This window comes from Talpa occidentalis, unplaced genomic scaffold (assembly GCF_014898055.3).
Source record: "Talpa occidentalis isolate TD23 unplaced genomic scaffold, MPIMG_talOcc4v2.1 talOcc4.14, whole genome shotgun sequence".
In the NCBI taxonomy this organism is placed as follows: Eukaryota; Metazoa; Chordata; class Mammalia; order Eulipotyphla; family Talpidae; genus Talpa; species Talpa occidentalis.
The window spans coordinates 53,795,864-54,084,221 of NW_023601433.1; positions in this window are offsets into that span (position 1 = coordinate 53,795,864).

The following is a 288,358-nucleotide window of genomic DNA, read 5'->3' on the forward strand; positions in this document are numbered from 1 at the left end:
ACTATTTTCCAGAATGGAAAACTGTCATACTGGACATTCATGGACAATGCTGCTGACTAATTGTTGCTTCTTTTTACCTATATTGTAACCCTGAAAAAAGACTGTCTCCTAAGACTACACCCTGAGATCTGTGCCACTATAGATGACAGTGGAATAAAAAAAGGGGGTATTGTAACAGGGTGGTCCCCAAGCAAAGGGGGAGGTTCCAGGTTTCCTGCCCCGCTCAAGGGAGGGCAGAGCTGAGCAGGGAGAGAAGCAGCTGCAGAGGAGACTGAGGAAGGAAGGAAGCAGGATGGGGAGCCAGAAGGAGACCTGGAGGAGGCACATGGACCGAGAGACACGTGAAGAAACTGCACTTGCCTTTTGGTCATGGACTGGGTGACACAGATGTGGGTGAGAGACCCATGGGGAGGTGACAATGGCAGCTTTTATCTTGGTTTTGATTTTGCTCTTTTCCTCCCAAACTTGTCTGGTTGTTTCTGATCCTTTTCTGTGGGTCCCCACTGAAAGGTGTTTTAAACTTGTGACAGGCTTTGGGGACTTGCTCTGGGCCAATCCTGTTTGGGTGACTTTTACCCACGAGGGGACAGGTAACTTTGGGTGCTTGATTTAGAAACCATATTCTTTGCCTTTCCTGTGTTGTTGACTAATTGTGTTAAAGTTCCTTTCCATTAAAGTCTCATGTTTTGTGTTGATGCGGTGGATGGCAGAACTCATTTAGAGTAGGGGTCTGGGTGCCCTGTAACAAGATCATCCTTCTTTAGAATGAAAAGGGTCATCGGTTTTTTCAAATAAAGGCAAAGCACATCACCAACACTTACCACCTTATGTAATCTGTGCATTCTATAATAACAAAATACTTAGTCTTATGTTTTGTAAAGATATGTCAAGTCTGTGTTAATATTGACATTGACTGACATTGATCACTCATAACCTGGTTCCTCATGTTAATACATTTTATATTCCATTAATATCCAATATAGTAAACTTTTATCAACATATTTTTGTCACATATCAGTAAGGAATATTTAAACACATCATGTGATTTTTTGATAATCATTTCATATACAAATTGAATGTATGCAATCTTTCACTGATAAAAGTCTGTTCCAACTTAGTTCTGTGATCTGTACCCCATAAACTCTGTTCCACACATACCATCTGTCCCATTGGAGATTTCCCAGGTAAATAGGTCTCAAGTTTTTGGCAGGCATTTCACATGTTTCAATTACATGTCAACAAGTCCCCACAAAGGAAGGACATAGACATAATTTTGACCTTGAATTGTAGTTGGCAGATGGAAGAACAGAGCACTTCAACAAACACTGGGCTGGGCATTAGAGGTTGGGGTTCAACACCACCCCCTGCCACTGACTGGATTTGGGATAGATCCATACCCTCTGGGCTTCAGTTTCCTTTTCTGCAAAATGAAGTTCAAACAGACCTTTCAGGTCTCTTTCTGTCTCTACTCTCAGTTGGGGGATAGCCCAACTGTAGGGTGAATGGTTTCTCAGGCTTCCCCGCCCCCACTCCTGTGGGATTGCCCTGCCTGATGGGGCATCCTCAGTTGTTACATTGTTGCAAGCTATCTTATTTACCTCTGTGGACCATGGGAAGGGTATTGAGCTACATAGTCACAGAGAGGAGAGGCAGGAGAGAGAAGGGGCAAAAAGAGGCCTGAGAAGCACAGAGTGAAAACTTGCCTGGGCCTGGAGGCCTAGTGGCCTCCTGGCCCCCAGACACCCCTGCCTGCTGTATATCTGGTTGCTGCTCTATATGTAACAGCTCAAGAAAAGCCTGAGAAACCCACTAAGGGCTCCAGGACTCTCCTTTGCCCATCTGCAGGATCATAGATAACCTGCTCAGTGGCCCTTCCTGCCACTACACCAACTTATCAACAAATAGCTTTTCTTTTCTTTAAAACCTATAATCGGGCCTCCCTGGCGGCTCAGGGGGTTCAGCGCTGCACTGTGAAGCTGCCTGCAGCCTCTGCAGCGCTGGTTGGATCCCCAGCTGGCCAGGGAGATAACTGCATGGGACGGCAGACCTCTCCTCTCCTCTGCTCTCAGCAGTGCTTTCGGTCAGGCTGCCTGTTCTGTTCCCCGCTCTGTCTCTGGTGAATTCTGTCACCCTCCCGCGTCTCCAACCTGTACTCCAGCTCTTGTATATTAAATAAATGTTTTAAAAAAAGCTTTAAAAAAAGTAAAACCTATAACTTTAACAGAAAATAAGTCTTCCATCCTTCTGTGTCCCTGAGTTCCCTGCACTTCCCACAATTTCTCCTGAAACAGCTTAACCTTGGTTAACATCAGAGACAGCCAATTCTGCTGAGAAATGGACTTGGATGGACAGAGCTTCTGGACCAGGACTTCTAGTTCATAAATATGTTTCTCACATTTATATTCATGTATTTTGTTATTTTAAAATTTCAACAATAACAATTTGGTTCCTAATAGTATCCCCTCCCTTTCTGATCCCAAGATATTATTCCTTTGCTTTACTTTTCAGTATTTTTTTTTTATAAATCTGTATGTCATCATAAAATACAGTTATTTTAGTTGATTTGAACCCAATCAAATGATATCACAAGGCAGGTATATTTTGGGGTCTTGACTTTCCCACTTATTATATCACCAAGACTTATTGGAGTTATCAACTTTCAGAGTTAAATTAGTGGTGGAATTATTGGATCACATGAATGTGAATAAAAAACACACCTGTTAGAATAAGTAAAATACTATAGTTGGAGACTTAATTGTCATATGCTAGGAATTTCAGATTCTAGTCGGAAGTCAGGGGCAAGTTTTAATGAAATGAATAGGTTTAATAAAATGCAAACAGTTTCTGTATAACTATCCTATCAGTGAATTTTGTCATTGTTCCCACAGACCTCAGCTTCTTAAAAATGTTTCTAAGTACCAGCTATTCTTTAGTCACCTTATTTCCTCTCACATTTAAGGAATCCTCCCCACAAAAAGATCAGTAGCCACAAATCCTTTAAATTTGTTTCTAGCAGCTACTAAACAGGAGGTGGCCACTAGATGGTGCCTTTTCCTTTAACGTGCACATTTTTCTTGGCAAGACTTCTGCTTTTGAGTAAATATGTCCTTTCCATGGTTTATTTATTTTTACTGAAATTGCTTTCCTGACAGTTATTCAAACTTACAACCACTTCATCCTGCTTGGTTGGCATTTTAAAAAGGATATGTGAAACAAAGCAATTGTCACTGTAAATAACAGTTATGGGGAGTTTTAAAATGACTAGGAACTTCTGTTGTGCTTTATGGCTGGATATTTTACAATACATAAATAAATGCACAGAACCGGTGTTTCGTGACGGAGATCCTGGACGTGAATTCCAAAGATGACAGGTGTTAGGCTTTCCAGGTATGCGGTATTTCCTTCTTCCTCTCAATCTGGGTGAGAGCTCCCCTCCAACGCCAATCCCCCAGACATGATGGGGATGGAGTCATCCTCTTGTGACCCCTAGGTCTGCTCTGGTCCACAAACACATCTTATCCTTTCTGATGCAGGAATTGGTTAAGAAATAAACAAACGACCCAAGCCAAGTCCATAAAAACTCATTTTTCTAGAACTGTTTTGGGGATGCTAAGGAAAGATTATTTTCCTTCTGCACTTGAGCTGCTGAGAGCATAGACTTTAAGCCTGTTGGAACAGGGTGGGCAGAGGCGGAGCAGGGCTGGGCATGCGTTGCTTCCTGATTTAGCCTTCCTGATGCTCTCACTACTCTTGGATTTTTACAGTTTATCACTAGTAAAGCTTTTAAACTCAGCGCTCATTTGATTTTACAGCAAAACCAGCACTCTTTTGGATAGTGTTTGCTCAGTGTATCAATTTCTGTCCGTTTTTAACTTTTGCATTTTTATATGTTTTTTTTTTTACAAAATACAAATACTCTTACTTTGAGCAGAATTAATACTATATTCAGATTAATAAAATTATTGCTGCTTAGCTAAATTTACACTATTTAGTATTCTACTTTTGTAATATTTATTGTATTCTCTTGTCTTTCCTATTATTATTCCATTTATCCACTTTATTGACTTGTTAGTTCTATGTTCTTTAATATTATTGAGATCTTAGAGACTTTGAATAGGCATTCTTGAGTTATAAAAGTCTAGAACAATTAGAATTTTATCATTCCTAAAGACCGAAAGGCATTAAAACCCTTAAGAGGCTGTCTTTATTTACCCTCTATTTTTTAAGATTTATTTATTTATTTATTTATGCATACAAGAACTGGGGTGTAGGCCAGAGTGTGGGAGTTTGAGAGGATTCACTAGAGACTGAGTAGGGGACAGAACAGACTGATTTACTGAAATACACTGCGAGTGGAGCAGCAGGCGAGAAAGGAGAGGTCTGCTGCACCATGTGGGTCAGCTCTCTGGTTGGGGATCAAACTCAGACCACAACTGTAATAGCTCTGCGGCTTAACCCCTAGGCCATCAGGGAGGGCCTCTACCCTCTTTTGACTTAAGTGTAGTCAGCACTTTAATTCTCCCTCTTTTTCAGAGAGAATATATTGTTTAGGCAATAAATATTTTACTTTACTCATATATTTAATGTTTCACTGTTGTCTTTTTTTATTATTCATTCCTGCATCACTGAGCTTCCATGTGGAATAATTTTCCTCCTGCCTGAAGAAAATCTTTTGCTATGATACTCATGTTATTTTATGTTAATGATAAAATATCCCACTTGCTGATTTCATTTGCTTGAAAATATATGTATATATATTTTATTTCACCTACATACCTTTTGAGAGATTGGTGATGCTAATTTCTGCTTTAAACCTGTGGATGATGAAGTTTAAATCCTGAAAAGGGGCCAAATCATAAACAAACAATATAATAAATTGCTATAATGTAAATACTTGGGTAACCCCCTCTGTCAAGAGCAGCAAACAAGGCCTTGTTCCCTGAAGTCCCCAATATCTGCCCCTCATTCCTCATAGCTGACTTCTCCCAGGGAGACACATCCCCTTATTTTCAAGTAGTCACTGACTTGGTTTTCTTTAAGCTTGCACCAGTAAACATGTGTCACTAAGCATGTGCTGCTCAACGCAGCTCAGTCTAGTTTTGTGTGTTGTAAATTTTATGTATTTCCATTCATCTTATGCTCTTTTATATCTGCCTTATTTCACACTCAACTCTGTCTGCAAGGCTCATTGATCTTGCTGTATTAAGCTGTGTTCTGTTTATTTTTGTTGCTTTACAGAATTGTGTGTGAATATACTACATGTTATACATCATGGTATTGCTGGTGGACATTTAGGTTGCTTGTGATCTGTGGCTACTAAAATAACAATATTACATTTCTTTTTGCATATGTGAACACATTTCTGTTTGGTGTATACTCATGAATAGTATTTATAGGTTGTAGAGAATTATTAACTTCTACTAAGTAGATAATGCTGAACTGATTTCCCAAACTTAAGCTCTCACAGCAACAGATAAGAATTCCTTTAGTTCCAAGCTCGCCAACACTTGGGAATGTTATTTTTGTTTTGAAGGAAGCTATTGCTGAATATAGAATGTATATAGAAACTTCATTTATTTTTGTTTATTTATTTATTTAAACAAAAATTTATTGATTTACCATTACAAAACTATAATTTCAGGGATACATCTTTACCATCATATTTATAAGCCTTCTCCTCCACACCTGCCATTCACACTACATGGATGATGTCCTCTCCACTTCACTTGGGACCTTTTACACAGGGTGCATAGTCCATGTTCAGTAATTTGAAACATCATTCCAATGACAATGATTATTTTTTTAAAGATTTATTTATTTATGCATACAAGAATTGGAATACAGGCCAGAGGTGTGGGGGGTGAGAAGATTCACCAGAGACAGAGTGGGGAGCAGAACAGGCAAGATTGACTGAAATACACTGCTGAGGGGAGCAGCAGGAGAGTCAGGAGAAGTCTGCTGTGCCATGTGGGTCACCTCCCTGCCCAGGGATCCAACTTGTGATGCAGTGGCTGCAGATAGCTTCATAGTGCAATGTCTTAACCTCCTGCACGACCAGGGAGGTCCCGACAATGATTTTTATAATTGCCACTATTTGTATTGAGAAGTCATCTTATCAAAGCTGTCCTTATTAAAAATAAGTCTGATGTTTAATCTTTCCAAAGTCCTGGACAGGTGGGGAAACAAAAGAAACATACTCACATGTTAGTATGTCACAGCTGGAGTTATATCATGTCAGGTGTCACTCACAGAGTGTCATCTATGCCAGGGTGTCATATATGGAGACAATAAAGTTGCAAATTAGAGAAAACACTGAATCTTCCTCCTGCTAGTGTTTCAGCATAGAACGTTGTAAGATCACAAATAATGTCTTTCTAGATACTGTTATTATGTATTGAAGTTCTCATCAAGCAGATATTTATTTCACTGATGGGCTGGGTCCCATGCAGGTGAGATAAGTCAATAGTCCAGTTCTTAGAGAGTAGGGATATCAAGCAGACAGCATTGATGAAAGCACTATTAATTACATATGCTAAATACAGATGCATAAATACACAAGTAGAAAGTAAATGTTTACAATGCATTCAAAGTAACTGGCACTCTCAAAGGAATTTAAAAAAGTGTCCAGATCCTGACATATGAGCATTTGGAGGGATCAACACTGTTTTCTAAGCAGACAGAAAAACTCAGTCAAGTAAGTGGATTCTGGGAGATTTAACATAATAAGAAAGGGAAAACTTGCAATGTGAGGCCTACATTGCACCAGAGAATGATCTCAGTGGGAGCATTTGAAATTCAACTTGTAGTTGATCAAAGAGGATGGAGGCACAGAGGAGCCCAGACATGCTAGAGCAGCTACTGTCTTTAGGGGCATCACCCAGGAAGCTCTTCAACTTGTGTTTAAACAAAAATCACAGGACAGGGGCTGCAAAGCCCCTCTCGTGACCATCCTGGGTTTACCGATTGAGCAGATATTTATTGGGCACTGGGTACTGTGCCTGGTTACATCAGGTGCAGTTTACAACTCAGGTAAGGAGATGAACTGTGGACTTTTAGCAACTGTGAGAAACGAAGTTAAGAAATTTGAATGTAAACTAGTCTAGGGCAAGATTCCAGGCCTGTGTTTGCAAATAGGGTCAACCAGGAACAAGTGAAAAGGAAAACATTGGTAATAGAGGGGTATTCAGTTGACTGATGCATATTGATCTTTGTGGACTCCCTTTGAGAGAATGTATTTGTTAAGCTTAGGGTCTTCAAAATAATTTGATAGGTAAATCAATACCCCGTGTCAAGCACACCCTATACGCAGCATTTTATGTTGCTGTTCTCTTATGTAGAACAATCATCTCCCAGCTAAACTTGGTTTCTCTCTTCATTTCTTACAGTACTTTATCACCTGCAACACCACCCCGATCAGCCTTGATATAGAATCCCCTAAAGCCCTGACCCATTTCTCCTTCATGCTGTTTAATTTTCTCTATGGCAGTAATTATCACCTGCCCCTGCATTTATTTGTATAATTATGTGTGTGTATATGTGTATGTTTTTACATAAATACTCTGTACAGTTGTTAATTTTCTGCCTCCTTTATGAGGCAGGAGTTAGTTTCTTTCATCAGTGTACCCCAGCCCTGAGAAAGGCTGGCTCCAGTATATAAATACTTGAGGTGCCTCTAATCCCTGCATGCTCCCACCACCCAGAGACAACCCACTGTCAGAGTTTGGTGTTTATATTCCAATTTCTTCTATGCATATGTGTCTACAGATAGGATCGTGCTTAATAATTTGATCTGTGAATTGTATTTTTCAGATTCTGCAGGCATTTTTGTGCTCTTGTTTCTTCCTGTAAGGGCCAAAAGGACACAGTGCAGGTTTTCTGATCCCATGCAGACCAGATAAAGGAGGAGTCAGAGTCCTCAGTGGTTTTTTGCAGGTCTTTTATTGGGATTTACCCGGTACACAGAAGGCAAGGGTGCCGGTACACAGCAAGCCTCCCAGCCCCCAGTAAGTCTTCATTCTCTCTGGGCTCTCCGGCCTTCTCTCGGCTTCTGCTTCTCTTGCTTCTCTCTCGGCTTCTCTTTCGGCTTCTGCTGCCACCGGATGATGGGGTAGCCTGGCGGGCTGGGTAGCCGTGTCACCTGCCTCTGGGCCTAGCCTGGTCCCTGTGCCGAGTCCATGTACCCCCTGCGGTTGCCAGCCAAGTGGGGGGGCTGTGTGGCTGGGCGTTTCTGGCCTGGAGAGCTGGAACTTTGCACATGACATATGGGGTTGTTCCTGCTACAACTGCCCCCCAGCCCTGTCGATTACTACTGCTGCTGCTGGCGTCCCCATGCCGCCGCCCTTACAAGTCCAGTCTCTCAGCCCAGGTGTACACACTTCAGGTGCCCGCCATCAGGCATGCATTCAGGACCACAGGGTTCCCTCATCTATCCTGATGGCGGGAGGGCAGAAAAGCCTGATACCTTTTACCTTACCCTACACTTCCTCTTCACCATCATTTTTAACAGCATGCCATGTGCCTTGTACACTCAAGCTGTGTCCTTCCTCACTCTGCCTTCCCTTTCTGTCATTACCACTGTCAGAATTTCTGAATATCAGTTTACCTCTTAGAATATCTTCATCTCGAGACAAACAATCTAACTTTGAATATTTAAAATAGCCCTAAATTACCCTAGGAAACTCCCACTGGCTTTTCTGGCATGAGAATCATTCTTGGGAGAAAATATTCCAACAGGTAACCCAAAGAAGGATTAAACTTTTGCAGTGAATTGAAGCACACCTGCAGACAGAGCACCCTCTCTCACAAAACAGGTGACAGCATAACCAGGCTTACCTGGGTAGGGAGAACAAAATTCGTTTTTTGTTTTATTGCTCTGTGAGTTGTGAGTAATTCTGTTCAGTCACTTATATTAATATGAGGTTGGATTTTGTTTTGAATATTTTGGTGAATTATGAACTGTTTTACAAAATCAAACTTGCAAAATCCTCTCCTGGGAGACTGGTTTGGAGAAAGATTATAAGGAGAATTGAACATCAGGTGATTAAAATTCAATAGGGTTAACATTTTGGTACTTAAGGATTCCCTATGAATAAAACACAGTGACAATTTCCATTTCTTGGTTTTTTCCTTATTACAATAGAAAATGGGATCTCTGACAACACTTTTCAGTTTTTATTAACCCATTACTACTATTGTCTTTTTCCCGCAGCTCAGCTTCTTTAGCACAAGATCACCCCATAATTCAAATCTGCACAGACATAGACGTCTCTATACTCCCATCTCTAAAATGAATTTTATTCCACATGCAGACAGAACACGTTCACAGATTTCACTTTCTTCAAGCACAAATAAACTATGCTTCAATGAGTTTGTTATTTTTTATGTCTGACCATGTATCCCCTGTACAAAATGCTGGGTGCACTTGACCTTATAAATTTGAGCGTTATTTAGTGAGCTTCTACTATCTGCAGACATATGATATGTTGGATAATTCCAGCAGCCAAGCATTTTCCATAAATATTTGATGGGTTTATGTTTGGCTACCAAAATAACAACATCCAGAGAGATTAATATTGCATTCTTCCTATATATTTCATGGCTTTCTGAAAGAAATGTTGCTTGGTTCTGTAAAAGTTAGCGAGAGGGAGGGAACAGGTGGAAGCTTAGGTGAAGTTATTTGAAAACAGATTTTAAGTATGAATTTAGGGAAATGATTGTTAAGAACATCTCAGATTGAGGCTAGGATGTTGAGAGAAATATGGCAAAGGCTGTTCTGACTCAGGGCTTGGCAGGTGATCGAATAGGATGGGCCAAGCTTCCTTTGTTTGAGGATCTGTACTTTTTTTTTTTTCTTCATTGAGGTCACATTCATTTTCAACACTGTATGTGATTCAGAGGTATAGGCTCACACCTTTTCAGATGTATTTAACCACATCACACCCACCATCAAGGCACCTGTAATCCACCACAGTAGTCCACCGCTCTCCACCATAATCTCCACCTGTCCCCTCCTCGTCTGGCGGCCTCAGTTCTACGGTCAGACTTGTACGGTTTGCTGTTGGTTGGTTCTGACTAATCTTGTGTTGGTTCTGTCTGTCTTGTGTTTTGTTTCTCTGTATTCCGCATTTAAGTTAAAACCATCCGGTATTTGTGTTTCTCCTTCTGGCTTATTTCACTTAGCCTAATCCCCTCCAGTTCATTTAATCTTTCATTCAGTAAATATCTGTTTAGGGCATAGAATGGTGTTAGGCTATTACTAAGTTCTGAAAACACAGACATAAATAAATTCCTGGCATGGAATGGTGTGCATTGAAGCAATAAAGGGGATATGCTTTGCAAAAAGGGATAATTGAGAACCTACCTGCAATTTTACTGCGGAGGGTTGTGATTAACTCAGAGAAAGGCTCACAACTGATTTCTACAAAGAGGGCCTGTGATCAGAGGCCTGCTCGCTCCGCTGATTATCGTCATACTGACGGGAGTGGAGAAAGCTGGTGGCTCCTTCCCCTGCTCTTTCGAGAACTTCAGAGCAGTAATTGTGCAGGGCATTGCCTTTCATTGTATTTCTCAGGTACCCCAAATGTACTCCTTACTGGTCTTATTCAATGACTCCACGACAAGCTTTCTGGCTAATATGTGAATTAAATATCTGATATGTAAGCACAAGTGAACCTTCATATTATTTTTGAAAATAGTTGCCATGAAATATGAAATGTAATAATGCTTTGGTTTTCAAAGGATTCTAAATAAACAGCCTGAGTGATTACCTGGCTATTTGCAGATAATTGTGCATCACCCAATGGGAGATGGAGGATGCAAGAGCCCCATGGATGCACATTTCAAAGCGTTGCTTCCACCAAGCTCTCTGCTTCCTAAAAAGGCAGAAAACTACTCAGAAGTTTCTTTTCCTTGGATTTCTGTCACCAAAGTAGACTCTATTTCCTGCAATGGCCACAAACAATTTCTAAAAAGAGATGAAAGCACTGAATTCTTCCTTTTCAAGAAGTGTTCATTATTCTTTTCTGAAGTTAGATAATCAGAGCATGTTTCTTTTAGGCAATAACAGGAAAATGTCTGGAAACCTTTGACTGCAGTGAAAATCCTGCAAAGACAGTAATAAAAGGAGTAATAAAAAAATCATGTATTAATGAAAGGAGTGGTAATTAAGGACGAGAAGACACAGTGAGGAGATTTGTCCTCAAGGCCAAGTGGTCAGCTGTCAACTCCAGGAAGGCAGCTGAGCAACTTTACAACTTTCTCTGGTCTTAGGAGTTGTTTTTCCATATCCTTCCAGTCCATAAAAGAACATTAATAAACCAAATGCAGCAAAAGATGAAATCCTAGGGAAATGCTGAGATAGATCTCTCTGAGTTTTATCCAAAATAAACACATTTTTAACTGAAACTACATTCTTTAATGCTTTTCTCAAAAACATGCGAAGCCCTAATCTCTCGCAGGATCCAGGCAAGTAGGAATTGAGGGACTCTCTTTCATAGGTTAGAAGAACTCTTCTAAACCCAACCTTCGCTAGTAATCCAATTTTCTTCTACAATCTTTTTGCCTCCCAAACTGAGGTGTTGACTTGTTTCAATGTGAACTTTTTCTTTTTCTTTTTTTCTTTTTTTAAATTTTTTATATAGTAATTGTTTACTTTTTTTAAAAAAAAAAGATTTATTTATTTATGCAAGCACTGGGTACAGTCAGAAGTGTGGGAGGGTGAGAGAATTCACCAGAGCCAGAGCGGGGAGCAGAACAGGCAGAAGGACCGAAGTACACTGCTGAGGGGAGCAGCGGGCGGCAGGAGAGGTCTGCGCGCCATGTGGGACCCTCCTCCGGTGGCCGGGGAGCAGCCAGGGATCGAACCGGCGCCGCGGAGGCTGGAGGCCGCAGGCAGACTTCACAACCCAGCGTCCAACCGCTGTGCCAGCGGGGAGGCCCTCGATGTGAACTTTTTCCTCTAGAAAGAATTGCATTGCCCTAGGTTGCTGTGAAAGGAAAGCAGTAAGGCCAGGAGAACCTCTGGAGCACACTCACAGAGGGAGGGCTGGCAAACCTCTTCCTCTCTTCCTAGGGCATCTGCTCTGGGCTGGGTACTCTGGGCTGCCTCCCTCACCCCTGGATATTCTGTGATTTCATCGCTTTTCTAGCTGTGACCTGTTTAGATACTCCTGATTCTTTTCCTCCTCCCTCTGCCCCTTCCTTCTCCTGCCCTTCTCTCTTTTTTCCCTTTTCTCTTATTTTTCCTTCTTGCTTTTTTTTTAATAGTGAAAAGCAAATAGCCAGCTTCTCTGTGACTCTTCTAGGTGGGGGTCTGTGGTCTGCAGGCCATGGCAGGACTCCCACCCGGAAGAGCTGTCTGAGGACAGCTGGGGAGCGGGGGCAGATTCTAGTCTCCTGAAGCTGCTTCCTCTGTCCTGAGGGATCCAGAGGTGACAGTCTTGGTTCAGACACCATGAACAAAGGTCTGAGGCATTGTCTCATGTTCAGGCTGCACTTCCACAGTGGAGTCGGCGGTTAGAAAGGAACTAGCATTTGATGCACGTGATGCTACATAGAGATTTTCCCTATAAGATGTGAGATTTTCTTTGGGGGAATGTCCCTGCTATCGACTGAATGGTGTCCCCAGATTCACATTTGGAGATGGGGTCTTTTGGGAAGTAATTTGGGTAAATGAGGTGGTGAGAGGGTCCTGAACCTATAGGGTGGGTGTCTTTTCTTTTTAAGATTTATTTATGTATACAAGAACTGGGGTACAGACCAGAGGTGCCTGGGGTGAGAGGATTCACGAGAGTGGGGAGCAGAACAGGCAGACTGACTGAAATACACTGCTGAGGGGAGCAGCAGGTGAGACAGGAGAGGTCTGCTGGGCCATGTGGGTAGCTCCCTGGCTGGGGATTGAACTGGTGCTGCAGTGGCTGCGGGCAGCCTCATAGGCTGTGTCCCAACCCCTTGAGCCACCAGGGAGGCCAAGGGTGGGTTCTTTAAAGAAAAGAAAGAGATACCAGCTCACTCGCAGCCCTGTGAGGCCTTAGGGAGAAGGCGCCTCCACAAGCCAGGAAGAGGATCCCCGGAAGCATCCTGAGCTGCAGTGAGCTCAGCACAAGCAGGGCCCAGGTCAAGCATCTTGGATGCCCTGCAGCGTTTATTTTAACAAAGGCGTTTATTGCATTCATTGTACCCACAGAAGGCTTGCAGAGAAGGCTCTGGGAAAGGCTGGCGGAAGTGTAGGAGGCTAATTCAACAGATCTTCCTCATGATGCGGGAAGTTCTAACTAGGTCGGCTTGTAGCTCTTTAAAGCCACACAAGGAGCATCACAGGCCTGGGTGGGGCCAGGGTCTATGTCTTTTCCTTTCCCTTGCACTCTTGCAAGGGGGAGGCACCAGAAGCTCAAGGGGTGGCGACATGCTGTCTTCTCAATGAAGCTGTTCATACAAAATACTTACAGTTCCAGAAATAATTCTATTCATAAAATGTTAAAAAACATACAGTCTATACAGTATTTTCCCTTATTTAAAAGAATAAGTACCATTAGAGGTCGTTAAAGTCAAGACTCAAATTATTGTATTCTAGAAATTCTTGTAATGCATTTTTTTTTAAAATAATCTAACACAATTACCAGGAAAAATCTTTAATCTGAGACATGCCCCTTTATTGTCCTCTGAAGTATATTATTTTTCTCTGATTGCATTAATTAAAGAAGATTACCTTTAATTACATAAAAAGGAGATATTTTGGGTCCCATTAACTTGTAGTTCAAATCTGCTCTGAGCACAACTTAGAAGAATGTCCCAAGTTTTGCTTATGAAAAGGGATACATTACTCAACCTCATGTAATTGTGCAGTTTTACATCCTTATTAAAACATGCTTTCACCCACCAGCACCACTGTCCAAAGATGCTGTTTATGGATCTGGTATATATGAGAACACTGCTCTTTCAACCAGGTGAAAAATATTAATAAACTTTCACATGCTAGCTTTTGATATAGTGCCACCATTGAATGTTCTCTGAGCTCCTCATATTTGCAGAACTGTTTAGTGTAGTCCCAGGCTGCCTTTGTCACATTGTCACGGCACTCATGATCTCTTTCTGCATGTTGTTGTGTCCACCCCACAAAGGGGGATGGGATGCTACTGAAGGGCAGACTTATTTCTCAGTTGTGGGGGCTGGAAGTCAAGATCAATGTAGATTCATGTCTGGTAAGGTGACTTTTCCTGGTTCACAGACGGCATCTTCTTGCTGTGTCCTCACGTGGTGGAAGGTGGAGGGAACGCTCTGAGGTCCCTTTTATAAAGATACTAAAACCATCATGAAGCTCCACCCTCTTGACCTGATCACCTCCCGAAGACCCCACCTTCAAGTACCATCCTAATGGGGATTAGGGTTCAACATATGGATAAGGGGTTCCGGGCCGGGGTGGTGGTGGTAATGGGCATTTATAGCATCCTGGATTCCAACCCATGACATTGTTAGAACAGGAGGTGACACTGGAGAGGGAGGTGGGCCGACCTGGGCTCAAATCAGCTGATTATTATTCATGAACTTTGAGCAGTTGCCTTGCCTTTTTAATTCTGTTGCCTCCAGCAGGCATGGAAAGTGTTAAATGAGGAATATATATTGAACACAGAGCTTAATGCGAGGTACAGGGCCAATACAGAGCAAATGGCAGCCATTCTTATTACTGTAGGTTTTTCCAAAGTCACCTGGAAAGTATCTAGTCCACCGGAGATAGAATGTGTGTTCCCAGGCACCAGCCCTCAGCAGGAGGGCGACCCCAGAATTCTTCCCGTCCATCAGGACTGGGTCCCTCAGTCCAGGTGTCCAGAACGCAGGGGCCTGTGGCCTCCAGGAGATGGTGGTGGTGAAATAAATTTTCCTGGGGACTCAGTTTGATCTTATTTCATGCTTGAAGAAGCACATATATGAATCTCAAATGTTTACTTTATAAAAAATTCCACACATCTGCTTTTCAGGGATAACACTAGTGCCTTTATCTTTTTAGATACTTAGTTATTTCTTATTTTCTTCGATGATTTGTTTTACTTTATTTGGGTATTTAATTTTCTCAGGTATTTTCTTTTAATCACTTGAAATATTATTCTGAGAAGGGAGCCTTACGAGACTGTTAAAAGATGCAGGACCTGAAAATGTAAAGGTTGATTTTAAAAGACTCGAGGAGAGAGAAAGGTGGCTGCAAAGCTGCCATCACAGCACCAGGTGAAGTCTCCCATTTAAACCAGGCAGGGTACTCTGGAGCTGGGAGAGCTTGGCCCAAGCTTGCTGGTAACCAGTGAGGGCCCAGAGGAGGCTCCCAGTGCCTCACTCCAGCTGTTCCTATAAAGCTCACTGCTCACTGCCCCTAAGAGCTTGGCCTCCAAACACAGCTACTGCCTGAAGAAGTGGCTCCCCACATCTGCATTTCTGCACCAGTATGAGCAGGGCCCTAGCGCTTCTGTGCCAGGCTGCCTTTTCCAGGATGCTGTGCAGAGAACAGCTGTCAGAGAAGAGCTGGTTCCTTTGTGAGGCGAGATCGATGGGGCTTCCTGCCTGTGCCAAAGGATCCAGTTGCTGAGCTCAGGATTCTTTCCTGCAGCACACCCACTGCGTGGGTCTGTGTCCCCTGATTTTTTTTGTATCACCATGTGGGAATTGAGGCTTGACGGAATGGCACCCCAACAGGATGATGCTCTGACTCTTGTGACTTCTGTGAGCAATTAAGGTGTTTGTCTCTGACCCAGAAGTCTGTGTCCTCTGCCAGCATCCAGTGATAGGCTCAAGAATGAGCTGGCAAGCAGGGGAAATTGCAGGGCTGGGTTCTAGTCCCTCTCTGGGTGTTTGGAACGCTAGACTGCTGTGCCCTCTAGTGGCCTCCATGGGACTTACACCACAGGAGACAGCTGGTGCTGAGCTCCCCAGCTCAGCACCAAAGCCGTCTATAGAGAAGAAAACCAAGTTGTACAGAGTCCCCTTGGCCTTCTGTTAGCCATGACCTTTCCTGGGGCATAGAGTGAAATTTACAGCTGCCGTCCTGAGTTGTTGTAGAGACGGCTGCTTTTTTTTTCTCTGACGCCTTTCAGCGCGCTGGCTCTAGGAATAGCTCTAAGCCCTGGAACACGCAAGTAAGATGCAGGCTGCCTCCACAGTTCTGACATGGGGTCTGCATTTCTAGCACCAATGAAATGCCAAATTTGTTTCTTTATTTCACCACTATCCATAGGGTCTCTGGCTGCATATCACGAAAAAAGTCATTGTGGCAGTCCTCGGATTCTGAGCTTTTAGTTCACAAGTAGTGTTGTGACCTCCATGGAGAAAAATCAAGAGCACCTATGCCCCAAACCTGGGTCCAGTGTGGAGTGGCGTCGAGTGAGACACATCATCTCTCATGTCTATTCACTTACGCATGTGTTCTCAGGTGAGTCTGACGGTGTTGAAGGGAGCTGGGTCATTTTCCTGCTGGTAGCAGCTGCTCTTTTCAAACATCCCAGGAACAGGACTTATTCCAGTGCTGCAGAAAGGGACTTCCCAGGACCTGCCTGGGTCTTGTCCACCCCAACCTTGAAGTGAGAAAGCATTTAATATGTGCTTCTGTGTTTGTGTGTCTCTGTGTTCATGTGAGTACGTGTGTCTCTCTGTGTATGTGTGTGCACGTGTATGTGTGCCTCACTGTGTGTCCATGCGCATGCACACACATGCGCCACCATATATGTGCACAGACATGCATGTTTCTGCGTGTATGTACAAGCACATGTATGTGCTTTACACATATGTGTGTCTCTGTGCTGTATATGCACACATCTGCATAAAGTTTATTATGCCTTCCATATGCATGCTCATATTTATTTGCTCTCTGTGTACATGTATATGTGTGTGTGTGTGTGTGTGTGTATCTCATGAGCTTTGACTGAGTCTGCAGTGTCTGCTGCAGTTGGACACTCTGCCATGAGGCATGTGATGGAGACTTTACTGCCAGGTCACAGAGTTGAAAACTGAGCAAAGGAGAATATTTTCATCTCCCTACCTAAAGACATCCTTTTACCCTCATAAAATGTGTCCTTTAACACACTGTGACTGTAAATATCTCTGGTCAGCCAAGTTCAGTGTGTGCTTTGGACGGTGCCAGCTTCTGTCTGCACATGTCTCCTTCCCGAGCACGCTGCCTCCACCACAGACGTTCTGACTGGAGTCTCACCTTCTGCTGTCTCCTCCTGGCAGCTTCAAGAGCTTCTGGTTTCCTGTTAAAGGGCCACGGGACTGGGAATTTGTAGGCTCCATTGATTTGCTGACAAAAGGCTCCTTCTTTGAAAGTCCTTCCTGCCCCTTGTCCTCCATCTGGACTCTGCTGCTCAGAGAGAGGCATCAGAGAGGGGGCTGGTGGCTTGCAGAGGTCAGTGCGTGAGAGTCCTGGGAAATTTCCTACATGTGCACTGGATTCCAAAGTGTCACCTATCCTCCTTCTGATCCCTAGTGAGTATGTGGCGAAATGCTATAATTTCCTTTGAAGATGCCTCAGGAGGGCGCTTCCTGAAGATGCTGGACAGCAGTGGAGGCCACGAAGATGCCCAGGGGACAGTACAGTGTGGGAGGACAGAGGTTCTCATTTCTCTCCTCAGCAGTTACACTTAGACACAAACACGAGCACATACACATACAGACACCCAGACACATACAATTGACACACACACATATTAACACCCAGACACACAGGCACACATACGTATATATACACACGTACATGTATACACACATGCATATGCATAGGAATCCACAGATACACAGACAAACAGATACACACATCAAACACACCTATATACACCTATACACACCTATACACACAGGGACATACAGAAATGCACATGCATGCACAGACATACACAGGCAGCACACACACGCACACACACTTTTCTTTCTAATTCATTAGCTTTGAGATTGTAGCCTGTTATTTTGTATGTAATGATGCTTATGATCTCCCTCGAGTGATTATCCTCCAGGATGTGCTTTGGCTGTTTGGTTCGGAAGCGCCGTGGCATGGTGGGGAGACTGCACATACGGGGGCTGCTCACTCACAGCTAATTCTCTTGGTCAGGCATGGTGTTGCCCTGACTTCCCTTCCAGGGGAATTCTTTGTGAATATCCACATTCATGTGAAAGGCACACAGTGCTGCTCCCACTACTTGCAGCTCTGAACACAGAACCTTGCACAATAAAGTTAACAAACATAAAGACACCACCGTGGAAGGCTCACCATGGAAGGCTCAAGTTCCTAACGGATGCTGTTATGTCTTGGTGAAATGCTTTGGTTTGTTGTCTGTCTCAGGGCATAAGAAAGTCTTGTAGAGGGCAGCATGGAGTATAGCATGTCTCATTTCTGTGCACCTCACCACACAATGCCCAGGGCCTGGAGACCAGAAAGGAACTTCTCTCTGTCTTCTGCTGGCAGAACTTTCTATGTGCTTCTGGCTGATATTTGAAAACTCCATTATCTTGGTCATTTTTGAAAATAGACTGTCCTTCAGGGAGCTCAAGGTGGGTAAGGAGTGCTGTGATAACTTGTGAGGGGAACAACAACAAAAAACTAGCTGAGTCCACCTGGGCTTCTGACATGGAGGGCTCTGAACTACCCAAGGGGGCATGTGTTAAATCACCGTGTTTGTGGTGTTTAGCACTGCGGTGTGAGAAAACCACAAAGGGTAAGAAGGATGGAGGGAGGGTGAGGGATGTGATCTAGATATAGGGGACAAGGCATGGGTTTCCAATAGCATGGACCGAAGGGTTGGGAAAGAGGCTGAGAAGATAGATTGAGGCTAGATTCTAAGTATTCAACAGCATATAGAGAAATTTGAACAGAAAATTCTGTTCAGATGCGCTTCCCAGGTGACAACAACATTTAAACCTATGAAATAGCTTTTATGGCCCCATGTTTCTGATCACTCATGGCATTCATGGTCATTGTGGGGTCTTTCAGGTATTGATGAATTTAACCCTCCCAAAACACCAGCGCATTTTAGAGGACCTGTGAGTGATTCTCATAAGTGGGAAACTTGACCTTGGCAACTCTCAGGATCCTTCACGTCCACCCACGTGTGGGAGGCAGAGCAGGGAACAGAGTCAGGCTGCATGAGGAGTGGAAATTCGCAACACAGGCCTTGTGCCTGGGAGGTGGGACAGCTGGGCTGGGTGGTGGTCTCTCTCGCTTCAACCTTTAGTCCTGCAAACCACAGCTTTCGTGCATCCCCCAGAAGCCCATACCCAGGACACATTGAGCCAGGATGTGCTCTTTCTTTGCTTTCCAGATAATTATGTATTTATGTTTTAAAAGATTTATTTATTTATGCATACAAGAACTGGGGTACAGGCCAGAGGTGTGGTGGGGGGGCGGGGTGTGTGTGAGAGGATTCACTAGAGACAGAGTGGGGAACAGAACAGGCAGACTGACTGCAATACACTGCTGAGGGGAGCAGCGGGCGAGACAGGAGAGGTCTGCTGCGCCATGTGGGTAGCTCCCTGGTTGGCCAGGGATTGAACTTGTGCTGCAGTGGCTATGGATAGCTTCACAGTGCTGTGCTTAACCCCTTGCACCTTGCACAGAGAGGCCCGGTTATCTATTTATTTTAAATTTAAGTGAGTAATGGTAGGCAAAGTAGAGTCAAACCAAAGTGGGCCAGCTTACTGCCTGTCTTCCCTCCCCTTTCTTCTCCAATGTACTAGTAAAAATTATATTTGTGATTGGAGAGAAAAGCTTTTGGGGAGGGTCAGTGGAACAGAAATAAAAGTTAATGTGAGGGCCAAGTGCGCAGGCCACAGAGTGATGTAAATTAGTCCAGATTTGGTCATTTTAAAGCCAACTTCCAGACTCATTTTTCATCCCAGCGCCATTCTGTGAACCCAGGGTAATAAAGCGGGGTTTTAAACTGTCTCTCTCTGACATGTTTATGGGCTCCTGGTACACTGCCCTCTCTGGTATTTCAAAGCCCTGGTGAGCTATCTTTGTAGCAAAGTCAAGGGCTGATTCCTTTGAAAAGTTAGCTACTCTAACTTAAGTTTTGCCCTTTAGGGTTAAAGCCTACCCTAAGTTGGCTATATGATGTGGGGATCCTATGAATTTAAGTGCATAAGTTTGGGAAGATGAGAATAATTCTGGAACTGGATTGTGGTGATGGTTGCACAACAATGCAAATGTAAATAATGCCACTGAACACCCAAAAGTGGTTAAGATGGTAAATTTTATGTTATGCATATTTTATCACAATTAAAAAATGTTCAAAAAATTAAAACTAAACACACAGAGACAGGATGTTAATAAGGGAGGCAAAACAAAGAACAGTATAATAGCTATGAGTAAGAAATAAACATTCATAAATAGAAATAAGCTAGGTTATCTGGAAGGATATGTCAGAAACTGGTAATGAACCATGCCAACCTTAAGAATGGTCATGGTTCATGGTTCTCCATGGGTGCGCTTGCAACTACGAGACATGATGCAGGCTCAGGGTGCAACAACAATGGGATTTATTAATAAAGTGGAAATCTGGAAAAAGAAAAGAAATTATAAGGCCAAAGTTGACCAGATGTCCTGCCCCAGATGGTGCCCACAGTGTCCAGTAGATCAAACCAAAAACGGCTAGTGCAAATAAACATTGTCCCTTTGATGAGAGTCTAGTGTTGATGGTCCACTGGTCAGTGGTGGACCAGGAGCCAACTCACAGTGGCAGCTGGAGATAGTCACAGGTAGTGCTGTCGAGGCGGCACTGCAGCAACACAGCAGCCATCCAAAGGTACAACAACACCAGGAGGTGGTGCTGGACATGCTGGAGGCAAGAATAGTGGTTAGGTGATGGTGCTGGAGTACCAGAAGTGGTGGACAGCTCTCAGAGATGGCCAAACAATTCTTAGAGATGACTGGGCATAGGTCAGCAGAGCCAGTCAGTGCCAGTCAGCAAGTGATGTTGCAGCCAGGACCAGAGGTAGGGGTAGTGGTCAGGAGGTGGTTTGAGGTGAGATCAGATGCAAAAGTGTTGATTAATCTGTCAGGCAAGTCTCTCAGAAGAGTCAGATGAGAGTCAGAGGGCTGACATGAAGGTCTCAATGAGTCTCAGAGATCTGAGTCCCTGAAGTGAAAGTCTTGAAGGTCTTGAGGAGTCTCAGAGGTCTGCATTGAAGGTCTTCCCAAGATAGAGGTGAATGAGTGTGTGTGAAGTTCTCTGAAGTCCCACATTTTATCTCCTTTTCAGGGTGCCTGTCTTTCAAACCTGATTGGTCCATTTTCAAAACCTAGTGCTATTTTTAAGTCTTGTTTGTCACTGGTGTGAGCTCATACCTTATTGGTTCACTTTCAAAACCCCAGTATGTCTGCCTCTCTGATCCAGGAGTGGTGGGGGCTCCTCTTACAGTAACATTAAGCAAGTAGAAGACAAAATCTTCCCTGTGAATTCTTTAATGCATTCAGATCACATACCATATATATATATTCTAAAGAATTCAAATACAATATATCCAAAAGCAAATAATAAATAGCCACTAAGGAATTGTGTTTACACATTTAACATGAATTGATAAATTAATTTAATCAACCATCTAGTATATGCCTGCTCTATCAATTTTGTTCATTAGCAACAGGATCAAAAATAATATTCTGTCAAAAATACATGCTATGATGCGATTAAAAATCGACTGCCTTCATATTCCATGGGTTTCTGGGATAACATAGATTTAAGCATTTTTATGATTTGATCCCAGTGGTATGGGTCCTTCATTATCACAGACAGCCTGCTGCTAACTTGTTCATTCATATGCATGAGGGGGCTTAGCAGCCAGAGTATGACCTCTGTCATGCACAGGCGGAGGTAGCCAGGAATGGTTACAGAAAAAGTCCTCTTGCAAAAACATAAATCATCTTGAGGAAAGAAAGCGTTATTTAGAAAGAGGTTCTAGTTGACCTTGAAATAACTGGCTGAAGTAATTCTTTCAGACTAGAGAGTCTTAACCTGTTTTTTCCTGTAGTAAAGAAACAACTTAGTGTAATTTCCCGGATGTCTATTGATCATTCAAAATTAAGGAATATTTTCATTTTTTCCCCTTTGCACCTTCCAACCATGCCATCCCCCAAAGTGAAATAATCTGGAATTTAGGTCCATATTATAGTGACTTTCATTTTTTTTAAAAAAAGATTGTACATTTTTAGAATGCTTGTAGGTTCACAGAAAATATTGAGAGCAAAGTACAGAGATTTCTCATATACCTCTTGCCGCTCTCCCCGCTACACACACACACACACACACACACACGTGCACACACAGGCACACGCACACACACTTGCAGGCAGCATCCCTCACTATCAACATCCCCACCAGATGGCACATTTGTTATAATCCATGAACCTATATTGATACATCATTTCCTAATGTCACTAGTTGTTGATATTAAGTTTCATTCTTGGTACATTCTGAGTTTGGTCAAATCCATCATTATAATAATCATGCAGAGTATTTTCACTGCCCTAAAAATCCTCTGTGAGCCATCTATTTACCCTCCCCCAACCTCTTTTATTTTTATGTTAATGCAGATAATAAAACTAAAAATCACAAGGCATCTACATTTTTACCAAGAATTTTAACGAGCGATGTGATAGGTAGCTACAGTTTAATGACAGACTAACTGGCCAGTTGGAAAACATCTGCTGTCCAGCCCCTTTAAGCCTTTGCTACGGCTTATTTAAGGGCGTTTATTAGATTTGTGACTCTCCGTTAAGTTCCTCCAAGCGTTCTCAGTTCAGGCGTGTGTGACTGTGAGTATCTTGTGGATGTTAATCTGGCATAGACTCTGTTTACCAAGGCAAATAACCAGTCTCTTTAAGCCTCTCCACAAAAGGCGTTAACACTCTCATTTGTGACTGGGCATCTCATCGTAGACCGAACTCACAAGCTGTGTGATTGAATGAATGAGGTTCCATTTTTAAGCAGCTATTGCAGGTCTTTTAACATAGACCTGAATGGACATTAAGAACAAGGTCTCTAACACGTAATTTTATAGCTATGCCTGCCTTTTCATTGTGAAGGAGCTCTTGGTTTAATTTTCCATTCTTTACGAGGGCAATGTCTCATATACAGTTTTACACAAACTTAATACATTTTTAGTTGAATTAAATTAGCTGCTGGCCTGTAAAAATGCTCAAAACAGATCATTTAAAGCTTGATGCACTTTTGACCAAATATATTTTAAAAACCTGTCCACGTATAAACTTTGGTTCATGGAACTCAACAAATTTATGTAGATTTTTCAACACTCTGTGTATTATTGAAATGATAATTGAACTTGATTCAACTCACCCAGGATTATTATTCAAATTCCATTTTGTGTGGCTTCCATCTGTTTACAATGAAAAACAAAACAGATGTTTTACTGAACAGCAACAGCAGCAAACAGTAATGATCCCATATATAATATTCTCAATGCCATTTATATAAGAGAAATATATAAGGCAGCTGAAGTGGTCAGACTGACAGCATAACTCCATTGAGGATTTTATTAGAATTGGGAGGCAGGGGGAAATTTCACACCTTGGCAGTCTCCCAGCCCATTGAACCTCACATTTGGTTATTCCTAACACAGATTGAGTTGTCTTCAGACTTTAGGCTTCTGTCACTGGAACTAGATAAGTTACCAGTTTGTCACCACCAAGGAAAAGCATGATAGCTGGACAAGCACATTTTCCCTGAAAGATTTCAGTGGATAAAAGATAACATAGACTTTTCACTTAGAAGTCCTTTGGTTTAAGAACATGAGGTCCATCTACCTGACCCTTTTTGTCTTGGATTTTTGAAAACAATAAATTATTAAAATACATTAATTCAGATTCCAATCACATTAATACTCATTCAATCAGCCCTTCATTAACAATGGTACATCAAATGAAATGCAAATGATAAGGAATGAAATTAATCATGAATTAACAAACTTTCTCTGAAAAGTAGCTTCCAGGAATTTAGCTAATTAATTCCAATTCATACATTCCATCGACAAAACATTTTTTTGGTGTCTATCAAGTATTGATCACTGCACTCAGGTCTGTGGTGCTATCTGAGACAATGGAATCTTTTTTTTTTTTTTTTAAAAGATTTATTTATTTATTTATTTATACAAGCACTGGGTACAGTCAGAAGTGCGGGAGGGTGAGAGAATTCACCAGAGCCAGATCGGGGAGCAGAGCAGGCAGAAGGACCAAAGTACATTGCTGAGGGGAGCAGCGGGCTGCAGGAGAGGTCTGTGCGCCATGTGGGACCCTCCTCTGGTGGCCAGGGAGCAGCCGGGGATGGAACTGGCGCTGCAGAGGCTGCGGGCAGCTTTGCAACCCAGCGCTCAAGCGCTGTGCCACCGGGGAGGCCCGAAAATGGAATCTTAAGGCTGCTCATCCTTGCAAATAACAATCACTGTAGTTTGACCCATCACAGAGAAAAGCAATTCAATATGGATAAAGTTAGGGTATATGCAGAAAGAGGAAGGAGGAGCAGTAGAAGAGGGAAAGTCAGAAGTTCAGATAGAAGGGCTTCTGTTCTTATGGCCCTGTGACCCCAGAGTCAGCCAACATCACCCCAGGGGGACTGGAAGCTCAATAGCTAGATATTAAGCCCCTGGGCACTCTGCTCTATGAAGTGGATCAGAAGATCATATACCAATCTTTCCAAAGTGGGGGAGGAGGAAGGCTTAGTATTTAGACTTTGGGAAAAGCTAGAGTCACTTGACCTAGTAATATAGGAGTCCTGTCAAGGGGTCAGCCCAGCTCCTAGGTAGGACTCCTTGCTAGCACTTGGAGAGATAACCCATCCTAAAGAGGCTGAGTGTGAGTATGCGAGAGTGCGTGAGACAGAATGGTCTAAGAGGAGGGCACAGCAATATGATCGCGGGTGGGCTGAAGGATAGTTGGGACTTTCTGAACCCTTGGTTTCTGCTCTGCCGGAGATTTTGAAGCTTCTGTTAAGCCTAGTGGTGCCTGGCATGTGAGCTGCTGGCTCTAAGTTGATCCTAATTACAGGGAGACAGGCTGAGATCAAAAGTAGAGAGCCACGCAGGGACTCTGTGGGAACCTACAGGAGTCTTTCTAAAGGAAAAGGGCAAAAGGCAGGGAGATATCGTGTTCTGATGTTCAATTTACGTAATTTTGACTCATAAAGGTATCAAGAAGAGTAGTGTCTACTTGTGCAAATAGGTGTTCACTTAACTTGGTGAATTAAAATATCCACAGTTAGCCAACAGCCTATTTTGTTTTGTTTTCTCTTTATGCAAATGGACACCTTTCCCCCTTGCAACTGTTTATTTGACTCTGATCCTGAAGTTGTACTGAAACTCTTGGATACACATAGATGAGCTCACTGGTAACTGGCAATGAAGTTTAGGGCATCATGCCATAAGCGAGCATAGAATACACACCAAAGAGCTGGGTGTCTGGCAACCTGAACTGGGCACTGGGGCTTTGGTCTGCAGCTTCTGTGTGGTGCAGATCCCTGCGGGTTGGCATGGGGTACTGTCCTTAGAGGTCACCCATCTAGCGATCTCTCACAATCTGTGTTCCATTATTGCAGGGCTGGAGAAAAATGGGCTGAACTATAAGTGACTCCTAAAACTGTGTCTCTGTGACAACCATCATCTCCAGTCCCATTTAGTTAGTAAGTCATGTATCACAGCTGAGCTCAAGAATGCCAGTGTCTGGAATGAAGGCAGAAGAGTCTGAGACAACCATCACTCATGGACCTCCCCTTTCCACTAGGTAAGCTGCAGAAGTAGAAGGTGATCGCAATCTCAATGTATCGGATTTCCAAGTCACCTCTCAGGAGCCTGCTGAAGTCTCCCAGCTTATGTGTGCTATTTTGATAGGGGTGATTATCAATAGTCGTGTCGCAAAAAATAGGTACCAAGTATCTATTTTGTTGAGGCATTTATTGAGACACATTTAAGATATTGAAATATCTAAATATATATCTGTTCTAGATTGAATGTTTATGTCCCCCAGATTCACAAATTGACATCTTATCTCCTAGAGGGAGGTGTTAAGAGTAGGACTTTGGGAGGTGCTCAGATCATGAGGGTGGAACCTCTGCTGGAATGATGTTAGAAGAGACCCTGGCAAGCTCCCTCAGCCTTTTCACTAGGTAAGGGCACCCCAAGAAGATGCTGTCTGTAAACCAGGAAATAGTTTGTCACCAGACACTGAATCTTCATCTGGACTTCCTGCCTCCAGAACTGTGAGAGTGAATGTCCATTAGTCCCCAGTCCCTGGTACTCTGTTCGAGTGCCCTCACCTGAACAAGACAGGAATTTTCAGAGGCAAGGAAAGGGAAGATCACTTCCGTGTTGGGGGTAAGGTGTGGGAGGATGGGGTTGGTATATGAACTTTGGATCCCTGGCAGAATCATAGAAATGCCCGAGGAAGACCCCCCAGATGCTGGTGGGTAGGAGAGCACAGCTAGGCATAAGTTAATGGACATTCACAGAGGTATCACTTGAAGCTTATTTCATGGGCACACTGCTGTGTACCCCGCTGTGCAGGCTGCAGGCTGGAAGACACAGAAACACACCTAGTACATCTGAGAGGTGTCAATCCAGTGCTTTGGCTGGGCCTGACACAATGTCCCCTGTGCATCTTTGCGACATTCTCTTATCTATTTCTTTTTTTTTTTTTTAAACTAATCTTTTTTTTTTTTAAGATTTATTTATTTATTTATTTATACAAGCACTGGGTACAGTCAGAAGCGCAGGAGGGTGAGAGAATTCACCAGAGCCAGAGTGGGGCACAGAACAGACAGATTGACTGAAATACACTGCTGAGGGGAGCAGCGGGTGGCAGGAGAGGTCTGTCGTGCCATGTGGGACCCTCGCTGGTGGCCGGGGATTGAACCGGTGCTGCAGAGGCTGCGGGCAGCTTCGCAGCCCAGCGCTCAACAGCTGCGCCAGCAGGGGAGGCCCTCTCTTATCTATTTCTTATATGTTGGACTCTCTCATCACCATTCAGAGTAGGTAATAGGAAGGAGGTGAATTTAAAGTTAGCCCCAAAGTTTCAGCCTATGCTTGGTCTGCTGCAGCTGTTTAAGAAAGCTAATTAAAGCATGGGAGAGACTGGGAAGATATTCCCTCTGAAAGAACTAGAGGCAGAGAGAGGATTTTAACCTTTTCAGGTTTCCTGACTGAGGCTGCACATGGAGAGGTGCTGTCAGGGCTGGGTGTCAGTTGCCCTCCCCTGAGTCTAAGGGACCTCTGTGAAGACCCCTGTCAAGGAGTAGGACATGGGCTCACCTTGCCTCTGTACATCCCCCAAGGCCGAGTCTTCTCTGAGCCAAGGGAAAGGAATCCTTCCTCAGTGCCCTCCATCCCAGCCCTGTGGGGAGAAATATTGGGGTGAGGCCAGAGGTACAAGAGTGAAAGAATTCACCAGAGTCAGAGTGGAGAACAGAAAAGGCAGATTTATTGAAATACACTGCTAAGAGAAGCAGCAGGAGAGACGGGAGAGGTCTGCGCACAAAGGAGGATTGAGACCCTTTTTTATACCCTGTTTTCACTTTCTAACTTGGGGCGCCAGTTTGCACCAGTTATCTGTTGGGATGTCTGGTCTTGGACACTAGCCTTTGACACAGAATCATGTCCTGGCCCTCTCCTGCATTCCTGGAGCTGGGCTGGTTTTTCTGGTTATGGTCTGGCATTATGGCCTCTTCCCCAACGCAGCATTATCTATTCCCTGATGTAGTCAAGCCTCCCAAACCTGCAAGCTGTGTAGAGTGGGGGCTTAGTTTTTAACGGTATTAAGCAGTACCCCAACAAGGCCTGGAATCATTAAACCCATGACTCTGCTTTAATGGACAAAAAGAACTGCTCTTGGTGTTCTAGTCATTCAGGGCCAGGTTGTTATTGATTATCGGAAACTGGAGATAGTCAGGCATCTTCTAACCCGACAGCAAATTTTCCCCTTAATCATTTTCTCTGTGAGATTCTGGCAATCCGCGCTAGTCCCCATTCCCATTTTTGCCCTTGTTCTCAGCCCACAGATGTTTTCATTGCTGAGGTAAAACCCCTGCCTAGAAATCTGGGCCAAAACTGTGGTTTCTCTTTCAGCTTTGTAATATGACCAGAACTGTTTATTATTTCTGAATTCTTGCTAAGATACCAGTCATTTGGTAAAAAATAGATCACTCTTAAGTCAAATCAGCTTTAAAATAGGTCAGTTCTGGTGCTACTGTAATTGCATTTGACATCTTTTCTTTAAACAAAGTCACGCATTGTTAACAACTTAAATAAACCTTACTCTTCCGAGACAAGATTGAAAAATGCACTCTGGCTGATTGCGTAGGCGTGGAGTGCTGTTCACTCTCAACTGTCTAGTGGAAAATGGATGAAAAGGAGGGTGTCAAAACAGGGGAAGACTGAGCTGTATAGCTAGTCTGGTGATAGTCCCTTTGACTGGAGACTTCTCTGGTCTTGGGGTTGACAGAACTTCCTGATCCAGGTAGAGAAGCCCCTCCTCCCATTCACTGCTCCCCAAATGTGCCTCTGGTGCTGTCTTTCAGGAGCAGCGGCTGACTGGGATCTTCTCAGAAGTCTTTGAAGTAAGGGATTATCTCTCTATTATCTTCCCGGACTGGTATAAAATTCTAGGACCCAAAACATGTCCCCATTTCTCCTCATTGTATGACAATTCACACACAGCTTTGTTTTTATGTTTCTTTTTCTTTATGTGACTTGATTGATATTCTGCTCCTAGTTTTTCTGTCCTCTCTACCTGTGCCATCTGCCTGAATATGTGCATTTCCCCCCAGTTTTGGTATTATTGGTTGCTTGTTTTAATAAAAATGTTGCCAGATGATATTGCTTGGGGTTAGGGTAAGCACTGTTAACTTGCATACCTGGAAGTGTTTTCTTTTAGATCTTTCTTTGCTTTATGCTTTTCTCAAATCCCTCCCTCCCTTCATTCTTTTGTTTTCAAAGGCACTTATTTGTATTTTGATTCTCTGTTCCCTGTCACTTCACAGTGTGGCCCATTTACCCATCCTTCCTCTCTGTCTTTTCTCTGCATTCCCAACCTTATTGACCAGTGACTGCCCTAATTATCTAGCAGCAGCAATTATATTATTTTTAGCTACAAGCAGAGTTTAACTCTTGTTTATTTAGGCCCAAATTCAATTCTTGGCTCAGCTTTGTATCATCCTTCCTCCCCTTAAGCTCCAGACTCCTCTTTCATGGAAGTCTCAGCTTTGTGTTGTGTCTTGAGATGCTGAAGGGTGTCCTAGAGTTTGCTGTGTGGCATTGGAAGTAACTCTGAGAAGCAAGTCTTTCTTCTGTCTCACAAATGCTTCTTCCTCCTCTTCTCACCCCTCATGACTCCATTTTCCCGTTTGTTTTAAAAGCCCTTGTTCCATTTTCCTCTTATTGATTTTCAAGGAGCAGTATCTTGGCAGAGCTGGCATTTGTCCATGGCGAATGAATGGGTTGACTTGGACATCACACCCTCGTTGCCAAGGCCTCCTGTCTGACCATTAGCCCTGCTACTGTTGGATCATTTTCTCTTCCTTAAAGATGAGGCAGCATCTTTAATTTTACTCCAGTGCTTGGTGCAGTAACTCTTTGAGAAAAAGTTCAAACTTTACATTAATAAGCATGATTTTCAGTAAAACACTGTTACTAGTCTTCTATTGTCATCTTCACATACATACAGTTCTCAGCAATTTTGTGTCACAAGTGCATGTTGACTCCCTCACGGGTTTGGTTATTGAGATACATAGTCTCTGTCCAGTGCAGAGACTGCACTGGATGTTGTTAGCATTGATGATGGTGTTGATGTTGGTGGGGATGATGATGATGATGTTGTTTTTGGTATGTTAATGGGATATTTCTTTAAGATTTTTTTTTTTAAAGATTTGTTTATTTATTTGTACAAGCACTGGGTACAATCAGAAGCGCGGGAGGGTGAGAGAATTCACCAGAGTCAGAGGGGAGAGCAGAGCAGCAGACTGACGAAGTACACTGCTGAGGGGAGCAGCGGGCGGCAGGAGAGGTCTGCGTGCCATGTGGGACCCTCTCCGGCGGCCAGGATAGAACCGGTGCTGCTCAGGCTGCGGGCAGCTCTGCAACCCAGCACTCAACCGCCGTGCCACCAGGGGAGGCCCAATGGGATATGTCTTATGTGAACTGGATTGATACTCTGCTCCTAGTTTTTCTGTCCTCTCCACCCAGAGTACCCTGGGACCCCCAAACCTGCCTACTCTAAATGAGTTCTGTCATCCACTGCATCAAGAAAAAATATATTCTAGTGTGTAAGACCTCCAACTGAAAAGAGAGAAGAACAAAAGAAAGAATATAGTTAAAATAGTTTCCAATTAAACACCCAAAGTTACCCATCCTCTCATGGCTAAATGCCCAGCCAAACAGGGTTGACCCAAGGTGGGATCAACTGAGGCCTAACAGCTTGCCACAAGTCTAAGGCACCTTCTTGTAGGGACCCATAGAAAGGGGCAAACGGGGCCAAATAAGTCTGAAAGGAAAAGAGTAAAATAAAAATCAAGATAAAGGCTGCCATTGTCAGCCCCACCGTGGGACTCTCACCCACATCTCTGTCTCTTTCAAGTGTCTCTTTACATGCCCCCCAAGGCCGTGGTACAAGTCTGTTCCATGTAACTCCTCCAAATCACCTTCTTGATCTCCTTTGTTTCTTTTCACAATCTTCTCTTGCTTTTCCTCCCTGTTTAGCTCCACTCTTCCTTGGGTGTCTTCTCTCAGCCCTTTCTATGGATAGCACACTATTACAGGTAGTGTTGGTAATGGAGTCAATGATGATGGCTTGAAAGTAGGCACTTTGGCCTCAGTCCATTTCATAAAACATGCTGAGAAGTAGACAAGGCTAGATTCCCATGCATATATCAAACAGTAGAAGGAATCTACAGATGAGCACATGGAGTTTTGTGCCACTGTTTGCAAATACTACTCTCTCAAAAATAAGATTATCATCACTTAAATTGGTTTGCATTTTGTACTTTCGTGTCATTAACTTCTCATGATAAATCCTGTTCCTTGGAAGATGAGATGCTCTCTTACTCTCTCTAACAACAGACTCTCCAGAAAAATTTCTTCCTAATCTTGTTCTAAGAATTGGAATGTCTCCCAAGAAGCAAGTTCAGATTTATTTTCTATAAACATCATGACATGCCACTATTATGTTTTTCTCTTTGGAGTGTCTGTAGACAACTCAGAGCCCAGTCTTAGGGGGTGTGGAAGATCTTTTGTGTGTATTTTCTGTGCTGAACACATTGCTGCTACTTCTTTTCCCTACCTTCCCCCATGCTCTGATTTTCTCACTTACTTCATTCTTTTTAAAGTCCTTGTAGTTTTTATAGGATTCTTTAAACTGTTTTTGGAAAAGTCAAAGGCCAAGTGAATAATTACTGGATGAAACAAAAATTCAATGCCCAAGTAAGCCAGGGAAAAGGATGAATTAGAAACGCCGGGGCTCCTGCTTAAAACATTTCATTCCCATCTCCCTTTTCATCTGGAAATATCATCACACATCAAGCTTCATGCCTTGTAGCCTCTTTTTGCTTCACCATTTACTTTTTGCTCCTGCAGCAGGAATAGCGTTGATTCTGTGTGTCTCATTTTTGTGTAAACTTAGGGGTCTTCTCAACAGATTGAAGTGATTCAATGAGCAGGGCTCTGGAAGGAACTGCAGGAGGTTCAGTTCTGGCAGGCTTTTTCTGAGCAGCTGTGGCAGGCTCTGCTTTTATAACTGTTAGCACTTTCATGATGGCAGCCCAAGGTCATACTGTTGAGTATCTCAGCAGTCACTCTACCATCAAATCCACTCGGCTCCTTCCCCTTCTTCCTAGCCACACAGAGTCCTCTCTTCTCTTCACTGGCCTAAGAAAAGACACTCTTCAACTGGACATAAATATAAATTCTAGAGAGTTCATATATAAAAATAGCATGCCTTTAAGGTAAGCTAGCTTCAGTTAATTCTAAAGGAAAGCTGTTTTTTGTTTGCTTTTTTCCCTTTTGGCTTGCTTCCTAAATTCTTTAAAATCTTGGACACATGAACACAGACTTCTTTTCCTAATTATCTCAGGTATAATGCTTGAATGTTGCAGTGCCCTGATTATTTTTGGAATTTAGATGGAATACAGCCATCTGAAGATTTGCTCTGACAAGTCACGAGGGGACAGATGGGATGTGTTGCTACCATAGGGGTGGGCGTTGCTGGCACAGCTCCACAGACAGATGTGCGTTAGAAAAAACTTTGGATGGAAAATTTTAGACATATGCAAAAGTATACAGAATTATCAGCCCCCATGTACTTGTAAACTATTTGTAAACGATCAATTCATGGCTCATTTTCTTTCATCCGTGCCAACCTTTATTTTCCTCATTCTGTTCTTTGAGGCTACTTAAAAGTAAATCCCAAAGATTTTCTTACCGCAAGTCCTTTTGTCAAGCAGGCCTAAGCAAATTACCCAATAAAATGACTGGTCTAGCTCTTGTCAAGTTCCCAGTGAATGTGCCCTAATGTCCCTAAAGGCCATCATGATGATGTTAACTCATCTTCCTCCACAGAGATACCAGAGGATCTTGAGATTTAAGTGCAAAGTTCTTTCAAAATAGCATATTGTTTGTGAACATTAATATTCAGATCCCTGTTTAAATGAGGTCACGAGAAAGAGAATGTCCATGCCAGCAGAAATCAACAAACTACAGGACACAACATTCCTTGCATTTCCTCCAGAAGGTGATGCTATTTCCCTCCTGGAGGAACCCAGAGGTTAGATATGGGGTTCTTAGCCTTGGCTTTGGGGAAGTATGCACCTGGGTCTCACGGGAATGCACTCTCTGTGTACTTTCTCTTCTGTTGCTCCTTTCTGAATAAAGCTTGTTTGTGGATAGAATTGGAATAACTGATTGATCTTATCTGAGATCAGCAGTTTCCAGAGAGTAAAGGTCAGTCATTCTTCCTTTAAAAAAAGAATGAGAAAGAATGATGAGATTTGGCTCACAGCTTTAAAGAGCAGGGCCTTTCTTCCAATGAGGGATTAACCTACACGATGGTTTCCACATGCGCTTCATCCCTGGGTAGGAGTTTGCGTGAGACTGTGTTTATGAAGCTTTGATAAATAGTTCCCCTTTGTGTTATGCGCTCAGTTAACAGATGTGTGTGGAGCATCTCCTGTCACAGGCAAAGCTGGAGACGAGACCAGCAAGGGCTCTGCTTCCATGGGCTGATATCATAGTGAGGAGACCTCTGGGTTCTGGGTTGTTAGAGGGACATAAGCCTTAAACACGCCATGTAAATGTGGTAGGGGGTATTTGAAGTGAAACTGGAAGCGGTGAGGCCTATGCAGATCCCTCAAGGATCCATGCCTAAGACACATGGAACCCAGGGAGAGGAACCTGCTTTGGGAAGAGGCAGTGAATGAGTTCAGTTTTGGGTACCATGACCCTGAGCTCCCTGGGAGATTGTCACCTGCAGGTGCAAATACAAATTGGGAGTAAGATGATACAAATCAGTAAGTAAGTGGGGGTAAACCTTTCCTACAGCTATACTTCTTCGGATGTTATGAGAACTGACAACATCAAGTACTTGAGGGAAAAGACTCTATCCCGGGACATATGGGATGGCTGAGGAAAGGCAGTGGGAAAATGGAGCAGAGAAGATTGAGGGACCCAGGATAGGCCTGTAAACACTGTCAGATGGAGCTGAACCCAAATCTCCTGTCTGGGCATTGGTAGGCATTCAGGTAATGGGTATTCAGGTAAAGATCCTGATATTTAATATCCAATCCCAGGTTAGGGAGGCAAGGTTTTAGGATTCCTCTCTTATTTCTGGAATCACATAGAAATGAGAACAGGCAGAACATACAGTTGCTCTGTATGGATTGTGCCTAGAGGTATTATTGATCTATTGATTGATTGATTAATTCAACAAATGATTATTTGTTCCCAGGCTCTCAGTAAGCATCTTTCAGAGTTGGAGATATACCAATCAAGGTGGGTGTCTGGGGTAGGAGGTTCAGGTTGAGAGGCTAAGAACAGCTGCCTGGGGAGTGGTGTTCAGCTGAGACAATGGGCAAGGGTGGTGGTCAGGGCCAGAGAGCTCCAAGCAGCCTCACAGGACATGCCTGGAGGGCGACCACTTTAGAAAGGGGAACATGTGCCCAGGCCTGTACCAAAGCACAGGTGAGGGATGGTGAGGGATGGCACTGGGAAGGACCAGCGGACACTCGAGGCTGGGAGAGCACATTTTGTGCATACTCACACAGAAGCAGCCTCGTATGAACTAGGGTGTCCGAAGGTCAAGATGTGAACTGAAGGTTTGCTTCCTGCTAGATCCCTCTATTGAGGGATTTGTCTGTATTTGGACTTTTAAGGAGGGGGTAAGTAAGTTTAAATGAGGTTTTAAAGGCAGGGCTGATCTGATAGGAATGGTGTCCTTGTAAGAAGAGACAGCAGAGATCTTTCTCTACCACGGGAGCAAGAAGGTGCCCTTACAAAGCAGGCAAGAGTCCCCACTAGGATCAACCCTGGCAACACCCTGATCTCAGACTCCCAACCTCCAGAGCTGTGAGAAATGCTTGTCATGAGCCCCCAACCTGTGGTGTTTTTACAGCAGCCCGTGCTGACTGGCGGCTCTGTGCTCACTTTCTCTCCTTCTAGTCTAAGTAGGAACTTGGTAGCAACTTGGGAGAAGAAATAACAGAAGGTGAGTGTTCATTTCAGTAGCCCCTTCAGAGCCCGAGAACCACAGAGCTCCTGCCTGTGGATGGGATGAGGCCAGGGAGGGGCTGAGCCGGCCACCTCAGCGTGAGGAAGCTTGAGGAAGCATCAGACAAACACCAAAACTCAAAGAACCCTCAGGTTCTTTTTCTTACTGCAACAGGGCCTACTCTTATGACCTCGTTTAACCTGAATACTCTGCAAAACCAGCAAAATTAATGCAAAATATCATGATGAACAGAATATCAAAATTTGACATAGAGCTGTGAAGAGCCATATTGGAGCCTCAGGCAAAAAAAAAAAAAAAAAAAAAAAAATCAGGAACAGTGATCCTGTCTTTAAAGTGTTGATTTTTTTGTCATGATTTTTGCATTAATTTTGTTGTTTTCTTTAACATATTGCATTAACATGTCATTTACCTGAGGGATGAGATTTTGTGCTGGGTGACTGCCTCCCTTACCTCACTCTTTTGGGACTCTGAAGGAAAAGGACCCAGGGTGTCATCTTGGGGGCTATTTGCACTTTGCTTCTTATGGCAGAAGCAGGAGGGTGAGGTGGGTCCCAGAGCTTTTATTTGGTGGGACTGGTGTACAGAGAAAGGAAGTCAACAGAAATATTCACTCATTAATTTGTTCATTCACTCATTCACTTCTTCATTCATTCACTGATCCACTTTTTCACCCATTCACTCATTGATTCATTCATTCAATTCATTTGTTAATTCATGTGTTTATTCATTCGTTAAATGATTCATTAGTTTATTCATTTGTATACTTGTTTGTTGGCTTATTCATTCACTCATTTATTTGTCCATTCATTTGCTGGACAATTGTTCACTGGTACAAGATCAGCCTCTGGTGTTGGGCATGGAGGAAGGAAAGGTCTCAGAGTGCCTGGTGTGTCTCCTTTCCTTCCCTTCCTGACATGCTCCTCCACACTCTGCCATCTCGCTTGGCTGCACAACTGCTGCTCAGTGGGGAGAAGGCAGGTGTCCTTCCTTTCTTGCTACTCAAGCACCAACAGCAGAAACAGGGCGAGCCCAGTGTTTGCCAATGTTCATCGCTCTCTTTGCCTTTGCAAGGTGGAGGTCTTCTGACTGCCCTCTGGCTCCTGTATGGGCCCTGGGCTTGGGGGCTGGAGTCTCAAAGGTCGGGGTGAAAGGTTCCTGACCAAATCAGGGAGCCTCTGGTGAATGGCTCTCCTTCTTGTGACTATGTGCTTCTCATGAGGGGGAGGTGAGAGTTCAGGTAGAATGGCCAGGAGTAGGGATTTTCCTGCCAAGAGTTTGGCGGGAACAGGAAGGAGACCCTTGCTCTCCTGACAGGGGCTCGTGTTCTCCAAATCCAGGGCAGAGCTAGCACGGCCTTGGCAGGTCCCCGAGCCATCCCATGTCTGGATCAGAAGCACACGTATTTATAGCATTGATGCATTTTACCAAATGATGCTCATTTCAAGTTAGCAATTTATTTTTCCTTTTTGTTGAATGGAAGAAAAATGTAGTCAGTAACTCAACATTTCTCATTTAGGGAGATGTTGAAGACACAGTCAAAAATTAATCCTGTTCTCTACAGTGAGGATTCCAGAGCAGAAGAAAAAATCCTTTCCATTTCAGAATATGAGAAGGAACCAGAGGAGGTTTCCTTTCTGCTCAGGAAGCTGTATAACTGTCTCATCAAGGACAGAGGTGGAAATAGAAACGTGTAGAAGGCTGTGATGCAAGGTATGTGGAGAGGGGCTGCAGAGAAATGAGGGGGATTCTCTGAACCACATCAGTCTGCTAGCCAGCTTGTGCCAACAGCGAGGATGTCATGACAAGGAGATTCAATTAAACAATCAGCGAGCCCTAGGGAGCAGGAAGGGTGTGATTTTCAGCTCACTTTGGGGCCTGAGGATGCCCACAAGTTCACATCAGGATCCCTCCAGGATTCACTGATGCACTCCTTGGCATCAGGGAGATCTAGGGAGACCCAAAGTTACCAAGACTTGGGGCCTTATTTCCTCTCTTCCATGCGTTTGCATCCAGATGTTAACCTGCCCCAACTGAACAATGTTCTGTGCACCTGTGGTAGCCACAGGATCAGAACAGCAGCCTCCCTAAGATTTGCATCAGGCCACACAGGTGTGAGGCTTTTCTAGAAAGACCACGAGGGGTCGCCATCTTCCTCGGAATGGAAGCCACTCTCTCCTGCTGCACCATGACATTGATGAGAGCAAAGTGTACTAGATTTCAAGGAAGCATCCTTTCTAACAACGAGATGGTAATTAGTAGTGGAAATGGCATAAAATTATTTCATCATTTGGTGAAAACATGATTTTAAACTGCAGAAAAATGCCCTTTTTAAAGTTCATTCAGCAAACATTGTGCATAGTGCCTGCCAGTAGTTCCTGCTTTGCTTTGCAGCCATGCCTGTGATTTCACCTTGTGCCTGGTCTTCTTTATCCCTGTCACGCACATGGTCAGAAGTAAGCAGTCTTCTCTCCTGGGCAACCCCTGCTTCTCCATTCCCAAGACTTGAGGGAAGCCTGGGGGTAGTTTCAAAGGATCAATGAGAAGACACAACACAGAATGACCCAGACTTACAGGGTCAGACCTGGGAAGAGTAGGGGCACATGCAAGATCTGGCCCCCCTTTAGGGTGGTCAGGAGGTCACATGTGTTCCTCTGGTCTTCTGGTTACTTCTCAAACAGCTTGACTCTGTTTTACTGATGAGAAAATGGAGACTCAGTGGGATTTTCTGTCTTCAGTCCCAAGTCAATGTGGGTTTCAAGCCTCAGGTCTGTTTGGCCCTGAAACCCAGGCTCTTTGAACTGCACTTGGGAGCTGCTGGTCCTCGATCTTCAGGCCAGTGATACAGGAACAGGTGAAGGCACCGCTGACAAGGTGGAAGGGGTGTTCACAGGAAACCCACAGCACAATGAGTGGGGATCAGGAGAATTCTTCCCACAAACCTGCCCCCTCGTGGAGGATAAAAGAAAACTGTGGTGATTTTACCAAATCAGATGTTTTCTGAACCAATGAAGAAAAAATAAGAATGCATTTGGGACAAGTGGCTGGAGCAGCAAGGAAGTGGTGTGTTTCCTCACAGCCCAGCGTGAGTCAGAAGGAGCAGAAATAAGTGAAGCCTGACATCCCTCTGCTATTGTCTCTAAGCTTTGCCCGGGAGGACTGTCAGATCAGCCCCATGAGAGCCTCACCCTCTTGCTTGATCATGTGCAAAGGTGATGACTCAGGACAGAGCAGAATGCGGGCTAGCCTGCCTGTGTCGTTCCCAGTCTTAATTCTTGATTCAGGCTGACCTTCCGTCAGCTCTCAAGGTGGAGACACCTAACACCAGGTTTGGAGAATTGTAACTGAAGGTTGCAGATGCAGTTTGCTGGAGTTTCTTATTAAGAGTGGTACAAATCACTGTGGACCGACTTTTGTGTTGTGGCTTCCCACAGCGTGTCTGCCTGATCACGGAGATTTCTTTCTGCAGTTTTATTCTGCTTGCTACAGGGGGCCCCATATTTCTAGGAACCACAGCCCACCATAATTAAAGGAGGTATTATTTTGTGTTTAGTAGAGCACTAAATTGGTGATGGAGTGTGGTGATGCTGGTGGTGATATTCACGTTGCCATGGCAACGATAGTACGGCAACTAGGTTGTCCTGGGTGTTCTGAGAGCCACTGGATCTCCATGAACTCCTCATTTACTTTGGAGACCCTAAGAGCCCATGCTGATGTGAGCTGAATAAAATCAGGCTTGTTAGGGCTGCACATGGCATGTGTGCTGAGAATGCCTTCGACTCTGTTATTATGTCAATTTACCGCACGTTCATGAAACATTCGAATTGAAATAAAATAGACAATTAGTGAGCTGCAAATGACTAATGCACCTATGTGCACACATTTCTCCTTTCATATTCAGAGTATTTGTGAAAGCTCCACATTCTGCAAGCTCAGCCAGTAACCCCAGGGCTGAGGCCCCCTGTGCACATGCATACAGGGGCACACGCACGTGCATATGCACACAGAGCTGTGAGAGAGTGGTTCAGTTTACACAGAATGGCCCTAAACACTGTGCAACACTCCCTTGTTATCTTGGCAAAGAGAAGAAAGGGGAGAGTCCAGTGGAGGAGGAAGAGGGACTTGGAGGGCACAGCCAGCAATCCTAGCGCAAGATTGCTTCTCTGTGATTTCCTGTGTCTGTCCACCTGTAGAGTCAGGACAGGACACGGGGCAGGTTTTCTACGATCCGGCAGACCGGGTAAAGGAGGAGTCAGAGTCCTCAGTGGTTTTTTGCAGGTCTTTTTTTTGGGATTTACCCAGTACATGGCAGGCAGGGGTGCTGGGGGGCCAGGAGGCTGGCAGTTCTCCCAGCCCCCAGCAAACCCTCACTCTATCTGGGCTCTCTGGCCTTCTCTGCTTCTCTCTTGGCTTCTTCTGCTCTTCTCAGCTTCTACTGGCGTCCCCGTGATGCCGCCCTTAAAAGCCCAGTCTCAGCCCAGGTGAATACCATCTACCTATGCCCACACCCTACTCCAGGTGCCCGCCATCAGGCATGCATTCAGGACTGCAAGGATCCATCATCTGTCCTGATGGTGGGAGGGCAGAAAAGCCTGACATTTTTCCTTACCCTACACCACCCATCCCAGCAGTCTCTAAATTCTATGTGGCCGAGTGAAGAGAGCTGGACAGTGTGAATGTGTGTGTATTGTATATGTGTTGTGCATGTTTTTTGTGTGTTGTGTATGCTGCATATTATGTTGTATGTGTTACAGGTGTGTGTGTTATGTATATTGTGTGTGGTGTGTATGCTGTGTGTGTGTGTGTGTGGGGTGAGGGAGAGGGAGGGAGGGAGGTGAGGCAGGAGGCAGAGGAGAGGCGAAAGAGGAGGGGTCTGGTAGTGGGAGGACATCACAGCGACACTGAGGGGAGTACCCACAGCAGGCCTGAGGGTGCCGGTGCCCTCCTTCTCTATTCCATCAAAGACTCCAAATCTCACTTAATTTTTTTTTATTGAGATAACTTTGGATTGAGATAACTTTTGGATAACATTGGATTACAATGTTGGGCATGGTTTAGAAGTATAGACTCACCCCCTCAGGTCTTGTCACTATACCACGACGGCCGCCAAGTCCTCTACCATGGTCCATAGTGTTCCCTCCTCACTTTGCTCTTCTCCCTCCCCTGGCCCTCTGGTAGCCCCAGTTTCAAAGTCAATTTATAGTTTTGGCTTTATCTGACCTTTCGTTTTGTTTCTCTACCTTCCATGTTTGAGTGACACCATCCGGTATCTGTATTTCCCCTTCTGACTTAGTTTGCTTACTAAAAACTCCCTCTACTTGCATCCATGTTGTTGCAAGTGGTAAGAGTTTATCTTTTTTAGTAGTATTCCATTGTATATCTGCACCACGTCTTCCTGATCCACTCATCTTACATTGGAGCCAAGCTATGAAAACAACCCAATCTCATTTTTGAACCAAAAGCTCCAAACTTTACTTGCTGACACCCCACCAGTTTCAGCTGTGGCCAAGCAGAAAGAACCCCCAGGAATCTGAGTGCTGCTGGCTGGGACATGGCTGGGAACATTAAGTGATGGTCTTGATGCACCCCCATCCAGACTTTCCCATCAACCCCAGCTCCCTTGGGGGTTCTGTGGAGGGGGAGTCTGACAGGTGCAGGATGCTGATCACCTGCTGAGGCCCGCAGTAAGTGCTTTCACCTAAGGAAGCCAAGTAAAGTGAGCTTTCCCTCACCACTAACTGTAAACATCACTGAAAAATAATTGGGACATGGTGTACTTTGAAATAGAAAACTAACAGCAGACAGCATTCTCTTGTAGTTTAAAAAAATACTTATTACTTTTTAATATACCTCTAGCACAGGCAAAGAACTTGTGACACTACACTCCCATTAAGTCAATCAATAAAAATGTAGTTGATTTTATCCCAGGTGAGTCCAAAGCATTAAGAAACTGATAAAATATCTAACTTGTATACACGTTACACTGAGTCATGGAGAGAATGGACATCTTAGTTGATAAACTAAAAGGGAAAATACATGAAAGGGAAAGTTGAAGAAATTAAATAATTTATTATCATGGCTACCAAAATATTTTGCATAAAAACAGAAAATTCACTTTCCAACTGTTGCTGGTTTTTTTTGATAGAATGCCAAAACACCTCAATATTTTGTGTCATAAGACTTCAGTCTCAATGCCTTCTCTTCCCTAGGAAGTTGGCCTGAGCGAGAGTCAGCTCCTAGCGCCCCCTATCATGTGCCCCCACATCTATTCCTGATGTCAGGCTTTGTGTCTCCTGCATGATCTTGCACTGAAAACACACCCCACCTGGGTGGATTAACTAGTGATCCTTATAGTTGGTCTTGTCATAAATCATCCTTTATGTGATGCTTGTTTTGGAGTGGGATAAGAGGTAGTTCTGGTCTCTGTAAATGTCTGACTCTTCAGTGAGAAGGTCCCTGGAGGGTTTCTCTCAGGCTCCCCTTATTGGTGAATAAGGAGGTTCCTTTGTGGCAAGATCACACAACTTTCCTGTTCCCTACCTGTGGGGTTCTTAGGGAGCTCCCCCAGCTGCCTTGAGGATATAACAAAGGCCCTTTCAAATAAAACATTTGGGTACAACTCCTGGGTTAATCATCTCTTTTTGTTTAGCTAGGCTTTATAGTCATACATCCTTGTTATTACTTCTTTTAATATCCGTAAATTAAAGCTGTGTCTACTCTCTATTTGGTTAGGTCATTACCTGCAGGGAACTTCCTGTAAGTGCATGATTACCGGCTTCATCCTGTTCTCCAGTTGTTTTTACTTAGTGATGACTGGCAATCTCACCATTACTGCAGGGAGCAAGTTGGTTGTTTATTTTAGCAAATTTTCTTAATAGCCTTAATCTGCTGTCAAGTCAATTATGTGTTCCTCAACTTTCATGATAAATTAAATCTTTGGCTAAAAAAATCTTGATGAAGTGTTGGACTCTAAGCACTTAAAGAGACTAACTTATTTTGACCTTTAAATCTTGTGCGTTGTGATGGCTAGAAATAGGTCATTCTCAACCACTGGGTTTTGTGAAGATTTTATATTAGCTGACCTACTTGTTATACCTCCCATTTTTTTTTTTTAAAGATGGACTTCAACTTCACAAGTATTGGGCTTTATAGAGTGAACCTCAGAATCACCAAGAGGGAACAAGCCCCATGGGGTCAACTTTGAGAGGTGCTGAAAATTTCTTTGTAAATATTTACCAGACATTTCTACTAGGTCATTAAGTCCTTTGAACCTAAACATTCAATTGTTAGAAAGTATCATCTGTGGTACAAATTACTTACTAAATGATAGCACCTGGCTAATGAAGTGGTGCTGCTCCTCCTCCTCCCTGGGGACCAGCTGAGGGCTGGGATGCTGTGGTAAGGATCCTGGAGTAGGGATTCCCAGCAGTCACTGTGTGGTATGAAAACCTAGGAATAGCCAGCACCCAAACCCATGGAACTTTGAGTCACATGGGGTACAGGGGTGAGGATTTGACAATCTAATTATCAAAAAATACAGTGAAGACACACAGGGCTAGGTTAGTAGAGAAAAAATATTGAGGAAGTTATTAAAACTGAGAGTTGGGGATTAAATTCACATCATGGGGCATGACAATGGCCAATAATATGAGCAGTCAACTGTCTTGGTGTGTGAGTGAGTGATGTGGGGCCTGGATTAGCTGAAGTCAGCTTGGAGAGTTCAGGCCTGGCTCAGGAATTGCAGAGTCTTGGGAAGGGCTTCCAGAAGGCTCCAGACCACATAGAGCATTGATAGAAGGAGGGGATCAAGGACAATCCAGTTTGCTGCATTAAGTTCTCAAGGGCTCATGTTGCTGCAATAGACAGGATTAATCCAGCATGCACAGGTGACCCTAAGAACGCCTGCCCATGACAGACATGTCTGTAACACCCAATGAGCCCTGACTCAAAAAGTCAGTTATAAGAAAGTGCTAAAAGCATAGGCCATGTACGGGGAGGTGACCACGGTCAGATACCAGCTCACCATTGCTCAGATCAGTTCTTTAGCATAAAGGCACAAAGGAGGGTATGTGCCATGTATTTGGCATGATTGCTTCTGATATTCTCATTGCTAAATTATCAGCCTAGTTAATATTGATTAGTATTCTAATACAGTATTCTAATAATAGCACCATTTGGCTTGCAGAGATCAGGACCATGTGGAGTTCTAATTTTTTAGGTCCATCCATTAACAAAAGCCATTGCTCCCCAGAAAGCAAGAGCCAAGATCAATCATTCTCCTAAACATCTATTTTAATTTTATGTCACTATTTACCTGATATCAGATGAAAAGATTAAATGACACATTTTGTGAAAGCGTTGGGAAAATGTAGCCTGGTGCTTTAAAACATTTTTTAAATTCAGTTTATGGAATGTATACTGGGTCTTAGCTATATGGAAAGCAGTATCATAGAGAGTGGAGAGATAAACAGATGGTTCTTCCTTCTCAGCAGGAGAGTTGACACTCCAGGGGAAGAGTATTCATATGTGCTAGTCAGAGGTCTCCAGAGAAACAGGACCAAGGATGTATTCAGAAAGACAGCTACAAGAGGAGATTGATCAAAGGAATTGTCTCCTGCATTAAAGGAGGCCAGAAGTCCCGCGGTCTGCTGACTGCAAGCTGGACCCAGAGGAGTCATGGTGTGGTTCATCTGAACCTGAAGGCCTGAGCACCAGGAGTGCCCGTGTACCAAGGGCAGAAGATGTATGCCTCAGCCAGAGGGTGAATTCGTTTTTCCTCCTCCTTTTTATTCTGCTCAGGCCTTCTGTGGATTACACAGGCCCACCCATATTGGTGAGGGTGATTTTCTGTCCTCTGAGTCCACCGAATCAAATGCCAATTTCTTGAAGAAACACCCTGACAGTCACAGTCAGAAAGTGTTTTCTTGGTTACCTGAACATCCCTTAGCCCAGTCAAGCTGATACATAAAATTGCCCCTCAAATATGTTAAAATCTTAAGACCAAAGAAATGAGGATTGACGATTTCACATTACTGCACAACAAGAGGGTGATGCACTTAGAGACGGTGACTTCATTTTGAATGAATTCATTATTTAACAAACATACCAAGGGCCAGGTTTTATAAGCCACATCTCAATTCACAGAGAAGAAAAGCAAATCCACACAAGTATTTCGTTGTGAGCATTAGGGGAATACTCCTCACGAGTGTCATCTAGACGAGATTTTCAAATGTGAAAGAGAGTTTTATTGTCCTCCAGGTGTCCAGTAAATCCAATACATAAAGTTCAGAAGTCCAAAGACTGGCCTCGAAGAGAATTAGATGTCCCCAGTTTCATTCCGCTCCCCGGGAGGGGAGGTGACCTCTAAGAAATGCTGCATGTCCCTGGCTGTGGTGTAGCAGGAACAGCAGACGGACGCACAGGATGTACTGAGTGACAGAGCAACTCCAGGGGGTGGCCAGGCCTCTCTTAGAGGACTTGGAAGCAAACAGAAAATGCCTTTCCCTGCTGGGAAGAGCACTGCTTTACTTTCAGATCCTTTTCACTCACGTTAGCTCTGACCATAACCCCCAAGTTAGGGTCCTGTGAAACCCGAGAACATCCCCTCCACCCCATCTCAGCTCCCAGTGAATAAAATGTGAAGATTTCTAAGGCATCATGAGACTTCATCTCCATGTTGTTTGCACAGTAATCCAAAATGCAAAATATACCAAATTTCTTTCCTTTTGTCCATCTGAATCATAACTTAAGGAGGCAGAAATATTTTTTTTCTTCAGTTTTATTGAGAAATAATTGACAAGTAAAATTGTGTACATTTGAAGTGCACAATGTGATGATGTGATATGCACGTATACTGTGTAATGATCAACACAATCTAGTCAATGAACACCTCCATCACCTCACGTTTGTGTGTGCATGTGTGCTTGTGTGAGTGTGTGTGTGTGTGTATGTGTATGAGAGAGCAAGAGCGAGCGAGAGAGAGAGAGAGAGAGAGAGAGAGAGAAAGAGAGAGAGAAAACATTTAAGATTTACTCTCTTGTAACTTTTTCAAATGCACAACACGCCGCTGTTAACTACATTCTCATGCTGGATTTATCTGATAACAGGAAGCTTTGACTAACAGCCCCCTGTTCCTCAACCCCCAGCACCTGGTAACTGCCATTCTACGTTTTCAATGAGTCTGACTGTTTCAGATTCCACATCTAAGTGAGATCATGCAGTATTTGTCTTTCTGTGTCTGGCTTATTTCACTTACCATAACATCCTCCAGGTTCAACCATGCAGAAATAAATGTTTTAGAAAAGCGCTCTCACTTTTATGTTTTTGTTCCATGGAAAGTTCTGTGACTGGGTGTCTGTGTGTGCCTCTGGGCTTTGGCAAGAGGAAATGTGTGAATTGTGTCCTCATCTCATATCCTCACTGAGAGAGATCCCTGGTTCAAAATGGTGAGGCCCATGGGGTCCGGGCAAGGACTCATTCCTCAGTGTCTGGGGTCTCTATACGGACTTTGGTGGCAAGTGAAAAGCGCTTCTCAAGTCCTTGCAGGCTGGTGAGGCAAAGTGCAGCCTTCACACAGAAATGAAAGTCTCCAGGCTCTGATGTGGCCTTTCTGAAAAGCACATCACTAACTTCCGAATGTCCTACAATAAAACAAAGGTTCACTGATTACAGTTGCCTGAAAATGCAGGCAACTGCTAACACTAGATAAATCCAAATCGGTCCAGGAGGAAGGCGACATGGATGTTGGCTTCCAGGGACACGTCCCGCCAGAATTCCCAAGGCCCACTCTCCAGTCTGGTTCGCAAAGACACAGGTCTATACAAGAGACCTTTCATGTGCCTTATAAGCCACAGAGAACCTAGTATGTGTCCCTAACAGCCTCTCTGTTCCAGACCCTCTCCCTTCTCACATGAATGGAAGATTCCTGGTCATTTAAGATTTAACCAAAGTGCCTTGGTACAAAGTAAGAGGAGGCCTGTACCAGCTGGGGGCACATGCGACCGGAGCCCAGGTCACGACTAATCTATGTGTGGTCCAGAGTGGGGCTTTCCAATGTGGGTTGTGAACCTTTAGGCTCATGAATCAATTTAGTGATCCCCTGGAGAACAGGAAAGGAAAGAAAATGAAAGGAATGAAAGAAGTAGAACAGAAAATAAATTTAAGCACAACGCACATAATAAATATCTCATGAACTTCTGTCCAGTTGGATGTGTTTATTTTTGCGTGTACTGGATCAGGACATAAAGGCTAATTAAAAGTGTTGGACAGTCATTGATATAATACAATATATTTCAAGCAGTGTATATATAGAGGTTCCTTTATCTGATTATTTCCCTATTAATTAAGAAGGATTGATTCACATATATTGTAAGGAAAAATTAGACGAAAGCATAGGTCAAAATTTATATTTGAATTACTTTTTAAAATACCAAACACAGGCTCTTTTTTCATCAATTTCCTTCCTTCTCTCCCTCCCTCCCTTTCTTTTTTTTTTGGAGAAAATACAAAATATTTATCATCTGATGAGGGTAATGTTTTTAATAGCACACACTCAGCTAGCATTGGTACCCAGGCAGCGAGTGTTTGCCTGGTGAGGACTCAAGGGGCATGTGCCAACCTGAGATGAAGTGGGTGATGCACCAGGGAGAGAGGTAAGCCAGGCTCCGCTGGGGAGGATCTTGGGTTTTGATTTCTGTTGTGATGTTTCCTGAGCTGGTGAAGAGGGAATGAACAACCAACCTTTCTGCTCTGTACTTGCCTTTGTCAGGTTAAATGGTGTTTTTTTTTTTTATTTTTTATTTTTTTATTTTTTACTCTAGTGATGTGCTAAAAATGTATTCTTATTTTGAGCAAGAACCATCTCACGATTCGCTGAACGTGGGCCTGTGATTAGAGCAGTTGGCAAAGCTTTTCTCTCCTTGATTTTTCCTGAGGGAAGCAGCACCCCGGGGAGGAGCTCTAGCCCAGGACACTGACTCAGTCCTCTTTGCTGTGGTTAGTGTTCTGTAATTGGCCGGGTGTCTGCTTGTTTTCATAGAAACCACGGAGGGCCCTGGAAAAAGTGACAGGACGGGTGTGGTCTTCCCACCCCAAGATGCACATTTCAGTTTTGGTTTAGGGTGATTGTACCTTAACAGTTGCTTGCGTGAAAAAAAATTTTTTTTTCCCCAAAGATTTAGTTTAGTTTAAAAGTTAAGAAGCAGCTATAGCAATAAACATTTTCTGATATGATTCTTTAGTTTAATTTTTGTGTTAAGGCCAAATACTTCACAATAAAAAATAAAGGCAAAATCAGGTTTGCAGTGGCAGTTACGAAATTTGTAAAAGATACAGTTTCATAGTGGAAAATAAGGACATGATGGTGGATTCAAAGTAAGCTGCCTGAGGTAATCACCTCAGCTCTCTTCATGTAAAGTAAAATATGTTTGGACTGAAACGTCTCAAAAAGACAAATATTTTATAAGATGAGGTTCATTCTAACAGGTCCAGTGTTTTGTGAATTATTTTGGCATATGAAAAATAGAATGCCCTATGAAATACAAGAGTCAAGTGATTTGGGAATAAACCCAAGCACTATAAATGACAAGTCCAAAGGCAATTCCTAGGGGTACCCATGACATAAGGTTTGATAAACCTATGAAACTACTAGCTTTTGCAGTCTGGATTTCATTTCTAGTCAAATGTTTAATTTCTAGTTAAATTTTTCCTGGAGAAATTAGGTTAGAAAGTGAAATTGAATTCTTTCTCTGTCGTTATTTTATTTTTCTATTAAAAAAAGATTTATTTATTTATATATACAAGAACTTGGGTACAGACCAGAGGTGTGGGGGTGAGAGGATTCAACAGAGACAAAGTAGGGAACAGAACTGGCAGATGTACTCGAAATACACTGCTGAGGGGAGCAGTGGGTGAGACAGGACTGGTATGCTGCGCCATGTGGGTCTGCTCCCTGGTCAGGTATTGAACTTGTGCTACAGTGGCTGCCCATAGCTTGATAGTGCTGAGACTTAAACTCTTGTACCACCAGGGAGGCCCCTGTAGTTATTTTCAATTAAAAACATGGTGCATAGGTGAATTGGTGGTGGAAATGCTATGGGGACTACACCCGAGAAAAGAAAGCAAATATTTTAAGAAAAAAAAAATAGAATTAAAAAAAAAAATCCCTTCCAGGAGTCAATATCTATTAGGTGTAAGTCCTAGGACTTGTATGGTGATCAACAGCAATTGAATTATTGGTTGAGTTTGGAAATGACACAAGCAACTTATTTTAGCATTACAAATCTAGCGGTATAGGTGATTACAGATGTTGACAATTTAATTGATTTGAGGCTAGGAACATGTGGACACAATAACCAACTTAATGTCAATGATTTATATTCTATATTCTGTTATTTATGGTATGTTTCCATATTAAAACAGAATACATGGTTCTTGTATTGAAGCAAAAGGTCAAATTCTGTACTATGCATGGATGTTCCATGACCATTTATCACCTTGAAACTGGCCAAGGAGACAAGCTTGTGGGCAAGCCTCAGGAATCATTCATTTCTGCTCAACGCTGAGGAAGAGCTGAAGCCCCAAACATCAAGTGCTTGGGTAACAGACACAATGGAGACAGTTTCCACCACACTGAAAATTTCTCCATCCAGGAAATAATAATCCCTAAACTTCACTTAGAGTCAACGATTCACTAGATGTTTTGTGTGTTGCCTTATTTGATCTTCCCCAACTCCCCTAAATGGGGCAGACACAGATTCTCATTTCATAGATGAGGATAGTGGGGGACAGAGGTCTGAGATTCTGTCAATAGCATTAGATGGAGCCTGACCTGTTTGAAGGCTTTCCATGACAAGTCCTGGCTCTGGCCCTGCCACTCCTGCAGGCTCACCTGAGGTCCCTGAGGGTAGCACTGCCTCACAGTCTAGCAGCAGGACATCAGCAACAGAGAGTAGAAGCTCAGTGCAGTGGTCTTCTCACTGACCACTTCCACTCAGGAGCTTGTGTCTTGCAAGTAATTGGGGGTAGGGGTGCATACAAAAAAGGAACAAGCATAGCACACCGTTATTTCCTACTCAAACTTACTGAGCCCCATTTTCAAAGCTTCTGAAGCTTCCCCAAGCACTTTGTGCTAGTGTTCCATTTCTTCTGTGTCCTCCAAAGGAGTGACGTTCCCCAGATCTGCTCTCTCACCGCTGCACTCATCCTGGACTTGGCTGTGGTCTTCTGTGCCCACAGCAGCCTCTCACCTTCATCCAACCATGATGGACATGAAAACTCTTGAGAATGGACGAACGGTTCACACAGCCTCCTTGGGAAAGTTTGGAAGCAATTAGTCATTTCTTAATGCTGCTAAGTCTGAAAGAGGAGTGGTTGGCAGGGACCATGATGGATCTCAGTCTGTTTCTGCTGGATATAAAATCAGCTGGGAAAAGATGTTACCAACTGAAACGGTATCTAGATGTGTAAAGCATGAGGATGCCAACATTTCCCCCACTTTCTTTTGAAGATTTTTATATAATGCATTCTCTGTCTGGTGGCCACTGCATCTGCAATTCAAATCCCATTTCCCAGAGACCTAAGTTTCTGCTTGCATAGCAACATAAAATTGGCTATCATGTCGTGTCCACATTCCAAATGATGCTCAGGGTGTGTGCTTCCTTGCTTTACAAATTGTACCTCCAACACTGGGCCATTTGGGACTGGTTTTTTTGTTTCTTATTTAAGAACTTGGTGTTGTTGTTAAGAGTGATTGTTTAATTCCTGCTTTGCTCAAGTTTAAGTTTTCTTAAGTTATGAATTTTTTTCAGAGATATTTACAGAGTCTTAAAAGGGTATCAGTGTTCATAGAATTTAAATTTTGTATTTCTTCTAAATAGTGAAATCCCATTTGTCAATTCGTATTTTTATCTTTGTATTCACTTGTGTCTCATATTCAAAAAAAGTAGCAAAATAGATAATATAATTTAGAGTCCCAATTGTAAATGAAAGAAATTTAAAAATGTGATGATTTAGTACTGATTCCCTTTGTTTTCTTTCTAGTGTATTGGAATTCTGTTTCTATCACTAAATTATGGTTCTTCACTGCTTTTTGGTTTGCTGGCATTCATTTTTACAGTATAATCATTTGCAAAGCCTGGAAATCATTTTGATGGAAAGCATATATTTTTCTCTTTTTAAAGAGTTCTATTTATGCTAAATACATTAGGCCCTTCAAATATTACTATTGGAATACCCACTAAATGGAAGAAGATGTTTGTATATATCATATGTCCCACAAGGGGCTAATATCCAATATATATAAAGAACTTATGCAACTCAACAACAAAATAATAAACATTCCAATAAAAAACAATGGGCAGTTCTGAACAGACACTTCTCCGAAGAAGAAATACAGATGGTCAACAGGCAAATAAAAAAAATTAATATTACTTATTATTAGGGAAATATAAATCAAGACTGTAATGAGATATCACCTCCCACCTGTAAGAATGGCCTATATTGAAAATATTAGAAAACAAGTGTTTAGATGATGTGAAGAAAAGGAAATCCTTATGCTCTGTTGTTGGGGATGCATATTGGTAACCCTTCTACGGAAAATGGCCTCAAAAATTAAAAATAGAAGTATCATATATGATCCAACAATTTCACTTCTAGGTATTTATCCAAAAATATGAAAACACTAATTCTCTGTGTTCACTGCAGCACCATTCATAATAAGCAAAACATGGAAATAGGCTAAATGACAGATGATTGATTAAAGCAGTTTCATGATCTATCTATCCATCCGTCCATCCAACTCAGCTATAAAAAAGTAAAAGCTCACTTTTTGCGAGAATTTGAGTGAAATAAGTCAGAAGGAGAAAGAAAAATATCAAAAATGATTTCATTCTTATGTGGACTAAAGGAAAAAAGCAAATGAACTGACAAACACAGTGAATACCACTAGACTTTCTGACAAATGGTAATGACCAGAGGGAAAAGGAAGGGGGAAGATCAAGTAGAGGGTCAGTTTGATATTAGTGAATGGCACTAGAATTTTGGCGGTGGGTGTGGTATGATACACATTTATGAAGGTATGAAGCTATACTCCTAAAACTGATACAGCATTATATGCTGATAGTAAATGAATAAAAACAAGAAAAAACATGGTCCTGCCTAAAATGGTGAAAGGGAAGTAGAGATGCTCATGCATGCATAGTGATTTTTCTGACAATAATAATATGTTAAAACATAAGTGACAGTTAAAATATCTGTAGTATTTTCTTTTTTAAAAGATTTATTTATTTATGCATACAAAAACTGGGGCACAGGCCAGAGGTGTGGTGGGTGAGAGGATTCACCAGAGACAGAGTGGGGAACAGAACAGGCAGATTGACCGAAATACACTGCTGAGGGGAGCAGCGGGTGAGGAGAGGTCTGCTGTGCCATGTGGGTAGCTCCCTGGCCGACTAGGGATGAAACTCGTGCTGCAGTGGCTGCAGACAGCTTTTAGGTTGCATCCCAACCCCTTGCGCCACCAGGGAGGCCCTATTTTCTTTTTTTAAAAAAAGATATTTTAAAGAGAATGATCAGATTTTTTTGCATCTGTTTAGAAGTAGGGATAGTAGCTTTGACATTTATTTGAAGAGTTGCTGACATCTCCTTCTGGATACATAGCATTATGCTGTGGAGCAGTGATGGCCTTAACTCACTGAACATATTTGTCTAACATCTATCTACCTACCTTCTTATCTGTATGTCTATCTCTCTATCTCTATTGATCTATAGATCTATCTATCTATCTATCTATCTATCTGTCTGTCTGTCTGTCTGTCTATCTATCTATCTATCTATCATTTTCCAATTTATTTCTCTACACACCCTCCCAACTCTTCCACTTTCTTGTGCTATGAAGGATTTGGTTTCCTGATCTCTTCATGTACAAAAAGAAACAGAAACTGAAAGAGAAATATCAGAAATGGTGAAGGCTACATCACCGGAGTTAGACGTAAGATCTCTGAACTCAATTATACCACTTTTGATGAAGTCTAATAAAATAATTTGAGCACTCCTGTCTTTCTGAAACAAAAATTTGATTTTCAGTTACTTGCAGATAATAACTTTATAAATCCTCTTTTCATATTAAAAGAATATAGTGTGGAATGGCGAAGCAATGATTAGCTCTTAACTGTTCACATTTAGAAAATTTAAAAAATGCTAAAAGAACGGAATCTTCAGTTGTCCCAGGCATGTGTTTTCACCATCAAGTAGCCTATTGAATCATTGCTGGTCACACAGAACAATCTTTCTTGCCTTTTTTTTATATTCTTGAGTCATTTCTATTATTTCTTAAAGGGGTCAACTGTTATTTAGCAATTTTGTTCCTAAGGAACAATTTTCATTACATTTTATCCTTACTGACTTAAAAATGATTTTGCAATACTTTATGTTGCCTACAGATTGGCAGCAGGAGTCAACAACACTCATACCTCCCACACCAAGAGACTAGATTAATATTTCATGTAATTAGCTGAACGATGCCAAATATTTACAAAAGAGGTCTGACCCCGCAGACAGGAACAGATGCCGCCTATTTCTAGGCAGCTTCTTCTGACCTCAGAATTTACACATACGGGATCTTTGCTTCCCTCGATTCACACACAAGGGGACAGGCCAAATCTGACCTCAGTTCTTGTGGCGAAAATGTGTAGACCTCACTGAGCCATTCAGGAAAATAATATATAACAACGTATATTTGCTTGTGCTTAAGTGAGTGTTGATAATCAGCGGTGTTTGCTTTCTTAAATTTGACAGAGGCTCAGGCAGGGCCTGGGAGGGAGAAGACTGACACATGAGGAATCTGAGCCCTTGCAAGGGTGTTCCTGCACCCCTTGAAAGCCATCCCTAGACTCCACCTGTGTGGCCACCTGATGTCCTTCCACAAGTTGTTGTGAGGGGCAGATTCATTTCCTGCAACCTGAACATCACTCTCCCCCAGTAGATGTATTTTACAACATTTTGCAGTTTTTAAAAGACCCAGTTTGGTCAGGAAAAGGGGGGTGAGGGTGGGGGGGTGGAGACATGGGAAGAGCAGATTTCTTTAGCCCTCTCCTAGGAATGCTTTCATCCAGTCTGGAATTCAGGGCAGCTGGGACCAAGGCCAGGCCCCTGCTGCGCCCTGAGGACACTGTTGGGTTAACTGCCCTGGTTCAGGGACTGACACCAGCAACCAGCATCAGTGCTAAGGAGATGCTTTGCTTGAAATGACTCCAGCGTTCTGATTTTTATTTCTGATCTCATTGGAAGCACTTGCAGCCAATACTATTTTTAGTAAACTTTAGTTCTATTTTCAAAACTGAGGTTATTCTTTCAATGTGATTTGTGTGTGCATATGTGTGTGTGTTTTGCCCTTTTCTTCATTTTCTTCTTTATTCAATACACTATCTGTAAGGTGATTTCTAGGTCTCATACTCTTCCTGAAATTTTGGGAGAAAGAGGAAAACATTTTCCACCCAAATACAGTGGAGAGAGAAGGGACAGAGAGTTAGCACCAGACACCAGTTCTGGGCTGGCCTGTGATGTCCATGGTTCCAAGGTGAGGGGTGGGGGGCTCTCTTTCCTGGTCTTTTTCACTCCAATTTTTCTAGGCATCCTGTTGCTATGGCTACACCTTGTCTGGTGGCATGGGGAGATGTGAGAGAAAATTTTAATTTCTGTTTCATCTCATTTCCCATATCAATGAAGTGACCTTCCTTCATTGTCACCAACTGAACCACACCTTCTTGGAGTGGAGGCTCTGCTTGGAAGTTGGAATTCTGTGACTAGAATGAACACAGTTCAGGGGGGTTGAAATATGTCCTTTGCAATTCCATCTCTCGAGCCAAGTGGGAGGGGGGAGAGCTATCTGCTGCTTGGTGTTTGCTAGAATAATGTTAAAAATAAACGTGTATGGGAGAGACTGACATTAACCAATTGTGAAATGACTTTTACAAGTTAACTTTTTGTCTGTTTGTGAAATGAAAATATCAGTTTGCCTTTGGGCATCAGAGCACCTCCCTGGAGGGCCTGGATCCTCAGCCCGCCTCTGTCCAGGAGGAGCTGAATTCTACGTGGTTGTTAAGTTTCTTGCTTAAGTTCCCTCCTCAAGTGCAGGTTATTCAAGGGAAGCATGAGTTGCCCTCTACAGACATGGTTTTCTCACTTAACCTGTATTCCAGTGCACCCCACAGGACAGGACAGAGGTAAAAGCGTAGGCAAGTAGGAGCCAAGTAGAAACACAGCTCATCATTTCCCAAGCTGTTGAGGCTTAGCCCCTCTGTTCCAGTGTGCTTTTCCTATCCATGTACTCCATACTCCAATTTTATTAGCATTTCAAAGAGAAAAAAATATATAATCACTCCTCTTAGAGGTCCAAGAGATTTTCTCTCTCTTTTAAAGATTTATTTATTTATGCATACAAGAACTGTGGTACAGGCCAGAGGTGTGGGGGGTGAGAGGATTCACCAGAGACAGAGTGGGGAACAGAACAGGCAGATGTACTGAAATACACTGCTGAGGGAAGCAGCGGGCGAGTCAGGAGAGATCTGCAGCACCATGTGGGTAGCTCCCTGGTCGGAGATTAAACTAGTGCTGCAGTGGCTGTGGATAGCTTCATAGGTTGTGTCTTAACCCCTTGCACCACCAGGGAGGCCCCCCTCTTTTTTTTGAGATAAGCAACCTATTCTTACCCTATTTTATGGGTAAGAATAACAGAGTAGTCAATAATTCCTGTGATTTGCAGAGCAAATCTGTCAGAGTATCAGCTCTGAGGCTGAGCTTGTGCCCCAACCTATGACCTATTAATGTTCAGGAAAATCCCTGGTTGGAGGCTGGTCAGGGGTGGGGGTGGAAGAGGGGCTGGTGGTCAGCAGCTTCAGACAAAAGCCCCTCAGCTGAGGTTACTAGTCCTGTTATAAGTAATGTCGTCAGTGGATCATAAATTGGCTCTAAAATGACTTCTTCATATATTCCTTCCTTAGCCTTATCTGATTGTTAAATTAATTCATATTCAATGCCTTTGTCACTCAATTATAACAATTAGCGACTCAATGGGTCTCAGTTTGCTGGGAACTGTGGGCATGAGAACAAGGGAGGCTGGGGGATCCACACACAGGAAGATAGGACCTGGACACCTTCTGCTTTACTCTCCAGTTGGAGTGGCCCAGGGGGGGACTCTGGAAAGAACAGGATTGCTGGCCATGGCATGTGGTCACACAGCAGCGGGTCTGGGTGGATCTAAGGCCGTTGGTACCAATTATGTAGTAACAACAGACACAGAATATTAGTCAGAATAAAGTCCTTCTTCCCTCTTCCTCCCTCTGGATGTCTCAAGCTCTATTTTCATTCTATTTGCTGTGAACTATCTATTCCAATTCAGTAATTAACAGGGACTCAACCTACACCTCTCTCTGAATATGCCTTTAGCGATTGTATTTTTAAGTCTAGCTATAGAAATCCTAGAAAATGGAACAAGGCAAGAGACTTGAGCTTTGTCACAGCTTGAGGTCCCCTCGGAACTTGATGGAATCCTGGGGGTCCTATTTTATTGAGTACTAGTTAAATGCCTGTGTTCTTGTCTAGAATGAACCATTTCCATCCCAAGATAAAAGGCTCCATTATTGTGTGGCAGATAATGTTTCTCCTTTAGCAAGCTATCCACACCACTATATGATCTTTTTTTTTTAAAGATTAATTTGTTTATGCATACAAGAACTGGGGTATAGGCCAGAGGGGTGTATGTGTGGGGGGGTGAGAGGACTCATCAGAGACAGAGTGGGGAACAGAACAGGTAGACTGACTGAAATACACTGCTAAGGGGAGCAGCAGGCGAGATAGGAGAGGTCTGCTATTCCATGTGGGTAGCTCCCTGGCTGGGCATTGAACTTGTGCTGCAGAGATTGTGGACAGCTTCATGGGTTGCGTCCTAGCCCTTTGCGCCACCAGGGAGGCCCCACCACTGTATAATTTTGAGTAGCCAGGTGGAAAGGTCTTAGGCTTCCCACTTCTCAGCACCCTCATCATACAGGATTCAAGTCAGGAGAAACCTTGTCATGGCTTCCTCGTTGCGTGTCAGCCCAGGTCAAGGAAACAGGGATAAGAGCACATTCAGAGGACCACTCACTTGATCCCTCCCATAGATTTCCATTTCCCACTCTCTGCCATTACAAAGGAGTGGTGGAGTCTTAAAGAACAGATTAAACTTGGTGCCAACAAAACAGGTCACGTGAGATTTGAAATTCACCATGAACAACAGTCATATCTTACAGGAAATTCATGGCTATCTGTGGCAAGGTACTAGACATTTTTTTTTTGTTTTTTGAAGATCCATCCATTTATGCATAGAAAACTGGGGCACAGGCCAGAGGTGTGGGGCATGAGAGGATTCACCAGAGACAGAGTGGGGAACAGAATAGGCAGATCTGAAATACACTGCTGAGGGGAGCAGCGGGCAAGACAGGAGAGGTCTGCTGCTCCATGTGGGTAGCTCCCTGGCCAGCCAGGGATCAAACTCATGCTGCAGAGGCTGCAGACTGCCCCATAGTGCTGTGCTCAACCCCTTGTGCCACCAGGGAGGCCCAAGGTAGTAGACTTTTTTGAGGAGAGGACTTTATCATTGCCCTGTATTTCTCCAACATTTAGTAGGCGTCTGCAGGGCAGGGCTGCTTATGGTGGGCTGCTGAGGCTTCCTCCACCCCCTCTAAACACCAGCAGCTGGCCTCTGCTTTCGTTTCTCATTAGACCTAGCTCCAAGTGTGTGCTCAGGGCTCATGTACATCATTTCATTAACTCCTCCAGCTGCCCTCTGAGGGAGTTGCCTGTGTTGCCCTGAACAGTCAACATTATAACAGATACCGGCCAGGGCCAGATGAACCTGGCCCAGCATCCTGCACTCTCTCTTGGGGCTTGTGAATATCTAGAACACACACAAAGGCAGGGGGAGGGACGCTGAACTCTCCCCAGCACACAGCCTACAAGTAGCCCCTCCTCTATAATGCTGGCGTTTTTCTTTTCCAAATTGTAACTGCCCTAGGATGGGAACGTGAACATTTACTGTAACCCAGTTCTCAGGAGAGTCACAGAGGGCATCCTAGTTTTCACTCTATAGCTAGGAGAAAATTGTTTTTCTTACTGTCCTCTGTGTCCTCTGGGCCCATGTAAATCGGCTTGACAAAAGACAGATTAACAAAGGAAGAAACATATCAATTTATTTAATGTAAGTTTTACGTGACCCGAGAGTCCTCGTAAGGAAATGAAAACCTGAAGAAACAGGTAAACAGAGTGTTTTTATGTTTGACTTTATAAAGAGGGGAAATCTGTGGGAAAATATGATAGGACAGAAAGACATGAGTAACAGAGAGAGTGAGCAAGGCCTGTTCCACCTCTCAGACAGGATGACATTCCCTGAGGTGATGGGGAGTCAGCTTTCACATGAGGGTCTCCTGACCTGTTCCAGAGTGGTCAGAGAATCTTTCCTGCTCCTGCCATCCCTCAAATTCCATCACCTTAGAGAACTCAATATGTCAAGGTGTCATATTTTGTGGTGGTGTGTTCTGAACCCTGTCCATATAAAACTTGAGACATTTTATAAGTCGTGAACTGAGGGACATCACTAGCCCTGTTTGTGAGGAAGCTGAACCTCAGGGGTGCCTCTAAACTGGTCATGCTGCAGAGCAGAGTAGGCAGGAGCCATGCCTAGGTGTGCTGGGTCCTCAGTCCACGGGAGGTTTTCCTCCATCTCACAAGCTTTGGAGAGAGGGAAGGTGGTGACCATGGTGATTCTAGGTATTTCCAGAAAGACCCGGGCAGTGGCAGAGTAGACTTTTTGGTGCTTTGCTTTGGTGAGCACTTCCTTGCTAAGTGTTGCCGGTCAGACTTTGTTGTCTCCCTGAGCTGAACCCTGAGGAGTGACCGGGGCATGGAGAGATGCATCTTTTCCTTCTGTCAGTGGGGAAGGGAGCCATCATGTTGAGAAGGTTTCAGATAATTAAATTGAGAAGGTGTCTAAATAATTAAATAGTCTTTATTAATTCCCATTATGGAGGCATCGAACAGCTTCTGTGCTCTCTGTGGTAAGCCAACCTTACAGCATCCACCTCACAGGGTTTACTATCTAGTGAAGAGAAAGACCCATTAGTAAATCGAAAAGGTATTTTTCTTATTGTGGTAAAATATATAAAACATAAAATCTGTCATCTTAAGCTTTTCTGAGAGGCACTAAGTTCAGTGGCAGTAAGCACATCCACACTTCTGTGCATCTGTCAGTACCACCCACCTCAGTACTTCCCTGACACCCCCAAACTGAAATTCTGTCCCCATTAACCAATAAAACCCATCCCTGCTCCCTCACCCCTTGATTACCTCTATTCTACTCTCTGCCTCGATAAATTTGACTCTTCTAGGACCTAATACAAGTGGAATTCTACAGTATTTGTCAGTAAGGTACTTTTTTGATGCATGAAAATATTCAGGTCTATAATTGTGTGGAAGAGAAAAGCACAGATTACTACACTGCTGTTTGATAGGGTTCTGATCTAGATGAGAGGGTAACTAAGGAAATGCCTTTGAAACCATACCTGGAGGGGAGAGAAAACCAAAAGCTGTAAAAGAGAGGTGTTCTAGTCATTGGAAGTAGCACGACTGAAGGCCTTGGCAAGGAGAATGCTGCTTCTCAATTGCCTGCAGTACAAAAGGATCTACATTCCAAATGGCAGATTTAGGGTGTCCTATTCTGATGTCCTTCACATCTCAGGTGTAGGATGGTACTCAAGGAGTCCATCTCCTAGCCCTGATCCCGAGATGAACTGTAAATACAGACCTCCTCTGTGCATCTCATTCACTTGATTCCAACATAATAAGTTAAAGTCTCATGCTTACAGTGTTCCCACCATGGTGTAAATACGTCATGTACATTATCTTATTTAATTTTCACAATCACTTCATGAGAAGATACTGTTATCCTCCTTACTTTGCTGTTAAGAAAGCTGAGACTAGAGCATTTGCAACCACTGAGTAACTATTCAGTTGGCAGCCCTGCTGGATTGGGAGCCAGGCTTACCCTCAACTCATGGATTCTTGATTGGGATGTTGGTAAGGTCTCTTCTGGCAAGTTTTGATTCAGTTCCAAATTAACATATCTGCAGTTTCTCTCTGTGTGAGAGGCATTGCAGTACTGTGGAGTGCTATCAGGCAACACAGCAACGTGGGAACGTGGCCTATTTCTCTGTTGCTAGTTTTCCATCCAACCTAAAGCAATAGGATGGTGATTCTTGTGAGGATTGGCTGGGAATCAGTTCTTTAGCGGCAAAGCCGTGATTTCAAACACACTTTAAAAAAAATAAAGCAGAGACTAAATAAGCTCACAGTGCACATTTAAAAAGGTTAAATCCTACATAGCCAGGCCAATATTTGTTTAACTACACTAAGTGAAAGATGATTTGGTCAAGGGACCAGGGAGAGACCTTTTATTTGATCTGATTTTACACAAATATTTCTGTACTCAGAGAGAGAGGGAAGGTTCCAGAGTCTTATCATAGCCATCATTAAATATCTGCTCAGGGGATTGTTCATCTTTGCTCCAAATGTCATTTCTTAGACGCCGACTTAGGGGTGCATGGTGATAACCAAGCTTATTCTCTATCAGATGCACACAGCTGTGGGTCCATACCTGGAGACTTGCTGAGGTAGTGATTTTGACTGTTCAAACAACTGTTTGCAAATACAAAAGATGTCGATCAAAACTCCCTGCAGTGGAAGGGTTATTTAGAGACTACTTGTAATTATCTAAAGAGAGAGGCAGTGACTAAAAGTAGCTGCCTGTCTTGCATCTTCCTTTGGCATCGACTAGATAAAAAGCCACCTAAAAATTGTCTTACTCTGAGAAATTGATCCCCAGCAAGTGGCTAACTCACATGCATTGTAGGGGCTAAGATGAAATGCACATCTGTTCAAATAAACCAGAACTTAACTTATTAGAATGATCAAGTGGTCCACAGGTTTGCTTGTTTGTTGTATTCCATATGTAGATGAAAGAGCTAAATCGCAAGAAAAATAGGTCATGTTGTGGGTGGATCAGGTTGGTTCTTTCTAGAATAAACTACCACTATACATGTCATTTAAAGATAGATGAAAATTATATTAGCAACAATGATCAAGGTATGGGATAGTCTGAGGTCATTAAGACATGCTCAGTTAAGTTCACTGACTTCTGTTTATTGATACAGGCAATGGAGAAATAAGCTCCATTTTACAAAGACTTTGGCAAGAGAATGTGAATAATCAGTGACACTTATTTAACCATGACTTTTTACTATCTATAACACTCTAGTCTATCATCCTTATTTTTTTCAGAAGAGTTAAACATTTATTTATTATCATTATTCTTTTTTAATATTGTATTTTATTTTATGTAATTCTTACATCATTTTTCATTTTTGCACAATGTATGCATTTTCATTTTCGTTATATTCCCCATACAATTCCCACCCCCCTTATTTTGGCCCTAACCCCTCCTCTCCTCTCCCCCCGATTTGTGTGTCTCTGGTTTATAGTTGCTTGTTGATTTTGATTTTTTCTTTATTATAATGAGTCTTTTTCCTGGTCCCTTATTTAGTTTTCTAAATTCCTGCTATGAGTGAGACCATTCGGTATTTTTCTTTTTCTTTCTGGCTTATTTCGCTGAGCATGATCCCTTCCAGCTCCATCCATGTTGCTGCAAATTTCATGAGCTTATCTTTTTGATTGCTGAGTAATATTCCATTGTGTATATATCCCACATCTTCTTGATCCAGTCATCTGTTTTTGAGCATTTGGGTTGTTTCCATAGCTTAGCTATTGTAAATAGTGCTGCTATAAACATAGGGGTGCAGGTGCCCTTTTGAATTAGTGATTCTCTGTCCTCTGGGTAAATACCTAGGAGCGGACTTGCTGGATCATATGGAAGCTCCATCTTTAGCAGGCTGAGGAATCTCCACACAGCTCTCCATAGTGGTTGGACCAGTTTGCACTCCTACCAGCAGTGCAGGAGAGTTCCTTTTTCTCCACATCCTCACCAACATATTACCTTTGAAAGATGTCAAATCTCAAGAGACAAGGAGAAACTGATCCTCCTAAGGATATTTTTTAAGAAGGATGATAAAGAGAAGAAGAAAGAAGAGGAGAAGAGATGCAGACAGAGTAGAGTAAGGAGTCTTATGGGCAGGTGGGGCTGTAACTTCAACTCTCCTGTCATGTAGTCAGTTTCCTGGTACCAGCTCCAGTCCTTGGGGTCTTTCCTTCTGTCACCTTTTTCATAGAACTTAGGTGTGGTTGAAGGGGTTTGTTATGAATAGCAAAGGATGCTCCTGCTATCTTTCTCTCTTTTTTCTCTTACCAGTTGGGAATCCAAGGGTTTTTAGTACACGGTGCAGGGATGTGGGCTAAGATGAAACATGTATTCACCACATCACCACAACCTGCCACAGATGAAAGGAAAAAAATTTCATGTCTGGAGGGTTAGACACCTATAAGTCATGACTTTCCCACCTACCCAACAGCTACATCCTTTATCCTTTCTCAGAACTCCATTTCTCTCCAGATCATCCATCTGATCCTCTTCCTGGCCTTGAATTAGAGGACTTCACCGTTAGGCTGGGCTTGCCACCTGTTTGACAGTTATTCCTCTTGATATTCTAGAGACTAGGCTAAGTGACTACCAATCCAAGCCACAATTATATCAATGGTAACAGTTGTTTGAATTATCTTCTATTGGGTGATCTGAGAATGACCACAGGGTCTGCTGGCCATATGCTGTGGGGACACAGGAAAATAGTATTGTTAAGGAAAACACGGGCTTCTTATAAATCTGATGATTGGGACAAAAAACTGATTCCAAAATGAGAAAAAGAGTAGTTGAAGGCACAAGGGTGTTTGATTCTAGGTGAAAGAACCACTGAGGAGCAGATGGTGAGGAGCATTTACCTTGACAGTCACCACATGATGCTAGTGTTTGGTACACAGATACATGCCCTGTGATTTTACAATAGTGCCAAGCTATCAAATGCACAGAGGAGGAGTCTTCCACAGGAACACACATCCACATATTGTCCTGCCTATAACGAGGGAGGGAAATGTGCTTGTGGGTGGGAGAGGTCATCTGAGAGGGGGAGAAATAAACCACTGCTGCTCCACCACACATGGGATATAGGTTGTGTGTGCCCACATGAATGCAGGTAGAATATCAGAGTGTGGGAAGATCAGGTTGTGATCATCAGCAACTCAAGTGTTGGGAAGTGACCCAGGGTGTATTCATACTGGTATATAGTGTTGTTCCTGGTCTGCAGTATTTATTATGACCCTGTATGTAGTATTGATTCTTGTCTGTGGTATTGATCCTGGCCTGAGGTATTGATTCTGGCCTGAGGTATTGATATTGATAATAGTGTTATTCCTAGTCTGCGGTATTGATCTTCCTCTGTGGTATTGATTCTTTGTGGTATTGTTACTATATATTGATCCTGGTGTATAGTATTGATCCCGGTCTGTGGTATTGACTCTAGTTTGTAGTGTTGATTCTGGTCTGTTGTATTGATTCTGGTCTATGGTATTGATCCTGGTCGGTAGAGATTTGTGGTAGTTATTTTTTTTTCTCTTTTTTTTTTAATTAATAAATTTTATTTTTATATTCCTCATACATTTGCAATCCCCCCATTCTGACCCCAATCCCTCCCCTCCCGCCCCCCCACCCCCCAAAAAGTGTCTCTGGTTCATAGTTTTTGTTGATTTTGATTTTTACTTTCTTATAGTTATTCATTTTCCTGGTCCCTTATTTAAGTATTCTAGATTCCTGCTATGAGTGAGACCATCCGGTATTTTTCTTTTTCTTTTTGGCTTATTTCACTGAGCATGATCCCTTCCAGCGCCATCCATGTTGCTGCAAATTGCATGTGTTTATCTTTTTTGAATGCTGAGTAATATTCCATGGTATATATGTACCACATCGAGATTTGTGGTAGTTAAAGTAGAGATCATGCCCCCTGGTTAATTTTCTGTGTGTGTGTTATATGTTCCTGTGCACTGACCCTGCATGCTGACTGTTCTGGATATTTCCATAGTCTACTCTGGAAAAGAAAACAACTTTTTAAACAGAACCAAAATTCATTGGTAAAGTGAGGAATAATAGCAACCCTGGAGACATTTCTGGTCCTTGGTGGGTAGACAATTGTGTCCATGACTTTTGGTGGGATGGGTAGATTGTTAGCCCTTCAATATTATGAACTTGGACACAAGAGAGGGACAACTAGCAGGCAGTGTTTCTTAGTCATTACCAGGAAGCTCTGGGCTGGCAGAGAATGGTGGCGCTCAGTTTTCATGTATCAATTCTGGCAAAATCAGGCTGTTGAGTACATTGTGGACTCACTTCTGGTAAGTATCATGCCATTTACAGAATCCCAAAACTCAAGACTTGCCAATGTTTTTGTTTCTGTTTGTTTTCCAGATTGATTCCCACAAATCACAGAGACTCTTAGTTCCCAGTGGCCATTTATTTTATTGCCTTTTAGGCAGGAGAGGATGACTTTTGCTTTCTCTCTGCCACATGTCCCTCACTTTCTTTTTCTATTTTTCAACTTGTGGCTGCTACACCTGACTCATGGGCATGGTGTTGCCACCTCCTTCTGACCCACTAGTTTTATTGCTTCCTCTGGCAACTCATACTCTTAGAAACACACACTCTGGTCTCTAGCAAGACCCCCTCACAAAGTGTTGTTTTTGGAGGGGTCACAGAACAATAACAGGATACAGAGTATTGACCTTTCTCAGAACCTTTTCTTTGTTTAATATTTCAACTCTTCTTCCCTTACAGAGCTTTTCCCAACAGAAACCAACTCATAAAACCTAGTTCTTCACAATAAAGCAAAATCAGTTTTCTAGACAGAGCATAAATAAAAATTGATCCATGTGAACAATACACAGCAAGAGTTTTCATGCTGCATTTATATGGACAGCTATCCTTTATGACATAAATGAAGGATCCTTTACCTGCCAGCAATGCCTATTTTAGGCCCGAAGTGTGGCAAATCCTTTGACCTCATGGTGCCATTAGCGTCTGGTTGTGCTCACATATTCAAGGATGTCTTCAAAGTCCAGTGAGCTGGGCTCAATTGACCCCTGTGATGGGGGTTTAGTGCCCCAGTAAAGGAGGCCCCGTAGAATTCCCTTGCCCCTCTGTATGTGAGGACACAGAGAGAAGGTGCTCCTTTAAGAACTAGGGCATACTGTTGCCTTGATCTTGGGCGCCACCCTCCAGAACTGTGAGACACATTTCTGTTGCATAAGCCCCCTTAGTCTATGGCATTTTACTCTAGCAGCCAGACCAGGCTAAGATGCTGCATCAGTAGTACCTGAAACCTGTAGTAAATGCCCAGCAGGCAGGCCTGGGAACCATGAGACTGGAAAAGCCCATCCTGTGAATACCAAAGAGCTACCAATAAAGTATATAAAAAGAGATTCAACCACTCTGGATTCATTTATATAAGATGGTGGGGGTGCAAAATAAGGATTAGAATTAATGAAATACTAAGATTCCAGTGAGAATTTGCTTGGTGTATATAACATTTCATACATGCAGTGTTTCTTGTTTCTATTAAACCCTTTTGTTATTATTATTTAAATCATACCTGCATGTCACCTGTATGGCCTTAAGAAGTCATGGTTTTCTGCTCTTGTGTAAGAAGAGACTTAGACCTAGACTTTTTGATATACTTCAAAGGCATTTGGTATAATATGGGTTACTATATTTCTACTCTAAATTCTGAACTTGTGTTATTTCTTAGGACAGTTAGATATTACTGAATGACAGGTATATTTACATCTGTGTTTATACCTAGGTTACAATTGGCCTGGTTCTTCATCCAAGCACTGGGCTTCAGGCTGACCTAGATTTTACACGAGTTGGTGACTCGACCACCCACACCAATTTTCTGTCTTGTCTCTACTGATTGCTCGAGAGTGGGAGGAATAGTGCACAGGGGTGAAGATACATGATTATCAAGTCAATCCAGTCTGCACCTACTTAATGTTCAGAAGCCTGGGACACTGAGAGATGTTTTGATATGGAATGTGTCAAAATTGGTATCTTGCCTCTTGTTCCAGGGCCTGCTGCATAATCAGCAGCAACCACACTTGTTGAATGAGTGAAATAATCTGGTGTGACTGTCCAAAGCACCAGAATAGATATATACACGTTTTGACATTAGAATACACACACACACTTTATATTTCCTGATAAAAATGGAAGCTTCCTAGAGAAATACAGAAGTGCACACATGAAAACTAGGAAAATGACCTTTGAATGTGTCCTAATCAAATGTCCATGGATGATCTGTGACTGGCAAGTTTCTTCTTGGTTGAACCTCAGTTGAACCATGTCACTAAGGGGAGCCCAGGTTGACCTGGGCATACAGAATTTGAAGACTTCTGGTGTACCTTTCTGGGTTTGCAGATTATTGGGACTAGGACTCGGTTCAGTTTGCAAATCATTAAATATATCTTTTCTCTTATGAAATAATTTATTCCCAAGGGACTACCTTTATGACTTAATCATTCTTATGACAATAATCTGGTGTCACTACCAACTCATTCAGAGAACTCACAAGCAATTCTGACTCAAAGTAGCTCATTAATTCACAAGCCAGACCAATAGACTTCTTTCAAAGTCTACATCAAACTGTACTCATGAAAAATTTCCCAATATTCCCATTGATTCAGATCACTCCATTGATAATCTTGTCTACTGGGCACCTATAGATCATTCAAGACAGTTTAACTGGAAAAGTCACTGGTTTTAAAGATATCTTCAGAAGAAGGGGCAGCATCTTAGCAAAGTAGACTGATTTGTTGGTGTAGAGCATTAGGACCTCCAGAAAAATCTTGGAAACTTGATATCCAGTGCAGCCACCATATATGAACACCAGCATCCTCACACTTAACAGGTTTTGGCCAGTATCTTTGAGCAGGACTTGATTTGAAAGTCCCGGCCCAAAAAGGGTGTCATCTTCATCTGCTAAGGAATGGAGTTTCCAGGTTTACCTCAGAAGGGAAAGAACTATGGAGAATGGAGATGGACAGATGGGCCAAGAACCTCACCTTGCCACATTTAGATAAAATAATTTGCATTTAACTGTGGGAAATGGAATATTGCCATTCATCATAGAATGATTGTTATTTATATGGTATTTCAGCAAATTATTCATGAGGAGATTCTGGGAATGCTTTCAGCAATGAAAAATTACACAGGATATTGAAATAGCATGAGGTGAAATAGCGTTTTATCACAGGTTTGCCTATTTGTGAGATATAAAAACAATTTTGACTGATTTAAAACTGGCCTATTTCTCAAAATTACAGGTTTTTTTTTATTTATTTGATGCAGTTAATACTCAAACTAGGTTCAAAATGAGAATTAACATTCACTGTTTCATTATAGGGTAAAATAATTATTTTTTAAAAAGATTTATTTGTTTATGCATACAAGAACTGGGGTACACGCCAGAGATGCAAGGGGTGAGAGGATTCACCAGAGACAGAGTGGGGAGCAGAACAGGCAGACTGACTGAAATACACTGCTGAGGGGAGCAGCGGGTGAGACAGGAGAGGTCTGCTGTGCCATATGGGTATGTCCCTGGCTGGCCGGGGATCAAACTTGTGCTGCAGAGGCTGCAGATAGCTTCACAGTGCTGTACTTTAACCCTTTGCAACACCAGGGAGGCCCAGGGTAAAATACTATTAAGCTGATATTGGCATATTTCAAAAGAGAGTATAATTTGATGCAACGGTTACTTTCTAGCTGAATAGATACCTTCTTATTTCTTAATTAGAAACTGAAAATTCTAAACATCTTTCATTCAAAGACCATTTCCTTGGTACATTTTAAGTCAGTGTGATTTTACTGCTATAGTGCAAGCCACAGTCTGTCAGAAGGATTTGTTTTCACAACTATTTCTTGTATGGCAACTCAGTGTAGTCTGATTAAGAAATTTAAACATTGCTTACTGAGTTAACCTCTGGAGGGAAACATCTCATTTTAACAAGACCCTTAGGAGGCAAGAGGATCATGCCTCCTAACTTTACACTCTGCCTTATGCACCACATTAAAAATAATACATGGCACCAGCCACCATTGTCTTGTAATGAAACCTTGGTCATCACAGTGTGAGGGCCTTTTAAATCGGCAAAGCTTCATTAGTTTAAAGCAAAATTCACACCTCTTCCTAAATGCCCATGTTCTGTGATTAAATGAAAGGTGACATCTCTGTTTCTGCAGAATGGGGAACACAGGTTCTCTCTAATTCCTTCTTTTACTGTGATTGCTTCTGATTCTTTTTCTTCCCCACTCTTGGTTTATTAGCACAATTGAGGAAAGAAAGAATGTGGCTAGTTTTCATTAGCTTGGTGCAGGCAAAGTAGCATTCAGAGAAACTTGGCTAATTAAGGTAATAGTTGGGGTAAAGTGAAGGGTCTTTCATTTGCATAAAAGCAGCAATTTAGCATGCATTGCATAATGCTACTCCTCTCTGGAGTATGATTCCAATCTACATGGATTTAAATATTCAGAGCCCTCATGGGCCACAGTAAATAAGGACAGAGGTTTTGGTGAATAATAAGCAAACTGACTTCTAAACCTGTCAGATTTTCTTTTAGCCATGTAACGTTGCCCATTCTGTTTTTAGTGGCTCAAGTAGATTTTATTATCTGCTTGAGAAAGGGAGGAGTGAGAAGCACCTATCTAAATCCCAAGGTATTTGAATTGGTCAAGTGGAGCATTACATTATTTAAGTGGAGTGAATTTTTTTCTCTCTCTGATTCTTTCATGTGTGAATGATACTTCATACCACTAATGATAGCGCAGCTTACAGAAAGATACTGGAGGAGCCAATCAAACAAAGCCTCCTGGCATATGAATTACAATGTAAATCAGATAATTTCTTGTTACAGTCATTTGTTGTTACATCTCACACAGATTTCACTAATGACCAAACAATTTCATGAATGGGGAATTGAAATGTTGGCACTTGTGAATGGAGAGGTCCTTGTGAATAGAAGTGGGGCCAATAACTGTACCATTTGCAATGTTTTAGGGAATGTTTCTTGGCCAGCCCTGCAGACATCACTGTTTATGGGCATCTAGGGGCAGGCCGCAAGGAAGGAAGGGAGAAAGAATGTACAAGCTGGAGAGGACCATTTTGTGCAAAAATGAACAGTTGATAAGAGACCAGAATTAATCAGAGGGATTATTCTCACATGATTGACACTGCTTTCACTTCTAGCTTTATTGCTCATGATTATCTAAAAGGGTTGATAGTCCATATTCCTCTGTTATTTTAATATTGTAACTTAGAATGCTATTTGCACAATTTCTTTTCTATTCACATTAACATCTTAAGTACTAGACAATAGGATGAGAGAATGAAACTGAAATCTTTTGAATTATTAATGGATGTTCTTAGCTTAATGTGTATGTATGTGGTATCTGAAGAATAGTTACAAGTATGATATTTGCATGTAATGAACTCCTATTTAAAAGAATTATTGTTAAAAATAAACATGGGAGACACAACTCACTTAAATATTATTAATTTTAAAGATTGTTATAAAATAAAACAATTCATAAATCTCATCTCTATTGTATTTTGATGATCTGTTCCTACCTTCATCTCCCCTCTTTTCCTTTCTCTCACACACATGAAAAAATCCTAGTGTCTGAGAAAAATACAATCATTATTGCAAGTTAAATTGAAGCTATATAAAGCTGATAAAAGCTTTGCTTTGATGTAAAGCACCTATAAAGTCTTTTGCTTCAAGTTGGCCTTGGGGGGTGATCACAGTGTGATACGATTCTTTTGGAACTTCACCAATTTAAATCTCTTTTGTTAGGGTCCTTAAACCTAAATAAAGTTTTGCCTCATTTTGTGGCATTGCAGTGAGTTTACTGCACATTAACTCAGTGTTTCTCAGACACACCTGTGTTATCTTCTACACTCTTAGACACCTGAGGAATCTTTAGTTTTACAGAAAGAAGATGTAACTCTCCCAAAGATCAGTACACAGAGGAATCCATTCTTTTGCATCCTCCATATTCTTATTTCCAGTAATTTATTTGCTCAATTCTCTTCGGAGTCAGTCTTTTATTAAATAAATTTAGGGGAATAATTTTGCATTAACTCTTCAGTAGCATCATTTGGCTTTACAGCAGGGCTATTATTTTCAATAAATACAAAAAACAAAATTGCAGAGTGAATAAACTATATGGGGGAATTAATGATTGCTACAAAATCCATGATATGATTTTACTTGCTCTGCTCTGTGAATCTCTAAACACAAAACTATCTCAGGGACATAGCAATATTTATAATATTCCAGCTGTGTATAGTGACCAAAATTTGCTAATGCTCTTTTTTTTAAGATTTATTTATTTATGCATACAAGAACTGGGGTACAGGTCAGAGGTGTGGGGAGTGAGAGGATTCACCAGAGACAGAGTGGGAACAGAACAGGCAGATGGACTGTAACACACTGCTGAGGGGAGTGGCAGGTGAGTCAGGAGAGGTCTGTTGTGCCATGTGGGTAGCTCCCCAGCCAGGGATTGAAGTCATGCTGCATTGGCTGTAACAGCTTCATAGGTTGCGTCTTAACCCCTTGTGCCACCAGGGAGGCCCACTAATGCTTTTTATTTCTTTTCTTTTATTTTGATTTTATAATAAATCAGATAACATAGTTTAGGGCATTGTTAACCCTAATTTACAAATGAAGACATTGAAACCCAAAGGGAGGCTGCCTGAGATCACAGTGTAAGGCCCTGTCAGAGCCTGGTTAGAAAGTTACTATTAGATCATTGGTAGCTTTTCTTTATTGGAAGACAAGCAGAGAAGATGATGAAAGATGTAGAAGTCAGGGTTCTCCAGAGACAGAACTGATGTCGTTTTTGGAGTTAGTGAGTTTGGAGTGTGGGGTCCTTGGGTTCACTCTGGGAAAGGTTTCACCAGCACTCCCCTTTCAGTGGCACAAGGTGAGTTTCCCAGATGAGTTTCTCCACGAGACAGAGACGTTAGTTATATTTAAAGGGCAGGTTTATTTTTATTTTTTAAAAAAGATTCATTTATTTTTATACAAGAGCTGGGGTACAGGCCAGAGGTGCGGGGGCTGAGAGTATTCACCAGAGACAGAGTGGGGAATGTGGAACCAGACATAAGTATTCTTAGCCATTGCTTTGTCATTTTGTGTGTAACTGCCATTTTAGAATTTTAGGTTTTGCTGTCCCGGAATGACAACTGCATTCCAGAGATAGTTTCGACAGTTTCAACCCTCACTCCACCCAGGTCCTCCAGTCACCAATGAGGGCGAACCTGCCATAATTGAAGCTGCATCTCGGCCAAACCAATCAGCTTAGAATTACAGCTGCGCAAAGTTGAAGAATGCATCCTTGTAGCCAATGAGTAACTGCCAGCATGATTTAATTTTTTAAACATGCTTGTAACCCTATAAAAAACCCCTGCTTCCTTTGTTCGGGGCTCTTGATATCTGCAGCTGTGTGGGTAGGTGCCCTGAGCCCGGACTCGAGTCTGTAATAAACTCCCCTTTTGTGTTTGCATAGGCTGTCTTTGGGTTCTTGGAGGCTATGCTCGCCGAGTCTGCCGATCTTCAACACAACACAGAACAGGCAGAAGGACCTGTGGAACCAAGCTTAGCTGAGGTTTTGCCATTTTGTATATCCTCCATCTTGATATGTTAGTCCTTGTACAGCCACATTCCGGAGATAGTTTCAACAGTCACAACCCTCACTCCACTTGGTGATGAAAAAGCAGACCACCCCAGCTGCTAATGAGGGCAGTCCTGTCCATAAATGGGACAGCATCTCTAACCATCCAATCAGTTTGAAACTATAACCGTGCATGCCAAAATGCCTTTGTAGTAGCCAATGAGTAATTGCCAGCTTGTTTCAAAATTCGCACCTGCTTGTGACACTATAAAAGACCCCTGCTTCCTCTGTTTGGGGCTCTCGACCTCTGCCATTGCATCGGTGCATGTTGTGAACCCAGACTCGAGCCCATAATAAACTCCTTTGTGTTCTTGCATTGGCTGTCTGTGTGTCCTTGGGGGCTGCACTGGTCGACGTTGGGCACAACAGACCAAAATACACTGCTGAGGGGAGCAGCGGGCGAGATAGGAGAGGTCTGCTGTGCCATGTGGGATTCTTGCTGGCTGGAGGGATTGAACCCACACTGCAGAGGCTGTGAACAGCTTCACAGTGCTACGCTCAACCCGCTGCACCATCGGGGAGACCCAAAGGGCAGGTTTATTAGGGAAAGGGACAAAAGAGGAAAAGACACTTGTATAGACACAAGTGGGCAGGAAGAGCTGCCACAATGGAACTGGTTTGCTGAAAGAGTCCTGCAAGGTTGCAGGTGGGTGGCCTTGAGGAGAGCTGCTTCTGCTGAGGGAGGTCAGTGAAGAGAAACCCCGGCATGGTACAGGTCATGGGCAGGCAGGAGGCCGCTGCCCTGCAGAGGAGAGAGTTGGTGAAATGAAGTGCTTGCATAGGCACAGGCAGGAAGAGGGAGTGCTGCCCTGAGCCAGTGCAGAGACTGCATTAATATAGTCTCCTTCTGTTTGGGAGGCGCCACTCCTTGTGAGTCTTCAGTTAGTTGCTGATTTTGGATAACTGTGCAGAATCTGAAAGGGACCGGGAGATTCCACAATGGGCTCAATCTCCATATCTTTACCCTTGGGCCTGTGCTCTAGACACTCCCTACAGCAGTCTGATACCTGCTTGGATCTTGTGCTTTGTAATGTAGGCATTGGCGCCTAAGGATCTTGGTTTCTACAGCTGGGTCAATGGATATGCTAATCCCTTACCCCCACTTCCAGCTCTTGGCATTGTGTGAGCCAGGTTTCTGGTCTTGCTGCACCTCCTTTCCAGTTTTTCTGTTCTTATCCTTCATCAGAATGAATAGGAGATATATTTTTCTATCTATCTGCAACATTTACATAGAAACAAATTTAGATGTGCCATATATATCAATTATATATGTGTATAATCTATATGCGTATATATTTACAAGATCTCTATATACACACATGTACATGCACATGTACATAACTTATATGCATATAATACCTATAATTGATATATGCTATATCTTAATTTCTCTCTATATAAATGCTGCAGATAGATATGCATGTATCTATCTGGTACATAGATAGATATACACATATATATGTATATATGTATATATAGAGAGACTATATGCATCAGTCTCTGGGTAAGGTAAAAGTATCAGGCTTTTCTGCCCTCCCGCCATTAGGACAGATGAGGGAACCCTGTGGTCCTGAATGCATGCCTGATGGCGGGCACCTGAAGTGGGTACACCTGGGCTGAGAGACTGAGTTTATAAGGGCGGCATCATGGGGATGCCAGCAGAAGCCAAGAATGAACGGAAACAGGAGAAGCCAAGAGAAGAAGAAGAGAAGCAGAGAGAACTCCAGAGAGCCCAGAGAGAGTGAAGATTTGCTGGGGGCTGGGAGGACTGCCAGCCTCCTGGGCCCCCAGTGCTCCTGCCTGCTGTGTACCTGATAATCCCAATAAAAGCCTGCAAAAGCCCCTGAGGGCTCCAGGACTCCTCCTTTACCTGGTCTTCATGGGATCATAGAAAACCTGCCATGTGTCCTTTCTGCCTCTACACATGTGATCCTGGAGGTTGAGAAGTTCATGATCTGCCATCAGTAACTCAAGAAACTCAGTGGCATAATTTAGTCTGAGTCTGAGGGCCTGAGAATGAGGGGAACCCATAGTATAGATCTCAGTCTGCGGGAAGGAAAAGATGAAATGAGATATCCCAGTTCACACAATTAGCCAGGATAAAGAGGGTGAACGCCTCGCCTCTTCTTCCTTTTGTTATTTTCAGGCCTCAGCAGGTTAGAGGGTGCCACCCACAATGGGAAGGGCCATCTGCTTTACTAAATCCATGGATTCAAATACTAATCTCTTCCAGAAACACCCTCAGAGACGCACCCAGAATCAAAGGTTAATCTGGGTACCCTGTGACCAGTCAGGGTGACACATAAAATTAATCATCAAGAAGAACAGAATTGAGAATATAAGAAGTGAAAAGAGGAAGTGCAATAAACAAAGAGGTGATGATATAAATGATGAATGAAATAATCATGAAATAAGGCCCATGATGATGAAGAACTAGCCTGGGAACCTCCATGAGCTACCTCCTTTGCTTATGTAATCTTGGTAGAGTGAGGATTCTAGTAATAAATACTGCCTTCATGATGACTGAGAACAGCTCCAGGAGGCCATGAAACTCCCAGTGCTCCTTGCAAACAGCACTGACCACACCTTCTTCTCTTGCTGCAACACTGCAACTGGCTTGCTCAGCTGTGCTGACCTCAGACAGTTGCACCTGGAAGTACAGCTCAGCCCAGAACTGATCATTAAAATCCCCCTTCAAAGCCAATGGGGCTTGCCATTGCACCTTGAACTCTCATTACTAGGATCTCCTTGTGAACCCCAACAGTTTAGTAACTTCCTCATCCCTGTGTAGTTTACAGATACCTGAAACAGAACAAACTTGAGGGGCTGGGGAATGGTCACCATAGTGCCAGCAAGGCACAGAGCAGATTCTCTATGATTTGAGCAGACGGGTAGAGTCCTGGAGCCCTCAGTGGCTTTTCAGGCTTTCATTGAGCTTTTTGTGCCATTTGTAGTGTGGCACCCAGGTGCACGGCAGACAGAGAGGCCGGGGAGAGGTGGTAGGGAACAGGCCTCCCAGCCCCCTGTGAATCTTCACTCTTCCTGGGCTCTCTGGTGTTCTCTCCTGGCCTCTGCTTCTTTGTTTTTCCTTTGCTGCTCTCCTGGTTCTGCTCTCATTCTGCTCTTATAAGCCCAGTCTCTCAGCCCAGGTGCACCCACTTACACATGCCCACACCCTACTCCAGGTGTCTGCCACAGGGGCACACATATTGGATCACAGGGGTCTATCATTAATACTAATGGTGGGTGGGTGGAAAATCCTGATAATTTTCACTTACCCTATAGTCACCCACACACTTAGAACTGTAAGACACAACTCAAACACACACGTAATGAGAAACAACAATAAGAGGATTTATTTATACAGGGAGTGAGAAAAGGGAGTTTCTTTAGGGTTCAGTCATTTTGTCACTTTCAAAGGGACAGTTATCCGAATAACTTGGTGTGCCTTATTTCTAGAAACAGAACTTTCCCTGCTTAATGAAAATATAGGTTTTTTTTGTCCCTACTCTCTTTTAAACATTAGTGTGAGTTTATATCTTTCAAAAATCTTTTTCTATGTTTTACAGTAGGAGTTCAAGAAAGGGCCAAAATAAATGTGGGTGTTATCCATTCTCTTTATGAAAGTCCAGTCCGTGTTTTTTCCTCAACCACAATGTTCTTCTGGCCAAGGGAAACATATGCAGTTCCAAAAATAATATTGGGGAGGGGAGGTCTCAAACTAAACTGAAACCTGGAAAAAAGAAGGTATTTTTGAAAAAGAAAAATTAGGTCTATTTCCCCAAGTATGTTTGTTTAAATATTTCCACTTTTCCAGAAAAAATAAAATAAAGCGATGTTTATGGATTTTAAAGAAACATATCCAAATTTATACTTGAAGAAATGGTTGCTTCCTTCAGGATAATCCCTTTGGAAGAATGCATACTCCAAAATGAGGCAGTCTGGATTACAAAGTATATTGTTAGAGTTCTTTCCTCCTTCCCCTCTCTTCCCTGCTTTCCCTTCTTCCCTTCCTTCCTTCCTTCTTTCCTTCCTTCCTTCCTTCCTTCCTTCCTTCCTTCCTTCCTTCCTTCCTTCCTTCCTTCCTTCCTTCCTTCCTTCCTTCCTTCCTCCTTCCTTCCTTCCTTCCCTTCCCTCCCTCCTCCTTCCTTCCTTCTTTCCTTCCTTCCTTCCTTCCCTCCTCCCTCCCTCCCTCCCTCCTTCCTTCCCTCCTTCCTCCTTCCTTCCCTCCTTCCTCCTTCCTCCTTCCCTCCTCCCCCCTCCTTCCTTCCTTCCTTCCTTCCTTCCTTCCTTCCTCCTTCCTTCCTTCCTTCCTTCCTTCCTTCCTTCCTTCCTTCCTTCCTTCCTTCCCTCCTTCCTCCCTCCTTCCTCCCTCCCTCCCTCCCTCCCTCCCTCCCTCCCTCCTTCCTCCTTCCTTCCTTCCTTCCTTCCTTCCTTCCTTCCTTCCTTCCTTCCTTCTTCCTTCCTTCCTTCCTTCCTTCCTTCCTTCCTTCCCTTTTTCTTCCTTCTTTCTCTCTCTCCCTTTTAATTACAGTCCATTTTTTAAAATTTAAACTTATCAATGTATCTTATGAAAGTGTAGTTATTTTTTTTTAAAAAAACCCGTAAGTCAGAATCAGTCATGTGTGATAAATAAGGAATGTCCACTTGACATGTTAACATTTTTGATAGTAGTATGTGTATGTGTGATTTTAAAGAAATACAATTATTGGTAGTTTTCAAAATAATGGTGATTCTAAAAGGGGATTCTAGCAGCTAAGAAGATGTTTGAGAATCCAATTAAGATAAATGGTTTTTTTTTTCCAAAGATTTATTTATGCATACAAGAATTGGGGTACAGGCCAGAGGGGTGGGGAGTGAGAGGATTCACCAGAGACAGAGTGGGGAACAGAACAGGTAGACTGACCGAAGCACACTGCTGAGGGGAGCAGCGGGCGAGTTAGGAGAGATCTGCTGTGCCATGTGGGTAGCTCCCTGGCCAATCTGGGATCGAACTCGTGCTGCAGTGACTGTGGACAGCTTCATAGGTTGTGTCCTAATCCCTTGTGCCACCAGGGAGGCCCAAGGTTTAACTTTTAGAGGTGACTATAACTGGCAATTCAGCCATGCTCCCTCTGTATTTACATGGGCCTTTACCTCAAGTTGTGCTGTTCTCATCACTCTTAACTATGGTCTAACTACTACCTGGATATCATATTAACCTCCTGGTCTTTAAAAAAAAAAAAAAAAAAAACCCTTCTTATATTTTGTTGTTTTTTCCAGAAGTCATTTCCTGTTTTTAAAATGCATGGCTATCTTTATTAATACATATCTGTTCTGATGAGAGCTTTTAGCTTTCTAAGATTGCATCAAATCAACTCCTAGGCAATGGGAACTTTGTTAGCAGATTATCTAGTGACGTGTATTTCTAAAGCTGGTCAAAGTCATTAAATAAAAGTTAAAAATAATCCAAAGCTCCATACGTGTTTATTTCTTGGATACCCAATTGTCACTAGCACACATGTATTATCATAGAAAATATTGTGTATCTCAAAAAAGAAGGAAACAAAAAGAATTTTAATTTTTGAGTAGACACAAATAAACAAAACAGCGGTGGAATTATCTAAAATAAGAGAACTCTAAACCTCACACCTTACACAAAACATGACTGACAGTAAATCATATTTAAATGTACAATATAAAACTACATAATATTTGAAAAATAACGGGAATGAATTTTCAGGACCTAGGATTTGGTGAAGACTTCTAGATATGACACCAATAACGCATTCCATAACAAAAAAAAATTAGATAAATTGGAACAGTCATCAAATTAAAAACTTTTGCTTAGTGAGGGACTTTAAGATAAGCTAGTGACACAGACTAGTATCTATAATACATAAAGAACTATTAAGTTCAACATTAAAATAAACATCCAATTAGAAAATTGGAAAAAAAAAAAACATAAAGAGACATCTCACTTGAAAAGGATAGATGCGTGGCGGAAAAACACCTGGAAAAATGTTCAACATCTCTAGCTGTTTAGGTGAAACAGGTTTAGAAGTCATATGAGTTATTATTACACACCTGTTAGAGCAACTAAATTAAAAGATAGAATCTATACCAATTGCTGGCAAGGATAAGAAAATCTGAATTTCCTCAGACATTGCTGGTGGGAATATATAATAGGGTGGGCTTCCTAAAAAACTAAACATGACCCAGAAAATGCTTATTGTGGGCATTTATTCCAGAGAAATGAAAACTTAAGTTTACGTGAATAAGGATATATAATTGTTTGGAGTAGCTTAGATTATAATAACTAAAAATTGGCCCTCAGTAGATGAATAATTAAACAGACTGTGGTACAACTATACCAGGGAATATTATGTAGTTAAATAAAGATAACAAACTATGGATACATATGGGTATGAGCACAAAAAAAGCCAGTTTTAAAATCTCCTTACTATCTAATTCTCTTTGATGACATTATCAAAATGACATAATTAGAGAAATGGAAGATAGATTATGGTTTCCAATAGTTACAAATGGCAGGAAGGATGCAAGGAAGGTGGGTGTGAATATAAGAGATATTCATTAGTTCTCTAGGCTTCCATAATGAATTACCACAGATTAGGTGGTTTAAATAACAGTAATTTATTCTCTCAGTTCTGGAGGCTGGGAGTCCAAAAACATGCTGTGGGCAGGAACACACTCCTCCTGAAGTCTGTAAGGGAGACTTGGATCCCTCCTTGCTTCTCCAAGCATCTGGTACTTGCTGGCAATTCTTGGCATCTGTTGGCTTGCAGATACATCTTTCCAATCACTGTTCTCATCTTCATATGATCTTTTACTTGTGTGTCTGCATTTTTTCTCCTCTTTTTATGAAGATACTAGTTACTGGAATTAGGGCCCAGTGTACCAAAGTATAACCTCATCACATCTTGATCACATGCAATGACTCCTATTTCTAAATTAGATCACGTTCTTGGGTGAGTGAGGGAGGTTGAGGAACTGAACATATCATTTTGGAGGACATAATCAACAGGGTGGCACCAAGAAGATCTTTGTGGTGATGAAATATTCTGTACATCCATTACAATGTTGTATATCCACTATGGAGTGGTCACACAAACCTGTGCAGATGAGAAAATGACACAGAAGTAGGCACACGCATTGTGCCCCTGTCATTTCCTCGTTTTCATGTTGTACTGTAATTATGTAAGTTTCAACCTTTGGAGGAAGCTGGAGAAAGTTACATAGGACCTCTCTGCATTACCTGTAATTTTCTGTGAATCCACAGCTATTCAAAATAAGAAGCTAAGAAAGTAAACAAGTCCACACAGAAACATGAATGTTTACAGAGCTTTCTTCATAATTGCCAAAACTCAGAAGCAACCAAGATGTTATTCAATAGGTGAATGGATAAAGTGTGGTGTATTCAGGTAATGGAATATTAGTGCTAAAAAAAGGTAATCAAATCGTGAAAAGATACGAAGGATCGTCAATGCATATTACTAAGTGAAGGAAACCAATCTGAAATGACTACATATAGGATGACTCCAACTCTGTGACATTCTGGAAAAGGAAAACTATGGAGACAGTAGAAAGATCAAGGCTTGCTGGGGATTAGGAAAGTGGAGGGGTGGATAGGCAAAGCACAGAGGATTGTTAGGGCAGGGAAACTATTCTGTATGATACTATAATAGTGGGTGCATGTCATTATATGTTTGTCCAAGCACATAAAGTAAACAACACCCAGTGAGCCCTGTTATCAATTACAGACTCTGGGTGGTAATGATAGACAAATGTAATTTCATTGATTGGAACGAATATACCCTTTAGTTGGCATAATGATGATGGGAGAGGCTCTGTATATTGGGATTGGAGGTATTTGGGAAGTATTATTAACATCAGTTCAATTTTGCTGTGAACCTAAAACTGTCCAAAAAAAAAAAAAAAAAACAACCCAAACAAAAAACAAAACCCCAAAAACAACCAAAAACAAAAAACCAAAAAACCACCCAAAGCCCTTAATTTAAAAAATATAAACAAAAACATCTTACTTCTACTTTCCCCATCCTTCTGCACCCACAAGTTAAATTAGGTTATGTGCTGTGTGGGAGACACACACACACAAACACTGACACAGAATACTCACCCCTCCCACAAACAAGCAAAACATTTCATATCTATGTTAGTTGAGGGTTAACCGGATTTTGGGGTATGTTGTTGTCTCTGTCAAAGAAAACTAGTTTAGCCAGTCAGAAAAATCCACATCAATTGGAGAATAATGCCAAATGACTTCACAAAGTTGGAACCCTTTTTTTTTTTTTTTTAAGATTTATTTATACAAGCACTGGGTACAGTCAGAAGCATGGAAGGGTGAGAGAATTCACCAGAGCCAGAGCGGGGAGCAGAACAGGCAGACTGATGAAACACACTGCTGAGGGGAGCAGCGGGCGTGGCAGGAGAGGTCTGCGTGCCATGTGGGACCCTTGCCAGCAGCCTGGGATCGAATCGGTGCTGCAGAGGCTGCAGGCAGCTTCGTAACCCAGCACTCAACCGCTGCGCCACCGGGGAGGCCCAAGTTGGAACCCTTTTTTCAGTCTTTCACTGACCCTCATGTAGCTTATTTTCTCCAACACCTGGTCAGTAGGCCAGAGGCCGTTCGTCTGGCTGGTCAAGTCCTGGTTACTGGTTACTGAATTCTCTTTTGAAAACCATTAAGATTCTCTTTAGTCTATGAGGAGGGAAATTGTAAAGTTCTAGATGCTCTTGGTGACCCAAAGTCAGAGTCTTTCAAGAAAATCTTGTCTTCCTTCAAAGCTGTTTTTTTTTTTTTTAGAAATCTTAAGGAAGGCTGGAAAGCTGACCCTCAACATGCTCACAATTGGTGTGGTGTCAGTCTGTGTCTGACTTCTGTGATCTTTTGGAGTGAAATGGAGCTGCTGGTTCATTTTGGAAACAAAACGGTAGCCAACACATTTATATTTCAAACGTTTTTTCTCCTATGATGAGGCAGTCAATTTTAATGTGGGCCTAATGAAGAGTCTTTTTAAGCCTCATCATGTGCAAATTGATGATATGGTTGTAGTGATAAAACTGTAACAACTTCACTGAGAAGTAGTTCTGAAATTACTGGCTACCTCCTTCTTTGGTTTTGCAGGCCATTTAAGGGGATGTGTTTATCTCCTGTCTCATTATTGATAAACATGGAATGTGACAAATACCTTATTCTCTATTGGTATCGTACAAGCAGGTATAATGGGTTAGACCTTAATAGGTGCTCTTCCCAAGCTTTGATGACCTGATTGTGCAGCCAAACTCACAATGTGGAAAATGGAACATTTTATGAAGTTCATACATTTTCAAAATTGCTCCCACAGTGATGCTTTCATTTTGTGTTAGGACTGGAATGAAGGCTTCTATCTATTCCAGAAAACTGCAACATTGCCTCAAGTGAAAAAGGAAAAGCTCATATTTCAAGGCCACTGACTGTAGCCCATTCACATTTCACAAGGGAACATATGCTGATTCCTTTTATGGTAAAGAAAACAGTGATGTATTAGCGTCTCTTCACCCACATCTTTCCATCAGTCTTCTTGGTTGTAGATCAACCAGCCTGGCTTCCATTGCAGGATTAAAATGTAATGTCTCCCAGTGAGCTAGTGAATATCAACACTCTTTCTCTTTTGTATGTAAACGCCCTTTTTAGCAGAGAAAGCTATTAGCCGACAAAGTATTGACATTTTTATGGGATTGTTTTTGGAAAATACTAACATGTAATTCTAAATTCAACATATGGTAGTGGTCAAATTGTGTTCCTACTGTGTAAAATGCTTGAATAATAACCTACTGCATTCTCTTGGCCAATACACAGAAAGAAACTTGATTAATATCACCAGTATCCCTTAATCTCCTTCCTTGGCTCTCATCCCATTCTGCAAGGGTTGATAAATCTTACATCCCCTGAAGATTATTACAGTTCCTAATAGTCTTATGACATTAGAAAGAAGCTAGGCTCAATGGCACAAAATACATCCAACAAATGAAATCACATAAATAATTTAGATTTCACAATTTAATTTTTATGGGTTTTTGTTGTTGTTTATGGGGCATAATAAGGACTGTTGTATTAGCCTGCAGTAAATAAACGGGGAACATTTTGACATCAAAAATTTCAGTGTAGTTGTTGTCTTTCACTGTTGGCAATACTTAACTCTCCAATTCCAGCTCAAGGTCATGCATATGTTCATAAATAATGCCATCAGACAAGCTCTTTCTCTCACTCTCTCTTTCCACACACACACACACACACACACACACACTCTACACACACACACAAATCTGCTTTCTCTTTTTTAAATAAAATCATATAATCTGCTCTCATTAAAAATATTTTCTTTGATGAACTTACACTGAATCTTATGTTTCTTTGTGTTTTTGAAATAACTTGTGCTAACTTTTGATCATCAGTAAATATTTCATAAGAATCCTCTGGTCCTTAACACATTATATTTGCCAAAGACTCTGCTAAGTACTATGATGGGTTTCAAGAAATTGTGATGCATGCTTTTGTTCTTAAGGAGTTAGTCCTTGATAAACATGTAAGCATTCAAGTGGAAAATAAAAAAAAGCTTTCAAAAATGCATAACTGACAAAGTACATAACTGTACATAACTGACAAAGGAATATAGAAAAGTGGTTGACACCACAGATTTAGAGATTAGCCCAGGATTTTGCTTTAGAATAGCTTTCTATTAGCCCAAATAAAAAATAGTTGTGGCAAACAACATATAAAATTTTACACTGCATGTACAATGTAATCGGGGGACAAGAAATATTTAAACTTATGCTTGTACATGTCTGCTGTGTTGCCATGATTTTTACAACTTAAGATGATTGAAGTCTAGTCTGAAAGTTCAAACACATCTTACGGGTTAGTCCTTTTTATAGAGAGCAGAGTTACTTTTATCCAAACATCTTATGATGGCAGGTGCAATGCTAAGCACTGGGAATAGAATGGGGAAAACAACAGACACATTTCCTGCCCTCCTGGTGAGCTTGGTCTAGTCTGTCCTAAGAATGGGAAGGAAGGGGATGTGAATGACATTTCCACTCATTGAACATCTGCTCTTAGCCATCAGGCAAAATGTTTATAGGCATGTAACATGCACACACAAAAATCCCCAAACATAAGGACTTTCAGCAAGAGTTATCCATTCTTACTCATGTGTGGGTGGACTGACAGTCCTTCTGCCAGTCTTGTGGGTATCTCTCATGTGGCTATGTTCAGCTGGCAGCTGGGGATGGCGGAAAGGTCTGAGAAGTCCTCCTTTTTATGTTGGAGCCCCAGCTGGGTCCCTCAGTTCTCCTCTATGTGTCCTTGCTCTCTCGGGTAGACCAGATGGCTATCATCTATGGTGGTCAGGGCTCAAAGAGAGTGGATCTTTTCTGGGATGGACATGTAATGTCACAGGGTCACTTATACTGCATCCTTTGGTCAAACCAGGTCACAAGTGATCCAGATTCAAGGAGAGGGGAACAGATTAATCCTGATAGGAGGAGTTGTACTCATTTGCAGCAAGCACAAGTTTCTGGCAGGCAACTATGCACACACAGACACACACACATCTGATACCTCTATATATCATTCTATTTTTTCTTTACAACAGTAATTAAAAGGAAGGAGTTTCATTTATTTTACTGTGCTTCTTTTAGTTAAGAAAAAATTGAGACTTTGAAATATGAAGAAATAACTGTTTAGAATTCTGTGAACATTCATGGGAAATTTTTTAAGAGTAAGAGCCTTAAAAAGAGACGCAGTGGCTTTAAATATTATTTGTGCAAGTTACTGCCTGTGAAACTGAAGGCAGTTTATTTATTTTATTTTTTCTATAAAACAATAATAATAATACTTTACATGAATTTCAACTGAATAAGATGGTGTCTTTTAATTACTTAGTATAGTGCTTAGTGAGTAATCAGCATTCAGGATATATTACCAAACATATTATTTATGGCTTAAGAGAGAAAATTTGAATCATGTAGTCTAAAAGGAGGAGAAAAAATACATTAAGAATTGCCATTAAATTCTTTAGGGAACAAATCAATTGATTGCTGATTAAAATAATTTGACTATTATAATTGCGGGAAATTAACTTTTAGGTCATTTTACATTATCTAGGTTTTTAACAGGAAGAAATGGACAAGAAAAGTGTTGGTACATATGATGTACTCCAAAGTCACTCTCCTTTGTAGATGCATGGGATGTAGTTAGTGAGTGTGTGGGGGCAAGAGGGGAGAAGATGAAGAGAGAGGAAATGAGAGTAAGGACTTGGTAACTTAAGCTGATTGAACTCAGAACCCAAGAAGAGGAGGGACTGTGAGGTGTTCCCAAGTTCCCAGGGAGTAGAGAGAGTGGAAAGGACCTTCAGAAACTGTCAAATATTTTAGTATTAAGTTTTTGTAATGCTCCAATCAAACTCCCCATCATGATCCCACACTCTTTCTTAAGAATTCTACTACATTCTGAGCAACTCAACAAGCAAGTTCAATAAAAGTTAGTTTCCTCCAATTCACAATGGTAGGAAGAAAGAGAGGGAAAAAGGGACAACAAAATGATAAAACAATCAGAAATAAAACAGTAAGATGACATTAGTAAATCTTCACATATCAGCAATCACTCTAAATAGAAATGCATTGAATTTTGCAATCAAAAATCAGAATGGCTGGATGGATAAAAATACAAGTCCCAACCATATGCTTATATAAGAAACTCTTTTCAGATTTAAGACATGCACAGGCTCCAAATGAAGGGATGGGTAAAAAAGAATTCCTTGCAAGTAGAAACCAGAAGAGAGCAGGGTTAGCTATACTTACATCAGACAAAATAGACTAAACCAAAAACAGTAACAAGAAGCAGTGAGGGCCTTATATAATGAAAAAGGAGTCACCTCATTAAGAGAAAATGACAATCATAAATACAAACACACTCAACATCACAGCACCTAAATATATTGAGCAATACTAACAGATCTGAGGGGAGAAATAGATAACAAACAATAATAATAGGGAACTTTAATATCCCACTGTCAACAATAGATAGATCATCCAGACAGAAAATCAAAACGAAAAACTTGGCCTGGAACTATACATTAGACCAAATGGACTTAACAGACACACATCGAGCTTTCCATCCAATAGCAGAAGGATGCACATTCTTTTCAATTGTATGCCTATGCCTTCCTATTTCTCACAGCATGGGTTTTTTTCCTTACCAAACAAGAAAGCAAGCTGAACTGCTTTTTGTCCTTCATCACCACTGTGCCTAACAGAGTAGCTGGCATGTGGTGGATTCTCCATAAATATTTGTGGATACTTGGAAGGAGCTCAGGGTTTCGTTTTTTGGTTTGTTTTCCCGGCTTCTTATGTGAGGACTGAGGCTGCACAAGCAACTACATCATGTGAGTGATTTTAGATGGAAATAACAAAAAGTCAGTGTGATCAATATTTCAGTCAATGCAGAGCAAAAAAAAGGAACAGCTGAAATAGATGCTAAAAATTCAACAGAAATTAGAGTTCTTAAAATGTTTCAGCTATTCAGGAATCTAGAAAACTTAAATAAGGGACCAGGAAAATGAATATAAGAAAGTGAAAATCAAAATCAACAAAAAAACTATGAACCAGAGACACTTTTGGGGGGTGGGGGGGCGGGAGGGGAAGGATTGGGGTCAGAATGGGGCGTTTGCAATTGTATGGGGGAATATAAAAATAAAATTTAATATTTAAAAAAAAATAATAAAATAAAATAAAATACATGCACATTCACAAAGTTAAGTGCAGTAACTCATGCCATGTTTGAGATGCATTTTATTCATGCAAAGTTAGTGCTAATATAAAATGTATATCACCCGTGTAATTTTGGAGGCATGTAAATTTGGAGAAGAGAATGCTAGTTGTCACTTACAAATTTGCCTTGCATGTAATTAGCATCAATAATATGGAAATTTAATTTGGTGCTGATAATCTTTCATATTACACTAAATGTAGCGTAATGGTTTTCCTACTTTTTAAATGTAGAATTGCCATGTAATTGCTCATATTGTACTTAAAAAGAAAAGGTTATGAAAAAGAAAAAAAAAAAATGTTTCAGCTATTGGGGGGGGGGCTCCCCAGGGAGGTTAGGGGTTAAGCCTCACCTTTATCACTCCTACAGCCTGAGTTTGATCCAAGGTGGGGGAGCTGACCCACATGGCACAGCAGACGGCTCCTGTCTAGCCCGCTGCTCTCCTCAGCAGTGTATTTCAGTAGATTGGCCTGTTCTGCTCACCACTCTGTCTCTGGGTGAATCCTCTCACCTCTCACACTTCTGGCCTATATCCCAGTTCCTCTACAAAATTGAAAAAAAAAAAGACACTTAAAAAAAAATGTTTCAGCTATTTTAGTAGTGGTGGTGGTGATTGAGTAGATTTTGTTTGTTGTTTTTTTTTTTCTTTTTGAGCCCCCTTTAGGATGGGAACGTGGGGTTATTTAATTTCAGTTTCAGGAAGCAGGGATCTCCTCAAAACTGGGAAATATGGACATCCAGGCTGTCTACTGGGTTACATTGAGTAATGACAAATTTTTTTTAAAGATTTATTTATTTATTTATACAAGCACTGGGTACAGTCAGAAGCGCGGGAGGGTGAGAGAATTCACCAGAGCCAGAGTGGGGAGCAGAGCAGGCAGAAGGACCGAAGTACACTGCTGAGGGGAGCAGCGGGCCGCAGGAGAGGTCTGTGCGCCATGTGGGACCCTCCTCCGGTGGCCGGGGAGCAGCCGGGGGTTCGGGGTTCGAACCGGTGCTGCAGAGGCTGCAGGCAGCTTCGCAACCCAGCGCTCAACCGCTGCGCCACCGGGGAGGCCCAGTAATGACAATTTTACACAATTCATGACAATCATACACTTCATGGGAATGCTCAGCAATATAATTAAGTGAAAGGAACACAGATTTGTAGCCAAGAACTCTGAGTTCTAATCCAGTTTGTTACTACTTCGTTCTCAGATTTTGAAGACATACTTGTAAAATTAAGAGATTGGATGTTCTGTAAGATTTCTTTCTTGGGTCCATGTCCTTTTTGGTTTTATTTGCAAATTTATAGACAGGGTGCTAGCGTAATTAAAATAAGGGTGGGGAGAAAGGACAAAATTAAGCATGTATATGGAAAACGATTGCCAAGCCAAAAGAAAAGGAAAAAAATAACATTTCAATAGATATATGTGGAAAATTGTCAATGATTACCATAACAGGCAATTAATAAAGTATTTGCAAATAGCTAACCACCAATGGAATGTTAAACCTCCATAATAATCAAAGACATTGAAATATAAAGATGATACATCAATGGTAACTTACTACACTGGTAAATGCTTTTAAAATATCTATCTTTAAATGTAAATACTCTATCAGATTGTTGATTGTATAATACTGGAATCTTTCGAGGCCCATTTTAGCAGTGTTTAATTAAAAAAATTAAGAATTTACCTTAAAACCAGTGACCTAAATTTAAAACACAGAAGTGTCTGCATCAGTGATATAAACATTTATTGCAGAATAATTCATAACAATGTCAACCCTGAAAGTAACTTAGGTATCTGTAAAGATGTGGAGCATTAAGTATATTATAATATACATGCTGACATCAATACAGTCTTTCAAATCTGTAACTTTAGTAATATTTTGTACTATGGGTAAATGATTGTCCTGTGATGGTAAAGGCCAAGAGAGAAAACATTTGAACTGAAAAATCAGTGGCATCCTAACTATTAAAAAAAAAATCAACAGGTAACATAAATGATACTGAGAAAAAAGGACACCCAAACTCGAGAATGCTACTTCAAAAGCGATTGGATAACTGATTATTTTTATTTCATTCTTTGCAGTGATCTGAATTTCCAAAATCTTAGTGCACCTCCAAACCTGTGAATAAAAAGGAAAACCAGAAAATACAACAGCAAATATGGGTTCCCTTTCAGATATTCATCAAATTTGGAGGGCACAAGCAATCTGGTCAGTGCCCTTTGGTGTCACTCAGCAGGACCCTGGGCCCAGTATATGGTCCGGCTGGTATAAGTTTGCTCTGCGAACTAAGGGACCATGGTCCTGCTCTGGTGAAGAGCAGGCCAATGAAATGAAGGTCTCCCCAGATTTTCTCCAAGGTAGAACTGAAAATGACTTTGATTCTTCTTCTGTGCCCAAATGCAATCCATTTCCCGTATAGATTTTTTTTTAATTTAAAAGATTTTATCCTTAAGTTTTAGGTTTACAGAAAAATTGAACAGCAAGTACAGACTTTCCCTTTGCCTTTCCCCCTCCTGCATGTTATTTCAATTTAGCATTTTCCAAGTGTGATTTAGTGCAGTGCACACCGGATAAATTGGAAATGTTCATTTTATTTAGCTGCTTCAGTGCAATGCCTGCAAAAGAACGTCAGAGAGCTGATTGTGTTTGTGAGCAACACACAGGGCTCCTGCCCCACACGAGAGCGCAGGGCTCAGCTTGTCCCTTGAGATGCACCAGGCTTGCTGCCATGTCAGACTGAAAAGGCAGCCTGGGACCTGCCTTTTACTTCCCTGTGCACATATCACCTGGCACAAGGGGCTGCCTTTGGGGGAGAAATGTCAGCATAAATATTTATAGCAATCTAGTGATGCTGTGCTGGAGGGCAGTTTATTATTAGAAAAGCCCCAAATAGAAGAGAAAAAAGCTGGCAAATACATTCCAGCTTTATGTATGTCTGTATATTTCTTTATGTACATGTACATTTCAACACACATGCTGTTAAATCTGGATACGTCACATACATGTGCTTGTATACCTTCTTCATTCTTTATTACTTTTTTTTTTCAGCTCTCCACATACATTTGTCTGTTTTTGAAATTTCAGTTTTATTGGTGCTTGTACTGCCTTTGGGGCCCGTGACATATTATGCTGGAATTCCAGAATACATATAGCTTCTTTCTTATTGCCCCGCAGACTGTTTGGCAGTAAGCTGACAAAACCAAAATTGTTTGAGTATGCAGTGCCAGCCACCATGCCCTACGTCTGTGTTTAGTTAGGGAATTCTGCCTCACCCCTCCAGATAGCCAGGGCAACATATACCTTTGAGAGCATCTGTGCACCATTCAACAGCTGTTTCCACCTGTAGGTAGACCTATTGTCATCACATGACAATGGCATAAGGGGTACATACTATTAATGAAAACACCAAAGTTTCCTCTTGGATAACTTAAAGTAAGTTCAAACTCTCTTTAAAATGGTGTTGCTCTTAGCATTGTTTACAATAGCTGAGCTTTGGAAACAACCCAAATGCCCAAAAATAGATGACTGGATTAAGAAGATGTGGTACATATACACCATGGAATATTACTCAGCATTCAAAAAAGATAAACACATGCAATTTGCAGCAACATGGATGGCGCTGGAAGGGATCATGCTCAGCTAAATAAGCCAGAAAAAAAAAGAAAAATAGCGGATGGTCTCACTCATAGCAGGAATCTAGAAAACTTAAATAAGGGACCAGGAAAATGAATAACTATAAGAAAGTGAAAATCAAAATCAACAAACAACTATGAACCAGAGACACTTTATGGGGAGTGGGGGTGGGGAGGGGAGGGATTGGGGTCAAAATAAGAATTAAAAAAAAAATGGTGTTGGGCCTCCCCGGTGGCGTAGTGGTTGAGCGCTGGGTTGCGAAGCTGCCTGCAGCCTCTGCAGCGCTGGTTCGATCCCCGGCTGCTCCCCGCCCACCAGAGGAGGGTCCCACATGGTGCACAGACCTCTCCTGCCGCCCGCTGCCCCCCTCAGCAGTGTACTTCGGTCCTTCTGCCTGCTCTGCTCCCCGCTCTGGCTCTGGTGAATTCTCTTGCCCTCCCGCGCTTCTGACTGTACCCAGTGCTTGTATAAATAATAAAATAAATAAATCTTTAAAAAAAAAATGGTGGTGCTCTTTCTGGCATTCTGGTGTGATTTCAGCATAGCTGAGAAAAAAAAAAAAAAAAAAGACTGTGCTGGTCTTACCAGGCTGTGCCCAGTCACCTGGCCTTCTCGGTAACATATCGTATCACCTCCTCATCCTCCTGATTCATATCCCTTAGCACATAACCCCTCTTCACATTTATATACCGACTTGCCTGTTATCAACTTCTTCCAGTAGACATTTAGCTTCCTAAAGGCAGGAATTTCAGACACATTTCTACTGCATCCCCAATGCTTAGTAACTTGCCTGATACAATAAATAGTCACCTATTTTTTTTTTAATTTAAATAATAAATTTTATTTTTATATTCCCCCATACAATTGCAAACGCCCCATTCTGACCCCAATCCCTCCCCTCCCGCCCCCCACCCCCAAAAAGTGTCTCTGGTTCATAGTTTTTTGTTGATTTTGATAAGCCAAAAAGAAAAAGAAAAATACCGGATGGTCTCACTCATAGCAGGAATCTAGAAAACTTAAATAAGGGACCAGGAAAATGAATATAAGAAAGTGAAAATCAAAATAGTCACCTATTTTAACTGCATCTGTAGCATGTTGAATCTAAAGTGAAGAAGGCTGTGTGTGTGTATGTGCGTATACTTTAATGAGCTATTGTTGTGGTTATTTTCAATTTTTGCTCCTTTATTCAAGGCAACATATTTGGGATTTTCAAAAGTCCCCACAGTGCCCTACTTGGGGTGCAGGGCCTCTTTGGGAAGGAAGGATGAGCAGCTATGGGAAGACTCACCACGGAGAAGACATTCTCCTGCTGAGTGCTCAAATCAGCCAGGAGGGTTGGGCCTCTCTGAAGGTGGATCCAAGTCTCTGCACACCTCCATCCACCCCATGGGTCACTGCTAATTGATGCTGAGGCCACCTCTACCTTACTCTTCTAAACCACCTGAAGAAAGGTAGACACTTAGAGTCTAGAAGCTTCTTTTCCAATATCCTGCTTCCAGGGTCATTCCAGGCAGAGGAAAGAAAGGGCAGTTATGACACCATGGGCAGGTGTGGGTTTGGACAGGTGGTCTCAGGGCATTTTTCTCAATGGCATCATGCATCCTGAGCTTAAATTATCTTCCAGAGGACTTTGCATGTCAAGATTCCGAAAGGCCTTCCTGGACCTCTTGGGTGAGCTTTCTGTTTAAACCTCTTTCTCCTCCAAGGGCCAGATTTCCTCACAAAACACAGTCATGGGATTAGAGCCTGAGGCTAAACTTGTGCTTATCCAGGTGCCCAGCCCCTGAGTCCTGATTCTCCGTCCAGGCCTTAGAAAAACATGGCTCATGTTCGACCATTTCATGGGCAATTGAGACAGTCAAAACACCAATGCATCAGTGACCATAAGTTTTAATTCTAGAGATTTTATTAGTTGATCATTTAGGACAAATGACTTAATTTTTAATTTTTTTCCTTTTCTAAAATAGGAAAATTTATCCCATTGAATCTCTAACTAGGGTAATTGCTAGGGTAATTTGTGTGGGTCCTATAAAATCTTAGTGTGTACATGAGAAAACCCAGATTCTAGAAAGAGTTTTGCACAAATATAAAAAGTTATTCCTCAGGTCAGTATCCTTCCATTGTCCCAATTTCAAGATCCATGCAGTGTTTGGATTGAGAACACCCACAGAGAAAAACTAAGAATCTTAAGCTACAAATGCTGATCCTAACTGAAGAGGACCCTATTCATTCTGTTATCAAGGCTCTGTGTTACCTTCTGAATCGGGGTGTGTGTGTGTGTGTGTGTGTGTTTGTGTGTAGCAGTGGGTGGGTAGGTTATTTTTAAGTAACATTGCTATAGATGAATGGATTTTATAAGCTTCCATGGTAAATGATGGGTTGTTTCTGTGCAATTAACTGTAAGCAGTGAGCAAGCTGTGAGCAATAGCAACATAAATAACAGTTACTGCTTCTTTACTCTGTAATCTGGAGGAAAGGCATTTCTCAATGCACTTTCCTTGATACACATTAACCTCTCATTTACTGATGAGGATGTGCAAGTAGGGTGAAGATGGAAACATTTTCACAGGTAAGGAGTGGAAGGGCAGAGGGTAGGAGGTGTTCTCCTTGGAGAAGGAATATTTGGAAATGGCTATTGTGTTGCAAAATGCCACCTGTTACTGTCCTTTTTTTCCCCTTTAGAAACCCATTTTCAGATCAAGCAAGCAGCCTGAATGGAAGTACTGAGAAAATTAATCAGCAAAATCTTCTGAAATTGGGTGTCTTTTACCTTCTAAAAAATCCTCTCGATTTCTCCCTACGTGCTAAGAGAGAATAATAATCATTCCCCATAAACAGCTGGCTCAAATAAGACCCCCAGACTACAGATGTTTGAAAAGTGAATTAATAAACTGGGAGAGAGAAAAATATAAGAGATCTCTGTGTGCAGGTGAAAGAGTATTTAAGAAGAAATAATAGTGTTTTCTCAAATTTTTTTCTCCATTGGTGATATCTGTGCCATGTATTTTTTAAAGGGAGATTTTTCAAAAGAAACTAACAGTTGTTGTCTATCAAATGCATTCTATGAAATGTGGTTTTGAACCCTCCTGCAGATGTGAGATGAAGATGCACCTAGTTTGTCAGAGTCCCAGAGGCTGCCAGCAATATGAGAAATTCCTTTTTACTGTATTCTTGCCTTCTCCCCAGTGAGGAAAGACTAATTTTTAATCATAGGTGGAAAACAATGCCAGTCAGGTGTGAAGTTGGGGTGTGGAGACAGGTGTTGTGATCTAGCCATGCTGGGCCCAGGCTGCACCTGGAGCCCTCCCCCTTCCTTCCCCACCATGTGCATGTGGGGGAAGGTGAGTCTGTCACTAGGGACACTGCATAAGTGATGTGCCTGAGAGAAAACTGTTGCACAGGCAACTTGGCCCTTCCAAGCCAGGCTTTGCAATATACTCACGCCATGCTCTGGAGATACACTGTCAGCCCGATTGACGGACCATTTGGCATCTCAGCTACATCAATTTTCCCAGATACAGGTGAGTGACATCAAGTAGAGAGATTGCATTTTGCTGTGTTTATTTTTCCCTGGGGACATTACAGGTGAGAATAAGGAATGTGTGTTTCTCTTATTTTGGTTGGGAATAACGATCAGAAAGAAAAGATATTTTTCAAGAAATATTTTTTTCTTGCTGTATTGGATGGCAGTAGACAGAGGTTGAAGAACTAATGGCAGTAGTAAAGAAACACAATTCAAATGTTGCTTACAAAAAGATAAGTCTTGATGGCTCCCAAGTAATATATTTTAATATCATGTCCTTTAAATCCTTGCCAGATGATTCTCCTGAACCCTCAACTGTTCCAGAACTCTTCTCTTAAGTCCACTTGGGACTGCTATCATCAGACATCAAAGACTGGGGGCTTATAAACAAGCGTATCGCTTGTAGTTCCAGAGGCTGAGGGTCTAAGCTCAAGATGCAGTACACTCCATGTCTGGTGAGTACCCACCTCCTGGTTTGTAGATGGTCTTCTCCTGTCTCCTCATCTGGGGGCAGGGGCAAGGGAAGGGGCAGGGAGCTATCTGGGGTCTCTTTTATAAGGCTAGAAATCCCATCCTGGGGTCTCCACCCTACTAATTTTTTTTCTTTTTTTTAATGATTTCATAAACATTTTTTGAGGGCTAGATGACCCAGTAACAGCCTTGTATTGATGACAACACTGTAATTAGTGTTAAAATCTAAGAACTTGTTGGTGGGGCTGGGAAGGGGATGCTACTCTCAGAAAGTAGTAACAGAGAGTCAGTCCACAGTTTCTGTGTAAGTCTTTGTGTTCTGATTTGGATTTGAAACTTAGCTTTTTCTATACTAAAATTGAAAGAGCCCAAATTAGCTAAAATAATCTTGAAAATGAACAAAGTTGAAATACAACATATTTTGAAGACACTCATAATTGGTACAGTAAGCTGCAAATACATTAATTCTAAAAGTTTGAAAGTAGAGATAAGGATAAATAAATAATAAGAAATGACAACTATTTTTAACAATTAGTGTGCCAGAAGTTACCTTTAAGACAACCATTTTCAGGAGAGGGAAAATGTAATATGATTGCTAGAAATTAAAATATTAACTTGCAGTAAAATATATAGCATGTTTTTTTAAATGAAATAATGATGGGAAAGATAAGAAGAAGATAGGATACTTTTCTAAGGGGTAGTAGGGTTGCTTTTGTAGATTAGAGAGTGTCCACCCTACTAATTTAATCCCCCTCCCAAAGGCCCCACCTCCTAATTCTAGAACCTTGGGGGTTAGGTTTCAACAGATGAATTTAGTGGACCTAAACATTCAGTTTTAAGCAGTCGCTAATGACCAGGTCAAGTTTTCTACCACAAAATTAGTCAATGATGTTTCCAAAAAGGAGAAAAGAAGTGGCCACCACCCACCTGACCAGCTGCTGTTAAAGCAATGACACTGCAGGTCTTGGAAAATGCAGACCCGCTGGCTTCTGTCCTGAGTGTCTGGAATCAGTTATAAAGTGGCTTGGTACACAGGATATTATAGAAATGGGGTTCTTTCAAATCTGACATTTCTTAGGGGCCCAACAAAGGGAACACATTTGTTGTAGTTTTTATATGAAAGAGCATGTGAATGGGGGTGGGTTGTGAAATAAAAGAGCAATTCCACAGGGAACAGTCCTTTCCCAAGTTATTGGGTGGGTCTCACAACAAACTGTAGGAAGTGCAAGGTGATGTCAAGGGGCCTGGACTCAACCCCAGTGTCCTGCCCTTTTCATGGCAAAAGACTCCATCCAACACTTTTGAAAGACAACCAAGGCCAATGAAATCATCTTTTGGGTAGCCGGGAAAATGCAGTGTCATTTATTCCCCAGAAGTGTTAGTACAACTGTTAGCTTTAAAACAGGGTTTTCCACAATTCACTAAGAAAATGGAAGGAGCTTTGAACTGTGTGAATTTATTTGTTCAGTTCACGAAGTATTTGAGTGACTAATGGCAAGGAGTCCATGGATTCCTGGAGGATTCACTGGGGACACTGACCATCAGTGGAAGCCAGGGAATTGCTCTGTGCAATTAAACACAGATGAAGATGATCTGTGGATGCTTGTAGAATCACTTGGAAGGAGATGTTTTTGCCATTATATACAAATGGGACACTCAACATATCAGGATTGCACACAGACATTCTTAAAAACCTGTATGCCTGCTTTTCTACCCTCCCACCCTATATTTTCTAGAATGCAGCATCCATCTTCAAATGCCTCTTCTGAACCGGGGACGAGCATCAGTCTCCTGCTCCATTTCCAATGTACTCACTTGAAACATAAGTGCATTAAATAACCATGAGTTGCCATCAGGGGACAGATAGGAGAACAGAGTTAAGTCAGGATCTCTGGTACCGTGAACACAGGTTAAATCAGCATTTCAGAAGCCCAATGACTGTGTTCTCTTCTACCTTGTATCTCTTACAAAGGAATCTGAAAGGACCAGCCATAAGATAATAAGATAACAACAAAACAAGAATTCCCTTTTCATCCATCTTGGCATTAATTGTGAGAACTCCCCTGGGGTCATGCACGAATGTGTCCAGTTGAGGAAATTAGGAAACAAGAAAGGACACAATTTCCCCCAGTCACTGTATTAACTTTAAAATCAAAATCTCATTTTCTTTCTTGCTGCCAAAATGGATGTTTCCATCAATAATATCACTTTGGTATATTTTCTGCAGGAAGCTCCTATTCAAATGCCACTATATTCCTTCACAGGGCAGTAAACCATTGTTTAAGAAAAGAAAGCAGAAACTGAGGTTGGGAAGTGGCTTTTAAATTTTACCAAGCCATACCGGCTATCTCGCCACGCCCTCTCCGTTTTAGTATTTAAGTTCAGCATTTAGGATTCATTATTTCCGTCATCTCTCTACTTAGGAGGAAGAGGGTTAAGTGTTGTCTCTAGTGTGGTGGGGAGGGACGGTGTAATAAGTAAGACTGGTTCTCAGAGTGAGGGGAGGAGTTGGAAATTTTGAAGATCCTGAGTTTAATCTCCAGAAGGCAGTTCTTCTGGATGTCATGCCCCCTCCCATAGGGCACCTGGTAGGAGACTTTGCAGTAGAGAATTCTGTCTCCTTCTACATTATCATCATCATCACCAAATTACAAAAAGGATTACAATGACGGAGAAATAGATCGCAAGATAAATGCTTTCTGTCTTTGTCTTTTGTTAGTGTGTGGGAAAAATTGGGAAGAATTTTCACTTTGCAAAAACAAACAGAAAGGATAGCATTTGGAAGCAGAAACAGACTCTACAATATGCTAACAACATAGTAGCAATAATTAAAAGTTACCCGACTAATTAAAATGCCAACTGCCTGACAATAAACAGTAATTACACAGCCTCTGGGGTGATGAGCCATTGCAAAGGGGTGGGTTGGGTGTGTGGGGTTCGTGCAGAGTGCACCTCTCCCTGAGCAGGCACTGAGTAGCAGCCTGGGCTACTCGGTGGTGATATTTCTAAAAAGGAGGAGAGAGTCCATGTGGAAGCAGGGAGGATCTAGGAGGAGGCCATTGGTATGCATCTCCTCCCATTTTTCAGACATCTCATGTTTCACTAAGGCTGTGAACAGATGCTAAGCTTGCTCGACCATTTTCCTCTTGTCCACTCTGACCCTCTGCTTTGTATTCTTTTGTGGGACACTCAGTGCAACTGCAAAAGGAGACAGAGGAGGGACTCAGGTAAATGCACAGCTTATGATCCTCCCAGGCCCTAGTGACAGGAAGCTTGGATGCAGGGCCAGTCCATCAACAGGTCCTCAGGAAGCAGAAGAGGGGAGCCTCTGGGAAGGGGTGGCAGGGTGAGCAGTTAGGATTGGCTGGTTTGAATAACTCTGGTGGGGTGTAGGCACAGGGTCATCCCTAGTTGCCTGATTCAAGACCCTGGGGTGAAAAGGGCAAGGGAGTATTGCCTCCAGGTGCAGGGTAGAAAGAGGAGGTGGCTCTGGATGGTTAGTTTGCATTCCAAGCATGCTCCACAGGGGCCCTCTGCTGTCCTAAGAACTGGTTCCTAGGAAGGACAGCTCTCACTAGGATGTTAAAAGCATCATAATATATCCAACATACTTCCATCCGAAATACTGTTCCTCTAGATGGCAGAAGTGAGAATTGGAAGCAGGATTGTTCATCAATGTGATAGACAACTGATACCTGGCATCCTGCTAAAGAAGACTTGAGATGGGTTATCATACTATCACAGTAGGTGAAAGAGATCAGACATCAAATATAGATAGGATTTTCCTGTTTCCAGGCTTTGGAAAAGCAAAGCTTCTCTTCTATCCAGGAGTCAAGATCAGGATGAGGGATGTTACGGACTATAAGGTATAACATGCAAAGGCATTTGGAAGCCTACGTTCTCGGAGGAATCTGCCAAGTGAGTCAATCTGCCTTCCTGACTTCAGGAAGGCAGTGAAGTTCCTGTCCTTTAGTGAGTGAAATAGTGCAGGAAAACGTCAACTCTGTCCCACTCCATGTACTTCCAGTCCCACGTCTCTGCAGTTTTGGGTGGTTCGTACCACTTGGTGTTGGCTCATGAGTCATGCATGAGCTGCAGTTAGATAAGTCAGTGCAAACCCTTGAACCTGGGAGGAAGGAGTGTCATTGTCCAACAGCATCCCACACTGGACGGGTGTGATGTGCTGTCAGTCTGATTAACAGACGAGGAGACCAGCATGCAAGAGATAAGCATGACTCATGCAAGATTGCTCGTTTTTTTCTACCTAGTAGAGACCCGACCTCAGCTTGGCCTGAGGCAAGAGTGGGCTGCCCTTCCACACACCACCTTCTTCCCTGTGATTCAGGGATTGTTAGAGCCCGCAGCAGAGGACACTCAGCATACACTGGCATTATCATGAACTCTTGACTCGTTCAGTTCTTACAACACACCCTTAAAGTCAGTGTAATTATGACCTCCATTTTACAGATGAGGAAACTGATGCCCAAGATATTTCAGAATCTGCTCCAGATGTACAGACAGTAGTGGGTGTGCAGTTCATATTTATACCACAAGAGTTGAACTCATGCCAGAATGTCACTGAGCTGATCCTTACACTTCAGGGGTTCCTCCTGCCACCTTTCCTCACTCCCTCTGAGCACCTGTCCAGCTTTCTTGGGAGCTCCAGCTTGCAATGGGATGCCTGGCCCCTTGAGAGTGTTATTATAATCAAGGGCCATTCAAGAGCATGAATGCTCTTGTTCAAAGACAACCAGAAGTGTTTTTACAACAAGCCTGGGATCATTTAATTTCGATGCCATTAAATTAATAAAACTCTAGAGGCTGGCCAGTGACAATCTAATTAAACTTTATAGAATGCAGTTCAATTATGTAACAAAGTAGGTTGACTTTCAGACAGATGAGTTTGGGATATGCATCAGCTGGTTAATCACTTGTCTGCCACATCATGTAAACTAGGATTAAACCTTTCATCACACAAAATCCTGGGAACATTCTAGATCCATGTCAGGGTCTTTTATGGACAGAGTTCAGCTCATTTTCTTGCCAATTATTGATTAAGTTAAGATTGTCACCTGCCCAGTATGATCTGATTATGCTGGAAATGGAGGTGACTGTTTCTCCTTGACACATCAACTGAGGCTAACAAGTATTCAGTGAGGGCTCACCAGGATATTAAGCCATTCCCTTGGAAAGCAGTCTGACAAAATTTAATACAAAGGAGGACACATTTTTTTAACCAAAATTTGGACTTCTAAGTGTTCTCTCTAGAGAAACTCTCACACATGTTACAACGACTTGCATAAGAATATTTGCCACAGCTTTACTTGTCCTGGAAAGAAACCAGAAATAACTTTATGTGCTTATGGGTGTAAGAAAGAATGTTTATATTTTGGTACATTCATACAGTGGAATTTTTTTAGTTGTTAAAGTGAGTGAATTAGAACAATATATCAAAATGTATAAATCACAGAAAGTATTGAGTAAAAATATAAGATATAAACTGAGATTATAGTATTATGCCATATGTATAAATTTTAATACAGTATTTATGAGTATATACCCTACCCTGTAGTAAAAACAGCAAAGAATTATTAAGGCTAATTAAACACTAAAATCATGATAATAGATATCTTTCAGAAAGGACAAAATAGAAAGAATTGGAAACACACATAGGGAGATTTAAACTGCAGCTATACTAATTCATTTATTGGAAATGATAAGGGCTGAAGTCATGATGCAAAATAATATTGTTATGGTGTTAGGTTGTGAGTGTTCACTATTTTGTTCTCTATTTCTTGTAATGCTTGAAATAGTTCACAATGTAAAAGGAACGTCCTGTGAACTAACTATTATGATATTCAGCATAGTGTGATTGATACCTGCAAGGAAGGTATAGACTGTCACACACACAAAAAAACAAACCAACAAAAAAACCCCCAAAAACCTGGTAGCATATAAAACGTCCTTCTGGCTGGTACCACCAGCAGCAATGATGAACAATGACTTGCTGTGAATCTGTCTTTGATATGAACAGACTTTATATGACAACTTGCCTCTTGAGCAAAATTTACTCCAAAAATGACTCACTTTCCTGAATTTTTATCTTTATAAATGTGACATATATATGAACCAGCACTTCAAAACAAGTTGTGGGAAACTGAGGAGGAGTGCAGAATGATAGGGGACTTGGGGAGATATCCTGCCTGGGACATGCCTGGTTGCAAGCATTTTTATTTTATATATTTTTAAAGATTTATTTATTTATACAAGAACTGGGGTACAAGGCAGAGGTGTGGGAGGGTGAGAGAATTCACCAGAGACAGAGTGGGGAACAGAACAGGCAGACTGATGAAATACACTGCTGAGGGGAGCAGTGGGCAAGACAGGAGAGGTCTGCCGCACCATGTGGGTTTCTCTCTGGCCAGCCAGTAACCAAACCTGTTCTGCAGAGGCTGTGGACCTCTTCACAGCAAGGTGCTCAACCTGCTGCACCACCAGGAAGGCCCAAACCTTTTGATTTTATTAATAACTTTGAATCAATTTGGCAAGTTATGTTATAAGAAAGAAAAAAAAAAAAAACAGGTGGCTGTGAGCACTTGCCAGACATAGATGGAAATCTTGGCTTGAGCTTGTCACCATCCGCAGCATGTCAGGACGGTAAGTTCAGGGGATGGCACCTGATCCACGTTTTCCTGTTCCAGATTTTTCCCTAGCCATTTAAAAATTGCTTGAAACTCCACTTTTTCAATTTATTTCATGTTTAGCTGAATTTGGCAAAAGTCAGAGAAACTGTCAGTAGCCAAACAAATGGGAATAATTTAAGCCACAGATCATAATCTCCCAGTGGGTAAGAATTAAGCCTTCATCTGTTCTCCAAAATGTTCCACACAACACAGGAAACATTCTTTGATGCTGCTTAGCCTGACTCCAAGAGTGCATTTAGTTCCTATAGTGACAGAATAGCTCATTATAAAGAGAGTGAGTTGATCTTCCCTTCTTTTTTTTTTTTTAAATAATTTTTTTTAAGTTTTTTTTTTTTTTTTAATAGAGGCATGTTTTATTTATTTATTTATTTGTTTGTTTGCTTGTTTTTTTGTTTATACATGCACTGGGTGCAGTCAGAAGCGCGGGAGGGTGAGAGAATTCACCAGAGCCAGAGCGGGGAGCAGAACAGGCAGAAGGACCGAAGTACACTGCTGAGGGGAGCAGCGGGCGGCAGGAGAGGTCTGCGCACCATGTGGGACCCTCCTCCAGTGGCCGGGGAGCAGCCGGGGATCGAACTGGCGCCGCAGAGGCCGCGGGCAGCTTCACAACCCAGCGCTCAACCGCTGCGCCACCGGGGAGGCCCTGATCTTCCCTTCTTGATGTTTCTTAGTCCTGTTTAGAATGTGTTGGTACTTTGTCCAATACACTGTTCTTGTTAGTGTGGACAGTGGATTGCTATGATTGCTTATTAGAGATATCACCTCCAAAGCAAATGAAGCAATGGAGGTCATGACTTTGAGGGGAGGTGGAAACTCTATATGGAAGTCCAGAGTGATATTATCAAGTGCTAATTACAATTTTAATGAGTTAGCAAGCATCTCTGTTTCCCTGTGTCACATCTCTTTGGCTCACATATCAGTTCAGTTCAGTCACAAAGATCCCATAAGCTCAACCACAGTGAAGAGCTCCCATCTTTAGCACATACTACATGTCTCTTTGTAGCTTCAGCTTCTTCTCCAGCACATAGCATAATATCAGTGACAGCATGGGGGTCATTGGTCTCATGTGAGTGTTACTAAAAGTATGAGGGATTCACTTCTAGATGAACCTCAATTGACAGTGTGCAAGTTAACGGATAAATGCTTAAGGCCCCTGTCCTACAGGGAAACTGTCCTGGGGCCAATCTGCAGTTGGGTGTGGTTTCCCTTCAATCTAATCTGGTTGGAATTTATATGATACTGACACTGTGACTCAATGTCCTTTGTCCTGGAGATTTCTCAGATATGATTTATGTCCTTGCTTCTTTGTGCCACACTGTATTTTTCCCTGACCTATCTCTTAGTTCACTAATTCTCTCCTCACTTCTCAGGTGCCATTAAACTCATCCACTGAGTTATCAATGTTGGTTGTGCTTTTTTGTTCTTAAAATTCCATTTGATTCTTTGACAGATTCTAATTTTTACTCTTCTTTTAGCTTCTTAGTTATTTTAATTATAGCTGATAACACCTTCATTTGAATCTCATGTCTGTATAATTCTATTATCCATTTTTCCTACTTTTGTGATTTATTATTTTTGAGTGAGTGCTAGACATTGAATATAAAAAAATCGAATTTAATCCCTGGGATAGTTTTCTTTCTCTAAAGCAAGCACACTGCTTTTTCCAAGCGGTCATTTTCAGTAAAAATCTTGGCATGACCTGATCTGTTTGTGGAGTTAGCAAGATTTTAAACTGAGCTTCAGATGCTGTGAATGCTGGTCTCTTTTTGGTTTACCATCATTGCTTCTTGTGGTTTTTCTAGGTTTTGCTCCTTACAGACAATGAATTCTAATATTTGCTCCCAATGTTTATGAGGTAGGCATAGGCTCTGCTTAATACCTAAGCTTCTCTTTTCATTGGGAATTGGCACAAAGCTTTGGGGGACGATGTCCCAGGATCAGGTTCAACAGTAGGGGTTTATATTTTCCTGGATCTTAGCTCTTCATTGATTTCAAATCCATTGAGTATATTTTGTTTTCATTTTTCAGTCATTCTGGATGAGAGACTTGATATACATTGGCTAGTGAATAACATGCTAAGGCTACTGTAATGAAATACCTCAGATGAGATGGTGTAAACAATATTCATTTTTTTTCGTTGTTCTAAAGACTGGAAATCTAAGGTGAAGGGGAAGGCAAAGGCAAGTTTGGTTTCTCCTATGGCCCCTCTTCTTGGCTTGTAGATGGCCATCTTCTGCTGTGACCTTACCTGTCCATCCTCTTGGTGACTGTTTCCTTAGTATCTTTTTGTTTTTAAATTTTCTATACTTCTAGAACACTTTCAATTAGGTTAATATCCATGCTAATGACCATATTTTAACATAATTTATTTAAAAGTCCTATATGCAAATTATGTCAAATTTGAGATACTGTGGGTTAGGGTTCAGCAAATGAGTTTGAAGAAGACATAATTCAATTTTGAACATTACTCTACAGTTATTAGAGGAAGAAGTCTCTAACTTGAAATGCAAAGGTACTGTTGATTTTCACCCTCTAAATGGTTTATTTCCATTTTAATGAAAAAAGTTCATGTGTGTGTGAATGTGTAAAGGCCAAAAATAGTGTTAGTAGAGAAAACTGTGACATATATGCTATGTCTATAAGTATATAATCTCTAACATTTTCTGTACTCATATACATTCCATCTGTGTAAAAACATTCAGATTAAGTTTTTGGCAAGACTGACAATTTTTCATTGAGAAAATAAATTCCATTAATCAAATTCATTTCTAAACTTTGCATAGCATTTAAATAAAACATTTTCCATGAAATAATTACATTTGTCTTTTTTCCATTTGAATATTTAAACTTCATTGATTGACTTTTTTTCAAATTAAATTTTACTGATTATCACTTCCTGTTATCAATGTTGTGTGAGCAAAATTGTTGAAGAGATAATTTCCCTAAGTAATGTATGAACTTTCAATTTTTTTGAAATTTGATTGTTCTATTTGTTTGTAAATCAACAACTTCACCTAATGCAATTCTGTCAGTTTTCTACTTGTTATTTCTTCCAACAACTGATAAAAGTCAGAAAGTAAAGGGAGGTTTTACTAATTTCTTAAGAGATTCAGTGGAAAATAATGTGCAATCTTACGTATCAGAAGCAATGAGAAAGAAGTAGAAAGACAGGGACAGATAAAGAAAAAAGGGAGGGTGTCTGAGGAAAACAGAGCAATGGGGACAAGCTCACAATCTTCCCTGAAAACTGGTAAATGTAATGTCATTCTTCAACTGAGCTGATTCACAATAATCATTTCTTGATATGTGTATCACTAACAATTAAATACTATATTTAAAAAATTTCTCTATCCATGATGTCACCTTGCTTTGTGTCCTATGACCTCTTTACATTAGCAGCAGTTTCAGATGACATGGTCTCTGATGATATTTTATCAGTAAATCTGAGATACATCTTTCTTACTTTTCTAAGGGTGAACTGGTTACTTTGCATGGTGCAGCCATGATGTATTGCAATTTTCCAAGGTCTGTTTGATCTCGTATCCACATTCACTGGCTTCTTGGACCCATATTCTCACACAGAAACTTGACACCTATGAAATACACCCAGGCATTTCTAGACTGTTGTACATGTGCCCATCAGCAGTTCTGCCAGTTGTTTATCAGCTGTTTGGGGCATCTGTTGTCTTTTTATTCCTTTTGGCTGCATCCCTCCTTCATTTGGATTGCCTGGTTCATCAGCAGATATGCCTGGGTCTGGGCAGTCATTTGCTGAGAGGATGTGGCCAACTGGGCCCCTGAATGTCCTGATATGGCCACATTCAGACACCAGGACACCAAGGATGCCCAAGATTTCTTGCCAGAGGGGGATCCCACGTCCATGTTTTTGTGGATATACTTTGTTAGTAGATATTAAGGCAACTAAATATTTAACACTTACTAGGTATAGAACATACATATCCATGTGTATTTTCATATTTAATCCATCTAAAAGAATCCCATGAGGTAGAAATTATTGTTGATTTATTTCCACAAAAAGAAGCTGAGTCTAGGAGAGATAGTTTAGCTAACCCAAAGTGACACAAGAAGTAAGTAGTAGCTCTGTCTTACCCCCAAGCCAGTGCTCTTTGCATCTACACCACAGCTCCCTCACCTTAGCATCTCACAGTTATTTTCAGTGATGTCACACCAGTGTTACTTCATTCCATGGCACCATTTCTTTCACAGGAGTTAAATATTTTTTTAAGGATTTATTTATTTATGCATACAAGAACTGGGGTGTATGCCAGAGGTATGAGGGGTGAAAGGATTCACCAGAGACAGCGTAGGGAACAGAATAGGCAGATCTACTGAAATACACTTCTGGGGGGAGCAGTGGGTGAGTCAGGAGAGGTCTGATGTGCCATGTGGGTTAGCTCCCTGGCTGGGGATCGAACTCATGCTGCAGTGGCTGTGGATAACCTCATTTGCTGAGTCTTAACCCCTTGCGCCACCAGGGAGGCCCAAGAATTAAATATTTCTGATTTTTTTTTTAAATTTAAACACATTGTGTGGAGATTGTTTTAATTTTTCTCCCTCCTTTGAAATTTCAGATACCACAATCTATCGCACAACAAAAGACTGAAATTTCATTCCAAATGTGGATAGCAAAAAAGAAAATTTGAGATGTAAAAATTTGAGATGTAAGTAACTTGGGGTTATTATGACTTATTTTGATTAAATTCCTAAACCAAGATATCTATTGGGTGCCAAACTTGGTTATGATAAATGTCGACATCCTTGACAAAGAATTCTTCAGAATTTAACACTACTTTTTTACTGTAATGTAAAGAAAATCACTACAGAGCATGGGAAAGTTTCATTATGGGCAACTGGCAGATTAAAAAGACTTGCAGAGAACTTGCAATCAGTATCCCTATGCAGCTGTGTAAATGTTGAGAGTTCCTCTCTGTCATGTTTTACCTTAAAAGCAAGTGGAAAGTATGGATAGGTTTGACTCATCCAGGGCACACAAGACTCCCTGGAGTTAGAAGTCCATGAGAAGTCCACCTCTTAGCCCTTTGAGGACCTTAATATATGACTGGGGCCTATCAGGTCTCTCATCCTTTTTTGGAAGTGGGGTGACTCTTCCAAAAACCCAGTTCCTTAGAAATTCTCCTCTTTGAATTTTTATCGTTATCTATATTCTCTCTCTTTATCCACTGTTTTCATGGATACTATACAAGATGAAGATAATACTTCAACAGAACAATAATTTTAGGAAGAAATTTGCTACTGTATTAAGCATATTTATATTATATTCTAGCTTCTTCCTTGCCCCAGAAAACTATCCTGAACAGGGGTTGTTTTGATTCATTTTCTCTTTCCAACATCTAACCAGAGATTGACACATAGCATAGAGTCATCAGCATTTGTGAGTGAGTGAATAAATGAATAAATGAATAAATACATGAACCTAACTTTTTGAAGGGAGAATATACTGGAAATTATTCATGAAAGTTATTCTTCTCGTCATATGTGAACCTCTTTAGAGTTGTGTGTACATTCATTCAGCAAATATTTATCTTTTTTTTTAAAGATTTAATCATTTATGCATACAAGAGCTGGGGTACAGTTCAGAGATGTGGAGGGGTGAGAGGATTCACCAGAGACAGAACGGGGAACAGAACAGGCAGACAGACTGAAATACAACGCTGAGGGGAGCAGCAGGCGAGACAGGAGAGGTCTGCTTCGCCATATGGGTTTCTCTCTGGCTGGCCGGGGATCGAACTTGTGCTGCAGAGGCTGTGGATTGCTTCGTGGTGCGTTGTTTAATCCCTTGCGCCACCAGGAAGGCCCGCAAATATTTATCAAGCACTCGATGCTAGCCGGTGCTAGAGGTTGGGAAGAGGTGCAGGTTTACTGACCAGGAGATGTTGGTGCTGACTTTGGTGAGAGCAAATCACAGGTGGGGTCAGCACAGCAGCTGCTGCACCATGCAAACACGTGATGGGAGACTAGAAATAGAGGTGCTCATGTGGGAGATGCCCTGAATATAAAAGGATGTGGGTAGGAGGCATGAGATAGGGTAGTGATTGCAGAGATAATGAGGTGGGGGAGATATTTATTTATTTATTTATTGTAAAATGTGGAAGAAATGAAACATAATTAAATGCTGATAGGAAAGAGCAATAAAAAAATAACTATCCAGAGGACAAGAGAATGCAATGAAGAAAAGTGCATGTACAGTGTTCTGGAATCAGATGTTGGATTTCTGTTTTCCTTACGTATTAGAGAGCTGGTAAATGTCAGAGTTTGCATCGAGAGATGTTTTATAATGACTTTTCTGATGAATGGGAGGTGGAATCCAATGGTTATGGGACAAACACTGGCTTATGGAGGTAGGCAAAAGTTAAGGGAATGCCATGGGGTTGCTTAAATTTTCTTGGTAAAATTGAACATGTGATAGAATAAGAGTAAAGAGACCCCACTGAAGCCAGCAATCACATGTTGACAGTGCCGCCAATGTGTCTGCTTTTTTAATTCCTCTGGCAGTTTCTAGTGGCCAGTGAGGGTAGGCATAGCAAAGTCATTATTTGGGCTCATTCAAGAGTGGGCTATTTCAAGTGGATATGATGAAAACACAATGGGCCAAGGGAATTTGGACATTAGCAAGAGTATGCTTGCATTGTAATGCCATATGGCCCTGCACTGATGGAAGTAGAACAGGGAGAAAGACACTAACATAAAGGAATGGAGTATAAAATGTTTTTGGCATCCCCAAGTAAGAAAAGAAAGAGCTGTTTGGTCGCCCAGAATCTGGACAAACAGGTGGTTGTGGCCAGAGCATGGAATTTCCATAAAGGCCTATTTCAGCTTGGTGTGTGCCAATGGGAGAGAAGGAATGAGATCATGAGAAAGAGCAGTAAATGATCTGAAAGATCAAGGATGAGGTCAAACTCTAGATGATTATACACATGAAAATTCAGGTCACTCAAAATTGTGTCTGCAGTTGCTATAGAGAATGTGATTGCAAAAGGGAAGTCTGAGACTTTTACGTAGGAGGAGGAAGAGGACTGGGCAGCAGGAGTGATGGATTATGAAGAAGGGAATTGACCCGTGAGCCATGTTTCCAGAAATGTAGGGTATTTCCATGAGGGCAGAGGAGTGAAGTGCAGAAACGGAAATATGAAATCAAATGGACCCAACACCACATTTTCTTCTGAAATTAGATGCATGCTAGAGACTGAATTGTGCCCATCTTAAAATTCCAATGTTGAAGCTATAACCCCTTAATATGATCTTACTTGAAGATGAGGCCATTGAGAAGTAATTAGAGTTAGTTGAGCTCATGAGGTTGGGGTTGCCAAGATGGGATTCAGCCTCCTTGCAACATAAGAAGAGATACCACAAATCCTGTATCCTCTTTCACCCTCATGTGAAGACACAGACAGAGGGTGGTCATCTGCCAGTGAAGATATCAACCCTGCCATCACCTTGTTCTTGAACTTCAGACAACAGATGACATTTGTTATAGCAGCCCTTGTGGACTAGTCCAATGAGAGAAAAATTAGTAACCTCTCCAGATTCATTGCTGCAAAGTGCCAATGAATCACCCAATATTTCACAATACAGTGGGACTTCAGGAAGAGGAGGAACTCGGGATCCTTGGGTTATATTTCTGGTGAGCACACTGTACCACTGGAGTTGCCTACAGAAACACCTGCTCATTTGTTGCACTAGTTCTGTGTATTTTTATATAGAACACACACACAGAGCAGAGAAAAAGAGGAAGGGGCCAGAGCAATTAGTAGAGAAAAGGTGGAAAGGAATGATCTAGGAGTCAAAATAACTAGTGCTATTCTTGTCTGTACAGTGATTTGCCTTTTGCATCTGTTATGAATAATAATACTCAACACCCACCTACTTTGCAGGTTGTTGTGAAAATGTATTAGAAATAATGACTTTGATCTTCTCTGATAAAGGGGTTGTGTTTGCACAAAACACTGTATTAGCTCAATCATCATAAAATTGGCTTTTGCTTTCAACAAGGCCAGAATTGTTAAGGTAGAAAAATCTGCAAGGAATGAATTATGCAATTAGGTACCTGTTAACATGACTGAAAAGAACCCAATTTATGCCTCCAGAAAGGAATAGGCAGACTTTGGAAATGAATCTCCTCTCTGGATCATGTTGTTCAATTTCTGGATGGGGAGTAGATTGCAGCACTGGACTTCCTGTGAGACCCTGAGAAGGCTGCTGTGTGGTTTGAGGAGGGAGGAAAAAAGGCGCCAGTTTTCTTCATGGCCATGCCATTCCTTCTCTAGGGCTTTTCTCTTGGAATACAGCTGATTTCAGGAGGAACTTAAAGCAGATTGACTGGTGTGTCCCAGGTGCTGTGGGTGAGCTCTGTGCAGACCTGAAGTCCCGTCATTCACAGGAGCCACCTGAAGGTGTCCTGCAGAAATGTCCCTTCCACCTGCGTTGACCTATTGGGGCTCATCTTTAGTGCAAACTCATGGTGAGACGCCCATCTTCCCCGCCCGTCTCCAGTGTGTCTGGTAAATTGCTGTTCTTTACCTGGGAAGATAGCACATGGACGGCTGGAAGTCCTCTAACATTCCTCAGATCACATGGGTCACGTGGGAGACAGAGTGCTTGTTTTCAAGGTTCAGACTACACCTCTGAGCAGACAAATCACATCTGTGATTTTAAGCTCCTCCCATTTAGATTTTCATTATTTTGGGGGTCAAGGACTATCTTTGTCTATTCAGGTTGTTTTAGTAAAAAACCACAGGCTGGAGCTTAAACAAACGTATATTTCTCTCACATTTCTGGAGGCTGGAAATTCAAGATTAAGCACCAGAGGATTCACTGTGCCCTTAAATAGTAGAAGGGGCAAGGAGCTCTCTGGGTCTCCATTAAAAAGGCACTAACCCCATTCATGAGGCTCTACCTTCATGACCTAATAATCTCCTAAAAGCCCATTCCCATCACCATCATATAATGATTCCAAGATAGGAATTTGAAGACTGAATGCATATTCATTCTATAGCAAGGACCAAGTCATAAGACCCTCAGAATCTCCAGAGCTGAGAACTTGGCACAGCTGGTGCATCACTCAATGTTCAGCCAGTGAGTAGAACAAGTTCCAGGGCCATGGCTGGCACTCAGGGAGCTGGTGAAGCTGGTTCTGGAAGTCTGTGTGTCTCTGTATGATGCTGGGGCTGAAGTTTCCTTGCTGGCAGTCAGGAAGAGAGGATCACCAGCAGGCAGGAGCCCTTCTAATAATATTCTTCTGTGTCATTTAACACTCTCTACCATATGCCATAGTAGACATATTATATTTATTATTTATTGGCTGTATCCTCCATTAGCATGCGATTGCTGTGAAACAAGGGACTTTTCCCCTCTTTTTTCGTGGTGTGTTTCCCCATCTCCAATAGTTCCTGGGACATTGGAGCTGCCCATTGAATAGTTTTTGAGTGAATGAACAAATGAATGCATCCATAGCTGCCTTTAATAAGATAACTTTATGAATATACAATGAGATATTTGTACCTGTTGCATAAATAAGAGATAAAAATTAAATCTTATTAGAGAGTTATGCAATATTCCAAGATTACCAGTGGCAGAAATTTAAATAATTGTTAATATATATTTATATATTGTTATAAAGTATGTAAACTTAAATATGATGTATAAATTGAAATTTAATAACTCTTATTCCTTATGGTAAAACTGTGGGATGGTTTCTGATAGTTCTGTTTAACCAATTAGGAAACAACATCTAAAATAATTTATATATTTACCCCCAAACACACAGTTATAAAGTGCTAAGTCTTCTTTTTCTCTGTTTTTAGTTCTTTTTTGTTAGCCCTTGTTTTTGAATTGTCAGAGTGTGTTTTTTGTTTAAATCAGTTCAACAGAACTTCTTTCTGTGTGTTTCTAATCTACTGAGCTTAAAATATAAGGAAAAAAGAAAGTAAATTTCGATGGCAAATAAAAAAATCCAATGTCTAGACTGAGTTTTTATTTCTGTTGTGGCTAGAATTCTGACTTTTAAATTTCAGATTCAGAAGTCATTTTGCATTTCATTTCGATCAGAGCATCTTGAAATCACTAAAACATTCAATTGCCTTCCAGAATGGTATTATCTGTTCTTTCTAACAAAGAAAACATGAAGAAAAAGAAACCATTTTTAAAAGTTAGGTCAAGAGTAATATTAACATTCTTCTTAGGGAATCTATAAATAATTCACTAGTTTTAGTCTTTATAAAAATGATTCTGCCTTTATGGAAATTAAGTAACTACTGAAAGTCAAATTGATTCCTACATAGTTTACTGTAAGTTTATTTTTAGTAATTGTTTCATCTTCTAAAAAGCTCATGCCAAAAATGAGGAAAATGCATTTTCCAATAAATTACATAGAAATAAGCTTTGTTTGGATAATTTCCACATTTTGTATTTTCCAGAACAAATTATGCCAAACTTAGACTCTTATAAATTGCTAAAAATCGTCTAGGTTATTTGTTTGATAAAGTTTTAGTGCTTGTGGAAAATACCTTTTAAAACATTGACTACCTTTTCAGCAACACAGAGGAAGAGTGCCAGGCACAAACACGTCTGCTCTCTTTAAACAAATGGCTTTGCTAAAGTGTAATCTAAATTGTTTTCCTCAGAAATGTTCAGGTTGGCAAACTAAAGGGGTTTGCAAAGCTTGGAAAATTGGTTGGTCAAAGCATAACAATAGATAATCAGAAAACAGAGTATAAGGTAGTTCTGAGAAGAACATTCTGGAAAGCAATTCAAGTAGAACAAGATATTGGTGTTTCAGCCAGGAGATGTAAAAATAAGTTCCATCAAGAACTGGATCGTGTACAAATCTGTTTTTACCATGGAAGATTTTCCTTTTGTGAATTCTTACTTGGTATTCCAATATATGGAGCTTAGACAAGACAGAAGATTGGATTTCTCCCTCTCAGCCACCTTCCCTTCCTTTTTTCTGTCTGCCTAGAATAAATTGTTTAAAAATTTTAAAAAATTTTTATTTATTTTTGTGTAGAAGAACTGGAGTGTAGGCCAAAGGTGTGGGGGGTGAGAAGATTCACCAGAGACAGGTGGGGAGCAGAACAGGTGGATCTACTGAAATACACTGCTGAGGGTAGCAGCAGGTGAGACAGGCGAGGTCTGGTGCGTCTTGTGGGTTAACTCCTTGGCTGGGGGTCGAACTCAGGCCTTATTGGTGATAGTGCTGAGATTTAGCCCTAGGCCACCAGGGAAACCCTAGAATAAGTTGTTTTATATGTCCAAACTTCTAATATTCCTTTGATATTTATCGTGCATTGATTTCAGGATTTATCAATTATAGTTACAGTCTTATACCAACTTCAGCTTCCAAATTTTGTTATAGTATATTGTATTTCCACTTTATCAAGAGAGTCTAGAGTCACATGGGGTAGGTAGTTACTTAAATACTTATCCTATTGCTTATCTTAAATTAACACACCTGCACATGCATACACACACCCTGGAAAAAAGGCTGCAAGCTTCCTAATCAGTGTCCTACTGTAAGAGCTCAAAAACAGAACTGGAAGCAGAAAGAAAAAGTACTCTAGTCTGTGGTTCTTCTAATATGGCAACATGACAATGTAAGTCCATTTGATATTCCAATGTGTAAACTTTAGTGTATAAAATTTCAGTTTGTAACTCGTGTGTGTGTGTGTGTTTAATTTACTATGAAAATGTTGAGATATATTTTAAAATATATAAATAAATGACTGAAAATAAAAAAATGGAGAAAAGAGACAGACATTCTCATAGAAAAATTCCAAGTAGCAAATGTGGTCTAGATGAGAGAAATAGATTATTATTATCAGATACCACAGATATAACCTCAGCAATAAGACTCAGCAATTGAACACTAAAGGTAACAGAAAAAAAAACTTGAAGGAGAAATACCTCCCCACAAATATTCATTAAATACTGTGGTGATTTAAACATATGTCCCCAAATTCCTGGCACTCCTCTTGACTGAGGCTGCAATTCCTGACTGTAAAGAATATAGCATGGAAGGAAAAATAGTCATTTCATGGTAAAGCAACCTGCCTCTCATGCCAAACACCACACATGAGGTCCTTGTCACCAACAGTAAGTTGAGTGGGTCCTCATTACCCCAAATACAGCTTGATGAAGAGGATCTTCACCTCTGAGAGATTCTTCCCCAAATCATAACGTCAGTCTAATGAGAAGACAGTTGACCAACTGATGGACATCCTACAAAACCCCCCACCCTAGAACACTGAGGGACAGTCTACAAAGTCTTACTCTCCCAAACTATGAAGGTCACCACAACAAGGGCAATCTGATGAGAAGTGGCACAGATGCAGGAGGCATGAAGAGGAGAGCCATGTGATACTCTGCTCTCATCTAATCAAATGGATGTAAGTGAAAAACAGATGAAATCTTACAGTGTGACTTAGGATAGTGTATAAAATTCAAAGTCTTAGTTTTTTTTTTTACTATTTATTTATTTATTTATGCATACAAGAGCTGGGGTACAGGCCAGAGATGTGGGATGTGTGTGTGTGTGTGTGTGTGTGTGTGTGTGTGAGAGGATTCACCAGAGACAGAGTGGGGAACAGAACAGGCAGACTGACTGAAATACACTGCTGAAGGGAGCAGCGGGCGGGTGAGACAGGAGAGGTCTGCTTTGCCATGTGGGTTGCTCCCTGGCTGGCCAGAGGCTCGAACTCGTGCTGCAGAGGCTGCGGATTGCTTCATAGTGCGGTGCTTAACCACTTGCGCCACCAGGGAGGCCCTCAAAGTCTTAGTTTTAATACATGGACTAGCTCATGTGGTATTAACAGTATGAGGAATGAGTACGGTCTATATAGGTAATAGAAAATTATTTAGCCTTAAAAAGGAGGGAAATTCTGACCCAAGGATAAGCCTGGATGATGTGATGCTGAGTGAATTAATGCAGTCACAAGAAGACAAGCATTGTCTGATTCCACTCATACCAGGCACCTAGAGTTGTCAAATACATAGAAACAGAAAGTGCAATGGTTAGCTGCCTGCGGCTGGAGGAAGGTGGAGTTAACATATAATGAGCACAGAGATTTAGTTTTGCAAGATGAAGACAGTTCTGGAGCTCTGTTGTACTACAGAGTGCATGTAGTTAGCCCTAATGCCCTGTTCACTTGAAACATTTAAGATAACACATTTTTTTTTTTTTAAATCATAAAGAAATGTTAAAAGTAAATTCTCTTTCCAAGGAAAGAAACCAACTTAAAAGCTAACCTAATCCTAAAGAATAACCTAAATCCTCTTGCTTTGTCCCCCCTCCAAAGCTGTAAATTGTACACGACAGATAAATAAAGATCTTAGAGAACAATTACCCCATGTTGCCAGTAGGAAGAGTTGCACATCCTCTCCCTTGAGTTCCTGTTGCGTTTCTAGTATTCCAGAATAATAAGAATAGCAGAAAACTCTTTGTTTGTCTTCGGCTCTGCAGCTGCATGTTGTGTGCAATGCTTTGGGGATTTGTTATTCTCTACAACAAAGCTGACTTCACTTCTCGTCAACAGACGGTCGCACCTGCAGCACCTACGGTCCTAATGTCTCCACCAGATATTTCCTGTTTTTCATCCCTGCTCCATTGTCCTCTATTTCACTGTGATCAATGCAGCTTCCCATCTTTAATCCCATTATTAAGGAGTGCTCCATTCAGTTGTTTTCTTCTTTTTCATGGAGGTATGTAACCCAGAATGCCAGCAGCTTTCATCTCTTCTGGGATAAAACTATGGGAATGAAGATGCAACATAAAATACCCACTCGCTGCTTAAATGTTCACACAGAGATAACATGTTCAGGGGATCAAAATATTTGCAATAGAAAGTAGAAAATACTCTGCATTTCTATTCTTGACCCAGATATTAGTGTTTTCAAATTGCCAAATATTTAGTGCCAGGGTTCTTTGAACAACTTTGACCTCTCCTAGGGGATTGGCAATGACGTTCCCCCAATGATTCAGATCAGAACTCGGGGAGACCCTACAGCTTTCATGTCTTTACCTTCTATAGCTAGTAGGTCACTGGTCCCTTCAAGGGGTCTGCCTCAGTTTCCCCTGTGTGTTCTTTGTGGCCATCACCACTGCTTCCTGTATTTAGTCCCATTTAAGATACAGACAACAGCTCCTAACTGTTACCATCCTGTGTCCTCATTACCCCACCCAAATCTATACCAGTCTTTCCAGGGAGCCATAGCAGTCTTCCTGAAATTAAAATTTTGTCTTCAAATAATTTCTTAAAAATTCCAGTAGGTTTCCACCCTTCTTTTATTTTAACAAGACTGGCATACTACATATAAGTAATTACATTCACTTAAGCTGGTAATGTGGCAACCCTCAAATGCATTTTCTTTACAACTTGTTCAGGGGGTCCATTACTTCCCACCGTGCCACTGAGCTTCCCAGGACACAGATGAGGATGGGTGACAGGAAGTGATCTGGTGGGCAAACATCCCCTGTCACGTTTCAGGTCAAGTGCAATTTCCGTAAAGCCTAGGCTATTTTCAGTAGGTGTACAAAATGCTTTCTCTGTGTTCACTTCATCACTGAAACTTATAAAAGCGTGTTAAATAATTGCTCATTGTGATCTTCTTCCTGAATTACTAGGTCCTTAAGGGAGGGCTGCACACTAAGTATTCTTCACTTTAGAGTTTTCTATTTTAGTCTGATGGTAGAGTGGGGGAGCTCAGTAATGGGGGAGCCCAGCTATTTTAAGACTCAGTATGGGATATAGGGCATATATAAAGTCTTAAAGGGAAGAAATTCTCTACCCCTCCAAAAAAAAAACCAAAAACAATGAAGTTTGAAAGCAAGCTTTAGGATCACTTTTAGAAAATTACCATAAATAATGTGTACATAAATAAAGTATATATAATACATAGAAAATACTATATGCACATAGCCTAAATATATATATAAATATATATATATATGATTTTCCTGAAAATTCCTTTGGCTCTCCTATGTGTTGTATTTACATAAATTCTTGTTAATATTTAAAGTCCATTCAGGACACTACCTCCTTCATTCTGTGTGTTCCTAACAGTTTTCCTGGGCTTCCTCCCACTTGAGTCTACACTCATTCTCTTCCTGGCTCCTTCTGGTGTCCCTGCATCGTTTCATAGGATGAAATTCATTATGATTCATTAAATTTGTTCATAAAAGCAGCCCCATATCCCCCGGAGCAAGATCATTAAATGAATCTCTTTGGTTCAATTATGAATCATTTTCTTTGTATCCAAAGGCAGCTCCTGGGATGCACCCAGGGCCAGGAGGCCTCACAAGGCCGATTTGGGAATCCAGCAGCCAAAAAGCAGGGCCTGCACAGCAATTTCTGAATAAAAATATCACCGTACGAGAGGAAGAGCCATATGGCAGTCTGCTGGTGCTCCACGCGCGGCGTCACTGAATTTCCAGGGACCGCCTCGCACAGAAGGTAATTACATCCTTGCATGGGCGCTGGGACTGAACACGGAGGATGCTGGGAGCCAGCCGTGCGTTGTCGTAGATGGCAGCGAATCTGTTTCCTTATTTTCGTGTGAAGGGTTGGAGACACAGTCTGGAAGATAAAAATTTAGGTCTAAGACGTCTGTCCTGTAACTCCCCTCCTTCCGAAAACTCAAGGGAATTCTGCCTACGACCCAGAAGTTTCATGCCTATTCCCATCCCTGCGTCTCTCTTTGCACAGTAGCTGAGTGCGCCTGACCCAATTACTTCTCAGAGGAGGTCATAGTAACAGCAATAATAATACATTTTTAAGATCCACAAGCAAACATAATAGGCAGGAAGCCCGGGATCTCAGAATATTTTTCACAAGCACTTCTTAAGGAGTCATTTGTAGGCCTTTCCTGCAACTTGCCTCCACTCAAAAATATTGGTGGCTCTAATAATATGTTCACACTTAGTGAGAAAGGTGCCATTTACCCCCTGTGAGTGTGTCACATTTCTGAACCAGGAGGTATGTATTCATCTGATTTTGTACCTTGGCTGCCAGGCGGGAGGGCAGATTGCAAGAGGGGGGTCATGGCAGGAACAGAACAAGGCACTGGCCAGAGTGATCACCAGGACGGGAGGTATGTGTCCCCTGAGCAGGGGCGGGGAGCAGAAGGGGTTAGAAAGAACAGGCTCCAGAGGACAAGGCTGCTGCTGTTCTCTCCAAGATCTTTTTGCGCTAGATCTGTGCTCAATCTCAGACTCAAGTGACCCTATGCAGGCCCAGCACAACAGTCCTGTGAGCCTCTCATTCTCCCTCTGCCCATACCCCTTTCTCCCAGGCAGAGCATCCCAAGCTTATTAGGCATGACTGACCTGGTAGGGGAAGGGCACACTTGTAGCGGTGGGGCGAGTTTGGGTAATAATTTGGTCCAAGTTGTGGAAGCCTTTGAGTTCAGCAAGAAGTGGAAATTCAGAATAAACTACCAAAAACACTTTTGCTTCAGATACACAGTAAATAAACCCTCTGTCAAGAAATTGCCCTGTGAAATCTCTTGTGACTTCAGGGGGTGCTTGAATTGGTTTCATAGCTTTGACCCCCCCAAATACTAAAAATAAGTTAACCTAGATGTGTTTTTTACAGAAATAAATTTGTTTTTAATATTCTTTAAAAAACATTTCTTGATATATCATTGACATACAAAAATTGTTCATGCTTAAGCATGTGTAAACTATGGTATTTTGACATGTTTTATATTATGAAATGATCACCACAATCAAGTTAATTAACACATCCATCATCCCTTGTGGTTGACACTGTGTGTGTGTGTGTGTGTGGTGAGAAGACTTAATTTAAGATCTACCATCTTAGTAAATTTCAAATACATAATACAGTATTATTAACTGCAGTCATACTGCTGTATATTAGATCCCCAGAATTTATTTGTCTTACAACTGAAAGTTTGTACCTTGAGTTACATCTTCCCCATTCCCAGTCTGTGACAGTTTCTACTTAAGTGAGTTAGACTGTTTTAGATTCCATACAAATGAGATCAGGCAGTCTTTCCATGTCTGGCTTATTTCACTTAGCATAACGTCCCCAAGGTTCATCCGCGTTGTTCCAAACTGTAGAATTTCCTTCTTTTCAACCTTTAAGAGACTGTGATTGTGAAGGAAGAGGTTTGGGGGGGAGGGAGAGGAATAATTATTGTTGGTCCGATTAACTTTTATAGAGATTGTTGGTATCTTCCGTTTGTCTGTTTGCATGTGCTGCTTTGTAATGTGATTAATTTTTATACTTTGTATTTAGAAGTAATTATAGAGTAAAGGAAGCTATAAAAATAGCTTTGGAGTGTCTCAGTTACCTTCCCCCCTTACCCCCATGATGTCATCTTACATAATGCAGCTCAAATTCAAATTGAACACACTGACAGGGCACACTTTTGGGACCAGACCACCAGATTTAATTTAGCCTCATCATTTTCTACACATGTGTGTATGTGTGTGTGTGTGTGTGTGTGTGTATGTGTGTGCCTGGGCAAGTATGTGTGTGTTCCCCTACGGTGTTGTTCTGTGACTAGATTTCTGTAACCACCCCCACAAATGAAACCAGAACTGTTTCATTGCCAAAGAAGAGTCCCCTCAAGCTGACTTGCATTCCTATTCCCTTCCCCATCCTTGACCCTGGAAGCCACAAACCTGAGGACATTTTGAGATTGTTTATAATGGTATCACACAGGATGGTACCTTTTGAGGCAGGCATTTTTTTACCAAGTTCAATGCCCTTGGGGACCATCCAGGTTGCTGTATCACTAGTTTGCTCCTTCTTATTGCTAAATAGCTTCTCATTCTATAGACCAACCACCCTGTGTGCACTTTCACCCACTGAAAGAAATTTGGGTTGTTTCCAGCATATTTTGCTATTATGAAGAAAGTTGCAATGAACATTTGTGGATAGCTTTTCTGGGTATGTAAGTGTTGACTACTTTGGGATAAATGTTCAGAAGTACAAATGTTGGGCTTCCCTGGTGGCGCAGGCGGTTGAGCACAGTGCTGTGAAGCTGTTCGCAGTCTTTGCAGTGCCGGTTGGATCCCCACTGGCCTCATAGCAACCCACATGGCGAGCAGACCTCGCCTGTCTCACCCGCTGCTCCCCTCAGCAGTGTATTTCATCAGTCTGCCTGTTCTGTTCCCCACTCTGTCTCTGGTGAATCCTCCCACCCTCCCGCACATCTGGCCTGTACCCCAATTCTTGTATAAATAAAATAAAATCTTAAAAAAAAAGAAGTACAAATGTTGGCTTACAGGGGAAGCCCAAGTTTTGTAATACAAAATTCTGTCAAATGGTTGTGCATTGTGACCATGCCAGTTCATTCCAACCAGCCATGAAGGGGATGCCCAGTTTCTTAGCATCTTCACTAGCACTTGTCACAACTACTTCTTTAAGTGTCCCATTAAGGGTGTAGTGACATCTTGTTGTGCTTTCAATTTGCATATCCTTACTGGCTAATGGTGTTGGCATCTTTCTGTGTCTGTTTCTATTGGCCTCTTCTCCTTGGAGAATGTCTGCTCACAGCTTTGTCCATTTCCTAGATGGGTTGAGAGGTCTTCATACACTCTAGATACACGTCCTTTTTCCGATATGGTTTGCAAATGGTATTTATCAGTGTGCAGTTTGTCTTTTCATCTTCTTATCAGGCATAAAATCCACTTTTTTAAAATAGTTTTTTGCTTTTGTAGTTGAATATAAGAACTATTTGCACAGTTCTAGATAGTGAAGACTTTCTTTATTTCTTGAAATCTTATAGTTTTATATTCACATTTAAATCTATCACACATTTTGAATTAATTTCTTAGACAGTGTGAAGATTAAGACAAGGTATTATCCCCCATATATAATATAGTTCCAGCATGATTTAAAAAAAGTCATGTGTAATTATGGCTTAAAAAATATAAACTGTGTGTTCTTAACAATTTTTAAGTGTCCAATCAGTGGCATTACATACCTTCACACTGTTGTGGAACCATAACCATCATCCACCCCCAGAATACTTTCATCTTCCGTGGAAATACTGGACCCATTATACACACACACACACACACACACACATAAAATCAACAATTCCCTATTTTCCTATCTCCTAACTCCTGGCTATCACCATTCTATTTTCTGTCTCTATATATTTGCTTTCTCTAGTCCTTCATGTAAGTGGAATCACATAGTATTTGTCTTTTTGTGACAGACTGATTTCTCTCAGCATAATGTCTCAAGCTTCATCCATTTTGTAGCATGTATCTAGACTTCTTTTTTAAGGCTAAATAATATTCCACTATATGGATAAACTACAATTTGTTTACACAAAAGACTTGATGGTGCATTCAGAGATGACATCTGCATACCCAAGTATATGGCAGTATTATTCACAATAGCCAAGACATGGAACCAACTCCAGTGGTGAGCACTGGTTCATTAAATTGCTTTTGTTTCTTTAACAAAAAGTTCCCTGGTTGATTTGTATAAGTTTATTTCTAATTCACCACTATGTTCCATTTGTCTATATGTCTGTCCTTCTACCAACACCATTTGTCTTGATTATTACAGCTGTTGAATGAATCCTGACATCACTTATGTGTATTTCTCTATTTTATTATTCTTTCTCAAAATTGTCTAACTAAACTGTTCTAGTTTCTTTATATTTCCATCTCAGCTTTAGAATAAATCTGTGCATCTACAAAGCACTATGATGGAGCTTTGAAAGGGGTTGCAGAGACCAGTTTGGTGCAAAATGTCATCTTTACTAGGTGTCATTTGCAACTTCCAATCCTTGAACACAACATAGTTTTCTATTTATTTAGACTTCTTTGATTTGTAATATGATTTTATTTACACATGGCTCTTCTGTTTTTAAAAACAAGTTGAAATTCAGAAAATCAAAATCCTCAGCAAGGACAAAAAAATTGGAATCCTGTCCAATTGTATATGGGAACTAACGCATGCTACCTCATAAAAGCCAACAGTGTACCTTTCTTCTCAGTTCTTAGGTCTGTCATGGGACCTTGGCTTTCAGTTGGCCATGGATTATGAACAAGTGGACAAAAGACAAAGGCTACAAAGTGAGCTTTTTCTCCTTCCCTTCCTCCCACCTGCCTTCCCCTGTTCCATCCTTCTTTCATTTTATTCACTATCTTTCTCTGTCTGTCATTCTTTCACTTTTTGGAAGGTTATTTTATTTTATTTTAATTTTCTTTCTTTATTTTAAAGATTCTATTTATTTATTTATTTATTTATTTATTTATTTATTTATTTATACAAGCACTGGGTACAGTCAGAAGCGCAGGAGGGTGAGAGAATTCATCAGAGCCAGAGTGGGGAACAGAACAGGCAGATTGACGAAATACACTGCTGAGGGGAGCAGCGGGCGTGGCACGAGAGGTCTGTCGTGCCATGTGGGACCCTTGTCTGGCAGCCGGGGATCAAACCAGTGTTGCAGAGGCTGCGGGCAGCTTAGCAGCTCAGCGCTCAACCGCTGTGCCATCAGGGGAGGCCCTGGAGGGTTATTCTAAAGTATAGATTCAGACATTTGCCTAAATTTAGGAGTATCTTTGGTAGAAAATCCTTTGAGATACTGGATTAATTTCAGTCAAAAAGAATATCTACCAATGTAGCTGGTAAATTATGTTAGGAATTCTTGAATTCACATGGTCAAAGAATTGACTTACACTTGTATACACATTGGAAGTGGCAATTTGCTAAAAACATTTACAATTAGAAAAAGGGGCTCCATTCTAGTAAAGGTGTAGCCATAATTACACATCCTTTCCCTATTCAAATAACAACTTAATGGTAGTCCTATTGATCGCCAAATGCAATCCTGTTGGCTAAAATTAGATCTTAATATTAACACATGTTGATCTATTTGGTCATTTAGGTAATAATTCTGACCCTGACAGAGAGTTGAAATTGGAGAGATTCACTGATTCAGTGAGAGCAGGCAAGCTGCCACCCTATCTCCTCCCTCCTGGAGGCTGTGAGCTCCCGGGCCAGACAGAATGGGGGGTGTAGAAAGATCTTAGGATCTGGAACCTGTCCATCAGTGTTTGAACTCAGACTCTGGTGCCTCTTTGATCTTTGACCTTAATAGTATTTTTATTATTCAACATTAATATTATCATTCCAAAATATGTTGAGAGCTTTTAAAGTGCAAGAAAACAAAAGACCAAGGAATACACTGAGCTCTTTTTTCAAGAATCCAGAGACAGACACTATTAACATTTGCAAGTCTCATCTTCCCAGACTTCTTTCTCTACACCAGTACATAATTATCTAATTGCCTTGTTTTCCCCTTTATTGCTTCCCCCCTCAGAAATATGAGCTTCTTTTTTTTTACTTAATCACATCTTGTGAATATTTTTCTTTGTTATAAAATAACATTGCATATGTGCACCAGGAGACTTGATAATAATTGTGAATACGTGAAGGGAAGGGCAAGAAATAATAAGCAAATACTCCCCACCTTGCTGAGAATAAAATAAGAGGATATTGAGTTAAAATGTAATGGGATAGATGATCACATAATTTTGGCAAAGAATTCTCTGAGGCTATGATTATATTTAAGATACAAGAAACAACTGGATCAAAATTTTGAAAAGTGAGGGTGAAATAAAGATTTCACGTGGAACTAAAGGGAGCCATACAACCTTTGTTGGGAAGTGATTGTGATGATGGATAATTTATCATAATTGATCAGGATGAAATAGTCAGTCTTGGATGTTTCTAATGCAATTCAGCCTGGGGGCCAGAGAGGGAATCGGACAGCCTTTCAAGGTCCCTCCAAACCTGTGATTAGTCTGAATAATTGATGCTCTAAATTGTAATTATTCTTCCCCTTCAGGGTAGACTGTGCATAAAGACAGCTGTGGAGAAATGTGCGTCACTGGGTTGGGGGATTTTCCGACTTGGATCGGCAGGGAGCCAGTCCAATGTGTTTGAGTGCCTTTGTTCAGGTCACAATTCTGTGACCCCGCCCCCGCCCCCCCAACCAGCCTATACTGGTGACTGATCAATAATGATTTTCTTGTTTTTTGCTTTTTCCTAAAAACCACCTAGAAAAACATGTATTTCCACCCTCAATTGGATTCCATTGATGATTTACATAAAACAATGTGAAAATTGTGAAGTCTTTAGTGATTATTGCATTAATCTAGTAAATAAATAAAAACAATATCTGGAGAAAACTGTTTTCTCTGGACATACACTTGGTGAATGTGAACAAGGCTAGGAATTGATGAGGGGAAAATAAAGCTGACCTGGAATTGGACAACCTGGCTTTGACTAGCACAGAAGTCGCTCTCACAGACACCCCCGTGTTCAGCACCCAGCCTCCTAGCCTCTCCTGCCATAGTACTGTCTCAAATTTGGTGTTCCTGCTCATTTTCTTCAATCTTCACTCTATTTATAGTTGAGAACCCGCCATTTCCCCCTGGTTGAAATACATTAGTTGCTATGGAAACGAGATGTCCCCGTGTGTGAATGGGGTCTAATGACATCCACAATTGCAGAGCACAGGGGTGGAAGCCGAGTGTGGTGTCTGGAGGAAGACCTGGAGGACCAGAATGAGAATGGTGACACAGTATGCACACAGTCCTAGGGAGGGGCCACCATGTTCCTGGGGCTGAGCTTCTAGAAAGCAGAACAGAAATGCAGCCACGGTGAAATATAGGTCTGGTCAGTGACCTAAAATCTGCCAAGATTTCTGGTGCTTCCCTTTTTCAGAAAATGAACACAGGGCCTATAGCTCATACTGGTGATAGCTATATGTAGGATCTATTTATTTATTTATTTATTTATTTATTTACTTATTTATTTATACAAGCACTGGGTACAGTCAGAAGTGCGGGAGGGTGAGAGAATTCACCAGAGCCAGAGCAGAGAGCAGAGCACGCAGACTGACGAAATACACTGCTGAGGGGAGCAGCGGGCGGCAGGAGAGGTCTGCATGCCCTGTGGGATCCTTGCCCTGTGGCAGGGGATCCAACTGGCGCTGTAGAAGCTGCGGGCAGCTTCGCAGCCCAGCGCTCAACTGCTGCGCCACTATGGAGGCCTTATATGTACAGCCTTGATAAATAGTGTAATAATTTTATTTCAGTGAATTTTTAAATTTCATTTGAATTTTATTTCATTTATTTCATTGAATTTTTTGTTTTGATTATTTATTTTGCAGTGGTATGGGGTCTACTTTCACTCCTCCAGTGGCATATGTGTTTTGAGTTTCTTCTAATATTAGGAAACAGTTTTGCCTGGGATATTGAACTTCTCTATTGCTCAGTCTTTCTTGGGAAAAATTACTCAGTTAAGAAAACAAATCATCAGTGGTAGATGGTGGACATCAATAGAAAGTCAGTCAATCTCTAACTCAAGAGCTGCAGAACCAGACCAGATGTCCAGTTCCTTCCACACTATCTCTTATTTCTCCCAGCAGAGGTTCCTGCTGGAGTTGGGCAGTAACCTTCTTGCCAGCACTGACCCCAATGCCTCTACCCTAGGGCTTCATCCACTGACCTCAGATCCATTTACTGGTAAGTATATCCCCTACAAGATTTACACAGATGGATACAAGCAGGTGAGCAAACAATATCCAATTGGATGATGCACTTTGTGAAAACCTAGCTGGGTGACTCCCATCCACAAGGATCTCCTGTTCCTGGAGAGAAACTATTTTTCTAAACTTAACAGTGCATGCTAATTTATCTCATTCATCATTTTTCTCTTGTGATGTTAGTTTTATGGGCTATTCAGTGTACTATTTCATATACTTTTTGTGACTCAATATTTACCAATGTGTAATAAAACTTCTGATTCATTATTATTCTTTTGCCTTATTTTTGAATTTGAATGTATGATTTTTCTACAGGATGGATGGCAAAGATAGTTCCTTTTAATTCTTAGCGTGGATATAAATCCCAATGAGACATGTGGTTGTTGCTGACTTACAGAAAAAAATTTCTTTGGAAACATCAAGAACAAAACCATGGTTTTCTGTACTGCTCGTGGGAAAGGGAATGCAAGAGGGGCAGAGACTGGGATGGGGGTGGCCGGGGGGACAAGGGCAACATCTATGTAACACCCATGTCCAAAGCTATACAAAGTTATGTAAAATATTCCATTTAATGTTTATAACCTCTTTCTAAGGAAGACACTATTGCTAGCCCTATTTTCAAAGTGGGGGAACTGGGTCTGGAAGGTTTAATTAAACAGCTAGCAAGTTGAAGACCAGGGCAGGTCTCTCTTATTTCCATGCCCTTCTCTCAGCCCCTGCCTCACATGTGACCTTTTCCCCAAATCTGCAGGAATCACAGCTTCATCCATTTCCTTCCAGAGGCTCATGACCCAGGGCAGTGTCCTCCTTGCTATCTTCACTCATTCTTCATATTCAGTCTGTTCATTTTTGGTCTCTGTTCATTTCCTGAAATTTGAGGGTTAAACCCTACATTGCGATGAACAAACACATATTAAAGTAGCTTTAGCAAGCATCACTTCTTTCTTTCCTTCAACTTCTTGCTTTATAGGGTAACTGTCTGGGCACCAGAAGAAACAAGGGAAGGAAGGATGTCATATAAATCTAGTAAGTGAATGAAATTCAGCAATGGGACCTGTGCTGTGGTGACTTGGTTTGGTGGTATTCAGCTACAATGGTACAGCTTTAGATAGTTCCTATAATCTGGACAACTACTTTGTTAGCTGAGAATCTCAAAGATAAAAATAAAATATATAAGGTGTGCCTTCCGTCAATAGAAAGCACACACTCTTTCTATCAATCTAAATGAGAAAGTCAATGTATTAGATCTAGGATTCTGTTCCTGGAGTCCATGTATTGCAATCTGGGTATGAAATCAGGGTCTGGTTGGGATACAGTTTGTGGAAATGTGATTAAGAACAAGACTTTATTGTATAGGTTAGGGACATAGGAAGAAGCAAGATAATAAATTGCTCTATGGATAAAGGATAGACTTAGACCTGATCTGTAATGGACCTACTTTACTGAGATTATTTATTTGCACTTAGAAGTATGTAATGAAAAATGCCATTCCTATACAAATAGTATAAGTAAATTAGCCTGAAAAATTGTCAACTTAAATAATCTTAACTAGGGGTATTTTTTTCCTTTTCTTGTAAAACTACTTAAAATCAAATTATATATCATATTTTAAACCATTGTTACCTCTATAAAAATAAACAAAAATAAGATTTGAATAGGGAGATTTGGGGGACAGAGCTGTTTATAAGGATATACACCCTTGTAGTAGAGGAGCAGGTTTGGAAGCCTCGCCGTATTTTTAGAGTCCTCTCAAAGCAACTGTTAGGGTAGCTAGGCATCCATCTCACCCCCAGGGATAAGACCTTATAAACAATGAAAATGTAGGACTGGGTGGAAAACAGAACCAAAGAGTTGCTTCAGGAAAAAAAAAAAACATTAAGACCCACTTCTAAAGCTCACCACTACTTTTTGATAATGAAAGGCACTAAGTGTTAATGAATAATTAAAAGGAATGCTTATCTGGAATCAATCCAGCTTAGAAAATGAAAAGCATTATAGATGTAACAAAGTCTCATGTATTTTAACAAGGGCAGTGGAAGAGGGGCAGGGGCCCTTTCAGCCAGAAGAAGAATGGCGATTCTGGAATTGCACAAGACAGCCCTGCACCACGCACGAGTAGCTGTAGGCCTTGTGCTAAATGTACAATGTTTTTCCTGCCACCTCTTCTCCCTGAACACTGAATCTCTCTTTCAGGGGTCAGTCTTTATTCAATCTTTGACAAAAAATTTCCAGGGTGAGTTCCTGCATTACAAAAACAAAATGTGGTAGGACAAGGAATTGGGGTGAGAACATTGCTTTTTAATCAGTGTTTAGTCAGCATAACAGAGTGGTGAAGAGCACAGAGTTTGGACACAGCAAGAATTGGATTCAATCCCTGCCTATCACTGAAGACCCTGGGCTGCTGATGAGGGGCTCAAGCTGCTCAGAATAATTTCTGCACATGACATGATACATGAGGGAGGGTGGGCAATACCCAAGGAGTGGAAATCCTGTAGAGATTAAACAAAGCAGGTGGACATGGTGACTTGTAATGCTCAGTAAATGAGAGCTATCTTCATTGCCAAGACCTTAGTAGAGTTGTAGACAAAGATCTTTATATGGAGCCATTGAGGAAAAAAATCACTATGCCAAAGGATATTCTATTTACAAGAAACTCGGAGATGAAATAATCCAGAATTTTTTACACCTTTCCATGATGAACCTGGAGCCTAGGGCAGGTCCAGTTTCCAGAAATGACCAGTTGTCTCCCACTCCAGGCACCTGATGCCATGCTCTGCTCTCAGTGGCTACAGATTCTTAACTTGTCCTGAACCAGGGAACCCCCACTTTCACTTCGCATTGGCGCCGTGAGTTCCATAGGCTACACAGCAGTACAGAATAAGTGTTTGCTGGGGTGAGACTTGACTGTGGGCCCTGGAATCTGAGGTAGAGTTTGGCTCTAGTGGAGGGTCATGGTGGGATGAGCAAATGAAAATCCAAGCACTGCACAGGATATACTCATACCAACATTTTGTTCATTGTCTGTCAGGGCAAAACAATGAACAAAAATTCAGTGAGGCATTCTGTGTTTTATCTGGTCATCCAACTCTTGGCTATCTCATTACTTTGTTTTGTTAACTAAGGAAACCAGTATAACTCACATTTCTGGAGAGTGGGCAGTGGGTCAGCCATTGTGAGGGTGTGTGTCAATAAACTCCTCCAAAACTGTTAATGCAGTACAATTTGTGTTTATCATCAAGCTTTTTCAAATGAAGAAACTCAGGCACACACTTGTGATGAAGGTCCATCTACAAGTAAGATAATTGCATCCAGTAGCCTTGTCATAAAGCCTGATGATTTAATCTCAGAGGCTGATGAAGAACTTTGCAAGGATGATGGAGTTGGATAAAAGTTGAGTTAGGAGCAGATCCAACCAAAGTCAATTCACAGTTATTCTTAGTCTCTGCTAGGGTCTGGAGAATGATCTAGAATGAGTTCATGAGACAGATTAGATCTTCCAGTCATCATTGTTGCAGCTGGTTTTGTGAAAGTACTAGTGTTTTGCAAGAAAATAAGTCTATGTATGGGATGAGTCATTCTCAAAACAGTTTACTCAAGCATGGCTTAGGCAAGGATTATTGAGTGTAGAGGCTTGAGGTAAATTCTTCAAGCGCTTTCCAAATATGGTCAGTTCAGAAAAATCCAAAGCATTTTGTTGCCAATGCCTCTTTCACTGTAAGACTGAAAGTCATGTGCACTTAAAAAGTAATGTAATCTTCCTATCCCAGGATCACTCCCACTTAACTCATCAGTATGTTACTCAGTTGTCATTCCTGTATGTTAAGAACTGTTTTTCTGCAACACATGCAGAAAGTTTTCTTATATATTTTATGGTGTAAAATATTTACTTTAATCTGCTAAAGAAACAAATATATCATTTTTCTTTCTATGTTTTCATTGGAACTGCAGAGTAAAAGCTGCAGAATCACTTGTTAGACTTGCTGGGACTGCTCCAGCTTTTCCAGGGCTGGCCTTGCAGAAATGGGCTCCTCTCTCTAACCCCAACCCAAGTGGACATGGATATGACCCTCTCCTGGACCCCAGTGCAAAATGTCCTACACGTGGTTCTGGCCTTTGTCTTTGTTCATTCCATTCTCCTGACATCTTCTCCATCATCACCCAACATCTGCGCATAAACACCTCCCCCTTGAAGTTTAACTTAAATATTAGTAATTTTCAGACCCATTGAATCACAGGTGTCTAATAATGATCCTTGGAATTCATTTGATATTGTGCATATTTTTTCTGTTTTAATGACTAAATCATTTAAAATAAGTTATGGACTAGACTGATGTTTTACAGAGTTGAATTACATAAATTTGTACTGATTGTTCAAACATCTGTAAATATGTGCACATTTTAGAGAAATGTTGATGGTGTGACATTTAAAGAATAGTAATTGCTTGATATGATTAATGACAATTGAAAATTGTAAAGGCTGTCACCAACAGGGCGCACCTCACTCACTGCAATTCTATCCTCTCAGTTAACAAGTACGTCAAATACACAGAAAATTATTGTGAATTTGTCAGAAGATGCAATGTTGACACGTAGTTGAGTCTGAATTAGACTAAGCCAAAGAGGGAAATGTTATTATGACAGGTTTCCGAAACTGTTTGCTGTGGGAAATTGGTATTTCAAGGAAGATTAATAAAATGGAGTTTTGTTGGGGAAATGCTGTGTGCTCCATCTTTGCTTTGGGAAACAAAATACAATTTTACATATTAAATAGTCTGAGAGAGTTTGTAGAGCACTGTGCAATAGAAATGCAGTGGGAACCACAAATGTCATTGAAGATTTTCTTGTAATCACAATGAAAAAAGTGGAAAAAAGGTAACAGATAAAATAACTTTAATAATATATGTAATGTTATATCTTTATACCCTATACTATCAAAAAAATTAGCAAAGAAGTAAAATGGAACCTCATTACACACACACACACACACACACACACACACATAAAATATTTCATCACTAATGCTCTGGTGGTGGGTATGGTGATACACATCTGAGGAGGTATGAACACAGTCCCCTAAGTCATATACTGTATTGTCAACCAATATTACCTCAATAATAAGAAAATTTATAGTCATGAACCATTTTACATTCTTTTTTTTCATATTAGTACTAAGAAATCTGATATTCATTTTTATACTTAAGCACATCTAGATTCTGACTGGCCACAATTCACAGGCTCCATAACCAGCTGTGGCCAGATCCTATTAGACTTGGTGATCCTTTATCAAAGAGAGTTGTTTTACCCTGTTGAGCATCAACCATTTCACGCAGGTTTGTCTTTAGCAATCTCTGCCACTCCCAATACAAACATACACTTTGAGTTGGACACCTACTAAAGTCTTCCCAAACTGGCTGAACACTGAGGTCATTTTTAGGAAGGTCACAAAATGCTAGACAAATGGACCTTCTAGTCTACCTGACGTCATTTTATGTCCTCTGCTTTTTAAGTATTAGTTGTTGCCAAAAAATCCTGGTGTTCTCATTCCCCTTTTATCATCTCAAGGTCCCAGAAGGCCATTTCCTCTTTCCGTCCTATTTCTCTGTTTCTGTAGTTCTCTGCTGGGTGACCATGAGCAGCAAAGGAGACCACACCTCTACTCATGTGGTATCTCCTATTTTTCATTTCCATGGCAACAATGACTAAGCCTTGAGCAGAGGCACCTGGTGAATTGAGCACCCTGAAGGACCAAGTGGGAAAGTGTTTTATGTGGATACCCTCCACAGGCGGTTGCCTCTCTAGTTGGGAGGCTGATGGGCTCCATCCTCTAGTAGTGGGGGAAGGCTGTGCACCCTTACCTTTCTCAGCTGTGAGCATATTATTTAAGATGTCCCCCCAAAAAATGAGCTACTTTGTGAGTGGAATTAATCCAGTGCAACTTAAAAAGAAATCAGTAAGACCCACTTGAGAGGTCCAGATATCTGAGAGGTTACTTATATACACACACAGGAAAACCTCATGGGTTAGGACTGTCTGGAAAGAATCTGAAGTTTCTTTTTAAAAAATAACCTTTGACCCAGAAGAAATACAATGAGGCTGCTAAACCAGCAGATGTGGAAAAGGAAGCAGCTGAGGAAATTGATTTCAAACCTAGATACACAGCTTCTAAGGCGGCAGGTGGGAGGGCTGGAGGGGATCACTGAATAATAAGATTACTCAAAGCTGCTAATGATCCGGATTCAGTCATTTTCTGCTTAAAAAGCCACTTCGACCTTTTCTGAATCGAATATATTCTTGATGGAAGGTTGCTCCTATGTATAAGCTACTGAAAACTCGATTTATCAGAGAAACTCTGATAGATTCCTGAACCCAGCAGGAGGGTGATGCTGCTATTATTAATTAAGTAAATTGTCTGTGTTATAGGGTGCTATGCGTATATGTGGAGAAGGCATAAATTACGCAAAAACACTTCCAGCATGGTTAATGAACTTGCCCTGAGGCTAATAAAAAAAGTGCTTAGCTAGATCCTTTTATTTATTTTTTTCCCATATGCATAACAGCATTTTACTTAATGGTATTAATCAAGCTGAAGGACCATCTGTATTAAAACTTAAAGAACTTCTTTCAGCTGTGTGCAGGCAGAAAATAAAGCCCCTGGGGTATCAGTCAGGCTTAGGATGCAAGAGTTTTCTGTGATATATGCTTCTTTTTCCAGGTTCCCTTTACCTAAGATGAATCTGAATGGGAAAGACTGTTCATATGATTTGGGGGTTTTGCTCTTTCATACCAATCAGAACCTATGAGAATGTCAACACAGTGAACACAGCTGTTGATTCAAATAAACTGTTGTGATGTCAGACCCTGAAAGTTTGATTTCCACTTAGGTTGGGAACTAATTATGCTACCTTGGAAGTCACTTAGCTGTGTCGACCCTGTAAAATGAGGACATGGGCAGTGAGTATGCCCACTTTTGCTTAAAATGAAATGAGATGTCAGATGCAAACCTCCACGCTCCAGCTGCGAGCTTTCCAAGGTAAGATGTGTCAGTAACAAGCAATGTAGAGCACACTTATGGCCACTGAATTGTATAACCAAGTAGTTCAAACACTGCTAAACACCTCATCAAAAATATAAATTATAATAAATGGCACATAAGCACGTGAAAAGATGCTCATCATTAATTGTTAGAGAAATGCAAATCAAAACCATACATTACCACCTCACACTCATTAGGGTGTCCATGATTAAAAAAAAGAGAAAGTAAAAATGTTGGTGAGGATGTGGAGAAATTAGAAGCTTGTACACTGCTGGTGAGAATGTAAAACAGTATATTTGCTATAGAAAACAGCATGACGGTTTCTCAAAAAATTTAGCCAGAATTGTCACATGATCCAGCAATTCCACTTTTGGGTATTTGTCCAAAAGAATTGAACGCAAACACACATTTGAGCGACTATATTCATAGCAGCATTCTCTGCAATAGCCTGAAGATAGAAGTGGCCCAGGTGTCCTGAGGGTGCCAGAGGCATGAGCGTGGGGAAAGTGGAGAGCTGATGCTCAGTGACATAGAAATGAAGTTGGGCTTGATGGAAAAGTTCTGGGGATTTTGGTGGTGAGGACTGCACCACACTTAATGTGCTTAAAGTCCCTGAACACTTAAAAATAGCTGAGATGGTAAATGTTACACTATGTGTACTTTACTACAATTAGAAAATATACAATATAAGTCATGTTTCTAAAGATGGAGGTGGTGATAAGCTACCTTTGTTTCCCCCCTCAGTGATAATCCATTACTTCATGCATGTGTTTTTTTTTTTCCATTTATCTATCAAAAAAAATGTTACTGAGCTCTGATATAGTATCAGATACTCTGGTAGAGAAAGGGTTAAGAAATATTTGCAGCCCAGTGTCTAATCTCCTCAATCTTAAAGTCTAGAAAGAAGGATAAAGGTGGGAATGGATAAGTACAGGATCATGTGACAAGTGTAACTCATAGAAGAAGCATTTGTAAGATTTGAAATAGTAAAAAGATAAAAAAACCAACAACAACACAGGATGGGAATAGGTAAAGTAACAGAAAAAAAGCACATTTTATGTATAATCAATAGATAGCTTTAGGCATCTCATTTTCCTGCGTTCTAAAAAAAAGGACTGGATTTATGTTATCATTTCTGCCATTTGGCTTAAAATTTTCTATTAAAAGAGGATCACCGAATTGCTAAAAGAAATGCTAAAGGGAATTTAACCTCCTCCCATGGTATTTGCACATGAAAAAATTGAACTCTATGAAGTAGAAAGGTAAGGTTGTGGTAAACTTCATACAATTAAATCAGAAGTGTCCCTTTTCCTTACATTTTACTACCTTTTCCAAGGCAGCAGGATTTTATTTGTTACCAGTGATCCAGCACTTATTGGTATCACAGAGCTCACATGTTATAGCACTGTCATAAAGTTTTCAAATTATATTTGATGTCAGTAATGCTCCCATTTCCCGAGGCGGTAGGCATGATTTCTTACTTCAGAGGGAACAAAGGATATCATTCCACTAGAAAAGATAACCATGATCTGTGTGGCTGCCATGAAGATGGGGCCACTTAGTTGAATATGGATTTGTTCATTCATTTATTAAAGGTTCATTTAACAAATAGACACATGCTTGGGGTTCGATACTATTCAATGCAGCAGGGAAACGATAATGAAAGGATGGATGTGAGGACCTTCCCCTCTGGTGAAAGTAAGTGCTGCCTTTCAAATTGGCTGCATAGGTGAGTGCAGGGCCTGGGAGAGAGGCCAAATCCTCTCCCTCATTGAATGAAGATTTGGCCCCCTCATTGAGCAAAGACTGAAAAGATAAGGCAAGAGAGAAAGAATCCCAAAATTACTCATGAGGGCTTCCTTGAAACTTAGGAGCAGAAGAAGCAGGACAGGAAAGAGCTTTTCAGGGTTGCTTTAAGAAAAGATATATTTAACATAAATTTTGTGTGATATTATGAGTGAAACTTCTTTATAAAAATTGAACCACACTGAATTTATTTATTTTAAAACACAGAGGACACTATCTTGGTGTATAACTTCTTATAAAAGGCATTTATTTCCATATTTCAAAGGATAAGGTAGAGTGTAGTGAATTGAGCAGAAATGCAGTATTTAGAATGAAAGTCATTTTGTTTAACAGGTAATTTCTAAGATTTGCCAGTTGTCAATACCACCCAGGAAGGCTTAGCTTTGCTTTGTGTCTTTCATACAGATTCACAGATTCCTGCTTATTCCACCCAGATATGCTGAGCTAGAATCTTAGGGGTTGGTGCTTATAGTGGGACCTGGGATCTATGTTTTTTATAAGAAAGAAATGAAAGGAAAGGAAAGGAAACTACTCCCGCTGAAATTCTGATGAAAATCCCATTTCAGAAATGATCCATCTAGGTCATAAGACTGTTATCAAGGACGGCTACTTCACCTGGCTTAGTCAGAAGAAAGCACCCTCTTAAATGTTGAATTTGCAGTGCCAAGCAGACAGTGACAGTAGACCGGCAAGTCAGAGGAGAACAAAGCATCTACACCGTCATGTTGACCAAAGTTTTAGTAAATCCCAGCTTTTCCCCATTTACACCAGCGGAAGGAGGGTGCCAACGCTGAGGAACAATTAGCATAAACTAAACAAAAGTAGCATTTCCTAGGATTTTACACAGAACCATCTTAAAAGAAAATAGCTGTGATGGGCAATTTTTCCCCTAAGTGAGTCTTCACATATGAAGAACATCATCTGTGTTGCCATGTTCTTGAACTTTCAACATCATCTGTTTTGCTATTTTTGCTTGAAGTCTTGAGAAAACAGAAGTAAGAACAAACAAAGCTATAGATAAGACCACCTCACCCCTCCCGCCCACACCTAAGTCAGGGTCCTCTGATCACTCCTGCACTAGCCTCTGACCTTGGCCCTGACCTTGGCCTACCAGTCTAGTTTCAGCAAGACTCCTACTGGTTCAGATTAGTAAGAATCATCAGATCAGTGAGAATAGCTGTAGAGGCAGGAATGGCCACAGAGCAGGTTTTCTAGGATCCCATGCAGACGGGGTAAAGGAGGAGAGAGAGTCCTGGAGCCCTCAGTGGTTTTTTGCAGGCTTTTATTATGATTTACCAGGCATATGGCCGGCAGGGGTGCTGGGGGGCCGGGAGGCTGGCAGTCCTCCCAGCCCCCAGCAAATCTTCACTCTATCTGGGCTCTCTCTGGCGTTCTCTCTGCTTCTGTTCTTCTTTTCTCAGCTTCCATTCGGTCTTGACTTCTGCTCGGCTTCTTGGCTTCTGCTGGCGTCCCCGTGACGCCACCCTTAAAAGCCGTCTTAGCCCAGGTGAATCCCATCTACCTATGCCCACACCCTACTCCAGATGCCCGCCATCAGGCATGCATTCAGGACTGCAAGGATCCATCATCTATCCTGATAGGGAGGGCAGAAAAGCCTGACATTTTTCCTTACGCTGTAATAGCCCACCCTAATATCACCATCACCTGCTTTTAGCAATAATCCTCTGAGTGGGTCTAGCAGGGCCCTCCTGGCCTTAACACTTCTCAGTATAGTAGGCCTGAGGGCAGGGTGCTTTGAGCTGAGAGATATGCCCAGCTCGAGAGCAGCACCCCCCGCTGTGACAATGTCCGTGGAAGGGCGTGGCTGTCCACACCTCCCAGTCAAAGACCATCCAGACTCCCCTGTGGTCCAACAAGCTGTAGGAGGGACAAAGCACCTGGGGACAATGTAGGGATCTCAGCAGAGGGCACTGGAGAGGGTCGCAGTATTGGACTTGCATTAGGAGGTTTCTGATGCTTGAAGTAGGAATCAAGGTGCTGTGGGGAAATGAGATGATCCTATGACCGGGTATATTCATGTGTAAGTAGCAGTCTCTCCTAATAGCCAGTATAATGGGATATTTGGTCATTTTTTGTTTGTCTTTTGTTTGTATTTGGAATTAATTACCCTGACATCTTGTTTTTGTCTTAATCCATCCTGGAACAGAGTGGCCCTGACAGATGTTGACTTCAGTGCAATTGCTCATATTCTCAGGAAGAATAGCAGGGCCTGATTGATTGTAGGCCAGGACTAGATCTAGGATACAGGGGCTGGCTTTCTTTCTCAGGACAAAGGAGAGGGATTCACAACAGCATCTTGGGAGCATCCTCTATTCCTCACAATTTGGGGAGTGACAAAGAAAGCAGAAGTGTGAAAAAAACTGGCAATGCAACATCAGCATTTCTCCTTCACATTTTTGTAAAAATTGCCTACTCCTATGTGGGGAAACCACAAATAAAACACCAGAGCAAAAGTGGTGCTATGTAGAATTGTTATCCAGTGAAATGAATGTCATCTGCTACCTGTAGCTCACACAGAGGGCTCTGTTAATTCATTTAATTTAATTAATGGAGTAGGTTCGTAGTCAAGCAGTGCTGGCGTAAGGATTCCTACGGTTAGTTAGTGGATTGATTTGTTATCAAGACTCTCGCATCCTTCTTAAGAAGTCACAGCAGTGTGATAAAATCACTGTGTCTGTCTTTTATGTAATTTTCCATTTGACTCTAAGTCGCTGATTTGTCTCCACCTACTCCCATCCAGCTGGTTCTTGTTGAAGTTGGATTTTAGCAACTTTTCCTCTTGGCTTGGACTAACAGGGATTCTGCTAACCCTTATGCATCAAAGGACCATCACGCTTTCGAGAGCGTTTCAGACGTGGTTTTTGCAGACCAGATTTTTAAAGTTCCTACGGCTACCATGGTTACTGCCCCTTTCTTCAGGGGCTGGTTCCACACAGTTGCAGGGGGTGGGAATCTGGCTGCCGACACCAAATTGCAGTTTCCTCCCTTGAATGTGAGCTCCTTTTCATCCTGACCCATACCCTTTGATTGTAAAGTCCCTGCACCCTGCACTCTGCCTGGGCTCCACGGGGACTTGGCTGTATGTCTGCTCCCAGCCCTCCTAATACACAAAGCACAGGGATGTTCCCTTGTCCCAGAACTCACTGGGATTGTGAGAAATCCCTACGCCCAGCCTCTGCCTGTCTCCTTCGAAACGCCCTGGACTCTGGAGGATGAACTCAGCGAGATGAAAGCGCAGCGAGGGCAACCTGGCACAGAGCAGGCTGCGGCCTTCTGGGCTGCATCCCATCCGCCTTCCGGGCCCTTTTTCCCCTGGGAAAAGCCCTGATGGGGAATGTGCAATGTGTGGGTGTTTTCAAATCAAGACTTTCAACCGATTTCTTTGATGGCTCCATTAGTTATGCTCATTCTGATCTAGCATTTGAAGTGTGAAGACGGTAAGCACATGATGCCATAATGGCGCTATTGTGACCACATTTCTTTAGGCCAATAGAGGCCTGTGAACCGCTGGGAGAATGCCAGTAACAGTGCTCAGCTCCTCCTTGTTTAGTGTCTAAGAGACATGAAAGTACAAGGTTAGGAGCACTTAGGAGCCATCCTCAACCCAGTTGGAAGATTTCTTTGCAGATTAGGAATCAGATCTGGGCAGTTTGGGAGCCTAATAGAGGTTTGCAGGGTATATAAGGCTATTGTCATTTAAATGAGCTCCTTTCACGCAGTTCACATTGTTCTGAGCCCTTGCAGCCTGTGCTTTCTCCCTGCTAACATCAATGTCGTCAGCGCAGCAATACTCATGGTCCCCGCTCTGCTGGAATTACATGTAATTTGTCAACAGCTGACACTGTTAATAAAGAATTTACACATATCGTGAAATGTCTATGTGCTGCTTTAAGTGCATGCCAATGGGTTAAATTCAATGTTGCGGCAATATATTTTGGAACTTTTGAGTTCTTCTGGGGCAAATTGGCTCTTAAATGAAAACATATGGGTGGCAGAGATCCCAGGTGCTTTAAATCAGCAGAGATTTGGTTAATCACAGGGATTTTGGTACATTTGACGTTAACAAAGTTCATTAAATCAGGGTCAACCTCATACCTGGTGTTAGCTGATTAATTAATCTTACAGATTTCCTGTGACTACAGCTATGTGTGATTCATTATGTGTCTACAACCATCCCCTTCGTGTGAGCTATTTGATTTATATGGCTTGAATATTATAACCCTCCATGTCGACTGTCTTCAAGTCCTTTCATTGGGAAATACAGTGCAAATCCAGCAAATGGGGGAGGGAGAAAGCTTCCATTTTAAATGTCAGGAATATTTGTCCTATAAATCCATATTTACAAAGATACGCAATCCAGTCTACTATGGTTGGATGTTTATTTTATGACATAATGCATTCCTGGAGACATGAAATGGATGTCTGTTACATGTATTAAGCATCACTGAGTGGAAAACTTGCAATTATCGGGTGTTGTGCAACCATTCCAGGTTGGGTCGGTTCATCATTGGTTCTAACAGTTTAAAATGGCCATTGGCATCATCTTCACAGGTTTTAATAGTGTGCAGGGGAAACTAAGGCAGCAGGGAGACATAAAGTGAGGCACCCTCACCCCCAGCATGATGCTGCCTTTTTATCCCCTCTCCTATGCTCAGGTGTGCATACTTGCCTTGCACATGCACGCACACCTATGCTCCAGGTGTCCACAATCAGGCAGGCGTGCCCCACAACCACTCACCTTCTGTATTAACATGATGAAGGCCACAGGTGAAAGCCACATAGGCTGGGGGGGTAGTAAAAAGCCTGATTAATTCATTTACCCTACATTGAGTAACTGGGGTTATCAGACCAAAGAAGTGTGAGGTAAGAAAGAGTGAAAGCAGAGACCGGCAGTTTCTTCTTCCATCACAATTTGTGCCCTGTTTCTCTAACATGTTTGTGTTTCCTTTCTGAGATTATATAGTGAATTTTATTTTTGTAGCACCACAGTTTGAAAGTATCTCAATGGGTACCATTCTAAAGGAGATTAAAGTTGGGGGATACGGTTTCATCTGTTAACAGAAAATCCATTGTTAGTAGCTGGACCCTATAAAATATGTAAATTCATATCAAAAATGTCAGAATGCCCAAAATGTCTCTTAAATTTGAAATTCATTCTATAAGCATAGTACTCCACTATTTTTCTTTCATTTTACCAGTAGGTTTTGGTTTACTAATACAAATAGGCTTTAAGGTAAAGAATTTAAATACTAATAATCATGTATTTGTTTTTAAGCAATAGAAAAGAACTGCTTTCTTAAGATGGGAAATGGCAAGAAAATTATCACAGTAAACCTCAGCAAAAATTAATCTAAATGAAAAAAATATAATCTTTATATATGGCAAAAGAATCACACTAATACTTTATGAAAATTCTTTACAGGAAGCTTTATAGAAGTATTTTTAATTATGAAAATAATTAGCAGATTATCCAAAATTTAATAATAGACTTTCATATCACCACCTACAAGAATTTGAGTTAATCAGAAAGAAAATGTCATAATTATATTTAAAATCTATGTTATACCAGAAATACAACCATTTTAAGCCATTACATCTTATAACTTCATTTCTTTTTAGAATGGAATCTTTGAACTTTCATTGTAAGTAAATTTTGGGGAAAAAAAAAGAAAACGTGGTTCCTTCAGTCTTGTGATTCTTATGTTTAAATGATTTGAGAAAAACAAAATCTTCCTTTCTCCTAACCTATTTTTTGTTCCAAACTTTACACCTCCCCTTCCCTTCTTTGGTGTTTTTAGAAAGGCAAAGAGGAGAAGAGAGGAAGAAGGAATATGTAGCTGGTAGGGACTTTAGAGATCATCTCTTTCAACACTTTCAGGGCATCCAGAGAACTTGCAGTGCCAGAGGTAATGAGCTTTGGGAATTCAGCAGAGAGGATGAGGGCAGGGACTGTTCCCGGTCTGAGCAGCTCATCCCAGGGACCTGAGCTAGGTATATCCAGCTGTGTGCAGTGGACAAATGACTCATGTGCCCACTCAGTTTCTGAACATAACATAGACTCATACTTTTTTTTTTTTTTTTTTAAGATTTACTTATTCATTTACACAAGAACCGGGATACAGGACAGGTGCGCAGGAGGGTGAGAGGATTCACCAGAGACAGAGCGGGGAGCAGAACAGGCAAACTGAAATACAGTGCTGAGGGGAGCAGCGGGCCAGACATGAGAGGTCTGCCGCGCCATACGGGACCCTCGCTGGCCAGCTGGGATCGAACCAGTGCTGCAGAGGCTGCGGACAGCTTCACAGCGCTGCTCTCAACCGCCTGTGCCACCAGTGGAGGCCCTAGACTCGTAGACTTTGAAAGGGATGGGACATTGTAGGGTCAGGAAGACCACAGTGCAGGTTTTTTAATATCCAGCAGACCAGATAAAGGAGGAGTCAGAGTCCTCAGTGGTTTCTGCAGGTCTTTTATTTAGACTACCCGGTACACAGCAGGCAGGGGAGCTGGGAGGCTGGCAGTCCTCCCAGCCCCCAGCAAATCCTCACTCTGTCTGGGCTCTCCGGTGATCTCTGCTTCTGCTTCTTTGCTTCTCTCTCGGCTTCTACTGGCCTCCTCATGACACCGCCCTTAAAAGCCCAGTCTTAGCCCAGGTGAATCCCATCTACCTATGCCCACACCCTACTCCAGGTGCCCGCCATCAGGCATGCATTCAGGACTGCAAGGATCCATCATCTATCCTGATGGCGGGAGGGCAGAAAAGCCTGACATTTTTTCCTTACTCTACAGACATAAAATGGCATATGGCGTCCACCTCTAAAGAGAGGAAAAGATGACACAGAAACTCTTCTTTCTTAGGTTTGTGTGAACTCAGGAAAGGGGTAAGAAGATAACACCACCAGACAGCTGAAAATCCCCTTCTCCAGCTCACTGATCTTCAAACATCTCCACACTGCACCCCCTATGCCGAGAGTAGGAGAGCGCCCAGGCTGTGAGCAATGAGGGAGGGTCTCACCCTGTGACGCCCCGTGCTTCCATCCATCCGCAGCCCTCAGGCACCCTCCACGGTCTCATTGCAGAGACCTGGAAGATGCTTAGACCTGAGGGTAATTCAATGGGGTTCTTGATTTTTCTGAGGCCAGGTCAAAATTCGCAGTAAATAGAGTAGGCAGAACCATTTCCTGAGCTTCCATTTTAATTTATTTTACTTTTTTCCTCCTGTGCCCTGAGGCATGCCCTTGTATGATTTCTGGTTTTCATTCCCCTGTGGTTGTTTCTGTCTCTAGGAAATGCTTATAAGGTTGAGTTTTCAAACAACCGTCACTGAAGGCCTTCCTGCTACCGTGGGGGAGTTTAACTCCCAGAACCCAGGCCCCACCCTCCCTTCCGCTCTCTCCCAGTGCCTGGAATTGATCCTTATGCTGCTGACTCTCCTCTCCGGTCTGATGATCCTTGCATGTCCTCTTATATTCAAAACTGAGCCAGGCACCTTTGTGGGCAATCAGGCTCCACCTTTGAGTGGTAGCAGGACAATGGCTTTGACATTGGAGAGCCCCTAAATGTAATGAGGAGGTATTTCTGGAGGTTCCAGTGCCCATACAAGCTGCCCAGATTCTCCTCAGACCATGCTGTAGGGTAAAGAAAATATCAGGCTTTTCTGCCCTTCCGCCATCAGGATAGATGATGGATCCTTGTCCTGAATGCATGCCTGATGGCGGGCACCTGGAATAAGGGGTGGGCATCGGTAGATGGGATTCAGCTGAGCTAAGACTGTGCTTTTAAGGGCGGCGTCACGGGGGGACGCCAGCAGCAATAGCAGCAGCAGCAGCAGCAGTAGAAGCCGAAGCAGAAGCCGAGAAGCAGCAGAACGAACGCTAGAGAGCCTAGATAGAGTGAAGACTTGCCAGCACCCCTGCCTGCCATATGCCTGGTGAACCCCAAATAAAAAACTTGCAAAACTACTGAGGACTCTGACTCCTCCTTTACCCGGTCTGCATGGGATCAGAAAACCTGCACTGTGTCCCTTCCTGCCCTTTACACATGCCTTTGGACTTTTTGTTCTTGTTTTAGAAAACACTCCTTTGTTGATGTCTGAGAAGGGAAACCTTTGCTGCAGGCCCATGCCTGAGCTGGGCAGTGAGTCAAGGGGCTGACTAGCCCCTGTACCTCTCGTCCTCCTTTTTTGCTACACTTCTGGCCTCTCTGAGCCCAGAATTCCTGTGGCTCCTCTGGCAGAGGATTTCCAACTCTACTCTGTCCCTCTGTGTGTCTTCTAGGTCAGTGGTTCTCAAACTTACCTGCACACTGGGCTGACCGGTCAGTAACAAAATACTGTTATTTGGGCACTAGCCCTGAGATGCTGAGATCCTGGGTCTGGGATCTGCCTTACTAGAAAGCCCTTGTGCTTCTCTTTCTGAATTCCCAGGCATCTCTAGTTTGCTAATTAGCTAACTCACTTTGTCTCACTCTGATGTTGTGATTTATACACCTACATAAAATAAATTTATAATCGTTTAAGGTTCTGGGGATGGGGTAGAAATGCATGCATTTACTTGGCTCATGAACACCTTGAACAAAAAAGTCTGAAACCTTATTCCAGTCTCCATGCACATCTTAATCTCCAGAATTCCATTGCACTCAATAATTATGGCAAATATTAGAAACGGGCAAACAAATTCCAGACTGGTCCCTGTCACCTACTTATGTGTTGTGCCTACATTTAATGCCACCCATTCTGCTTCCCTGCAAATGTGTTATTTATTTCTTACCACCATCCCTTACATTCCCTTTCATACTTCCTCACTCCGCCTCCTTCATAACCTCAGAAACCTCACTTTGTTAATGAATAACTACCAGTCTTTTTAATATTTTACTTTGTTGAATTGTCCACTATGTAAATGTCCAAATATTTTCCTTTATCATTCTAATTTCATGAGGTTAGAGAGTGATCAACTTCATTCTTTTGCCTACAACCTTCCAGTTTTTCCAGCACCATTTGTTAAAGTGACTCTCCTTCCCGATTGTATGGTCGTGGCTGCTTTATTATAAGTAAGTATTGATGTGTATGTGGACTTATTTCTGGACTTTTGATTCTGTTCCACCCATTAATGTGTCTATTTTTATGCTAATACCATATTGTTTTAATTACATGTGGCTTTATGGTATGAATTTCCAGCTTTAAAGATTCAGCATCTTATCTTAGAGTTTGTGTTCTGCCAAACTGTGATGTTCCTGTCTGCCTTTCAAAGTCCTAAATCTGTTTCTCATCCTACCTATGCAAATTTTTCAAAACTTCCCAATAGGAACCTTACTCCTCTGGTCTCCCTCTACTCAGCCCATCTCACTGCTGCCTAGAGCTACTGAACTCCATATCCCCTTTGAAGAATCTAATTCTACCCATCATTCAAGGCTCAAACTCCACCCTAGGTAAATAATCCCTTGTATAAAGTTAGTATTTATTTTATTTACTGTCTAGCATTGTATATGGGAAATATGAAGGAGCAATGACACCAAAGAAACATGAGACTAGCTCATTCATCCCACCAGCTTCAGTTATTGCTCTATGAAATACAAAAGTCACACACTGAAGTTGAAAAAGTAATTAGGTTTTTTTTTTTGATTCTTGAGCACATAAAATATTGCAGACCCTTATTAAATGTTTGATTAGAAAAGGAAAAAAATGAATGGATGGATTAATGAATGAACTCAAGGTATTCTGATTAATTAATTAAATTCAGTCCTTGTCTTAAGGAATTTACAATATGAAAGGGAAGATAAACACTTTGCAATTTTCTTTAATACAAAACAGAATGTCCACAATATCATAAATAATCTGGGAGGTGATAGGAGAGAAAGACTAATTATGATTGCCTCAGAAAAGGCTTCATAAAGTAGACAAAATTTGAGTCCATTTTGAAAGAATTTAAAAGATGGAGACAATCCCGAACAACATTCGAGGAGAATATTCTGGAAAGACACAAGTGCCAGACAGGAATAAAGAGGCAAAGGACTAGAAGTCCCTAAAATATGAGTCTATATCTTGTTTTCTGTCCTCCCTTTCATGTCAGTGGCCAGTGCGTAGGAATGATTGTGGATTGTGTGGCTTTGTACAAGTACCTAAGGGTCTTGGTAATTTCAGGATCCCATGGAAATATTAAACACTAATTTCTTTTAAAATAAGAAAAAAAATCCAGTAAGAATGAATTCATCTTGGATTATATTCATGTTTATGCCAACTCGGTCATAACATAATAATTTTTAATACCTATTTGGAGGAAGGGACCCATAAAGGGAATTGCCTGGGCCGGGGGAGCCAGGCACTCAGGGCCTCTTAGGAACGCTGTGATGGTGACACAGGCCTGAAAAATGAGGCAAAGCTGCCTGCTTTCATGGAATTTATATTTGAATATAAAAAGCTATGATACATGATTTAATTAGTGACTATGCAAAGCATCAGATAGATGCTTTTTTTTCTGTAATGAGTAGGGTATGATTCTAGAGTTTCAAAGGATCACACATGGCCTTGCACCTGAAAAGCACAAATAGGTTGATACTTAGCTATCATATTCAACTATCCATCCTGCTGGGGTGAGGGGTGTAACTCTTGACAACTTTGGTGAACTTATCAAATCTGTGTTGTGTCCGCACATGAATATGACACCAAACTTACTGAGTTTGCTCATTATGCTTAAAAAGGTACATTATAGTTAAAAAGTACTTGGGAGGGCCTCCCCAGTGGCACAGCGGTTGAGCGCTGGGCTGCAAAGCTGCCCGCAGCCTCTGCAGCACCGGTTCCATCCCCGGGCGCCAGCAAGGTCCCACATGGCGCGCAGACCTCTCCTGCCACCCACTGCTTCCCTCAGCAGTGTACTTCGGTCCTTCTGCCTGTTCTGCTCCCCGCTCTTGCTCTGGTGAATTCTCTCACCCTCCCGTGCTTCTGACTGTACCCAGTGCTTGTATAAATAAATAAATAAATCTTTAAAAAAATGAAGTCCACATTTATTTGAAAAAAAATTTGGGACTAAGTGCTTGCTGCCATGTAATGAGGGACTCAGGATGACAAAAATGTTCTGGAGGTGGACAGTGGTGATGTTTGCACAACAGTATGAAAGTATTTAATGCTAATGGAGAGGACACTTAAAAATGGCAAAAATGGTACAAACCAGATTTTAGGAAATCCAATCTGAATGTGTCTATTTCACTTCCATTGTGTCCCTCACTTGAATTATACAACAACAAGGACTTTTCTTTATCCAGTGATACCTCTTAAGAGGGAAAAGAAGGAAAAGTTGTCTTTTGCATAAAAGTGCCAGTGCTTCTAACTTAAGAAAAACACTGCTAAGATCAGAGGCTCTATTTTTATTCCTCACATTCTAGCTGTCACGATGCCTGCTCTCTGCTGTCAAAACAAGGGGATGTGCAGCATGTCTGGTCAAAATACATTCCCTGCCAGAGAATTCCAGCTGCTGTTCCAGGATGCCTTTCCTCTGTGGCTATCTACCAGTTATCCGTCCTAGGAAAGAAGATTCAGAGAGCATTTTTATTGTGGTTAAATATCTATAACATAGAGTTTACCTTTTTTCAAATGTACCCTTTTGTGACATTCAGCACATTCACGTGATTGGACAACCATCATCACCATTATCTCCAGAACGTTCTCATCTTACCCAACAGGAACTTGGCTCCATTAAACAATAATTCTGCATTCTCCTCCCCTGCCGCTGGCATGCAACATTGTACTTTGTCTCTGAAATGGACGACTCATAGTCACTGTTATAAATTAAATCACACCATATTTGTCCTTCTGCGATTGGCTTACTTCACTGGGCACAATGTCCTCAAGATTCATCCATATCTTCAAGTGTGCCAGAATTTCTTCCTTTTTAAGGCTGAATAATATTACCTTTTATGAATAGAACACATTTTGCTGATCTTTTCATCTGTTGATAAACATGTGGGACATTTTCACCTCTTGTTATTGTGAATAACCCTGCTATGAACATGGGTGCACAAATACCTCTTCAAGACCCTGCTTTCAGTTCTTTTGGATGTATTCCCAGAAGTGAGATTCCTGGATCATATGGTAATTGTACTTTTATTTTTTAAAGGGATTCCCATACTGTCCCCGGGAATGATGAGAGTTGGTGCAGAGAGAGGGATTACACCATTGTCCATAGTTTTGCAAACACCGTCTACACAGTTGGGGTGCTGTTAAGCTTCTTGTTGTAATTTGCATGAATTCAATAAATGTTTATTTAGAAACAACTGAGCACTGGGCATTTTGGAGAATATAAAATTCAATCTCTATCAGCATGTGTTTCTCAGTATGGGAAATAAAGCCACTTTTGAGTCTGTGAATTCGTGGGGGTACCGAGTAAGTGAGCTGCTGTCTATAGATGAGGAGTGGTCTCAGGGGGGTCTCGTGTGTGTGGCAACAGGAGTGACAAAGTGGGCACAGGGAGGGAAATAGCAATCAGAGGTCAAGTCTTTTTCAGGATGAGAATGGAGAAAACAAGAGGCAGGAAGATCAGAAGTAGGTACAGATTATGGTGGAGGAACTGTGTGTGGAGAAGTAGCTTCATCTGTGAGAAACAAGACAGAAGTTCAAGATAAGAGTACTTCTGACTCTAAAACATTTTCTGGTAATATTTGTCTAGGGCACAAAGTCATAGAATAATGAACACTTGAAATAGAAGGGAATTGTAATGCTGAAGAAGGGCAAACAATCTTTTATTTGATCTCTTCAAAGAATGACCACCCTAAATGGGCAGTGCTGATGCAGACACTGCAAAGAAAGAATGCACTTGCCTACCCATCAAGAACCTGAGAGTGGGCGCCCAAACCAAAAAGATTCTTTTTTTTTTAAATACATAAATTTAATTTAAGGATTTCTAGTGAATGTAGTACATTGATTTTAGTTGAAAAGTAAAAATGTCACTGAATTTCTTTCTTTTTTTAAATAATAAATTTTATTTTTATATTCCCCATACAATTGCAACCATGAAGATTCTTTACGAGAAAACTAGAATTGCTGTCATGCTCATCTACTAGACGAGGGAACAGATTCCACACACTTAGTTAAGCCAAGCCACTTAAGAAATCTGAGTTATGAAAACCAAAATGTTAGGACAAGTTAAAATATTCAAATATTCTTGGAGTAGGGCTTTCTTCCCTTTTCCCTACCCTCTTTCTTGCTCCCACCAGCTCTCCCTCCCTTCCTGTCTCTCACCACCCCTTTCATCTTCCCTCCTTCCACCCTACCATCAACAGGGTAGAATTCTTCAATTGGATGGAATTCTGAAGAATCAAAAGTCTTCAGGGCTGTACTAGGTCAGTGTTTATAATATCTGGTATTGCTCTTCCAACATGGGGTCAAAGTGCTGGGGGAAATCAGAGACATAGCAAAACTTTAAGGGACCATGGGGTGAGAGAAGGTGGCCTCCTGGCTGTCCCCATGAAATGAATTCTCAGTAGACTAATGGGTGATCAAAGGAAAACAGTGTAAAACACGCTTTCACTGTTATGTGTGAGCATGATGGTCCAATAATGAAGTTTCTGACTGAAAATGGTCTTGTTGACACCGCTCCCCAGATGCTTAGCAATGTTTTGAAAAATTTCTTATGATGGAGTGGTTTGAGGCATTCCTGGCCAATGAATCAAGGAGTCAAATGATAGTCTAGGAACTGACAGAATTCTCCTACACCCAGTCATGACTGCCACAGACAAATATGTTGTTTGAGTGGGAAGAAAGTTTAAAGCTCCTTTGATCCTGCCACCCCTCTGAGAGATGTAATCCTCCACCATGTTGGCAGATGGAAGAGGTCAAGTTAGTTGCTCAGGATCGAGCAGCTACATACAGGCAGGGCACCTGTTGAAATCCAGGACTTCTCTCAACCAATGTCTTTCTGATATGAGTGACTCACAATGGAGGCCACAAAGTCCATCTCCTCCTGCAAGCTGGTTAGCTCACACACTTGAAGAAATAAATTAAGTACCTCCAGGGTCTAACCATCATTTTAAAGAAAATCACCATTCAGACTGGGATTCTCTTGGTGGCCATGAATATATCTCATTGCTGATTATATTGGGTGATAATTTTCTTCTTGTATGTACAATGATTCCTCCTAGGTTCTCTTTATGATCTGGTTAATTTTAAATTGTTATTACAGTGGGGCTTCTTCCACTTCATTTTATTTTACTACCACAGTTATAGGCTCAATGTTGTAGTTACATTTAATTACAATCAAGGTCTATTTTGGTCACTTGTTAGCTTCCTCTATCTTTGAAAATTGGCTTCTTTATCTAGGACAAAGCTAGAACAGGCTGGTGCACAGACAACAGCCTTTATGTCATATTCCCAAAGGAGGCAGGTTTCAACTATTTTAACAGGGTCAGGATACCCAGACTGGTTAATGGTGAAATGATTATTTTCATAAGTTCATCTTCCCTTGTTACTTTTTTTCTGTATTCCCTAGGAGTTGTTTTATCAATGCCACTGTATTAACCATGTGTCTAGTTTTTGTAAACTTGATTCTTTAACAGCTGCTCTACATACATATACTGGACATGCCTTGTCTAGACAGCCCAATGACACATTGAGTCACCTTGGGTTGGCCTCTAGCTTTCTCGTCACCACCCCTCTTGGGGAGGGAAACCACTCCTTGTGCATGCTTTTCAAATACAAGCTAACCAATCCAGACTCTATTCTTATCCCTCACCCTGGTTGAGCTTTCACTCTCTGGCCATTATATCCCTGCCCCAATCACCCAGTGCCAGTACTAAACACTAGGGACAGGCCCCATGCCCCACAACCTGCTAATGCTATTGAAAACAGTCACACCTAAGTCTGCTTACCCTGCCTCGCTTATGCCTTCCCACAGAAATTACAATAAAGGTTTGTGCCACAGTTCCCCCCACTCTGCCTCTTGATGGAGGCAAATTGAGAAAGACTAAATATGGTATACTTTTCCTACAAACTATTGCCCAAGTAGAGGGGAAAAGTGTGAAGGAAAGGAGCGGGATAGTCACTTATCCAAGGTTTTTCTAATCCAGCTAAGAACTTTAATGTCCTTTCAACCACAGAGCCCACTAAAGTCCTTCAGGGACATGTGTTAACCACAAATATACACCTTCTTATGGAGTTTAATCTTACATTAGCATCCTGAAGTATTGGATTGAGTAAGCGAGACTCGGCAATGAATTGGGAGGTGGAAGAAATGCAGGTTCTTTTGTTGAAGGTCTTACCAAGAAAATTGTAGTGCTGCTCTTAGCGCCTTTTTTCCCCAAGGTTCAGACTTCGGTATAGTCTTATCCATAAACTCTTGGCTCCATATGGACATATCTGGGCTGCCATTGTGGTAAAATTTTCCACATACTGTCTATTGTCTCCAGGAAGCATTCACACTGAATCTGTCCTTAACTCTGAGAAGGCTTTTTGGGGGTGGATTAATATGGGCACAACTCCCAGCTCATGATCCCTCTTTCTATTTGAAATTTGATAAACGAGGGTTATTACTAGTTAAATTCAATCCTTTCTTTTACTCTTCCAAAGGAATTACAAGAAAAGAAAAACAATGAACTTGGAGTTGACTAGTCACACAGAAAGGCATGTTTCTGTCTACACAGATTTGCTGTTAGAGGTGTGTGCTGATTAGTGCTGGAAGCCTCTGGGTACAAAGTGAAGCCCAAGTGTATTGACAAAAAAGAGCGATGTGTAGAGAGAGGCTGGTGCTGAGGAATGTCTGGCTTGAGTGGCAGAAACGCCTTTGTTCTACAGAACTCAAGTCACGAAAGAGAAAACTTCTTCCAAGAGTACCTCTTTCTCCAAATATAGGTCTTTTTTCTAACAGGTCTTTTTTTTTTATTTTTTTCCCTCTCATATTTATTTATTTTTATTTTTTAAATTTTTTATAAATAAATTTTATATTTATATTCCCCATACAATTGCAACCCCCTTATTTTGACCGCAATCCCTCCCATCCCCGCCCCCCACCCCCCATAGAGTGTCTCTGGTTCATAGTTTTTTGTTAATTTTAATTTTCACTTTCTTATAGTTACTCATTTTCCTGGTCCCTTATTTAAGTTTTCTAGATTCCTGCTATGAGTGAGACCATCCGGTATTTTTCTTTTTCTTTCTGGCTTATTTTGCTGAGCATGATCCTTTCCAGCTCCATCCATGTTGCTACAAATAGCATGTGTTTATCTTTTTTGAATGCTGAGTAATATTCCATGGTGTATATGTACCACATCTTCGTGATCCAGTCATCTATTTTTGGGCATTTGGGTGGTTTCCAAAGCTTAGCTATTGTAAACAGTGCTGCTATAAACATAGGGGTGCAGGTGCACTTTGGGATTGATGTTTCTGTGTCCTTTGGGTAAATACCTAGGAGTGGAATTGCTGGATCATATGGAAGCTCTATGTTTAGTAGGTCCAGAAATCTCCACACAGCTCTCCATAGTGGTTGGATCAGTTTGCACTCCCACCAACAGTGCAGGAGAGTTCCTTTTTCTCCACATCCTTGCCAACATTTGTTGTTGCTTGTTTTTTTAATATGTGCCATTCTCACTGGTGTAAGATGGTATCTCACGGTAGTTTTGATTTGCATTTCCCTGATTACAAGTGATGTTGAAAATTTTTCATATGCCTGTTGGCCATTTGCATTTCCTCTTCAGAGAAGTTTCTTTTTAGCTCTTCTGCCCATTTTTTGACTGGATTATTTTCTTTGTTGTTGTTGAGTCTCATCAGCTCTTTGTAGATTTTTGTCATCAGTCCTTTATCATTAGTGTTGTGTGCAAAAATGTTCTCCCAGTCGGTGGGCAAACAGGTCTTTTTAGAAGCACACAAAAGGAATTTTTACCATCAAGGCAAAAGAATAAGGCATTTAGCTCTGTTAGCAAAAATGGGAGCTATGCACTGAATTGCTCAGTAGAGATTTATCCCACAAGGAACAAATATGTCACCATCAAATGAACTCTCTGCGCTCAAGGCATAGCCCTGGTCCCTTCACTGACTTTGTAACTGTTTGCTCATGAGGTTGTCCTATCAGCATTCCCCTGGTGTCAGTGCAGTCAGCCACAGTCCCTTGTTCTCAGGAATCCTGTGTCAGGCTGATGACCAACTCCAAACGTCCTACCAATGTGAATGTCTATGACACTCACTGTGACATGAGTGTAACGGGAGTTCAGATCTTTCCTTTCCTTTGGATGACAAACCTCCATTTGGCCGTCACCTGGGAACTATCTGAATTTGGGTTCACCTGAGCACCTTGAATCCTGGGACCCGTTCAATGGGGAGAGCTTGCCCTGTCAGATATCAACTCTACTTGAGTGTTCATGAATATTGAAGAGGCAACTTGTCTCTACTTATTAAAGATTCAAGATCATTTTTAGTTGAGAAATAAATTCCTCCAAAATGGAGGGAATAATTCCTTGTAAAGCACACAGTCTTATGAGAAACAATAATAAAAAAAGAACATTGCAAAGTCAACAAAGTCAGTGGGCATGAAAGGAACCTACACCCCCAAACTAAATCTCCCTACTCCTCAGGTTGTCTATTAATCTATCAGACTGCCAGGACAACTGGGAATCTCTGGTCCTGAAACCAACTTGTCTTTGCTGACTGGCTCTGTTTACCATCCTTTCATTGCCCCTGCTGTGTGGCCAGATGGCAAGGCCACTGCTGGGCCCTGGAGAGTGTTTGTAGGACTGAGAGAGGCTCAGCAGACAGTCTGAGGCGTGAGGTCCCCCTTGTCTCAGGTGCTGACAACCAGAGCTGAAGGAAATAGCAAAATTTGTGACACTGAGACCAACAGAAGAAATCCTCTGTTTTTAGCAATTCTGAGGAGAATTGCTGGACCAAAGGCAGAAAACTTCTAGTCACTGCTACTCAATTTTTGGCCCACGGAGCACAACATTCATGCTGTTATGCGCGTGTGTGTGAAATACAGATTCCTAGGCCCACTTTCCACATGCTCAAAAAGGACTTGCCTTTTAAGAAGACCCTGGGTCCTTTGTTTGCTCATTGAAGCATGAACCATGCTGCTCAAATCCAGTCGTTCTTAAACATTTTGTTCTCAGATTCCCCTGTGCTTTGAAAACTCAAATAGTTTTCCAAAAGCTCAAATAGTTTCCCTTTTTTTAAAAAGATTTATTTATTTATGCATACACGAGCTGGGATACAGGCTAGATGTGTGGGAGGGTGAAAGGATTCACCAGAGACAGAGTGGGGAGCAGAACAGGCAGATTGACTGAAATACACTGCTGAGGGGAGCAGTGTGCGAGACAGGAGAGGTCTGCTGCACCATGTGGATAGCTCCCTGGCCGGCCAGGGATCAAACTCATGCTGCAGTAGCTGTGGACAACATCATGGGTTGCGTCTTAAACCCTTGTGCCACCAGGGTGGTAAAACAGTGAAGATCCCTCTGACTCTTGATGGGGTCAAGTGCCCTTTTTATGTGGCTTATGTTTATGTATATCACATCAGAAATTTAAACTGTGAAAATTTTAAGGTATTTATTACTTTATTAAGAAATGAGCATAATGAACCCATTCCATATTATTAAGTATTCTCATGAAAAATAACTGCATTTTCCACAAAAATAATGAGGAAAAATGGTGGTGTTTTTACAGATTTCTTTCCTGTCTGCTTTAATATAAGACAACTGAATTTTCATATCTGTTTCTACATTCAATATTTTATAAGAGTATCATTACATATCTTCTAGAACACTCCACCACACACTCATGGGAAAGACAAATCAAAAAGGAAAAAAAAAAGAAAAAGTTTTAGAATAAGCATAAAAGCAGTTTTCCCTGACAAACCTCCTGAGCATATTTTGGGGATGCCTGGGGCTCACAGACTCACCTGGAGAACCTCCAGTCCCTTCCCAGTCCCCAGCAATGAACTCTGTCATCTTTTGAAGCAAGTCATGAAGCAGTAGACACAATACCAGATTATGCTTTCTCTGAGTCTCCCCATGGATCCAACACTTTAACAACCATTATCATGGGGGACAGAAGAGCAGACAGACTTACAAATTCAATTGACTTGTCAATGAATGACAAGCTGGAATTCAAATGGAGAACTTTGAATCTCAGTAGTACATCCATACCTGTGAGAATTATTTGCAAACTGTCAGTCAAAAGTTCTATAACACATCTGCTAAGACTTGTTATAGTCTTTAAAATTTCTATTGGCCGGTCAATTTAAAGTGACAGACTCCACCCTCTGTGAATTCTGAACAGAGGGAAAAGCCCAGGCCTGCAAGGCCTCTGCAGAGAAGAGATCACAGTTTTTAATTCCCTGGAAACTCATGTGAGGCTGAGTGAGGCTCAGTCCCAGTGGGACCCCACACCTCCTCCTCTGTTATTCTTGTGGGGTGGAGACCACGTGGCCACAGTTTGGCTGGTAAAGAGAACAAATACAGTAGAAAATCGACTTTGGTCATGTAATTAGAGAGCATATTGTTTCAGTTTCAGGAAAACTGGGGAAAGTGGGAGGTTGTTGGTTTGAAGCAAGATTATTCAGTTTATTATTCCAAAGCCAAGTCTGGAATTGATAGGGAGACCCCATCAGGAGTCAAAGAGGGATCTTCACTGTTTTACCACGTTCTGGTGGGCTCATGATGTAATGAGGTTCCTCCAGTGAGGGCAAGCAGGACTGTCTGTGGCTGGTTCCTCTTTTCTCCCTTGGTGGGGCCAAGTTTTCTCTCTTGGTCACAATTAATATCATTAATGCCTTTACTACAATTATTTTGACTGAAGAATTTGCTGCCTTTTTCCACTCTGAATAAGTCTGCTTTGCCAAAGTGGAGAGATAAACTCACCGTATATATATTGGTGCATTAGATTATTCTGCCAGAAGGATAAATTAGAAAAGGTTTTTATTTTTATTTATGCATACAAGAACTGGCATAGAGGCCAGAGGTGGTGGTGAGGGGTGAGAGGATTCACCAGAGACAGAGTGGGGAATAGAACACGCAGACTGACTGAAATACACTGCTGAGGGGAGCAGCGGGAGAGACAGGAGAGGTCTGCGATGAAATGTGGGTAGCTCCTTGGCTGGGGATCGAACTTGTGCTGCAGAAGCTACAGATAGCTTCACAGTACTGTGCTTAACCCTTTGTGCCACCAGGGAGGTCCAAAAAGATTTTTAATATGTCAAGTTAAATGGATGATAGAGGAATCACTTAAAAATTGTCAGACCCTGAGTTCTGCTGTATGTCAAATCTAACACCCAATAGGAGATTTCATCTTGAAGTCTCACACCCAGAGAATATTGCAATGATTATTATCTTTTCAGAGCAACTAAAATTTAGCTTTATAGGTTGTTGCTGATAAGCATGTAAGCAAGTGATATTGCTTTTTTTTTTAACAAACATTTGCCTTTGTGGTATTTTAACAACAATTTACCTTTCACCCAACACATACTGTCTCCATCACAAGGTCTCCTGAAAAATGGGGCAGCTGTTTGAGTCATAAAAGATAAATATATCCTGAAACAACTATTGTTTCAAGTCCCCGAATCATTTCAAGAGACATTTCCAGTGCAAATAGATGATGTAACTCTGTGTGCCCTCAATAATACACCTGCAAAGTAAGTCTTGTGATTTTCCAGGATCATATTAAGTCTGCAAATAGACTGTCGCTCACAAACAATATTGTAAATGAGATCCCCACAGTCCACATTCTATAAAAAGAGCATTAGCCTGTGTTTAGAGCTAAAAGCAATACTGATTTTCGTAAGAGAACATGCCTTATTTTATTTCATCAAAACTTTTATTATTGCAAACTTCACACATAAAATACACTAGTAAAATTCTTTTGGTCTACCAGCAGTCTATATCACACTAAACTGATGAAAAAATAGATTAAAAATTAAACATTTATGACCCAAGAAACTGCTGTAAAGACTATGCTGATAAAAACACCTGTAACTGTAAAGCCCAGAGTCTTCAAATTTGAATTTGCCTGTTGTGCTTCCTTAATTACTGTGTAGAGCAACTTGTTGGATCCTGATAAGGCAATGACTCAACTGCAGGAAGTATTACTTCCTTGAGGATCTTCCTGTGCAAATGCTAGAGAGAAATACACTTTTTCCAATACCCAAGTGTGAATTCCAGGACTATTAAATGGAGTCATGTATACCATGCAATGGATAATGGAGTCCAGAATGGAGGGACAAAAGAATAGGACTAACCCCCTGTGTCATGTCAGCAGTATTATTTAGTTTCTAATTTCTTAACCGTAAAAAAAGAATAAAAGTTGTTTTTATTCAATTAAATGACCAATAGAGGTTGTAAGTATTTTCATGAATAGGGATGCAGATTTATGACTTGATGGTCAGCTGGACCTCCTTTTCTCTCAAGTCCCATCCATGTACCCACATTGCAAGTGTCTATCAATTATTTCAATTATTAACCACCATCTGGTCATCTGTGTGTCCTCCTCAGTGCTTAGCATATTAGGGGGGCAAATTCTCAGTACAGCATTTCCTTGAATAATGTTGTTTCATTCAATATCATGTCCTTATAATGTTGCTGAAAAAAAAGAATCCACCGACTTTGAAGAAAGTGATGTAATTTGGGGAGACCTGCTTTCATGTTTTGCTTAAAATTTCCATGAACCTATGGACAGCAAGGATGCTAAGTGAGGACTTACTATAATAAGCTGCTGAACACTACATGATTTTTTTACCCAGTTCTATTATATATTTATGATTTCACTTCTAAGTGACTAATTTAAGATATTCAAGTTTTGAAACTACCAAATTTGCCAAAGTTCTTCTTTAGAGATAATGTAAGTCTTCCACATATGAATCTCCTGATGGCTGCATTAGTGGGTCTCTGGTCTCAGGAGAAGAAAGAAATTGAGAAATTGACCAGAAAAAATAAACAAAAACAATGAACCAAAAAAGCAAGTTTTAGTTTTGTTTCTGACTCCAAATATTTGTGTATCTCAAGTTCTCTTGATTGTAATTCATTATCAATCATCTTGGGATGAAAATACTTATCTTAGAGGGTTTCAAGAGGATGAAATAAGATAACAGGTGTGAAACTGTTTTCAAAAGTTCAACATAGGCTTCATGTGTGTGTAACATCCTTATTATTTGCATAAAGAAGCATTTTCATATGTTGAATTATGCATGAATTATAGGAAATGCATCTGATATAACAAATCTTATCCAGGGCTTGAAAATGACAGTCAAATCATTCTCCTAGATTTGTTTCCAGAAACAAATACTTTGCAAATATTAATACACTAAATAATAACCTACCACATTAGTACAGTAACACAGGAACATTAAAGTGAATCAATCTCTAGTGCAAAGATAATGAAGATCATCTTGAATCGTCATAGTAAGGTATCATGGTAAGTTACCGGAATCATATGTAGAGATGCATATAGCACATTATTAAATGTCTTTACATACATTCTTTCACCCCATTGTGAAAACAACATTGAAATGAGCAAGATATTATTTGGAGTTATGTTGTTTTACCTTGTTCTCATTAATCAAAAAGTAGTAACCTAAGAATGGCATTTGGTATAGTCATTCTTGATTTACTGGAGAGTACCTCTTGACATGATTGGCTTTTTTCCATCTTGCTCCACAACTGAGAAAAGAGACTTTAAAAAGAGCCCTGTGTGAGCTGTAGGTTGAAATAATTTCAAATCAACTGCAAGCAATTTGGGTTTTGGCATTATCCATGCATTCATGAATTCTGGAGATTCAAAGAAATCATGGAACACTGTAAGGATTGCTGCTGTGGTCAGCATACCCAAAAGGAATGTTATCTCTTGGGCATAATGTCTTCTCACCTCTGGTTAGAAAATGAAACACAACACCAAACCTGCCAGCACCTTGATTCTGAATTTCTAGTCTCCAGAATTGTGAGGAATGAATGTCTGCTCTTTAAGCTGCCTGGTTTGTATGTTCTGTCATAGCTGCCCAGCCCAGACAAAGATATTTGGTTAATTAACCAATATTCACAGATCAACCTGCTAATTATTAATCTTTACAAGGTGATAATAAAATTATTATTTAATCTTCCAGTTTAAAAAATTAAGATGTCTGGACAATGCTGGAGACCAAGAAAAAATATTTTATATGCACATATTTTTCCTATAAGTCCCTATAATAAAAGTGATTTGATACAACCACTTAAACTTTTTTAATATATTGATTTTTATCAGGTCCTTATTTTTATAGATTTTAATTTAGTGCAAAGGAGTTGTGAATGAACACATGTTCAGTAAAATTAATTTCTTTGACTATTGAGATATAATGAAGACCCATAGTATTTATTTTATTGGCCTCTAGAAACACCCAAAAAACCTCTTTATAGACACATTTTAGTACTCTCTCCGATTCCAACTAGTGAATAGCATTTTTTAATATATCAATTAGCACATCATGTGCAAAGTTGAAAAATACACACCTATGTTTTGAATAAAGGAACAATTCAGATGCCTCGTGTTTCTATATAAGCTTCAGTATCAAAGGCTGGGTCTCCATGAAAAAATCAGAGTAACAAAAGGAAAATTTTTAGAAAAACAGAGGTGATGACTGCAGACTGTCATTTATTGAAAAGAAATATCTAACTATTTTTTAAAAATGCATGCTTTCCAAAGCAAAACGCTTTCACCTGAAATATACAGGGAGGCCTTTGTTATTTCTTAGATATTTCTATTTGAATCTCTCCATAGTTTCATCAGGCCTCGGATGACAACACATCAGGGGGAAGCTTTAGCAGTGGGTTGAACTGTAGCTCAACTGTGGGCTGGGGGCTGTATGGTATGGGTCTCCAGTGCAGGCACCCTGCTTGTGTAGTGCACCATCCAGGATAGTTACTGGGGCTCTGTTTTCTCCTCTGGGGTATTTAGCTCCCAGTGAAGCCCCCAGAATGAATGGGGTATATGCAGTGTCTGGCATGGGGTCAGTGGGTGTTAGAATGAGGGTAATGGGATGACAGTGGTGATTCATCAATGGTTGCCACTATCTTTAGGGGTCACAGAGAAGGGAAGGGACAGAGCATAGGCCTTTCAGAGAAGAATAAATCGTTTTTAGGGAAGATGACCAGGCCCTTTGAGAACAGATGGGAGGTGTGACAATGTGACGAAGTCTGGATGTGGGGTCAATTTCTGATCTCTTCCTGTGACAAAAGTCAATCTCCTTGGCTGGTGAAATGCCTGCAGAGGGAGTGGTGACCCCTGAATTTCTTTTGTCTTGGGGGATCTGTCTTTAGGCAGATAAGGGGAGTCAGGGAAATCCTCTCCCAGCATCTTCTATTTTCCAAGAGCCTTCAGCTCAAAATCATCAAAATGCTGAAGCAACGTTTTTGGAGGTGGTATGACTTGGATATTTTCATTTACTCATCTCCTGTGTTCTTTCATCTCATTAATGACTATTGGAAGAAATTTACTGAAGAACTATTAGTCTCTAAAATAAATACCTTAAATGTATCATTCCATCAAATAATAAGTTCATAGCCTTTTAACTTCTCATACATACAAGTTGAAACATATGAAGGAAGAAAACAAAATCCTAATAACTAAATAATAATACAAAGTAAAATTTATTTCTAGTGTTTTATACTTTTAGAAGAAATAGAAGCTAAAATAAAAAGAGCAATATGATTCTCTCACGTTTGTCCTATGAGTGGATGACAAATAAAAAGTATTCTCTATATTTTAAAAATAAATGGAAAATATCTTTATAAAAAGAAAACCCACTTTCAGACAGAAATCTTTTTATGCCAATTTTGTTCCCAGCTTGTTCACTTTTGCTTGACAGCTGATCATTTGTTAGGATTTGTAATGGGAATGCCGAGAGCCCCATCGGTACTACGGTAAAGGCTTACACTACTGAAATAATAGCACCTTTAATCACTACTTGTGTAGAAATGGAGAGAAGGTTCTGCTATTATTTGAAGTAGAGACTATGGACAATCCCTAGAGGAGAACAAGCATTTTTGGGATATTAGCTAAGTATTTCACCGATGACCTTTAGACAGTACAGCAATTCCCGCAAAAACAAGAGGCTTGTTGCATGTGATAAATAGAGATTCATTCTACACAGTTATACCTGTATTGTAGCAATTATTCCATGATGCATTACTCCAGGCTTGTTAAGGTTACTAAGATAACAGTACTTTGTTATTTAGTATGGATTTTCCTAATTGCAAACCACCTTATGATTTATTATACAGTCTATGATTAGATGAGGCTGAACCAATCGATATTCTATTAATTACTAGCTGCTGTTTTACATGCATTCTAAAAATATCTGAATTCAGAAAGTTGTTATCTTAGCCAGCAGCCAAAATTATACACATTTTTCATAAATACAAAAGGTTCATTTCATCTAAAAAGGAAGCTGTTATGCCAAGAAAAATTGAATGCAATTTATATGGGAGCAGACAGATTACTCTGTGTTAAAGAGAAAATCACTCAATTTGTTGATCATTTCCTGTTCTTGAATCACAAGGAAAGAAGCTGGGAGACCAGCATTAACTACCAGTAGATAATATATCATAAAAATGAGCAAGGCCCACTTTTCTGAAGATGTCATCATTCTGATGAACACCAAAGTCTTCTGGCCAATAAAACCAAAATCCTAACACAGTGGGATTCATGGTCACCAATGTCAATACATCATGTAGAATTGGATGCATCCATCCAGGTGATTATTCTGATTTTACTCTTACTAGTTAGAAGCAATTCGAGTCTTAGAACTTTTAAAATAAATTGATGTTAAGACAAATTATCCTCCCTAATGGGCCAACAAAAGTGATGGAGATAAAGGTTTTGGTTGCTGCTAACTAATATTTGACTTGCACTCAATTAAGCTGTGAGCATCAGGCTGGACAAAGGAGGCAGGTAAGCAGCCGTGTGTCTTTGAAATCTCTGAATGAGGAGATGCCCCTGAACTTAAATACTCAATAAGAGAGAAAGTACATTTGGGGAATCCATATGATCCTCAAAGCAGAGACTTAAGAAAAGGAAAATGGTGAGACAAATTATTCACTGTCTCTCTCTCTTGCGCTCTTTCTCTCTCTCTCTGTATATATATATAGAATAGCATCCTCAAATACATGTATATATATCTATATCTATCTTTCTCTATCTATATAAACTAGCATTCCCAAGTGTGTATGTATGTATGCATGTGTATGTGTGTATATATATATATGTGTGTATATATATATATGTGTATATGTGTATATATATATATATATACACACACACACAAACACACAGTGAGAGAGAGAGAAAGAGAGAGAGAGGGAATAGCATTCTTTTTTCACCCAGTAATTAAGAAATATACTTTGTTGCTTTGCATCATCTTCCCTGGAAAATACCCACGTAGCCAATTCAGCACAGACCCTAGGACTCCAAGTTCAGAAGGACTCTGCACTGGAATAATAACTTGTATTGCTGTCTTGAAATTATTCATAAATTTTGAATACAGGGCTCTCTTTCTCTCTCTCTCTTTTTTTTTTTTGGACCCTCACTGGTGGCCGGGGATTGAACTGGCGCTGCAGAGGCTGCAGGCAGCCTCGCAACCCAGCGCTCAACTGCTGCGCCACCAGGGGAGGCCCAGGGCCCTCTTTTTTAAAAGTTTGCACTGTGGCCAAAAATTCTGTAGCTGGTCCTGGGTTAATTTAATGGGATTATCAATTAAGGAACAAGCAGCTAGAATGATTACAGCTTAGAATGTTGGAGAATATGATAAAGGAGAGCCCATCAGACAACTTCCAACCTCTCACTATAGGACATGGACTATCCCTGAGATTCCCAGAGAACAGGAGAGGAATTCTGACTCCCACATATACTAGTTCTGACCCCCTCATGGGGTTTCATGAAATACTGAGAAGGACTATATTAGGAGATATGAGGGACGGCCATGGGGTCCTAGGGCATGACCTCAGGGTCTAGAAGATTCCAGGCAGGGTGGAAGTCTGTGTCCCACCTATTGTAGGTACAGAATAATGAAAAGCAAGTGATGCCTGTGATTTTAGTGGTTCATTACATGCCAAAAAAAAAGCTAACCTAGAGTGAGCCTGTAGTAATTGAAGGAATGCCCTGTAAAAGTAAAACTAAGGCTAAATGGTTACATCGGTCTCAGATAATAAGGACATAAAAGAGAGATAATAAACCTTTCTAACTTTCTTCAGCTTGTATTTATAGATGCAGACTCTCTGACACAGGAACAAATAACCTTAAACTGAGCTCTAATACCAGCTAGACTCAGGAGCCTAGAAATACAGGAGGGTGTTCTCTAGAGGTGAGGGGCCCACCATTAGGAATTCAAAGTCCAGTTATTTGAAGAAAAGCCTCTTCATACTTCTTCATGTATGAACTGCCGTGTAACTAACCAATGACCTCAGCCAAGTTCACATTTCTTTGTTCCTAACCTACTCCATAGCCAATAACATTTAACTTCTTTTTTTTCCCTCAACTCTGGATCTCAAAACCTATATATAACCCCAATCCCTTTCTAAATTCAAGTGGTAGGTTTGAATTTATCTTCTACCTCTTTGCCAATTGCTTAGCAATAAAGCTTTTGTCTTGTCTCAAAAACCCTAGCATCATAATGTGTACTGTGCACATTGGATAGAGTCTATTTCCTTGGTAAAAAAGGAGGGATCTATCCCACCATGTCCTTGGTGTTTTTGTGACACAATCTGATGTCCCAGGCAGTAGCCAGCACTGCTCTGTGAGGACCATAGTGGCTTTTCTACTGAGCATAGCTCCAGGAAAAAGCATGGAAGACAGTACTTCCAAGCCTTCTGTTTATCACCAGAAGAAACCATCTCTGAGATACCAGCAAAGAGGCAGAAAAGTATGGGAAACAGGTGAAAGTGTGTCCAAAAGAAGGAGGGGATCAGGGAATTGTTTGGGCCTGACTTCAGGTAGCCAGACTCTTTACAACCTTCTGCAAAAAACACAAGACAGCATTTGCATCCCTCTCACATCGCCCCCAGTGGGATGTCTGACATGACATTGAATTCAAATTTCTAACAAAGCAGATGCATAAATCTTCTGTTACATTTTCAACTCTAAGGTGCACTGGGTTTTTGTTTGTTTTTACAATAGAGAATTTCAGAAGAAAAAAGGTAAACTTGACTATATATGTTTTTGAAATTCGTGGGTGGGGATCAAGAAATAGAACCTTCAATAATTTGTTGAATTATTCAATAATTTTTAAAATTTAAGTAACGACAGGTTTTTTGGATGAGAGGCTCAGCTTTTCAGATTTTATAACTTTGCTCTAAAATAGTCCTTTTCAGTTTGAATTTTCTTAGGAAAAGAAAAAAAAATCAAACCTTTAAATTATGCTTGCCTAACAGATTGAGTTATGGTTATGAGATCCAAACAGAACCATCATTTTCTACGAGAAAGTGCTTTTTTAGAGAATATTCTAGGCATTGCCATTCCCCAAACTTCTTGTCCTCAGAACCTTGATATCATCATTTAAATAAAGCACTAACTAGCATGCCAATTTTAAACTTAAAGAGATGATGGTAAATTATTCTTTTCAAAAGTTTTGTGGTCTGTTGGTTAGCTCTGTAACTTCTCTGGCAGAGATACCTAAAAGTTCTGCTACAGAGACCTATACCAGCTAAAATGCAACATTTTCTTAGGAAAGTCCCAAAAAGCCCAGGGGTATCCCTGGTTCACTGCCTCATGGAAAATCATTCATGCTCTGGAACTGTGGGATGCCAGAGAGACTCAAGTTTGCAAATTCTCGCAGAGATCCAGGTGGACTCTCTCTTCACTGACTTCCCAGGTTTCGGCCTGTGTTGTGGAAATATCTGACCCCTTCCCCCTGGGGAGGCCAAAAAGAAGGTGAGCTCAAGTCTAAGGAGTGTCTATAGAGAAGTTTACCAGGCAGCCAGTTGTCAAGAAGAAGGAAGACTTAAGATTAGCTTTAAAATATTAATAAATTCTGTTTGTTAATAGAAGAAAAAATATGCCAGAAATTAGAAGAAATTAGGGGCCACCTTTGTCCAGGATGATGACCAATAGCTTCCTGGGTAAGCAACTGGCTTGCTTTGCTCCCAAAGTGGTCTGTTGACAATCTGAGATTAAAGCAGCTGTGCTCGTAAAATTTTGTGCTTCCCTATACTTTTATTTATAGATGAGGGCAAAATAGAGATAATTTCAGAGCACACAAAAATTGAGAAAAGAAAGGCAGGTAGGAAGGAATGAAGAAAGGACAGAAAGGAGTGAGTAAGATAAAAGTGGGAGGAAAAAAGAAACAAGGAAAGAAAAGAAAAAAGAAATCAAGCAAACCCATTGTTGCTCTCCATATTCCCCCCCCCACTTTAGTAGTGAGCATCTCCTGATAAAAGACAGTATGCAGAAGACATGTTCTTTCCAGTCTATTATCAGAAAACATTTTGCAGACAATTGTATAAGCATTCAAAGAAAAAGAGTGGGCTCAATATTTCTTCCACTCTATACAGCACTTCCACTCTATACAACAATGGGAACTAATGTTTATTAAGTGGGGACTTGGCAAATATGAAACATTGCTCATTAATCTAGAGATATAGTGGAATAGATAATAACAAATTATTTAGAAAGGTTGTTCCAGTGTTATTTACCTTGCACAATAATGTATGAGCAAAAGACAGGTGATTAAATGAGAAGGTGCCCCGTTGAAAACAGATAAAAGGAACATTGTATTGTTTACTCACACATAATTATCTTGTAAAAGTCTTCACTACAGGATATTATTGTGACAAATTGTTTCAACTAAGGATTAGGGATTTATAATAATAACAACATGTGTAGTCACAACGTTCAAACCAAATTATAAGCCCTACCAAGCTGCAGCACGAGGATTCTAAATGAAATCGAAAGAGTCCGGAAGATTCCCAGACGTTTCAAGGCTGAGAGCCCAGTTTTCCTCAAGCACTCTTAGCTTAACTTTTATGTACAAGAACAGGTCTTTTCCTTCTCTGTATTTTAATTTTTCTATCCTGGATTGTTTCCATTGTTTTCTTCATTATGTGAAAACATAGAATTCCATTCAGACTCAATTTCCCCTAAAGTTTTTGGCTAAATTAATTCGGTCATGAGAGAATAAAGAGCGATAATGCAGTAGGCGGTTAAGATGGTCAAACGTAGTTGTATTAGTCACAAAATCACATAATTTAATCTCCTAAATACTTGAATGGTAGTGGGTATTTTAGACTGATTGTCTAAAATGACAAAATGGCTGCTCCCCTCCCCCGCCCACAGAGGCGGCACTCTCCGACCGGCAGAGAGGAGGAAACAACACACCAAAACGACCCACAAGAACAAACGACGCAGCAAGCGGGACCGTGAGTGGAAAGGAACTATTGCAGCCACCACACCCCGTGAACGGGAGCTGAGGCGAACCCTGCAGGATCCGCCGCGGCGGTGAGCGAACGGCTCCGGGCGCCATTAGAGAAGAACAAAGACCCCGGGAGACGCGCACACAGCCCGGGCTGCCGGTAAGCTGGCGCGGAAACGCGGCGCGCTCGGGGAGCTTGAAAAGCAAGTGCAGACCTGGATCGCGGCTGCCCAGGTCCCCACGCCTGCGACCTAGGCTTGCGGGGAGACAACCTAGGCTTGCGGGGAGACGCACGGAGGTCCTCACTGAGGTGAAGGTCCCTCCCTGAGTGAGCAGGAACCAGGCGCCCAGGCACGGGAGCAGTGCAAAAGGCGCCATTCCCGCGCCACTGAACTGGGCTACAGCCCGTGTCCTGGAACTGAGGGCTTTGAACTGAGACCCGGGGCACGAAAATTCGGGGCGTGGGTTCTCCACGACGGTGGGGCACAAGGCAGACACAGCACCCCAAAGCTGTTGAGGTGTACCCTACCATTCCCGCTCTGTTCTCTGTCCCACGGGGTGGGGGGAGGCGAAAAACAGCCCCCTAAGGACAATAGGAGAGATCTCTGGCGCCACCTAGCGACCAGGAAAAAAAAAGTCACTAACACCCTATAAAACAGGACATTTCTTAAGACTGCTTGAAAAGGGCAGAAGGTTTCTGGAGGACCCAGTGGCCAGCCGGGAAGTTATTCCACGCCAGGCCCCTTCCGACCAGCAGTCTGAGCCCACAGAGGGAGCAGGCACCCACGTCCGGGGCAGACCGGGTGCGCAGAAGAGTGTGCCTGAAACCGGAGGCGCAGGGACTGCATCCCGCTTCGCCATTTGAGAACAGGGACATTTCTTCAGTAAAACTGCCTAAAACCAACAGAAAGCTCCCCCAGAAGACAGAGATGGCTCCTGGAAGAGCCAGAGGGGAGCGGAGAAGTTCACCCAAGATGTCAGTCAGTCCGAGCAACACAGTGTCCCAACGCATACGACAAATTAGAAAACAGACAGTAGGGAGTAGAAGAACCACATGCAACCTAAAAACTCCTCAGGAAAGAAGCACACCACAAAAAGAAAACCACTCCCCAGATTGCAACGACAGCAAATTGGAAGAACTTCTGAGCCTTCCAGAAAGAGAATTTAAAATTGCCATGATTAAAAAAGTGATAGATCAGAAGAAGGAAATTGAGTCCCTAAAGAGGGAAGTAAGAGAAATGCAGGAGATCAAAGAATTAATGGAGGAACTAAAGAACTCTGGGAAAAGCAATGAAAGCAGAATAGATGAAATGGAAGAACGAATAAGTAATCTTGAAGACACAGAAATAAAAAGAACCAAAACAGAAAAGGAAAGAGAAGTACGAAGGAAAAAGAATGAAGAAAGACTTCGGGAACTATCTGACTCCATGAGGAAAGGAAATATAAGAGTTATAGGAATTCCAGAAGGAGAGGAGAGAGATGTAGGAACAGAGAAAATATTCATGGATATAATTGAAGAGAACTTCCCAAATGAGAAGAAGGAGCTGAAAATTGATATACAAGAAGCAAGAAGAACACCAAACTTCCACGATGAAAGGAAAAACACAGCAAGACACATAATAGTAAAGCTCCCAAGAATCCAGGACAAGGAAAAAATAATGAAGCTGACAAGAGGGAAGAAACAGATAACATTCAAAGGAAAACCAATCAGGCTGACATCAGACTTCTCTGAAGAAACATTACGGGCAAGGAGAGAGTGGAGGGACATAGTCAACAGACTCCAAGAAAACAGATGCCAACCAAGAATACTCTATCCCGCAAAGCTCTCTTTCCTCCATGAAGAAAGAATATGGACCTTCCCAGACAAAGAGAAACTCCGGAATTTCATTGCGACTAAACCCCACTCCAAAAAATACTACAAGGAATCCTAAAGCCAGAACCTCAGAGGGACGAATAACAACGAAAGAAGACCAAAAAAAAAAAGTTATTAAAAGAATAAATAAATAAAATCAAAGGAAAGACAAACATAATGGCAAATACAGATGCTAACATATCAATATTAACTCTAAATGTAAATGGACTAAACTCTTCAATAAAAAGACACAGAGTTGCAGCCTGGATTAAGAAACAAAACCCAACCTTTTGCTGTCTCCAGGAAACACATTTAGCTACAAAAGATAAAAATAGGCTCAAAGTCAAAGGATGGAAAACAATCCTACAAGCAAATGGGCCAAAAAAGAAAGCAGGAACACCTATACTTATATCAGATAAAACAGACTTCAAACTCAAAAAAATAAAAAGAGACCCCAATGGTCACTACATTATGATTAAGGGGACAATACTTCAAGAAGAAATAACACTCATTAACATATACTCACCAAACGAAAGAGCACCAAAATATATCAGACAACTGTTGTCCTCTCTGAAAACAGACATCAGAGAAAACACATATGTAGTAGGAGACTTCAACACACCACTATCAACAATGGATAGATCAACAAGACAAAAAATAAGTAAAGAAACTAAAGCTCTAAATAAGGACCTAGAGCATTTGGGCTTAACAGACATCTATAGAACACTAAACCCAAAAAAAACGGAGTACACATTTTTCTCAAGCGCACACGGATCATTCTCCAGGATCGATCACATACTGGGGCACAAGACAAACATCAACAGATACACCAAGATTGAAATCATACCAACCATCTTTTCTGACCACGAAGGCATCAAACTAGAAATAAATCATAAAAAGAAGGCAAGGAACTATCCTACCTCATGGAGATTAAAAGCCACACTACTGGAAGACCACTGGACTAACGAGGAGATCAAAGAAGAAATTAAAAAATTCTTTGAATTGAATGACAAGGAGGACACCAATATCCTAAATGTATGGGATGCAGCAAAAGCAGTAATAAGAGGAAAATATATAGCAATAGAAGCTCACATCAAAAAACAAGAAAGAACTCAAAGAAACAACCTAATCTCGAAGCTCAAAGATCTAGAAAAAGAACAACAAAAAAACCCCAGAACCAGTAGAAGAAAAGAAATAATAAAAACCAAAGCAGAAATAAATGAAATTGAAACTAAAAAAACAATCCAAAAGATCAATGAAACCAAGAGCTGGTTCTTTGAAAAAATAAATAAAATAGACAAACCCCTAGCCAGGCTCACAAAGGAAAAAAGGGAGAAAGCACAAATACACAGAATCATAAATGAAAGAGGAGAAATCACAACGGACACAGCAGAAATCAAAAGAATAATCAGTAACTACTATGAACAGTTATATGGAAACAAGTTCAACAATCTAGAGGAGATGGACAAATTCCTACAACTCTACAATCACCCAAAGCTAGATAAAGAAGAAATAGAACACCTAAACAGACCAATTACAAGCAGCGAAATTGAAATGGTAATTAAAAACCTCCCCAAAAACAAAAGCCCAGGACCTGATGGATTTACAAATGAATTCTACCAAACATTCAGAGACGAATTAGTGCCTATCCTTCACAAACTCTTCCAAAAAATTGAGAAGGAAGGGACAATACCAAACACGTTCTATGAAGCCAATATTACACTAATACCAAAACCGAATAAGGACAACACAAAAAAGGAAAACTATAGGCCAATCTCCCTAATGAACACTGATGCAAAAATCCTCAATAAAATTTTAGCTATCAGAATCCAACAATGTATCCATAAGATAATTCACCACGACCAAGTTGGATTCATTCCAGGGGCACAAGGATGGTTTAACATCCGAAAATCAATCAACGTTATCCAACACATCAACAAAAAGAAATATAAAAACCATATGATAATATCAATAGATGCTGAGAAAGCTTTCGACAAAGTGCAACACCCATTCATGATAAAAGCCCTTGAAATTCTTGGGATACAAGGAACATACCTCAACATCATAAAGGCCATCTATGACAAGCCAACAGCCAGTATCATTCTCAATGGTGAAAAGCTGAAAGCAATTCCATTAAGATCTGGAACAAGACAAGGATGTCCACTCTCACCACTGCTTTTCAATATAATACTGGAAGTCCTAGCCAGAGCAATAAGACAAGAGAAAGACATCCAAGGAATCCAAATAGGAAAAGAAGAAGTCAAACTATCACTATTTGCAGATGATATGATAATATACATAGAGAACCCCAAAATCTCCACAGAAAAACTAATTCAACTCATCAATCAATTCAGTAAAGTGGCAGGATACAAAATCAACACGCAAAAGTCAGTAGCCTTCCTATACACAAACAATAAATCTGAAGAAGAAGAAATCAAAAAAACCACCCCTTTTATTATCGAAACAAAAAAAATCAAATATTTGGGAATAAATCTAACAAAAGAGGTAAAGGACCTATACAAAGAAAACTATAAAACACTGTTAAAAGAAATAGAAGAAGACACAAAGAAATGGAAAGACATCCCCTGCTCATGGATTGGAAGAATAAACATTATTAAAATGGCCATCCTACCAAAAGCAATATACAGATTCAATGCTATTCCAATCAAAATCTCAATGGCATTCTTCAAAGAAATAGAACAATTATTGATGAAATTCATATGGAATCACAAAAACCCCGAATAGCCAAAGCTCTACTGAAAAAAAAAGAAGGAAATGGAGGCATCACACTCCCAGACTTCAAACTATACTACAAAGCCATAATCATCAAAACTGCATGGTATTGGAACAAGAACAGACATACAGACCAATGGAATCGAATAGAAAATCCAGAAATAAACCCACAGATTTATGGTCAACTAATCTTTGACAAAGGAGCAAAGACTATGCATTGGAGCAAAGAAAGTTTGTTCAATAGATGGTGCTGGGAAAACTGGGTCGCTACATGCAAAAGAATGAAGCTTGACCACTACCTCACACCATACACAAAAATCAACTCAAAATGGATTAAAGAACTAGACATAAGACCTGAAACCATAAAATACATAGAAGGAAATATAGGCGAAACACTACGGGATTTGCACATCAAAGACATCTTTACAGACACATCACCCAAAGCAGTGATAGTGAAGAGAAAGATAAACAGCTGGGACTACATCAAATTAAAGAGCTTCTGCACAGCAAAAGAGACAATAACAAAAACAAAGAGAAACCCCACCAACTGGGAGAACATTTTTGCACCCAACACTAATGATAAAGGACTGATCACAAAAATCTGCAAAGAGCTGATGAGACTCAACAACAACAAAGAAAATAATCCAGTCAAAAAATGGGCAGAAGAGCTAAAAAGAAACTTCTCTGAAGAGGAAATGCAAATGGCCAACAGACATATGAAAAAATGTTCAACATCACTTGTAATCAGGGAAATGCAAATCAAAACTACCATGAGATACCATCTCACACCAGTGAGAATGGCACATATTAAAAAAACTAGCAACAACAAATGTTGGCGAGGATGTGGAGAAAAAGGAACTCTCCTGCACTGTTGGTGGGAGTGCAAACTGGTCCAACCACTATGGAGAGCTGTGTGGAGATTTCTGGACCTACTAAACATAGAGCTTCCATATGATCCAGCAATTCCACTCCTAGGTATTTACCCAAAGGACACAGAAACATCAATTCCAAAGAGCACCTGCACTCCTATGTTTATAGCAGCACTGTTTACAATAGCTAAGCTTTGGAAACAGCCCAAATGCCCAAAAATAGATGACTGGATCAAGAAGATGTGGTACATATATACCATGGAATATTACTCAGCATTCAAAAAAGATAAACACATGCAATTTGCAGCAACATGGATGGCACTGGAAGGGATCATGCTCAGCGAAATAAGCCAAAAAGAAAAAGAAAAATACCGGATGGTCTCACTCATAGCAGGAATCTAGAAAACTTAAATAAGGGACCAGGAAAATGAATATAAGAAAGTGAAAATCAAAATCAACAAAAAACTATGAACCAGAGACACTTTTTGGGGGGTGGGGGGCGGGAGGGGAAGGATTGGGGTCAGAATGGGGCGTTTGCAATTGTATGGGGGAATATAAAAATAAAATTTAATATTTAAAAAAAAAAAAAATAAAATAAAATGACAAAATGACTCTGATTATTAATAAATTGCTATTTCTTTTCTTCATATGCCAAGATAGCCAGTAGAAATGGTATGCTTATCTCTAAAACATCTGGATTTAAATTCTGTTAGGGACATGGTGAGCCATTAGCCTGCACTGGCTAACAATTGGAACAAACAGCACCCCCACCCCCAAGTAGTATGGCTATAAATAATGCCAAAGCAACTGAACTTTATCAACCAGTTGCTAAGTTTCTATATATATGTGTATGTGTGTGTGTGTATAATTTCAATCAGTCTGGAATGGGGAAAACTTTGTATAAGTAAAATTATACCTTATAACTTCGTATCAGGTAATAAAGTACCTTATTTGGAAAGCTTGTATGTATTATAAATGGGAAATTTAATATACATTTATAAATGTATTTTTGTTAAGCATAAATTTATCTGAATCTTCAAAATTTAGTCTTAATATTAACTAAATGAAAATAATATCCATTTTTATTATAAGCTTCTAATACTTTTGCATTACTTCTTGAATTTATGGCTGCTTTCCTTTGTTAAAATGAATATAAACTAAACCTAAATAGTTATAGAAATAACTCGAGGAACATGGAAACTAACTTGAGTATTAAAGAACAGATAGAATTAGATACTGAAGAAGGCTTATGGAAATCTTAATGAAGGAAGCAGCATGAAAAACAAAGAATAAACATGACTTGTTCAAAGGCTGATTAACAGACCACACAGTGGTGTATTAGTCAGTCTGGCTGTGTAACAAATTACTACAACATTTGGTATGTTGAAACAATGCACACTTATTTTCTCATTTTTTTTTTTTTTTTTTTTTTTGTGGCTTAGAAACGTGTGTAGCTTAGCTTGTCCTCACAAGACTGCAATAAGAAATTGACCAGAACTGGGATCTCATTTGCAGTCTCTACTGGAGAAGGACCTGCTTCCAAGTTCTACTTGGTAATTAAGCAGAATTCAGTTCCTCCAGGGTCAGTGAGCTGAGGGTCTCAGTCCCTGCAGGCTGTCAGCTGAGGCCCCCTCTGTTCTGCACCAGGTCGCCCATCATCAGGGCAAGCCTCATCTCAGAAGTAAACCTCCCCCTTACATACACTCACAACATTGTTGCAGTTTATTGGTTAGAAGCAATTACTGAAAAAGGGATTACTCAGGGGTATAAATAATGGTAGCAGGCTATCATAAGGGCCTCTTAGAGGTTTCCCACCATAGGTGGATATTTGTTTTATCATCCTAGCTACATGGAACTATATTTCTCAGAGTTCTTTTCCATCCATAAATCCAAATGGCAAAAAGACATCTGACAAGAGATTGTGAGTAAGAATTCAAGAGATCAGGGCAGGGCATGAAATGTTGTTGCAGTTCATGTAAGTTGCTTCTTAGCTGCTGGCTATACATGAGCGGTAAGTGGGTCCACAGCTTTGCTATCTCCAATGAGGCTTCTGTTTTATCTTTCCTGACTACTGGATCAGGTTTGTATTGATCTCAATGTTGTGGGGATATCAGCTGTTCATAAGGATGGAGGCAGTGAGAGATCAAGGTGGACCAGTCTATTCTCATAGGTTTCAGCTTAGCCTCAGAGGTCCTACTGGGCTTTGCGGCCACTCTTGCATGTTCATCATCCTGTCACAGCTATTTGCTGTGGGCATTTCAGACTCCAGCTCCAAATGCAGAAATAAGAGTGTCACCTCTATGATTTAACTAGCTTTTGCATAGCATGATCTCAACTCCCTCAAATACATGCCCTCACAAACATTTGCACATGTTTTAGGACATCTGCTTCTCTGATCAAACTCTGTGGTAATGGCTCTACAAGTCTGGCTATAAAAAAGCACAGTGACATGAAATTCAGACTTTGAAGAGTTTTTCATAGCAGAATAAAGAGTTTGACTAAGCTACTAGGAAGGATACTGGGTTATTTTCCCTTCCTCATTCAGAAAGCTGCAATGTTACATTTCTCTTTTAGCCAATGGAATATTTTTATAGCTTCTGGAACAAAGAGGGGGAAGGTTTGGGAAATATTGTCATTGGTGTTATGGCCTGCATAGCCTCAGAAGCTCTTGGCGCATGCCAGGAAAACACGGATGGTCTTAGATGTTTGCTCTGTCCCAGATTTTTGAAACATCTTCATTCTATAAATGAGGCTGAAGACCTTTCCCCTGAGCTCCGCTGCCCCACCCATCATCCCTGTATAAACAATCTACTAACTCTGGTACTAGAGGTGCATTTCATTTAAAAATTGTCCAAATTTTTAAATCTTAGTATTTGTATGCTACAGTGTGTGTAGATTAGGAAGAATAGACTTTGGGTTGATTCTGAATAAGCAAAAAATTCCAGAAGAATCCATCATGATATAGATTTCACAGGCCTAGAAGGGCCAGCAGCCACCTTCTCATGTCCTGCCTTTTGAAATAGTCTCTTTGTTTTATTAGGCAGACTGACCACCACTAACTGGTGGGGTTGTTATATTCACTTTAGCTTGAACTTTATGGCAGTAACATAAGGCCAGTGCAGCTTCACTCAGGGGGATTCCTACACTGGGGATCAGTAATGGTTGGGGGCTGTCTTGCTGAGGGTTTTGTGGGTATAATTCTACTTGGATGGTTGTTTGACCTATCCATTCGAGGAGGCTGTCCTGTTATGGGGACTTAATGGAATATTGCCCAGCAATGTCATATCAAGTCTCTGCCTTCTCATACTTGTTGAACTATTTCCCATGCTTCCCCTAAATAGATAAGACATCAGAACCACTGATTAGATCCCAGAAAGAAATAATGTGCCCTGAGTCTGAAAGCTCCTCTATCTGGATGCCTCCCTTCTGGTGATCAGCACCAGGTTGCACCAGGACTGTTGGAAAATGCCCAGGAAGGACCATTATTTCACCCCACATGGCTAACAGATGGTGAGAACAAACATTGCCATTATGAAGTGGGTTTGGAGACTCCAGGTGAATTACAGGCTTCTGACATTCACTGGCTATGTCTGCAAACATAGTGTTCCTCTGTCAATAAACTTCTAGAAGAAAGCACTCAAATAACTATTCCATTTGTAATTATCATCCCTATCACCCTTTTATTGCTTTTGCTGCTGTTAATTTGATTTCAGTTCAGGGAAGGAAAGGCTTAACTGACATTGGGACATTTTGTAAATGAAGACCATAATTTCCTCCTTCTCTATGATTCTATCTGCTATAAATGGTATGTTTGTGTCTCCCCCAAATTCAAATGTTGAATAGTTAACACCTAATATGACTATTTGAATGAAAGAAGTAAATGAGATTAAATGAGGTCAGGAAGGTCATGAAGGTGGTACACTGATCTGGTGAGATTAGCTCCTTGTAAGAAGAGAGGCCAGAGCTCCCACTCTCTGTGCATAAAGAAGAGCTGTGCACAGTCAGAATTAGAAGGCATTGTGTGCAACCCAAAGGGAACTCTCCCCGGAACCTAGCCATGCCAGCACCTCGATCTTGGACATCCAGCTTCTAGAACTACGAGGAAGCAAAGTCTGTTAAGCCTAGAGACTGTGGTGCTTGTTATGACAGCCATGCATGTAGACACCACTTATGTAGCTTGTGATTAAACATATTTTTGTGGATTTTGATGATTGCCTCTTTCTGACACAGTGTGAGCCCCAAGAAGATGACCCTGACTCTATCCCCCCAAGGCTCAGCACAGTGCCTTGTGCTTAATAATTCTAATAATTCTTTTATTATTATTATTCTTATTATTCTTTTTAAATTCTATACAGTATATGCTTAATAATTCTTTTATTAAAATTTGGCTCAAGATTTAAGGAAGATCCATGATGGCATCAGAGGAGGTTCCTTGCTTTACTCCCCAGAGAATCAGCTCTCAGAAAATCCCATGACTGGCAGTGAAACTGGAAAACCTTCTGATCATCAGAGACTAGGCAGACTCCATCACAACGAGAGACATGGAGAAGATTTATACTTCAGTGAAAAAGAGATGGGTGGGTAGAGGTGCTTGGAGACTGTGGTTGTAAGCAAAGTGTGCTGACACTCAGCTGGTGGCACCAGAGAAGAGAGAGCCAAACTTGCAGAGACATATATTGTTGACTTATGGAAAATATGTTCAGAGGAGCTGAGACACTTTCAGTGAGCCAGGGCTTAGTGAAAGGAACAAGGGCAGTGCACTCGGTAGAATCCTCTCCTCCAGCCCTCAGAACTAGTACTGACTAACTTTGTAAGGCTCACTGAAAACGAACAGGGAGAGAAGAGTTGAATCTGGAACTGCAGAGATGACAGCTACTAGTGGCATCACAAAAAGGAGCTGACATTTCACTCCACACAGTGCATTCACACCAGTGGTTTGAAACCTCCAAGCCCTTCCCCACCTTCTAATTCAGTAGCTGCAAGACTAGTGGAAGCCCACAAGGTCCAACATAAAAATTTATACCAAAAAATCACAGCACCACCTGCTGGAAAGGTGGAAGTAGTTCAAATTTCTAGGATCTAAAACAGCAAAATGGGAGACAAAAGAAAAATAAAAACAATACAGGAAACTTTAGAATTTAAGGAAATTTGACACCATAAGAAGAGAACAATTCTCCAGAATCCAACCATAATTATGTGGAAGATTTCATCTTCCTATAAGATAGAGAATTCAAAACCACCATGATAAAGTAGTTAAAAGAAATGGAAGAAAATGGAGGAAAGCAAGTCAAAGTAATACAAGAGAACTCTGGAAATCTAATCAAAGATATTCAACAATGTTCAGAAAGACAAATGAATGTCATGAGAAATGCAATTAATGAACAGAAAACACAAAGTGAGACTTTATTTTTTAAAGATTTATTTATTTATGCATACAAGAACTGTCGTATAGGCCAGAGATGCAGGGGGTGAGAGGATTCACCAGAGACAGAATTGGGGGAGCAGAACAGGTGTATTGACTGAAATACACTGCTGAGGGAAGCAGCGGGTGAGTCAGGAGAGGTCTGCTATGCCATGTGGGTCACCTCCCTGTCCAGGGATTGAACTTGTGCTATGGTGGCTGCAGATAGCTGCATAGTGCTGCATCTTAACCCCTTGCGCCACCAGGGAGGCCCCCAAAGTGAGATTTTAAATAAGAAAATAAGAGATTTGCAGGATGTAAAATAGTTCAATAGATGAGAAAATAAAAATTCTGTAGAAAGCTATGGAAGCAGACTAGACCAAAAAGAAGATCAAATCATTGACTTTGAAGATAATAATGCATTAAAAAGGAACTCAGCTTGAAGAAGTGAGAGAAAAACAAAAGAAGGAATAAAAGAGACAAACAAAAGAAGAATTAAAGAAAGAAAAGTGAAGAAACACTTAGAGAAATATCCAATTCTATTAGCAATGAAAACATAAGAATAATGGATATCCCAGAAGGTGGTGAGAGAGAGAGAGAGAGAGAGAGAGAATCAGGTAATATATTCAAAGAAATAACAGAGGAGACTTCCCTAACATGGGGAAGAAATAAATACACAAGTTTATGAAGCTAAAAGAACAGTTACATATCTAAATGTAACGAGACCTCCACCAAGACTTGTGACATGAGCAAGAGTTCCAGACAAAGTATATTGAAAGTGGCTAGGGCAAAAAAGTAGGTAACAAATAAAAATACTCATTAATCAAAGGCACAGAGTAGCTAGTAGAATTAGAAAGCAAAACCCAACTTTCTGCTGGATCCAGGAAGACATTTGAGTGCCAAAGTAAATGTCTGGAAAATAACTCCTCAAGCAAATGGATCCTCCCACCCCACCCCATCACTATCACAAATGCAGGGACAGTCATACTTATATTAGATAAAATAGACTTCTAACTGAAAAAGATAATAAGAGACAGAGATGGACATTATAAAATGATGAAGTGGTCAATATATCAGGAAGACATAACACATTAATATATGCTCCAAACAAAGAATTGTCAAAATATATAAGACAATTACCACTGAATCTGAAAATATTCTTTGGGAGCAGCACAGTAGTGATTCGGGGACATCAACAACCCTCTTTCACTCATCAACATACAAATCAACATTGTAAAAATGAGCATCTTACCAAAAGCAATATACAGATTCAATGCAGTCCCCATCAGTGTTTTCAATGGCACTCTTCAAAGAAATAAGAGCTCAGTCCATTTACATTTAGGGCGATATTGATACAAAAATCCACATTTATATGGACAGTTAAACTATAGCAAAGGAGCCAAGAGTATACATTGGAAAAAGGAAAGCATCTTCAACAAATGGTGTTGGGAAAACTGGACAGCTACATGCAAAAGAATGAAAGTAGGCCCCTATCTCACACTGTATCAAAAAATAATTCAAAATGAACAGAAGACTTGGCTGTAAAATCTGAAACTATAAGATACATAAGAGGAAACATAAGCAAAACATTCTACAACATTGGATTCAGTGATGTCTTTGTGAATTCATTTCCAACAGCAAGAAAAACAAAGGAGTATATAAACAAATGGAATTGCATTAAACTAAAAAGCTTCCGCACAGACAAAGATACTAACATGAAACAAAAATACATCCACTGAATGGGAGAAAAATTTGTACAATATACATCCAACAAGGATTTGATATCCAAGATTTACAAAGAATTCATAAAATTCAAAAATAAGGAAACAAATAACCCAGGAAAAAATGGGCAGAAGAACTAAATAGACACTTCTCCAAAGAAAACATACAGATGGCCAACAGGAACATGAAAAAATGTTCATCATCAATTATGATTAGGGAAATGCAAATCAAAGCCACAATGTGATAACATCTCACACCTGTGAGAATGTCCCATATCAAAGGGATGAGAAATGACTGTTGGTGAGGATGTTTTAAAAGAGGAACTCTGTACACTGTCGGTGGGAATGAAGACTAGCACATCCCCTATGGAAAACAATATGGAGGTTTTTCAAATTATTAAAAATAGATTTACCATATGGTCCAGTAATTCCACTACTGGCATCTATCTACTCAAAAAATGTAACAATCTGGAGCAATATATGCACTCCTATGTTCACTCCTACGACCATTACAATAGTCATGTTATGGAAACAATCTAAGTGTTCCAGGACAGATAAGTGAATTAGGAATATGTGATATATAACATAAAAACAATGATATACCACTCAGCTATATTAAAAAAAAATAAGCTCTTGCTATTTGTGACAACATGGGTGGAACTGGAGGGAATGATGCTAAGTGAAATAAGTCAGAAGGAAAAAGACAAATACCTTAAGCTTTCAATTATATGTGGAATAGAGAGAAATAAAGCAAAAGATCACACAAAACCAAACATAAAACAAACCCTGGAAGTCTGATTATAGCATTGAGGCTAAGGGTTGTTGGGTGGAGAGCAGGTTGTGTAGGGAGTCCAGTAGTAGGATGGCTTGGTGTAACATACATTTAAAGAGGTGTGATTGTATAATTCTGAATCAGATACAGTATTGTAAACCAATGTTGCCCCAATTTAAAAAAAGAAGAAAACTGAGCTTGAGTTTCCTAGAGGGAAGGGAGACACAGGAACATCTACTCCAGCTTCACCACTCAGTGCTTCTTTTTTTTTAAAGATTTATTTATGCATATAAGAACTGGAACACAGGCCAGAGGTGTTGAGGGGGGGGGGTGAGAGGATTCACCAGAGACAGAGTGGGGAACAGAACAGGCAGTCTGACTGAAATACACTGCTGAGGGGAGCAGCGAGTGAGACAGGAGAGGTCTGCTGCGCCATGTGGGTAGCTCCCTGGCCGGCCAGGCATTGAACTTGTGCTGCAGAGGCTGTGGATTGCTTCATAGTGCGGTGCTTAACCCCTTGCACCACCAGGGAGGCCCTTGGTGCTTCATTTTAATATATGGATAACTCAAAAGAGAAAGTGGGTGAGTAATTTGCCTAAACTTGCTCAACATTGAGTGACAAGTCAAGATAGATTGTAGGTCTCCTGTTTCCCCATCAATGGTGTAGCCTGCCAGTGGCAGGAACTGAGTTTGGAGTCAGAAAAGAGCTGTGACTATGGACCCCTGACATGAGTCAGGTGTGATAATTGTCTCCACAGTCATAGCTTTGTGGAGCTAGGTCGTATTTCCATTTTACAAAAGGAGATGCAAGACTTGAAGTCCTACAAGTGGTGTGGGTATGTCTGGGTCATACCCCTCACAGCCCTAATCAGACCCATGTTGTGTTTTCTCCTTGATCAGACCCTTCCTCTCTCCCCTGGGTAAGGGGAGGGGTTTCCCTTATTGGTAAGATGGAGGGATCCCAAGAGAAATCAGAATGAACAGAACTTGCTCAGTATTCCCACTGTCCTGTAATGTATTTCCACAACTTGCCCCTCTTCAACAAATCTCACATAAGATCACCGAGGCTTATCCATTTCTTCAGGTTTTCATTTCCTTATGAAGGCCCTGGTGTCACGTAAAACTTATATTAAATATATAGGTGTTTCTCTTGTTATTCTATCTTTTGTTGCAGGGGTCCCGGATGAGAACTTAGACACGTGAAGGAAAGATGTGTTCCCCTCCCTCCAAGTCACCTTCATCTCCTTGGCTTGGTGCCTTCTCTAAATGTTTCTTTGTCGATAAGGTGGTGTAAGAAGTGCCTACCTTTCAAGGTTATTGTGGGATGAAATTAAATACTTCATTTGAGATTTTAATGCAGTATAATCTCTTCCCAGAAATATCAGTTCTTTTCCATTAGTTTTCATCTGCTGATTTGTAAAAAATGGGCATTGGTGATTAACATATTTCAGAGGAGCAGATGAAGGCTCAGACAACTAGTTCTTGTTGGTAGGAAAACTTTGTCATTTTAGTGTCTGATAATCAGGGGTTCAGAATTAACCAATAATAGATGAACAGGACAAATGCAAATTTCTTTCTGTGTGTATGTGTGTGTGTGTTTGCGCACGCGCATGTGCATGTGTGTGAGTGTGTGTGTGTACACAGCAGGAGAATTAAATAATGAGATAAAGGATTTATATGTGACTTAACTCCCCCGAAAAAGGCAGAGCTTACAGTTTCAATGGGAAAGTGGTGAAGGTTCTACTGGACTTTTCCATGCTTATGGGCAGCTGAATTGTCATTTCCAGGTGTTGTGTCTGCCTTCCTTCAAATAATAAACTCCCTAGGAAGGAGTGAATGGCAGCTGTATTTTGGGGAAGGTCTGCTTAGGTTTAGATAATGTTTCTTTCTGTAGTTGTTCAGCTGTTTTCTTTTAAAGTAATTTTAATCCCTTTGTCTTCACGCTGGGGCTGAACCGCAATTGCCTGGAGGGCTTGTGAAAGGACACACATTGCTGGTCCCACCCCCGAGTTTCTGACTCAGTAGGCCTGGGGATGGGAACTGCAAATGGCATTTTTCCCCTTTGAGAATCACTGACCAGGAGATAACCTTATGCACTGCCCAGAGATACGGCTCCTGAAATTAATAATTAATCTTTGCAATGTCTTCAGGGGAGCTGCTGTGTCATGTGAAGTGGAAAGTGCAGGAAGCCTGGCTTCCTGGATGCCAGCCCTTAGTGTGTTTGCCCTCTTCTAAAGGGCCCAAAAACCATTCTGTATGAACGCATGCTGATGTGAGATTAGCAAAGTTTCCTGATGCAAATCTAACATGGAATTCATTGCACAGACAACTAGATTTGTTTAGAGTACTTTAGAGAACTTACTATCAAAACTTACAAATCATAAACAAACTCAGAAATGCTACAACTACGGGAAAAAATCTGAGCACAGAGGATGAGTTTTATGCAGGGTTCTGGGATGAAGATGGAATTGAAGAGAACAGAATCCTCAAACCACACCGAGCGGGCTGATCCCATGCATAATTATATTTCAGGAATTATCACTTACTCTATCCTGCCAGGTCTCAGGGTCTGATTGTGCAGACATAGTAAATGTAGGAGACGTCTGAAGTTATGATCAGAGAAGTGAGACCTCACCTTTGAAAAGAAATTCTTTTCATTTACAATAGTTCACACCAGTGTAAAGAGTTTATTCAAATACATTTCATTACATCATCCTTAAAGCATTTCTGTACAGCAAGTAAAGCTGTGCGACCGTGCTCTAAACAAAGCTATTTCCTGTTACCACCATTCAGAACTGTGTGTGACTCCAAGACCCAGTCCCACATCCAGAGTTGGCCCAGCTTAATAAGGGGGATGAGGGAAGAGAAGTGAAGGGTGGGGGGCCACAAGTTCAGGATGCCTTTGGAGAATGTCTCCCTCTTTTTATTTTTGTTCTTCTGAGTTCAGTGCTTTGTGATGAGTACAGCGATAAGCAGCAAAGAAATTGTTCTTACACACAATACCCAATTACGCCCTCAGCGGAACTAAATTCCCTTCAACAGTAAATATTGACTCAGCAGGGCCACTGCTGTCCAATGCTCTGGGATACTAGATTTATTGATCCCTAGATTTTGTGCCTGCCATTTATTTGCCAGCCGACATGATCACACCTTCTCACAAGGAGAGACAAGGATGTGACCTCCACTAGGCTCATTGTGGTAAACAGTTACAGTCCATACAACTAAGTTGAAGGTATTGTGAGAGCTCCTTCTAAACTTTTTATTTTTTATTTTTTTACACATTTATTTATTTATGCATACAAGAGCTGGGGTACAGGCCAGAGATGCTGGGTGGGGAGTGAGAAGATTCAGAGACAGAGTGGGGAGAAGAACAGGCAGATCTACTAAAATACACTGCTGACGGGAGCAGTGGGCCAGCCAGGAGAGGTCTGCTCTGCCATGTGGGTCACCTCCCTGGCCGGGGATTGAACTCGTGCTGCAGTGGCTGTGGTTAGCTTCATAGTTCTGCATCTTGACCCCTTGTGCCACCAGGGAGGACCCTCAATAGGAATTTTTTTATAAGAAACTGGAATTTGGTGTGCACTGATTGATAGACTGTTCTTCAACAATATCATCTAAGTAAAAATTGTCCCTGAAAGAGATTCTAACCTTGGGAAAAAAGGTTAAATTAGCAAATGTTTCTCATCCTTTGGTTCAGACAGGGTTGACACATTTTGAGGGGGTAAGGAGCTGCAAATGAAAGTTCCCCCATTACTACTTCTGTAATCCAAGGTTCTTCAGTGTCACATGTTTTCCATCCTTTGTAGCTTCTTCCTTCCTTTTGCCTCACAGATCCTGCATCAAGTCTAATTGGGACGGCCTAGATCAGGAAGGTTCTATGTAAAATTATGCCTGGCATTATCATTGTGTTATCTATCTAGAGACTATGCAATCTGAGCATACAAATCTTGACCTATCCTTATAAATGAAACAAGATTAAGCAAAAGAGAGTGGCATGCTAGTGTGCTGGCCTGTTGAATGGTGTCTCTCTGGAAAAGGTCCCAGATTTTCTCCAAGTATCCTCACCCATGTAAAAGCAAGTAGAAGGGAGGGGTGATCCAGGGTTTGGTGATCCCTTCACTAACAAAGGAAAGAAATTGGAAAAAAAAATCTCATATAGAGTTTGCTATTTTTCAAAGGGACTTACTTGGCTATAATTCTTTATGTCACATAATAATGGGGTGATTCTGACTGGAATTTAAAGAGAAACATCTGTTTGGGTAAGAAAAGTGCTCCGATGAGCTTAACCGTAAAAACCGAGGCAGCAGAAATGTCCCCGGGAGCAGCATTAAGCTGTTCTTCAGGATTTGTTCTGAGCTGTACCCTTGGGGAGGTCATGCAGTCTATCAATGCCTCAGGTTAGCATATAAAGAAACTTACCTCTCAGAGTTATGATAAAGCTAAATAATTTAGCGTCTATAAAGTCCTAGGAGATGAAAGGCACCATAGAAATGCAAATTATCATTTTATTAGGTGACACCATCAATAGAAGCGAAGGGAAAGTGCCCTCTTTGATGGATGTCCAGTTCGATTGACTGAGAATGGTGTGTTTCTATCTCAGAAATCTGCTATCTTTAACTGCCACAGATAATTGCCTGCCCTCCCACTTGTTTCATCTGTTCTATTTAAGAATTATTTTTGCTAGTTTCTCTTAGGGGCTACCCCCTCATTCCATTGTGACATGCCTCAGAAAATTGAACAAAATAAGTCACCATAAATCCCCAAAGAGAAGCAATGTGTCTTCATTACAGTAATTATGTTTTATGTGCAGACTTTTTCATAAAAAGAACTAGGTATCAAAGTTTTAATTTAAGTTCAAAAGACAGTAAAGTGCTAGTGGCAATAGCTTTATCTGAAGACTAGTTGTTAAATGAAGAGCTTGTCTTTTCTCTCAGCAACTGTTTCACCGGGCCTCCCTCCTTGGTAAAAAAAAGTAGTACACTGTTTAATGTCCTTAAACAAAATCAGAACCTCAAAAGGTAGACCCCCCTTCCCAACTTTAGGAAGCAGGAAGTCATCCTGCTCTTGTACCTAGTAAGTTAGTTATTGGGGTGATACCTTACTCCGATCTGGGTTTTCATTTGTGTCCCTGGTGGGAGACCTGACTCTCACTGTCTTATTCCACTCCGGTGACTTAGATGCACCCACAGTTTCTACCGTAGCTCCCACGAGGGCTGAAGGTCCACAGGTTTTTGTCAGTTAATGAAACAGGGAGAAAATCTAAGTGCTTGCTTGTCTTAGGAGTGTGGGTGAGTGGGGAGGGATCATACAACCCTTGTAGCTCACAATTTTCACACACCCATTGCAAATGATCACAATCTGGAAGATGGCTTGAAAAAGAAATTTTGTGATAATTTCCTGTAACAGGAAGTCTAGGAAAAAGAAAACATTTAAATTGTAATAGTTTTTTTTATTACTTTTATTTCTTTAAATAATAGGAGAAATGTTTAGATTTAGCACTATTTAGGAAATAACCTAAGTCCCATATGTGACGAGTCCTAATAGAAAAAAAGGGATGAGGGGAAACTTGATAAGCAAAAGGAATAATACAAATTGGCTTGATCTGCTCAGGTTGCTACAATATAGCACCACAGACTGAATGACTTCTATACAACAGACATTTATTTCCTACAGTTTCCTATAGTCTGGCAGCCAGAAGTCCAGGTGCCAGCATGGCTAAGCTCTGGCAAGGACTTGATCACCTTCTTCTTTTGTCCTCACTTGCTAATGAACTCAGTAGGGTCTCTTTTACAAGGGCACTAATTCCATTCATGAACCTCTATACTCATGATCTAATAACATTGCATGAAATTCTAGGGTACACATAGACATTCAATCCGTAGCCCAGTTGCTAGCACCCTGCATAAATACTTGCTATTTTAAGTATCTACTTAGTTGTCGCCTTGGAGTCAGAGTGGGCTTTTTAAAAAAAAATTATTTATGCATACCAGAACTGGGGTACAGGCCAGAAGTGTGGGCGGTGAGAGGATTCACCAAAGACAGAGTGGGGAACAGAACAGGCAGACTGACTGAAAAACACTGCTGAGGGGAGTGGTGGGAAAATCAGGAGAGGTCTGATGCATCATGTGGGTAGCTCCCTGGCTGGGGATTGAACTCTTGCTGCAGTGGCTGCTGATAGCTTCCTAGGTTGTGTATTAACCCCTTGCGCCACCAGGGAGGCCCCAGAGTGGGCTTGGAAGGAATGTGTACTTGACTTTGAATCCAGACTCCATCAGTCACCTGGGCAGAATGAGAGATTTTCTGAGCCTTGGTTTCCTCATTGCAAGACCTTTATGGTCTCATATGTAAAATCAGTGTGATATCTGGCACCAAGTAGATACTTAATAAATGCTACTTCTCTCTCCCATTCCTGTCAGCACTTAGAGAAGGAAAAATGCAGAGACATTGTTGAATGGTCTCCGTGAATTATTTTAATGAGGGAGATTTGGAAATTGAATGCCTTACATTTATCACAGCTTCTATCAATCTGTAGCAACTGAGTGCATTTATTCCAGACATTTCTGAAGGTGGAGGTTTATGGTCATCAAGAGGAATAGTTATTAAAGTAATTGCCAGATAGGGTATTTCATTAGGAAAGCTAGTTATGGAACACATGCCATTTATAATATGTAATGAAGGATGGAGGACCAAGGAAGTTGAGTTCTGATAGTCGCTTATTTCTTAAAATACTAAAAATACCTTTTACCTGGGTTCTTCATATCCAAAGTATACAAATACACCTAAAAACACTGTATATCTGTTTGTCTTTACATTTCAAAATGCTTTGCTACATAAGATTTTATTTTACTCTAACAACACCATTTTGATTTAGAAGGGGAGGTTTTATCCTTCCATGCTTGGGATGAAGACACTTATATTAAGGAAGGTTAATTGATTTTCAAGAACTGATCAGCAATTGGAGCAGAGCTGACCCCAAATCTGCCAAGCCTCCACTGTTAGTATTCTTTTCATTGTGTCCTGGATTCCCGATTTAGAACAGTAGCATCAGGGGGAGGCTGTATTTTACTCATGGCAAATTGTTCATTTTCATTGTGATGACTGTTCTAAACAGAATTTGAACAGAATTGTCATTTATGGGTTTAATGTGATGCATATTTGCATCTCTGAGTACACGTATATATATATATATATATATATATATATATATATATATGCATTTTATCTGCTGCTTCTTGCTAACATTTTGAAATACATCATAATTAAAATTAGGACAATAAAACTGTTAAGATGGATGTTAAGAGAGGACATAACTTTGATTCTTGTTTAAAACATATGGAATTATTAGAAGGGGTCTGGGCTAACAGGCCTACAATTCAAGAATGATGATTCATTTCTGTGTTTTAATTTGGAGACATTGCTTCGGTTTATGAGAATTTGCAATTGGGAATCCAAAGTGCTGAGCCTAATCACATGCATGATTAAATAGATCACTTTATGACACTAGTTTAGGGTTGATTTCTAAAGCCATTTGACTTTTGGATCTTACAATATGTGGTCCATTTGTTAAGTACTATGTGAAAAGTTCTTCCTACATCATCTCATTTATTTTCATCTTCCTTGGAATTCTACAAGGAGAAATTAACATCATCTTACTGACAAAAATACCAAGACTTGGGTGGATCAGTAGCTGGTTTAGGATTAGAGCAGGTAATTCAGAACTGGATTCTAATCCAGGCCTATCTTCAGAGTTCCTTTCTTTCCTATACAATACTCTCCTGATTGTCAGCTGAAAGTGGGGTCTCTTAAGGCTGTAGATGGTGGTGAGGGATGGGAGTGGAGAGAGGAATGACTGTTTCTCCTCCTTCCTAGCTGCCATAGCTGCATCTATGAAAGAAACTAACAAAAGTTAGATTAATAGGAAAGATGTGTACATATTTATTCACTTTTTAAATTGCCTGCATGGAAGCATCACAGGACAAAAACCATGAATACCCAGAAGGGCAGTGAGATCTGAGAGCTTACATGTAGTCTTAGTAGGATGAAGGGAGAGGACACAGGCCTCTCAGAGGAGAGTAAATGGTTTTTAGGGAAGCTGACTCTGTCTGGGTGTTAGGTTGCTGTCTGGTCCCTCCCAATTGGTGAAAATCCTGGGGTTAGTGATGCCTGAGTCCCCTTTGGGGGATCTGTCTTTAGGCAGATGAGGGGAGTCAGGGAAAGTCTATCCCTGACTCTTTTCTGCTCTTTTCCAAGTTCCTTCAGCTCAAAATTATCAAATGTATATATCAAATAGCAACACACTTTGGGGTGGCATGTTTTAGACTCCTTCAGCTTTCAGATGCGTGAAAGGCTAACCAAAGCCACTTTGCTACTTTATCAACCAGAAGCTACCACCATGTGGTCGTGCTGGCTGCACACCACCAGCTACTCCAAAGATGGTCTGAAGGAGCGGATGCCTACATTCCTAGAGTGGGCCGGCGTCTGACTGGCTCGTCTCCCACAATTGATGAACATCACATTAGAGCTGAGCACTTGTGTAAATCCATCACATTGTGTCCACAGCAACTTCACCAGCCCCTCTTCTCCCAGATCACAGAGTTTGGGATGGACGTCAGCTTGTGATACCCTGGCGTGGGGTCCGGAGTTCCAGTGACAGGCCCGTGACTGAAGACAATGGATACCCCTTATTGGGGCAGAAAATGAAGTCGTCAGGATGTGGAATTTAGTTGCCTGCATGAGAAGTGAACATTGTTTCCAAATAAACAGACTTTCCTGCCATAGTTATTAATAAGCTGGGGATTGCTTTTTTTTTTGTTTTTTTTTTGAAAGAAGCTGGCAATGGCAGGAGGCAGCTGCCACCAAGGCGGGGACACAGAAGGTGGGGAATCTGGGGCCTTTGGGGGACGGAGCAGCCACAGAGCAGACTGAAGCGCATTGGTGCCTCCATGGACTGTTGGCAGCAACCTGGGAGAAGACACTCCCCCAGGGGTGTGCCCAGGATGTGGGCAGAGCAAGAGGAGGATGGGAATGCATTCTGGCCAGATGGTCCAGGAGGGACCCACCTGTCACTGATAGAAATAACAAGCTCCTCTGTGGATTCTGCTGTAGCAGGAATGGTACAGCATGTGCGTGTGTGTGTGTGTGTGTGTGTGTGTGTGTGTGTGTGGTGTGGAGAGGGGAGGGTTCTATTTACTTGGTACAATCACAGAGGATGGATGCAGAAGTTTAGACAGGTTATGAACTGACCAAGGGCAGCTTGCAAATGGCAAAACAGGGAATTGAAGCAAGTGCACCCCATGCTTGTGTAAAGCCGAACTAACAACAAAGACACTGCTCATCATTCTCCAGTTTGAGCAAGAATCCTTAAACACCAACTAACAGATGAACGTGCTGTTCTTTCTTTATATTTTGCTAATATGCTCGGGTACTAGGATATTAAAAGACAAGGAAGACTTTTTTTTCCTATTATTACAACCACCTTTTTGCCTTATTCAGGATTCAATAGTTTTACCTTACTTAATAAAGAATCTCATGCTGTGAAGGTTGAATTCAAACAATTTAAATCACCCTCCAAAGCTTGAGTCTCCTCCACAGCATTCCTCAATAAGCTTTCCCTTCATCCAAAGAAAGAATAAGACTCTGAGAGAAGCCAGATCACAGATGTCAGGTTTAGAATCTAGCACTAAGTCTCAGCCTGAATTTCAAGACTGGTCTCCACACACGTTACCTTAGACCCAGAGATGGCAGTTTGATATCAGAGTGATCACATAAACTGGACCTTAGGTCCTGAGCCCTCCCCAAAGACAACCCCCATGAGGAAGTGAAGTTAACCATTCACTTGGATATCGCCTGGGAGCCTTGTTAACAAGTGTTATCACAGTGATTCACAGCCTGAACTCTGAGCAAACCCGCCTCCCTCCCCAGCAGGGCTGGTGGGGGGGGGAGGGGGGGGGGGGGGGGCTGTGTAGAGGGAGGGGTTGGTCCTCCTGGCCTGCAGGTGACCAATGCCGGCATGAATTCTGAGAGGCACATGTCTCAGGCAGCTTAGGCTGCTATAAGAGGCTATCACACACCAGATGCTTATAAACAACAGTCAGTTCCTTCTCACAGTTCTGGAGGTTGGAAGCCCGAGATCAAGGTGTGGGCAGACTTGGTGTCTGGTGAGGGTCTGCTTCTAGATTCATAGACACCAACTTCTTGCTGTGTCCATACCTGGTTGAAGGGGTGAAGTTATCTCCCCCGGGTGAAGTTGTTAGGGGGAAAAGGATGTCCTAAAGCTAATTCCATACAGGCTTTGTGGACTCCACCCCCACCCCAGGCCAAAGCCAAAGACACTGGGAACTCCAAATCCTATCACCACCAAAGGGAAGGTGGCTGGGACCTGAGGGTGGGGTTAAGCAGCCAGGTGGGTATAAAGCCAGACACGTGGGCTTTGGAGGGGTCCCCCGTTTTGGCTCTCTGCCAGCTCGCAGCGTCCGGCAAGCTCTGAGAGTGCTTTTTGTGTTTCCAGGTCGGCGGATCGGGTAGGACGCATTAAAGACTTTATTTCCCTATTTTCTCCCTGAGTGGTACATTTTCCTTATTTCCTTTTCCCTTGTAAATAAACCTTTTATTAACCTTTTGTGTGTGCCTGTAGTGGAGTATTAATAAGTCCCTTATAAGTGCGCGGGTGAGGACCCACAGCCAGGCAACCCGTTCAATATCGGGGCTGACCTATAACAAAGTTAGTCCCTCCTCTCTTTTATTTTATTTTTTTATAAGTAGAATTTATTAATCTTTGAGGTTCTTTTTTAATGATTTATTTATTTATGCATACAAGACTGGGGTACAGGCCAGAGGTGTGGGGGGTGAGAGGATTTACCAGAGACAGAGTAGGGAACAGAACAGGCAGATCTACTGAAATACACTGCTGAGGGGAGCAGCAGAGGAGACAGGAGAGGTCTGCTGCTCCATGTGTGTCACCTCCCTGGCTAGGATCGAACTCATGCTGTTGCAGTGGCTGTGAATATCTTCATGGTGCTGATGCTTAACCTCTTGTGCCATTGCCACCAGGGAGGTCTCCTGGGTCAGGTAGGGGTCTCTTTCATAAGAATGCAAATCCCATCAGGATGTGCCACCCTGGTGACATAATTACCTTTAAAAGCTCCACCTCCTAATACCATCCCCTTGGGGAAAAGGAATTAGCATGTAAATTTGGAAGACACAAATATTTAGTTGACAGCTCTTAAGGAGGTTGACTGTAGGTGGAGGAGGAATTGGGTGCAACAATTCCCACAGTCTCTGGGGGAGAGTGTTCAGTCCTGGGTGGGATTTCTGGGTAACAGTGCTTGCAGGACATGGTAAGATGCCTTGGATAGATAATGACAAACTCGAGTCAGGAGCTGGGAGCAGCAAAAACTCTGAAGCTCAGTTGCCACACTCCCAAGTCATCTGGCTTACCTGGAGGTTACTGCAAGTTGCCTAAAACAGTCACCCTACTTATCATCCTCTAATCCAAGACAGATTCCTGTGCCTCAGGCTTCTCTCATGCACCACAGTTTATATATTCAAATTCTCTCCTGCCTCATTGAGGATAATAGTGAGGACAATAGCATACTTCTTATTACAGAGAAAAAAGACCAAACAAAACAGCCCAAGGCCAGTAACTGTGAATTACTGCTTACAATCACAGAGTCAGCAGCCTAGGGCTAGTGCCTGGTTCTGCTTTTCTCTTTGTTGGTCTGTTTGTTCACCTTCTCGAACACTGCTCTGCAGCCCCGACATGGCAGCTCTTCCTCTCTGTAACTGCACCACTCCAGGCAGCATCCAGGCTTTCCCTTAAAATATGAACCAGGGAATCATGTCCTCACTCAGAGTGTTCGTGAAATGAATATTGAATTACAGTTGTGGGTGTATGCTTGTATTTACTTAATTAGCAAACAAAATCTTTGGGCAGTAAGATGGGTGAAGGTGATAAACACCATTTCAACATTCAATAAACCAGTAATTGATCACTCCTCAGTGTGAAATATGAAAAACAACTACAAGACACCCTAAAGCAGATAAAAATGATTATCATATGTCAGCAGACAAATGCCAGTTCAAACAACAATGAGATACCACTACAGACCTATTAGAATGTCCAAGATTGTGAACAGGACAAAACTAAATGTTGACAAGGATGTGAAGCAATAGGAATTCTCATTCATTGCTAGTGCAAAATAGTACAAATACTTTGGAAGACAATTTGGTGTGTATTTACAAACATATTCTTACCATATGAACCAGCCATTGTACTCCTTGGTATTTACTCAAAGGAGTTGAAAACTTATGTCCACACAAAAACCTGTCATGGGTGTTTTTAAGCAACTTTACTTATAATTGTTAAAACTTGAAAGCAGTCAGGATGTTCTTCAGTAAATGAGTGGAGAAATAAATGGTGGTTCTTCAGCACTGAAAAGAAATGAGCTATAAAGTCATGAACAGACATGCAGGGACCTTAGGGGCATATCACTAAGTGAAAGAAGATAATCTAAAAAGGCTGCATGGTGTGATTTCAACTCTATGATATTCTGGAAAAGGAAAACGTACAATAAAAAGTTCAATGGTTGCCCTAGATGATGAAGGGATGAATGAATAGGAAGAGCACAGAAAAATTTTAGAGCCGTGGAATTATTCTATATGATACTATGGGACACATGTCGTTATCCATTTGTTAGAACCCATGGAATGTCCACTACCAGGAATGAAACCTAAAGTGAACTATGAAATTTAGGTGATGATGATGTGTCAATGTAGATTTACTGATTGTAACAAATATATCACTCTGGTGAAGGATGTTGATAGTGGGGTGGCTATGGGTGTGTGGAGAAACGTGGGGTTATGGAAAATCTCTATACTTCCCCTCAATTGAACTGTGAATCTAAATGGATCTAAAAAATAAAATCAAAAATAAAAACAAAAATGCAGTATTGAGTGACAATGCAACATGGACAAATCTTCATAACATGCTAAATAAAATAGCCAGACAAAAATAGTCATATGCTATATGATTCCACACGGAATGTCCAGAGTACATATAGATTGTAGATTAGTGACTGCCAAGGGTGCAAAGGGATAGAGGAATTAGTGGATGATATCTTTGCCCTGTGTGAACTCAGCAAGATGAGTCGTGTAAATAAGAGTGTTAAACAACTACCACGTGCCTGTGCCTGGTGTGTTACAGGCTTCCAACACCTCTTACAACTTTGCATCCTATACGTCACCATTTGTGTTTTGCAGGTCATGTTTTGTTAGCTCCATCTCCTGCATCAGAAACAGAGGAGAAGATTGTCCTACGTTCAGAACCCCAGAGAGCTGGCCTGCAGCCAGTTTGCTGACTGGTGTCTGCTCATCCTGCAGGGGATGGTAATGCCTGTGCCCATCTGGTTTCTGAGCCCCTGGGGTCCCTCCAAGGAGCAGGGCACTGGAGGGGATTTGTCCTAAGCACACCAGGGTTCTCTTTACTCTGAGGGGCTTTAGGCTTTTTTCTGCTTAAGCATCCACTTAATTTTTGGTGACAAACCTTTTCCCAAGAATTAAACAGTTTCTCACCCTAAATTTGGACTGACACATAAGGATTTGTTAATTAGGGCAGAAGTCGAGGATACTCAAGGAAGCTCCCAGAGTGCTTGTGTCTGAACTTCTACATGACACACCAGCCCGCTGCTTCATTACACACAGGCGCCCTGGAGAAGAAAGAGAAAGGCTGCGCCCGAACCACCTGAACAATTTCGTGGATGTTGAGTACTCCATCTAAACGTTCCAGGCAGAACAATGTCATGTTGTTAATCATTCCCATTTATTTATTTTAATCCAATGACGTCTATGAATAAAGTTCCTTTACATATGATGATGGTGTAAAAGTAATTAATGTCAAAGGATACCTCTCATGTGCTTCACATGTCTGTATGTGTGTGAGCATGCATGTGTAAATGTGAGTGTGCGTATGTGCACATGTGTGGGAGTGTGTGCTTGTGAATGTGCATGTACCAATCAGTTGCTTAATGGGATATCTTTACAAATAAACCATGACATTTATATGCAAGATAAAATAGACCACTGTGCTGTGGCTCTGCTTAAGGAAAACATGGAGAGAGATGTTCAAAGTTGATGTGTTTTTCTACAGCACACTCGGCCATGATGCATGTGGAAGGAGAAGAGGGTGGAAGTGAAGGTTGAAGCGGACCACTGGCCATGTGAAGGCTGGGTTTTGGTCAGAGTCTTGAAGTGAGGGGGCTGTGTCCTTATGGGGATTGATGCCCTGAAATAGTCAGATGTGTGCATTTTGGTCTCTGCTCCCAGTTCCTGACACAAAGCTCCTTGAACACTTGGCATTTCCTGGGTGATAGGAGCATCTTTTGTTCTGCTGAGGTGACTCTGGCTGGGCCCCTGAAAGGGGACTGATCACCAGAACAAACAAGCCATGACTAGAAGCTGGATATTTTCAGTCCAACTCCCATCCTCTGGGGAGGGAAAGGAGACTGAAAATTCAGTTCATAATTAAGCGTGCCTAATTAAGGAAGCCTCCATATATAAATCCCAATAATATGGGATTCAGAGAATTTCCAGACAGTTGCACACATCCATGTACCAGGAGGTGATGTACCCTAACTCCTCAGGGACAGAAGATTCTGCACTGGGGACCCTCCCAGACCTTACATATTGACCAAGTTTTTCATCTGTATTGTTTATATCCTTACTATGCAATAAATCACTATACCTGTTCTCTGAGTTCTGTGAGGTGTTTTAGCAAATTATTGTCTCATGTGGAGGTTAAGGGAACCCTGATTTATGGGTTGTGTGGAAGCTTGGGCAGAAGTCCAGTGACAACCTGCATTTGTGACCAGCACTCATTAGTGTTTCTCAGAAAGCACAGCCACCTGGAGCAGTGACCCCATATTAAAACTGCATTCTAAGGAGTGCCAGGGTACTTAGGGGTGTTTGAGGAGAATGGGGTGCCAGAGAAATTGGCTCTGAATCACTTTAACAAGCCCCTGTCCCAGTCAGTTCTGGATGACTGGGCAAAGAACTGTGGATGGGCCGCTTGAACACCGGAAGTTCATTTCTCACAGTTTTGGGGACAGGAAGGCCATGATGCGGGTGTCGGCAAGGTTATTTTTGTTGAGGTCTCTCTCCTTGGCATGTTAGTGGCTGTCCTCCCCGGTGTCTTCACACAGCCATCCCTCTCTATATATCTGTGTCCTGATCTCATGTGGGCTCCAGTCACATTAGATTAGGGTCCACCCAATGACCGTACTTTACCTCAATTCCTTCTTTAAATACAGTCACAATCTGACATAGTGTGGCTAGAAGTTCACCAGACGACTTTTTGAAGGCTACAATACAGTCCCACATCCCTCTTTCATGTCCCCCAGGAGCACCGGGAGTATCCCCCACACTGAAGCAAACTCCCTGGCACTAGGTTCAGGGAGGTAGGAGACAAAAGCTATGTCCACTTTTGGTCTCATTTCACCAGAGAGTGAGGTTGTCTTCTGCTGATGTGTGTGTTTGTTTTTGTGTCCTTTGTGGAACGATTTCCAAAGACTCATGTATTATAGAATTTAGAAAACCATGTGCTTCAGAAGGCTGACTGTATGGTCAAGTTTACCCTCCAATTTGCTGAGTGATTCTGAAAGGTTCTCCTGAGCTGCAGTGGGAACAGGTTTTAGTTGTGGGGTCAGGTAGTGTGTCCTATAGTGGGAGATCAAAGAGGACTTTAATAAGCCAAATCTGCTGAAACTCTTACCTGACCTTCAACAAAATGTGTGCGTCTGACAAACACAAGCACCACCTCTCAAATCATCCCCTATTCACAGTGTAAGGTGCCCAGGTGGATTGAATTATTCAGTTATTGCTGCAGAACACTAAGGACCCCTCATAACTACATTTGATTTTACTGAGTGACCATACTAAAGGGAGAGGAGACATCTGTCTTCTACTGGAGGGCTGCTTCCCTCAAGAGGGGGCTATGTTCCAGAGCCAATGTGATGGTCTCTCAGCTAGAGGTAGGAACAGGGTGGGCCAAATCTAAAGAGGACAGGAAAGTAAGACCAACGTAGAGTCCTTCCTGCTCTGGGAATACTGCACAATTAAGCTGGGAATGACTCTCTAGGGTCCTTTAATGGGTTTGCATTTGACCCGCCATAAACCCCTCTTGGCTCCTTCTCTCTCTTTTGGACACAAGTGCCGAATGCGGGGTTGTTACTTAGTGTGAACTTCTCATAGTCCCCCTGAGAAATGTCTTTCTAATCTCCTAGTATTCACAACACTATTCTTGGTGTCCTAGAATGTCTGTCTGGTTTGAATTAGAGTGCTATTTCCCCCCTGATATGGCTGTGGGCTTCCAAGCGGCCGGCATGTCTTACATGCACAGCTTGAGAATCCCTCAGTCCACATCCAGAAGGAATTGATTAATCTCTCAGTTAATATTTCCTAATGGAATTCTCCCTTCTAGTTCGATTGTCTCTTTCGTATACTTTCTGAAGGACTGCCTAATTGGATTTTCCTCACAACTTTAAGAACATAATCGTGTGAAGAATAACTTAGAGGGAATGTAATTGGAAGCAGGAACACGAACTTGGTTCTTACCATTTAGGAATGCAAAATATGACATTCTGGGTGGGGTGAGGTCTGTGCATGAGGGGAGATGCAGACAATTTGGGAAAGGGTATAGACTTAAAGGCTTGGCAATGTGGAGGCTGAGGGAAAAATAAGAGGGATTAGGAATGACCCCTATATTCCTGGCTGGAGCTTATGGGCAGAGGGCAGATTAACTTTGTCACGAAAGTTCATATTTCCTGGTTTTTCAGCTCCGTTTCTTCTCCCTGCCTTATTGTTTGTTGCAGGGTGAAGGAAGCAGAAGTGGACATGTCACAAGAAGCAAGTGCGTGGCTGATTCACCTCTTCCCTCCACTGAGAATTTCTGTTTTACACACTCTCATTTCTTTTTAACGTTATGACTGTGGATTTTGAATTGTTGAGTAAAGACAATGTTTGCCAAAGAAGAAGCTTCTGGATCTTGTTGTTCTTCCTGCCATAAGAGATTATCGAGTTCATTTTCAGAGGCTTAGAAAGAGGTTGAATATGTTAGTGGTAGGAAGAGCAAAGACCCTCAGCAAGGGTCAGATCTGACTGAGGGTTTGGACATGATGGCAACATATATTCATTATATTTCTTTTCTCTTCTGCTCCACAGAAGTTAACATGTTATTCATTCGCTATGGTAGTAGTTTCTACAGCGAGAAACCCTCACCAGCCTAGCAAACATTTAAGGCAGGTCAGAGTGACTAGCAAGTAAATAAAAGTTAAATTGGATTTTGACTTAAATTAAAAAAAAAAAAAAACTTTGCAATGTGCTTTTTCTTTTCTTTTTTTTTAAGATTTATTTATTTGTTTATATAAGCACTGGGTACAGTCAGAAGTGCGGGAGTGTGAGAGAATTCACCAGAGCCAGAGCGGGGAGCAGAACAGGCAGAAGGACCGAAGTACACTGCTGAGGGGAGCAGTGGGCGGCAGGGGAGGTCTGCGCGCCTTGTGGGACCCTCGCTGGTGGCCGGGGATCGAACCGGCACTGCAGAGGCCGCGGGCAGCTTCGCAGCCCAGCGCTCAAGCTCTGCGCCACTGGAGAGGCCCTGCAATGTGCTTTTTCTGCCTTATTTTGATTATTTTTAATACTAAACAGTGCTCTTTAAAATATCAAATTATTAAAATAAACCAACTGGTGCTATCACTATTTGATCTTATTTTGCCTATGTTGGGCATTTTTCAATAATGTATCAAAAGAATGCCTATTTTGAGCCAAATTAGGAGTTTAATATATCTTGCTTAATTGCAGATCTTGGCGCAGAGGGTCTGGAGGGAAGTTTGCATTCTGCAATTCTAACCAGTGGCCAGGGGTGTCCTGCTGCTGGTCTCCAGGCAACACTTTGGGCAGCGAAGTCCATGGAGAGCTGGGACCTGGGATGACCTCCAGAGGAGCCCAGTAAAGGAAGGGAACTGGTTTTGTGCCCCAATGCAGTGGTAATTATTTTTTTTAAAGATATATTTATGTTTGCAGACAAGAACTGGGATACACGCCAGAGGTGTGGGAGGTGAGAGGATTCACCAGAGACAGAGTAGGGAGCAGAACAGGCGGATCTACTGAAACACATTGCTGAGGGGAGCAGCAGGCGAGTCAGGAGAGGTCTGTTGTGCCATGTGGGTAGCTCCCTGGCTGGGTATTGAACTCGTGCTGCAGTGGCTGCGGATAGCTTCCTAGGTTGTGTCTTAACCCCTTGCTCCACCAGGGAGGCCCTGCAGTGGTAATTAGATGGGAATGCCTTGGTGTGACAGCTCCTTTAATTCTTTATACCACCAAATGAAACCTACCTGCTAAATAAAGTCCAAATTAATTCAGAGTGTTAAAATGATACAGTGTGGCATCGGAAGGTGGAAAAAGAACTGGTCTTTGGTACCAGAAAACCCAAAGATGAGCCTGATCTCTACCACCTAGAGTCAGCAGTACAATGAATTGAACCTGAGCTTTTTTATTTTACACACCAAAGTATGGGTCACCTGGATTATATAATTTTCTAAAAAATCAAGTGAGATATTATGTTTGTAAATATTTTTAAATTTTTTTAAAGATTTATTTATTTATGCATACAAGAATTGGGGTACAGGTCAGAAGTGTGTGTGTGTGGGGTGGGGGTTGAGAGGATTCACCAGAGACAGTGGGGAGCAGAACAAGCAGATTCGCTGAAATACACTACTGAGGGGAGCAGTGGGTGAGTCAGGAGAGGTCTGCTGCACCATGTGGGTCAGTTCCCTGGCCAGGGATCAAACTCATGCTGCAGTGGCTGCACATAGCTTATAGTGCTGCATCTTAACCCCTTGCACCACCAGGGAGGCCCTGTGTTCGTAAACATATTGCCAAGCATGCTTTGGTTGGTTCTGATGACCTTAAGTTGTGATCAAATCCATAACCCATGCCATATTTGATATGGTTTTATCTTTGTAATGAATAAATCTGTGACGAATACATAAAGACATGATGTGTGTATATTTGTGCAGACTTAATATAGATAGATAATTGATGACAGATAGTTGATAGATATAGTTGACCCTGTATCTATTGACGTTACAATATTGGGGTTAGGAGAACTGAGCCTCCTTATAGGCAAAAATCCTCATAAATCTATTGACTCCCCCAAAACTTAACTACTATTACCAATAGTTGGTCTGCAGTCTTGTTGATAACATAGAGTTGAGAACATATGTATTTTAGGTGTTATGTATTATAAACTGCATTCTTACAATATATAAGATAGGGAAGAAGAAACTATCATTAAAGAAAATCATAAGGAAGAGAAACTCTATTTACAGGACTGTATTCACAGATGCTGTAAGTTTATGTCACAGTTTACAAGATAAATCTGTCAATACTTACATCAATGATGTCTTACATGATGCAAAGCCTGTGGATGTTATAGGTATTACTAACAAGAGACATAAAAAATGAAAAGATGTGATAAATAAATTTATATTTACTTACAGGTATAAGAAATTCACACTTTAGTATATTTCTTGAAAAAAATTCGTGTATAAGTGGTCTTACACAGTTCAAATATGTGCTGTTCAAGGGTCAACTGAATATAGATAGGAGAGAGATGTGCACTGAAGATTTGATGGGAGCTGTCCTAGGTCAGGCTTTCTGGGAAAAGACTAAGGCGGAGGTTTATTGGTGTCTGGGGAATGACACCTGGAAAGGGTGAGGGACTCCCACCCCCTTGGGCACCAGAAGACAATAGGTGGAGATGCTGCTGCTCTGAGGGTCTCTGGTACCATCTCTACTTCTGCCCTTGGCTCCAGACCAGGTCCTGTAAAATCATAAGAATTTTCTGGATCTCGTCCTTGGTGTGTTTCACACAGGAGTGAGCTAGGAAGCAAGTAACAAAGGGGAGGAGGGTATAGCTGGGGTGAGTCAGGAGGGAGCATCATGCCTCCTCCCAGAGCCAGGCACTGCCCATCAGGTGAAAGGGCATGTGCTCAGGGTGCACACAAATCACGGGCCACACAGCCACAGTTGTGAGCCTGTCCGGTCCAGAACATCATGGTCCCTCAAGAATGGGGATATTCGAAGATGAAGACGTGCTTGGAGCAGAGCTTGGGCATGCTATGTAGCTGAGCCTGTGAGCGTGGGCCTGGAGTTGGGGCAGGAAATGCCTGCCCACTTGGAGAACTCCTGCGGGTTCTGAGCTTGCATGAGTATGGAGCCCTGCTGGGGCGCATTCACACAGAATGAAATCCCACAAATGTTGGAGCTCATGCTTTCTGGGCCCAACACTAAGTTTGCTCTTCCCCTTAATTGCTGTGCAATTTTGTGCAAAATTCTTAACTTCTCAGAGTCTCAGTTCCCTTGAAAGCAAATTTTGGTATAATAATGATTACCACCTCACCAGTGGTGAAAGGTTGAAACAGGATCCAGTCTCTGGAACCAGGCGTGCTGACCGTGGGTGAAATATCTGGGGTGCAGGCTTGAGCTGAGAGGACCAATCACCTTGAAAACCCTGACCAGTCTGCAATTTGTTATCCATTTGCTGGGTTTCTACTGGGAACATTATTGGGCAAAAGTGATTTATGAGGAAAAGACAAGAAAAGGAAGGACTTAATCCTTAGTCTTGGACCAAATGACTCCAGTATTTGGTTTGGTTTATCCTCCTCTGAAATTGGAAGTAAATGTATTTCCAACTACTATTTGGTCTTAAGGGCTATTCTTAATTATACACTCCTTGGGAATTCACCAAAGAATGATTAGGATAAACGTTTTGTGCTGAAAAGTAGTTGAGATAGGTATTTATGTTTTTGAGAAGAGGGAAAAGGAAAGTGGATAATACCAAAATGAAATATAAACCAAGATTCAATCCAAGCAGAGGGGAATACTCTTGCTTGCCCTTTAGAAGGCTCACAGGGCAACTCACCACATTCACCAGCATATCATGGGGGGAGAAGGCAGGGAGGGAGGAGGTTAGAAGCTTCATTTCTTTTTTTTTTTTTTTAATATTTATTTATATATTTATACAAGAACTGGGGTACAGGCCAGATGCATGGGAGAGTGAGAGGATTCACCAGAGACAGAGCGGGGAACAGAACAGGCAGACTGATGAAATACACTGCTGAGGGAAGCAGTGGGCTCAACAGGAGAGGTCTGCCACGCCATGTGGGACCCTAACCAGCCGGCTGGGATCGAACCGGCACTGCAGAGGCTGCAGACAGATTCACAGCACGGTGCTCAACCACCTGTGCCTCCAGGGGAGGCCCGAAGCTTCATTTCTATAATGCTATTGTGGTTATGTCCTAATGTCCCTGAATATGGAGGCTCACAGAGCCACCTCAGATGCCATCAACACGTACACTGTTGTTCCAGATTAGAATCATAGTTTTTAAATGTGCTCTTTATTCATAAATTGGATTCTCTCAAATGCCATTTGAAATAGAACCCCTAGATAAATGAGCTTTCTTAAGAAATAAATGTTCTTTTTTTTAATGTTGACCACCAAACAGTAGTCCTTGTTTTGTTTTGCCTTTAAAATATTTCTTGAGGTTACAGCGACATTTTATAATGCATTATATATGAATTATTTAGAGTGATTTTAAACTGTTGTTGACTCATGTTCATTAGTTTTTGGAAAATGAGCAGTATGAACAGTGCAGGCCAATATAAGCACCTTTCTTCTTTTATTGATGGTTTGAGAATCATTCAAGTAGTTCAGTCTAAATATGCACAAGGACAACTAACCACATTTAAGGGAGACAGTGGGGCTTGGTCTTCCCACAAATAAGTATGGTGCGGGCTTAGCCCCTTAAATGTGTCTGTGCGCACAAGGAGATGGACTTTGCAATGACCAGGTTAGTAGCTGGGGCTGTCGGAGTGGCACAGATGGTAAGCTCCACCAGAGGAGAGATGGGTAGAGGGCTTTGGGAAGAGACAGGATTCTGGGAGGAGGTGTGAGTGTGCAGGGTCTTTAGAAGACCCGAAGAGTAAAGACAGTGAAGATGGGAGGAGAGAACTCTGGGCCTACATCTGGGATGAGCCCAGAGACATATGAGTGACACACCTGTGACTGTGTGTCCTGGTCTAGTCATCTAACACAGTTTGGCTTTCCTGTGTTTCAGAGATTAATAGTTGTGATGGTCAATCCTGTGTGTCCATCTGTTGAGCCACAGAGCCTGAATATTTGGTCAAACGTGAATATGAAGTTGTTATGAAGGTTTTTTTTTTTTTTTTTATAGAGGCATGTTTTTATTTTTATTTATTTGTTTGTTTGTTTTATTTATACATGCACTGGGTACAGTCAGAAGCACGGGAGGGTGAGAGAATTCACCAGAGCCAGAGCGGGGAGCAGAACAGGCAGAATGATGAAGAAGTACACTGCTGAGGGGAACAGCGGGCGGCAGGAGAGGTCTGCGCGCCATGTGGGACCCTCCTCCGATGGCCGGGGAGCAGCCGGGGATCGAACTGGCACCACAGAGGCCGCGGGCAGCTTCGCAACCCAGCGCTCAATTGCTGCGCCACCGGGGAGGCCCTATGAAGGTTTTTTTTTTTTTTTTTTTTTATGAGATTAACATTTAAACCAGTAGACTTTGAAAAAGCAGTTTGCTCTTCATATTGTAGGTAGATCACATCTAATCAGGTCAAAGTTTTAAGAGGAAAAAAAACAACAACAACTGAGTTTTCCTGAGCTAACAGGTTTGAGCTATGTGAGCTGGAAGCGACTTGTAGGAAATGTGTTTCAGAGAGATTAGTCTGACAGAGGAGCAGAGGACTGAGGGTGAAGGGGTGCACATATGAAGGGCTTCACAGGCAGTAGCAGTGTATGGAAAGGAGTAATCACAAAGGTGAAATCCAAAGAACACAGTACAAAACACAACAAATCTGGAGTCCTCAGCATCCTCATAGGTTGTCTGTAATTGCCACTGACTCTAGGGCTAACACTCTAGAATAAAAACACTTTGGTGTTTGTTCTAGAAGGAGGGCAGGGATGGGGAGTTTCGAAGGGGAAAAGGTCCTGGTTGCAGGGTGGAGAGTGTGTCTCTCTGTGAAAAAACTGGGTGGAGAGACAGCTGGACATCCCAGGACCAACCGTGGCTTACATGATGAGACCCCAGGGCAGCAGGATGCTGGCCAGGCCCCTTATTCCTGGGCAAGCCTGTCAGGCTGCACCCCACTACCTGAAACTGACCACTTCTTTGCTTTCTGGGTGCTCATGCTGATGGCAATGCTATCCATGTTAGTTTTGCTCTATTTCCTACAATAAACTCCTTCCCCGAGCAAATTCCTGTAGGATGCCAGCTCTGTGCAGGAGATGGGCTGCAATCTTGGTCTCATTACTGACCAGATGAGTTATCTGAAGGGAACATTTAACTCTGGGTCTCAATGCTCTTAGGTAAAAGTAAAAAACTTGGGTTGGGTGATACTTATGACCTCTTAACTTTCAAGTATTATACATGCTTTATCACTGCTCAGAGACAAGCCATTTTGTCTGATTTTAAGGGAGACGTAAAAAGCAAAGCAAAAGGGCAGACTGATCAATGACCTCCAAGGGCTGCCTGATGCATAGAAATCAGGGCTGGTGCTGCAAGCTCCTATCAGATGGGCCAGCATGGACAGGATGCCGGTGATTGTCTAAAATACAGCAGCACCAGACCACATCTCATTGTGAACGTTTTGTGTATGCCTCCTCTTTGCCACACTTTGCTGTTCCTGCTATTGTTGACATTACGGTCCACTTTTTTCTCTATTATAAGATCCACCCCAAGATCCCACTAGTGGTCTTTCCTCTGCATCACCATGTGAGTCTGGGGGCAAGGGACATTATCCTGGTCTGACCTGCTCCATGCATCTGGAGTTAACACAGCCTCATCAGCTCATCCACGGCATGGCCTCGGCTTGGATCTGCACATAAATTGAAGGAAGTGGCAGAACTGCCCTTTTGGTCATTTATAGATCTCGTAGCTCCCTGTTTCTCGGTGGAAATGCTCCTGGGGTGACTGATGTGTGAAGTTCTCCATCCTGAGTTGCCAGCCCGCATCCCTGAGAACAGGAGCTGTGAACCCCCTTCTATCCATTATCATCCATTATCACATGGAAACATTCCAGTCTCCAGTGAGAAACCCATGAGCACTGATGTCCACATGGGCACAAAATTATTGACCATGAACTGAGGAAATGTATTTTTTCCTCCTTCCTCCTGTGATTGGAATTACTAATTAGATCAACATGAAATTAAAATGAGTCTAAGACTGAAACACTTGGGGAAATATCTCTTGAAGTCCGTTTTTCATCACTGGGCCGAGACTAAATTATGCTGTCAAAATGCCATATTATTTCAAATTAGCCAAATTAATTAATCTAACTCAGTCCTTGGCTGTATGAATCATCTGTTTTAGAATTTTATTAGAGAAAGAACGTGACTTTTTCAGTTTAGTGTGTGTGGATGAACCTCAGTGACAGGTGGCTTTTCTTGTCCTCAAAGCTGGTGTTTTAAAATTGCTGCAGAAAAAGGATTTCCTCAAATACACTAATATTAAGTCTCACTGTTACTTTTTTAATTTTGTTTGCATTTGAAATAATTTAATTTCCTGTTCTTAAGGTTACAAGGAATAAATGGTATTTTTCTTTCTTGAGCATTTAGATGTGTTAAAAAGATTGACTTGTATAAACCTCCTTTTTTAATGATGTTTCTCTTTTAAAATACCAGAAATCCAAAATTATATGCTTAAGATAAGATTTCTGTTGAACTCATCTATGGACTGCAGGAATTCTAGATTCTCCAGAAAGTGCCCAAAACTGAAATAAGGCAATACGGATCACACCAACTCCTCCTCCCAAGCCCTACCTCTGTCTCGAAGGAACGAACCCAGGATTATGGACCTTTCCTGCTCACTACATAATTACACACACTGTTTTTATAACCTTGATTTATCCCTCATGGCTATCAGAAAATGCTATCTGTAGAAAAATACCAATGATTTATAATGCTAAAGAAGTGATAGGAATTGTGATAAGAACAGGTTCCATGCTAAACCACTTAACCCATATGAAGTCAGTTCCATTTTTACCATCATAGATTGAGGCTAGGTGCCCAAGTTCATGGACATCTCCTCAGGACTGAATAGCAAGATTTAAGAGAAAAGCTTTAAGCAAGATTTAAGAGAAAAAGAATTGCTTGGTCATTGATGTGCCAGGATTCTGAGTTTCTAGGTGATCAGGTGAAGTCAGGTCAGCAATATGGTCTCCTTTACCCTCCCTCCCAGGCTGCTTTGTCCTGCACTTGGTGTGGGGGCCAACCCCAAGCAACACCCTCCCATGGTTGGGCATCCACAAGAAGAGACAGAGAAGGGGAATAAGCAGTGTGGGGGCAGCCGTAGGTCATTATCCCCCGTGGCTCCAGTGGGTCTGAGCTGGGATTAAAAGGAGAGGAGTGGATTGGATGTCAAGCCAGGAGCCCTGACCTCTTTCCTGGATAAGCTGATATCTTGGGTATTATTCTCTAGACCTCAGTTTACTCAGAATGCATGTTTTGGGCTTAGAAATCCCTGATTATAGTCCTTTTGGACTTGAGTAGCCTGTAGAGGAGGTACAATTTCTCTGCTGTCATTCTTCTCAGCCCTCGCACTCATAAGAAGGCAGCAATAGAAATTGTGGCTAGGTCCATTATCATCTCCGTTTATGACGCTAATGAGGGCAGTTTGAATTTGTTTGACAGGTTTCCTGGAAGGGACCCAATTTTTATTATTATTGCTCATTTCTGCATTTCTATATTCTGGCTAAGACCCAGTCAAGAAGTGGAAAAGTACTGTGAGAAAGGTTGCACTTGTGGGGTCTCTGACTAGGCTGGGTACAGGAAGTACAACAATCTTAGGGAAAAACATGTTTACATATTTTTCTGGATGTGTATCAATATCTCTCTTACAGTCAGGAGGGCTGATGTTTACTGAAAGGTTTGAAACTAGACTCAAGTTACTGAGCCATATTAGGTTTCTCCAAATTGGTTCGATTGCCACCCAAGCGGTTCCTGTCAGAATTGGGGATTCAGACTCCTCTCCACTCCCCAGAGGCCATGAGGAAGGCAGTTCTGGGAGGCAATGGCTGGAACAGGGAACTTGGCAAAGTCTAGTTTACAAGCCAAGTTTAGTTTTCCCCATGAGTGGTCAATGTTTGTCTGGGCAGTGACCGGGTTATGAAATCTGTATACATCAAAACGTATCTGGGATTTTAATTAGCTTATGTCAGAAAGAGTTTGTGTAGGTGGCTTTTTTACTACTCCTTGACAGGATTTAGAATGATAACAAATGGAATTATCCTAACAAAGCAGTACCTGCTCTCAACTTTCTTTTAACCAAGGACCCTCACATTTTGCCCAGCTCATAACTTTTATAAGTCCTGGACCAACCCCAAATGTCCTGGGTTATTTTTGTTCCTAATGCTGATCCAGACTTGTGAGTGACTTTCTGCACATGTTTTCTTGTACTTATTTTAGTCATGTTTCAGCTATATTTTGGGGGAAAGCATTGGTTACGAGACGGCTTGCATCACTGCTTGATAACTATCCTTTATAAGCCAAAGCAAACATTCCAAAGGCATGCACAAAACACAAGCTTCCAAAAGAATGAGGACCCACATTATTTTTGTGTGTGTGAAATAATACTTTCACTGAAAGTAGTATTTTGAAAAAAGAGTTAGCACTTTAAGAACTCTGATTTCAGAGTCCAAATTCCTCTTCTAGATTCCTCTTATACCAACCCAGTTAAACTGAGATGGACAATGGTACCAGAGACAAAAATCATCCAAATATGCTTTTCTTTAAAGGTACTAAGATTGTAATAAACTCTGTCTACCTACAGTACAGGTACAAAAAATACTGTGATACTTACAATGCATCCCTAAATTTGGCTCCTACATTTCATTGTCATGCACACATTTTATAAGATGACATTGTTTTACCCCACCTACTTTAATAGCTATTTATTCAGTGGTTTCATAAATCTTATTCCTATATATATCCCACTGATTTTTACCAACTGTTGGTGAAAAGTAATTTAATGATGGGAGCAGAGATTTGTCTACTATTAAGAATTTTATTAGAATATTCTTTCTTAGTTGACAATGCATCTAGAAATAGGGTGATTTCTATGCTAAACACACCCACACATAACATACATGCAATCCATGCTTAGCACACACTAACATACATTTTACCATTCAGGACCTTGGCCCCTTCCCATGACGGAGGACACCCCAGTATGACTTTTGTGGATAGGCAAAGCCAATCTTCAACTGCAGAGAACTCAAAGTCTAGTTCCTCCTTTTCTTCACTCCTCCCTGTGGGTAACAGTCCAGGGATTATATAATCCTTGTTTGATTGGTATGTAGAATTAGAGTGATGGTTGAATTGTGTACCCCCCAAAAATTCATATGCTTAAGTCCTAGTGTCCACTTTCTCAGAATATAATCTTATTAGGAGAGAGGGTCTTTATAGAGGTCATCCATTTAGAATGATGTAATTAGAGAGGACCCTGGTCCAATATGACTGGTGTCCTTTTAAAAAGGGGAAATTTGGACATGGATATGCAGACAGGGAAAACCATGTGAGAATGTAGGGTGAAGAAGCCTGTTTACAAGCCAAGGAGAGAAGCCTAGAATAGATTCTCCCTCACAGCCTCAGAACTGACCAATTCTACTGACATCTTGACCTTGGGTTTCCAGTTTCCAGCTGTAGACAATAGACCTCTGTTGTTTAAGCCATCCGGTCTGCAGCACAGTGTTATGGCACTAATACCACTAGTAATTAAAGAGGCAGGAGAGGAGAGAAGGATTTCAGTACCTGCAGAGATGTCAACATTCAAGTCCAGGACCCTGGCACCACCAGCAGCCCCCTTTGGGCATTGTCTTTGGTGCCTGACTACACTTGAATGCCTAGCACACCAGGTGTCAGTGCTGCCTTCTTAGCCTGTTGCTTTGGGACAAGTCTGAACACTTAAATTTCCCAGTTTATCACAAATGAAATAGATGAACAGCTGGATGAAGAGGTCCATAGAGTAAGTTCAAAAGTGTCCTGATCCCAGGAGTTCCTGTCCCCAAGGAACTGGGGTGCATCATGGATGCGGCACATGGATGCGGTCACCAACCTGGAAATTCTCTGATTACATTTATTTAGGCATTTGGTGTGAGTTCCATCAGGTAGTCATGGTTGAATACACTTTTGGTCATTAGTAATTGATGCAATCTCCAGTTCCTTTCTGCTCCCTGGACTTCAGAACTCGGGGGGTGGGTCTGAAAGATCCGGTCCTCTACTTCCTTGGTTGGCTTCCCTAGCAACTGCCCCCACCCTTAGAGGCTTTCCTTAAGTCACCTCATCACATTAAACTTAGATGTGACTGAAGGGGCATTTTCTGAACAACTAAAGACACACCTTCCACATTTATCTCTGGTGATCAGCGCAAAAAAAACAAATACTATAACAAAAGATGCTCTTAGTGCAGTTATCATTTAGGAAATTACAAGAGTGTTAGGAACTCTGAACAGGAGTGAGGGACAAAGACCCAGATATATTTAACTTATTATATCATAGCTATGTGTTTGGCTGTCCATGTCACGCTGTGACAAAACAGCTAAAAATGTGGTTGCCTGTTTCCCTAAGAATGGAATGACCATTGAAGGACAGACTTTAGGGGAGTCAGTTGCTATTATTCTAGAATTGAATTCTTTCTAAAAGATTTATTTATTTATGCACACAAGAGCTGGGGTACAGGCCAGAGGCATGGGGGGGGTGAGGGGATTCTCCAGAGACAGAGTGGGGAGCAGAATAGGTAGACTGACTGAAGTACACTGCTGAGGGGAGCAGCAGGCGAGACAGGAGAGGTCTGCTGAGCCAATTGGGCAGATCCCAGGCTGGCAGGGGATAGAACTCGTATTGCAGAGGGTGTGGATTGCTTCATAGTGCGGTGCTTAACCCCTTGTGCCACCAGGGAGGCCCACCTAAATTGAATTTGAGGCATAAGAAATTCTAGGACCCTTGAGGTGGGATGGCTGACTACTCACACTTGGAGACTGTAGGGTAAAGAAAATGTCAGGCTTTTCTGCCCTTCCGCCATCAGGATAGATGATGGATCCTTGTCCTGAGTGCATGCCTGATGGCGGGCACATGGAATAGGGTGTGGGCATAGGTAGATGGGATTCAGCTGAGCTAAGACTGTGCTTTTAAGGGCGGCATCACAGGGACGCAAGCAGCAGCAGTAGAAGCCGAAGCCGAAGGAGAAGCTGAAAGAGAAGAAGCCCGAAGCAGAAGCAGAGAACGCCAGAGAGCCTAGATAGAGTGAAGACTTGCTGGGGGGCTGGGAGGCTGACAGGCCTCCCAGCCCCCAGCCAGCACCCCTGCCTGCCATATGCCTGGTGAACCCCAATAAAAGACCTGCAAAAAACCACTGAGGACTCTGACTCCTCCTTTACCCGGTCTGCATGGGATCAGAGAACCTGCACTTTGGTCCTTCTGACCTTTACAGAGACAAAGGCTATCAAGCCAAAATTTCCAAATTTTAAATTAAGGAAACTCCTGAGATTTTGGTGTCTGTGCTAAAAAAAAAAAACTGTTTTTCTTTTATGTAGCTGCAGAGCTGTGATGAGCGAAAGCCTAAAGCACATTTTCATCTTGTGTGCTATTGCACTACAATGCTTGCTAGATTTGCAATTGATCCAGCTATTTAATGGGTAAGAACCAAGATGGAGATATATAGAATCTTTTGTACTTGGGGGTCCCCTGTGTCCTCAAACTCATTGAGTCATTCTCATCAGTTACACCTGCCCAACGTTCTCTGATGAGTCTTTTAAAAAACTATTTTAGTTTTCTCTATTTTTTAAATTTATAGTACTTCAAGACAATTTGAACAGTTTTTGATAACAGCAAATTTGAAGGAAAAGTACAGAGATTTTCCATATTTCCCTTTCCTCTACATGAGCACAGCGCCCCCCTAGTATCAACAACACCCACCAGATGGTACTTTTGTTACAGTTGATGAACCTACCTTGAAACATCATCACCCAAAGTCCACAGTTGACATCAGGGTTCACTCTTGGTGTGGTATATTCTATGGGCTTGGGCAGATGTATAATATCATATATTCATCATTATAGTGTCATATGGACACTAACTCTATACTATATAGTGTCATATAGTAGTTTTTAAGGTAGTTTCACTGCCTTAAAAATCCTGTGTTTCACCTATCCATCCTTCCTCCTCCCTAAGTCTTTGTCAATCATTGATCTTTATACTGTCTCCATACTTTTGCCTTTTCTAAAATACTATGTAGTTGGAATCTTACAGTATTTAGTCTTTTCAAATTTATTTCTTTCACTTAGAACATGCATTTAAGTTTCTTCCTTATCATTTCATGACTGGATAGCTTGTGTCTTTTCAGAACTGAATAATATTTCATTGTCTGGCTGCATCACAGTTTTACTTATCAATTCACCAACTGAAGAATATTTTGGTTGCTTCCACATTTTGGTGATTGTGAGTATAGTGGCTCTGATGAGGCTTCTTGTTTATTAAAGACTGTAATTCACCTGGAAGAGTTACCATTGAAGAGGAAATCAATTATACTCAGTCCCAATCATACCATGTGATCTTCATTTGGAGTTCATCCTTGGTCCAGGGATAGATTTATCATGCCAAATGATATATAAGAATTTTTTAACTAACATGAGCAAGAGTCAAGAGACTGTATTTATTTAAAAGAATAGATCCTGAAGATACTAGACTAAGTTGGGCAAAGCAAACAGGGCTGGATTGAATCACAAAGATCTTCTCCACTGTGGTAGTTTGAATAGAAGAAAATGATTCTAAGAATCATTTCATTTAGGTGCCTGAATCCTGGAATCAATGATTGTCCACACAAAATATATTTCAGTTTCTAGAAACTTTTTTATGTAATATAAAATCAAGATGTTTTCAGAGTAGGAATATTGCAATTTCTGCACATGCCCTCATTCTGTTCTGAAAATGGACCCAGAAGACAATCACTCTAGTCAAGTTTTAAGGGCTGAGGAGAAAGAGAAGGTGTCCAGCTTAAAAAAAAAAATGTTCTTTAGAGGTTTGTCTCTGGTGGTCATGGATAGGGATAGGATGGTAAGGGGACCTAGCTGTTGAAATGGATTGCTTGATTTCATTAGAGGATGGGATCTCAAATGGCAGAATCAAGAACAGAATTCAAGTGGAAGGCAAGGCCTCTAATATCAGTAGCAAAATCAAGAATCAGTGAGAATGATTTCACCTTTACAAGCTTTTGGTAGTGGCTAATTAATTAAAGGTGAAGTCACACTTAATTGTCATAAATGAAATGCTTTTTTAAAAAAGATTTATTTATTTATGCATACAAGAACCGGGGTACAGGCCAGATATGTGGGAGGGTGAGAGGATTCACCAGAGACAGAGGAAGGAACAGAACAGGAAGACTGACAAAATACACTGCTGAGGGGAGTAGCTAATTGATGTGCATCCTGGGGCCATGGAAGATGGCCCTCTCTTTCACCCAAATCTCAGGCCTGAGTCAGCCCACAGACCGTGGGCCATGTGTATGAGGAGACTCTGAGGCAATACCACCCACAGCTGAGAATACTCTTTCCAGCCTTCCCTAAGCAGACCTGCAAGTCTTTTCCAGGAAAACTATATGTTAAAGGGACAGCTTTAGAAGTTAGAGAGGTAGATCCTGAGTTAACACTAACCCATGGGTGTCCCAGATTTCCCTGGTTCACTCATCTGAGTAGGGGTCTGTGGGAGACCAGCTGATAGGGGAATTTTAAATTATGGCCATCTTGCGAAACACTCACTGGAGACTTTGGAAAAGGCATCCTCAGCCACCCTCAGAACCTCTACATTTCTGACCTGTGGACAACACACTGTTACGGAATGACATAGATCGATGTTTGCATCAAGACAATTGGTTTCAAAAAGAGGGCAAGGAACCAGATGTGGTGCTGTGATATACAGCATTGTGTCAGCAGCATGAACTGATATTGATGGAGAAGGAGGAGGAGTAAGATTTGTTGCCATGATTTCTACCCCCGTCGGAATATCTTTACAGAATTTGACTTGGATTCTCAAGCCTCTCTTGGTTTTTGTTTGTTCTGTTTTTCTCTCAGGTTTGTTAGGAGGTGGATAAGAAAATCTAAAAAGTTGAAGGAAAGAATTTTTAAGGCTCAGTTGTTTGGAACAGTAAACAAACTGCTTAGTTTAAAAAGGTGTTGACCTAAAATCTCTAGGATTAAACAAATTCCTAAATGGTGTGACTGGAGCCACTAGGGAGATTTTTTTTTTTTTTTTTTTTTTTTTACTCCTTAATTTGGAGAAAAAGAAAGAAGGAGTAAATCACTATAGTTTGCAGTTTCAAAATATGGTCATCCAGTTCTGAAATGTTGAACGTAAGGTGAAACTCAAACATAAAGACTTCAGCCTTAAAAAGAGCTCCTGAATACTGCTTTTCACTCAAACATTTTGGAAAATACCCAAGAAGTTAGCTTTCGTTTTTAGTGTTGAGATATGGAAAAATAGGCTCCAGTAAGTCTAATACAGATATGTATATTTTAGAAGATTATCTTAAGTTTTACTGGGTCTTGAGTTTTGCAATTGTAGTAATTAGATATTAAAAATATTCATGTGTTCCTTGCCCTAGGCCGTGTGCCAAATAACCTAGCTCCAACCAACAATTAAAGGGACCTTTCTCAACCACCTGCTTCTCTATATCTTAATGTGACCTGGCCTTCCACCACTGCTCTGCACCCAGAGCCCTTTGCCTTCACCCACCTGTTCTGAGTTCCATCCCACCCACCCCACCTGCCTACCCAACCCCATTAGTTACAGAAGCCAGTCAGACTGGTTCCTCAAACCCTCTGCTCCTCACCAGCTATAAAAAAAATGGCCAAGTCACTTAACCTCTCTCTAATTAGTTTTATAGAAACTGGAGATAACCTCACTATCTGACAAGATCAATGGGACAGAAACAAAATATGCTATGCTTCTGCAAACTGTGTGACCCAGAATGTATGTCCCTATTTCTCTTACTACCCTGTGCTCCCTGAACATCTTGTTTTTACTTTTAGTAGGCCTAGAGATATAGGCCTGGGAAAGTAATTTAGAATAGGTAGGTCTAATAAAGGTATATCTAGAGAAGGTAGGTCTAATAGAGGTAGGTCTAGCAGAAGGTTCATTTCACTGTGATTGTCACATGGTTTTTCATTTGACCTTCCCTCTAGAGACTGAGTCCCTGGAGGACAAAGGCTGGGTCTAACTTCCTGTGGGATACCAGCACTTAATACAGGGATATCACAAGTTAGTTCTTCATAAATACTTAGGGAATGAGCTAATGAATGATGGGACATTCTACTTGGACATTGAAAACTGTATATGGCCTTTAACAGATGACAGTGGATACTTTTTCCTGGCTTAGAGATCCATAATCTAGTAATTCTACATCAACTCCTTTTTAAAGGATATCCAGATTTTTTGAAATCATATTTATGTGACTGCTTAAAAGGGCCACTGACCCCCAGTATTCCCTCAGCCTTGGGTCAATGCTTTGCATTCTCATGGCAATAGGTCACAACAAAACTGAATGGATGACTTGCAGTGTCCAGATGTTTCTCTTGCAGTGTACCTCCCTCCCCTTTGCTCCTGGGACAAAACTGATATTTTACCTGGAGACGCATCCCACTTTTTGTGGTACATTGTCCTAACCTAGCTCCAGGCTTGGCACTGAGGGCACCAGTCACTAAGCAAGAGAATGGCCTCTGGATGGGAACACAATCTAATTAGAGACAAGAATATGGTTAGAAGAATTTTAAGGTTTCTACAAGAAACACTTTTTCTCTCAGCTGTAGTAATGACTGGAGAAGAAACTTGTAGGTCTGTGGGAGGTGGGAATATGGGGAATTCACCAGAAGGGGAAATGGAGTCTGTAAGGAAGAGACAGAAATAAAGTTGCTAAAGCAGTGAAGGCAGGAAGACTAGGTCTTCAGTTACTTTTTTGAACTTTGTGCTTAAACTTTACCCAAACATAAACCTAGCTAGGGACTTATTAATGGCAGCCACTAAGTCTTTTTTTTTTTTTTTTTAGATTTTACCAAAATTAGGTGTTCTGTCACTTGCAATGGAAGACCTCTTGCTTATAATTTCCATAAAGGGCCTCTGCCACCGTTAGGTACTGTTTCCTTGGTTGTTTGCCTGAAGTAGTTCCACATTCCTGTCATCCAGTGACAACTGCACTCATTGTTCATGGTGTCAAGGTGGGAAGTGAAGGCATTTGGGGTCAGTGAGTCTCCGGAACTGGGGCGAGAGTCTGAGGAATCTGTTCACTCTGGGCAGCCCCAACCTTGCTTTCTCCATGTCATGATTCTTGCTACTATTTTTAGTATGTTACCATCCAAAGCTCAAGTTAGTAGAATTATTTTACTTCAAAATATATTTTCTGGAGGACAAAGTGAAATACAAACTCTTTTCAGGACACACGTGTTTAATGACATACTTTCATGGAACTTGATAGCAGCTGTGGAGAGCCTTTCATAATGGTTATACAGTTTCTTTTAGCAAAATCCTCCCAAATCAAATGTATTTTATACTTGGTGGTATATAGTAAACACTAAAAAAAGCTGCCTGGAATGGATTATAACCTGGGAAGGCCAAAGCCAATGAAGAGTTCATCACTGTGTTCTCAGAATAGCATTGCCAGCTGAATTGATCTCTGTGGGGACTCGTCACAGTACCTTCCTAAGGCCATTTTCACATTAGATTTCTCAGGGTTTCACTATGGATTATATTAGATCATATTCTACCTTGAACCAGAATCAATTTTACTAAGCAATATGCAGGCAGGGAAATGGTGACATTAGGGCTCAGTTACCATGCTGACATTATTCACACATACAGTTTTAATGAATGGATGAGAAATGCATTCACATCACATCTTCACTGAATTATAATCAGAACAATGGAGGCACATGGTAGATTTTTAAATATATGGATGCTCACAGATGATTATTTTTGATTCAAAAGTGAAGTGAAAGGGCCTCCCTGGTGGTGCAAGGGGTTAAGCACAGCACTATGAAGCTATCCGCAGCCTCTGTAGGATGAGTTTGATCCCCGGCTGGTCAGGGAGCTAACCACATGGCACAGCAGACCTCTCCTGACTCGCCTGCTGCTCCCCTCAGCAGTGTATTTCAGCAGATGGCCTGTTCTGTTCCCCACTCTGTATCTGGTGAATCCTCTCACTGCACTCCCCCTTGCACCTCTGGCCTGTATCCCAGTTCTTACATGCATAAATAAATGAATCTTAAAAAAAGAGTAAAGTGATGATAAACATTATAAAACATAGAGCTATATTTCAAATACTGACAGACGTGGGAGAATTTTACTTAGGTTACTTATACTCAGGACTATTTCACAATTGTATCCTGGAAAACTATGATGAGTCATGCACACAGGACAAATATTCGGAGGTGTGGTGGGCAATGACTAGCTAAAGTAGAGAGGAAATGGATATTGTTACAACAGAGGAGGTCAAAGAAATTCTACAAAAGAGTATTGCAAGTATTGCCAATGAGAATTCAGGGTTATCTCGAATCCCCCAAGAATGAGAGCAGGGCAAAGAGAGGAACATTATAATCATCTACATATAAGCGGTCTTTCCTAATGCCATGACCTCAACAATTTCCTCTCAACTCTGATGACTTTGCTGAACTGTGGTTCATGTGTCCAAAGTCACTCAAAAAACTTAAATATCCACTGAAGACTTGGAGATATGCTAGCACTTTAAGTGTAAGAGCTCCCAACTAAACTTATATTCCTCTCTGCTTTAACAAACATTTATTAATGGTGCCTCCCTTTATAAGTCCAATGCACAATTAATTTCTCAACAACTCCGAACCCCGGGGCCTTTTTTGGTTTTCCTATCATTTGTCTCCACAAATCAGTCAACTGCTGAGTCCTATGAATTCTACAGCTATAAATTCTATGACATTTGTCTTTGATTATTTTTTTCTATTAATAATTAGAGGCATAATTTGTGACTTTTTAGGTGGTGTCTTTTTTCCATTATTTTCCTTTTCTAACTTTGAATTTATATTAAATACAGATTATAGAATGTCCCAGACAAAAACAGCTTTAATAATAAACCTAGATTATTTCCATTCTTGAAAATAAGATGTGCGTGTATATGCGTACTCATTTGTTTACAAATTATGTCATGATAATGCCTTGTCTAACTTTCTAACAACTTGTCTTTGTGAATTCTGTAACATAGCTGAACAGTTATTTACATGATTCTTCATACATGTACAGTGTTTTTTCCTTGCCTCTTTTCACTTGTTCAACATGGAATGTGCTTTCTTTCCATTTCCCTTTTCATTCGTCTGGACTTCTAACCTTTCTACAAATAGTGTCTCTTCTAGTGCCTCTTGTATAAGCCTTCCTTGATACTTCTTCCCGATCAAGATAGAAGATATTATTTTTTTCCTACCAAAGCACTGTTAAGTTACCTTTTAATAGTGCATAAAATTCACTATCAACTCTACCTTTTAATGTGGTTATTTCTATAAATTCCTCAAGAACTGTAAGATTGCTTTTTACTCCAAGACAAAGCAACTAACTCAATACATGGTTCATTTATAGACAATGCTCATTTATTAATTTATTTTTTAAAATATTTATTTATTTATGCAAGAACTGGGGTACAGTCAGAGGCACAGGAGGGTGAGAGGATTCACCAGAGACAGAATGGGGAACAGAACAGGCAGAAGGACTGAAGACACTGCTGAGGGGAGCAGCGGGTGAGGCAGGAGGGGTCTGCTGCGCCATGTGGGTTTCTCCCTGGCTGGCTGGGAATCGAACTCGCACAGCAGAGTCTGTGGACAGCTTCACAGGCGCTCAACTTGCTGCGCCACCAGGGAGGCCAAACAATGCTCATTTAATGTTACAAAGCAAATAGTCCATTAGGTTACACATAGTGAATGCTCTCTCAAATATAATGAAATTAATTTTTAAAATCTGGAATCTATTAAATGCTATTAAAATAATGCATATCTGGGTTGTTTATAGGTTTAACCTATTATAAATAGTTCGCAATAAATACAGGGGTACAGGTATTCTTTTGAATCAATGTTTTTGTGCCCTTTGGGTAGATGTCTAGGAGTGGAATTGCTGGGTCATATGGTAGCTCCATTTTTAGTAGACTGAGAAACCTCCAGACAGCTTTTAAAATGGTTGGACCAGTTTGCACTCCCACCAGCAATGTAGGAGAGTTCCTTTTTCAGCACATCCTTGCCAAAATTTGTTGTTGCTTGTTTTTTGGTATGTGCCATTCTTACTGGTGTAAGGTGGTATCTCAGTGTGGTGTTAATTTACATTTCCCTAATAATAAGGGATGTTGAACATTTCTTCCTATAGGTAATACCTGGAAACAATCCAAATGCACAAAAATAGATAACTGGATCAAGAAGATGTGTACATACACACATACATACAATGGAATACTATTCAGCAATCAAAAAAGAAAAACTCATGTCATTTGCAGCAATGTGGATGGAGCTGGAAGGAATTATACTCAGTGAAATAAGTGAGAAGGAAAAATAAAAATATGAAACCATATCAGATGGTTTCACTTATATGAGGAATATATGGGAACCAAATAAGACATCAGTGTAAAAAAATAATAAAAGTACAAAATACAACAAAGTAAAAACAGACAATTATAAATCAGAGACATCCTGCAGGGGCAGAGGAGGGAGAGGGATCAGAGGGAGGGAGGGAGGGGCACAGGGGACTGGGGTGATGGTGCACGGGTGCCTTAGGGAAGGAAGTTCTATAGGGACTACAACTGAGGGGGGAAGCACATATTGTTTAAAAATGCACAAATATATAAAAAACAAAAAAAATAAAATAATGCACACCTATATTACATCAATATAAATGAATGCCGATTTCACTGAAGATCTATGAATGACGAAGCACATATAAAGACACTCAGCCTCCTTAGTCATCAGGGCAATGAAAATTAACACAACAATGAGACACCTCTGTGAGATACACACTAGAACTACTACAGTCAAAAATGCAGACAATAACAAATGTTGGTAAGGATACAGAGAAAATTGAATCTCTCATATGTTGCTAATGGGAATATAAATTGTACTGCCACTTTGGAAAAACAGTTTGGCAGTTTCTTAAAAAGTTAAAATAAATTTATCATAAAACCCAGCAATGCTAACCCCAGAAATCTACCCAAGAGAAAGAAAAACGTATGTTTACACAAAGACTTGCATGCTAATGTTCATTGCAGCTTTCCTCATAATAGCCCCAAAGTGGAAACGATCCAAATGTCCATCAACTGGTGAATGGATAAACAAAATGTGCAATATCCATATAACAGAACATTATTTGGCAATAAAAAAAATGAACTACTTATACCAGCTACAATTTGGATGAACCTTGAGAACATTATGCCTGCTGAAAGAAGTCAGTCACAAAAGACCACATGATATGTGATTCCCTGTGTATGAAATTTCCAAGGAAAGGCAAATCAATAGAGACAGAAAATAGGCTTTTAGTTTCATGGGGGTGGGTTGAGGAGAGACTGAGAATGGGCAAAGGGATCCTTTTGTGATTCTAAAATTGGATTGTGCAGCTGGTTTTACAACTCTGTAAATTTACTAAAAATCATTGAATGTTACATTTAAATTGGGTAAATTTTATGGTATGTAAATTAGATCTCCATAAAGCTGTTAAAAGAATAATTGGACTTCCAGATCAGTCAACTTTTATTCATTGGGAAAATAAAATAAAGCCTGTCTTCTTTTAAACACTGTTCTAGTAAAAAAATGCTCAAGTACTACAAAGGGTAAAATACAAAATTTGCCTAACTGTAGTTTATTGTTTTTTGATAGGATAGTTGTTTGCACTAATGTTAACAAAATGGAAAGAATATCTTGTTTATATAAACCATTGCAATAGGAATAAATTTTAAAGAGTAATAACAATTATTGTTTTTTTAATCAACAGTTTTATAGACATCTTATATTTTTAGCAATTAGGTTAGAAAGGATTGCTTTTACTAAGACTTTATTGGATCTGAGCTGTTCGTTTGGTCACATAAATTGTCAGTACATTGCAGTCTAGTATAGATTAATTATTCACACCAAAGTCTATTAGCAAATATTTACCACTTATAGCCTAATTAAAATTGAACTCAGGCTACTATTAAATAGAGGTCATGCTAAAGATCTTCTCAAGAAAAATATAAGCTTACTTCCAGAAGAATTGCCAAGAAAGTGAAACTCAGAGGGTAGTTATTCAGAGATCAATAGGACATTTAGGAATGCTGGTGGTATTCAGTCCTCACTGGTCCATTATTGTTCATTTTTACCAAGTATCATATTCATTGCTGTTGGATGAAAGCAAAAATCTGAAAAGAGGAAGGTAGGTTTGCATCAGTAGTGAGCAGAGCAACACTTCCTAATCAAGCAGAGCTACTGAAAGTATAGATGAGAATATAAATTGTAATGGGAATTGTAATGGGTGCCATTTTTCTTTGAGGAAAGAATCTCTTCCCCACTTAGCCTGTCTTCTTGAGCAAGTCAGAGGTCAGTTATAGAGACATCTGTTTTTACAATCCAGGTCTTCTGCCCCAAGAACTGCAAACTCTGGAATGAGCTTAGAGGTGTCTCTAGAGACCATCACAGGGCCTGATATTGCATCTTTCTCAAGGACATAAGGAATTGTTCTTTCTTCTACTTTACTGTATACATTTCTATGCAGTTCTGTTCATTTTTTTGTCACTTTTATGTTGCCTTACATGCCTTCAAATTTGATAATAAATTGTTCTGTGATAAGTTGTTTATCTCTGTCTCTGTACAGGGGAGTCTTTGGTTGGCAGGATTATTTCCCCAACACTACATATCTATGTTAGAGAAAGACTGGTAAGATTTCAACAAAGAAGAACCTGTAATGTCTCCTCTAATGCCATCAGACATTGAATGTCCTGTTAAATTCATAACATTAATACCTTTAAAGCAGCCCTTTTGAAGTGCGCTAATCCATCTCTCAACCTCCTTCCTGGCCTGCTGAGAATCAGGATCTCCTGTCTCCCTTGTCTCGCTTGTTAACCCAGGGGTGGTCTGGAGGATGCCATCATAGGCTGTGTTCATGTATAAAACAAAGCTTGTAGTGTTGCTGAGCTAACGAGAGGTGTGGAAATTTCCAAACCATTGGCCAGTAGTTATTTTCCTTCTTCCTTTCTGAAATGCAATTTCATGAAAGGCAAAGTCTTATTGTTAAATTCTGACTCATCTTACGTTGCACAACAGCCACTGAAAAGAGTATTAGAAAAGAGTATTAGAATTGAAAATAATTTTTAAAAATCAAACAAACACAAAGAACTTAAAAAAGGCCATAGACACACACTTTAGGCAAAAAAGTATGTGGAAAAGGACTATTAATTAGGTAGGTACATGACAGGAACAAGAAATCTAGAAAATTTATAGTGGAAGAAACATTATTGGTGATTTGGTAATGTGGTACAAATGTGGTAAAGTGAGCAGTAATAATAGGAGAAAACCAAGACAATGTGTCAATTAAGCTATTTTTTGCCTATCAAGTTGAACATTAAAAAAATTGAAGATATAATTTTTGAGTGTATTATTTTTCGATTGCAGCTATAACAAATTATCACATAATTTAGTGGCTGAAAACAGCACAATTTATTATCTCACTGTTCAGGATTCTGAAGTCTGACACAGGTCACATTGGGCTGAAATCAATGTGTCTGCTGATCTGTGTTCCTCCAGAGGTGCGGGGCTGAGGGGGTGGCGAGCCATTGCCTTGTGCTGTCCAGCTTCTAGAGGTGCCCACATCCCTTCAAAGCCAATAAGGTGGGCTGAGTCCTTTTCGGATAACACCATTCTCTTGCCCCTTTCTTACTTCTGAAGGGAATGGTTCAATCTGAATATCACTTTTTTTACTGACTAGCTCCTCAGGGCAGATAGATACAGTGTCATTGAAAATTAATCTGCTATATCCCGATTTTATACTGTAAATAGTTTTCATTGCATTGTTGCTCCTGACCTGGCACTACAGTAAACTTCAAGTGAAATTTCCTTATTCTCAATTGGATAAGCAAAAAAAAAAAAAAAAAATACAATAATGAAATTGACTTTTGAGCCTTCCTAATTGTTTTGAGTTTTATAGAGCTATTTCCCTTCATTTAAATTTTATAGAAAATTATTGATTTAAGGAAATACTCGGTAAATTGGCCATGAAGTAAATAATCCTGGATGCTGAGCTTGGCTTAGATGAGAGTATGCCTTTCTTGTGACAAGTCAGGATGATGCTGGATGATCTTTATTGAGCAAAATGTAATAATAATAATAGTAATAAAAATCCTCAGTGCCATACTGTAAAATTATGAAATTTACCACTTAGAGCTGGGAAATCCCTTAGAGATGATTGATTCTCACCACCTAATTTTATGGATGAAGAATCCAGTAAAATGTAGTTTCCGTTTATCAGAAAACATCTTGAACTGAGAAGAGTTGCCGGGAATACTTCCCCAGCTTAGTTCAGGGAAGGAAGTTAAAATTTTTCTCACCAAGCAAATGTTCACTTCTAACATCTCTTATGTTAACCATGCTCGGGGGCCCCTCTCCAATTCTGGGTTCACCAGAGACAAAGGATTCATCTGGTTCAGGTAAAGCGAGGCGAGAGAGGCACCAGCGGCCAGAGGCGTGAGTGTTTGTGTCCAAGCACAATGTCTTTCCCTTGAGTTTCATTTCACTGAGATACAACCACAAAAGAGAAACTCCTGGTGGCACAGGAGTTAAAAACACGGCACTATCAAGCTATCTGCAGCACGCGTTCGATCCCTGCCAGGGAACTACTCACACGGCGCAGCAGACCTCTCCTGTCTCTCCTGCTGCTCCCCTCAGCAGGTGTTTCAGTACATCTACCTGTTCTGCTCCCCACTCTGTCTCTGGTGAATCCTCTCACCCCTCCAAACCTCTGGCCTACACCCCTGTTCTTGTATGCATAAATAAATAAATAAATAAATCAATCTTTTTTTTTTTTAATTGTCTTTCCATTCTGCTTTCTTTTTGGAAATTGAAAAATGAAATTTGAAATTGCCCTCTAGAGGTAAATATTAGGAATCCATTCATGTGATCCATGATGTGGCCTAAAAGAGACGTACCAACAGGAAGGGTCACAAGTCCCTCTTGGAGGTCCCTTAGGAAAGTCACAGTGGCTAAGACTGGCTGTGACCACTGGGGGGTAAATGTGGTTTTCATTAAAAGGTGTGTGTCTGTTGGGGTCCTGGAGCCTGGCCTGAGGCCACTTACTGCCGAACCCACGAGTCCACCATCCTGCTTATCCTTCACAGTCCTTCATTCTGTATCTGTCAAACCATGTTTTTTTTGTTGTTGTCTGTTTTTAAGATTTATCTATTTATGCATATAAGAACTGGGGTACAGGCCAGAGGTGAGGGGGGTGAGAGGATTGGCCAGAGACTGATTGGGGAACAGAAGTACACTGCTGAGGGGAGCAGTGGGCGAGGCAGGAGAGGTCTATGGTGCCATGTGGGTAGCTCCCTGACTGGATGGGGATCGAACTCATGCTGCAAAGGCTGCAGATAACTTCACAGTGCTGTGCTTAATCCCTTGCACCACCAGCGAGGCCTCAAACCACCTTTTGACTGTCATGTGCACTGCTCTGCACCGGGGACCTGCTGCTTGCCCCACTGATGACATTTTTGGCAATAAACCTGGCAATAAACCTCAACCCCTATGAGTTCAGTTGATGTAAGGCTGCCTTTGAAGAAGGATCCCATCAGATAAAACAGACTTCTTATATTGCATGGAGGGAAAAATCTCCTATGGGTGGACTGACCCAGTTACTGGTGCTCCTGGGAGCTTGGTTACTGTCGCCCCACTGGGCCTGTCTCACGTTAACTTCTACAGTTTCTGTGTGGTGTTGGAGGAGTTGTAGGTGGGCTTACTGAAACATCTGAGACTTCTGAGAGGAAGGGCTGGAAGTGCAGGGGAGGCAACATTTTGCCTCTTCCCATGTCAGATTTTCAGCTAGGCCTGAGAATGAATCTGGCATAAAATAGATCAATCAACAGAACAGCACACAGGTTCATTTAACAGACGTTTGCCATGACCCAAGAAAGTGGCAGACCCTAAATGCTTTTATGCTAAGTTGACCAAAGAGGAGATTTTGGGAAAGAAAGTAAAAATATATGGGAAGACGGTAGGAAAATTAGACTTATCTGAACAAGGTCTATGTGTATAGAATTGTGCCCACTGACCTCAGGCTTGTATCCTGATGATGAGAATGTTACATTCCTCCTGGCACAGGGAGGGTGTCTGCCATGTGGGGTCTGACCTTCCACTTTCAGGAAGAAAAAGGGGAGGGTACAGCCCCCTTCTTGCCCTTTATGGTCTTTTAAGTGCTTTTAGCTCAAAATAACCATTATGTCAAATTATTAAATTTGGGGGAGACAAATTTTGCCACCCTTCAGAAGATAAAACACAAATATCACATTTGTTGAGTGACTTATAACTTTGCAAAGCACTTGAATTTGCTCTCATAGCTCTCCTGTAAAATTGAACAGGGAGACCTTCCATTTTCCATCTCAAAAAACGTGAGGCTTGCAAGATCAGGAGCTAGACTTAGCACTCTGGTGTCTCAAATCCTAACTTAGGTTTCTTCCTGTAATGAAGATTAAAATCATTTAAAACATGCTGCAACAGAGCATAAAATAATGACTCCAGAGGTGTCTGTACTTTCTCACTGAATTGAGCTGACTGATCTGAATTGGACGAAAAGATTGAGATGACTGTCCCTTGGGTCTCCAGTCTTTTGGGTCTTTAGCACCAAAAGCTGACAGCAATATGCTACTACACCACCAGGACGTTAGTACCGCACGTCCCCACCGGGAGCACCACACCTCCTCACCTCTGTCCCCACTCACCCTCACGCACCAGTGGATGGCCAGCAAGCCAGAGCTCCAGGTGTCTCCACTTCCCATAGACACCCAGACTTGGTGCGGTTTCAAAGGCTGACTCATTATTTACAGATGGCTATCTGCTCTGAAAATGCCAGGCAGTCCTGATTTCCTCTAGATCTTCCCTCTGGATCTTCTCAGCCTCATCCAGCAGGTTCTAACCCTTCTAAGCTTTTAATGAGAGGAAGTGGCAATAAATGATAAGAGAAATGATGGACAAAGAGAGAAAGGAATGCACTTTCACAGCAGATTTTTCACTAGACCCTTTACCCATGGAAACAGAAATAATATTTCTCTTCAGGTAGCTAAAAGATATGAGGTGATGTTTAGTCTAGTGATAAACAAATAAACATAAAGCTCCCCCAAACCCAAGATTCCCCTTATGGGTAAAATGGGGCCTGCTTATTTTAAACATGCACTTGTAGCATGGTCTATGCAAAATTTCAAGGAAGGTACTAATAGCTCTTTCCCAGACATGCCAGAGAAGGAAAATCTGTAGTTTATTAGAAGTTCTCCCATTAACTGATGCTGTCAACATCAGGACTCCAGCTGGCTAAGTGCTAATGCATTATTAGAAGAGACTTTGAGAATTTCACAAACATCATAAATAGCCTCAGTATAAATAATTGTTGTTCATTACAGTATTATTAAAATTGAAAAATATCAATTTTTAAAAAGGAGGCTAATTCACTACATCTGATGCAAAATGTTTCCTTGTAGGTTTATGTTCCAGACAATGTAATTGACCATTTCTGGCAAGAACTGCAGTGGAAACCATGATGGTACAGCATCCTGAAGCCAGTGTTAACCTCTGGACCAAAGCTACTCAGGGTACACTGTTGAGAAAAGCTGTGGTCTTGAGGTCAAATGATGTTTCAATATGAAAAAAGACAATCAAGTGACTCCACCTCTAGCCTAGAAGAGATTTGAAAATTACCCCAATTCAATGAAAGGGTCATTAACCAATATCTAAGTTCCATTTAAGCATGCAAATTCCAATGAATCCATTTTCTTGATGTGATAACTATCTCAGTATAAAGCTTGATCTGAAGCAGGTGGCTGGCAGAGGCAGGAGCAGAAGCAGTGCAGACCTACCCTTCCTGAATATGCAGGTGTGGGGCCCCAGAGGGAACGTGCACTACAACAGGCAGTTGGGAATGCACCAGCCTCTCCTGTACAGCAAGAAAACTTGTCTGTCAAGGCTGTCAAATTCAGGGTATTTATAAAATAGATGAACTATAACAGTAAAGGAAATTTTAAAAAAAAAAGGACTTTTATTTGAGGAAAGGTTTTCAGTGAGAGATAACATGCTACAATACCCATGACATCTAGCCTTCTAGATCATTTTTTATCATTATCAGCTACTGTATATCTACATTGTCTGGGTTCTGACTTCTAGGAATATAGACGGTTGTCCCATACCTACCCATAATCTTAGAATTGCTTTTTAGACAGTAAATTTCAGCTCCTCAAGTCTTTGGCTGTAACTATGAAGCGTAGCACATTTGACTAGTCTAATGCTAGTCTCTTTCTCAGGAGACTTCATATCTGCCTAGGACTAGAACATGCAAAAAAGAGATCTTCCTGAATTTTCTCTCCATTTTTCTGCCTTTCTGCTTCTGTTCCAAGCCCAATGTGGAGATTTGTTTCTTTTTAGTTGTTGCTGAGGTGTGCTATAAAAAAATATTTTTCTGGAGTATCCATATAATTATCAACAATTATAATATTCAGTATTCATGTTAATTTGAATAGAACAATGTGGTGTGCCAGTCAGTAGGCTAAGAATTACATATGAAGAAACTGACTACAGCCAGTTCTACAATGTAGTGAAACAGGGAGCAGGAAAGCTGCCTCCCCCCAACCCTGGAATTTTTAAACATTCTCCATTATACTGCTATTCAGCTACCCCTCTTTCTCTCCTCCCTCCCTTCATTCTTTCCTCCATTCCTCTCTTTCCTTTGCTCAAATGACCTTTATTAAGCTTTTGCCAGGCCGTGATCACCTTAACAAAAACTCAAAGTTGATTACTTTAGCCTTTGTTCTAAGAGCTGGCTTATATTAGATCCTCAAGTTAAAGAGAGCCTAGGATACACATCTTTTTTTAAAATATATATATATATATATTTAAAGATTTATTTATTTATTTATACAAGCACTGGGTACAGTCAGAAGCGTGGGAGGGTGAGAGAATTCACCAGAGCCAGAGCAGGGAACAGAACAGGCAGACTGACGAAATACACTGCTGAGGGGAGCAGCGGGTATGGCAAGAGAGGTCTGCGTGCCATGTGGGACCCTCGCTGGTAGCTGGGGATCGAACCGGTGCTGCAGAGGCTGCGGGCAGCTTCACAGCCCAGCCTTCAACCACTGTGCCACCAGGGGAGGCCCAGGATACACATCTTGAGAGGGAAGGAGAAATATAGCTTGAAGACCACTTTGAGAATGACAGTCAGCCTAGAGATCTGACTCAGCTGCTGCTTTTTTTTTTTAGATGTATTTATTTATACATACAAGAATTGGGGGGTAGGCCAGAGGTGTAGGGGGTGAGAGGATTCACCAGAGACAGAGGGGGAGCATATCAGGTGGATCTACTGAAATACACTGCTGAGGGGAGCAGTGGGTAAGACAGGAGAGGTCTGCTGCACCATGTGAGTCAGCTCCCTGGCTGAGGATCAAACTCGTGCTGCAGTGGCTGCGGACAGCTTCGTAGTTCTGAGACTTACCTGAGAGGGTTCAGTGTACTGGACTCCAGTGAAGTGCGCAGAGCAGAATAACTTTCTCAACTATACCAAGGATGAGTGCTGCTCATTCTTTCTTCTTCGAGGTTTTGTTTTTCCCTTTACTTTCCCTTGCTTCTCTATCTCTTTCCCCATATAAAATTGGTTAAAACCCAAGGAGTCATCCATTTCTTAACTAGCATAGTTAAGATATTGTATTTGAATATTGGATTCAAATAATACTATTAAAAATAACACTATTAAAAATTCAAATAGTATTTAAATATTGGATTCAAATAATGCTATTACAAATTATTATTGTTTACAAGCTAGCCTGAGGACTGGGCATTGGCTTTCTCAGGTTCTTCTTCATTTGTTACTAACCACCATGGACAAATCAATGTCCGGAGTCCAGGCTGATTGTGCCTCATTTGGTCAAGTGCAAAGGCCACAGAGTGGTGTGGTTGATTATTGTTTGGAAGGGACTGAAGTCCTTCAGATGAAAGTTCCATGGAAGAGCGTGGCGTCATCCCAGCATCATGAGCAAAACAAACAAACACTTTTTTGCAGGTCACAACCTTAGGAACTGAGTCACACAGTGAGGAGGGCATTAAACTTACAAAGCTGAACAAGCTGGCTCATCACGTCCTCATATCCCTCACTGTCCAAGGTCTGTAGGAAAAAAGGCCCTGACAGGTTCCCACTGGGTCTCAGAGGCTTGGCTCTTCTTCCCCTACCTTCTTGCAGAGTCCTCTGCGTCTTGAAGGATCTGGTCTCCATAGAGACTCAGTTGATGGCAGCTTGCCTGGAGCCACATCAGGAAGCTTTGCAGTCCTGGGAGGCCTTAGGGAGGAGGGGATGTGTGTTGAGCTGACTCCCCACCCTCTCTTTCCTCACTTTGTATTCTGCTTCTGCCTGCTGCCTGGGCTGCTGTTTCTAGCTCAAACCTCTCCCGGTGCCCAGAGAGAATCACTTCTGCCAGTCTGAGGCTCTCAGGAGAGATGCAAGGGCTTGAAGAGACTGTGGGATGAAAAGACAGTAAATGGCCGGCAGTATTTCAACAGTGGTGCTTTGTATTCCCTGTTGCTTTGTGACGGGTTATGAATATAATGAGCCGCCCTCCTCTACATCTCTAAGTTGCTAGTTAGGGGCCCAAACAGACCAGCAGGCACACTGGCTACCACCAATAGTGCAGCAGACCATCTTCTGAGCTCTCTGGGGAGACCACCCATAACTTGCAAGTCAATCTCCCTGCCATCCAGGCCTTCACAGAAACACAGGACCCCCTTGGGGTGAGGATGCTCAGTGAGGATGCTCAGCAGTCTAGATTTACTATATTATGCTAGACGATATCGAGCTTCTGCTCAAGGATAAGCCCCTTTGAGGGAAGATCAAAGGGCTGGAGCTTTCTAAAGTGCAGTTAAATTTAACATTCCAAGAGTCAGGAGGGTAGATTAAAATAGGATTTTGCTTGCAATAACATTTGGGGCCGGCTCCATATTGCTGGGTGTTTAATCCAGCCGGGAAAGCTGGTTTATAGAGAGCTCTCTAAGCCAACAGTTCCTCAATGCAGCCCTAAGGCAACAAGATTCTCCTTGATGCCAAGGTTTTACTGAGGGGAGGGCGCTTTTCTTTTTGGAGTGCACCAGCCTACTCCAGAGTCACGTTTTTTTCTCTATGACGATTGCAGGACAATACAATACCCAGTTTGGGGGAAGGAATTTGCAAACAAGTATAACAGAATATTCTGATAACTGGGGTAAACCACATTCAACACAAGGTATTTAAGAGAAATATTTAATTGGCCGCTCACTCCTCAGAGGTAGTTCTTCGGTCTCATAATTTTATTAACATTATTATTATTAATTTACCATCTGTCACTCCAAAGGCTAGAATGTCAAATTCTTAAGAATCTGGGAAAAGAAGGGGCCTGGGTGCTGTTGTTTCCCGGGGTGGGTGGTGGCAGGGCCACTCCACACCACAGAGGCTACCCCCGCCCTTTCTGGAAACAACCTCGAAGTTCATCCTAAGGCTTCCTTTCATAAGAGCCTCCTAAATGCGCAGGATTCTTTTCATCTTTTAACTAAATTTCTCTTTCTTTCATGTAATTCCACTTAATTTAAGGAAACTAGGGTATCTGTTTCTGGCTACAAATGAGAAACATACAAATTTGACTTCAAAGAGCTTTTATCTAGGAAGCAGCACACCTTTGGGGAACATCGTGCCCCTCTGACCTTGGCATCAACACTGCACCTTTTATTTTCAGCCAGAGGCTTGGTCATCTACTGTCAGTCAAGGATGCTTAGCCCCTTCTCGGCCCACCTCACTATCTTGAAGCCATACTTACTAGCAACACCACTGGCGAGTGAGGAAACTGGTTGCAAAGTTTGCCTGGGGACACACATCTACTAACTGATGAGGTGAGGGTTAAACCCTGGAAAGTTCCATCCTGAATTCTACTGTGGGCTGCTCATTTGCAACCCTGAAATCATAAAAAAGTCAGAGAAAATCAAGGTTTTTTTTAAATGTCAAAACTAATTTGGTGGCAACAGATAACCAAAATTTATTGGAAGCCCCTAATAATCTTTTAATCTGAATAGATCCACAGTTAGGTTCAGAAAGATCAATGTATTTTGAAAAAAGAAGGCTACACCAGCCCCTGCTGGGGAGTTATGTAAAGTATGATTAGCACACCTTATTGCCTTTTTTTTTTTAATTTATTTTATTTATGCATACAAGAGCTGGGGTACAGACCAGAGATGGGTGTGTGTGTGAGAGGACTCACCAGAGACAGAGTGGGGAGCAGAACAGGCAGATGTACTGAAATACACTGCTGAGGGGAGCAGCAGGCAGCCAGGGATCAAACTCATGCCATTCTGCAGTGGCTGCTGATAGCTTCATAGTGCTGTGACTTAACCACTTACACCACTAAGGAGGCCCCTACCTTTCTAAAATTAGATGTCCAAATGAACTCTGAATCATGACTGGTCTCAAGGGTTTTACTGAGGGGCTGGTGGACCTGTTTGGCTAGCCTTTCTGAGCAGAAGCTTCACAGGAAACTTTATAGTATAGTCTGTAGGTGACCAGATGCACCTTATAATGTCACAATTGACTCAAATCTCCAAGGAGATGAAATCAATTTCCTTCTCAACAACAACCCAATTTCTACACACTTCAACAGCTGCTCACTCAGCTATTCTGGCTACCTTTGCTACTGTAGACTGTCCCACTGATGGCCAACTAAAGTTCTTAGAAAACCTTCATTTTCCCAACCTTTCTTTCTGGAAGATGCCCTCACTGGCTCCCATTGTTTCATGACCAACTAATCTAAGGACCCCACATACATACACACTCACCCAAACAACAATGCTACAATTTTACTGCTCCAGTCCTTCAATGTAACCAATGTTTTTTAAATGCAATCATTTATTTAAACATTTCAAAGTGGTTGAGATCTTTGACAATAACCAAAACAAAGAGAAACCCCACCAACTGGGAGAAAATTTTTGCACACAACACTAATGATAAAGGACTGATCACAAAAATCTACAAAGAGCTAATGAGACTCAACAAAAACAAAGAAAATAATCCAGTTAAAAAATGGGCAGAAGAACTAAAAAGAAACTTCTCTGAAGAGGAAATGCAAATGGCCAACAGGCATATGAAAAAATGTTCAACATCACTTGTAATCAGGGAAATGCAAATCAAAACTACCATGAGATACCATCTTACACCAGTGAGGATGGCACATATTAAAAAAACTAGCAACAACAAATGTTGGCGAGGGTGTGGAGAAAAAGGAACTCTCCTGCACTGCTGGTGGGAATGCAAACTGGTCCAACCACTATGGAGAGCTGTGTGGAGATTCCTCAGTCTGCTAAAGATGGAGCTTCCATATGATCCAGCAATTCCACACATAGGTATTTACCCAAATGACACAGAAACAGTAATTCCAAAGGGCACCTGCACCCCTATGTTTATAGCAGCACTATTTACAATAGCTAAGCTATGGAAACCACCCAAATGCCCAAAAATAGATGACTGGATCAAGATGATGTGGTACATATACACAATGGAATATTACTCAGCAATCAAAAATGATAAACACATGCAGTTTGCAGCAACATGGATGGAGCTGGAAGGGATCATGCTCAGCAAAATAAGTCAAAAAGAAAAAGAAAAATACCATATGGTCTCACTCATAGCAGGGATTTAGAAAACCTAAATAAGAGACTAGGAAAAATACTAATCAATACAAAGTGAAAATCAAAATCAACAAGCAACTGTAAACCAGAGACACACGGGGTGGGGGGGGAGGGAGGAAAAGGAGGGGTGGAGAGAGGAATGACTAGAGTCAAAATAAGGGGGGGGTGCAGTTGTATGGGGAATATATCCAAAACGAAAATGCATACATTGTGCAAAGATGAAAAATGATGTAGGAATTATACAAAATAAAATAGTAAAAAAAAGTGGTTGAGATCTTTGAACTCAAGTTTTAGTCCGTAAATTCTCTGCCATTCAATGAATGCATCTAGCAATCTTGTAGTTCTGATCCCCTTCCTCAATTTTATAGATGAAACTTTTAAAATACTCTACATGATTAAATGAAAAAGAATCATAAAGTAAAGGATGAATAAATTTAAGTGTTTTTCCTCCTTGATAGCTCCTTACAAGTGATGTTTAAGCATCCCTGGAAAAATGCTGAAACTGTATCTTCTTCAATAATTGGGTTGTGTATGGGGTATATGATTCAGAAACTTAGAGGGACTACTTCCCAGGAACAAGGTACATCTACAAGACTGGAAATGTTTCCAAAATATCTGAGAATAAACAAAGCAATTCACATTTGAACTAGACCTTTCTTTTTAATTTAAAGAAAAACAAATTTAAGGAAACTAGGAAGCTACAATGCTGGACAATTATGTCCTGCAGCCTGGACCATCTTCTGTCATATTTCCAGCCCCATGCTCTTCCCTGTGCCACTCACATGTTGACTGGGGGATAGAAACACTTAGATGTAAATCTTGTCTTTGACTCTTATCACTCATTCTGTGTCTCAGTTTTCATTGGTAGAATGGGGAATTGACAGTACTTATTTCATAGGGTTGTTGGGAAATCTCCATTTTATGCTGATAAGTGATCTGCTCACATGGAGATGTTGCTATAGATTTGATAAAAATTAGGAAATAGACTTAGGATATCTGTAGCAACTTCTTCCCTGTCTTCTTTCCCATTCAATGTGATATTGTTAGAAATCCATCCTAGTGAATCCTCCTTATCTCTGGAGACTCCAAGTGAGTGTTCATAGAAAGAGAAGCTTGCTGAGGTCTTATCTACTTTCAGGACCTGAGGTAATAACTTCTGATTTATAAACATGTACGTCCTGGCTGTGTTTTCTTAGCTGATGATTTAAGTTCATAGTTGTCTTATCTAGTGATTACATAAGCTGAGAAGAGCTGTATTATAGTCAAATAAACCAAGACACATAAGCTGAATGCGATTTTAACATGCTGGCATAATATTATACTTCTGGCTTTGAAAAGTACCCTGAATGATTAAACCTCTTCATTCTTACTGAAGAAGGATAATTTGCTTCAGATAAAGTCAAAACAATGAAACTGCTTGTGGGAAAATGACCTTTCTTGTCTTTTCAGGTATCAAGTAGACTCTTAGGGAAGAAAGCCCAGCAGGGGTTTCATTTAACTAACTAACTGAATCAACAGGACTCCAAAGCCATTATTTACTTTTATTTCTTGAAGACAACCAGTTCCATCACTGGGGGCCCATGACTTTTCATAGAGTCACCTTAGTGAGAAAACATGTGTTGTACCCAGACTGGCAATATCATTTTTGAAATTTTTCTGTAACTCCAAATTTGTTTTTCTGTTTTTAATCTTTAGCAAGGTCCTTGTTTTGATGTAACATCATCAACATCTAGTGCAATTGCTTTTGAAATTTTAGTTTAAAATCTTGCTCCAACATTTTACATAAGAAGTGTAAGAGGGTGTGGGGTAGGAAAATAGAGGGAAGGAAGCACAATGGCATATGGTGGTGGAATGTGGGTGAGTTAGCGCGGAGGCGGGGTTATAGTGGTAATTCCTGATAGGGGTATACCAATATTACCTCTATTAAAGTAAATAAAAAATTAAATAAAATTTAAAAACTGTGAACAGGCTCCATTTTGCAGCTTATACAGGAAAAAGCAATAAAACTCAATATCTGCCTTTACAATAATAATTAAAAAAGAGGCATAAAGATATATCTCAGTTTGCTGTTTGTTTCCTTCTGAAGAGAGATAGTCTTCAGCCATCCCAACCTGTTAGAATCCCCTATCCATTTTTATATGTGCTTGCATAGATCCATGCTTACTGAATCACATAAGAGAGCTTCATTAACTTCTGAAGAATCAACTGAAATGGGGGCCTCCCTGGTGGTGCAAGGGGTTAAGTCTCAGCACTGAGAAGCTATCTGCAGCCACTGCAGCACGAGTTTGATCCCCGGCCAGGGAGGTGACCTACATGGTGCAGCAGACCTCTCCTCTCTCGCCCACTGCTCCCCTCAGCAGTGTATTCCAGTCAGTCCACCTGTTCTGTTTCCTACTCTGCCTCTGATGCATTCTCTTACCCCCCACACCTCTGGCCTGTACCCCACTTCTAGTATGCATAAATAAATACATCTTTAAAAAAAGAATCATCTGAAATGGTGTGCACAGGTGATACATACATAAAATATATATAAATGTATACATTATATTGTATATATTATAATTTATATAGTATATGCATTATATTGGGTTGTTGGAAAGGTCATGACATATTTCTGTTTTTCAAGCAAAAATGTGTCATGACTTTTCTGACAACACACATACACATACATACACATACACACATACACCTATACACACATTCACATACATACATGCATACATACATATATACATATATATATATATATATATATAGAGAGAGAGAGAGAGAGAGAGTGATTCATTTAAGCTTGGATCTATGCAAGAACATATAAAAATGGATAGGGGGTACTAATAGCCTGGAATGGCTGAAGAATACCTCTCTTCAGAAGGAAACAAACAGTAAACTGATATATATATTATATATATGCATATACATATATATACACACACATACATACACACATACATATATATGTATATACACACACAATCACACACACATAGATACCTACACACACATATATATATTAATAAATGTAAGTGTAATTGATGAATACAAGGATGAAAATAATAGAACTAGTGTATATAGTAACCTTGTATAACTGGTTACCTCTAAGGAAAGATATAAGCAAGTAACACACTTGCAACATCATTATTCCTATGCCCTTATGCAAAGGAGGTAGAATGAGGTGTTTAAACAAGCATACAGATCAAATATTCCTTGATACATTTGTTCTAAAACCAGTGCATGGCCAGTCTGACTCCAGATCAAGGTAAAAAAAAGACTAACTGTCTGTGTCACATTTTTCTATTTCTGTGGTGATTTCTTCTTGCTAAGCACTGTGAAGTTTCTGTGATTTTACTTAACTTGGAAGCTGAAGTGCTAGTGTACCATGGTTTCGTGGCTGTTGGCAGATGATGTGAGATTCCTGGGTCAAAGGTAAAGGGCAGTGTATTACTCACAGAACTGCAGTTGCTTAAATATCATCATTTTTCTTATGCTGGTTGCTCAAAGTTTCAGTTCCCAAAGAGCAACACGAGAGGGCCTGGGCATGAGTTTGCTTAGCTCAGGTTTTCCAGAGGAACAAAGTCAATAGGAGACACACACACGTGCATATACACATACATATATTACATATGCTATATGACACATATATTATATACAATGCATAGACATAATATATCCTATCCCAAAGCAGACATGTTTGTATGTATGTATATATGCATATGTGTATATATTTCTATACACACACAAACACACAAAGACCAAGATATATATTATAGGTGTATAGACAGATTTATGCTAAAGAGTTTGCCCACAAAATGATTATGGAGGCTGAGAGATCCCCAAATCTACTCTCTGAAGCTGGGCACTCGAAAGAGTCAGAGGTATAATTTAGTCTGAGTTGAAGGCCTGAGAACAAAAGTTGCTGGTGGTGTAAATCCCTGTCCGAGATTAGGAGAAGATGAAATATGCTGTCCCAGCTTAGCAGTGAGATAGGGAAGAGTGTTAATTCTTTCTTTCTTCACATTTTTTTTCTCCCTAGGCCCTCAATGGATTTGAAGATGTCCACCCACATTGGGAGTAAAATCTGCTTTATTCTGTTTAATGGTAATCTTATCCAGAAACCCACCCAGAAATAATATTTTAAATGGACCCCCTTGATCAACCAGGATGGCACATAACATTAATCATTACAGCCGTATTTCAAGAGTGGACCCCAACACTTAGTCCCAAATCATTGACACTGGGCACACCTGTCTTGTGCTCCAGAAGGAGGTGCTATCCACCTTCCCAGACTGTAAGCAACTTGTCCCTATCTCTCTATCACTGTGTCCCAAGGCCCTTCACTCTAGGAGCCTCCCACAAAATGTCCGGCAAAGACACTGACAGGGTGCTGCTAACAAGGCATGCAGAAACACGGACTCCCTGAACATCTCTGGTGCTTCTTTCTTTCCCTTTAAATCTACAGTATGACATCAAAACTGGAAGCTGAAATAATTTATTTGCACTGTAATGAGAATGATTTTCCTATAATTTATCAGTATTATTAGTTGTAAAATGGAAGACTTTGTGCTGCTCTTACAGAAAACTCAAGCTTGATTGGGTATAGCGGAAATGGATTTGGGAGTGAGGACACCAGTTTCAGTGGCAGAGGTGGGATAGTCACCCAGGATTCATGCTCCCTGGTTCACTTTAGAAAGCTGCTTTCAGTGGAGACCACATTTTCTTTTTTTTTTTTTTAAAGATTTATTTATTTATTTATTTATACAAGCACTGGGTAAAGTCAGAAGCGCAGGAGGGTGAGAGAATTCACCAGAGCCAGAGCGGGGAACAGAACAGGCAGAGTGATGAAATACACTGCTAAGGGGAGCAGCGGGCACGGCAGGAGAGGTCTGCTGTGCCATGTGGAACCCTCCTCCGGTGGCCGGGGAGCAGCCAGGGATCGAACCGGTGCTGCAGAGGCTGTGGGCAACTTCGCAACCCAGCGCTCAACCGCTGCGCCACCGGGGAGGCCCCGAGACCACATTTTCTAACCCATCATGCAGTTAGAAACATTATTGACACTGATGAGTTTCAGTAAGAATGTGAGCAGAAGGAATATGAGCTACTTTAGAACAGGACCCACACAAAGGTCCACATTTTTTTTCTCTTTTGATTAGTCAAAATGGTAATGTTGATGGGTGACTTCAGAAGCTCTATTAGTGTGCAACAAAGAAATACTCTGGGATCCCCAAACTTTCATGCTGTATAGGTGTCCAGCCATCTGTGTGCGCAGAGGCAAAGGAAATTCTTAGTGTGAAAGAACTTTAATAGAATTAATGTGCTTAGAGAAAGGAGAGAAGAAAGCACAATAGTTTCCCAATAAAATACACAAAATAACCTATCCCCTTTGGCCCAGCCAAGAAGTGTCAGCTGATAGCTGGACCACTAAGGCTTGAGAGCTTGCAACTATAGGAAGGGGTTCTGAAGCATGTTCTGGAAAGTTGGGGAAGAAGGAGCAACATCAAAGTACAAATCAAGGTAACAGGCACCATTGTCAGCTTCCTTATGTGCCTCTTACCCACAGGTTTCCTCCAAGTCTCCCAGTCTCTGGTGCAAGTCCAAAGCCCAGAAGCAAATGTGCTCTTCCCCATGTGTTTCCCCTGCCTTCTGTGTCATATAGCTTCACCTGCACACTCCACTCCCTCCTTAGTTAAGTATGGGCCAAGGAAATGACACCTCTCCTAACAATGGAGATGCCTCCTCTAACAGCTCTGTGAGGAACATGGCGGAGTCTTTGTCTAGAAGTTAGCCATTGTTCACTCATTCACTGTCTTAATTCTGCTCTTTATTTTATTATGTTTTTTATTATGTTATTTTATTATGTTTCGCTATTATATATGTTGAAGTCTACTTTTATAGCAACTGGTTTTCCTAATTTAGGAAAGTAAGTTGCACTGGTTAGAAGTGATCTTGGAGGAAAATGGTCCAGTCTCTTTGCTGCCTAGTATCCATTATGACCTTTTTTGAGAGACATATTTTGTAGATATTTTATTTTATTTTATTTATTTATTTTTTAAAAAGATTTATTTATTTATTTGTACATGCACTTGGTACAGTCAGAAGCGTGGGAGGGTGAGAGAATTCTCCAGAGCCAGAGCGGGGAACAGAACAGGCAGAAGGACCAAAGTACACTGCTGAGGGGAGCAGCGGGCGTGGCAGGAGGTCTGTGCGCCACGTGGGACCCTCACTGGTGGCCGGGGATCAAACTGGCACTGCAGAGGCTGTGGGCAGCTTCACAGCCCAGCACTCAACCACTGCGCCACCAGGGGAGGCCCTGTAGATATTTTAAAGTCACCTTTTCTTTCTGATAGCAGAATATAAACTTGATTAAAAGAAGACAGGAAATTGAAAATCACAGAAATAAATTGCCCAGATACCTCCTATAATACATGATTAAATGCATTCATTGTAGGGACCCCCAGTTGGATGAATATCTTAATGAATCTCAAATAAAAAGTTTGCCAACCTGTAAAAACTAAAACACTTAGCAAAACACAAAATAACAAAAAGGAATGATGGCAGCTGGGTTTGTGTGGTGTATTATGTTTACTGATAATCATAAATGTTTGATTTGCTGGAAACAATTGTCCATTAGAACAAGAATCAGAACACCAGTGTCCTGCCCCTTTAACTAAGAAATAAATGCATACTCAACCGTGGTTTAGAATTTTTTGTATTGATAAAAAGCAAGGGTCAGCAAACCTTTTTTTTACAAGGGGCCAAACAGTAGATATTTTAGGCTTTGTGGGCCAGACAGTCTCAGAAGAAACTACCCAGCTGTGCTGTGGCATCAGAAGTAGCCACTGATAGGACATGAGTAAGTGGGCATGGCTGCCCTTCAGTAACATTTTAATTACAAAAACCATCTCTGGGCTGGATTTTGTCCACGAGCCAGCCTTAGTTTGCCAATCCTCGGTTTAAAGGATCCATATTCTTGTGTGTGTAAAAAAGTTTTCTGTTTCGAAAGAAAACTACACATCATCCAGGGCAGCACATTCTTCAGGATCATCAGAGGCTAACTGTGTGTTTTGTTTCTGAGTTTTTTGCAGTTCTTGGCAAATTACAGATAATTGATAAATATGCAAATAGTGTCCCTTCTGGTAGTGATTGAATTGACTTCCTGGGAGCTACCCTCCCCTACAGTTTAGTCCTCCTTTGCAATTTATCTGCTTTCCTTTATTCCACATGCATTTGTGCTGTTTTGACTTTCCCTTTGAATGAATTGTAGCTCCCTCACCTCATTTGAGTTAGATGAATTATTCAGCATAACACATTCTTTTTGTGTGGAGTGGTGATTTTACTTTTACCTGGAAGTTCAGTATCTTCTAGTTGTGTGTGTGTGCATGATGGAGTGTAGGTGTGTACTAGTCAAAACTTATCAGTATCTTTGAAATTTGAAGTTCTAATTGAAGGTTAAATCAGTCTGGTATTTCCATACGTGTGGGAGCCAGTGGTACCTCCCAAATCTCACAAATAAATGGTGACAGTATTGTATTTGTACAGCATTTTCAAAAAGTGCTTTCATAACCATTAGCTCATTTGTTTCTTTCAACACCTGTCTAGGACTTGTTAAGACAAATGCTTATCAGCATTTCATCACGGAGGAAAGTATGACACATGAAAACTTCGCAAATAAATGTCTGTGTCTCCTTGGAAAGCAAATCTTATTGAAGATCTCTGCTTAGCCTCTCATGTTCTGGCCTTCATGCCCATCAGTCAGATGGATGTTCCCCCAACCTCTCCACACTGGCCCAGCTATTAGCCACACTACACCACCTCTTTCCAAACAGCATGAAGATGATAATGACAGTGGGTGCTGCAATTTACTTGAAGAGGCTTGTATATCCTACTAGCATAGGATACATTAAAAAATCAACAAAGGTTAATTTCCAAATTTTGAGTTTCTATTATCAGTAAGATGAAGTTGTGAATATCATTTGGAGTCTGATAGGTATCAACAATTTCACGACAAACTCTCTCCTGGCCACACAGAGATGAGCCCAACCTGGCACTGACAGCAACCACTGGACAGAAGTCCAGTGAGAAAAAGGTGCTCCCTGCATCAAGGGGTGGAGACTATAGCTCCAGCTGAAGGAGGAAGTCTTTTCCAGTGTTGCTTGTAAACCTTTAATTTCAGCATTAAATGAATTCCAGGAATAAAAACTCAACTGGAGGGACCCAGGTACAAGTAGGTAGGAGCCCTTACAGTTCACCTTAGAATCCTGTAGGGAGATAAATGATAGGATGCAGATGAGAGAATTCAGGGTCCACATTAATAGTGCTGACAGAGCTTTTGAATCTCCTGTTTTTAAGCAGGGAGGTAGCTGGAAGATTACTACCAGCTTTCACAGAGCTTCTGCTGTAATAAGGGGTGGCACGGCTGAATACTTTCCAGAATAAATACAGGGTGATTTTTCAGGGAAAGTGCAGTGCTTCTATTTTAGACTCTGAGTTTGATAGAGGACATTTTTAGAGATATGGTTTTGCTCCCAAGGCTATATTTCAACTAAAATGAGTTGGTTGGAGATTTGAAGGAAGGAGTAAGCAGATGTAGACTTGAGGCTGATTCTTTGGAAGTTTCTACAACATTCAATTTTATGTCATTGAGAGTCTGTCTTTGCATTTGTTTCTCTATTCTGAGACACCTAACAAAATACATATGCATTCATAATCTTTGGAGTGCCATTAGAAACTTTGCTCTAAAGAATATAAAAATACCCATTTGCCTGCTATTTTCCCCTCTAGAACAATTAAAGGGTTATGCTTAGTAGTGTGTAGGTTTGTTATATATTCTAATATTCACACATGATGAAAGAGCATAAGATGTGAAAGTTAGGATATGTAAGTTTCTATAGACTTGTCATTTAAATATAAGTCGTATTTAGTGTAACTTTTTAATTGCTCACAGACAATTAAATATCTGAAATTCTTTTACTATGTTTAAGGATAAAATGAAATTCTTTATGTGCTTGTTTGGGTTTTTTTCCCCACCTTTATGATATGCTGAAAAATACTTAACGGGAAATTGAAAGCATATGGTTTCATATTCATTGAGTCCGGCTTACAGAGAGAATTGTATTAAAAGCACAACAACAGTTGTTCACTTTTTATAAGAAGTCTATGGAATATCTTTTATAAATCCTTAGAGAGATCAGAAATAGAAAGCTCCAGGTTCCCAGGAACAGAGAAAACTTGACCCCAAAAGGTAAAGTTACATCTGAGACTTGGAAAACAGGAAATTCTAGCTGGTTTTTGGCAAAACACATGGCGCCCCGCCTTCTCTTGGTGTGTGTGCTAAGTTTTCCTGAGTCTGTGCATTCTTTCTAACTTGGGAATTCTCTAAAGGCCAAAAATTCCCATCCCAGAAAGAGGACTACTAGCAACAAGAGCAACAAAACAACCTTCACAAGAAAGAGCAATTGATATCGTGGTTGTAGTTCCTCAGCAAATTTGCACATTTCAAAACCCATCCTGCAGGAAAGGACTTCTCCCAGACACGGGGGAATCACTTGCCCAGTGAGGAGGAAGGGAGCTATTGTTCAGAAAAGGAAACTGTGTGTGTGAAGGGGTGCATGTGTCTGACATGCGATGGCAGGGTGAGCCCCATCACTAGGTTGGGTGGCTGTGCAGCTCAGAAATGTATGTCTCTTTGTTGTAATAGTTCCCCAAGAGATGAGTTGAAATCACAGAGATCCCTCCTCTTCAGTCCAGAGGAAAACACCCAACAACAACATCAACAGCCACAAGAAGGATCTAAAGAGTGGGTGTGTTAGAAATTCCATCTGCATGAAGTATGCTGGGAGCTGCCTGGCCAGTCTTCATGGCTGGGGAAAAACAGATTCGGGCTTATTGTTTTGCTTCATGCATAAGTCAGCAAAGAAATGTGGGTGTGTGCAGTGGGGAAGAGTAGAGACCAACAAATGTGGGAAGTTTTTTTTCTTTTTAATTTATGAAGGCAAATATATGTGAAATGATTATTTAGCCCTGAAAACAAAATAAGAAACAGCCATGTATCCCCTTTCATACCCCAATTCATTAAAAACAGAGAGGATGGTGGTCAAGGAATCTTGGTGCAGTCAGCTAAGGACATGGGTGCTCCCTGAACCTTGACAAATATTCCAGTGTCATGATCCTTTGGACTGCTAACAATGGAGCCACGCCTCCCTCTGTCACCAGTTAAGTCCCCCAAAGTAGTGTGTGTCCTGAGGCTGTGAAAGTTAGTTTGACTGGTACTCCCCAGCTATCTTCCTGTGTAATTGTTCACCATGAATCAGAGCATTTGTGGTTATGCTCTTCAAACAGGCAGGCACTTGGTGGTTTGTCTTTTGTTTAAGTTGTTACAAGATCACACAAGATATTTTTCAAGTTTCAGAAAGCATCTTGGGAAATCCACAAAAATGGGCTGAATCATCTAAACCCAAACAGCTCAATACCACATCTGACTGAATCTTGCTCTCCTTTGGGAGAAAGTCCTCCACCTTCGTTGGCTGGAAAAGCAGAGATTTAGGGTCAGCAAGAACCCAAAGCAGAACAGGACTCTGAAGACCCGTGGAATTTTCATGGTGAGGGGAATGGACATTTGCTACAACTTGCCAAATGCTTTCAGGCTTCTGGATAGTTCTCAATAGACTGAATGTAAAGTGGAGACTCTATCATGGAAAAGTAACTGCATTAGGAACCTCTGACTGAAAAATAACAATTAGGTGAGCAGAGCTACAGTGCATCCTGCCCCTCGTCATCATGTCACAAGGTAAAGCCCACTTTAGTCTTTATGTTTTTTTTTTTTTTTTTAAGTCAAGTGTAGCACATTTTTCTTTTGCCTCCTGACCTTAGATTGTGGCAGGTGCTCATGGCGGAGCCCAAAGAGAATCTGACTTTCTCATTTACAACAGGAGTGGAGTTCAGTGTTCTAACATTTAAATCGTCTTCAAAGTTGAATCAAGCTGAGGAATGAAGGCATATAGAAGTGTAGGAGCTGCCTGGTGTTTTGACACTGTCTCTTTTCATAAGAGAGTCACATTTCAAGGAGGGAGGTGTTTCCCCTTTTTAAAAAATGTTTGTGAAATGCATGACTCATTTTGCTATTGCAAACAGCCAAAAAAGTTCCACAGAATCTGGGCGGACACACTGCAGCTAGTCTAACATTTCAGATGCCAACTGAACCGGCTCTTCTCAGTTGGGCCCAGAAAAGGTGCAAGGGAGCACCCCCACTTCTAACCCCAAAGGCATCTGATTGTTCCCCAACTTGAACAGAAACATATCCAAGAGAGCAGAGTTCTGTAACACAATTGCTGGTTCATCTTATCCTGCCTCTAATTCTTTGCAAAATGCTGAGTTTTCCTGAGTCTGTCAATGTGTTTCTCTTATTGGAAAAATGTGGCTCAGGGCCTGATATGGACAGAGAAGGGGGAGGACACGAACACCTCAATTACTGAGAGAAAAAGACAAATAGGTTTCTGTAGCAAGGAACCCCAAGTAAGTCATTGTTTTGTTTCTAGCTTGAAAGAAAGAAGAAAAGCAAAGCAAAGTGGATCTTTCCTTCACACAGCTGGAGATACCACCTTGAAAAATGGGTGTTGGCCAAATGTGGTTCAGGAGTAACGCGAATAGATGTCTGGCCCTGTGCTATCAGGGATGGTGTTTTCCTATTTACCATTTTGTCATCACGACATGAGAGCAATCCCTTTTCAGCGTGACTGATTCTAGCTTCAAGAATTGTAAGAATAACTTGAATGCCCACAGCTAAGCATCCTGTGTGTTCAACTTTTATGGGAAGCTGATACCGAAGGCAACTTTCAGCCCTGTGCTTTATTGTCCTTCAGGGGCTGTGCACCAAACACCTTGTCACCAGGATTTATGTCCCAACTGTACACAAGGACACCTATGGGGTTTGGGAGTGAAGGCTGAGATGGGTTGGACCCCAGATGCCAGGACAGAGATTTCAGGATCTAAGTGGCCACAGATCTTTACTGGTATGGTAATTTTTATCAGGTATAAGGTAGATATTGAGTTTCAGATGGAAAATTTTATGTATTTTTTTTTTCACTAAACAGTAACTTAATTTTTGGGAGAGTGCATGCATGTACACGCCTCAGGTCAAAACTATGGAAAAATTGACGTGCATTTTGGTTATCTTGATCTTTTTTTAATCTTAATTGAAGATGCAGAACAACCTGAAGCTGTTCCAGGATGTCCCCTCACTAACTGTCACTGGCTGACCCAATCAGAACCTTCAATAGAAAATAGGAAATAGACCAGATTTCTCTCAGCACTGCATTTTCTGTTTCCGTCGGGAGTCACGTTACATGCATGCTGTGGTTCCTCCTATTTAAATGGATTCTTCACCAACCTTCTTTTTTGATAAAAACTTTCGTGATTATGTTCTTAGTGATTTTTTTAAAATCCAAAAATGCTTAGCTTGTAGGCAGCCTGCAGTCTCTCAAAAACCACCAAGAGGCACGAGGAAGCCAGGAAGCCTGCCTGGCTGCCTATTTTTACACAGACATCCTTCTGTATGTATCAAAGTTGACATTTACCTCTCAAGACACCCTCCTTTAAAAATGGTTTGCTGTGCTTCATTTCTAATAGCTATTGCGAGACAGTATTTTTCTCTTTGGATCCCTGTACCCTTCCTTCCAGGAGGATGTTTTTTTTTTGGTATAACTAAATTGTTTTTATATGATGTGAGAAAGAGGTAACTTGCTTTTATTTGGTATATTTCACCTTTCCAAGCTGAAAGTGTTAAATTGTCAGCTAAACTCAGCAGGACACTTGCAGAGAAAACATTATAGTTATTAGGCGATGAAGCTGGCATTTTGGTTTTCAAGGCATTCAATAAACTCAGCTAAAATATCCGGACTAGCCCACAACCAGAACTGAAAATCCTCAACAGCAAATTTTTGCTGGGGACAGAGGGGGAGAGATGTGAATAAGGAAATCGTGTGCTCATTTGCTTTGCTGGCACTCAGTAGGACAGGAATGCCAAGAAAGAAGGTTCTGGAAAGTGAGAGGAGGAGCATTGTGTTGAAATAGTGTTGGCGGCAAACAGAGACTTTCAGTTTGTGGAGGATTTGTACTGTTACTAGGGATGGAAAACAATGAGAGTTTTATGAGACTTGTTTACACACCCAGAAAATACATTTAGCTTTCAGAAGCAGAGTGCTGTGGCAAGTGCCTGACATTCAGTTACTACCCTCAAAATAGTGCATTTTTAGTGGCTTAGCGAGTTCTGGAATCCTTCTCTGTCTCAAGGTACCAAGAGCCATAAATCCATATTTAATTAGCTCTGAATGAAATGCTGAAGATGATAGGATCTTTGTGCTAAAAATGAAACCCAGACGAGTCTGGTTGATTTATGTCTAATTCAGAGTTGTAATTTAATTAAAACGACATACTGAATTTAAAAAAAAAATCTCTCTGGCAGAATTCTTCCCACGTGAAATTCAAATTCAGTGTCTTATGGCTTAGGAATCTCCATGTTCTATTTCATTGTCACATTGCTTAATATGTTTATTCACTCCTCTTCCAACAGCTTACTTTCTTAACTGGCTTGTTTCTCATTAAATCACTGAATTTCTTAGTGACTCAAAGTTATAAAGCTAAAGTTTGCATACAAACACATCTTTATATCTTAATGGATGGCTTATTTGACAGCTTTTTGAATGTTAGTTCTCTTCTTTACCAGGCTTTTATTTATGGGAGAAGGTTAGTGTTGAGTTTAAGTATAAGATATTGAGGCAAAGTTACAAAGGAAAAGATAAATAAAATGATGGATCTTTTATGAAATCAAGGATGAAATCGATACATTCATATAAAAGTTAAATTCTAATGGTATGTCAAGGAAATGACAATGTTCCATTGAAACCTTAATTGTGAAGCCATTTTTACAAAGAAATAAGAATTATTCTTGTACATTAAAGCTTCTGTCTTCTTCTACTCTGATGAGTACAAAACACCTCAACTTAAGTTATAAAATAATATAATTTCATAAGCAGTTTAAAGGAATAATACTAAATAGTTTGAAATTTTTACTTGCGCTTTTATACATGCTCAATTTTTAACTGCTGGAATGCCCAAACACGACATTTTTATTGCTGTGATTCAAGTACAATAAAATGTTGTGTAACCACTTTCTGTGAGGTCATCATTGTGAACAAGACAGAACATTCCTATCACCTGGAAAGCTTCTGGGGCTCCTTCCCAGGGAATCTCCCCAAACTGTCCTTTTCAGCATTCCGGGAACTTTGTTTTTCAGCCCTCCTGCGCTAGAAGCCCCAGTGCTGTGGCAGCTCAGGAGGTGCTCCTCCCTGCTCTCCTCAGCCCCCACCCCCCAAAGCTGTGGGAGCACTGGGTGCTGCTGGTGGGCGGGACTTTCCTGGGTGTCAGCCCTCTCTGGACAGTCCTCACTGGCCACTGCACTGGGAAATACTCTTTCATATCCAGGATGCTTTTTTTTCAGCTTCGCACTCTGGCCAGAATGAAAGGAGTTCTCCATGTGTCTTCTCTTTGGATCAGGGCTTGTCATTTTCTGGAATCCTCTTCATTTAAGACTCTGTCTTTGGATCCCTAGTTGGGCTTATTTATAATTCTTCAGTTGTGTACAATGCTTATTTCCCACTGTTGGAATGAGCTTGACTTTCTTACAGCTTTCATTTTCCAGCCAGAGGGAAAGTTGGCCCCAAATACTTTTGATACATACATTTATACATCTTCCTTGGAAATCATCAGTGCATTTTTTTACTGTACCCACACTCCAGGCTATTGAGAGCAGGGGTTCAAGGCAGTTGCCCAGAGAGACCAGTGAACATGGAGTCTTTCAGAGGCCAATTGACCTTCTAATTCAGCAAAATTCAAAGAGAGCTAGTTTTTCTCTTACCATACAGGCCTTTCTACCTTCTAAAGATAAGTATTTTATACTACCCTGGAATAAGTAAACTCTTATTTAGTGGAATCAAGAAGATTTAGAGTCAACTGGAGATTATCTGATTTAAGGAAACTGTTATTTTATTGGTGAGAAAAGTGAGTCCCAGTATGTTTAATTTGTTGACAACGCATTCTAGGCACTTTAATTCAAATTGAAATGTTTTCAGTTTTCACCAGAAACTTGAAGTAGTCTTGGTCCTTCCCTTTGCAGGTAGGCAAACAATCTTTTACTATAATGATAGTTATTAATCAACCATGGTCAAATGCCCCCTTTTTCTCCTACCTTCAATTTTGTCAGGTAGAAAGAGGAAGCAATGCTGGAGGAGACAGACAATGAATAATACATGTTATATGTGAGTAAGTTATATTCTATGTAGCATTAGGGAAATCCTGTTTATATTTAACAGTAACTTTCATAAAATAATATTTCAAGGGTTTGGCTAAGGAGTCAGGTATAAGATTTAATCAAAACCTTTATGACAGCAGCAAAAGAAGCTATCAGTAAAACAAAAAGACACTCTACTGAATGGGAGGAAACATTTGTATTTCATACATCTGACAATGGGCTGATAACCAAAATATATAAAGAACTCACACAACTCAGCAAAAATAAAATAATTAGCCCAATCGAAAAATGGAAAGTATAGCTAAATAGACACTTCCACAAACAAGACATAGAGATGGCCAATAGTCACATGAGAAAATGCTAATAATCATTGACCATCAGGGAAATGTAAATGAAAACCACAGTGAGCTATCAACTCACACATGAGAGAATGATCCATGTCCAAAATACCTGAAACAAGTGCTGTTGGGATGTGGAGAAAAAGAACCCCTTGTATACTGTTGGGGGGAATGCAGACTGGTCCAGTTCTTGTAGAAAAGAGTATGAGAGCTTCTCAAAATATTAAAAAAATAGACCTACCACGTGACCCACTCCTAAGTATCTACACAAAGAATGCAAAAATACTAATTCAAAGGGCTATATGCACTCTTACACTCATTGCAGCCCTATTTACAATAGCCAAGTTATGGAAACCATATAAGTTTCCAAGAATAAAGGAGTGAACTACAACACTGAGGTATCTATACACAATGAAATACTGCTCTGTTATAGTAAAAGATGAACTCTAGTCATTGTGACCATATGAATAGAACTGTAGAGGATAATGCTAAGTGAAATAAATCAGAAGGAGAAAGACAAGCACGGAATAGTTTCCACTGGTTATATGAGGACTGCAGAGAAACAAAACAAAGGGTCAGGCAAAAACAAACCAATAACAAACCCTTGACATTGAACTGCAAAACTAAGGCAACCAGAAGGGGGTGGTGGTGGTGTGGGAATGGGAGGGGCCCAATGGAGCCTGGTGGAGGATTATTGGGGCTTAGTGGTTGGCATGATGTGAAAACATTTATTTGTAGAGGTTTGAATGTATAGCCTCTAAAAAAATACACTGCTGTAAACCAACATTATCTCAATAAATATAATTGGAAAAAAAACTTTCGTGACAGAGAATGAAGATAAACGCTAACATATAGCTGCGACATGTATTTGCTTACCTTGAAAAATATTTCTTGAAATCCAATGCTTCTCAAGCTCTCAGGACTCATTTCACTCACAGGTTCCTTGTGTGCAGGAGATTTGGGGATCTAATGTTATCAGGGTTCCATTCTTGGAAATATGAGATGGAGACTGGTGAATATTCCCACCCAGATCAGAAATGGCTTGTGATATCACCTTTCCACCATCTCTCTCAAGATGTGGCCTTTAACAATTTTCTCATCCTTGGGCCTCCCCGGTGGCGCAGCAGTTGAGCGCTGGGCTGCGAAGCTGCCCCCAGCCTCTGCAGCGCTGGTTTGATCCCGGGGCCAATGGGTGAGGGTCCCACATGGCGCGCAGACTTCTCCTGCTGCCCACTGCTCCCCTCAGTAGTGTACTTCGTCAGTCTGCCTGTTCTGCTCTCTGCTCTGGCTCTGGTGAATTGTCTCACCCTCCTGTGCTTCTGACTATACCCAGTGCTTGTATGAATAAATAAATAAATAAATCTTAAAAAAAAATAAAAAAACAATTTCCTCATCCTAAATGACCTAGGACTTTGTCGAAGGGGGTGTCATGCTCCAAGTATATCACAAGCCCTCATGTCACCTGGTTATTTCAACCACTGTTTTTTTCCTCAGGAAACCTTCACACAACTGACAGTTTTTGACTGGAAGATATATCATGTGTTTAATTAAGTAACAAACTAATGAACTAAGCTCTTGAAGTGTGCCAGGCATAATTAGGGAAGACAGAATTATATCAGTGAGCAAATCTACAGAAGCTGAGACCCTGGAGTCTACATCCTATGATTTACATAAAGTCAGTTTCCTGCCAGGGTGAAGTGGCCTCCTTCCTCTATTAACTCAACTCTGCCAGCTGGTTGTGCTGAGAACTTGTTTTGTTGCTTTTTCTCACTTACCCCACCCCTGCTCCTTACCTATCTTCTTTGTCCTTATCCTTTCCAGAGAGGCTGAGGTTTAAGGGCAGTATTGGCCAGCTCCCATGCTGACTGGCCTCCTGATGGGGTTGGCCATGAGAATCCTGGAGAAGGGAGGAAAGGAACAGGAGAGGCTCTGGTGTTCCTTTCCAGATGTTTGGCTCCTCCCCATAGCCCCTTCTCCATGGCTCCATTTCTCACAGAGTACTGGGAATACCATTTCCTTTCCTGGCCCTCAGCACTCCTGCTATTACTGGCCTCTAGGGGCCTCAGTGTTCCTCTTTCTATACCTCACTGCCCACACATCTGCAGATAGCCTATTATTCAGCCTCTCAGTTGAATGGTCTGAGTGGAATTCCTGTGGAAATCTGACTGATATTTCAGTTTTGTACCAAGTTCATGAATCTTGGTGAAGAGTGAAAGGGTGAATTGAGATCTATCTATGAGGATTTGAGACAAGTACATATTATCTTAATGACAATTGAACTCAGTAACAAGAAGGCAAAGCTACAACCCATTGTGAGGCAGCCTCAACAAGCATGCTCAGATCCATAGAGTAAGTTTGTGGGGAGTAATTTAGGGATGTTGTGTTTGTGTAAGGCACTGTGTCTTTTCAAGTAGTCTGTGAAGGCTTAAAGGAAAAACAGCCTTTCAGTAATTCCTTGGTTAAATAAGAACTCATCAAGGTAGTTCTGAACTTTGAAAGTTTAGATAGAAGAGAGTAACATGAGTCAAAGCCCAAGTAAGCAAATCCTGAGTGAGGATAGGTGAGTAATCTGTAGATTAAGACCAAGAAAGGAGATTCATGTCATTTGGGTGGTAGACATGAGTTGTTGAATATTTGCGACCATGTGGAGGGTGTGCAGTGAAAAGCCAGGAAAGCAGGGCATTGTTCTCAGTTTGCACATGTTAGCATAATGCTATTGTCTGGCTGAGGTAGGGCTGGAAGGAAGAAGGGAATGATTAGCATAGCCTGCAGGCCACACACTTACATACAACCCAGAGTCCAGAATGGCCAAAATAGGAAGAGCGGACTCCAGTTGGGCAATCAGACTAGTTGTGGTGACTGCATAGACATGACAGCAGGGGACACATTTTGTAAGAGGAAGGCTGGCATCCTGCTGGGAGGGATGTTTGCTGGCCACATTAATGGGGGCTTAGATTGAGGCATGTGATAGAAGGTGGAAGGCTACCTTGCCTCCAGCCAGCACTCTGGGCTTGGGCACACAGGCTGAAAGCCTGAGAAAGGGGAGTCAATGAAGGCAGGCAAATCATTTGCCTGGGTGAACTTTTTTTTTTTTTTAGAGATATTTATTTATGCATACAAGAACTGGGGTACAGGCTGGAGGTGTGGGGGGTGAGAGGATTTACCAGAGAGAGAGTGGGGAATAGAACAGGCAGACTGACTGAAGTACGCTGCTGAGGGAGCAGTGGGTGAGATAGGAGAGGTCTGCCATGCCATGTGGATAGCTCCCTGGCTGGTCGGGGATCGAACTCATGCTGTCGAGGCTTCAGACAGCTTAACAGTGTTGTGCACCACCAGGAAGGCCCTGGGTGACTGTTCTTTGACTTATTCTAGAGCCCACTATGTTTATCACTCTCTTCCACGAGAAGAGATTTGAGGAGGCTTAGAGAAAAGGTCAAAAAATGTCTGCATCATTGGTCATGTGACACTGGGAAAGTTGCTGGGCCTCAGTTTACTGATATATTTATATAGTAAATGGGAATGACAGCAGTGTCACAGAACAAAGGTCATACGGTGAGCCTGCTGTTGCATAGTCCAACCATTAGACTCACTCTGGAGAAACAGTCTATTGCTGATGTACATGATTTACTCTCTTCACTTACAGCCTCTGCATCTCATATCCCCCCAAACCCAACTGTGAATGCCTCCAGTACCAGCCACATGGGCTATTTAGCCTCTTGAGGAAATATTTGTTATATGGATTGAGGTCCAGTTGCAGCCATCAGCCCGGCACTCTCCAAAGCATCAATTTTGAGTAGTCAGGCAAGTGTTCCCTCAGAGTCTTCTGGAGGCAGATGGGTCCATTAGAATATTCCTCAGGGGAATTCCATACTGATTCTATACCTTAGCATTTCTCAGGCCTCCTGCAGACAAATCAAAACAGGTGTCTGGGGGCAAGACCCTGATACCAGCATTTCTGGGGTTCCAGAGTGATCCCAACATGTGGCCAAAGCTGAGAACCACTAAGATAGTGGTTCTTACAGTATAACTAGAAGGAATGTAGGGGTTGTGGCTTTCTCAGAATATTAACTCAACAGATCAGCTACTTCCCGTAAGGTCCACATGATCATTGCCTGTCTACATGACATTGTTAAGCCGTTCAAGACAGGAGACACTGAAATTACTCATCTGAGTAGGCTGTGACTTCACTTTAAAGATCTCACTCATAAATTTTGTTAATTATAAAAGAATTACATGGGAGAGGGTATTTTAGTCTGTGTAGGCTGCCATATCAAAACCACAGACTGATAAACAGCAGACATTTATCTCTCAGGCTCTGGAGGTGGAAATCCAAGATCAAGAAGTCAGCAAGGCTGTGTCCTCACATGGTCTTCCTTCTGTGTGTGTCTGTGATCTAATCATCTAATTCTTTTAGAAATATTTTTTTAATTTGTATTTATTTATGCATACAAGAACTGGGGTGGAGGCCAGAGGTGCAGGTGGTGAGAGGATTCACCAGAGACAGAATGGGGAGCAAGCAGATCTACTGAAATACACTGCTGAGGGGAGCACGGGCGAGACAGGAGAGGTCTGCTATACCATGTGGGTCACCTCCCTGGTTGGGATCCAACTCATGCCTCAGTGGCTGGCGATAACTTGATAATGCTGAGACTTAACCCCTGCACCACCAGGGAGGCCCCTCCAATCTCCTAATCTTTTAAGAATACCAGTCAGATTGGATTAGGGCCCACCTATATAGCCTTCTTTAGCTTAATTGTCTCTTTTTAGATTTTATCTCCAAATACAGCCTTTTTTTCTGAGGTTTAGGGGTTAGGGCTTCAATATGAGAACCTGGTAAGGAGGGTAATTCAGTTTAAAACAATCCATACATATGTGGAATAAAATGAATGAATGAATGAATGAAGGAGTGAATTAATAAATAAATGAAAATGTTTGTAATGATGGAATGGGTTAAAAATGTGAACATTCATTTGTGATGATTCTTTAATTCCCAAAGGACCAGAGGCGTTGGGAATTCAGTGAAGGTCTCAACAAGCTGTCATTCCTCTTTACTCCTCTCTTCCTGGAGATCATGGCAGCCTGTTCCCTTGAGCAATTTGACAGAAAAGGGCTATGTCAAGGACGACTTTGTCACCTCACACAGACTGGCAGCATATTGCACTCACAGACACCCGCTGCTTAGTTACTATCAAACATCAGCAAGGAAAGCATCTCCTGTCTTGCCCGTGTAACTTGGTAACCTGCCTTAACCTGCCACTGTCTTTGCATTGAGTTTATCATCAGACTATTGCACCAGGCACCTGAAAAACCTGCCCTGAATTATCATGCATGGTTAAAAAAAAAAACAAAAAAAAACTGATGCATGAGAAATCTTATTAAAACATTACAGGGCAGACTTTGAGATCATTTATTACCAGTCACAGCCAGGAAAAAGAAGGCTTCCGGTGGGTTCCATACTCTTCTCTTTAAGTCATGAGCATTTTAGTAACCCCTTTCAAGGAATCAAGTAATGTTACCATTGAAAGTGCCTATGATGCATTACTGCTTTCCTGCCCTCTGAATTGGATAAACACTTGAGTTAGCACTCAGGAAATAGCATGTACTTTCCTTAATCGCGGTATATTTATGTAGTAAATTTATGTGGCACATAAATTTGTTTTAGATACAGGAAGGCCATCCATGAGCTACTATAGCAGGCAGAGAGACTGAAGATGAAAGTTGAGGTTGATTTGGCACTTAGAAGCTTTCATGGATCATTTATGATGGGCAAGGCATTTAGTCCTTGCTTATAGACTGGAAATTAGGAGACAGAATTACTTTTAAGCAAATAATTACTAGTAGAAGTCAAAATTAATATAAAAAATTAGTCATTTCTGAATGGTGGGGGGCGGGGGTTGTGCTCAAGAAAAGTCAGTTTCAATGATGTGTGTGTGTGTGTGTGTGTGAGAGAGAGAGAGAGATTGAGAGAGAGAGAGAGAGAGAGAGAGAGAGAGAGAACAAGAAGTTGTAATACACGGATGAACCATTCCCCTGGCCACATGCTGGAGGTCCCTCATTAAGAGGAGAGGAGTCAGTGCATATCTGTAACTAGATATTCTGGGTACCAGCAACCCTGCAGAAGCCTTTCACCTAAAGCAACCTCCTCACACACACCTCTGCAGGTAAAGGGGAGATTTCCTCCACTGAACCCTGGATCCAGCTTTTGCCTAAAAACTTCTCTTCTCACAGGGTTGTTCTGACACTAGAAAGCACAAAACTCTTCACTGAGTGCCAAGAGTGACCTTTAGCCCATAAGGCTGTGTTTCATGGACACTTTCTGATGGTCACTTTCTCCACTGGGATGACCAAAATGTTACAGGACAGGGAGATGGGCACCCCAGGGTCTGCCCTATTACAAAACCATTCCTTCTTGGCTCTCTGAGTCCTTCCTTGTCTTTGTCCCTCCTCTTCTATGAAGGTCCCACTGGCTTTATACAGTCTACATTGTATGGTAAGTACTGGCTATCATTTTATCTGACCCTCATATGCATAAAGCTGGGACTCACATTCTGAATTCTCTGGCCAAACCCCAGGCTGTTTGAGGTTTCTCACCCACCAGCTCTGGTTTCTACCACCTTCTGATTTCTATATATTTTTCTAAATTTTGTGTTTTTTTTTTTTTTAAAGATTTATTTATTTATGCATGGAAGAGCTGGGGTGCAGGCCAGAGGTGTAGGCGGTGGTGAGAGAATTCACCAAAGAGAGATTAGGGAGCAGAACAGGCAGATCTACTGAAATACACTGCTGAAGGGAGCAGCAGGCGAAACAGGAGAGGTCTGCTGCACCATGTGGGTAGCTCCCTGGCCAGGGATTGAACTCGTGCTGCAGTGACTGGTGATAGCTTCATAGTGCTGAGACTTAACCCCTTGAGCCTTAAGGGAGACCCCACTTTCTAATTTCTAATAAAGTAAATTCTAATCCTATTCGAGATTCACTGTCATCACTGTTTTTGTGATTGAAACCAACCAGTTTAGTTTAGAGTCAACCTCCATCATCTCCTCCACTGGTACTCTGGATCATTTCAGACATTATATAATTAACGACAGAGAAACAGCCTCTTGTGCTTATTTTTATAAGGACGCTGCCACTCAAATGTTGGTGATCAAAAATTTATGCCAAAAATTTTAAACAAGGAAACCATCTTCACTGCAAGAAAATAAGAGAGAGGGAACTATTGTTTTCAGGAATTGCCCCAGGCGATGAGTTTATGCAAATAATCCCAGAGGAGGTGCTGTGGGCTGAGAGCTGGTAATTACAGTTCAACCCCAGCATTTTCAGAGATCAAACCTTTGGAATGCAATCTTTCCAGGGCCTCCTTCAAACTCCTGAGTAATAAACAATCATTTGTGATAATTGCAGAAGAGCAGCCTCTCCCAGCAGAGAGGCCTTGTGGAAGAATTTCTGAGTCTTTACCAGGAAGTGAGGACTTTGTGCAAATCCCTCATCAGGCCAGACTGCCTTTGCTGCATCCCAGGAATGAGGTCCCTGCCACCTCCCTCCTTCCACTTCTCAGCAGCCACCTTCTGGGAGATGCATTCTTCAGTGTCTATTTTTGTTTCTTCGCTTCCCCTCCACACCCCATCAATGTGATACCACAAATATGGCTAGCTGTGTGAAATGATTAAAAGAATTGAAATTAAAGACAAGCTCCAAGTTTCCAGTGTATATTTTGAATATTTTATCACATGTCAAGATTTTATGCATTGCAGTATGCTCACGCTCGCTTCCTGAGTTTTATTTCCGGCATTATGAAATCTGCAGCAATTCTTCTCACACAAGTCTGTTTTCTGCTGAAGGATCTGTTATTTCCTATTCCTGTGATTTCTCTGGTTCTACCTTTACCATGACTGGCTTCATTCCCAGTTGATATAGTTTTCCTTGGCTTCTGCTTTTTGGGTTATGCTCAGTCCTTTTAAATGCTATTTGGTAAGAAATCAAGTACGAATTAGGAGATGGCATAGGTTAGTGAGCTGTAAACATGGATTAAATAGAAAAGTTTATACCGCACAGAATGGGAGAATGTGTATGTAAAGATAAAGCTAAGATTGTCTTTTTTTTTTTTTATATTTTAATATTGTCAGAAAGGTGTGTATTTCTATCATAGAGGCCAGCAAAGAAATAAAAATAGGTAGTATAGGACCACTTAAGTAGCCCAGTATTATGATAAAAACCAAAGTCAATATTTGTGCAGAGAAAGTGCCTAGAGGCCCCCTCTAGCCCTTCAAGTCCCCCAGTCCCTCAGTTTTACTCCCTGTAAATTATATTTACATATAAATCCATGGTCAAGCTGTTAATTGAGAGGACTCCCCTCCTAGGTATCTCTTACCAGATTTATATAAAAGAAATGAAAACTCTGTTCCTCTAAAATTAGGAAGAATATTAAGAAGGCTTAAGATAGATAATCTAATGAATGTGAGAAGACTTCTGTCTTCACACACAAAAAAATAGTCTGTATTAATTAAAAGTTTTGTGCTCTATATACCTTTAAAATTTTTGTGATTTTACTTAGTTCAATAGAGAAAATTAGGAAGCTCTGAAAAGAAACTTCAGGGTTTCTTAAAGTCACCTCCTTGAAAGAGAAACTTTGGGTTGTTGATGGAGGGTTTTGTTTGCTATAATTAGCAGGATATTGTGACATTACACACACCACTTAGGAAGTGCTCCTGGCATGAGTTATCTTTCCCTTTCCAGAAGTGCCTGGTGTCTTCAGTCTTACTCCCACACTTGGTGAGGTTGTTATAGGATAGGGAGAGGGGCAGCCCAAAACCCCGCAAACCTGCCTATTCTAAATGGGTTCTGCCATCCGCCGCATCAACACAAAACATATGAGACTTTAATGGGAAGGAACTTTAATAAAACTAGGAAACAACACAGGTAAGGCAAAGAGTCTAGTTTCTAAATGAAGCACCCAAAGTTACCCATCCCCTCGTGGGTAAAAGTCCATCCATATGGGATCGGCCCAGAGCAAGGCCCCAAGGCCTGCCACAAGTCTAAAGCATCTTCCAGTGGGGACCCACAGAAAAGGGTCACAAACAACCAGACAAGCCCGGAAGGAAAAGAGCAAAATCAACATCAAGATAAAAGCTGCCATTGTCACCTCCCCACGGGTCTCACCCACATCTGTGTCACCCAGTCCACGACCAAAAGACAAGCACAGTTTCTTCACGTGTCTCTAGGCTCCATGTGCCTCTGTAACAGGGTGGTCCCCAGGAAAGGGGGAGGTTCCCTGCCCCACCCAAGGGAGGGTGGAGCTGAGCAGCAAGAGAAGAAGCTGCGGAAGAGACTGAGGAAGGAAGCAGGATGGAGCCAGGAGACTTGGAGACTTGGAGGAGGCGCAAGATTTCTCAAAATCAGGCTTTGAAATAATTTGAAAGGATAATTTGAGGTTATGACGTCAGCCCCATTGCATAAGCACGTAAGTGGGTGATGTTATTGATATGCCCTCATGGAACTTATGGGTGGATCAAGATTTCAATGTGAGGACCTCCCTGGTGGCACAAAGGGTTAAGTCTCAGCACTATGAAGCTATCGGCAGCCACTGCAGTGTGAGTTTGATCCCTGGCCAGGGAGTTGACCCATATGGTGCAGCAGACCTCTCCTGTCTCGCCCACTGCTCCCCTCAGCAGTGTATTTCAGTCAGTCTGCCTGTTCTGTTCCCCACTCTGTCTCTGGTGAATCCTCTCACCACTTCCCTTGCACCTTTGGCCTACATCCCAGCTTTTATATGCATAAATAAATAAATATTTTTTAAAAAATGACTTCAACGTGAAGGGAGAACTACCTCTTGCTTATGTGTAGATGTGAACAGGGAATGCTGCAAGGGCACATATGTTATCTTAAATGATAATGATGGTCGTTATATTTTATGTCATGCAAATACATGAAAAATTTAAGCTCCAATATCTACTATACAGAACATAAAAATAAAGTGCTGAAATTCAGCTACCTGGTGAAGAATTCAGTTTGTGATCTTCAGGCACGCTCTGTATTTAAGCTTCAACTTTTATTGGATAAAGAAAATATTAGTGCCGGGCCTCCCTGATGGCGCAGCGGTTGAGAGCTGGGTTGCAAAGCTGCCCGCGGCCTCTGCGGTGCCGGTTCCATCCCCGGCTGCTCCTCGGCCACCGGAGGAGGGTCCCACATGGCGCGCAGACCTCTCCTGCCGCCCGCTGCTCCCCTCAGCAGTGTACTTCGGTCCTTCTGCCTGCTCTGCTCCCCGCTCTGGCTCTGGTGAATTCTCTCACCCTCCCACGCTTCTGACTGTACCCAGTGCATGTATAAACAAACAAACAAATAAATAAAACAAATAAATAACATGCCTCTATTAAAAAAAAAAAGAAAATATTAGTGCCTAATTTTCAGAGGTGCTCTGAGATCTTAATGACATAGTATGTGTAAAGAACTTCTCATTGTGACAAGACAGGGCACACAGTTCATAACTCACAAATGTTTACAGCTATGATTACTTATCCTGGAATACTTTTAAGTGGCAATAGAATTGTTTAGGTGGTCATTAAAAAATTCCAAATAATCTCCATTATGATCAACTTTTAAGCAGTTTTGTTTGCCAATGAACCTTCTAGGATAAACCCAGAGGTATCCCTCATTGAGAAAATATATTGATCTGCAAATCAAAATCTCCACAGTTTTTCAACACAGACCAATTCAATGTTGGTAAGAATGGTTGATCAAGCACCGTTTTTTCTTGGATGCTTCAAAGAGAAGAGCTTCACCTCTCTGTTTTAAACTTAGGGGACCAAAGGAAAGCTAGGAGTGCTTGAGTTCAATCAGAAGTGCTTTTGAATCATGATGAAAATCAAAAATCAAGGGGGCTGGAAAATGGTTTCATTTTCATGACCCTAAATCTGTCTGGGTACTGTTCCTGTTATGGTAAAAGAAGATGGAGAGTTTTCATAAACAAAAGTCCCTGTAGCACATATTGATCAAGAAGCTTCAACAGATCTACCAAGTCATAGATGGTTCCTACAAGCAGATTATATGAGACAAACTGAGGTTGGTCTAGACCTGGAAGGCCTGGTAGTTTGCTTACAATACTTTGTAATTTATACCTTACTTTTTAAGGTGGATTATGTTTAGACAAGATTATGTTTATATTTGGAACAGAAGACATTATTTGTTTTTTTTTTAAAGATTTAGTTATTTATGCAAATAAAAACTGGGGTGCAGACCAGAGGTGCAGGGGTTGAGAGGATTCATCAGAGAGAGTGGGGCGCAGAACAGGCAGATGTACTGAAATACACTGCTGAGGGGAGGAGTGGGTGAGACAGGAGAGGTCTGCTGTACCATATGGGTAGTTCCCCTGGTTGGGGATCGAACTCATGCTGCAGTGGCTGGCAACAGCTTGGTAGCACTGTCCTTAACCCCTGTGCCACCAAGGAGGCCCAGAAGACATTATTTGTAATGACTCTTTTTTCATAGTCTTAAGAAGCCATGCTTAAGAATTCAAATTTTGAAATCACAACCACCTAGGATAAAATTATGATATGGCAAATTCCTAGTTGTAATATTCTAGATAAGTTATTATAGTAACTATAAGTTTTTGTTGTGAAGATTGAATAAGATAACCCTACATAAAACATTTATTAAGTATGACATATATTAAGCACTCAAAAAATGAGAGGTCTTATTACTATATTTTGATCCCGGTTTATAGCTTTGACTCAGTACCCTGAGAAATGTAGGCTATGGCTGTTCCAGTAAGAAGTGATTGTTTGGTTTGCTTTCTCACCATGAGGTATTGTAACCCCAAATGACATTGAAATGATATGGAAACATTGCAATAACCCCTCAATATATAGGAGCTGCTGTTATTGTTATTTTCATTATTTGGCCTCATTGGAAATGTATTTTCAGGAATTTAATTTTATTTAAAGAAATTGGAATATATGTAGAATAAGGACATGAACTCACAGCAAGAGGTTATATTATTTTAATTAGCTATAAAGTAGTGCACTATTCTAAGGACAGAATCTGTACTAGATGTCAAAAATTGAAGGCTACCCATTGTATTGTCTGGGCACTAGAGACTTGGCTTTGTGATTAAACATAACAATGAGTAATACATTCTTTCTAATGTGTAAGAATCATCACATACATGATTGCACCAGTGATGAGAAAAAAGAAAAAAAAATCTATCCTTGTGAGTAAAGTACAAATATAATCAAACCTGGGATTTGTTCATTGATGTTTAGGCTTAACTCTGTACCAGTGATTGAATCAGCTGACGAGGAATATAACCTCAGACAAAAATAACTTTGCAGTTGTACATCTGATACAATATAACCTCTATTCCCCAATTTTCCCACTGAAACAATAGTTTAATAAAGCAGTTTTAACAGTATAAGTTTTCCTAGAAGCACACAATCCATGGACACATTATCCCAGGACAGTCAGAGCTTATCACTCTTGTTTTGAAAACCAAACATTGTTTTTAGGAACAGAATGCAAACAAGTTCTATATAAACAAATTTCAGATAATTTCTACTTACGTAGTAGGAATAGATTCCAAACTCCTCATTAGTAGATTTCAATTACTAATTTTTCCTGATTGATTTCTTTTGTAAAAGCTATTTTCTGCACCAAATTCCATGAATGCAAGTTGCTGCAATGTATTAAATACTATCTCAGAGTTGGTTAGGATTTGGAATTTTAAAGTGTTTTCATATAAAATATCTCATTCTATAACAATGACGATGTCAGGACAGGCATCATTACCCTCATGCTCATATCAGTAAATTAAGGCTTACAGGACGTAGGTGACTTGCCTGAGGTGGTAGCTTCCACCCCTTGGACACTTCACCCTCCAAGCCTGTCATTATAGCTTTCAACTCTTTGCCAGTTTGTATACACAAGGAGGGTAATCTTTTTGGCCAATCTTAATGTCCATTTTCTTGCCTACAAATAGATTACCCTTCAGAACACCTCCATCACCAAAGAGATAATTATACAAAGATATATTGTGAAGTCTCTGCCTCATAAAATAATCTATTGCAAAAATCCAACTTGCTTCTCAAAGTACATACGATAAAATAATGGATGGACATTATCATTCCCATTTCTTTTAACCCTGGAAAATGGATTGTATCCATTTTCCAGGGGTCAGAGTAGGCACAATGGGTTGCTTTTTCTATTATAACCTCATAAAGCACACCAGGCCCTGTGTTTTCTGCAGTTCTGGTGCTTTTCCCCCTACACTGCTCCACCAATGCCCTGAAGTAATTGTGCCCAGGGTGAGTGGACTTGCTTCTAGTTGGAAGGATATAAATATGGGAGAATTTGTGAGTTCTTACTGGTGCATGCCCCAGGACTGGATTGTTCTCTCTTGGTTTTAATTGGGTGATTACCATTATGTTCAGTTTTGTTAAATAAAATTATGTTTTAAGTGTTTAACTGTGGGATTCATCAGAGTGATTTCCAGTAAAAGCACATTTTCAAGCCATGAGAAAAGGGTTATGGATGAAACCACACTCATGATTCTGACTCATGTGGTTTTTCCAGGTGGAGGAAGTGGTGAAGAGAGATTGGACTATGGCTGTTCTTAATGCAGCCTTGCAAGGTTCCACGTGGGCAATCAGAACAGGGAAAGTGGTTTCTTGCCTTTTTAGGAGCAGCTATATTTCCTCAAGAAAGTGACTTTATCTTGCTGTTCCACCGGGGAAAAAAGAAAGCTGTACTTAAATTAGCCTAATATGCTGGGCAATATTGAAATTAAATTATGCTTGGTTCACAAGTGAGTCATCACTTGTGATGCATCTTTGGTTTGGCTTTATTTTATTTCTTTCCCACTTTAGGGGCTGAAGACTGATGGATGGGGTTGGGGAGAAGGAGCAGGAGATGGAAAATGAATGGTGAGACCAGCACAGTGGCAATGAGTAAAGGGAGACCAGAGGGTTCCAGTAAATGATCGGATCCATCTGAGTCTTGTTTTCTTACCTGTCAAATGAGAACAATGAAAACTAACTAGCAAAGGTGTTCTTGTCCTTACCATACAACAAGCCAGGCAATAAAAGTTGACTATTGCTATTAGACCTATGAACATCACAAGAAGTTTTTCCACTGGATATTTGGTATAACTGTCCAAAAAGCAATTCTTTAATACATTGCCAATTGCTCTAGAATAAACTAACAGTATATATCTGACTCACTTATGAATCCACACAAATAAATCTATTTAGATAGAAAACACGTTAAGCCACATTTACTCTCTGCTATTTTGAGAAGTCAGTGGGGAATTTGCCTGAGAAACAGCTTACATCCTCTGGGCAGAAAGGCAAACCACATCCAGCTCTGTGCCCTTTAAATCAATTTGAAGTCTTGTGGGATAAAAGTTAAAAAACAAAAAGCTTCTCTTTCTGAAAATAGAGGAGAAATGAGGAAAAAAGATGAAGCAATGAAGCATTAGAAATTAAAGCCCTTGATTTAGACCAAAGGTTAAAAAAGGAGTTAGAAATGCTTATCCTGGATTTTCCACATGTGCAGTGCATAGAAATAGTCCCTTCATTGTTATAAAACCAGATAGCACAACTATAAGTGAAATGGAATTATTCAGGGTAATTGAGGCTTTCCAGTTAGAAGGTAAAACCTTCTAAACACCATCATTAATAGACAGGTTTCTACTGATAATATTCCATGTAATTAATGCATATTTTGTGGGTTTTTTTTTTTTTTGGTTGGTTGTCTTTTGTTTTTCTAATTATAAAAGTAATAAATGATCAAGAGTTACCATTGGTTCATGTAATAAAGTGCAATGAAAAAAGCACAAATTTCTTCATCCCATGACCCAGAATAAGGGCCCTGAAAATTGTCTACTGACGGGTTCATGATTCTGAATATTTAAACATTCCTTCTGGGATTCCCTCAACACCATCTGACCCCAAGTGAGAACAGAGGGTGTGGTCCCTGCCTTTAGGGCTCTCAGGCCAGAGCTGGCTATAGAACAAGGTCAAGAAACAGAAAATGCAAGAGTTGATACAATCTGCTGTGAGGGCTGGGGAGAAAGCTGTCTTGGTGCTGAGCTGGGGAACAAAAGCATATTCCACTTATGGTTGTTCTATCTGGGTTTATAGCAATGAGGTGACTATTTCTATGCACTGCACCTATGGAAAAGCCAAGCAGCTCCGGGAGAGCAATGTGCAGCACAAGAACCAGAGCAGAGCTGTCCAGGCACTGGGAGTGTACACAGCCCCTCCCAGAGCAGGTATTACTTACTATTTGGGGAACAAAGCAGGGTCCTCAATATTTGGAGCCTTCTGAAAAAATAGAACACCAGGGCACTAGTATTGAGATCCAGAAGAGGTACGGTAAGGTATTACAAGGTTTTGCAGATCTTGGTAAGGAGTTATTTTTTGTGTTATTTTTCATTCAGGTTCGGCCTAAGTAACTGAGTAGAGATGATCAGATTAACTGAGCTGGGAAGGGGTAGAAATTGAGAGAACATACTGGTTTCCCCTCTACTGGGTGTGCAGTGATTTAAGGACATTTGATTGAAGATTGCACATGTGAAGTTGTGATGGGGGAAGTGGTTAGAGTGTAGAGTTGAGGGAAGGAGTTGGACTAGAAAAACATATTTGAAGTTATTGGTGTATGCAGCAAACTTAGAGGCATGGCAATGGTGTGCTTAGGAACAGAGTGTAGAGAGAGAAAAAGAGAGGTTCCACCATTACCCTCTGAACAGTCAACAGTTGGAGATCAAATCCAAGAAGTCCACTTAAAGATAGAAAAGGATGGACCAGGGAAAGCAAAGATAGTCAAGAAAGCTAAGTATCACTTGTCACCCAGGGAGAGATTTCCAAGAAGGGAAGTTGTCCCTGTTGAGGGGGAGTAGAGGAAGTGGAAAGGCAGTGGAGATTGGAGGTAGATGGACAAGGCAGATAACCCAGACTTAGAATCATCACTCACTCCCAATTCAACCTTGAACTGCAGGTTTCTTCTCATTAATGTTAGTGTTACTGCCCGTCAGAACCACTCCTCTGCATCAGTCTCCTAGACTACTAATCCTCCTTCAGCTTGGCTCGGATTCACCCAGTCTGGCCTCCAAAACATTTTCAAACTGTGCCAGGGAGAGGAGTTTTTGAAAACACTTGCTGATAATGTCACTCATGTGCTGAAAACCTGTCAGTGCCCTATCTACCTTGCCCCCACTGTCTTGAAGAATGAGTCAAATTCCTTAATTTAATATGCAAGGCCCTTGATGGGCATTTAGATTTCTTCCTGTTTGGGGTTGTCTTGCCAAAACTGTGAAGGACACTCTTATACATATCTTTTGGTACTAGTGTGCACACGTTTCTGTTGGTTATATAATTGGGCTGAAAATCCAAGATCTCATTAATCTATTTTAGAAAACAAGAAAAGAAACCAATTAGAACTGGAAAGATTACAAGTGAGGAAATAATGAAGATGAGAGCAGTTATCAAAAAAGTATATTCAGTAAACAGCAGAGGAAATCAACAGATCCAAAATTAAAATATTTGCATCAACTGGTAAAATAGAAAAAAAAAAAACAAAAAAACCTAGCAAAACTGATCAAGAAAAATGTGGAAAAGCCTAAATACATAATGTCAGGAATGACTGTGGAAGAATATCATCACTACAGGCCCTGAAGACATGGATACAATGTAGACTGTATTAGTTTCCTGTTGCAGATTACCACAGACTTAATGATTAAAATCAGCTCAAAACCTATTACCTTAAACCAATTAGCCCTGGAGGTTAGAAGTCTGAATGGGGTCCCCAGTGGCTAGAACCAAACTCCTGTCAGGCATGTGGTCCTTCTGGGGATCTAGGAGAATCTACTCTTTCCTTTACAGCCTCTAGGGTGCAGCCTTCCTGGATTTGTTTTCCACCTGCAGTGACCACGTCACAGCCCTCTCAGCTTCTGTCTACTCTGCTCCTGACTCAAATCCTTGGGCTTCCTTCTTTCACTTAAAGGGATGAGAGTGATGACATCACATCTACCAGGACAATGCGAGATACTCTCTCCACCTTAAAATCTCTAACTTAATTACCTCTGGAAAGTTCCTTTTACCTATGAATGTATTACTGGGGACTATGTTATAATGTTAGGTAATAAACTTACAGGTTCTGGAGATTAGGAAACAAGCCATTTTAAACAATGTTTTGCAAATAGATGTGATATTTTAGATGGTGTGGGCAAATTCCTTAAAACACAGTTTTCCAGAATAAAAACATGAAGAAATTGAAAAACTTTATAATCCCTTTGTCATGAGTGGAACTGAGCCTATAATTTAAAACATTCTCAATAAGCAAACTCAAGTCTCAGAGGATTGCAGCCTTGAATCCCTGATAATATTTAAGGAAATCACACTAATTTTATAAAAACTCACCTAGAAAATAGAGTGGAAACACTTTTAGATGCTGACTTCTATGAGGTCAGCATAATTTCAATACCACAATTTAACAAGGATGTTATAAGATAGGAAAATTATAGGTAGATAAATCTCATAAACATAGATACAAAAAATCCTAGACAAAATATGAACCAAACCAATGATGTGTAAGCAGAATAACACAACCATGTTGGGTTTTCTCTATGCATACATGTTTGACCTAAAACTGAAAATTTAAAGAATGTGGTTTGTCATTTTAGCATATAAAAGGAGAAAATTCAATGGTGCAAAGAAAAAACTTTGTTTTTTAGACCCATTCATGATAAAATTCTTAGCAAACTATGAAAAGAGACATTTCCTTTATCTAATAAGGTTTATAAAAAATACAAACCCTACAGAAAATATCATTCCTGATAACAAAGTTTGGAACAAAGCAGGCGGTTGGAAGCTGTCTGCTTATGAATGGTATACAACTGTAACAAGTTCATTTCAGTAGTATACTGAAAGTCCTAGCCAGAAAAGGAAGGCAACCCCCCCGAAAATCAGGAAAATTGTAAAGGAAGAAATAAAGCTGTCATTTTGCACAGACAGTATGATTATATAGTTAGAAAGGTGTTTTTTTTTTTTTGGAATATGCAGATAGATTATTAGAATAAGTAAGTAAATGTAACAAACATTGCCCAAGATAGAAAAGTGCAAATGTCCATAAGAAAAGATGTTTATGAGAATGTTTATGGTGGTTTTTATTCACAAAGCCTCCAAACTGGAAACAGCCCTTAACAGCATAATGTTAAATACTTTTGGGTTATATTCAGACAATAAAATTTATAGAACAATGAAAAAGGACAAAGTACTATGCACACCCATCAGGCATATTATGGTTAGACACAAAATAGTAACACTGTGTGATATGGGAGATTCCATCTGTGTAAACTATGAAAATGGGTAAAATAAACCCATAGTGGTAGCTGGCAGAGCAGGGGTTACCTTTTGAAAGGCTATGATTTGCAGATGGTGAGTGTTGCGATGCCCTGTAACTTTATCTGGATGGTGGTTTAATGTGTGTGCTCATTTTTAAAAAAAAATGTAATGAAATAGATATGCTTATGATTTGTGTACTTTGCAGCTTGAATGTTCTATTTTGTCAGAAAAACTTTAAAAAATTTAAGGATGAACAAATAAAATGAAAGTGTTACATAAATATATCTAAAGAGTTATGTATTTATGTGCAAGAACTTGTTTGATATAACAGCTCTACCTTTAATCACTACAAATTTTGTAATAGGAATTTTGAGCTTTCCTGGAATTTTTAATTGGGTTGTTTATACACATAAACCAGGTACCAGTCCCAGAATTCAGTTTCATGGCTTTGGACTGGAGTTGGGGAAACTAGAGAACTATCTGGTCGAGTCTTCATGTCCTGTAAATTTAGTCATGTGTGAACTAAGATTACATATAAATAAATAAATAAATAAAATAAAACCAGGATACCAGAATCTGAAATCTCCTGGAAACAGTTGTGGTGTAGGAAGACAAAAGCCATGACTCAAAATCCTGCTACTGGCTTTGAGTAGTGATCCTTCCCCAACCCTGTATAAAGTCTCATTTTTCTTCCAGCCTGTGTCCCGAGGTTGTTGTTATAACATGTACTAAAAGAAGCATTTGCTGGAAAGAGAGCATGTAAAATATGAATGGAATTTTACCGATAACATTGAACGTGCTGGTTACCACAATCATTTACCAATGGGGAACCAAGGCTGCTCCGAAGTCCTCAAATGGAAATCACCCTTTGTTCCCTCAGGGACACACAAGACTGTTCCCATAGCAACACTCACATGATGTCAGAAATCAGGGTTAGGCCTTGAATGATAAAACAAAAGAGCATGTAGGCTAGCTAGCAAGGAAGACTCGCAAAGATTGTACCATTTCTCCAATGAAAGGACCATCTGTATGCATGTGCGCATATCTTGTCATTCTTTTCATGCCTAAGAATTGTAAAAATTTTGAAAAGCATTCCTTTTTTTTAGAAGTCAGCATTTCTTTTGATATGTCAGCTCACTTAGAAAATAAGGTTTTCCTTTACACCTATTTTTCTCTTATGTGTAATTAAGAAAAATTTGAAAGCCAAAGAATTAATTTGCTCAAATCCTTGAGATGTTGTCATTTTTGCCCTTAGCAGGAAATAAGTAATTCTGAAGGGAGAAGACAGAAGACTGTGTGCTGATGTAGGTGGCATGAATATGTATATTTTTATGACATGTATACATTTGTTCTGATATATTTTTGAGAATTCAAAATAAACAATATTATAGAAATAATTATGGACTTTATAAAAAATAAAATGAATTATGAAAATTCTAACTTCTTCAAATAGGGATTGACTTCTCTCTCCACACTTCCCAGAATGGCTCTATAAATCTAAGGTTTCACCTTGCGCCTTCAAATCCCACATAATTTAAAATTTAAACATGATACTTTGAACCAGAGAAAGAGATTCTTTGTTCTACACCTATTTTTAAAACATAAATTCATAGAGGGGCCTCCCTGGTGGCGCAGGGGTTAATGAGAGAGCTATCAAGCTACCGCCAGCCACTGCAGCGCGTGTTAGATCCCTGGTCAGGGAGCAACCCACATGGCACAGCAGACCTCTCCTGTCTTGCTTGCTGCTCCCCTCAGCAGTGTATTTCAGTAGATCTGCCTGATCTGTTCCCCACTCTCTCTGGTGAATCCTCTCATCCCTCACATCCCTGGCCTACACTCCAGTTCTTGTATGCATAAATAAATAAATCTTAAAAAAAACATAGATTCATAGAGAAAACAAGATATTGATTTAAAGGATTGAAATAGCTACTGAATCGACAGATTCTTCATTTAAATTACTGTAGATGTCATGGCTATACCCTACTTAATAAAGTTTTCATAAGTCCCTTGTTTGTTAAATAAATGTTTGATAATTTTTTTTTTATTCTTGTAATTATATTTCTCTTTTGGAACAAAAGAAATTTTCCAATGTATTTTGCTAAGATTTTTAAAAAGATTAAGTTTACCTATTACATTGTAGGCAGAAATGTAGACTAGTTCAGGCCCTATGGAAAATAGTCTGGAGGTTACTCAAAGGATTAAAAATGGATCTGCCACATGACCCAGCAATTCTACTGCTAAGTATCTACCCAGTGAACACAAAACCAATAACTCAAAGAGAAACCTGCACTCCCATATTCGTAGCAGCACTATTTACAATAGCTAAGATTTGGAAACCACTTAAATGCTCCCAAACAGAAAAGTGTCTCATAAAGATGTGCTAGTTATATACAATAGAATACTACTCAGCCATCAAACAAACTCATGCCATTCATGGCAACATGGGTGGAGCTGGAAGGGATTATGCTAAGCAAAATAAGTCAGAAGGGGAAAGACATATACCAGATGGTGTCACTTCTAAGTAGAATATAGAGAAATCAAACAAAGGGTCGCATTCTAAAACCAAACCTTAAAACTAACTCTTGAAAGCTGATTATAGAACTGAAGATCCCAGAGGAGGGGAGAAGCAAGAACAAAGTGGGAAGGGAGCACAGTGGACCATGGTGATGGACTAGGGATGCTTTGGTGGAGGGTCCACTGTGGAAATAACTCCCCAAATCCAAACAATGATGTAAACTAACATTACTTCAATTTAAAAAAAAATCAAGTTCACATATTTGCATTTATATGAAACATACATCTGTACAAATAAACCAATGGCAAAATAATAGCTATTTTTTCAATGACAGGTAGAAACATGACAATAAATCTCATTTGACTCCAAAACCCATGAAATTATATCTGTTTTTAGTTATAGGAGTTAAGGGGAAGTTGCTAAAATAACATTCATAGTTTATTTTTTAAAATGCCTCCTACCATCTGTTCAGGCTGACTAAAAATATAACTTGTACAAACTACTGCAATAATTAAGATAAATATGTGATAATAAGAATAGTTATGCTTCTGGACTATACTATTTCAGGTGTTGTGCTGGATTCTCACAGATCATTACCTTCTTAATCCTCACAGCAGCTCTCAGGAAACGCTGCTATTCCCCATGTATGGGGCCAGAGATGGCCAGGTCCCTGGCTGCAAAAGACTAACTAGGGTGTCCAACTCAGGTTTTGCTGATCACCACAGGAGATCTGATCATGTCATTATTTATCTAAAGGGTATGATCCCTGGCTGGCCAGGGAGCTAAACACGTGGTGCGGCAGACCTCTCCTGTCTTGCCCGCTGCTCCCCTCAGCAGTGTATTTCAGTCAATCTTGCCTGTTCTGTTCCCCACTCTGTCTCTGGTGAATCCTCTCACCCCCCACACCTCTGGCCTGTACCCCAGTTCTTGTATGCGTAAATAATCTTTTTTTTTTTTTTTTGTGGTACCCTCGCTGGTGGCCAGGGATCGAACTGGCACTGCAGAGGCTGAGTACAGCCTCGCAACCCAGCACCCAACCACTGTACCACCAGGGGAGGCCCAAATAAATCTTTGAAAAATGAATCTTCAAATCAATTTGAAAAAGTCACTTCAGATGCTGCCTCCAGAATGACAGTTTGTCAGACACCTGGAAGAACAGGAGAGTCTCATGTCATTTGATACCTTCACTCAGAACAGCTGATGTTTGAGGAACTAAACATGTCGTACAGAAACGCTGGATACTGTTTAGGTGCAATTTATTTGTTTTGAGGATGAAGAGAACAAAAACACGTTGAAATTTGATCCTTATTTATTCTTTCTCAGGTGACACAGACTCTATGCATCATAGCGACTCTCTCCTAAAAGCCAAAAAATTTCCTTGCACAATATCATTGTGACCTTTCCCTCGCTGTTGCATGGGACGTTGGCATCTTGACTGTTGGTAGAAAGCCAATAATTGTATTTAAATGAGCAGTCCCCGAACAGCTATAATGCATACAGTCTACTATTATTTCTTTGTGGGAAGTTTATTATAGGGTTTGGTTTGTAATCTAAATTAGATGTCTGAAGGAAAAAACAAAGCTTTTAAGTTTGGCAAATTTCAGTGAGATTTCTCTTTAAAATTCCATGAATTTCCTGATAGGCTTTGAAGTTTTTTTGTCTGAAACTGAGTCTTACATTACCATTCTTTAAGAAAACCTTTTGTTTCTACCATGTACAACAAAATGACTTTCTTTTATGTTTATGGGATGTTGGATGCAATTATTTTATAATAAGCCCATCTCTGTAAACAACCCTATAATTTTTAGACTTTTAAATGTCATTATCATAAACACAAATCAGTGCTTAGTCTGCCTCTGGTTGGCTTTGAAATGGCATTTAGAATTTGTGTGACACTCTAACCTCTACCCACCAGATTACCTTGGTGGGTGACATCATCTAGCAAGTGTCCCTGGATTGCACAGAACAGTTTTTCAAATTCTTGATACTGCTGATTTGTGCAAGCAACCCACTTTGAAAGTGGAATGTGCCATTTCATCCTACTTGGAAGTGGGTGGAGGAAACAGATGTTTCACTAAGTGTATTTGTGCAAGTGAACCTGAGATCAGAGAGAATTGTGCCTCACACTCTGGTGGTTGGTTGGTACTTTTCCTAGGAATAAGAACTTAAAAAATGAAAGTTCAGCCAATAGTTTAAGCTCAGGGACTTCATAGATTATATCCCCTTCATTGTCTCTTAGAATCCCTGAGAGATTACATGACAGTGGCCATGTGTATTAGCCCTCTGAATGTCAGTGTTTCAACATGAGTCAGTTCTAGTTTATGGTTGTTGAAGATGATTGTCTCTGATGGGCTATTCTGTTTTATTAATAAGAGGGACAGCCATAGGTCTTGTTCTAGTCCAACAATTTGCAGGTGTAAGTTATATAAGATTTTCTTATCTCTTCCCATATCCTCCCTATTGGATCTCGGGGTGGTCAATTGCTAGAAGTGTTCTTTAAGGCAAGTCACTCCACCATTCCAAACCTATAAAATCCAAAACTGATCCCATGAAGAGAGCTGTGAGGATTAATTGGGCTATGCTTATGAAGCACTCTGCATGATATACAAAATATACCTTCAATACTTATGAATACATGTTTTGTCCTGGCAGTCACAGTATTTGGTATCACACTGCAGTCTGCTGGGGATGGAAAATGGACAATCTGATGTCACTGGGGCTCAGCTGCCCTTGATTGATGGGGCCACATGGCCAGTGGACATATAAACCCATCTCCAGGCCCCATCTGGAAAGCTGCCTTGGTGAAGAAAAAGCATGTGCCCCAACCTGGGGTAGCCCCAAAGATGGTGCCTTGTGCTCACAGTTCTCCTTATTTCTGAATACATAATGCAGGCAATTTTCAAGATGTACTTATGCTTATGTGATTTTTGAATTTTTAGGAAATATACAGATACATTAGATATATACCAGGGCACCAAGGGGAAAACATACAGAAGGCTCCTAGACCTATATTTCTACTTGCATACGTGGGTGGAGAAACAATATTCAGGGCTGAAGAGCTGAATTCTGGTTTTTGCTTGGCCAGGAATAGCTACCTAACTGTAGGCGCATCTTTTTAATCTCTCTAAGCCTCTGTTTCCTCAACTGTGAAATTAGTGGATTGGACCACATAATCTTTAAAATCCCTTCCACTGATAATATTTTGAGATTGTAATAAAAAGTCTTAATAGGTATTTGAGAGCTTAGAGTGCCCATCAAGGTTAGTGAGAATATGCCAGTGCCACTGCATCTTAGCTGCTCAGGAGCTGGCCTCAGCAGTGAAAGGCGTGTGGTGTGCACTGAGAGTTCTCCCACATTCCCTTCACTGTAATTATATGGTGACTGAAGACCAGAAGAGACATTCTAGAATGTGTGTAAGGAATCATAGAGGTGGAATGATATCCTTAGAGATAAAGTCTTATGAGCATAACTCAAATTCTTCTACCCTTTCTAGTGCTTCTTAAATATGAAAATCCTTCCCATTTTTTCAGGTTCCATGGATATGAAAAAACTTAATTATTAAGTCATTAAACTAATGGATTAGTTTATAAATTATATTTCCAGCTTGGCTCTAGTGCATATTCGTCTGTTTCTGCAGCCATTTCTTCAGATGCAAATGGAAAACTAATAATCATCTTATATGACTTATGTGAGGCCTAAAATTCCAAACCAACCTAAAGCTAGGAAATGTGTTATAATTTGTTTAGCGAGGCTACTAATTTAGGACAGGTGGGAAGTTAGTTTTCTTTTAGATGAGCATTTTTTAAAAAAGTTTATTTATTTATGCATACATGAACTGGGGTGCAGGCCAGAGATGCAGGGAGTGAGAGGATTCACCAGAGCCAGAAAGCAGGGAACAGAACAGGCAGACTGACAAAATACACTGCTGAGGGGAGCAGCGGGCACGACAGGAGAGGTCTACACGCAATGTGGGACCCTCACCCGGCGGCCGGGGATCAAATCGGTGCTGCAGAGGCTGCAGGCAGCTTCGCAGCCCAGTGCTCAACCACCACGCCACCAGGGGAGGCCTGAAAGATTAATCTTTAAATAGGGATTCTCTAAAAACATTTACCTTTGTTTTGTAGGAAACTTCAATCTCAGCTGCTTCCAGGTCTCCATGGAATGGAACTTGAAGTGAGGACAGAAACACCCCCAACCTTCTAACCATTGAAGCATTCATAGAATTCTCTCCATGCCATGGATGAGATTTTCTCCATAACTGATATGAGTGTCCCCAAAGAGCACCCAGCTTTGACCCCAGTGAAGAAGTTGTAGGTGGGGCAACTCCTGCAGGGTAGAGGAATTGAAGCTACTCATGCAGGGTGCCCCTGAAGGCTGAGCTCAACCACAGAGGGTTAATCTCAGGCTTTGAAGGCTAAAGCAGTGTGCCAGCTGGATTATGGAGGTTCTTGGGCTGGTGGAGGTTCCTTTCTTCCTTTCTTGTCTACTCTTTTGAATATGAATATTTATAACTGTTATCTTATGCCTGTTCCACTATCATGTTTTGGAGGCAGATAATTTGTTTGTTGATTTTCACAGGCTCTTTGATGGAGAGGAATGTTGGCTACCATGGATGGCTCTTATGGAGTCTCACCCACACCTGACTTAGATGATTTACATGATAAGAATTGGCACTTTTTTTTTAAGATTTTTATTTTACTTATACAAGAACTGAGGTACAGTACAGATGCACGGGAGGGTGAGAGGATTCACAGAGACAGAGCGGGGAACAGAACAGGCAGACTACCGAAATACACTGCTGAGAGGGCCTCCCTGGTGGTGCAGGTGGTTGAACGCTGCACTATGAAGATGTCCACAGCCTCTGCAGTGCCGGTTCAATCCCTACCAACCTCAGAGTGACCCACATGGCGAGCAGAGATTTGGCACTTTTGAACTGATCAGACATTGATGACATTTTGGACTTGAGTTGATGCTACAATGCATCAAGACATTTAGGGGTGGATTTATTCTGCACTTGGCAGATGAAATTTTGGGGAAGAGACAAACTGTGGGAGGCTAAGTTATGACCCAAGAAAGGTGTCCACATCCTTCTTCCTAGAATCTGTGAATATTAGTCTACAGTTGTGATTAAATTAAGGATCTTGAAGTGGGGAAATTATTCTGGATTATCCCCACAAGCCCAATGTAATCACCAAGGTCCTCATAATTGAAAGAGGAAGGTAGTAGAAGAGGAAGAAACAGAGCGATGTCAGCCTGAGATGACACAGCCTGTTATTATTGCCCATATACAGCTGGAGGATGTGGCCCCTCGCCAAGAAACACAGGTGACGTCTAGTCACTGGGAAAGGCACACAGAAACAGGTTTCTCTAGAGTATCTCAAAGGAATGCATATTACTGACACCTTGATTTTAACCTAGTGAGAGCCATCCACACTCTGACCTCCAAAACTGTAGTATAATAGAAGTGAGCTGCTTTAACCAGTTAACTTTTTGTTCCATCAGCAACACTGGCAAAAATACAGTACAGCAGGATTGTCTATATAATTTTTTTCAAGATTTATTTATTTATGCAGACAAGAATAGGGGTACAGGCCAGAGGTGTGGGGGGTGAGAGGATTCACCAGAGACAAAGTGGGGAACAGAACAGGTGAATTTACTGAAATACACTGCTGAGGGGAGTAGTGAGCGAGACAGCAGAGGTCTGCTGCACCATGGGGGTAGCTCCCTGGCTGGCTGGGGATCACACTCGTGCTGCAGATAGTGTCACAGTGCTGTACTTAACACCTTGCACCACCAGGGAGGTCCATCATCTATAACATTTAATGGTTGTTGCTGATGCCTCTAACTCCCTTTGAAACAGGTTCACGGAGTGTTGAAGTTTGTAATCAGAAACATTTTCTCTTTCCAAATGATTTTCTGACCAATTACAAGGATAGAAGGGATTTCGAGTATGTTGATGGCAGCCAGGGCAGTAGCACTTGCCACACGCTGGCAGGGAGAGGAAAGCATGGTAGACCAACATGGGTGAATGGAAGTAAATCTGTCAATTTGACAGCTGAGTAGCTCAAATCTCATCAGCATTATCCTCACGTGTTTGACAAAGAAAACAGATCGAATTAATATTATATTCTGGGACAAACACTGTGGAACAAGAACTATACTTATTTGAAATATCTGCCTATTTATACCAAATTCTTCTTAGGATGAGAGTGTACTTTTTTTAGCCCGACACAGAATCTATAGAAAACTGGATGTACATGATATATTCTTATTTGTGAAAGGGCAGAATAAATCTGTAGGATTCCATTTGGAAAAGCAAGTATGAAAAAATAATGTAGACATCTCAGTGACTAAGGCGTGTTTTAAGGGGTATGTGTTCAGGTAATGATGATTATAATGCAGGTATCTACTTGTAAAGTATAGTAGATAAAATGACCATAGGTTTGACCATTTGGTTTAATAATTAAAAATTAGAAATAGGAGAGTTCCTTCAGTAGAAACTATAGAGACTATTTATTTATTTATACAAGAACAGGCCAGATCTGCGGGAGGGTGAGAGGATTCACCAGAGACAGAAGGGGAAAAGAACAGGCAGGCTGATGAAATACACTGCTGAGGGGAGCAGCAGATGAGACAGGAGTGGTCTGCTACGCTATGTGGGACCCTCGCCGGCCAGCCGGGATCAAACCTGGGCTTAGAGGCTGCGGACAGCTTCACAACACTGCGCTCAACCGCCTGCGCCACCAGGGGAGGCCCAAGAGTGCATATATACTTTCAAATTAGTGGTTTTTTTTTTTTTTTTTTTTTTTTTCAGATATGTAGGAGTGGAATTGCTGGATTGGTTGATAGATCTATTCTTTATATTTTGAAAGACCTCCACACTGTTTTTCACAAAAGTTGGACTGATTAAAACTTCATATCACTGAACTTAAAAAAATAATGAAACAAATGCATGATTTCCTGCTGTTGTATGTCCTGAGGCACTCCAAGAAAATTTAGAAGCGTAGGTAAAAGATGTTGTATAATGGCACCATTTTGCTATACTTGTCCACAAAACTAGCAAATATTCATAGATATGATTTTCAACACCATTTCAAGGTTCCATTCTTACTCCTTTTGTAATTTAAAAAAAAAAAAACAAACAACTACTGGGCCTCCCTGGTGATGCAAGGGGTTAAGCATCACACTATGAAGCAATTCGCAGCCTCTGCAGCACAACTTTGATCACAGGCTGGCCAGGGAGAAACCCACACAATGCAGCAGACCTCTCCTGTCTCACCCACTGCTCCCCTCAGCAGTGCATTTCAGTCAGTCTGCCTGTTCTGTTCCCCACTCTGTCTCTGGTGAATCCTCCCTCCCCACCTCCTCTGGCCTGTACCCCAGCTCTTGTATGCATAAATAAATAAATCTTCAAAAAAAAACCCCGAAAAACAACTACTTAAAAGCAGATGAATGTCCCTTGCTAAAGCAGCTTACCACACTGGCCTCTAACAATTGAGCAAAAGCCTGTGTGGAAATCTGACCCTTCTTTGTGGCTTTATCAAATCAATTCATCTTCATCAATGCCAGCGAAAGGACCAGGAGGTCACCTCCATAGTGAAGCTCTATGGGGAGAGGGAAGCAGGGTTCTCAGCATCTAGTGACACGGCACCCCTGTGGTTAAACTGTTTCTCAATCCTTGCTCACGATGTATTTTCACCACTCACCATCCAAATCTGCCAAACTGCCTGACTGATGACATCCACGTTATTTAGATGCACTGTGGATGATTACATCACGTTGTATCTAACACAATTGAATCATATTCTTCTTATTACATTATTTCTTTGAAAAATACATTGCTACTAACTCATCAATGACCAAAAGCTTGTCACTTGGACTGGAGCCTTCATTCCATAGAAACAGATAAGGTTTCAGAAGCAAAGTTACCTGAAGAGGTAACATCATGATTTGAGTCATCCACAAATAAAACATATTCACGTCCCTGGTCTTTCCTAAGAGTAAATAGGAATATGGTTTTAGGAGGGAAGAAACAAAAAGAAAGATCAAAGGTATGTTATGACCATAAAACACCACTACAGAGCTGGACAGGAGGAAACACTGCAGACCAGTGCGCGCTTGTCTGCTGATTAGCAGCCACCAGCTGGCTCTCTCTTCTCTGTCAGTGAGGCCTCTGCCACGGAGAGGCATCCAATTACCAATTTACCTTCTGCCCTTAGAGCTGGCCTCTGAAAGGAGCTTTTGTTGTCTTTGCCTGGGCTGGTGCAGTAGCTAATTGAGATGAAAGGCCTGGGGAGCTACTTTTAGGACCAAAGCCATTATGTTAAGTCTATCTTACCAACTGGTCAAAAAAGAATGTTCTTGAATGATTCTTTCCCTAAATATACATATATATTGTTTGGGACCCCATCAGGAGTGATTATTTCTGAAAGCGGCCAGTTCTGCCGGCTGGGACACTTCACAGTGATTTGCCATTATTCTTTCTTTGCTTCAGGACCTTAAAGTAAAAAGCTCTCTGAAAACAGCTGTTTGTGCATTGTATGATATTTTAATAAGGAACCAACAGGCATGAGATGCAGGATGGTCATGGCCAAAGCTTTGTTGTTCTTTCTTCAATTAAGGGAAACATCCACAGTGAGGTCATTAACAGGAAAAGGACTTCAAACACAAACAAAAAGTATAGAGGCATTAAAATGAAAGGCATTTTTTTTTTTTTAACAAAGCATAAAAAGATTAGGAGCCTAGCATACAAAGGCGTGTCCGTGGGCATGCCTGCCTGTGTCTGTGAGCAGGAAGAAGAAAAGATCTCACACTCGGCCACGTGAAGGCAGGAGGTTGGGGACCCAGGAGCCAGGCAGGGCGTCTAGGTTCCTTGGGAAATACGAAGATGCTGGTAACCCCAATGCACGGGTACTGGGAAGAGGAGTAGGTCCCATGCAAGAGGCCAAATTTGGGAAACCAAGAGGTGGGAGAGCAGTTATCTCTGATATTGTCTTTGAAAGTCGTTTCTATAGTTTATCTGCTTTCCATTGTTTGAAAGTATTGTTCCAAGCCACCTTTGCCTTCCCAAATGCCTGTTTCTCATTTCTTGTCAGGCATTCTGGAGTTGAACTCTTTCATCCTCGCTGTTTCATTACCTGGGAGAGATCCAGTTCCATTGATTTTTCATTTATGCCCCTTTATTTCCCACAGTGTAACTCCTTTCAAACCCAAATGATGGTGATTGTTTCCAAACCATTTTGAATGTCTTTATAAAGGAAGATGTCATGAAACTGTAATATCAAGTATTTTGCTAAAACAAGCATATATGACTTCTACTGTATTACCCATTTCCACCAATCTTATAATTCTATCAGGAAAGGAAATCAAGTTTGTCTGATGTGATTTGTTCCATCAACGTCCATAAATGTCAGGGCTGCTTCCCCATGCTGTCCCTGTTTCCTAGCTGGTCTCCTGTGAGGATGGGAATGTAGTTTCGAGCAGGGCACAAAGGTTCACTTTAAACGATCTCCAACTCCATTGTGTCTGGCAGGAGCAGACAGGCAGCACGTATTTCCAAGGGTTTGTTTTAGAATTTTCTCTTTTGAGATGACTGCTCTTACCTCAAAGGTGGCATTATTTTCCTTAAAAGAAGTTAATAGGTAGCTCTCACTCTCAGCTTCTATTTGCATTTTAGATTGATATAATTACTGCACAATTTCTGTTAATGATCTTTGGATGGCCCATTTTGACTACATTTGGAATGCAGAAAATTCTGCATCCATTAATCTGTGTTAATACAATTACTAATTGTGCAATTTTGAGGGTATTCCATTTCTACAATGGAGCAAATTCTACCTTTATAATAGGATTGAGTGAGAAAATGCATATGTAAACACCTTACCCATATTGCTCATAAATATTATTTCTGCGTCTACTTAGATGGTGCATGTGTTTTTTTGTTTTGTTTTGTTTATTGACAGTTTTGATGAAAGAGCCAGTGAGGCATAATGGAGAGGGTCTAGGCTTGGCTGTTAGAGACCTAGCTTTATCAGGGTTAGGTCTTCAACCCATCTTCAACCTCATTTCATGTAAAACTCCTTGGGAAAAAGCATTTATGCAGAACTCTGGTGCATTGCCCCTCTGTCCATAAAGTAGCTATAACCTGCAGTGCCTAACATGTTCATCTAAGTCACTTTGTTGGGTTTTTCTTCCCAAGATGTATTTGGAGTTAGAATTCTTTGATGTTTTGTATAACTTCATCACTCTTGATAAATTTATGGGTCAATGTGGCTAAAAATCAGATCTGAATCATGGAACAATTACCATGATAATCAATATCAAACCCCAAGGAAAGATCTTTCATCGAAAGGCTCACCTTTCCTAGCAATCGGTAACACTGGAGCTCACCTTCCATTTAAGTTTCCACATCTGTTACTTTACCACTCATTCAACCAATGCCTAAGTTCTACTGAGTCCTGAGTTAGATGCTTCACAGTGGATAAGAACACTCAGCCCATCTCACAATCTCTGTGGGAAAATGGAGATCTGCAAACATACTCAATGCCACTGACTGCCTTCTGATAAAGGTTAACCTGGCAGAAGATTAACAGTCACATTGAATGCCAAAGGATCTGTGCATCATTTTGATCTTATGAGAGAAATGAACAGACACAGTGGGAGTGGACAAAGAGGACTTTCTAAACTACCCAGGCATAGAGTCAGCCCAGACTGGATGCAGGACCTCTGTTGGCAGCCAGTCAGTCCACACATCACACAACTTTAGTGTGTGCCTTTGGATGGATAAGAAATAAAATGTAATACAATACCCAAACTACTGTGGAAAAAACACATAACTGTGTCAGTTAAGTAATTAACTGACTAAAGGAACAAAGGAAGAAATAAATCCCATAATGAATTTAGTAAATCTCTACTGAATTGGACACTTACACTGACTGGGGAATTTTTATTCACTGCACAGATCTAGATGATTCTAAGAGATAGTGGAGGAGGTCTCTCAGATGACCTAACTTAACTCTTTCATCTGTGTAAGAAACTGAGCCCCAAGGCTACACAGCTAGTAAACAAGGGAGGCTAAGTACCGATAAGGGGATACAAAATCCACAGCACTGGAAAAAGACACTGACTCTGGACAAGAGCCCTCTCCAGTGCTGACCAGCACAGGGCTGTCATCTACAGAGGGTGCTCCATTGTCTTCCCAACCCACCTGCTAGTTGTCTGCAGTGGACTGAAGGGGCTGGCCTGGCCCATTGGGATGGGAATCAGATAAATACTTCCATGAGACATGCAGCCAGTAACTTCCTGCAAAGTGAGACTATTGAACCAGTAGTGGTCATAGATTGCCCCTTCTGCCTGACCATTCTACTCTAAGAAGGAGACAAAGTCAAAAGTTTAGTCTTATGTAGATGACAGAATGATGGAGAAAATACTTAAATCAACTCAAAATAAGCTCACTTCTAATAATTCACTCAGATACACCCAATAATGTTATTATTTTTTAACATGAATAAGGCCTTGATTTTCTCATTAAAATGTCTCTGAAAAAGAACAGATCATCTATTCTTTTGGGGATTTGGAACTATTTTGGGCAAGGATTTTATCTATGCAATTGTATAAGGAATACAGCACCATGTAGTTAATCTAAATAAATTGGAACTTCTGTGTCATTTTCTTTGTGACTGAACTATGTTTATTTTTCTTTGGTGTTGATATTAGATATTTTGGATGTCCAAACAATGAGGTGTTCCATAAATAGTGCTTTATTACAAAAGAACCATTTCCTCAAGCATGAAATTTTTGGACACAATACATAAACAGCAGCTTGTATGCAGATTGATCAATGTTAAAGAACCCTTTCTGTGAAATATTGTGTCATGGAGATCATGCTGTACTGCAGTAGCCAGGGGAATGACAAAAAGAAAGAGGATGTTGCCTTGTTGCCCTTAAATACAGCTTGTCACACTTCCACTGACTTTGAAGTTCAGTCTTTCAGAGGCATTTTTCCTCTTTCTGTGATACTTGTTTTAATCATCTAAGATTGGGGGGAAAAACATATCAGATAAGAGGAACATTTTCTGTGAGCTGAGAAAATATGGTGGGAAACCCACTCATTTCCTCTCTTTGAAAAATTTTACCCTGTAGAAGAAGACCTTTACTTAAGGAAGACAATTGTCACTCAAGGTCACCTTTGAGAAATGTCCCCTCAATGCACTTTCCACACCAATATTGGGGTGGAGGAACCATACAGGCCTCTTGTTGTTGCCTCTCCCCCTGCCTCTCATCTCCCCCTTCAGTAGAGAGATACTCATGTCTCTGTGAAGTTCTGAGAATTCTTTCCTAAGTTCCAACATAAGACCCAAGTAGGGAGACTTATAACCTCTGCTGTTCTACAAGTGCTCCGTGGGGGAGTGGGGAGCCAGGCTACCTGGCTTCCAGGGATTCTCCTATACCCAATTTTTTGGCTTAGGGGTGTAGGTACCCATTTGTTACAACTTCCCAAAGATGTCAAGAATTCAGGAGTCCTCAACTCAAGCACAACACATTCTAGCCTCAGTTTTTAGTTTTGTAGTTGAAGAGAGGACACCTTTGAGTGGGAGAGACCATAATGTATGCAGCTCAGCAGCAATTTCTTTTGAGTGTGCAGAATACTCACTAGACTATTGGGATTCTTATTAACCCCAACCTTGGCCTTGAACTTTAGGAAACTTCCCTAGTCACCAGGAAAAATCTTATTTAAAATAACCACTCTGTTTAAGACTGGAGAGATTGTGTGGGAGGGAATATAATAATGATTTTCTGTAGCTGAGCTGTTCTGAGTCTAAGAGAGACAAGGCCAGACTGGTGGCCACATTATAGAGTCATCCAGAGAACGTTGGATGTGTTTCCAGAAGATGGAAGAATAGAGTGGGCTACAGTGAGAAGTGTGCCTGTCTGTGTGTGGATGTCCCAGTAGGAAATACTCAAATGGCTTTGTTGCAAGAGTGTGGCGGACAGGACGGCCAATGAAGTTCTCTGCCATTACAAAGACTTGGAGTTTAAATGAATTTGCCATGGGGGGAGACTGGGGAGAGCCATCAAGAGCAGCTCTGCCTTTCACTCTCCCAGCCCAAGCTTTTATTGAAGATATGAACAAAGGAACAAGAAAACAGCATGTAATTGTGTTTTTGCTTATACAGATTAATAAGTTACTGCTGAAAACAAGTTTTCCTGGTTAATGGACATGCGCAGAAGCTAGTACATTCTCGGAGAACAGGAGTCAATTCTGGGAAGAAGTTCTGTTTGTAGAACTTCTAACGTCCTATAACTCTGTATGCAGAGTAAACAGTTGTATTCCATAAACTCCAGCTTCTTTTAGGGCAGCAGGTCCCAGCATAAGAGAACTGCTTCTCTGACAATCAGCTTGGAAGCTATTGGTGCAATAAAAACATTGTCTTTCAACCTTGGAAGGTAATAAAAGCAGCTCAGATTATTGTGCACTTTGGGACAGTCTTTTTAAGGACATTAAATAAGTTTTCCTACTCATCTCCTCTAAGGACCCTCTGTTAGGTCATTTCACAGATGAGGAAACAGACATTAAGTGGCTGAAAACCCAGCAGCCAACAGCCAAGTAGAAACCACACTAAAGGAGCCAAATCCAGACCCTGACTCTGTAATACTGTCCACTCTGCTGCCATGCCACTCCCTGCTTGCACCTTGCTCCCATTTTTTCCACCCCTGTGAGTTTTGGAGGTCTGTGCCTGAAGAAAGTTGTTGTCCATGAGATCACCCCAAGACCAGAGCTGTTCCAGAGCAGGTTTCTGGTATGAAAACTGAGGAAGCCCTGCATGTTGTCCCCCAGAAGCAGAACCCCTTGTAAAAAGCACAATGCAAGGAGTGCTACAGGGGCCTTGTGAAAAACAGAAATATGTGTCAATTTAACAAACATTCAATCAGCAGCTACTGTATGAGACCCTGCTCCTGGCACCTGAGATAGATCAAGAAATAAAACGAAAGTGCCCAGACTCATGGCATGGACATTCTAGTGGTGGAAGGTATTCATCAACAGGGTTCAAGGCTGTGGGTCACACGGTTACAGGACATGGCGAGGATGGAGGAGGGAAGAGGCCAGGGTAGGATCAGGCGGAGGTTCTCATGGGAAGCGGTGTAAGCTACAGCAGAGAGGCTGATGGAGAGGCAAGGCAGGGTTCAGAGAGGAAACAGATGCTGGGTTATGCCTCGTAGCTTGGAGCTACTGAGCAGGGACACATTGTTTAACTTATGTTTTTTGAACATAAAGACTCTGATTGCTGAGTCAGGGAGAGACTGCAGTAGAGCATGGGGCAGAAGCAGAAGGAGCAGTGAGGAGGCTGTGGCAACAATTCATGTGTGTTGTAATGATGGTAAAAGCAATCAGAGCTGGGTCCACAAGACTTGTCCATGTGTGGATGGGTGACATGAGGGGAAGGGTCAAGCCTGCTCCAAAGTTTTTGTCTGTAACCACTGGAAGGATGTAACTGCCATCTGGTGAGGCAGGGAAGGCTGCAAGATGAGCAGTTAGCAGGAAGCAAGCATTAACTTAGTTTTGGACATGCCGATTTTTGAGATGCCAATAGACTTTCCAAGTGGAAATATGGATCAGGCAATTTGATATACTGTCTGGAATACAGAAGCGAGGCCTGCACTAAAATGCACCTTTGGATATTGTCCATCAGAAGAGCAGCTTTAGAGCCATGAGCCTATATCCAGTCAGCAAAGAGGGGCCAAGTGGTGAGTTCTCAAAGGGCATGACTCCCCGGGTCTCTATATTCCCTCCCACCTTATCATTAGTAAAGTTTCATTCACTGAGGATGCCAGGCCAATTCTCTTGCACACCCTAAATTAAATGACACCTCCCAGAATTGTTGGTATCACTAACCCATCCCCAAATTTCCCAGAAATTAAAAGTGATTTCCAAATGAGACTCCCTACAAGATAGTTGAGGTAGCACTGTTTTAAGGGGTACTGACCCCCTTTAGAAGTTGGTTCCATCGATATGCAGTGATGCCATTTCAAGTTGCTTCTTGACATTATCTGGGTCCTCTGGGCTGGAATGTGGCTCTGCCCCAGGGGATGAGACATCAAAACCACCAATCTTCTATAAAATGAAAAAAAATTCCAGTATGGAAGTGGATCAGGAAACACAGCATGATAGTGTTCTATGTTGAGAGTGATTTTTTTTTCCCCTGAGTGAATATTTCAGAAAAGAAACTAAATTTAGTTGTCTGCATTTCCAAAAACTGAATTCTGTGGGAATTTCTAAAAATTCTGTATGGTATGCCATCTGAGAGCCGGGGAAGTAAACGGGAACGGGGACTGTCTCTCATGTCTGCATTTGGAGGTGCACACCAGCTCTGTATCCACTTGGAAACAGGGTTTGGGGGCGGGGGTCATGTCAGCAAACATACTTTATTCTTCATGCTAAGGAATTTGGGATTTCACAGTCTTACTTTATAGCTCTTAATGACAAAGCAACGTGCTGTCTACCTTCAGATGTTCTTTAGCAGGTCCCAAAAATTAAAATATTTACTGAAGCCTCTGAGAAATGAAATGGGACCAACATGGAGTAATATGTGCAAGTTGAAAAAATTAAATTCATTAATTTAATTAAGCTTAATTAAAATGAACATGTGGGGATAATTTAATGGAAATAGGAAAAATGAGAAAAAAGTTGTGAACATATCAAGTCTAAGTCATTTGGCTTAGGCATGACTTTAAAGGAAATTTTTATGTGGTTTTGTGGTACCCTGGCTTGCACAGGATCTATTTTTTAATCTACCTTACATAAAAACACCTTCAGAAAGATCAGTTCATAGTGAATAGAACACTGATAAGAAATCAAATATTTAAATCCATTGTTAGGTCTTGCTTTATAAATTTTTGTTCAATCAGATTTGAAATAGGGTTTTTTTTTTTTTTTTTTCCCAAAGGAGAGGGTGGATTTTCTCCACACAGGCTCTGCTGTGGCTCCTCCTTTCTGTTCTTTCTTGCTGTGCACAGCAGGAGAACATTGAGGGTTCTTGTCATAGGAACAGGATTTGGTAATATAGGAGCATGAGTCAGAGTACAGAGCTAGAGAGGAATCATGGGAGAGGAAAGCACAAAGGACAGGGGCATCCCAGAGGATGAAGTCAGGTGGACATCTGGCCACATCTAGTTCTTGCTGGGAAGGGTGGGGCTTTTTAAAATCCATTCCATGGAAAAATATGGTGTTTCTTAGAGAGGGGAGACAGTGATGACCAGGCAAATCGTTGGGAAACCACAGTCCAGCTTCAGCCAAAAATGCTTGATTCCTGTAAGACACTGAGGGTTTCCCTCTGCACAGCATTGGGTTACTTCACTTCATCTGGTGAGCAATGTGAGATAGATGTGTTGTGGAGAAATGTTCAGGGTACATGGAGAAATTGGGGCAAGTCCATGATGCCCTGGGCTCACTTTGGTGAGTTGTCTGAACCCCATGCCTCAGTTCCCTCAGGTTCAAGTTGAGAATGGAGGTTATGGAGATAGATCTTCAAGAGTCTCAACAGTTCTGAAATTCTGACATGGTGTTTTCCAGGGAAAAAGTATTAGTGGAGAATCTTAAAAAAAAAAAATTGAGGAGAGGCAGGCATGGGGGCACATTTATATTCCCAGCCCCTCCCTAGGATGTGAGATCCCCTATGTGGGCCCAGCCTGAGTGGATCTGCAGACATCACCCTTGGGATCCAGTCTCAGCTGCTGGAGGGAGAGTGGGATAGGAGTTCATGCTTCCAGTCCAGGAGGTAATGGTCACTTCTGCATATCCCCCAAAATGCCATCTCTTAAAGATATGCAACACTTTCAAGATTTTATGAACTTCAATATTCTAAAAATATCATCCTAACTTCACAACTTTTCCAATGATGAGTCAAATGCATTTCACATCATTGATTCCACATATTGAGCAACTGAGTTGTTCTTCCAATGGACTTATTTGTGGTGAAGATTTTTTTCCATGTTGCTGCTCCAGTAGAGCTCATTTCTAAGAAATTTCTAATTTCCCTGGAGTAAGAAAATGCTTCAAAGTCAACAAAGAAGGATTTTCACTCCATCATGATTTCTGAATCTTTTTCAAAACTGGCATTTTGTCTTTGAGCTGAAATTTTGCTCCATCCAAATCTCAAATATTTTTCCTGTTTTTCTATCTCTACCAGTTCTTGTTGAGTGATGCAAATTTTGAGTGTCAGAATAAACCTCCTATTATTTATCCTGTAAAGCACTTCTAAGAGCTGTTATTTCCATTTCTTCATCTCCCACCAACTATTAATTTTTAACACAAGCTTGTCCTCCAACACCACAAAAACATTCATAAGTTTCCCATTATTAATTTCCTCCTTGCATTGATAAGCTTCCCAATGACTTCCAGGACCTGGAGGGGTCATTCAGCTCCCCCGTGTGAGAGAGGAGTTCCTGCTCAATGTCATATGTGTGGCTGCCGTCATCTGAGTCCAGAATGAAATTTCATAATGTCAGTATGAAATAACTTTTGGTTTATAGCATTTTATTTATTTTTTTTTTTAAATATTAAATTTTATTTTTATATTCCCCCATACAATTGCAAACGCCCCATTCTGACCCCAATCCTTCCCCCGCCCCCACCCCCCAAAAAGTGTCTCTGGTTCATAGTTTTTTGTTGATTTTGATTTTCACTTTCTTATATTCATTTTCCTGGTCCTTATTTAAGTTTTCTAGATCCTGCTATGAGTGAGACCATCCGGTATTTTCTTTTTCTTTTTGGCTTATTTCGCTGAGCATGATCCCTTCCAGTGCCATCCATGTTGCTGCAAATTGCATGTGTTTATCTTTTTTGAATGCTGAGTAATATTCCATGGTATATATGTACCACATCTTCTTGATCCAGTCATCTATTTTTGGGCATTTGGGTTGTTTCCAAAGCTTAGCTATTGTAAACAGTGCTGTGGTTTATAGCATTTTAATAATCTTAAGATACTTATTCTGTTATTTAGATCAAAACTTGAAAGGTCATGAAAAATACTACAAACAAGAAAGTTGTAGGAAAAATAGAAATGAATATGAAGGCGTTCTTTCAGATTTCTTTAATAATTTAGTTCCCAGCTGGTTGAGTAACCAGGATCACTGCAACTTCAAACGATTTTAGAAGTATTAGGGGGCAATTACAAATGGAAACAAAAAAAATTTACATGAAATGATGTCTCCTTCTCAAGCCATTTTTACCATAAGATAGGGGTAAAAAGAAGGCTACAAACACAGGCAGAAGAAATTAAACAGGCATTTACTTTGAAACACCCTGACTGTTCCAGGGCCACTGTTTATTCCTCCATCATCTCAACGTTACTACCACCTTTATTCTTAGTTCCTTACAGCCCAAGTTAATGAAAGGAAAATGAGAAATTAAAAAGAAAATACATTCTGGGAAAATCTCCCTAGTGTGTGTGGTGTGAGCAGTACCAGAAACAAGCCCACATCGATGGGAAGTGATTCCATAGGATCTTTCCAAGAAAAGGCCTCCCTGGTGGTGCAAGGGGTTAAGCACAGCACTGTGAAGCTATCCGCAGCCTCTGCAGTATAAGTTCGATCCCTGGCCACCAGGGAGCTACCCACATGGCGCAGCAGAACTCTCCTGTCTCGCCCACTGCTCCCCTCAGCAGTGTATTTCAGTTCATCTGCCTGTTCTGTTCCCCACTCTGTCTCTGGTGAGTCCTCTCCCCACCCTGCACCTCTGGCCTATACCCCAGTTCTTGTATGCATAAATAAATAAACCTTAAAAAAAAAATCTTTCCAAGAAAGGTATTCCCTAGTCTTTAGTAGAGCCAGGGTTCTAATTTTGCTCATCTTTTTCACTTATTTCCTTCTGAAATTTTAGTATCTCTTAGATGCTTTCTATCTTGTTTCCCCTGTGGATTCCAAGATAACAATAGATAAAATGAACCAACTGTTACAGTTAAATGATTAAAAACATCATTATCATAAACTACTAGTCCCAGACCTATTTCCAGGTTTCTCAGGGAAGTTAACGGGTTCTCTTCTCATAAAGAGGTCAGGCAAATGGGGCCTCCCTCATGGCACAAGGGGTTAAGCACTGCACTATGAAGCAATCCACATCCTCTGCATCATGAGTTTGATTCCCGGCCTGCCAGGAAGCAACCCACATGGCACAGCAAACCTCTCCTGTCTCGCCTGCTTCTCCCTTCAGCAGTGTATTTCAGTCCGTCTGCCTGTTCTGCTCCCTGCTCTGTCTCTGGTGAATCCTCTCACCCCCCTCATCTCTGGTTTGTGCCTCAGTTTTTGTATGTATAAATAAATAAATCTTAAAAAAAAAAAAAAAAAGAAGTCAGGCAGAGATTCTGGAGTTTCCAGCGCTCATATCTGTTCTGAGGCCTCTCTCTTGCTCCTGCTTTTATGACTAGCCCTGTTTTCTAAGTCTGGCACCTTCAACCCCATTGACAGAAGGTATTCCCTGCTCTTCTTTGGCACCCTCCCCATTGGCACACTCTAGCTCAGAGAGTCTCAGAACGATCCTGAGACAAGCATTCAGATATTCATAAATCCGACAGATGGTGGCCCCAACAATAATCGTGACAACCTCTTTTGTGCTTCAATTTTTTTTTTAAAGATTTACTTTTATTTATTTATACAAGCACTTGGTACAGTCAGAAGCGTGGGAGGGTGAGAGAATTCACCAGAGCCAGAGCGGGGAGCAGAGCAGGCAGAAGGACTGAAGTACACTGCTGAGGGGAGCAGCGGGCAGCAGGAGAGGTCTGTGGGCCATGTGGAACCCTCCTCTGGTGGCCGGGGAGCAGCCGGGGATCGAATTGGCGCTGCAGAGGCTGTGAGCAGCTTCGCATACCAGCTCTCAACCGCTGCACCAGCGGGGAGGCCCCATGTGCTTGGATTAAATGTAGCTGGATCTTTGGGACATGAGACTTTGATACGAAGCCCAGTGTATGTTAGTTACCATACACTGTTATCAACAGAAGAAACTTTTGTAGTGCTTCTTTTTTTTTTTTATTTAAATTTTATTTTTATATTCCCCATACAATTGCAGCCCCCTTATTTTGACCTGTAGTGCTTCTTGCCGTGAAAACCAACTGGGCAATTAGTAAAGACAACATTTGTCTAAAATGTCATTGGCTTTTAGCTTTAATGATGTTTAAAGACTATTTTTCCCAACAAGACTGGTTTACCATTGGGCATATATGCTTCAGTATTGAGCCGTAAGTCTAACAGGGGCCTCAGAACAGATCTTTTCCTTGCCATACTTCCTTTTCTGGACTGCTGTTTGATTCCAGAGATGCCCTGTCAAAGTTCAGTGTGAGACTGTGTTCTGCCATAACATGTTTTCCACTGAACCTGTGCCTCATTGATGGGAATGTGGTCAATCTGAACCCCATTCCAGAAGGCCATGGTGGCCCACCTTTGTCAACTGTCAGTGGGGACAGAACCCAAATCAGAAAGCAGAAGTGCTGAGCTGCACACATTAACTCCATGATGAACTTGTCAAGTTTTCAAAGTTGCTAATAAAGAAATCTATGAATCTTTTCTTGGTCACCTGATATTATGTGTTATTGACAAAGTTAATTAACTCACTTAATGTATAAGGTATATGTCAAGTATTGAATTATTTAACTCTCTTGACTAGATTGATGCATTTACCAATATTTATGAGTCATGTAATCAAAACTCTTCTTCGATAAACTTACAAGGAAGTTACGTTGCTTGGGGATGGGATCTGTGGTACACAGAGTTACTCATTTTTCAGCTTGGAGATACACAGGGACATAAGCTCACTTCTCCCCCAGATTTGGGGCAATTTGATGGCTGAACATTCTTCTATATTCTTTTTTTAAGGATTTATTTATTTATTTATTTATTTATACAAGCACTGGGTACAGTCAGAAGTGCAGGAGGGTGAGAGAATTCATCAGAGCCAGAGCAGAGAGCAGAGCAGGCTCTGCTCTGTGATGAAATACACTGCTGAGGGGAACAGCAGGTAGCAAGAGAGGTCTTCGTGCCATGTGGGACCCTCGCCTGGTGACCGGGGATTGAACCGGCGCTGCAGAAGCTGCGGGTAGCTGCGCAATCCAGCGCTCAACTGCTGCACCACTGGGGAGGCCCGAACATTCTCCAATATTGAGTGATAAAAGCTTTCAAGTAGATTGATCCTTGCTTCTAGCTCTTTCCTTTGCTGATTTAAAGCATCGGTCCAGTCTACTCTTCCATCTTGTGTCCCTTCCAATATTTGAAGCGAAATTTAGGTTCCACTCTATGTCTATTCATCCTCTGGTTGGTTGATAGTTGCCGCTGAGCTCCAGAACACACTGAATATGATGCTTTCCAGCACTTAGAATACACCTTTCTGCAGATTAATAGGTTATATTCATTCATGTGTAAGAAACTTTGACTCACACATAGTGATCCAAGATTGTCAACCATGTGGGAAACTGAAAATTTTATGCTCTCTGAATGTTTGGTCACTTGCTTGAGGCCACATTACTCTCAGACTTTTTGTTTTTGGCTTGTTTTTCTTTAACTTGGTCACTACATATCTCTTTCTCTCTGTTCTTTGAACTCAGACAAGAAAGCAGGCAGGTCTGGTCCCGACTGTATCAACTACCTATAGTTGCTCTTCCTCTTGGCCTTAGGGAGGCTGCCCCGTCACCCCTTTTTAATTATATCCTGATAATGAGTCAGGATCTGCTTTCCAGGCCCTGGGGTATCACATGCATATGTGTGCACGTGTGTGTGCATCTTACATATTTTCTAAAGCCATTCAGCTTTTCATTTGGACAATTCTTTTCTCAACTACTCTCCAACCCATCACATCTCAGCATTCTGAGACAACGAAACAATCAAATTATTTCCCAGTCTCTATCAGCTCTGCTTGCTTCTATCTTTTCTCAGTTTAACTTTGATTGTTTATGCATGCGTGGCATGTACTGCTGTGGAAAAAAAAACACACCTTTTGTAGAAGCTTAAGATAGATAAATCTTTGATGTACATTGGTAAGCTATTCTAATCTTTGCTGTCTCTGTATGAACTATCAACTCTTTTAATATTCACCCCTCTTGGAAAGCTTCACAATTGATCTTGTAAAGATCTAAGTAAATCTTGGACTTACAACTGGAATAAATGGATGCATGTCTTTTTATGGAATCTTACAGTACTATTAATTCTTCAGAAAGAGTGGCACTAATTTGCAGTGTCAAGAATGTGTAGTACATTTGCATCAAGAGATTTAAATTTTAAGTATGGGAAGCATTGCTCTTTGCTTATTATCTCCAGCAGAATTTTAAAAAATTCTCATGTTTGAATTATGTACAAAACAGTGATCTGCTCATTTGTGTGATATGGGCATTGGAAGACAATTGGCACATAAGACCAGAGTAAATCTGTTATTCCACATTCTGGGAATTACACTGACCTTTCTGCCTAACAGATCAGAATGGATATTGAGTGGAAAGATCTGTTGCTATGTCTATACCAGTCTGCTGATATCTCTCTCTCCTTGTTCTCTACACTGTTCTACTGTTTTGCTGAAGTTTTCTTGGTCCCAGAGTAACCACAAAAACAGGCACTCTGGAGCCCTGAAGGGTCTAGTTTATAGGCTGTCTAAGTGCTTCCCTCTACCTGTCTGTTTTCAGCCCCACCCAGTATGCTCACAGATACTTCTGGGTTTTGATTCAAGGAGCTGCCTCCCACCAGCCTTCCTCAACTGATGGATGTCATGCCATTATGTATGTTCTTAACTACAGATCAACCATTTTTGTCCTGCCACACCAAAAAGCCTGTGTACAACATAAGTTGCATTCCAATTGTTTAAGGTAGCCTTCCTAGAGACAGGTCTGGGAATGTCTATTCCCTGGGGTCACCTTGAGATGATCTGTTCTATCTCTACTTGCTCTCTAGGACCCAAGCGTGGGTTCAGAGGAATCCAGCTTCTCTCCTATAGACAGGCATCCTAAGGGAAACACAGTGGGGAGTGCCTCGGCAGACAGTTTCATGAAATTGAGAGAGGCAGAAAAGTCATGAACTTTGGTGAGAAAGGCCCATGCTCAATTATGACCTGGGAATCTGGGTGATGGTCTTGATCAGCTTCTGCTGAAGGAGGTTTCATGCTCAATATGGGAGGATGGGAAATTCTTTTTTTTTTTAATATTTACTTATTTATGCGTATAAGAACTGGGGTAAAGTCCAGAAGTGTGGGGGATGAGAGGATTCACCAAAGACAGAGTGAGGAGAAAAGCAGAGTGACTGAAATACACTACTGAGGGGAGCAGAGGGTGAGTCAGGAGAGGTTGGCTGCACCATGTGGGTAGCTCCTTGGCCAGGGATCAAACTTGTGCTGCAATGGATGCAGATAGCTTCATAGGTTGTGTATTAAACCCTTGTACCATCAGAGAGGCCCTGAGGATGTGAAATTCTTAAAGAGATATAGGCGCAGTATCAGAGAAGTCTGGGAGAACACCAAAGGCCTTATTTAAGGAATTCTCTAGACACATCCACTGGAGTGTTTTCTCCAACTGGACATGGCCTGGGTTATGCTTTAATCCAAATAGTAGTTACCTGTCCAAATAACCCTACTGTTGTGATGAAATATCTTGAAATCTTCATTGTAGCCTTATGAATTGCTTGAAGTTGTAAGGTGCTTTCTTTCTGTTTAAGTCTGAAGACTTATTAACTATACAATTACTAACAACTACACAGTGCAAACTTTACAATCTATTGTTTCTGGAGGTGGCCTTGAGAATTCAATCCCACTAGCCTCCTTCTACAGATGTGTTTGTGTTTGTGCATGCGCATGTGCGTGTGTGTGTGTGTGTGTGTGTGTGTCCCTGTAACTCTCTCCATCTTCTTAATGAAATCATTCCACTTTCTCTCAAATGCTTCATTCAGGACCTTAAACATTTAGAAATCCAGCAGAGGAAAAAACAAAACCTACATAATACCACATATTTTGACAAATGTATCAGAGTAGGACTCCAAATAATTTACAGAAAATAAATTCAAATTATTTCCATTGCATATTCCTCATGAACCTGTGAATCCCCCAAGAGCAGGCCTGGTGTCCTGTTTTTCCATGCATCCCCTTACTCAGCACCCAGTATGGTCTTGCTCGTCTCCCAGTACATTTGGTGAATGAAACTGCTCACATGAGGAACAGTCCAGCTCCACCGGTTCCCCAGTCACCTGGGTTAATCTTTGACATTTTAACCAGTTATATAGGAAGAGAAACTCACAAATAATACAAAAAATCTCTGATATTTGTACCGTTCACTAAGAAAAAGAAATCTCAAACTCAGTAAATAACAACCTTTACTTCACAATAAATAGTGGAGTAGAACTCCTAAAGTGATGGAATCACCAGAAAAAAAAAAAAACACAACAAATGCCATTCTAAACATTTTATAAGACTTCTTATTAAAAACTAAACCCACCCTCTGCGAAGCTTGTGGCAAGAACTTAATTGAGGTATGTGAGAAGAGAGACTCAGAACCACAAGGCATGGAATTTAATAGAATTTCTCTGAATTGCCCAAATGTGAACAGCCATCTATGGGAAGATGGCTTCAGCTTCCACACGATGCACAGAATAACAAACAAGAAAACCATTCTACCATAATACCTTCCTACATCATCAATCCCTTCCGAATGGAAGATATGCTCAGACTCTGCTGAAAATCAAACCGGCAAGGCTTTTACCTTTAAGAGGCTGCAGTTTCCTGGATCTCCGCTGGTATTTCTGGCGGCCTTCTGGCTCCCACAGTCGGCCCTAACACCAGGAGACAGACGGACACTGCACTAGCACGTTCCCAGCTCCTCGCTTATTGTAAGTCCATTAAGCCGCGGTGCTGCTTCAGTGGTTCTAGTTATTATATTCTAACAGACAATGGTTTGCATGCAGGGTCTATTCCTTCACTCATCAAAACAGAGAGAGGGTGGGAACCACTAAACAAAATGGGTCTAAATGTAATCAACTGATGTTTTTCTCTTTCACATCAGCGAAGACCCAAGGCATGGGAAAGTTGGAGGGAAAAGAAACGTAGTAATTAATTTTTACCTTATTTCCTATTCCTGACCTTATGGGCACATTTTGCCTTTATACTTTGATATTTATAAAGGAATTTTAGTTTGAGGCTATTTATTTAATTTTTAAAATTCTTTTTTCATAAATGTTCTAAGAAGTCTTATAAAAATGCCTAAAAATAGAAACACAGTAGGATAAGTTAAAAGAGGATAAGAAAGAATATGGGAGCTCTTTGTAGGGGACTTTGCTGTAGAGATTGAATTCACATAACCATGTGTGCTGGTATTGGGGTGTCAGCCACAGTGTGTTGATGTGCTGATACTCTCAGCTATTAAGCTTCTGCCTGGGAGCCACAGCACCCAGTTACCCAGTGGGCTAAATGATTGTACTATCAACATTTCCTGTGTCTGCTTTGATGAGGATAGTGGAAAGTTTTCGTGTACTTTTGACACCACTATAACTGCTCCTAAAAGCTTGACCCACCAACAAATTATGAGACAGCCAAAGGCGACTGCTGTGAAGCTGGTGATTGCTCAAGACGGAGTGTCCAGAAGGGGGAAATAACGAGGAATAGGCCCCAGCTGTTTTGAGGATTTCAGTTCGGGAGGCTCTTTACAGCCTCAAAGCAGCCTGACATCCTCAATGACAGTTACAGACCCTGAACTCTGGTCCTGGTATAATCTCCGTTTGCAGCAGTCCTGATCCCCTCAGTAAACCCTTAAACTGCATCTTACTTGGTCTCACGATATTCTCTTTCTACATCTTTGTATTTGTGAGTTGAAAGAGGCTGGGTCCCAAGTAAGATAGGCCTTTTCTTCCAGTAGTGTGTTCTGACTGCCCCAGGTTTTTCTCTCCTAACTCTCAGGTCCTATAATTTAGGTTTCTGTCCCTGACAACAGCAGCACCCCATAGCTCACTGACCTCCCAGGTCAGTCCAAACAAAGGGGAGGGATCAAATCTAGTGCAAACAAGGCTGATAGAGCCATTTTTAATTGAAGGAGGGCAGCAACATTTCAGACCTGCTTGA